The sequence below is a fragment of the Drosophila rhopaloa genome, unplaced genomic scaffold (assembly GCF_018152115.1).
Source record: "Drosophila rhopaloa isolate 14029-0021.01 unplaced genomic scaffold, ASM1815211v1 contig_47, whole genome shotgun sequence".
Classification (NCBI taxonomy): Eukaryota; Metazoa; Arthropoda; class Insecta; order Diptera; family Drosophilidae; genus Drosophila; species Drosophila rhopaloa.
In genome coordinates this window covers 2,324,576-2,561,125 of record NW_025335142.1, presented here as the reverse complement: position 1 = coordinate 2,561,125, position 236,550 = coordinate 2,324,576, and the positions used below count along the sequence as shown (strand labels likewise).

Here is a 236,550-nt window from a genome sequence, read left to right as displayed (position 1 = left end):
AATGGATTTCTATTTGTTTATTCTACACCTGGAGCTCCTTGAATTCCATTAGTCAATAAATCTGACGCACCCCAGTGGACCTATCCCAATAAAATTGGCCATCCCCTCCATATAAACTGATTTGCCATTAGCTGAGCAAACTTTTTTCCTTGGCGAAAGGAACGGTATTCTGCTCAGCTCGGGTTTGTTTTGGGTTTGATGTGGGTAGCCTGTTGCTCTATGGGGAGATTGTGTTTCCAAGGCTCTCCAGCGACCCTTTTCGGCTCGCTCTCAGTAGCTCTCTCTTTAGGTTAGACGGCATTGCCAGCAGGAAAACTTTCTCGCTTGGGGGTTGCTTTCTAAAAGGACTATTGCCAGACAGAAGGATGTGAGTCTCTATTGTTGTCGTCAGAAACTTCGACGGTGGTGCACAGAAAACAACGATAGGATTGACTTTAATTACAAAAAATAAATATAATAAATATATATATAAATTTATTTTGATTTAAAATATTTGAAATTAATATTTTCGATTAATTAGGATTTTCTGTTTTCCGTGTTTTTAATCATTAACAAATTATAATTCATTTTTTGGCAAAGGAATAAATAAATATTTTTCTTAAAGACTTCTTTATAATTTCTTCATCTAATAGTAAACGTGAATATTATTTTTTTTAAATCAAATTTAGTATATCTAAAAATTACGATTTTTATTATCAAAAAGGCTGATTCTAAGAGCTGACCGTGCAAAAATGGATATAGTTTTTTTTACATCATAATCATTTAACCCCTACAATGTCACTCCACAAAAGTTCTCTCAGTGTTGTGTTATTGTCCTTGTTGTCGTGGTTGTTGTTGTTGCCATAGCCGCAAGCTGTCGCCGGTCTACGTCACGCTTTTATCCTTCAGTCGCGTTTACTGCGCTGCCTAAACAACAAGCTGAACAACAAGAGTCGCAGTAAAAAATAGTAGAAAAAAATCACAAGTGTGTAACTACTCCAAAATTATCTGTATTGTTTGTTATAATTAAAAAAAATATATAATTGAAGAAACAAAAAAATCAAACGTACTTGAACTGTCATTGTGTTTTGTGTACAAACAGAAAATCATTTGTCGCCATTCTCTATTTTCCGCCCCAAACTTTGTTTTTGTTGCTGCTGTGAAAATTTATGTTCAACTTTTTTTAAATATTGACAAATTGGTGCGTCTCGTTGAGCGATTAAAATCTTAATGTTAGAAAAAACGCGAAAAAACAACACCAAATGGCCCCGAAAAAAACGGACAATTTTCGAGACAAAAAATCCCCCAAAGCAAGACAAAAAAGTTTTAAATGTTACAACATAAATTATACGCTCTGAAAGCATTCTCTAGTTAGTGGTTTAAAAATACTTTGTATTAGTTATTTTTGCGATTTTGGTGATTGATTATTCAGTGTGAAAATGATCATAAATTTGGTAAAGCCTAAAAAAACTTAGGGCGCAAAAATTATTGCCTAAGTTAGTGCTCATACAACTGTATGTTATGGGGGAACAGTTTTAGAAGCACTTCAGAAACGAGTTTTTGTTTGAAAATGAGAGAATGGTACTTTGAGGTGCATAGTACTCTCTTGCAGGATATTTCTCTTTCGCAAGCATACTTTCTCCTTACCTTTTAAGGATTGATTTCTCGGGGTGTTTCTTCGCTGACAAGGGGTACAAAACAAAATAGACCGCATGCGCAGCCCTATCTTAGGGTAGGTGAGATTTTGCATTTGTTAAGTTCAAAGCAGATGTTTTTGAAATTTATAAGGTAGGTCGGTTTTGACGAATCCATAAAATACAACTTCAATAAACGACCTAAGGCAATCCTAAAAAATTTCCTGTTCAAAATCGAAAACTCTAAATATATTTGTCTTTATATAACCCATTTTATTTCAATGCTTAATTAATAAAACTCGTTTGTTATCGGAAAGTTTTTAAAAGTTTTAAAAATTACATTTATTTGTACTTTGGCCTTGCTTGCCAAAAGTATGTTTTAAACTGCCAATTTTATACTTAAATCTATTTTTTTATTTGTATATATTTGTGACATTCTTAATTCAAAACCTACTTTTACTTAACCATGAGCACGAAAAACTGGTCTCTGGTAATTTAATTTATTAATATCATATTACCTGGATAAAATATGTAAAGTAAATATATAATATGTAAAATGCCGATAAAAACTCTTATTCTAAGAATTAGTTTTTTGATGTCATTAAATATTTGTTATCTGCATTTACAAATATAAAAAATCACAATAGCTTACAAAGTAAAATAGGAAAATAAACATATTTTAATAAGTAATTCCTAAATAATAGATAAACAAAAAAATAACATGCTTTTTAAATTGAATATTCAACATAATTTATATATGTTGGGCTATTTATATTTATATCGTGTTACTTTTTGCCACCAACAGTGCTCTTATCGCATTTAAGATATGAGTAAAGTCCACTGGAATAAAAATGAACAAGAAAGGAAAGCTAACTTCGGGCGGAGCCGAAGTTGATATACCCTTGCAGAATACTCTGTAAATTATATTCTCCAAAATTATTCATATGATGCATTCTTAATACTCATAAAAAATCCAAACTTTCTAACTTTATAGGATATAGGATATAGGATATAGTCCGATCCTTATGAAATTCGGTAGGTCGGATTGATTGGCCAAAAATTAAACCCATAGAAGGTCCCAACTTCCTAACCTAACAAACAGCAGAGTTATGGCATTTCCGATCAATCAGTTATATGGCAGCTATAGGATATAGTCGCCCGATCCGGCTCGTTCCGACTTATATACTACCTGCAATAGAAAGACAACTTTTGGGAAAGTTTCAAGCAGATAGCTTTACAACTGAGGGACTAATTTGCGTAGAAACGGACGGACGGACAGACGGACATGGCTATATCAACTCAGGAGGTGATCCTGATCAAGAATATATATACTTTATAGGGTCGGAAATGTCTCCTTCACTGCGTTGCAAACTTTTGACTGAAATTATAATACCCTCTGCAAGGGTATAAATATAGAGCTTATCGGCTGAAAAAAGTTGTAAACCAGTAAAGTAAATATATAATATGTAAAATGCCGATAAAAACTCTTATTCTAAGAATTAGTTTTTTGATGTCATTAAATATTTGTTATCTGCGTTTACAAATATAAAAAATCACAATAGCTTACAATGTAAAATAGGAAAATAAACATATTCTAATAAGTAATTCCTAAATAATAGATAAACAAAAAAACAACATGCTTTTTAAATTGAATATTCAACATAATTTATATATGTTGGGCTATTTATATTTATATCTAGTTACTTTTTGCCACCAACAGTGCTCTTATCGCATTTAAGATATGAGTAGAGTCCACTGGAATAAAAATGAAATATAAAGCTTATCGGCTGGAAAAAATTGAAAACCAGTAACTTTAAAAACCGAAAAATATTTCGTTCTGCTTTATCCCGTTTGCTTGATTTGCTGAGATGTTACAAAATTTTGGCAACCAATTTTTTTTGTAGTTTTGATTTCTACCTTAACAAAAATTCAAAGTAGTGTAATTTACAGTAACTATATAACTTATAAAAATTTGTCATAGAGATAACGCCAATCAAAAGCTTTCTAGGATTTCCACTCAACGCCATTTAAGAGCTCGGGGTGAATCCAAATATTTGCATGCAAATTCGCTAATTTAAATCGGTTCGCGTGCTTAAACTCAATCGGAAAGCTTCGACAGAGTAACTTTTCCATTACCTGCCAAATAGACGCGCCCTTTTTGTTTGCCCACTTAGAGAGAGGGGAAGTGCCCCATTAAAGCCATAGAATCATTACCAGGGGAGGTATTCTCGGCATGATTCACTTTCACCTTGACACGCTTTCCCCGGCTCCCTTCGCTTGCCATAATATCCTTTGCAGGGCGGTGGATGGTATTAAGTTCTTTAAGCCATATGCCGTCACATAAATGGTATTTTTATACGGTCGAGATATTTACACGCGGACTTATGCCTTTAAGTGCTGTGGTAGCTGAAACCACATCAAGCGAAAAGCATTGGGAAAACACAATAACCGCCCACAGATCATGAGCCCGGCGGAATTTAATAGTCTTGGGAAATTCTAGAAAGTAAGGTCCATAAAACGATGCTTTCCAAACAACAAATCGGACGGGTTGGTCTGCCCAGATTTACGATTTTGGACGGAGGAGCAGGGCGCATAGCAGGTTGCAGTTATACAAATAAACAAAAGATTCGAAATGAAAACTTCCTAGTCACCTCGTTTATGTGAGTTTCCATTTTATTTTTAAAACACAAAATTATGAAGCCCAGAGAAAATTACACATGCATATATGTTCGCCTAGGTATAGAAATGCAGATATATATATTTTGAAGGGATCGTTCCGGGGCATTTAGGTGGGCATAAATTATAAAAATATTTCAATGTGTGTCAGATATTGTTTGTTCGGTATGCCAAGGTATGTTTGTTGTTTATTTAGTGTTTTTTTTTGGAAAGGGAAATGGTTCTGCTTCATTTTAAACAAATTACTGGGGCTTATTAAGAGCCATATTATTAATGAAGCATCATTTTTGAGGGTATTTGATTAAATGCCTGTTGATAGGCCGCGCTAATCATTGTAAAAAAAGCTTACTTGATGATCTCATATAATTTTTAGACAACTTACTATATCACTACTGTAATAAATAATTTACTAGTTTTTGTTTATCCATATTAATATGCCTTGAACTAACTTTACTTTATAACAAACTATTTATTTTTTAACATGTAGTCTTTAACCAATAAGATAAGATTTGTCCGTTCAGGCTTCATAATCTCTCGCGAATCTTTCCTTAAATGCAATAGCTTGGCGGCAATTGCGTTTATTCAAGTCGTGGGGCTTCCAACTGGCGATCGGGCATTAAGAGCTCCACGAAGCGAATACTCGTGCTGTCCATCGTTTCCCATACCACCGCACAGTGTAAAATATAATATTAGTTTTCACAAAAAATTGTAATTGAATGCAATTAAGTTGCTTAGGAGACCAAAAATAATAGTCCTATTTTGTTGATTACTGACAAAAAATTGTCCACAGAAGTAAATCTCTCATATGTATTTATTAAAAAAAAAGTTTAATACATTTTTAACAGTTTTAAATTGAAATGTGTTTCAGTTTTATTAAGACCTACAACTTAAAATATTATGTTGTATCTTGAGGACCGAGTCCCAAGCACATATTTTTGAGTAGCAATAATAGTTGCTGTTTAATTTTTAGCAAGTAGTTTCTAGTTTAGATATTTAAAATACATTAAAAATTATTGGAATTTAATTGAAATACTGCCAGGGAAGCCCACTGTGCGTCGCTCTGCCGCAGAGCAGAAGTCGGTGCGAGTTGCTCAGAACGAATTTGCATAGGCTGGGAATCGGACGTGTGGCCGTCGATCTTGATGCGAAACCATCGCAGCGGTACGACAAATATTATTTCCTTCACTCCGCCTCCTCACGTGCGTGTGTGATATTTGTAACTTTAATTTATGAGAAGCGTTGAGTGAGTCGCTGGTCAGCTTCTTAATAAATTATTCCCAAGAATACCAGGCATTTTTTTGTGGAAAAAAATATCAACAAAATTCTAAAGCCATTTATCAGCAACAAAAGAGATGAAAGGAGGAGATTTTGTGCAATAATTTGTGGATATGTGGAAATGGTATATTTCAGTTTAAATTTACACGAAATATTTTTTGAATATAAAAATAAATAAATAATAAAAAAAGAAAAGAAAAAAAAGTGATTTTATTTAAAACGACAAAATAAAAATAAATAAAGTGAAAAATACTTTATATTATTTTATTGAAAAACTCTATCCAAAATAGTGAAACAAATTTAAGTTCAACAAGGAATGCCCTCAAAATTTGCCACCATTCCGAAAAAGATTAAATATTTTAATGGCGATCAAGATCTAATACAGAAAATTTTAATAAAAAAAAGTACAGTCTTCCTAGAAAAATAAAAAATAAATATCACAAGAAATCAACGAAGTATTACTAAAAGCTATAAACTCTAATAACCTTGCTTGCAATTTGTTTGCATCTGGCTTAAAATTGGCCTATTTAACCAACTCAAGTTTCCTGCCACATCAAGTTACTGCAGTCGAAAGGAAAACGATAAAAATTGTTTAACAATACAGAAATGCCATTAAACCAATCAGCTGTAAAGTGAATTAGACAAAAGCTGTTCGTGTGGAAAGCACATAGAATCAGAGCCATATATGCGATTGGAATCTATATTCAGATCACGACCGCATTTTTAACTTACTATAGTCAGGCCGATCTCTCTAAATCTCAATCTCCGCATCCGTGCGACTTACAGATCGTATCCGATTGCTGCGACCGCAACGACGCACAAACTAAGCCGAAATAAAACGCCAATAAAATCCAGCTAATTAATGTGATAATTGTGCACAATAAAATGATCGAAATCGGACGACCCAGCACGATGTGGAGCGAATTGGAATGCGTCGGACTTGCCATAGAGTGTTGCCAGTGCCCGAGATTACAGCCATCGCCACGAAGATCCACCGATAAGCCCTTATACCCAAAGGTCAGCCTGCGTTATCAGCCTGCGGTCATCCCATCATTCCTGGCTGTAGGGATTGTGCTGGCGATCTCTCTCGGATCTGTGCTCGGTGCTCCGCAATCCTCCTGCATCATGTGCGACAAGGAGGACCTGCGTCCCCGAGTCCCACCATTTAGCGACAGCTACGAGGAGTTCACCTTCGACCACCAGGTGTCCCAGCTTTCGGCCATGGAGTCGCTGCAGAAAATAAATGAGAGTAAGTAAGCACCAAAAATAAACTCTTTAAAATTATAAAATATTAAAAATTAAGTTTTAAAAACTGCAGACCCATAAATTTTCATCTCATTGTTTGGGTAGGAGTTATAGACAACATTAAACAATTACTAAAATATCATAGATTAAACTAAAAATTTCAATTGAATCTAAAAGGGCCTTTGTGCAAAAATCTATTTAAAGAATTTTAAACAAAATTCTTCCTTGTTTTTAAATCAGAAAATAAAAACCTTAAAAAAAATAAGAAAATCAGATTTACAATTAAATTGTAAATATTTATATTTAACTGTTCAAAAGAAAACCAAATGATCTTTGTCTTCAAATTTACAACATAATACTTTAAGTATACAAATATTATTTTTTATGCAAAGTTTGGATCTTTTGTCTTTATAGCAAAAGGTCAGAGCAATGCCTGCAGTTCATACAAGTGCCCTCCAACGAATTATTGTCTGGGAACTAAGGTAAATATTTTGGCAAACTTATGGAATAGTTGGGCGCTTTTAACAGATAATTAAATCGGCTAAATGCGCTTAATATCGGAAAAACCATCTAATTGTCTTATATTCTGTTTCCAGTTTATCAGCGATCATTGCTGGTGCGAACTGCAACATCGAGAAGGTGAGTCATCAATTGCTCTGCTTATAATTTAACAAGAAAGGAAAGCTAACTTCGGGCGGAGTCGAAGTTGATATACCCTTGCAGAATACTCTGTAAATTATATTCTCCAAAATTATTCATATGATGCATTCTAAATACTCATATAAAATCCCAACTTCCTAACTTTAAAAACACCAAAGTTATGGCATTTCCAATCGTTCAGTTATATGGCAGCTATAAGATATAGTCGGCCGATCCTTATGAAGTTTGGTAGGTCGGATTGATTGGCCAAAAATAAAACCCATAGAAAATCCCAACTTCCTAACTTTACAAACACCAAAGTTATGTCATTTCCGATCAATCAGTTATATGGCAGCTATAGGATATAGTCGGCCGATCCTTATAAAATTTGGTACGTCAAATTGATTGGCCAAATGTAAAACCCATAGAAAATCCCAACTTTCTAACTTTACAAACACCAAAGTTGCGGCATTTCCGATCGTTCAGTTATATGGCAGCTATAGGATATAGTCGGCCGATCCTTATAAAATTTGGTACGTAAAATTTATTGGCCAAATGTAAAACCCATAGAAAATCCCAACTTCCTAACTTTAAAAACACCAAAGTTATGGCATTTCCGATCGTTCAGTTATATGGCAGCTATAGGATATAGTCGGCCGATCCCGGCCGTTCCGACTTATATACTGCGTGCAAAGGAAAGAAGGGTGTGCGCAAAGTTTCAATTCGATATCTTTAAAACTGAGAGACTAGTTCGCGTAGAAACAGACAGAAGGGCAGACAGACGGACATGGCTATATCAACTCAGGAGGTGATCCTGATCAAGAATATATATACTTTATATGGTCGGAGATGTCTCCTTCACTGCGTTGCACACTTTTGACCAAAATTATAATACCCTCTGCAAGGGTATAAAAACTTATGACACTAAAATAGTACATTTTCCTGTCTTTTATAAAAGATTATTGTTGTCACTAAGTTTAGCAAAATAAATATTAATCTTAGATTTTTTATTGAGCTTTACACAATCGAACTAAGAAATGTTCAGATTTTTTAAGTGGGTATGAAAGTTTTAGTAGTGTACTTATTCACCTAGGTTGATATTTATGACTTGCCGCATGAGTCTCAGCAGATGGCGTCAAACAATAATAAACAAAACTCCGCAGCTTATCCGCAGTTGCAGACTCCCACAGTAAACACACAAAATAAAGACGTGCCACTAACCCACTTGCAACGCAGTGGCAGAGTCAACTCTCTAAAGAGCCTCATTAGCTCATTTTGTCCGATTCAGAGGCCCTTAACAAGCCGCACTCACGCAAATTACTGGGTAAAGTACTGGCGTCGATGACGCAACAGTTGGCCCAAGTATCCAAGCCACATAACTATCCCATGGTCGTAAAGGTGGCAGATACTTATTCCACGGGCTGTGCTCTTCCACTTGGCACGTGATGCGGCGCGGAAGTTGTTAAGTCTGGTCCAGTGATTGAACCGCACTCTAATGCTGCGACACGCTTCATTGCCTCAACTTGCAACCACTACAGTGGAGCCTCCCTGAGAAAAATATATTGGTTTCTATATATATAACTGAGCTGAGAAATGGATTAAAGGCTAATTTTAGCTTGAGATGCATTCGATAAATACAAAACATTTTATTAAATTAAAGCTCCGATATATGTAGGTCATACCACTTTGAACCCTTACAATTATTCACTATTCCAATATTTGAAGTGCAAAATATTATATATTATGCAAATTAAAAAAAATTCTTTTTTTTATTTCTTAAATGTGTTACAAAGTAAATTTTGTTTTGAGTTTCTTTGGAACTGGAATTCATTGAGTGTCAATAAATGAATTAATCTGACAAAAAACTTATAGACTTTTTCTTCTTAAGTGACATTTACTGTAGTCGTAATACATTGGCATTCCAAATGTCCAAGCGTCAGTTTATAATTCTTCCAGTTGTTTTTGTGTTCAAATTTTCGACTTGATGTGCATTCTGCCTTGTTGGGGGAATATTTGTGGGTTCGGCGTTTGGATTGTCTACAGTTGAATGATTTTCTTCAAGGCGTGCAGTTTTCCATGCCCCTGTAGTTTTCCTTTTCGAGTGCTCCCGCCTTCGAATTGTATTGTGTTGGTCACTCATTAAATTCAATTTTGTTAATTTCACTTTGCTATTGGATTATTATGCATTTGAGTAGGTCGTTAGCCCATTAAGGTCTCTTGGCAAAAACTGTATTTTTTATTACCGTTATCAATGTTAAATAAAAATGATCGAGTTCTTAGAATCGCTATCTCGATGGGTTAAATGAGTTATTGGGGTTGTTAGGTGTATATTGACGTAAGATAGGGAATACCTCAAATATCAGGCCCTTTTTCCTGTTTACTTTACACTCAACTTGGTCAACAGCCTTGTGAATTTTATCATAAAATTCTTAAAACTTTTAATCAGTGTTGGCAATGTAAATCCCACTTTTTAAATAGTGCAAAATCTCAGGCATTGTAAAATATAAATGCTCTGACTGTTTGTAACGCAAGTAAAAGATAACCAGAGAAGTATTATATTATTATTGACTCAGACTTTTTTTTGCGGCTTACGAGTTTTCTTTAGTATGCTGCAGGCGAATCCTACTACCGGCAACAAATCCAATCAATAAGGAACGTGCCTGAAATAACAATCGAAAAACACCTTTCCAGGCAACAGGGTGGGTGGCTACACCTTTATTTCATGATCACCACTTTCAGGTGCCGCTTATAGCGCCCGATTCAAATATTTCCATAATTGTATACCATTAAGTTTGACAGCTATTTCGATGTTCTTTTATATATTTCCACCAGGCAGGAGCTTCATCCATTTATCATTTTAATAATTATTCAAATGACGACAGGGTAAATGTGAATCATAACAGCTTTGAAAATAATCACTGTATAGATCGATTCAGTGATAACCACATATTTGTTGCCTCGTTTAATCAATCACACTCAATATGCATTTTCTTTTTCAACAATCTGTCGTTTTGTATTTGTACCTCATTGTCCTCGACTTGTCAGTCGTCTCTAGAGATTACTAACAACTGCCAGAGTAGGCACCGATTTGACCTAACATATTACACTCCTAGCGCCGTGTCTGCTTTCATTAACTAATAATTATTTAATTGCATAAATATCTGCGACACGCACCATCAAAAACTATTCTGTGTGGGCCTTCTATGTTCCTAAATTTTGTAGACACGAAACTTCATTAAATTCAACACGTTGAGTTTTTGTAAACAAATAGGCATCTATAAACAGGCCAAACGAAAAATAATGCAGGCATATGTTATGATCCGATCGAAAAACAATGCCGTTCATATTTAGTCACTCGCCACAGTTTATATTTTCTTCAAAATTATTGTAGATTTTTCGTGCGCAGCTCCTAATAAACATATTCTATTTTATTGATTTCCGTTTCTACTCAAAGCGAACAAGTTTCATAAATTGTGTCTTTAAATTAAGTGTTTTCTATTATAAAAGTTAAGCACTTGATTTCAAAATGGGGGCAACACATTGAATTTAGATTTTAATTTTTCCAGCGAAATCTGCTACACAAATACTCAATAGTATTGAAGAGAATTATGAATGAGCAACCCAAATAAAATGCGATGCTAATATGCTAAATTCGTTTATTGCTCTACCGGTTTTAGTATGTACTTTAAATCGATGAATTCAATAATAGAATTGTAAACAAAATTGTATTACTCATAATTAGAATTTTTCAATGTTTTTCCGGCTCTTGGTCAAGGGTTGGGTTTAAAAAAAGTAAAACAAAAGTTTAACAAGAAAGGAAAGCTAACTTCGGGCGGAGTTGATATACCCTTGCAGAATACTCTATAATTATATTTTCCAAAATTATTCCTATGATGCATTCTTAATACTCATAAAAAATCCAAACTTCCTAACTTTAAAAACACCAAAGTTATGGCATTTCGAATCGTTCAGTTATATGGCAGCTATAGGATATAGTCGGCCGATCCTTATGAAATTTGGTAGGTCGGATTGATTGGCCAAATATAAAACCCATAGAAAATCCCAACTTTCTAACCTTACAAACACCAAAGTTATGGCATTTCCGATCAATCAGTTATATGGCAGCTATAGGATATAGTCGGCCGATCCTTATGAAATTTGGTAGGTCGGATTGATTGGCCAAATATAAAACCCATAGAAAATCCCAACTTCCTAACTTTATAAACACGAAAGTTATGGCATTTCCGATCAATCAGTTATATGGCAGCTATAGGATATAGTCGGCCGATCCCGGCCGTTCCGACTTATATACTGCGTGCAAAGGAAAGAAGGCTGTGTGCAAAGTTTCAACTCGATAGCTTTAAAACTGAGAGACTAGTTTGCGTAGAAACAGACAGACGGACAGACAGACGGACAGACGGACAGACGGACATGGCTATATCAACTCAGGAGGTGATCCTGATCAAGAATATATATACTTTATAGGGTCGGAGATGTCTCCTTCACTGCGTTGCACACTTTTGACCAAAATTATAATACCCTCTGCAAGGGTATAAAAATTTTATTTTTGAAACAAATAAATGGAAAAAAATATGTTTTCTAAAAAATTCAAAATGACGGTCTAATTTTCAAGTTCACTAATTTCACTTTTTGTATGGGGGGTCATAAAACTGTTAATCTCTTTTGAAAGTTAAAAAAATTCAATATTGCCATCCCGAAGCGAGTACTATATATGTATATGCAGCGTTCGTCACGCTGGATTTGCATATATATATATAGAAATACGATTGATGACTAAGGTTAATTTTTTTTATGAAAACCCACTATATTTTAAGCAGTAGGTTATAAAAATAAAATTCACTTTTAGAAATTACGCAAATAAGAAAAATGATTTCAATTTCGAAGACAGGTTATTTATCTAATAAATAAAAAGCACCGTTTAAGAAGATTTCAATGTAATAATATGAACACCTTCATTTATTTTAGTATTTGAGAGGATTTGTTAAAAAAGTAGAAATAAATTATCTTCGAAATACATTTTTTCTACTTTCTATTATTTTTCAGAGGGCCTTCCCTATGTACCTCATGTGTGCTTCGCGGATCAGAAAGTGCACACACCCTACGTTGACTCCTGTTTTGAATTTGCTGCGGTCAAGGAGTGCTGCTGCGCTGAGATCTGGATCAAGAAGTGTAAGTATAAGGTATATTTGGAAACTCTCATGCTTCACTCCCAATGAGGCGTTCATGGGGCTCCGCTCATAGTCATTGCATCTGGAATCACAATATCCATGCTAAATGCCCATGCCACTCACACATGGGGAGGGATTAACAAAGCAATGCTAATTTAATAATGTAAATACATTTTTTCGATCATTCTGTTTCCACACGGCGCCTTCTATAAACATACACATACCAGAAATAACAGCAACAATGGCCAAGAGATCATGTCAATACTCTCCGCTGGCAGAAAATCGAACCATGCTAATTATATTTAGTTTATAACGCTAATTGAAAGCGCTCACAGCACATTTGCTACTGGGCGTCAAGAGAGAGTTCTTAATCATAAAATGTAACAACAAACTTTTAAGGCCTTAAAATATGATCAACTATAAATTTTGAAAAGGGTAATTGGCCTTGGATGTATGTATATTACCGTTGTGCGTAGTTTATACCAAGAAAATTTCGAGCAGATTATCATAATAAACACAACACTTTAGCTAAATTGAGGGCCAGCTCATAAATAAATATGAGTAAAGCTGGAATAACAAATTACGAAAATGTTCTCTCGAATGTTTTACAGCAGCCCCATGATATTAAATTTCATTAAGATTACTAAGCGAAGTGAAAAATAAATCAAAAATTTAACCCGTGTTTTCTCTCACTATTTTCAGGGCGACACATTTCCGGGAGCTCTGGGATTCAGCACATACCAAAAATATTAGTTCTGCTGCTTTCTGCATTCAGTGTACTGCACTGGATAAGTAGAAGACGGATATATTGTTAAAGTTCGAGACGTCAAGAGCGAAGTCATCGTGTGAATGTTGTACAACATAGTCATAGCGAAGTAGGATCTAGCCGTAAATGCATTCGAATAAGTGTACTTAGTTCAAACAATGTCCAATGGTAATCAAACCTACTTGCTAAGCATATATTTAAGCGTTAATAAATACAAGTTTATAAAGCTAACCGACTTTAGTTAGCGTGTGGCTTAGATCACTAAATAAAGAAGCTGTAATTGCTTACGTGCATTTTAAATAGGACAACATATCGAGGAACAAAATTAAAAATAGTTTATAACACGTGCCGCGCCAAATATCGTTCGCTTACATGCTAAATTTCGACTTATTTTCTAGATTCGGTCCACTAAACCTCGAGTTCAGCAAGTCGCCCTTAAGTCTATAGTCTCCATTGTGTTTATAAGCTGGAACGGTTGTTAAGTGTACGCTGCAAGGCATTAACACAGGACAACACGTCCTCGTAGTCCTTAGACCATTCCCGCAAATTGCGTTCTAGTGTCTCCAGTCGCGTCTGTCCCAATCGCATTCCGCCGTGTTTTATGGCCGCGTAACAGGAGCAGGCCAAGAGTTTGAAGCATTGCCGCCGCACAGCATTGTGGGCGTGGCTCTCCCAGTTGGGGGTGCTGGCCACACACTGCCAGGCAACGGTGACATAGTCCACCAGGGCGTCCCAGTGAGTCGAGTCGTGCAGCCGCTTGGCCTGAGATTGCAGAACGCGCTTAAATTCGTTGAGATGCATTGACGCCTTGGAGTAGGCCGCCGCATCCGTCTTCTTACACAAGCGAGAGGTAGGCAGGGACTTGAAGATGAGCCGCTTGGCATGGTGCAGCTCCTGCTCCAGCGAACTGTAAAGTAGGGCAGGAAAGTTGTCGTTTTTACATATTTTTATCTATTTGGATTCCCGAAGATATAAGGTTAATCAATTTCAATGTGCTACTATAAAACCAAGATTTGCTATTGGTCAGTAGTAATGTCATGGATTCCCAATTTATTTATTTACGCTTAAAATCAAATTGCATTATTGAAAGGGTCTAATATATCCAAAACATTGGGATACAAGCACATAACATAACATATATTTCACATAGTCATTGTTACGACCCTAATTTTTATATGACAAAGTCTAATCTCTTTAGATTAAAAAGTATATAACAAGAAAGAAAGGAAACTATAATACATTTTGTAATTTTTTTAGGGAAAAGGGTTATCTTGATATTTTAATATATTTGTGTATAGTAATATTTTAAAGATTACTATATCTCGAAGTATATGCATATATGGATAAAAAAATATTTTTATTTATTTTTGAAAATTTGTTATGTAAGCTTTATAAAATAGTCTGATCTGATTTTATAAAATTAAAAACCGCATTTCTATAATTGTAAAAAATCACCATATATCGCATTGTGTTTTTCAACTACTTTTCCTATGGCAACTATGTATATAATAAAATAGTTTGCGGATAAACGGACGGACGGATTGATTCAATTGATATTTATCAAGAATATCTTATAGGAAGGGACTCTTTCACTACATTACAAACTTTTGACTAATATTACAATACATTTAGCAAGAAAAACAAATTTCAAACATTTTTTCCCTTTTCTAATTAAAAAATGGAACAGATACCACCAAATTTAGTATATATAAACTTACCTAATATCTGGCGTGGGCAGCTGCCTCCTGATCTCGTCCTCATCGCTGACAGTCTTCAGGTTGTTCATGATTAATTCGATTAGTTGGTCCTGGGAAAGACCCTGCAGCAGGGAAGGTAAAGTCGCATCGGTGTTCGTCTGTCCCACAGGACGGTCGTCCATCTTCAGCTTCTTTACTATGGGCGTTCCTGGCCAGAGTTGCTTGGTTGTGGCCATCTTGATGGGCGAATAGGTCTCCATGGGCGTGGGTTCCGGGGGGGTACTGCCCATTGTCAGCCGCTTGCGTGGGGAGCTGCGCAGGATCATGCCGCTGGTCAGTTGTAGGTTTTTGGTGGGCGTGCGTTGGAAAGGACTTCGCATGGAGGAGCCACCGGAAGCCCCTCCTGAGCCACCACCTCCATTGACTTTATCCGGCGAAAAGGTGGTGGTGAAGCGCCGGCGACCTCGTTGTCGGATGACCAGCTCATCCGGCGAGGGCAGTGGCGAGAAGACGAAATCCTGGGCCTGCACCACATTCACGTCGTTGTCCACCCGCAGACCCAATCCTCCATTGGCATTCGGAGTGTTTATTATGGCCGCCGGAGTCGGCTCATCCGGAGTCCTGCGATTGGCGTTTGTCGGGGTGTTGGCCATGCGCAGCGCCTCCAGTCGATCCGGAATTTCGGCCAGCGCCATTCGTGTCTGCAGCGGAGTCGTCATTGCAGATTGCAATTACAATTTTCGATGCGGGGCTCTGAAAAAACCAATCGCATACGCATCAGGATTGTGTAAACATTTTTACGCCGCCCTGCACCTGACGTACTTACCACTAGGATGCTTCGCTATATCTTCACTGCAGTTTCACTGATGTGTGCGTAGGCGGTTGCTGTATCTTACTAGCCACTCGGATTTCTTCGTATTTATCTTTTGGCGTGCCTCTCGCGGATGTAACTGTGATTTTTCTTTATTTTTGTTTAAATTGCGCCAATTTGCACAAGGTGGCAGCGCGCTCTAGAGATGTGCGATCTGCGGCAGAACTATCGTATTCGAATCGATGTTGTACAAACACAAATTACCCTTTCCAGGAGTATACCTTAAACCCGTTACACTATGGGGCCAACGACCACATTCGTTGGCCAAAACCCATTTTTGAAAAGTCGTCAAAACCAAAAAAGTTGTTTTAGGATATATTAACAGAAGACCAATCTGCAATGTTACGTATCAGGAATTCCGATAGAGTGCGCTTCTGTTAAGATAACAGCTGTTAAATCAGATGTTTAAGATGCAAGCCACGTGCTTTTGAAATTCGACTTTTAAATTGCATTTTTAAAGTGTTTAAAAAAGCAGTTTAAAGGCGTTCCAAAAAATTTTTGTGATATGAATTCGATGAATGGTGGTGTGTACTTAGTGTTTATGTGTTTAAACGGTTGAAATCTATCGTGCTGTCTTTGAACTTAAGTGATAAAGTGAGTTGCCTAAAACGCGTTTTTTAAATAGAAAACTAATTTTTAAATAGAGCAACAAAGTGAGTCCAGCGGAGTCCACTTCTGAAACCTATTGAGATTTGTAGAGTATTAAATTCTTTTTAAAATGTATATGGTTAGAATCGCCACTTATTGCCACTTTTTACGAAATTTTAATTTTAAGCACATAACCTCAAGTTTTGCAACCTTAACAGTAGTTGCGTTGAATATTAGAATCCTTTTGATTTTCAATGAAATATTGAACTAGAATCCGAAGAGCATGATGTTTAATAGCAGGTCCCATTTTTTTACTTATTAATAAAATTATTTTAATCCGATTTTCGTGCATTTACATTGAACCTTTGTGGAACGAAAAACATTTTGTTTTGCATTTTGAATTCTATACAGAAGCAGATATAAAAAATATAAAATATTATAATATAAATGTATTTATAAAGTATACAAAAAAAAATAAATAATTATTCAATTATCTTAAAAAACAACAAAGTTGAATAAATCGATCGTATGGCAGCTATGGGATATATTCGTTCGATCCTATTCTTTTTAACATATATGTTGCCTAAGGTTACGAAAAAATGATTGGTAAAGTTTTATTAATTTTGGCCAACAAAAGTTGTCGTTGGTCCCATAGTGCGTTATTACAAATAATTACAACCATATATAGTTACACTGTTGTGTATGTGTTATTGTTCTATTTGTTTATAGACTTTGATAATCTTAATTTAGTTTTTTATTCTTGATATCGAATTGAAACTTTGCACACACCCTTCGTTCCTTTGCACGCAGTATAAAGTCAGTCAGAAAGGCCGGGAAAGGCCGACTATATCCTATAGCCGCCATATAACTGAACGATCGGAAATGCCATAACTTTGGTGTTTGTAAAGTTGGGATTTTCTATCTGTTTTATTTTTGGCCAATCAACTGAACGATCGGAAATGCCATAACTTTGGTGTTCTTTAAGTTAGGAAGTTGGGATTTTTTATGAGTATTAAGAATGCATCATATGAATAATTTTGGAGAATATAATTTACAAAATGCAAGGGTATATCAACTTCGGCTCCGTCCGAAGTTAGCTTTCCTTTCTTGTTATATGACATTTTTGCAGTATAAAAACTATTGACATGAAACTATGCAAATTTAATTTATTTATGTATAAGGTTTTCTTTACGCTATTTAATTTATGCTTACTTTAAAGTTTATATAATATATTCGCTGATTATTATTCCTGAGCAAATTGTGTTGCGGGAATAGATTATAAATTTATTTGAATACCTCATGTACACATAAAATGTGTTTATTAAATAGTTATATAACACATTTCCCTTCCGAAATTCAGGTGCAATCAGAAATATATAAATTTGCTAAGTTCATAAAATCGTTTTACTTTCTATTACATTTTACCAAACTCCATATAAACCCTTATAAACCATTTTCGCATTCGTATATTATATACCTTTTAAATTTATTTTCTGCTATGACACACATATTTAAAACTCAATATTTTATTTCGTTCTTAAGTTTTCAAATCATTTTATTAAAATAGTTAACTCAGTAATGTAATGTGTTGCGATTGCACTGGGTATAAAGTTGGGTGACGAAGTGTTAAGTATTAAAAACTAAATTAAATCAATTCGGTCTCAGTGTGTAGTTATCGGTGACCGCTTCTGTTATGGATGGGGCCAAACAGACCTGTTCGCATTGCTCCTTGGATTCAAAGTTGTTCTTATTGCCGGCACAGCCTCCGTAGACGAACTCCTCGCAGGATTGGGTATCCACATTGTAGGCGTATCGGGAGAACAGGGCGAAACAGCGGCCAGTTTCCTTCGGCTGGTGGCAGTCCTCCGGGGCATTGGGATCCTCCGCCTTTTCCACCGACACATCCGAAGGAGCTCCGCGGATTCCTGCTGCCAGAAGCAGAACCACGACTGTAATAAAGCTAAAGCTATATCTGTAGCACATTTCGATTCTGTTGAGTGGCTGCGAATGATTTCAGATTCGTCGAGTTCTGGGGCTTAAATCTATCCCTCCGAACTGATACTGAACCACTCACGTACCACTTTAAGTACTTTGTGTAGCGTGTTTGCCAAACTTATTCATTTGTTTGGGAGACAGGCCTCTTCGCAAGTCTGCCGGAAGCCCCAGCGATTGTCGTTGCCTCGACATCCACCGTACTTAAAGGTCGCTCATGCCTTTTTATCCTTGTTGTAGTAGAACCTCTCCAGATTCATGCGACAAGGACCCACTTCCATGGGCAGCAGGCATTTGGGATCTGTTAAATAAGTATAAAACATTAGATTTAGCCGAAGTGTTTAAATTAAATTATAGTTAAGCACCGCTCTCTCATATTATTTTAGAGCCAAGATATAGGTAATTTTTTAAATAAGCATTAATTATTTAGCTTAAGCATTTTATGCATCAGCCAACCTGGTACTACTCTCTGTGGTTTCACTGTGGTTGGGGCAATCGAAGGCTTATTTCCTGCCGTGATACCTGGGCCACAGTCTTCGGTTTGATATATGTAATTGTTATTATTATTGGGCATTGCCTGAGTAAGTTGCAAACGATTTAGCAAGAAAGGTGTGGCAAGGCAGAAAAACTGGGTAAGCATTTTGTGTGTGGAACCTGATAACGTTAATCGCAACGACTGTGAACTGAACTGACCCGAATGTCTGTATTCTATTTTATTCTAGATGCCGTTTCTGAGCCACTGAGTTGAGTTCCAATTAAATCACTCACTCACATTCTGCCCATCCATGTATGAGTTTTTAACTCAAATTGCGCATACGACGCGTTGATCGCAGACAAGCTCAATCATCTGATTATACAAACAGATCACACATTAATATGAACCTATATACTTACTCATAGATGGAAAAGTAAGATCAAAGGCAATAGAAATTGCTAATATATGAAAGTCAAAGCAAGATCATACAACATATATGTATATTTGTGTCTTAATAAAAACATAAGGTTTGTCAAAAAATGGAAATTCGATCTTGAAAACTTCTTTCTTATTATAAACGAGGACGGGAGCTAACTAAATCGCCCCGATCGGACATCTATATCCTAAAGCTCCCATAGGAACAATGGGATATAGCTTGCAAGAATTCATGATATTTCGCGCAGTGTAAAAGCTATTGTCATTAATCTTTTCAAAACGTAATTTTTTATGCATACCTTGGTCAGGGTAAAAGCGGGTGCCGATCGGACGTCTATATCCTATAGCTCCCATAGGAACAATAGGGTGATATCGTTCCAAATTTGATGTTTTATAGAATATTTCGCGCAGCGTATAAGCTATTGACATGAATCTTTCCAAATCGTATTTCTTTATGCATACCTTGATCAGGGTAAAAGCGCGTGCCGATCGGACGTCTATATCCTATAGCTCCCATAGGAACAATCGGATATACCTTGCAAGAATTGATGATATTTCGCGCAGTGTAAAAGCTATTGACATGAATCTTTCCAAATCGTATTTTTTATGCATACCTTGATCAGGGTAAAAGCGCGTGCCGATCGGACGTCTATATCCTATAGCTCCCATATGAACAATAGGGTGATATCGGTCCAAATTTGATGTTTTTCAGAATATTTAGCGAGGTGTATAAGCTATTGAAATAATTTTTTCCAAGTCTTATTTATCTACGTATACCTTGATCAGGGTAAAAGCGCTTGCCTATCGGACGTCTATCTTATAGATTCAGTAGGAAAAATTGTTAAAGGCTGCGAAAATATGCCTTTTTTAAATTTTTAAATGACATTTTTGCAGTATAAAAATTATTGACATAAAACTATGCAAATCTAATTTATTTATGTGTAAAGTATTATTTTTTTGTATAAGCTACTTTTTCAATTTTTTTTTTTGCAAAGTCTGCAAGGGTATTAAAACTTCGGCTTGCCAAGGTTAGCTTCCGTCCTCGTTTTTATTAAAATCAAGCGTAGTTTCCGGTCTGATCAAACAGCTTACCAAAATGAGATCTTAAACTATACATATTTACCGATACTTATTTTTCAAAAACACCCAGTGAGACTTTCTGGCATCCCTTAAACATTTCATTTACTTGGCTATCCGGCAACCTTCTGCCTTCTTCCCTTCCTAATTTCTTTTGGTTAAGGTCGTCGGCGTGCTGTACGTTTTTATTAATTGTATTAAAAATGGGCAGGATCCATCTGACATTTAGCACATTCGATGCTCAACTTATTACGCAAATATCGTTTATAAGAACTTATGTCATAGGCCGCATAACAAAATGAAAACCCTGAGAAAGATTGAATTTAATATGGAGCACCACGTGGTTCAATGTGAGACACCTAAGGGCACTTTGAAATTTTCAATTTTTTAAGGTAATTAAATAACAAGAGTTATCACTTTATATTCTTTATCAACTCTAATGATGACATAAACATACCCAATACAGAGAAATGATGTTGAAAAATACTTAACATGCATCACCATCTGAATGAGTTTTTAAGGAACAAACGTGTCTTTCAAATTAAAATTCTTAAATGTAATTATCTTTGCAGGTGAATAAACTTTTCAAATGCAATGACTGAAGCTTTATAACCTAGTAGATTGTTCGATCCATTAAAAGGTAATGATCCTATTTTAACATAATTGTTTTTAATCCCCGAATTGATGACAACTTCATACCCAACTCAGACAAATTATGTTGAAATCTCTTCAACATGCATCACCATCTGAATAAAAATTCATATTTAGCGTTTATTATTAAAAATATGAGAAAGTAAACTAGTTTTTCTTAAATTTTACAGGAAATGCAAAAGGAGACTTGCTCACACATTCATATGTTTGAATCTATCAAAAGGTAATTAATTCCAAATAACAGAACTTTTATTTCTATAAATTTTAAATTGATGACAACTTCATACCCAACTCAGAGCAACTATGTTGAAATCCTTTTAACATGCATCACCATCTGAATAAACTCTACATAGTTAATTCTTTAAATCTTAAAAGTGCATTACTTATCAAAGTTTATTTTTAATTTTGCAGGCAATGCCAAAGGAAAAGATCTTTAAAAGATTTTAAAGTCAATATAGCATGGACCAATTAAAAGGTAATACATGTGTTCAATTCAATTTGATTTTGTAATTTAAATCCTTTATTGATGACAACTTCATACCCAACTCAGAGAAATTATGTTGAAATCTTTTTAACATGCATCACCATCTGAATAAACTATACATATTTAATTCGGTTTATTTCAAAAGTGCATAACTAACCAAAGTTTTTTTTTAATTTTACAGGCAATGCCAAAGCATAATACCTTCAAGCCATTCACATGTGCTTAAAGTTTGGATCTATCAAAAGGTAATTCTCCTGATAAATTTACTTTCAATTTATAACTTATATCCTTTATTGATGACAACTTCATACCCAACTCAGAGAAATTATGTTGAAATCTTTTTAACATGCATCACCATCTGAATAATCTATAAAAACTTAATTCTGTAAATTAAATAAAGGATTACTAACCAATATTTTTTTATCTTTGCAGGCAAAGGCATCAAAAATTCCACAGTTATTACTGCGTACTGTTTGCACCAATCAAAAGGTAATATCCACATTTAGTTCATTTTTTACTTTTCTTTTTTACTGATGACAATTTCATACCCAACTCAGAGCATTTATGTTGAAATCATTTTAACATGCATCACCATCTGACCAACTACTTGAAAATAAAATCTCTTAATGATTTTAAAATATATTTAAAACCTTTTTTTTTACATTTCCAGGTGCTGCAACGGAATCATGTCAGAAAAGTCAATTTAATATACAAAATAAACTTTTTATTAAAGCATACAATAAAATATTTTAACTGTCTAAATCGAAGATCTTAGAAAACTGTTCAACACGTTCCCCACAACAATAACAAGCTCAGAAACAGGATCTCCTTCTTGCCCAATCGATTCCAACTGGACGAAGCACCTATGCCATCGTAGTACACCTCCTTATGGGCTGTTTTCCGCACAGCAGCACCGCCGTTGAAGTCGCGTTTCTTCTTGAAGCTCTCGTAGTACCAATCCATCCCGTCCTTGCGATCCAATCGATCCACCTGAAGAAGTTCCAGCTCCGTGCGCTTCTGGGCATTCGCCATCAGCTGATGCTCGCTGGCCACGCCCTCGTTATCCGCACTGGGCGTGGTGCGCTGGTACTCCTCCGCGGTCGGCTGAGCCACCTGCTGCTGATAGGGCGTGTACACCTTAGTGATGGTGGACCGTCCTCCACCTCGTAATGGTGGAGAAGGAGGAGGCTGTGGTGGGACTGTAGGCACTGTGCTTGTCGGACGGGCAGGAGTTACTTGATAGTCACTCGGACTCTGAGGCGTCGTGGTGGTCATCCAGGAGCGGCTTTTGATCTGCGCCACATGCTCTTCAGCCGGAGGAATCAACAGGATCGTCTCCGCCGTGGTTGTCTGCACCAGAGGAGGAGGCCTAAGCAGAGTTACAGGTTGTGCCTCCAAATCGTCGTCATCGTACTGCGACTCCTGCTCCTGTTCACTACTCGATGAGGCATCATTTAAAGTAGGGACCTGGGTACTACTAGTGGTTGTAGTGGTCGTGGTTCTTCTAGTCGTCGTCGTTGTAGATGCTCGGGTTGTACTGGTGGTTATTTTCTGCATCAGAGGCGTTGTGGTCGTCACATCGGCAGTGGTTTCTGTGACATCATATGTAGCTGTCTCTGAACTTTCACCACTACTTCTGGTGGGCTTAGGTCTCGCCTGAACTGAGATGGGAATAAACTTCCTCTCACCTTTGCCTTGGACCATCTCCGGTGGTTTTCCTGTGACATTCACCGCCTCCACCAAGCCACGTCGCTGCTGAGGATCATGCACAGGCATAAAACCACCGACATGGGCTGGAACGATGGGACGGAAACCACCGCGTTCGATGCTCGATGGCTCACGAAAGGTGGTGCGGAAGACACCCACTGTGGTGGCAGCACTCCCACTCTCATTACTCAGGGCATCCTCCACGGATGAAGTAGTGGACTCAGTGTCTACATAACGATTCCTGGCTATATTTTGTTTCTCCTGTTGCTGCTGATCCTTCAGATACTTCTCGAATTCGGCGCTATTGGGTTGATACATTCTCGTTTTTCCACGTCCACTAGGCAGGCTAATGTGGGCCATCCGATGGGTAGCGGGCATCTCATCGATACCATCTGTGCGCTGCTTTCGCCCTCGATCCCCGAAACCGAAAAAGCGACCCAAGCTCACACTGGGCAGGGGATATCCGAAGAAAGTGAAGGGTGATCCAGATCCCGGCTGCGGTCTTCGATTAAAGTATTTCGTATGGAGTACTGTATTATTCAGATCTATGTTGCTGTTTAGCGTGGGAATCGGCTTGGGACGCTGTGAAGTACTGATCACGGAGTTGGTGGTATCTGGTGCCTCAGTGGCGTCCACATACTGATCGTAGAAGTACTCACTCTCCCCCACAAGAGGTCGATCTCCGGGTTGTCTGGTACCCTCGTTCGCCTCGCACTCGTCGTTGAAATCGTCGGGCAAATCCCGCTGAAAGACATCACCGTGCTCGTTAAGCAGTGGCAACTGATTTCCATCGGTCCGCTCGTTTCCATAGATATCCGGACCAACGCAAAGACTCCTCTCCATGCGGGCCGCTCTCAGGAGGCGTCCATCCTGGCACTTGGGTCCCGGATACGGGAAGTTAGTTTCCTGCAGCCACACCGAGAGCCACTGCATCTCGCAATTGCAGTCAATTGGATTGCCTGTTATAAAGAAAATAAATGTTATAACTCTAGTTGTTGTCTTAAGATTTTAGTTATGTGTATCTGTAGGGATCTTACCATCCACATCCAAAATGGCTATGTTTCCCCGCACATTTCGGAATGTTCGCTCTTTTATGCTCCTAAGTTGGTTGTTTCGCATGGAAAGGACTCTTAAACGTGGCATCGTCTCAAATGGAGCTCCCTGAACGAAAAAAGGTTATAAATAGGTTTAACTGTTTTACAAAAAGATTAAAAATATTTGAACTTGCATTAAACCAGTTACCAATCTCACCTGAATACGACATATTTTATTGTTGTCCATTTTGAGCTCCACCAGCCAGTTAAGCGCCTTCAGGGGCATCGTGGAAACCAATTTGACACCATTGGTAGACAGATCCAAAACCTCCAGATTACGCATGCTCCGAAGACCAATATTCTCCATATTCCTAAAATGATTATTGGACAGATTCAGGAACACCAGAGAGTTGGCGTTGTGAAAACTTTCTGGAGATATGTAGCGCAGCTTGTTGTACTGAAAGTGGGAGGCCAACAAGCTAGGTAGCTCCTCAAAGACGTGATCCTTCAGCTCCACCAACTTATTGTCGGCCAGGACGAACTCCTGCAGTTCATCGAGTCCCTTTAGAGCTCCCGGCTCCACATTACGGATCTCATTGCTGCTAAGATCGAGATATTGCAACTTAGGTAGGTTCCGGAAGGTACCCTGCTGGAGTTCTACAATGAGATTATTGGACAAACGGATCTCCACTACATTTCGCCATCCACCAATCACATCGGATTGAACACGGGAGATCTGATTATAGCTAAGATCAATGTCCCTCAGATTGTTCAGATTCCCCAATCCAACGGAAATATCTAGCAGGGCATTGCCCGAAAGATCCAGATACTCGAGAGATCTCTGGGTATCAAAAGCCGTGGGGGAGATGCTGCGTATTAGATTCCTAGACAGATCCAGCTGCTCAAGCCTGCTGTTGTTAGAGAAGAAATTGTCCGTGATGGCCTCCAGTTTGTTGGATTGAAGGTTAAGATTCCGCAATTCTGCGAGGGGTAACAAAGCCCGCTCATCCGCTTCACCCAGCTGATTTTCTTGCAAATGCAGTAACTCCAGACGTTGAATTCCTAAAAATGACGTGTCCTCCAACTGACGCAACTCATTTTGAGCCAGACTCAAGACCCTCAGCTCCGATGCCCCCTGAAAACCATGCCTGGGCAGTTGTTCTATTCGGTTTTGACTAAGATCCAGCATCCTCAAATTGGGCAACTGCAGATCCTTGCTGGCAGCTGCTGGTAGTGATGCGATGTGGTTACCCTTCAGCGAGATACGCTCCACAATCCTTGGAAGTCCTGCGATCATCGTTTTCAACTGATTGTAGCTGGCATCCACTTCAAAAAGCCTCTCCAAATGAATGAGGGTCGAAGAGTGGATTTTGGTCAGCTCATTAGAGGATATATTGAGCGTTTCGAGGAGGGGATTGTGACGAAAACTATTGGGCGCTACTTCGGTTAGACCATTCTCGCTGAGATCTAGACGTCTTAAAGAAGGAAGTCCCGCCAGCAACTGGGAATCCACCCTGCCAAACTGGTTCTGCGCCAGATCAAGGCCCTTTAGGCCAGGTAGATTCCAAAATGGCAAAGGTAATTCCGAAGACAGGCTGTTATTTCTCATTCGCAGTTCCCTTAAAGCTGGCATGGCCATCAAAGCATCCCTTTCAATGAGCCCCAGTTGGTTGTGATTCAGATGAAGTTGCTCCAGAGTGCCATGACCACGAAGAGCTCCATAGGGTAGCTCACTCAGCAGATTACCACTCATGTCCAGATAGCGAAGGGTGGGTAGTGCATCCAGCAAAGCCCTCAAAACCTCCACATGACCGATCTCATTGTTGTAAATGTGCACAGCCTCCACACCACTGCCACTCGCTTGCAGCAAGGATTCCGGATGAATCCGCCGGATTAGATTGTTCTGCAAATAGATCGTTTTCAATTGAGGAGTGCCTAGAAAGGCTCCGTACTGCAGTTCCGTGATCCTATTATCGTTTAAGTGAAGCTCTGAAAGATTAGGTAGATCCACAAAAGAGCCATCTTCTATGACAGTGATGAGGTTATGGTCCAGTCGCAGTTTCTTCAGATGCTCCAGATCCTTAACAATGCGACCCACCATGCCCACGTCACTTATTTGGTTATAGGAAAGCTTTAAGCTAACCAAGTTGGGCAATCTGGACAAGGCACGCAAGTGAATCCAGTTGAGGCCGTTGTGCGATAGATCCAGGTTCTTGAGGGAGATCAAGCCATCAAAGAGACCCGCCTCCAAGCGGGTGAGTCCTCCACCTCCGGTTATGTGGATGTGCTGCAACTTGGGAAGGTGTCTAAAAAGATGGGAAGGTAGCTCCTGGAGAGCACTCGTCTGGACACTCAGGTAGGTGAGACTAAGCAGCCCCGAGAAATCCGGCAGGTGTTTCAGCTCATCACTCTGGATGGTGATGGCCAGCATGTTGATCATCCCGTTCAGACTCTCTGCCGGAATACTGCGTAGTTGGGGCTCCACCAAGAAGATCTCCACCAGGCCGTTCTCCAGCTCATTGAGCCACCCGTTGGACACCCTTTCAATGCTGTTGTGACGCAGCATCAGGCGCACGATCTGCAGGCTGCCGAAGAAGCGTCCTGGTAGCGCTGGCAACTGGTTGTTTTCCAGCACCAGCTCATCGATTCGCCCCTTGATGTTCCGCTCCACGGCCTTCAGGCCGTCCATGATCTGCGGCAGGTTGCTGTGCGAGCACCTGATTGGAATAACGCAATGGATATATGTTTTAAATTATAATTCCATAAAAAACCTGAATGAAATCCAAACCGGAATCTCTTCCAGCTAAAATTTCCAAGAAGAGATTGTTAACACTTTATAATAACCTTTTGGAAAACCTTTTTAAATCTGTTAATTCATCGAATTTCTTTAAAGAATGTTTAAAAACGTTTTTAAATAGCTCCAATATTTGAAGGAAACAAATATTTTCCGAGATTTTTTAGTAAATTATCGAGATGGGCATTTAATCCATGGGTATTTTGAATGAGCTTTTTAGCGGATTATGTTTGCAGAAATTTTAGGAAATTATAATGATTTAAAAAACAATGATTTTCCCATTTCAAGTTTTTGTCAATTAATGGTATAAATGTGTTGTAAGGGAATGTGTATGCAAAACTTAGCAACTCACCATATCTGGATTTCCTTTCCTCTCAGCGAACAGCGACAGGGTAAAATAGCCTGCGAGGGAGGACAACTTTCGGCTTTGATCAAACTGGTGGCAATACAGAGTAGCAGGAAAATGGGCAGCAACATCTTAACAATCGGCTAAACCATAGGCTTGGTGGGTCGAGCGGGTTGGTTGTAGCCAACTGGGCACATAACTATGGGTGAAATGCATTGCATTAGATCCAGCCGATAAAAAAACAAGAGAGAACGCTATAGTCGAGTGCCTCGACTATTAGATACCCGTTACTCAGCTAAACAACTTAATATAAATATGCCTTCTTGTATGTTTTTCGCCGCTCAAATTAGCTCCCGATTTTTATGTTAAAATCGGTACCCAGGGAACACCACGTGGAGGCCGTTGATTTGCAACGGGGTCTTACGAGTCGACTTGAGTTGCCAAACTTTATTCAAGTTTGGAATCTCCATGTTCCCCAACATTTTGTTTATCCCTAACATACGGAAGGCATACTTATGTACTTACTACTAATACTACTAATACTTATTTGACCTTACTAATTAGTTTTTTTTTGGGGTTTTTTGGCGTTTTTTTGTATAAAAAAAATTTTGTTTAATTTAAGTATATACATATTATAAAAAAATTTTGGTACCACGGGCCATGAAAGGCTGAAAGCGTTTAATGGGTTTTTGGGCGTTAGAGTGGGCGTGTCAAACTTTTATTAGGCCAATCGATAGGTATTAACGAAACAAATACATATCAATTAAAATTTTCATAATAGCATCAAAACTGTGGCCACAGCTTGTGGCTTGTGGGCGTCAGAGGGGGCGTGGCACCATTTTGAAACCAACTTGCGCTGCGTAGGAACTCCTAAAATCTACATGCAAAATGCCAATCTTCTAGCTTTTATAGATTCCGAGATCTCAGCGTTCATACGGACAGACAGACAGATGGACAGACGGACATGGCTAGATCGACTCGGCTAGTGATCCTGAACAAGAATATACATACTTTATAGGGTCGGAAACGCTTCCTTCTATCTGTTACATACTTTTGCACGAATACAATATACCCTTTTACTCTACGAGTAACGGGTATAATAAACTTAAATGAGCACCTTATTTTATATAAAAAATGAAATATCATTCAATAACTCGGATTACTGAATGTTTTTTACCTAAGCGCTATTTCATCACAATCTATTTAATAATGTCCAAGAACAGGGGCCAACAAACCAAAAATAATAACAAACGTCATATGAACACTTGCGCTTTGGAAAGCCTCCCGTCGTATATTTATCACAGAAATCAGGTGAAATAGGTTGAATTAAAAATAAATTATGTTTTATAATAGTCAAGGGTTTCGCCGAGCTGTAGACAAGACCCCCTTGATTGCGGTTTTTGCCCCTGTCAAAATAATCCGGAACTCTATAATCGGGACATTCCTGCACTTGAAAAATAATTGGATTTAATGACATTATTTAACCATAAAATATATTAGCCATAAAACTTCATTTACAAAGAATTGTTTCATGCTGAGGCGATGAAAAAACTTTAATTTAAAATGGAAGAGAATTAACTGGACCTTTTTATCAATTATATGTATATATTATTTTTAAAGGTTACACATTAAATAATAACCCATATTCAAAAAAAATCCATTCCATTCTGGTCCAAATTTTGTCATTGTAGGTAAATCAATGCCAAATAGTCGCACCACCAATTCTTAGAGTGTGCTAAACCGGGGTATGTCCATAAATCAGGAGCGAATCGGGGGTCTGTTTCGACCAGCAGATAAGAACCGACTATATAAAGAAGGCCCCACGGCCAGTTAGCCAGCAAACTCGATTGCCCACAATGAATCCAATCGTCTACGCCTTATTGTTCAGTTTGGTGGCGGGTCTGGCCGTCGCCGAGAAGTCGGAATACTGTCTGAGTGAGATCGTCAAGTCGGACGAGAGGATCCGATCGCACGGATATCCGACGGAGACGCACGTGGTGACCACCGAGGATGGCTACGTGCTGACCCTGTTCCGCATTCCGTACTCCCACAAGCTGAAGAACCAGAACGAGCCACGCACCCCGGTTCTCCTGCAGCACGGACTGTTCAGCAACTCGGACTGCTGGCTCTGCTCCGGCCCGGACAACTCCCTGGCCTATCTGCTGGCCGATGCCGGATACGATGTCTGGCTGGGCAATGCCCGTGGCAACATCTACTCCCGGGAGAACAACCTCATCTCGCTGAACAGCCACAAGTTCTGGCACTTTGACTGGCATGAGATCGGCACCATCGACATTCCCGCCATGATCGACTACATCCTGGACACCACGGGCTACTCACAGCTCCACTACGCTGGCCACTCGCAGGGTACCACCGTCTACTTGGTGATGCTCTCGGAGCGACCTGAGTACAATGCCTTCATCAAGTCCGGACACCTGGTGGCCCCCTGTGCCTACTTCGAGCACGGCACCTCCTTCGTCTTCAAAACCCTGGGCTCGTTGGTGGGCACTCCCGGCGGCATCTGGAACCAACTGCTGGTGGACACCGAGCTGATCCCCCACAACAACCTGGTCAACCGAGTGGTGGACAATAGCTGCCATATGGGTGGCGCGCTCTGCAACAACGCCTTCATCATGTTCGCCAATGGCGGTTACGTTAATGTCAATGTGGTGAGTTAAACCAAATTTTAATCAAATTGGGAAGGGATTTGTAACATTGTGCAACTGGCGATTTGAATTGGGTCTGCACAAAAAGGTATTTTAAATGGGATTAATATTTTCAATTAAATTTCAAGATCACAGTCAAAGGTCTTATAATTCCACTCGGATAATTATTGAGTTAAAATAAAATAATACAAATAATCCTCCTCTTCTCTAGAGCTCCATGAAAGTCCTGATTGAGACCCATCCGGCTGGTTCCTCCAGCAACCAGGGCATCCACTACCTGCAGTTGTGGGCGTCCAAGGAGTTCCGCCAGTACGACTGGGGCACCAAGAAGAACAACGAGATTTACGGCCAGGATCTGCCGCCAGACTACGATCTCACCCAGATCACCGCTCCCACGCACTCGTACTCCAGCAACAACGATGCCCTGTGCGGACCCGAAGATGTCAATACTCTGGTGAAGAACTTCATCCATCTGAAGGAGGACTACCGTGTGCCCTTGCAGAGCTTCAACCATTTGGACTTCATCATTGCGAGGAACATGAAGGAGCTGGTCAACGATCCGATTATCGAACGTATTAACTCCTACGAAGGTCGTTAGGAAATAGACCAATAAAGAAACCCGTAATGCATTAATTTCAGTCAGTCATGATTTATAGATCGCTCAAGGGGTATTGAATTTAATTTATTGGCGTGCATTAGTTTACTAATGTGTAGTGTAACTAAGGCTGAACAAAGCCTTTTTAAATCAAAAAAATAAAAAGAATTTCGGGCTTATAGCTTAAACAAATAATACCATCATTTTTAAACCCTTACGGAGGGTATAATAATTTTAGTCAAAACTTGCAACTCAGGGATGTGCACATTTTCGACTCTATAAAGTATATATATTATTGATCAGCATCACTAGACGAGTCGATCTAATAATGTCCGTCCGCCTGTCGGTCCGTCCGATTCTACGAAGCTAGTCCCTCAGTTTTAAAGCTGGGATTAAAAGCTAAGTAAATAATCCGTAAATTTTCAAGTAAAAATCCATTCCATTCCAGGTAAGTCCATGACAACTTGTCCCTCAGTTTTAAAGCTATTTGGATGAAATTATGCAAAAAGTCTTCTTTCTGTAGCAGGTGGTATATAAGTTGGCATATTCATATGTCTCCCATTGGAACCGAAAGAAAAAAAGGAAATACACTTAGACCTTCGATGTTCATTAACATATATACATATACACCAAAATATAGTATTTTTAGCAATTTCAGAATTGCGGTTTTAGTTTTATTTAAATCGATCGACTGTATCATATAGCTGCCATAAAAACAATCGAGAAAATGGTAAGTTAAATATTATCTTCGTTGTTTCTTAATATATATTCCGGGGTATAGTAGTTTTTAACGATTTCATTTTTATTTTTTTAAAAATCGGTCTACTAGTCATATAGCCATCAAAAAAATGTTCGGGAAATCGACCAGCTTTATTGTTCTAAGCACCGAAATCAAAATATAAAATATTTCATATTTGTAACATCTGCAAGGGTGTATAAACATCGCCTTGCCGAAATTTGCTTCCTTTTTATTCCCTTATAATTTTGGTCAGAAGTTTGTAACGCAGTGAAGGAGACGTTTCTGACCCCATAAAGTGTATACATTTTTGATCAGGATCAATAGGGGAGTCGATATAGCCAGTCTGTCTGTCCGTCTGTTTCAATACCGTTTGCGAGCTCAGTTTACAAACTAGCGATCTGAAACTTTCACAGTAGTCCTAAAACATGTGTACGCAGATAAAGTTTGAAAAGCGCCCCGATCGGACGTCTATATCCTATAGCTCCCATAGCACAATCGGATATACCCTGCAAGAATTGAAGATATTTCGCGCAGTGTAAAAGCTATTGAAATGCATCTCTCAAATCGTATTTTTGTATGCATACCTTGATCAGGGTAAAAGCGCGATCGGACGTCTATATCCATAGGAACAATAGAGTGAAATCGGTTAAAATTTGATGCTTTTCAGGATATTTCGCGCAGTATATAAGGTATTGACCAGAATCTTTCCAAATCGTATTTTTTTATGCATACCTTGATCAGGGTAAAAACGCGTGCCGATCAGACGTCTATATCCTAGCTCCCATAGGAATAATAGGGTAAAATCGGTCCAAATTTAATGTTTTTCAGGATATTTCGCGCTGTGTATAAGCTATTGACATACATTTTTCGAAATCTTATTTATTTGCGCGTACTCTGATCAGGCCCGATCTTGCCGATCGGACGTCTATATCTTATAGCTTCCATAGGAATTGTTGTCAAAAGCTGTGAAAATATCCCTTTTTTTTCTATTTTTATATGTCTGCAAGGGTATTAAAACTTCGGCTTGGCGAAGTTAGCTTCCGTCCTCGTTTGTTCTTCATGTTCTCATAATAAGAACTCACCTTCAAGTATCCTTAAATTTTTCCATTAAATCTTAGAATTGTTCACTTGGAAAAAAACCGAAAATAATGAATTGCAATACTTTTGGCGATTTTATCTGTTGACAGGCAAATGTGCATGTGACAACAAAAAAGTTTATAGCACTTTATTCTATTGAATTTATGGATGGTTTAGCCAGATTAGATACCGACACCAAACATTGGGTTCATAACAGGTGTCTGGTTCTTGAGTTAAGTTTATTACCGATTAATAAGGAGCTTATTGTTAATCAAAATTTCAATCTCGATTAAACAGTTTGTTTGAATTAATTTGAGATCATTGATAAAATATTTCTTTTGTTTTTGTGAGTCGACAGTTTAAAGAAATTTGATTTAAATCGTTTGAGATAAGATTTGGTATTTTAAGTATTGGCACAGGTGTGCCAGTTCTTAAAATATTTCTATGACACTGATCAGGAAACTTGCAATACTGTGCTTTGTTCAGGTATTGAAATATAAATGTTGGGATAAACTTACATTTTTGTTGGTGTTTTCGTTAATTTATTTATATAAGCTCAACTCTTTGAAGAGGTTTTAAAATCACAACTCTTTTGTGCTTTGTGATCACATAAAGTGGCCTCTTGATACACAAATAATGATAATAAAAAATTAAGCAAATATTGGATAATCGGTTATTAAAAATAATTGCTTCTAAAATTATATGGCAAATTTCGCAGTGGTGTAAATAATTTCTTTTAACTAGTAGAAGAATAACTTGTTTGCATTGGGCTCAATGTAAGAGAAAAAGGTCTCCCGCACATGTGAGCAATTTGAAAAGTTTCCTCCAAGATGCACTTCTAACGGCTCATAAAGCCCCATCGTTTGAGGTGGGTCGTACGACAGGAAGTTATTCGTACGCTGTCTTGTGCAATAGCCCCAAAGAGACTCGACGCGTCTTCATAACGTATAGACATTATACCTTTCCATGCCACCGCTATAACTATACCACCCTCACATGCAACTGCGCAACTCGAACCGAAAAAAAGAAACTCTTTGCGCCGAGAAGCGTAACATGGCTTTTCAACGAAAATTTTGTAATCATTTAACAAAAAACTGAAAACACAGAAGCAGTAGGAAGCCGGAGAAGCAGCTGCAAAACATTGGACTAGAGTGAAACGCTAACCGCCGATTCAACTTCGGTTTTAGCTTTATCTTCTGCCGCCGTTTCTACGCATGCGCAGCGGAGTTTACATCAAACGAACCTTGAAATTATTGTCGTTTTCATCATTGTTCGGCCTGGAGTATCTGCATCTGTGGACGAGCGTTGTATCTGTATCTGCACCAGTATCTGTATCTCTTTGTACCCATAGTTGTGTGTAATTTCTTGCATTGCACGCCTTGAAGTCACACTAAGTGAAGACACCGCCCCCAGTCCCTCTTTTCCTCGGAAAGTCTCTATAACGACAATTTCACCTGCTCTGATTTCTTTTCGGTCCCCCTTAAACTCTCCTAATTAAGTAACTGTTTAGTTCTACATCGAACGGTTCTTTTGAGAATGTAGATTTAGAATTTAGATGTAGGTTAATTTATTAGTTTAATAGATCGAAAATTACAATTCCAAAACGAATAAAAAATAAACTTTTTTATATATCAGAATAAGTAAATAAATTGAGTTTTTTTTAAAATAAACGTTTAAGTGCACTCTTCTTTTATAAATAAATAAAAATAAACTTTAACTTGACCAATTAATCCCTTTTGCAAAATGGTTAGTTTTTTATATTATTTAATTATTAAATTTAAAGCTGAATATAACATTTAATATCTATATATATATATATATAAATATATATATATATAATAAATATATACATGTGACTTATTTTATGCATTTACGAAGACAACTTAATATGATAAGTGTTGTATAATCTATCCAGAAGACTCAAACTTTTCAGCGAACAATCCTTTTAACTTTTAAAAACAAATACTGTCCGTTTTCATTTCGAGTAACCCCTCAAAGCCCTACATAAAAGATATATTAAATAGTTTTTCTTTTCATTATTTCTCTTAGATTCATTTACGGAATTAAGGGAAAAAAACATTGCAATAAAAACATAATTTAATTATTTAATTTATTAAAATGCTTGCTTTGTAAGCTTTTATATAATCATTGAATATATCACAAACACCATTTGACTTACTCAATCACAAATTAATCCGACAGATACTCCTTTTGACTCACTATTAATCCGATAAATCTGAGTAATGATAAATTAAATGCTGGTTCACTTTTTATTCTGTTGAAATAACAAAACTGTTACTTCTTTAGGGCAATATTTTCTGACGCGATGTGGCTTTATTTTAATTTAATTCACTTCACTTTCGAAAGCACTTTTGCTTTTCTTTAAGGCGTTTTCATTCAATTAAGCACCAACACCAGTAACTCATTGGGCATGGACTTTGCTGAATTCTCCGCGTTTTCTTTAAGCCGAACCGCCTCGTTTGGAATGCACGCGAAAACTGTTTCTCGAAATAAGTTGGAGCCCAGCAGATTACTCAAGATTTCTACCAGAAATGTCGGCTTGAACGAAGCTTCCTGCCTGCGCCATATGGGAGTTGGGTTCCACGTTGGGCGCCACACTTGGCTGGTTCTCGGCGAGGAGTGGACTCCATTGTGGAACTCAGGTGAGCCGATCTGTGACCACGGATCAGAGGTCGCTCTTCCCTCGAGATCCGGGTTCGGCCTGTTTCGGAACTCGAAGCTGTTTACAGCCAACGTTTAAATGAAATTGCAAGTGAAATTATGAGAATTATGGCAGGAAATCACTGTGGAAACAAAGGCCAAGTGCTAATTTTGACATATAATTTGATAATCATAACAAACGATGCTCACACTACTGTTTTGAGATTTTTATTTCGATTCCTGTTTGGCAACCCGAAAGGTAACATTTTTTTTTTTTTGGCTATATGGTTTAGCACATAAATTTAATAAAATTAATAAATATCAATATATTACCGCATGTGATATAGGATAGTTATACGCCGGAATTCGATTAAGAAAGAAACATTTTAATTAAACGTATACTCTTCAGTAACTTAGTCAATTAATTTTAATTAAATATTAATTTAGCATAAAGCAGCTCAATTTTAAAACCGGTAGAAATTTCAAACTATACAATTTGATGTTAACAGCAACATTAGGACTAATAAAGTTATATCAATTTGATTTCCCAGTGGACCATCACGTGATCCTCCTGAAGTCTTAGGAACTTCCATCATTTCTTCATCGTTAACTGCAGACAAAGTATAATAGTCTAAAAAGTCAGGATTTTCTAAATTTTGATCGTACTCTCCCGGTATATTTCCGGGTGGTGAGTACCTGACTACCAGTATCTTTCTTCCATTCTTGTTTCTGCAAATTATTGAGTTAACAGTGAGACGAGGGAATCACTCATTACTCACGCTGGATTCTTTGGTGCCCATCCAATACCGATGCTCGAAGACGATTTCCACGTGATTGCTGAAAACTTATCGGCCAAAGATTGTTCATGTTTGTTTCTACGTTTCTTTGACATGCCGTAGCATCTTGCCCCTTGAGTGGACCAGTATTTAACGCAATTATTATTCACAAATTCGCAAATATTTTCGGTATAGCTGGGGTTTAATGGATCCGATAAGGGTAAAGCCAGTTGATCCACAAAACTCTTCTCCTGGATTTTGTATAACTTTTGATCAGGGATTTTTAAAGTAACCAGATGCTATATGAGATGATAGTATATGTTTTAAAGTGTATATAAATCTTAGAATATAGCATACTTTTGCATAAGCTTCACAATCTTCGGAGAGTGAATCGGATACGATAAGCTCTGGGACTAACCAATTTCTACGATGTTCATTGTGGTCAATTAACACTTCTTCCTTAATGCTTTCATGTCCTAAGCAATTCTGGTAGAGCTAGTAAGAAAGTTGCATTTGTAAATGTTCTCAAAAATGTTGGTTTTCAATAACCTCAGAAGCAACCAAGAATATAAAAAGGAACATGTCACAATTCTATATATATTTATTGTTTAAATCAAAAATGACAAATTTGTCTTTGAAACGACAGAAATAAGTACATTCATATTTACTGCGGTGATAGATTCATCTTTGAAAAATATTCAGTGGTGCATGAAAAATGGAAAATGGATATAAGAAACCATCTTAATTAAAAATTAAACATTTTTATGGGGCATGCTATTATTTAGCCTTCATAATATACAAGTAAGCCATTTATTTTTTAATAGGTGCAAACATGCAGGAAGAAAAAGTGAAATTCTCAGCTGTTTTTGTTTTTCTCATGGCAAGCAAATAATATTTTTAGTTCTATGTGCACAATATTTACTATATTTAAATACGTCATGCAGCTGAGAAAATACGGGTTGTCAGGGCCAATATGTTCCCTGGATGCCACTAGATGATAAGACCAGTTCGGAAAACCATAAGCAGTCAGACGTATCAACAGTGCTAATTCATTGCACTTTTCTATCTCGGCACTACACGTGGCCGATTAAAATTCGGATTAGGTTCTCTGCCCCACTAATTGAAATGGATTTCAAACTGACCCCTGAGGGACTTCAGTTCATTGTCAACGAAATGGAATTTCGCACCCAAGGTTAATTTGATTTGCGACACATAGAACGATCATTTATCATTGAGTCTTTCTAAATTCTGCAACTGTTGCTAGGTCATGGGCCTCTCTAAATGGGGTTTGATTTAAAGTTCTCTATTAATTCTCTAGGCAATATACCTAATATTTTGTTGGTCAAAATTATTGGTAAATTAGTTATTATTTATATGGTAGGAACTCAAAAATATAATAAAAAATATAATCAAATTAAAATAATTTTAATTCTTCTATTATTAATAAATAAAAATAAATGTTGTATTTTTTTAAAAAGAAACAATCGCATTGGTTGAAACAAAAATGTAAGCAATTTTGCTTGGCCTAAATTTATATATGTACCTTTGCTGTTATAATTAAAATGTAATATTTCAAAAAGCGCAGCTATGACGATTTTCCTGTAAATTGTTTTGATAGTTTCAATGGCAGCTACATGACAGACATTTATTTTTATTTGATTAAGAGGTTATTTTTAAAATTGTACAAAAATAAAATATTTAATTATATGTTTATATGATTTATGTTTATAGAAAACAAAGTTCAAATTATATAGTTAAATCTAAATTCAATTTCGAAGAAATCCAACTAAGAGGTTTTTCGGCACTGATGAGTCAAAGCTGTAAAAGTTTAAAAAGATATTAAACTAAAGTTTTGAAAAGTTATATTTTAAAAAGATTCCGGATGAGTGAAGAACACTCGAAGCATGCCAGACACACCCCCTAAAATGGGACCACAAAAAGGGGCCTGTCCGAGAACGCAATTACGGAGCACCCTGTAGCCTCCAATTGAGCTTGCATAACCCCCAGCCAACGCAGTACATATTATATGATGTATTTGCACAGATTTAGACATTCCCCGCCACCGAAAAGGAAACCCATCCATCTGAGGCACTTGTTGTTGGCATTTGTCGGGCCTCCTCCATATATTTGCTTTCGTTTTTATTGAATCTCGGACCGGGCCCCAAACAAATTCGGTGCGCCATGGCGACAATTCCCGCTCATAATGAATTTGACTGGCTGCCAACTAACACTCACTAACTAAGTAACTAAGCGACCAGACGAGACGAATGGAGCCGACGGGATCCGACTGCTCAGGCGATATATGTGAAAACATATAGCGGAAATTAGGCGGGAGTGAAGTAATGCTGAGGGCTTGCTGAAAAACATTTTGCGAATTTCGAAATCAGTTGAAACCCGTAGCTCGCTGGCAGCGCTCGTCGCGAATCGAGAGATCGTCACTCCGGAAAATGTTTCGCAAATGCCTCGCCAGTCTGGCCCTGGCCCCCGTCCCGAGCCCGGTTTCGATTCCCAGGATAACGCCTGTCGCCAGCCAGCTCATCCATCGCCGCTCTGTCCATCAGGTGCCCCCCGAGGGCAGACCACCCAAAATTCTCATCACAGGTCAGTCGCCGCGCCACGTGGATAGTCTATATTTATCCGCACAGCAATGCGTTCAAGGGTGACCGGACCATCCAGCTGTCCACCAGAATGAATTACCATAGATAAAGCATAGGCTTACCTAACCAAAATTCAAGAAACATTATAAATTTTTAAATTATTCCAATACAGTTATTTAAATTTTGTTAAAAACGTTGAAAATGATAAACATAAATCAAAACAAGTGACAAAAGATAGGTTGTATAGAAGGTAAAAAGGTAAATATTAGATACAAAAAACATTTTGACACGTAATAGCAATATATAGGTCAAACTAAATTATACATACGTTTATCACTCCCAACATTTTTATACCCTTGCAGAGGGTATTATAATTTTGGTCAAAAGTGTGCAACGCAGTGAAGGGAGACATCTCCGACCCTATAAAGTATATATATTCTTGATCAGGATCACCTCCTGAGTTGATATAGCCATGTCCGTCTGTCCGTCTGTCCGTCTGTCCGTCTGTCTGTCCGTCTGTCTGTCCGTCTGTCTGTTTCTACGCGAACTAGTCTCTCAGTTTTAAAGATATCGAATTGAAACTTTGCACACACCCTTCTTTCCTTTGCACGCAGTATATAAGTCGGAACGGCCGGGATCGGACGACTATATCCTATAGCTGTCATATAACTGATTGATCGGAAATGCCATAACTTTGGTGTTTGTAAAGTTAGGAAGTTGGGATTTTCTATGAGTTTTATATTTGGCCAATCAATCCGACCTACCAAATTTCATAAGGATCGGCCGACTATATCCTATAGCTGCCATATAACTGATTAATCGGAAATGCCATAACTTTGGTGTTTGTAAAGATAGAAAGTTGGGATTTTCTATGGCTTTTATATTTGGCCACTTAATCCGGCCTACCAAATTTCATAAGGATCGGCCGGCTATATCCTATAGCCGCCGTATAACTGATTGATCGGAAATACCATAACCTTGGTGTTTCTAAAGTTAGGAAGTTGGAATTCTCTATGGGTTTTATTTTTGGCCAATCAATCCGACATACCAAATTTCATAAGGATCGGCCGACTATATTCTATAGCTGCCATATAACTGAACGATTGGAAATGCCATAACTTTGGTGTTTTTAAAGTTAGGAAGTTGGGATTTTTATGAGTGTTAAGAATGCATCATATAAATAATTTTGGAGAATATAATTTACAGAATATTCTGCAAGGGTATTTCAACTTCGGCTCCGCCCGAAGTTAGCTTTCCTTTCTTGTTTAAAATACTGTTCTATTAATTTTCCAAAAGTCGGACCTATAATTTGCTGCCCAAAAGTGTGCTAAACAATATATTGACTGTAGTTGTAAAATACTGTTCTAATCGTGAGCAGTCGTCCACCGTGAAATATTATAAAAATAAAAGTAGATTATCAATTTTCTTAAGAGATAAATGAATTAGTGTCAATATTTGGGATCGATGCAGTGCTAACAACTATTAAATTTCCTCTATTTACATTTAATTAAATGGGATATCTTATTTTCAGTATTTTCGCTTTAATTATTTCACATTAAAATGTAATATTACAATTTTAACTTTTTAGGTGGCCTAGGGCAGTTGGGAATTGAGTGTGCAAAACTCTTGCGGACGCAGTACGGCAGCGAGAATGTAATTCTTTCCGACATCATCAAGCCCAGTCAGTCTGTGTTGGAGAATGGGCCGTACATCTTTGCCGATATTCTGGACTTCAAGGGTCTTCAGAAGATCGTTGTGAACCACCGCATCGACTGGCTGATCCACTTCTCGGCTTTGCTCAGTGCTGTGGGAGAACAGAATGTGCCACTGGCAGTGAGGTAGGATTCTATTACACAAAAATATATTTACCCTTGGCAGAAATTCTGTATAAGCCAGAATATTATTTTTTAAAACTACATTATTTTTTCTTGACCAAGTATTTTAATTTTAATTGGTTTTAGTATGAAAATAACTTTTTTAATTAAACATTTTTTGCCTTTAAAATCTATAATTACTTTTCCTATCTTACAAATATATCTAATAATACAAATCCTTTAAAGGGTTAACATCGAGGGTGTTCACAATGTCATCGAGCTGGCTAAGCAATATAGGCTCCGCATCTTTGTACCTAGCACCATCGGAGCTTTTGGGCCCGACAGTCCCCGCAATCCCACTCCAAATGTTACGGTAGGACTTCAGTTTCTATAGCCAAATGTTTGATCGATACTTAAGACCTAATTCCCCAGATCCAACGTCCGCGCACTATTTATGGCGTTTCCAAGGTGCACGCCGAGCTGATTGGCGAATACTATTACCACAAGTTTGGCCTGGACTTCAGATGCCTGCGCTTCCCCGGAGTTATATCCAGTGATCCGCCAGGCGGTGGCACCACAGGTAGGAATGGATAGTTAACCACCGCTACTTTCTACAGAGACTCATGCACATCAATCTGCGGGAAAATATCTTTGAGTCACTTTTCCCATTGAAACGATGTCGTTGGGGCGCATTTCAAGCTTTATTTAATCCAATTTTGTATCATAAATGCCTCAATTGATGATGGTTTATGATAATCAAAGAGCATGACAATGGGCATAATTTATACACGCCTTTTTTGGTTGAGCGGTGCAAACCTCGTGACCCATATTAACATTTTCTTTATAAACAATTGAATTCATTAATTTAAAGACTATTCAAATCTAAGAAATATTATCCCTTAAGAGCTTTCACTTATGGTTGGTAGCAGTAAAAGAAAGTAAAGTAGTTTTTCGATAGAAATTATGAATAATGAAATTCGTATACTTAATTTTAATGTTTAAATTACGTATACTTGAATATCTACGATAAATCGAAATTATAAGTAACAATTTTAGTACTTAACATTTTAAATTATTTTTTTACTTAGGTTCCATAGGGAACTTTGATTTTACCTAAAATGTGTTCTTGAGTACACCAAAACGACTGATTTTTGCTATATTTTTTTTTTAAATAATAACTTATAATAAATACTTTAGACTATGCCGTGGCAGTATTCCACGATGCCCTGCGACATGGAAAATACACTTGTTACCTGCGTCCTGATACAAGACTGCCCATGATGTACATCGAGGATTGTTTGAGGTGAGTGTATAACATTACATTATAAATAACTGAAATTATATTTTTAAAACTTTCCATCGTTTTAAAAACCAGGTAAAACCAGTTTTAGTATTTGCGTTGAAAACTTCGGTGCTTTTTTTAAATAATTATTTTTAATATAAAACCGAATGTCTTACGTTTTCTTTATTTTTTCCTTTTTAGAGCTCTCCTGGAGTTTATGCGGGCACCCAATGAGCTGCTGAAGCGCCGTGTTTACAACGTGACGGCCATGTCCTTCACTCCCGAGGAGTTGGTGGCTGAGCTGGGGAACCACGTGCCCAATCTGCACGTGATCTACAAGCCGGACAGCCGCCAACTGATCGCAGACTCGTGGCCGGAGGTCTTCGACGACTCGGATGCCCGGAAAGACTGGCACTGGCAGCACAAGTACGACCTGACCAACTTGGTGGACTTTATGGTGAAGGATGTCCAGGAGAACTACATCAATGTGCAGCCGGAGCAGCAGAAGCTGCAGATCTGATAAACAGGGGAGTGGATCAAGCCGAGCAAACAACCGCAACTAGTATTCTTAAGTAATGAAATTCTGTCGCATTTAACACTGCATTTATTTAGTGGATACCAACACAACACTCTTTACTATTTACCTTTGAAAATACAGTAAGGCAGTTATTGGAAAAAATCTCGAGAAAAATTTATTGCTGGGAAAACCATACCATTACGTTTGAAAATTTGAACTTTTCCGACTTTATATCTTTCTATATTTTAAGCAACAATTAAATGCCTTGTGGGTAAAGTTTATACTAATATTTAATATCTTATGATATAAAAATTCCAATGGAAGTGTTTCTTTATACAGATTGCATGTCAACTTTAAAACAAGGTTATATAGTGTGGTTTCATTGAACCAAAATTTGAAAATCACTTTTGAAACATAGAATAAAGCCCATATCAATAAATTCGAAACTTAATGTGAGCATCGCAATGATAGCTTATAGTTTATTAGAACTCAAATACTAATACTAAGCACCTTCAAGTTGCGATTTGCGAATGCTTATATTACTGCTTAGGTTAGGATATACAATGCTCGTTTGGAGTTAAGTCGGGTCTACAGACAACCTTATATTTTGTTCTTATTGTTCAGATATCAAACTCCTCTTGCTCCGCCCCGCTGAGCTTACGGAAGTGATGCAGACAACCGCCGTGTGTGGCTATGTACAAGTCCGCTTCGGCTTCGCTGCCTATCGATTTTGATTTGATTTTCTTGAAAGGATCTAGAGATTTTCTTGAATTTTTCTGCGATGGCGGCAATCGGTGCTCTGCGGATTCTGTAAACGAGCAGAGAGTGGGTAGAGTTGTCTATCAGTTTTAAATTTGTAATTTCGCTGTCGTCGCTTGGGCGTTTGCTCTCAAGATCTTTCACAAAGTGTTATCTTCTTAATTCAAACATGTTCTTGTTTCAAAGTTTGCCTAAAGTACATAAAGTTTTTAATTGTTTTTTGTGGCGTAACTAAACTATTTACTGGGTTTAAAAAATCGTAATCTTAATAAATGTTAAATTTGGATATTTAAAATATTTTTTTCATTGTATTTTCTTCAGTGTATGTAATTGAGTTTCTTTAGCTTAGAAACTTTACCTATTTATTTTCGTACATTACAAAATTCAATTTTTAAGTTTGAAAATAATTTTAAAGAAATCATGTTATAAAAAAATTGGAAAGTTATATAAAATTATAGGTTATAGGTAAAAAATTATTTTAAAAAATCGTACAAAAAATATTTATACACATGCCGTCTTAAAAAATTAACCATCAATATGCCTGTAAACATGATTTGATGAAAATTTGAACTTATGGTCATAAGCCTTAAAAATAACTTACTACTAATTTTAATAAGCAACTTCACATTTGTCTACTTACATGTTAAATACATATATCCAACACTTTGTGAAGGCTCTAAGCAATCGCTTCAAGCTGATTGAACATATTACTTAAAATTGTATTGCTTTTGTATTAGCTGATTGCAATGTTTTGCAGAGTTAACGATTACGTATTGAATCTAGTTAAGTATTTCATTTCTTTAGGTAATTAAGTAAAGTATTCGAACGTCATTAATACACCACTTCGTTCGAGTAAGCATTCGTTTGTACAGTGGGATGTGTGTTCAACAATTTATACAGAATACTTATTTGTTCTTTCGTTAGCTGATTGTTATTTTTACAAATTTCATTTTTGGTACGTGTTAAGTATGTGCATTGCAATTCATTTCAATTCAATTGTTTGTTTGCGTTAATTTGGCTTCTGAGAATTAATATGCGAACATTTTAGGATACATTGGCTGTTTGGCAAATAAAGAGAGACGCGTCGCTCGGTGAACTGTTGCATGTGTTACTTGTGCGCTTTTCGCATTTAGAGTATATGTTCATTTTGGGTTATGTACATTTAATATTTTGTGTGAACGAGGGCCCCTAAATCATGTGCGACATCATGCAACGACTCACATCACGGTTAGCGCGATGCAAATGACCTTGAAAATGCTGATTAATGCGCTGATGATGATACTGCTGCTGCGGCTGATGATGGAGTTGCTGCTGCTGCTGCGCTGGAAAACTCGTCTCTGATTCCATCATCATGCCGCCGGTAGCCTGCATATCGTAATCCATCAAACAGGCCTGTGTTCCAATTATTTGTGTGGCAGGCAGTGAAAAGAAATCTGCAAAGTAAGAGAGAGAAAACGTTTAATAAGTACAATGGCACAAACAAAATATTGACCTTTTTTGATCTTTTAATATCGATTAAACATTAAAACGTTGGGCCTTATATACATTAGAAAATTTATTTTTCCTTAATATTTATATATATTTCAATGGATGATGTACTTTTATAAGAATTTTTGTATTATATTAAGTCCGAAAATTGAAATCTTATTTTTCAGTGCAACAGCAATGCAAGACGTTGACACTATCGATATTTGCCCCAATTACCGATCGTTTATTTATAGCCAATTCGAAGCAAAGCAGTGAGTTCATTCGTTGTCATTTCTTATCTCTAAGTTTGTTTTTTTTGCTTTTTGTTTGCTCTGATACCTTATCAAAACAATAAGAAACTGAAAGGTAACGAAGTCTAAATGGAGAGCACAAATATATATTAATTTTGAAATGATTTTTACTAAAAATTAAATTAATTATCTATATATTATAAGAAGACTATTTACATTTTATTTTTTTTTTGCTTATCCAAAAATAAAATGTAAATACTTAATATTATTTCACAAATGAATGTTTTGATAAAAATGTTTTGTTTTGATAAGTTCATTTCAGTTTTTATGTTTTTAAAGTTAAGCAATTACTCATACATCCCCCAAGATTTCATTTTTTCACTTTTTTTATCATGTCCATAAATTAACCCAACCAAGAAAACCGATAATAAAAATATTTATGTGACCCAAAGCCATATAAACCAAAAAAAAATATTTATTGTCTTTCAAACATCACAAAAGCCTATTATACCCTCTGCAAGGATATATATTATTGATTCACTTTTGCTAGATATACACACTTTTTTTACCGGCTGTGCATATATCCACCCACACACTGCCTCCTGCCCTTTGTTTTCTTGAAACACTTTTGCCAAAGCAGATTGATTAAACTTGTGGGGTTAAAAAGAAATCAAGCCCTTCGCTGACCCCTTCATCTCCACAAACCTAGATAACCCACAACTGGAAGTCTTGTGTTTTGTCGAGCAAACACAGCAAATGACTGTCAAGCCGGTTTGCTTTTGCTGAAATTAAGCTGCTGTCAAGTGCTTATCGTTTTGAGTGCGGTGGTTTCTTATGTCGTGATAGCACAAATCACACCGAATAAATGGGAAGAGATAACACAGGTCACTGAGAGCCAAAGAAAAAACGAATTGGGCCACAAGGTCAGATAAGTTTGTACATTTTCAGGTTTTACAACACTTTTCACGCAACGCCAATTAAATGTGCGAGTCAAGGTCGAATGATTAATAACGAAAATTACAGAAAAATTACAATGTGTGTTCCGGCTTATAAATTTACATTGTACTATTTGGGTTAAGTTGGTCAGTATCTGATTATTAAGTTATGTTAAATTATTTTAAAAAAATATATTAACAAGAATTATACATATAAGGTATAAGCCATTAATTATATGTAAATTACATTTTATAAAATGCTAATTAACCCGAAGTGCATGCAAAACAACAAACCTTAAAAGCTTTTTCTGATTTAAGATTTTTTTTTGCAAAAGATAGCATTGAGTGAGTTACTTAGGTGAAGTCTGTAATTTACTACATTTACTAGCGAATAAAGCACAATATATACAATTGCAAAAAATAAACAACACAGATAACTTAGGATAATTTTGTTCGTTTGTCATTTAAAAAAGTTGCAGTTTTTTTGGAATTTATCTCTCAATGTAATTTATTTAGTTTAGTATTACTCCAAAATTATCGTTAAAATTTCAAGATTGTTTCTGGAACCGCAATAAACTAGTGCTAGATATAATAATATAAATAACCGATAATAAAAAATTAATTATAAAGAATTTTATGGCTCTATTAAAGAGAGGTAATAAAATAAATGGGGCTGTAAAACTATGTATTTTACATGTTTTAATATGTTGAATATGATACACAGTGTGAAATCGAAACAGTAAAGTAATAAAAACCGAAGGTGTACACTGTAAAAAATGTATTAACTGAAAAAAACAGCATTTATAATCTCTTATCTAGAATAACCCTAAAGGTACTTACCATTGCAATACTGGGCGGCCAAATCGGATTCATCATAGCGACACCGCTTGGTGTACACCGGCTGGTCCACATCTGTATCCTCGGCAGGATGCTGACCGGGATTCACGCGCTTCTTGCAGCGCATTACTTCCAGGGGCAGGACATCCGGCATCGGTTGCCCAACCTCAATGTGATTGTTATTATTATTGTTGTTGTTGGCGTCGGTCATGAGAGTGACAGCGCGTGGATTGAAAGGATCCATCGAAGGACGCAGTAACCCGGTTTCGAAAGTGGCGGCTGCCGACGGATCGCCATGTGCCCAGCACTCGAAATTCGTCAAAACCATTGCGCGCTGCAGTGGAAATTCCCCAAAAAACGAAAGACCAAACTGTACGAAATCGTGCGGCTAACTGCAGGCGCGTACTTTATATGGACTTTGCGGGCTCTCGTTTGTTAATTACCGCCGAATATACGCAGCAATTGGCAATGGCTGAAATAAATTTAATTAACACACGCAAACGGGACGCGCGAGCTATCGGCCAAAATGAGACTGCGATGACGGCAACTGTTAAAAATAAACCAATAAGCAAGTTTTTACATTTTGCCGCGTGCGCCTTTTGATTCACGTTTGCTTTTGTTTTCTTTCGCTCCAGTGGGACCGCACTGTCGGTGTCGCAATATGCCCATCGACCCTGGAAGGAAAATACTAGATAGACAATGAATACAAATGCGGTCAAAACCATAGTGGCAAACTTTTTAATAATTTTAGCTTATGGCTATTTTAAAATATTTAATTTTTGTGGTTTTTGATGGGTTGGATATGTCTTATTTAATTCATAATTTTGACCGAAATTATAGATTGAATAGCAGTATATAGACAATTTCTGGAAAAATTGCCAACTAAACTATTTGTATAAAATCTTGATTGAATGTTATGTTATTTTGGGAAAAATATCATGATATCTGTTTAAATATTTTACGAAAATTGTAATTACTATATGTTTAAAATACTTTTCAATTGCCTGGTAAAAAATAAATACGAATAGTTTTTTTATATTTTTAATAATATTCCAAGATTTTTGGTTTTCTGCTTTCATTTCTTAAAATAATGACAGTAGTTTTTTGTCTAACATTAGTAATTTAAAAAAAGGGAAGAAAACCATATTTCTTTTGACTAAGGGGAGGATCAAGCGTGATTTAAAGCAAATCGTTTTATTGGCAATATTGCTACAATTTTTTTTAAATTTTTTTGAGTTTTTCCGGCTCGAGGTCAACAATTGAAAAATGTTATAAATAAAAGTTTTTAATTTTTATTTTTTATTATTTCCAATATATTTCGGTTGCACTTCGGCAACCGTCTTCAGGGCAAATAATTTTACACGTCTGCACCGTCGGACGTGGAGATTAATACTTTTTTTTTTATATTATGATTGATTGGCAATTTTAATTAGAAATATCCACTGGCCTTATTCCACCCCATACGACCCAATTAGCGTTTTATTTATTTTTTATTTTTTATTTATACTTAAAAGAAATAAAAATATATAAATCAAATAGTTTTTAAATAAAAAACAATTTTCAAGACCCAAACAATAATGTATTTTTAATTTTGTGAAAGTTAAAAATTATTGCAAATTAATTTCGATAATAGATATATGTTACAAAACGAATAGTCGAATATTTACGGTATATTTTAGTATTTTTGCATTGTGCAAACGGTACTACAATTTTATCATGTGATTTGTGATTTGTCAAATATTTCTGATAACCGAATGGCAGGTCAAAGCAAAAAACGAAATTAAAAGAAATTATTTCTTTTTTCAATTAACCCTGGTTCAATTCAGATAGTAAAATGTCTAACAAAACTAAGAAGAGCACCGGTGGCAACGGGGGTGCGCCGAAGCAAACCCGCCAGCAATCCCACGTAAGTAAAATCATTAGTTCAAATGCCGGCTAGCTAATCCTTTGTTTATTTTGGATGCCAAGGACTCGCAGGACTATAGCTCTTTCAAGACAGTCCTATTCTACTGCATGCTCATTGTTTTCCTGCCCGTGCTGACCTTCTTCGTCCTGAAAGGCTTCGTTCTGGATCGATTCCTCGACATTTCTGAAGTAAAAGTCAATATAGCAGCAGCCGTGGGAGCGGTCGTATCATTGCACATTGCTCTGGGACTTTATATCTACAGGGCATACTTCGGGGCACCCGGCTCCAAGGCCTCCAAAGAGGACTAATCCTCATCTACCCGGACTGTTTTCCCCATTTCCATTAACCATAAGTCGGAAAAGAACTCTTGTACATACATACTATATATACAAATGTTTACATGCCATCGAGGGAGGAGAAAGTTGCCTGTAAACCGTGTGTAATCGTTTTCCATTGCATAAGTTTCGATAACAGCGTGGAAAGCGTGTTGTCAAGTGTTTTGTGTGCATAATTTGTATTAAAAAAAACATAAATAAGTGAAAATGCGTGTGCTGTTAAGAAATTATTCCCTGATAGAGGCTGTCAAGAGACTTCTGCCAAGGCCCCGCAAAAAGATTTACAATCTGGGCGCCTGCTTCGAGCTGGGGGATATTCCTAAGGTTAGAGGTGGGCTTTACTTTACACTTTAGTTTTGCGGCCCTGTTTATTTAGGGTAATATTTTTCGTATATTTAATTCCATTAATTTTTATTAAGATGGTATCAGAATTTGCCTCTAACATACATATATTTAAATTCATAATAGGGACTCCAGTTAAAAACAAAATTGGTTTTTTATTATTTCATTTTAATTTTTCTATTTAATAATCTTGGTTAATAAGATAAGATATTTTTTACTGACACGTATCTAAGTTTATTATGTTGCCTTTAGAAAAACATATTGCTAAAAGTTCCCTGTAGTTAAATATTTAGTGCGCCTGTGAACTTTTCATAGAGCTGCCACCTGCTTACACCTAGCGTTGCCACCTGTTGGTATCACCTCCAACAGCTGTTTTATACAGCATGGGCTGGCGCATAACTACTTCGTTGGTGGGGGTCAACTTAAAATTAAGTTGGTTTTCTAGAAAAACAAATTGTTGATTTCTTATAGGACAATTCTAAACTTATTAAATATAATAACTCCGAAGACTGAGTTACCAAAAGTGTTTTTTTTATGTGTTTATTAATAAATAATGGCAGCCAATTTAATCCCCCTTTGTTACTCCCATGTTTTGTTGTGTTTTGCCCCACAAGTTGGTCCGAAGAATTTCATAAAATGATAAACTACTAGACCCGCCAGAGACATCACAGCACATGCCGCAGTCTGCCGCAAGTTCGTGCCGCAGACGCACGTCCTTGGAATTCTGCATACCTGGCGCTATTGATCGGAACCACCTGTTGGGGCAGAACACTCCCACTCGTCAAAACAAAATACTCAGCCACGTAGTCTTTAGTCAGTCGGTTCAATATGCTTCAACGAGCCACAAGAATTTGGACGCTGTGCGTGCAGACAGCTTTAATAGCCACCTTGGTCAGGAGTTCCATGCAGCAGAAAGATAATCTTGTGGGGCGCTCTCAGGTTAATTTAGGTTACAACTTACCAACTGCCTCTTAAGTACCCTCCTTTCTCTCAACAGATATCGTACAATCCCAGCGAGCTCTCGGAATCCCGCTTTTTGGAATACAGCAATCTTTCCGATAAACTGCATTTAAGAGAGGCCATCGAAAAAATCTTAATACCCCGAGTTGTGGGCTCGGGAAACCATACTATTGTACGAAGGTATATAAGCCAGACCTTGAGCGATTTGGGCTGGGATGTGGAGGTGGACAGTTTCCATGATGAAGCTCCCATCAAAGGAAAATTGCATTTTCACAACATCATTGCCACCCTAAACCCAAAAGCCGAGCGATTTTTAGTGCTCGCTTGCCATTACGATAGCAAGTACATGCCGGGTGTGGAATTCCTAGGGGCCACCGATTCTGCAGTGCCCTGTGCCATGCTCCTTAACCTGGCCCAGGTGCTCCAGGAGCAACTGAAGCCACTCAAAAAAAGCAAACTGAGTTTGATGCTCCTATTCTTTGATGGAGAGGAGGCCTTCGAGGAATGGGGACCCAAGGATTCCATTTACGGAGCCCGACATCTGGCCAAAAGGTGGCACAACGAAAAAAAACTGGATAGAATAGATATGTTGGTGCTACTGGATCTTTTAGGAGCCCCCGATCCCGCTTTCTACAGCTTCTTCGAGAACACGGAATCCTGGTACATGCGTCTGCAGTCCGTTGAGGCTCGACTGGCCAAGTTGGAACTCCTGGAGCGCTACGCCAGCAGTGGAGTTTCCCACCGCTATCCCACGCGCTACTTTCAGTCACAGACCATGCGATCCTCCTTCATTGAGGACGATCACATACCCTTCCTGAAACGGAATGTGCCGGTGTTGCACCTTATTCCGGTGCCATTTCCTAGTGTCTGGCATACGCCGGATGATAACGCCAGTGTGATCGATTATGCGACGACGGACAACCTGGCACTGATTATTCGGCTTTTCGCTTTGGAGTACCTGCTGGGCGGAGGGGAGGACAAGTAGTCAAGTCATGCCCCTTGGTGACTCACAAATGTTGTATCTAATTACGCCTTATCTAACTGACCTGTTCGATATCCAGACGCTGTTAAATGTTCTTATACCCGCCGTGGAACCCTTGTTAACTGACTGTGTGCTTCAAAACTACTTAAGCAGATCTGAAAAACACGGAAACCAAATATTTTTATACCCATGTATGTATAGTTCAAAGAAAAGATTGTTCAGCTAATGACACGTCAAATTGATATATTTTTTGTAATCTTTCGGTTGTCAATATTTAAGACTTATATAGTACAACATATACATAGTAAATGTAACTTAAAACAAATTTTTAGTAAACTAACTGCACTGGTGGGCAAAATTTAGTTCGTTTCTTGTCACAAAAGAGCGGAGGAAACAGCACCTGGTTATAAACTGTCCTTCGAAAAGTTATCATTGTATCCTGAGATTTTAGTTCAATGCAATTAGCTTTGTTTCTAGAATATAAAACGTAGTTGAGAATGAAAAATGTGCCATAAAATGTTCACAAAGAAAATCTTAAAGTTAAAACAATATGGAAAATGGTCCAATGGTTCAGATATATATGTCTATACTGAATTCTCAGCTGTTGTGATCAAGTTAGCCTACCAGTGCTATAAAGCGTCTCGTTTAAAAAAGGAGCTCCAACAGATATATGGCAAATTCGTAAACTTACTTAAGAGCTAGCTAAAATCGTTAAGCCTTGATTCAATACTATAGTTATTTAAGGTGAATCAATCGCTAGTCGTTAGAGGAGGTGGACTGTCATTTGATTCGAATGTATCTTCCTTCGATGAAGATGTACCCAAACAGGTCGCTTCCGTATCCGATGGCGTATGTTGCAGTTTAGGCATAGATTTTGCCACCTCCTGATCTTGACCCTTTAACAGCTGTGCTGCATTCAGTTCCTTGGGTTTCTCAACAACCACTACACTCAGTTCGGCGCAGGATTTCGATTTAACCCTGCCATGATCGTGGTCTTGACATTTGTCTGAAGAAGATGACTTTCTGCCTCCGGGAGTATCACAAACCTCACGGAGATCGGAACGGGAATCCCGGCAACAAACTTTTTCGATGCATTCCGCCGCTTGACATTGCATCAGGCATTCCAGAGAGGCAGAGGCGTTTTTGTTGGTGGACGGATAAAACTCCGGTTGAATTGTGACCGCTCCGATTCCTTGATCGTGGAAATATGCCCGCACCTGTTCGATGATCTTGAGGTAGAGTTTGGGATTCTGGAACTGGATGTGTATTGTGGCCACGTATCGATGGGCGGACAACTGCCATATGTGCAGATCATGGTAACTGATAATCTCCGGAAATTTAGTGACCAGTGTTCTCTCAAAGATCTCCAGATCGATGGAACCCGGAATGGTTTGAAGTAGGATCAGGCAGGATTCTTTCACTGTAAAAGAGAATGAAAAAATTTTAGACTAGATCAAGATTCCTTAATTGAAATTTTTTGTATTCTTTGATAATGTCACTTATTTAGGGATATACAAACATTTTATATTTTATTTCTATGTTTTCATTGTGAATATTGTAAATAAAAAACTGTTAAAAGTGGTCTAAAATTTTCTTTTTTTACTATTAAAGGAGAAGTTGTGCTGCTGCTTAAATTAGTTTGCTATAAATTAGTTAGTCCGAAAAGCTGTTGTGAATAATTAGTGATAAGGGCCATAGGGCCATTACCTTAATACTTTGGAACTTCTAAGATGTTATATTCATATATAATTTTTATGGTATGTACTTACTGTAAGGGTAACTGAGCGTCACCAGAAGTACACAGGAGAAAATGGAGAGCACGGGATCAATAAACTTGGCTGTGTGCTGCTCATCCTCGGCCACATATACGATTGCGGCACAAACAATCACAAAGATAGTACTCGACACATCGCGCAGCATTTCCACGGCTCCCTGGCGTTTGGTGGCGAAGTAAACACTACCCACCTCTGCCTCCAATTCCTCGCGTAACTGACGATCATTCCGGGATTTACTGAGTTGCTTTTGCATTGGGGTGAGAGATAGATCCAAATTGCTGGACATGGGTCTGTCAAGTACAACATTTCCTCCAGGTGTCAAGTGCAGAAAGCTTCCCTGATGCAACGTGTATCCTCCAATCAGCAGATATGTAAGTCCATTCAGGATTAGTCCCACAAAACCGAGCATCATCACGGGTATCGGGAGATGCATCGTATCCTGGTGGTCAATGTGGACTAGAGTTTGCAGAGCCTCCACAACCAACGAAAAGGATAACGACGCCAGGATAATGAACACAATCAGCATGGTCAATATATCGATCCTGGCCCAACCGAAGGTATTTCGTAGCTTCTGCTCCCGTCTAGCCTGGTTTTGTGCATCCGTTTCGGCCAGGTTGACAACCACCCCCGCTCCATTGCCATTGACCTTGGTCTGAATAAGAGGCGGATTTTGAGACTCCGGTTTTTGTTTACTATGCTGCAAGATTACAAAAAGAATGATCGGTTAAAAAATGTAATTTTAAAAATTATACACTTTACTTTGCAGTATTATAAATGAAAATACAGCACTTTATAAAATTTCCGAAAACACTTTAAATTAAAAAAGAACAGTTTTTAATCTCAATATAAATTAGGCAACACATCATGCCTTAAAGTTTATTTTCAATAAAAAGTAATTATAAGGTCACAATTTCGAACAAGTTTAATTAACGTATATTGCATTCTTATAAAACAAATTCTTCTGTGATTTATGGTTTGAAGTAATTTAAAAAATTCCCTTTGTATTTTTTATAATTGATCTAATAATGCCTGTGTTGAATAGACAACGTTAATTGCTTTTGTACCATTTTTTACAATGTTGTCCAAAAATGCCGAATGGAAATAGAATCAAATAGAGAAGTTCAATCATCGTCATGCTTTCTAAGCCAAATCATAACAATTGGCATTGGCCCATCTACAATGGCTGGCAGCTATTTAAACGCTCTGGTGATCGTCCGTCTGCCCCATTATATAAGCTCGGAATCGGCCCACACCACTGTCCACACCTACAACGCCGTCAACTGTTGGGAAGCTTTCGATTTCTGGTCTGTCACTCCGCGATTTTTGGCCAAGTCTTGTTTGGTTTCTGCCGTTTTGGGCCTCGTCTTTGTCTTTTGCGAAACGTGCTTGGCACGCTTTCCCATGGCGGCAACGATTTTTGCATCCATTCAATAACAAAATATTAGCTTTGGCTGCTCCATAAATTTGTAGTTGGACACTTTGCCTTTGGAAGTATTCACCTTGAATTTAAATCAATTCGTGGCAAATAGAAATGAAGAAAGAGATTTGAAGCGATGTCACGGCATTTTATTGATTATATATCGTTTGTTTAGATTGTAATATTAATAATAAAGTTTTGAAGTTACAAATACTTTTTTACAAAACAAAAACAGGCGGAATAAACGGTTTTGGAAAAAAAACAAAAAGTATTAAAAGAAGAAAAGGATTTAAAAAATGTTTTTTAAATTGTAATAAATAAGCAATTAGATTTGTGTTAAAATGCAAAAAATATGACATTTTATAATGGTTTCTTTTGAAACCAAACTTGTTTACTAAAAATAATAAAAGCTCTAATTGAATTAGCAATTAAATTGTAATTCCTTACAGAATAACACCTTTACTGCAATCTTAACAATCCCCAACTATCCAGATCTCATATCTATTGCCATTTTAGCTCTCCACCTAACGATCACCATAATAGAAGTGCTCTATTTCGACGTATCTTAACAAAAAAACTAAGGCAAAGTGAGTGTGACTGCAGTCTGTCCGATATCTCCGTGTAATCAACCTGATTTCATGTCACCAGCTGTGTAGACAGAGGCATTACACTTGAGTGGGCAATTACACAGCTAAATGCTGATAAGGCCAACGAAAAGGGTGACTAAATTGACCGATAAGCCTAAATTAAAACCAAAAAACCACTCCCTACCAAAAAATTTCAAAAAATGTTCGTAAATTATCGAAACAAAGTCCAAACAAAACCAGTTTTCCGCCAAATAAAAAATTGTGTTTGGAATGCGATCAATACATTTTTTGTTGTCCACAATAAAAGTTCAATGCACCAGCATCTGTTTCGACTTTGCACCAGCACGCGTCATTTCCTGGCCAAAAAAATGTAAAGCCGGCAAGCAAAATAAGCCAGACTAGTCAAACAACACAATTATTTTTTAAAAACAATCACAGAAAATATTTACTGTTGAAGATATTTGTTTTGAATCGAAATGCTACTACGCTTCGCGAAAACATTCAAAATGTTAGTTAAAAAGTTCAATAAATATAATATTATATATTGCTTTCCTAGGACTTTACATTTTTTTTTATTTAACAAATTAATATCAACGACATATCTTTCAGTGTTCAAACTGGTTGCTCCACTTACCTTAATCGTGATAACGCAGCCGCCGAGTGCAAAAATGTTGCACAACATGTGATGGGATGCCATCAGTAGAGTGAGTCCGTGCGTCAAGTGGCTGAGGATCAGCTGGAGCACGAAGTAGCAGATCGATAGCACCAGCACAGTGTACAGGGGGATCGGCCTGCACCGCTGGAGTATCTCCTTTACCGGCATTATCTGTTGGAAGAAAAAAGGGTTGATCGTTAAATATTTGATAATTTCGGAAATGACGGTCGGAGATTTCACCTACTTGACTTAATTTATTGCTTGAATAGTTTTGTAAATCGAAGAGTAGTTACAGAAATTATAGTTTTTATTTCAGATCATAAATAAATTGATCTTTTATTATTTGAATGGTATTTAATGTTAACCTTTTGTATAAATAACTTGCTGAAATTGAAAAAATGTTTCATTTATAACTTTCTTTGAGACTAAAAGGGATGAACCCCAAATTATCACTTATTGGTAGAACATTTTTAAATGTAGTAAATATCCCGTAAAATTTGTCAAAGTATAGAACCTCTATTTAAAGACTTTTTATTGGTACACCTTATTCGAACTGTGTCAAGTTCAAGTGTCCTAAACGGGTTAAACGAACTGAACCGATTTGGAGCGATACTGCACTGAACCGAGCTGAACCTGCCATATTAAGGGTTCAGCCCATGCCAACCTCGTATGCAAATCACCATCATGATCATCATCATGTGGGCCTGGGCCTGAGTATGAGCTCCTCCTGGGTTGCATGCAAATGAAGATGCTAAATGGGCCCGTTTTACCTGTGGCTACCTCAGCGTATCTCATCGAATCGATCGCCTCCGACATTGACGTAACTTTACGTGATCGTCAATATATGGCTACTGATTGTTTGTTGGCCGCCTCCCCCGTTTTTGTTTGTCGTAATGTAACCCCAAGGTTGGACCCTATTCGGTTGGTCATTTGTAATGGTTAAATGCCCCCTAGTAAAGTAATTATTGGGGTACATGTCGCGCTTTAATGGTCTTTTCGGAAAATCCAAATGGATATTAAAACTTTTCAAGGATCAACTCATTGTTAATGATTGGTAGAATTTACTACAAAGTTAAAAATGTTAATGTTGATCAAGAAGGAAATAATTAAAATCAAGAACAAAATTAAAAATATGACTAAATCAGTGGGTATTATATGAGATCACTGTCTTCCAATAAATATCAGCTTAAGTTATTTACGTTCTCAACAGCATTAAATTCCATCCAATCTCATATAGCAATTCCTGATTTATATCTGTCGCTTACATTTGGAATGCTTAATAAGTGTAATACGCAAATGAACATTATCAGCCAGCATTCTATTTTTTTTAATGATGCAACCTCCCCTGCACGGCGTTGACTCCTAAATGAGCCAATTGCATTCCAAATTGTCACACGTGCAATTGCAAATAATTGGAATCGATCAAATGATATAATCTATTGTTTTAGTACCCCCATATATTAGGCATGTAATTAAAAGGTAAGTACAAAAGCGCTAAATGGCGCCTCGGGGGAACTAGATTGTGCACCCTAACAAACAATCAAATGTTTCCCATAGTTCCAGCAGAGACATTGTAGAAATAACAATTAGCAAGATAATGCTGGACAGGTAGCAACAAACAATTTAGATACTCCCCATAGATACATATATATTTGGGGACGGCTACATACTGTATCTATCTCCCAGTTGTTCCACTTGCCACAGCCGCTAAATGTTCATTTCCTCAATTTGATTTCATTTTCATTGGAAATTGGACGAGGGCGGTGGGAGGTGGGAGGTAGGAGGTAGTGGAACAGAGGCTCGAACACGAGATAACAAAAGATAAGCGGAGATACAGATACAGATACTGAGACATGGGAAACCTTTGTTCGCCTATTGTTGCTGTTGTTGCTAGGGGATAAAGAAGATAACAAAGTGATCCTTCAGATAAAAAATGGTGTGATATGGATGGCATGCGGCTGTTAAGACTTGGACTGTAGGCTCTATAAGTCCACTCAAAATAAATATGTCTCATTAGGCCTAAAAACGAAAATGAGCTTAACAATCTGTGTAGTTGAAACCTTTTTTTTTCTGGTTACCTTAAGTACAAAATGTAACCAGAATTCGTTTTATCTTAAAAGGAAAAACTATTCTGCATAAATGTTGATTTTTTTTCAACAAAAAATAATAAAAATAATAATTATAAAGTTTTTATTACTGACAATTTGTTGAAATAAAATTAGGAAGTTAGTAATTCACTAATTTATTTTCTTGTTTTTTTAAAAATAAGGTAATAGAAATTTTAAATTCAACTTAATTTATAAAAAAAATGCTATATCTGTCCAAAAATTCGTTAAGTATTTACACTTTTCTCGAGTTGTCTTTAATCTTTATGGTCTTCCAAAATATTTTATTATCCTCGGAGTCCGATCATTGTGGGCTTGCAGTAAAACCCAGATCGTAAATCTGCGCCAAAAGTTGACAAATGGATTGTCAATTAGATCAATGCTACAACTCACTTCATCAATTGAAAAGCAAAGCTTGCAATAAAATTCGGGACCAATAACACTTGTTTTGATTTGCCATCAGGTGCATTAATTCTGTTTGTTGGTTTGTTTGATTTTTTCGTTTTGGGCCATTGCCTGCATACAAATTAAACTTGGCAACAAAAACCATTTGTACTTCGATTTTTGCGTAGATTTTTAAAATTGAATTAAAAAATACTTCCTATGCTGGTCCCTGGCCTGTTTTTAAAGCCAGCAACCGCAGCACCAGTTTATATTTTTGACCATTTGAGACACAATGACAAGGTCGCCGATGCCTTTGGAATTTCTAATTGGCAAGGGGAACAGATAGTAAGCTCGATATATTTTTAAATTCTACAAATATTGTTATTGTCTATCACTGGGCCATAGACAAAGTGTGATGCCAATATTTTATTACTTTGTTGTCGCTGGCAATTAGCTATAGGCTATAGGCATATTTGAACACTTTTCAAACGCGCCAAATGCAGACACCTGATAAGCAGACAGAGATAGTTGTCTAACCATCTAGCGCTATCTCACTTTCATGTGATTAAATGGAAATTGGACAGGTCTACTGATAAGACCGATTTTGAAAACAATATCGAAAACAACTCGGCATGAGGTGGGTTAAAATACCATCGCTAAACGGGGGATTCGATGGGGAATGTTGATAAGAAAACATGTTGCTACGCGCAAATGTTGCTAGGTTAGATAGGAAAATTTCTACACTAATAGGGGAGTGTTTTTTGATTCTCCAAGAATTTATCATTATGAAATAAGAAGCAAATTTAATACCATATTCGTATTAGCATCATAACTTATGAAGAAAGCTAAGACTTAACTAAATCCAAACTTGTATTTGTACCTCAAGTATTTTAAAATAACAAACACGACATCTTGGCTATGAAAGAATTATTTTTAACAGAAATCAATACTGTTGACAAAAATATCAATAAATAATAAATAAGTTTCGTGCATGGGTTGAATTATCTTTCATTTTTAATACAGTTGTGTTTCTGTAATAAACGTACTTTCGTCTGACTTCTGTCTGTCTTAATCAAAATAATGAAATTCAATACGTTTCTGCAATTTCTTTTCTTTATATATTTGTAGAGAGGACTGCACAGCCCTGACCACCTGTACATATTGTAGGCTGAGGCGCACAATTCAATGAAATATTTCCATTAAAATAAACAAAGAAGTGTAAATATTTTAATTACAGTTTTATGTACCACGATCTACGTGAGATCTGCGCCTACAAATCCATGAATGAGGCGCCTGGCCAAGCACTTTCCCTGCATCCTCATCAGAAACGTGATCAAGTGGAATATGTGAGATTTTTTGATGATATATAAACCCATTAAAATAATACTCAAATTGATATTAATGCTGATTACTAAAGACCCACTTCAATTACACTTAATGACTCGCCTTTGCAAAAAAATTTAATAAAATATAAACATACAGATGCGGTCGACAGATGTTATATATAAAACTATAATGGGATTTATTTTTTAGAAATTACGAATGCTTAAAAAACTTTTATAAAAAAAACTAAGTAGCTTTGTTATTAAATTAAAAATAAGTACATTTTTTGGTAATCAAAAATTATAAAAAGAACTTCCCAAAAACATAACATTTAGCTATTTTTATAGTCCTCTTTAGTGACCCTTTGATATTTTTAGTCTTTTAATTTAATTATGATAAAGTTAGTAATCTTTTATAAACGCCTTTTGAAAGGCAACCACTATTATTGTGACCAATTCTGTTTGCTTATATTTTCAACGACTAACGGATGGGTAATTGTTTATAATAACGCGTTGGGAACACGGCTGAGTTCTTCAGTACTTGAGCCAAGGCCCGGATCAATTTGCATTGAATTAGCTTAGAGTGAGAATTTGTTTTAAGCTCAATCTCAGCCCCGAGACGATTGGATCGTAGACAGATATAACCTTTAATTAGCGTTGTTTTCGATCAAATTTATTTTTATACCCCGCAGATGGTGTTATTTTAGCTTTAATAATTTTTTGGGATAATATTTTTTCACATCGGTGCCAAGGGGCGCGAGGCGTCTTAATAATCACTTGCTAAATGGATTCACAGTCAGGCTGCTAACGAATCAGTCATCTATGTATATATGTCAATATATAGCTACACATATCTAAAACTGCGGCATTAAGGTGTGTTTTCGATTCCTGTCCCCAGATACGCATCCAAATAATAGTCACACAAGGCCAAAAACTTCTTATCAGTCTAGACCCGTTAGTCTAAAATTGGGATTTTGGCAAAGAACTGGACATTTACCGTCGTTTGGCCTGTGATAACCGGAAAAATGCGTGCGTTCCTCGTACGTTGGCTATTTATAGAAGCTTTACTGTAAATTGCTTGTGAAAATTAGCTTTTCCTATTTTATTATTATTATATTCACACACACGCACGCACACGATTTAAACTATTTCGAGCACACGCGCGGAATTTCGGGAGCGAATTATCGAGCGTTGTTTACTGCAGCGCGGCTCAAAAACGAATGATCGCCAAAGCCGACGCAAAATATATAGCACACTAATTTGAGGAACGACGGAAAGGCCAGGTGAATTTGGCAAGCCGACTACTTTGTACACTTCCCGTTAATGTTATAAGTGTATTTAAAAATGGAAAAACATAGCTCGGATGATATTTAAAAAACTTTTTGATAGTTAAAACTTTCTTTTTTATTTTTTTTTATTTTTAAATTGTTAAGTTAAGTTTTACTTGCAAAACTGATAGACAGATTTTTAAAACTATTGTTTTATTACTAAGATACATCAATCAAAATTATTGTTCTTATAAAACTATTACTTGAAAGCAACCTATTATTACAGCAAGAAAGTTAATTTTGCTTTATTACTTCCAATTTCACAGAAATTAGTTTCAAATGGTATAATACAGCAAAAAACAAAGATTGACTTTCATTGCTAATGTTAATATGTCAAATCTAAGCATTTTTAAAAATAATTTTTAATGTTTTTTGAAAGGGTATGTTCTTGAATCTAACTGCCCCCAGCAATGTTATCAAATGCAGAGATGTATCAAAACCATAATACCCATTGTAACGGTATAAAAGACAAAGAGAGATGGTTAGCAACAAAAGCAATGACCACAGCCGGCAAAACAAAAACGGAATGCCCGCGAATTGAAAGTGAGCGTAAAATTGCACGTGTATGTGTTTTTATTGGTGGGTGAAGGGGGAAAAGATAACGTGAGGGAGAGAGCTAGAGGGAGAAAGCAATAGCGATAGCAATTGTGTGGGTGAAAAGTGCGTGAGGTTGAAAAATATCAGCTGATAGAGAGCAATAAGAGAAATTTAGGTAAAGAACAAAAAAAACAGGTAGGCTTGTGTTTTCGCGAGAGAGCTTGTATGTGCACGTCTGATCAAGTGTGTGTATGTATGTGTATACATTGATGTTATCTGGGCAAGTTTATGATACTTACATATGTATGTATAAACATGTATATATGTACATACATTTGTTTGTATGTTTTTACATCACTGCGAAATTAAATCCGCAATTATCAAACGCACTGATTTAGCTTATCAAACAAACAAATGAAACCTACAAATAGGGTGATTCAATAAAAAGAATATCCAGACGAAAATATTTTGCGTATACAAATCTGTAAACATTTATACACATAATGTATTTTTAAATTTCTTAAGAGCATAATTCTAAGCGACTTTTCGGGAAAAGATTAAAAAATTAATTTCACATTAATGATAAAAAAGGTATTATATATGTATGTACATACATATACATATTTATGTTTTTAAGTCCATGTTCCCAATTACAAATAAAAAATTCTGCATTATAAAAATAAACCTATTCAAAACTGAATGCTCAGACAAAGGAAATAAACCCGGTTCTAAATACCAATACTGTTATGTACATACGACGACGTCAATTCGCTAGAAGTAGTGTTATTTGTGACCTCAACAATGTGTATCCATATCAATAATTTTACCACAAGCTCACTTTTATTCAAATGCTTATCGGAGTTGATAGGAGGGTAATTAATCCTTGGTTGGTAGATTTTGAATAGATAGCACTCTGATAGTACGATGCTCTCGGGTTTGCAGCTCGAAGACAACTAACTAAATTCGTTGTCCACAAGCCGTGCCGAATTAAGCGATCTGCGGCCTGCAAATTGCAATTAAACCACGCACATTAGATAAAAAGTCGGCGGTTTGACTGGCTGTCAAGGCAGTTCCATTTCAAGTGGGACACGGTAAGCTTACGTCTTATTTGCCCAAGAATATTTATAAATTAAGAGCCGAGTGAGTTTATTTGTCCACTATGATATCAGCATAGCGTGTTATTAAATAAGATAACCATGACAAGGTCGTTAAAATACAAATTAAGAACCTGTAAGTTGTTTTAAAGTTTGTTAACTTTTCTTTATCAAAATAAATATATAAATTATTTGTAAAACAAGTTTTATGTAAGAATATTTATTTGAAAATTATGTATGTATGTGCTTAAATAATGTAATCAGACCAATTTTACTTAATTTGCATTATTATAAACTTATTTATTAAGGTTAAACTTTAAATTAACATAACAATTAACATTGTTTGCTAAATTAAAATATGGTACTTGAAATGATTAATAATAAATACAAAATTGTATATGAAATAATTAATAATAAAAACTGAAATTTTATTTCTTAATCGTAATAAATGTTTAATTTTTAACCACATTTTTGATAACGAACATAAATATTAAAAGCTCGTTATTTTTCAAATCTGATCTTTTTCCAAAGTATGGCAGCCCGTTTTATTCTACATTTGACATACGAGCCGCTTTTCTGTGGTATGCTTGTACTTTATCATGAGTTGTTCTAGTATATTTTTGAAAGCCAAAGTGTTACCATGCTACGGTATGTTTTAATGGATGAGACGCGGTCACACTGGCTTGGAGCAAAACTGCAAGAAATAAAATAGGATTTTAAGCGTTTAATTTACCCAATCGAGTTGGTTCAGTGCGCCGGTAGGAAATGGCCGCCATAGTACTAACCCGTAATCTCCAGCTGGCCAGTGAGTAGCGTCGCCTGCGGGCAAAAACATCCTGGCAAACAAATTATGTAATATGAGTTCTACCACCAATGTTGTGGCTAATTTTTGTTTCATTTTCGGTTCGATTCCGGATATTCAGAGCACCATGGCAGTGGCGTGGTGGGAGTTTTGTGCCTGCGTGGATATGCCGCCGCCGCTGCTCCGCCGGAGGATGGTCCGCGTCCGCTGAAGACCACAAATCCGGCTGCCATGAAGCGAGGAACTGGCGGACGAAGCAGTTTCAATGGGATTGTGGCCACGGTTTTCGGAGCCACCGGATTCGTGGGTCGCTATGTGTGCAACAAGCTGGGCAAATCCGGCAGCCAGATGATCCTACCCTATCGCGGCGACGACTCCGATGTGATCCGCCTAAAGGTCACCGGCGATCTCGGCCAGGTGCTGTTCCACTTCTACAACCTGGACGATCCCGCCTCCATTCGCGAAGCTGTCAAGCACTCGAACGTGGTCATTAATCTGGTGGGCAGGGACTTCGAGACTAAGAACTTCAAGTTCAAGGATGTCCATGTCAATGGAGCTGAAAGAATTGCCAGGTGAGTATCATAAAATAAACCTATCGTAAATTTTAAGAGATGTATGGAATAGCGAATTGTCTCTGTAATATGGATTACTCCTAAAATCGTATGAAGCAATCATATACTAATTTGTAATTAACAATTGTATGTATTTTTCAAATGTATACCGTACACGGTTTTAGTCATTCTGATCGCAATAAGATCAGATCTAAACGCTCGATATGTATATGTTTATTAATATATAGAGCACATGAAAATATGTTAATGTCATAACTCCAAGATTAATGGTCCCTTGGCGAACAATTACTAACATAATTCTAATTAAAAACATAAAAGTTAATATCAAGTTAATATGGAGCTTAAATTAATTTTTATAAATGTGGTCAAACCTACAGGAATGTTTTTATTTCGTTTTAATGAATACATTTATAATCAATTATTAAGGCGGTGTCCTTAGAAAAACACTTTTTATTTTTATAAAGTTTTAAATCAATAGAGTTTTTAGATAAATCGCTGGCTAGAACTTAAATTGTAAGAAATAAAACCTGTTATGAATAACAGTCTTGTAAGCTCATATTAATCTATTTTTGTCTATTTATTCAGGATTTCCCGAGAGGCCGGAGTAGAGCGCTTCATCCACCTGTCCTCCTTGAACGTGGAGGCCAATCCCAAGGATCTGTTCGTCAAGGGCGGCAGTGAGTGGCTGAAGAGCAAGTACGAGGGTGAGCTGCGCGTGCGCGACGCCTTCCCCAACGCCACGATCATCCGTCCCGCGGATATCTACGGCGCCGAGGATCGCTTCTTGCGCTACTACGCCCACATCTGGCGCCGTCAGTTTCGCTCGATGCCGCTGTGGCACAAGGGCGAGAAGACAGTGAAGCAGCCCGTTTTCGTTTCGGACGTGGCCCAGGCCATCATCAACGCCGCCAAGGATCCGGACTCCGCCGGTCGCGTCTACCAGGCCGTTGGGTAAGTCACCCTCTAATGGAGTAACTTATTATTTAATTACCATTAAATACACAGTTATTTAAACTATTTAATTGGTAAAATCGTATTTCTTTCGTACATTTTAATTCCAAAATCCTAAAATTGACCACAAAACAGGGTTCTTGCAAAAAATAGTAATAGATTCACGATTTTTAGTTTCTTTTTATGAATTAATTTGTAATAATTGAGTTTTATTTTTTGTTTTTATTATTTACAATAGCCCAATTCTATAATATAACTTATTATTATTATCGTTAACCATTGTGAAGAAACTGTATCCCTAATCTCTGTTAACCTTTTCAGACCCAAGCGCTACCAGCTGAGCGAACTGGTCGACTGGTTCCACCGCCTGATGCGCAAGGACCAGAAGCGCTGGGGCTACATGCGCTACGACATGCGCTGGGACCCCTCCTTCCTGCTGAAGGCCAAGCTGAACAGCTGGATCTGCCCAGGCACCCCGATCGGCGGTCTGCACCCTGCTCGCATCGAGCGCGAGGCTGTCACCGATAAGGTTCTGACTGGAGTGCCCACGCTGGAGGATCTGGGCGTCACGCTGACCACCATGGAGCAGCAGGTGCCATGGGAGCTGCGTCCGTACCGCGCGGCCCTTTACTACGACGCCGAGCTGGGCGAATTCGAGACGCCATCGCCACCCAAGTGCATCGAGGCCCGCGACGAACTGCGTCTGTTTGCCTAAGCGGATCGTGGCTGATGTCTGTGTTGATTGGAAATTTTTAGTTGGAATTGTTAAGGCGATGCGTCAATAAAGAGAAGTCGACAGATTAAGAGTGATTTTTCTAAAAAATTAGTTGATATCAATTAAGACTACAATGTGCAATGTAAAGAGCTATTATGGGAATGGAATGGACAACCTTACGAGAGTATCTATTAATCAATCCCTTATGAAATTAAAACATATAGTAATTTCAGTGTAACCTGCATTAATAACTGTTTTCAGCGAAATTTCATATTATTTGCCAATCTGGGCAGTCCTTTCGACTCTGGTTGACTTGTTGGATTAGGATTTCTTTGCCCCAATGGCCTCAAATCGAATTTTGTTTTGGACGTTGGACGGTTCGCGTTCTAATGGTTTTGGAAAATAAGGAGAATTTCGAGAATCCAATTCAATAGTAGATCTCTTACTACTCAAGTGTAAATTAATCATACCGAGACTACGGCTTATATGGTCTTCCTGGTGTAAAAGGTTTAATGGACATAACCACATGAACGAGTTTTCTTTGGGGTAATCTTTTCAACTCCTCCCAATATTATAATGTGCCTGAATCAACACTAATTTTTTGGCTTCGCCCCATTTAAAACAATCCGGAAAAAGGCCTCTTATTCTGATTTCGAACCCATTCGGCGGTGGAGCCATTGAAACATCCATAACCATGAGCATTCAAAAGACACATTTATGAAACCTTGGACCTTTCATTCGTCTTAAATAAGAAACCTAGCTTAACACGTTGGATTGGGGACGAACGTCTAAGTTTGCTGGGAATTAGAAGTTATAAAGACTTCATATATCCAGGATGAGTCCGCTTTTCTGTTATTGAGTCCAGTATAATTGCTGTCGACTACGAAATAAACGTTGACCCCTGATTAACCTTTATGCGATCCTGAATTCGTGATATATTTGTAATCCTTGCCAAAGCATATTGATAGAGCCTGCTTCAGGAGTTTTCTTTGCTTTTATTTTTGCTATCTATAGGGTCAATATATGATGGTATTTCAGATTATTTAGGATTTGTTTCCTTCCTTCTTAAAAGTTGATGCTTTCTGAGTTAAAAGGTACTCCTTAATAAAGGATTTTGCATTAATCTCTGTATTTAATCAACAATAAATAAAAACATATGATCATAAATATATTGACTAAGTTTAAAGCTTACTAATTAACAGCCAAAAATTAATACAACAGTGGTTACATGAATACATATGTGAATTTAATATTTTTTACAGGGCAATGGCTTTACAAGCTATTGACAACTAACCTGGTATTTGGTAAGAATAAGAATAAGATTTTGGTAACATCTCTATAGTAGGGCCTTCAAAAGTATAACATGTGACTGATGCTCTGAATAAAATTACAAATTAATCGTGGGACATGTACTTCATTACATGAAAAGATTCACTTGGGGATCAAAAATAAACATGTAAATACCATTTTATTATTCAAATATATAATAAATATTAAATAAAGACACGATATTGCCATTTATTTTTTTTTGTCTGAAATAGTTTTTTATTTTTAAGGAAATTTAATTTTAACGCACAATTTTGTGAGCTTAACGGAAAATTAACAGAAGTAATTCATAATTATAAACTCATCGTCTTAACCATTTCTTAGTGCTCCAAATGAAAATAACCTTAAAAACCAATATGCCAAACGCTTTTTTCGAAATCTGCTTTCAAAGTGTAGTAAAAAAGTTTTAATTTTTTTAAAAATAAGAAAAGCTAGAAAATAGTAATGACAATAACTAAGTTGGCAGCACAGGCAATATTTTAGTATTTTTCAGTATCTCTCTTGCATGTGGCAACGCCCCGGCAGCAAAACCAAAACAAATGACATTCCTATCCCGGTCTGGCAACGCCCTGTATAGTCGGCAAGCTTCGCATTTTTTGCTCTCCGTTTTTTCTTCCTTTGCGACCAGGAGCTTTTCTGCAGGCCAGCAGTTTTCCTCGAAACTTACGCCCGTGCAGATTAATGGCCGGAAAATCACAGTACGGAAAATTCGATTTCTCAACTTCTGTGTGTGTGTGTGTTAAGATTTTTAACTTTTCAGCTTGGTTAAACAAAAAAAAAGAAAACAAGCGCGCGCCCGCCTCTCTTTTCGCGTTTTTGTGCGTGTGTGCGTGAGAGTGAGTGAGAGAATTATGGCATAAGTGCATAAAAATTATGATAGCAGAATTCCCACGGTCGCCGACGATTGTGCATAGTGAAAAGCGGAAAGAAAGGAAAATCACCGAGGGGGTAAATTCGCAGAAGGAAAGCCGCAAAGGCGTGAAATCGATCAGAGCGAATTCAGCGTTGTCCTCGGAAATTAAGGCGAATTGTAGTTGGTGGGGACAAGAGAGTGTGCAAGCGGGCATCAGCTGTGACGTTGGCAGAGGCAGCGACTGCGACGCCGGCAGAGACAGAAAGCTTGGCCAAAAGAAAAGGTCAAACAAGCAACAACACCCACCAGAAGGAGGAGCAAAGGGACAAGTAGTGGAAAAAGGAGAAGAACAGCAGAGAGTGCAACAAAAACAACATCAACGAGAGCAGGAGGTCTGTCAAAAAGAGAGAGTAAAGAAGAAGCACCAGCAAAGGGCGAATAAGAAGAAGCATCGCCCAATAAGCGCAAACAAGAAGAAGCACCATCAGCATCTTCTCATACACAGCGAAAAAACAAGCCCTGTCCTATTTTTAGATTATTTACGCCAGTGTACCGCCGTCGAAATTGTCGCTGTCTCCCCAGCCGGCTGTTGTGACGTCCGAGCAGGCTGCAATCACGCTAAAAGTAACAAATACGCCGCTAATTACGGCAATTCGCGACATTTCGAGCATAAAACCAAAATTTATGCTCTATATCGTCACCTGGAGATCGGTGGCCCGCTCGAACAAGTGCAACAGCAACAGCAGCTGAAAGTCGGCCAAATCCAGATCCGGCTGCGCTTCGAGATGCTCTTCGCCGAGCCACCGCCCCCTCCGCCCACTAAGGGCCACACCCCCACCACCCACAGCCATGTCCATGAGTCGGAGGATGTGCAGGATACACATGCGCCACCTGTCGGCGAACAGGTGATGCCGATACTGCAGGATCAGCAAAATGGCGATATTTTGGCAGGTATGAATAACTCTTTACTCAAAAAAAAATTTATAGCCATATTATTACATTTACATTTTATTCATATAAATAACTTAAAAAATTATAACATCCTCCTGGAGACTACCAAAATATTTTTTGAATCAGAAAAATTATTGATGTATGGTTTTTTTTTGCATTATTATAAATTTCTGCTGTATATAATCTAATTTCCATTGGAACATACCTAAGCTTATGCCTTTAAATTCAATCTAAAACAGATTTTAAAAAATGCAAAAGAATTATTTAAAACTTTTTTAAAAGCTCTGTGAGCTTCTAAAATTTTTAATTCATCATGAAAACTAATTTTATTTGTGTCATGCGAAGATACATGATATGTCTAATTTAAAAGAAATGACTGAAATCACTGATTAATTGTATAACGTTTTATTTTCAAAATTTATCATCATAAAAAACTGATTAATAATTTTTTAAATACATATATGTAAATATGCATACACATTTCTTTGAACAATATGTAGTTTATTTTCAGTGAACTTTTTGAAATGCAAATTCAACTGTTAATTTGCAGTTATATTGAAATATAATGTATATAGATACTGCATTTGTGTATTGTTCACATGTGTATACACATTCCAACAATCTTTTAGGGCACTGCACGGAAACATGCAAATTATTTGTTTATAGCTTACCTTTAAAAGGTTAGGCAACTTTCTGAATTTTAGAAATTTAACCATCTTTTCAACCGTGAAAAACAACGAATTATCGTGCAAATTTGAAGACTTTTTTCTTAAATTAATTTGTTGTGAGTGTCAAGAGAGGGCAAAGTTTGGCACTATAATTAGCTTGGATGACTGTTCTTAAATCCTAAGATTTTTTTGCAGATATTTGAATTTAAATATCTGTTGAAAACTTGTTACACAAAGTAAGTTTTCTAATGTAAAAGTAAGTGGATTTGCGTCTCTATCGTAATTCGACAGAATTGTGGTTCTCTAAATACACAGAATTATATTGTACTGTAGATATTGATGAATCAGAATAGAAAATTGTTTTTGGCTTTTGAAACAAATTTAACCCATTGAAGCTTACGGTGCCTAGCTGAAATAAATAACTTTATTTGACAAAATCATAAAGTAAAACGAAATATCGGATTACCTTCGAGAATATTTAAAGAAAAATGTATTCCAGATTAAGATTAAATTTTGTTTCCAGTGGAGCCATACATTTTTTGTTAAAAGGCGTATAAATTAAATTTTAAACTTAAGTTACTAAACTGTCGTCAGCCAGTTCGTGTGTGGAACGCTTTTAATGGCGCAGCTCAAGTTGTTAGGACCCATTGTTAAAATATTGGTCAAGCGCTCTGGAATCGGAGCACCCAGTGTTTGGCATGCAGTGATCGTGACCTTCTTGCACTACTTTGCCTGGGGCCTTCTCACCGTTCCCTTCATGGAAAAACTTTCGAAATCCTTTGGAAATGGCGTGCTCCTTGTAGACGGTTTGGTTTACGGAGTCCGAGGAATAGTTGCCTTTGTGAGCACGCCTGTCATGGGCGCCATATCCGATTTCCGTGGTCGCAAAGTGGTGATGCTCTTAGCGGTAGTGACTACTTACTCCCCGATTCCTTTCATGATGTCAAACAGCTGGTGGTTCTTCGCCTTACTCTCCGTGAGTTCCATCTTTGGCAGCACTTACTCCGCATCTTTGGCCTATGTGGCAGATGTCACCAGTCTGGAGGACCGATCGAAGGGATATGGCATCGTGGCATCCAGTTTTGGTGCCGGCATAGCATTCTCCCCACTGTTGGGTAACTTTCTGATGCATTCCTTTGGACCCGCACCAGTTATTCTGATTGCATCCATTACTGGCTTGCTTAATATTTTGTTTATTATTTTTGGAGTGCCAGAGAGTTTGGTTTTCAAAGAAATGAGCCTTGTGTTAGAGGAGACTTACGATAACCAAATGCTTATTAGGGAAAATTGGTGCCAGAGAATGGAAGATCGGGAGGAGGAGGACTTAAACATAGAGCAAAGAACAATCATTAATTTCAAAGAAACGGAAACCATGTTGAAAGAAAAAGGAAATTATCATATCGTAAACCCAAAAGTAAAGGAGAGATTAGATAACGGTATATCTAAAAACAAACTGGAGAAACCCATCCTTGATCTGCAGGATATTTCTGAAGAAGAGCCGACCCTTAAAAAAGTTAACACTAAACATATCCAAAACTTAAACAATAACGGGACAACCTTATGGTATAAGAATGAACTTATACCAGAGGTGGCTGAAAAGGAAACTAAACTCACAAAAAAAGGGGAAAACGATAACGGTAACAGCAGATCTCATCTCTGGGCAGTATTACGCGAAAGTCGAAAAGATAAAAACATGTTAGTGGTATTTCTCATATCATTCCTAACATGTTGGCCCTTCGCGGGCGTCGATTCCACTGCTCCGCTCTACCTTAAAACCAATATGGGATTCGAGTACGAAGAGGTGTCCTTGATGCTGGGACTGCTATCTGTGCTAGGCATCACCTCGAACCTCCTGTTGGGGTATCTTGTGAGCCTAGTGGGTCCCAAGTGGTCGATCCAATTCGGCTTAATTTGCCTGCTGTCGCAGCTGCTGTTGCTCGGATATGGAACCCAACATTGGATGTTCTGGCTAGCCAGCATAATGGCTGCCTTGGCCACCATTATCCCAGCTGCTAACAATTCACTGGCTTCGATTTACGCCAGTCCTAAGAATCAGGGTGCTGTACTTGGCATTATCTCTGGGATAGAGTGTTTAAGCGAGGGATTGGGACCCGCCATGTTTGGACTAATATTCTACTTTTTTCAGGATGATTTAAAGATTGCTCAAAAAGTAAAGTCACCGATTCCCCTGCCCTTTATCGTAGGTGCCATTATGGTCTTTGTGGCAATCATCTTGACCAGTTTAATACAAAATGAGACTTGTGAAAAGAGACAAAAGCTCTACAAGGTGGCGAAAGATGAAAATGAACTGGAACCACTGACGAAAACAATAAACAAAGTTGGAAAGGAAAATGCTGGTTATACGAAATTAGTGTTTTATGACTACGATTCGGAATGTAATGGTTTAAAATAAAAATAAAATGCTTAAAGATACTTTTTATACCCTTGCAGAGGGTATTATAATTTTGGTCAAAAGTGTGCAACGCAGTGAAGGAGACATCTCCGACCCTATAAAGTATATATATTCTTGATCAGGATCACCTCCTGAGTTGATATAGCCATGTCCGTCTGTCCGTCTGTCTGTTTCTACGCAAACTAGTCTCTCAGTTTTAAAGATATCGAACTGAAACTTTGCACACACCCTTCTTTCCTTTGCACGCAGTATATATGTCGGAACGGCCGGGATCGGACGACTATATCCTATAGCTGCCATATAACTGATTGATCGGAAATGCCATAACTTTGGTGTTTGTAAAGTTAGGAAGCTGGGATTTCCTATGGGTTTTATATTTGGCTAATCAATCCGACCTACCAAATTTCATAAGGATCGGCCGACTATATCCTATAGCTGCCATATAACTGATTGATCGGAAATGCCATAACTTTGGTGTTTTTAAAGTTGGGATGTTGGGATTTGTTATGAGTATTAAGAATGCATCATATGAATAATTTTGGAGAATATAATTTACAGAGTATTCTGCAAGGGTATATCAACTTCGGCTCCGCCCAAAGTTAGCTTTCCTTTCTTGTTAAAATTAAAACCATAATTAGACGTCAATTATCCGTAAATTATTTGAAACAATATTATTATATATATTATTTAAATATTATAGAATTACGGTTTTAATTAAATTAGCTGCCATAGAAGCGATGGCAAAATGCAGCGCAAAATCGATATAGCTAACTTCATTGTTTTTAGTAATATAGGCATAGAAATGGAAATGTAGTCGACTTGTAATAACTGCAAGGGTATATAAACTTCGGCTTGCCGAAGTTTGCTTCCTTTCTTGTTTTCCAATACATTTGGATAAATAAAGTGATAAATATCAGCTTTCCCTTTAAATTATCTTAATTAGCTACGCTCAAAGACCATATAAAAATAGTTTCAGTCAAACTTTGCCTGCTTTCTCAAATATGTATTCCCTTTGTAAAGATGGGTCTTAATAAACTACTCGTAACTCTCGCCTCTATTTCGGGTATTGGAAGCCGGGTGTTACCCTTTGAAGAAAAGTATTTAAAGAGTATCGGACATTGCTAAAAAATATATATACCATATATATAGATCTCTATACTTTTGAATATATTACGATATTACGACCGCCTTTGGTTTAAGCAAATTAAACTGTTTATTCGTAGTCATACTCAGACTATTTGTGTACATACATTTAAAAATATTTTAGGGCATTGCACGGAAATGTGCAAATTATTTGTTTATTGCAAATTGCCGAACATTTTTTGAATTTCATCCATAGTTGTAGTCTTTACAATAAAGAAAAAACTTAGAATTAAGAATTACCGGGAAAATTTTAAATATTTTATATATGTATTAAAACAATTATTTCATAAAAAAATATTTACAAAGTAAAAAATTAAACATTTTTTAAAAAAAATTGTTTTCCAAACATTTCTGAATTTTATGTCTGTTTTCTAGATTAATTGTTTATATTTATTCCAAGTGTCAAGAGGGGGAAATGCTTGGCTCTATTATTAACTTAGATAACATTTGTTAAAGGAGATTTTCTTGAAAATTTTTAAAAATATCACATAAAAAATGTATGTTCAAAACTTGTAATTAAAGTAAGTTTTCTAATTTGAAATATTGTGTGCATTTGCATATCGTTTGAAAGTTAGATATGTAGATATTGAAGAATCAGAATTAAAAATGGTTTTTGTATTTGAAAACAAATTTAACCCATTGAATCTGAGTCAGTTTAATATTTGTTGCTCAAGCTGAAAAAGAAAACCCTATTTGACAAAGTGATTAAGTTGAAATCAATTTTTTTTCAGTGCAATAACATCTTTTGTTAAAACACTAGACTGTATAAATTGAATTTAAAACTGTAGTTACTAAACTGTCGTTAGCCAAAACGCTTTTAATGGCGCATCCCAAGTTGTTAGGACCCCTTGTTAAAATATTGGTCAAGCGCTCTGGAATCGGAGCACCCAGTGTTTGGCATGCAGTGATCGTGACCTTCTTGCACTACTTTTCCTGGGCCCTTCTTACCATTCCCTACATGGAAATACTTTCGAAATACTTTGGAAATGGCGTTCTCCTCGTCGACGGTTTGGTTTATGGAGTCCGAGGAATAGTTTCCTTTGTGAGCACGCCTGTCATGGGCGCCATATCCGATTTCCGTGGTCGCAAAGTGGTGATGCTCTTGGCGGTAGTGACTACTTACTCACCGATTCCTTTCATGATGTCAAACTACTGGTGGTTCCTCGCTTTACTCTCCGTGAGCTCTATCTTCGGAAGCACTTACTCCTCAGCTTTGGCATATGTGGCGGATGTCACCAGCCAAGAGGACCGATCGAAGGGATATGGCATCGTGGCAGCCAGTTTTGGTGCCGGCATAGCATTCTCCCCACTGTTGGGCAACATTTTGATGAATTCTTTCGGACCCGCAGCAGTTATTCTGATTGCAAGCATTACTGGCTTACTGAATATTTTGTTTATCATTTTTGGAGTGCCAGAGAGTTTGGTATTAAAAGAAATGAGCGTTGTGTTGGAGGAGACGAATGATAACAAAATGGTCATGGAAAGTTCGTGCCAGATAACAAAAGAGGAGGAAGACTTAAACCTGGAGGAGGAAACAGTTATAAATCCTAAAGAAAAGAAAACGATGCTAAATGGGCAAACAGATAACCATGTCGTAAACCACAAATTAAAGGAACAAATAGAAGCCGGTATTTTTAAACTGGAGAAACCGATCCTAAAGATGCAGGATATTTCTGAAGAAGAGCAGACCCTTCAAACCGTTACCACTAAACAAACCCAATATTCAAACAATAATGGGAAAACCGTAGAGGATAAGAATGAACTGATACTAGAGGTGACTAAAAAGGATACTAAACTTACGGAAAAGGGGGAAAACGATAACGATAACAGCAGATCTCATCTCTGGGCAGTACTACGCCAAAGCCGTAAAGATAAAAACCTGTTAGTGGTATTTATCATATCATTTCTATCAATTTGGCCCTTTGCGGCCGTAGATTCCACAGCTCCTCTCTACCTTAAAACCAATATGGGATTCGATTACGAAGAGGTGTCCTTGATGCTGGGACTGCTATCTGTGCTAGGAATCACCTCGAATCTCCTGTTAGGGTATCTTGTGAGCGCAGTGGGTGCTCAGTGGTCGATCCGACTTGGCTTAATTTGCCAGCTGTCGCAGCTGCTGTTGCTCGGATTTGGAACCCAACATTGGATGTTCTGGCTGGGCAGCGTAATGGCTGCCATGGCCACCATTATCCAAGCAGCCAACAATTCACTGGCTTCGATTTACGCCAGTCCTGAGAATCAGGGCGCTGTCATTGGCATTATCGCTGGGATCGAGTGTTTAAGCGAGGGCTTGGGACCCGCCATGTTTGGACTAATGTTCTACCTTTTTCAGGATAATTCAAAGATTGATCAATCAGTAAACCAACCAATCCCATTGCCCTTTGTCGTAGGTGCCGTTGGGGTCTTTGTGGCCATTATTCTGACCAGTTTTTTAAAAAAGCAGACTATTGAAAAGACGCAAATAAAGACGAAATAAGTGTTTAATGACTACCACGATTCAGAATGTAAATGTAGTTCTTGTTAAAATGCATAAAATTAAGTAAAACGTGTAATAAGTTTGCAACGCAGCTTTCAAAATTAAAATTGATAACTGATAATTACGAAATATTGAATTTTTTTTTTAAATTTTAGTTGGGGCTGTTATGTTCAAATAAATCTAAAAATTCCCATAAATTTTAAAAAGAATTGAAACTCTTTTCTATAAAGGATAATTTAATTTACCAATACTGAAGGAAGGCAAATTAAATAGTACAACATTTATTTAAAACTTTATTTTATTTGATATTTGAAGATTCTGGAGACCTAAAATGTTTACAAGAAGTGGTCCAGTTCTGCGACTAATATTGAATTAGGTTTTTTCAATATTTTCGGACTAAGTTAAGCGATAAATATCGATACCCCCCTTAAATATATTAGCAGCGCTAAAAGACCATAAAATTGTAATTTCAGTTATATATTTACTGCTTTCTCAAACGGTGGTTTAGTGTGCTTTTTAGTTGTTTGCCCATCATACATATATGGCTAAGTTTGGCCTGAAAAAACTACTTGTAACTCTCGCCTCTATTTCGGGGATCGGAAAGCCGGGTGTTACACACATTCTGGTCGTGGTTTTCTTGGAGTATTTCGCCTGGGGCCTGCTGACAATGCCCATGATAGCCACTCTGAAGGAAACCTTCCCAGATCACACATTCCTGATGAACGGTTTGGTGATGGGAGTCAAGGGAATACTCTCGTTTTTATCAGCCCCTCTGATCGGAGCATTATCGGATATCTATGGCCGGAAGTTGCTGCTGCTGATCACAGTGATCTTCACTTGCCTTCCGATCCCCATGATGACGATCGACACTTGGTGGTTCTTTGCGATTAGCGCGATAAGCGGAATTCTGGGAGTAAGCTTCTCGGTTGTCTTTGCCTATGTGGCGGATGTCACGACAAAGGAAGAGCGGACCAGATCTTATGGATTCGTATCGGCCACATTTGCCGCCAGTTTGGTGATTGCGCCGGCTTTGGGCAATCTCATAATGGAACTTTACGGAATCAATACTGTGGTGTTCATAGCCACGCTTGTATCCACCACGAATGTGATGTTTGTGCTGCTTGCTGTTCCAGAAAGTTTGCCCAGAAAAGTAAGATCCACTGGACTGAGCTGGAAACAAGCGGATCCGTTTTTAGCCCTCCTAGGGGTGTGTTCAGATCCCAATATCCTGCTTCTGTGCATCGTGGTCTTTATGTTTCTGCTTCCCGAAGCTGGTGAATATTCCAGTGTACCAGCTTACCTTAAATTAACCATGGGATTTGACTTCGTGGAACTGTCTATGCTGGTGGCTTTTATGGCCATTTTGAGCATATCTGTGAACGTGACCTTGGGATCTATTGTGAAGACTATAGGTGCCAAAAGATCGATATTATTGGGCCTGTTGTTGGAACTGCTGCAACTAATACTGTATGCCGTTGGAGATGAAAAGTGGCAAATGTGGTTGGCTGGAAACGTGGCTGCCTTGAGTTCCATTACTTTTCCGGCCGTGAGCGCCTATGTTTCCCTTTATACGGATGGTGAAAGTCAGGGAGCAGTTCAAGGTATGATCACGGGAATGTCTGGATTGTGTAATGGACTTGGACCCGCTATATTTGGGATCGTATTCTACCTATCTGACATGGACTTGAGCGAGGATCGGGTTCTGATAAGGAGTGTAAATGGAGATCGAACTGTTGCCGGCCCCTTTATGTTTGGAGCTATCTCTGTGTTTATTGGCATACTACTAGCTTCATATATTCCAGATGAAAAGACCGCACGGGGCAAGAAAGAGGAATTTTCTGCCTTGAAATATATAATCGAAATGGACGAAGGGGTGGCAAAATCTTGACTTTTAGTTAAATTTATTAAAAATAAATATATAAAATTCTAAAGATTTTATTTTAAAACTCTAAAGCATATTACATTTTTTAAAATTTATTTTCATGATATTTGTTTAGGCACAAATGAATGCAAACGGTGTAATGTTACGAAATGTATAAAAAATCATTTAGAAAACAATTAAAATAAAATCCGCATAAAAAATATCTTATTCTGATCCTTTTTTAAAAATGTGGTAAGAAAGTGTTCGACAGTATCAAGTTCAATTTTCAGTCTTTTCTTATGTAATTTTTTGATTTAATGGGTTAAAGTATAGACGCTGTGTCGTCTGTTTGCGTCATTTAATCAGCCACTTTTCCGCAGCCTCTCAGTCGACGACCGCGTCTGTTTATTTTGGTTTTTGTTTTTATTTTTCTTGGCATTTTCCTCCTATTTATTTATACATTTTGATTTTGCTCTTTTATTTTGATGGCACAAAATTCACGACAGTTTGTTGACTCTTACGTAAGAGTCTGTGGTTTTGTTTGTTTTTCTCATCAACAAAATCTCCCAATCAGTAGCAAACAAAATTTGCCAAAAGATAATTTATTAACAACAATTGCAGGATTCCAAAAATAGACCAAGCTCCCCTAAAGTCCCATGTTGCCCAATCATTTGGCAAACGTATATCTGTTCATGTTTGGCAGATGTATTCTCTTATTCTTTTGTTGGGTTTTGTTCAAACACAGTCACCGCCGAAAACTTTCCATTTGAAAAAGCAAATCCCAATAAATATGTACATAAAGCCCCGACGAATGAGAGTCGTAAAAATCAGAAAATAGTGTGATTATACCGAAACACGTGCAGGCAAAATCGACTCATTCTCACCATATTTTCAGTTCCCTGAGAGAATGCTCTCACTCACTGGTGAGAATGAGTCTCACTGGCGTCGTAAGAGTAAATATTATTTAACCGATATCCAGGGGCGGATTAATTAAAGCCAAGGTACCGGAAAGGGATTAAATTAGGAGGTATTAAAAGGCTTTCAATGAAAAGAGAAAATTTAAGACAAAATTCATACAATTTTACCACCATTCAAAAACATTTGAATTATTATTACGTTGTTGACATTGGTTAATCCAAATATTTCATCAAAAAAATAATTTAAAAATTGATTTTTGATATTATGTGTATTATTTATTGTAGATTGTTACACCCCTTTAAATTAATTTGCTCCTGGGACCAATTTTCAGATACGCATAACTTGTATCTCACTATGTGTTTCCAGGCTCACTGATTATGTTGTTTTGGTTTTGTATCTTGTTTTTGTGGAATGCTTTTTTCTTTTTCAGCCTTTGTCAAATGTGCCTGGGTGTTCTGGCATTGGCCTTCAATTTCAATTCTTTGCCGAGACCAGAGGTCTGCCAATGTTATCACCCAGTCGTATTAATATCTTTCTGTATGTACATATGTATGTGCATATGAAATATTTGTTCCGCCGAATCCGCCAAACATACCAACTTGCATATGTACATAAAACGCGAAACTATTCCGTGATTCAAGAGCGAATTGCTGACAACACTTTCCATGATACTTTGTTGCTACACAGGGAGAAATATTGGGGTGGTACGGGGTCGAAATCGATAAGCCTTCCCTTAATAGGATGTTTTCGTCCCCCATCTCTCTTTTTCGCTATTTCACTTTACGCTAATGCGATGCGAATTTCTATGGGTTTTAATTAGCGTTACGAATGTCTGATGGAAAGCGAGTACAAAGGGAATCTTAAGTTTCAGAAGCCTAGACCCATACTAACTAATCCTACAGTTGCTACTGTACCAAATTCCACCTCTGAAACGCAAAATTATGTCATTGAACTGGCATCAGGCGTCTCTTATCAATTATCTTGGAGCCAATCGGAATTTGAGCGTGTTACCAGGCGAAGAAAACGGAAATAATTTCCCCGCTGACCGATAACACTTTGACCTTTTGCAATAGACGATTTTGATTTAAAAATGCCCTCGAATCTATTGCAAATTTAATTTCCTCCTGCCACTGAACTTTGCCAATGTCAGACGAATTTGTGCAAAAAAAAAATTGGGTCTGGTTTTGTTTTTGCTTATGCTAAAAGAGAAATAACAAATAGTGAGAGTGGCTTTTTTCTAATTTTGATACCCTTTATCAGACCTGTCTGGAATATGATTTCTTCCAAAAAACCCATGCTGAGATACGATTTAGTTATGCGATCTAATAACTTAAATTTTCATGGAATATTCCGTTTGTAGAGTTTATATCATTAAAATACATGTGTAGATCTGTATAGCTAGCAACAACAAAATTAAACAACATATAATTTAAAATGACGCGTATAGCTAATATTAGGCAAACCAAATTATACATTTATCTTATTTTAAAAGCCTTGGTTATTTAATTCCATTAAATAGAGAACATTTTAATTTGTAATGTCTCAATAAAAAATAGGATTAAAAAAAAATTTATTAGTACTAGTAGATTTTCGACAGAATATTGTAAATACATTTTTATGCAATTTCAAATCAATAAAGTTGGGTTTCTGGTTATTAATTTAATATACCATTAATAACTATGATATAAATATGAATATCCACACGAAATTGAAACTGAATTGAAAGCTATGTTAGGGTACCTAGAGTGCTCTAGCCGCTCCGAAAACCGATTTCCATGTGATAGAGCGATAGCGCGAACACGTGAGAGAGCGAGAGAAGTGTGGGACAAAGCATAGAACGCGATTAGTGGCGTTCCTTTTTCTTTGCTTTCGTATTCGTACTTCTCTTTCTGCCGGCTTTTTCGGAATCTCCCATGCATATAGGCCCTCATTTCGAAAGCCCACGTCGTGGAGATCGGATCGCATTAATTCCCCAACTTAAAAACCTGTAAATTCAAAGACATGTCCCGTTACTTAATATATAAACTAACGCCTAGAATATTTTTCCTCATTACAGGCACAACCAGCAACGTTGAGCTAATGGAGGCCATGAAGAAATTGGATGCAGATCTGGTGGCTCTTTTTGCCACGGCCGCCTCTGCCGAGCCGCTAATGCAGAAACATCAGAAGGTCCTGTGGCCGGAATCCGAGTCGGAGCAAATTGCCCAAGACTCGGAAGATGAGCTGGTAATCACGCCCGAGATATTCCGCAGCTGCAACGCGTTGCAACTCCATTTGGAGGCTCTAACCTTGCAGCCGGAGGGAACTCAACGCATGGAACTGGTTCAGAACGAGGTGCGACCCATTTTCACCGTGGAGTGCCAACTTTCTGGAGATTTGGTACGGAAGGTGCCGCGCTATCCGATGTTCCACATCATGCAGTTCGAGTCGGAGAAGTTCCAGAGCCTGACGCAGTGCACCAGGTTCGGGCAGACGGCTCAGCGGCAGGTGGATATGGAGGATAAGAGCCTGGAGGACCAGGACCAGAGTGCTGGACATGTGGACATTACGGTTTGGTGGCGTGAGCCGGGCACCTGCCTCAACGAAATGCTCGGCATGGGGCGCCTGGAACTCCGGGAGCTCTACAGGGCATCGCTGCTCGAGCAGTGCAAGTGCGTTGCCATCAAGCGCCGCGATGTCCATCTGGGCAGCGTCTATGTGAAGGTCAGTCTGCTGCAGAGCTTGAATGGAAACCCGGAGCAGCAGCAACAGCAACAGGGTCAAAAGAACGAAAGTGGAAACAAGGCCGCAGGTGAATATATATGACTAATGTCGTGTGGTTGCCAATCGCAAGAACCACTGATTCTTGGGCTCCCAAATCGAATACAACTGATACAAGCTGAACCACACGACTACAACCACAACTTTCACCACGACCAACAACAAAACCAATACCAAATCCACACGAGCCGCCCACAACCACGCCCACGCCTCCTGCACTTACTCCATATATTATTGATTGCCGTTATCCAAGTGCTGCCCATCATTCTGTCAATAAATACTTTTCATTTTCAAAAAACAAAGCAAAACAAAACAAATAACAACCAACAAAATCAAAAACAACAATTTTTTTCGTGTTTTATGTTTTTTATCCCAGCTATATTTTTAAACATGTATTTTGTTTTCCAACAGCTTGTTTGTGATTATGGGACACAGTGGGTTGATCAAATTTTTGAAACCCTTTGTTAGTTAGCTAAATAAGTAATAAGTATTAGAAAAACTTTTACTCCATAGTACATATGCAAATACCCCAGAAAGGTTTTTAAAAACAAATTGAAAATAGGGATACGTTTTAGGTACTTAAATTTCAAAGCAATTTAAAATGTAGTTGAGCATTAATTTTTTTAAATATTTATTTCTTAGTTTCAAGGCTTTAAAAAAAAGTCCATATTTAGAAAATAAATAAACAAGTTTTCTGAGTTTAAATTTTAAGTTTTTTGTATCCAAATTTTTTCTTTGGCTCTTATAATTTTAATCACACTTTGCCCACTGTGTCCACCGCTTATGATGCTTATAATGCGTCAATTATCGGGCCGATTTAAGATCTAGTGGGGATATTTTTAGCCCACTCGATTCCAGTGATCGGCCAAGTTTTCAGTTGTCCGCTTCTTGAGTACGTGCTATAACCGATTCAACCCGGTTTCACCCGCTTGTTGGGGCAATCTTTCGTTACGCTTGATTCGATTTTTGGATCCGATCGTCTGTCGTCAAGGCGATAAGGCCCCGGATCGAAGATCGCTGCTGATTTCGTTCTTGTTTGACTCACAGCTTGAGGGTTCAAGGTCTACTTGAGAAGCTTGAACTGTGATTAATACAGCCTAGCATGTGCCTTACTATCTGCCGTCGACTAAATAACTAATCCTCTCTTGCGTGCTTAAATATTTTTCAGTTAACTGCAACTCAAAGGCCGTCTTAACGCCCTCTCAACCGCCGCCCCCGCTACCCCCTCCTCCCAAAGCCAACAACAACAACAGGGCCATCTTGGACTGTGTCAATTTCATGGCGGAGACCAATAAAGTACGTCTCCTGAGGGGCTATTTGTATGCCGGAGAGCTGCGTCAATTAACGGCGGAGAATCAATCGGCCTGCCAGGAACTATCGCTTCAGCCCTTCTGGCAAACGCAGCCACTGCTGGTGAAGATCGGCGATGGGGGATCTTTTGAGCTGCAGGAGCAGTTTGCCATCATCAACGATGAGCGATTTCTGCAGAGTGTCGAACGTCAGCAACTGCTTCTGGAACTGCGTCCTCTAAGTGGTCTGGTCCGGCTGCCGCTGCACCAGTTCTTCATCGCCTACAGAGATGCCAGCATCACCAATCATTTGTGCAAGGGAAAGGTGCGAGTGGGTTACTTCAAATTTGGGGTGCCTAACCAGTAACTTATAAAATGCGATCCTAAGATGATAAAATCTATTACAGCTGACAACTAGTTTTAATCAAATCGACTGATCCAGAAATATTATTCTTCGGTAAGCCGAAGTTTATATACCCTTGCAGTTATTACAATACGACTACATTTCGATTTATGTGCCTATATTTTTAAAAGCAATGAAGCTACATATGTCGATTTTGTGCTGCATTTTGCCATCGCTTCTATGGCAGCTATATGATATTGTTGTCCGATTTTAATTTAATTAAAACCGTAATTTCATAATATTTAAATATTACCAAATCCCAAAGAACAACAAAAAAAATTAAAAACAACAGTTATAATTTTTAAACAAAATTTTCCGATTGTTCCTATGGGAGCTATATGATATAGTTGCCTGATCCGGCTCGTTTCGACTTATATACTACCTGCAATAGAAAGACAACTTTTGGGAAAGTTTCAAGCTTTAAAACTGAGGGACTAGTTTGCGTAGAAACGGACGGACGGACAGACGGACATGGCTAGATCGACTCTCCTGGTGATGCTGATCAAGAATATATATACTTTACTTTAGGGTCGGAAATGTCTCCTTCACTGCGTTGCAAACTTTTGACTGAAATTATAATACCCTCTGCAAGGGTATAAAAATCAAGTTAACTAACCCATATCTAATTATAACTTTTGAGAACAATCTTTTTTTTGATTTTATATTCCAAAACTTATTTTGTTTACTTAATAAGCTGATCTAAATTAAATTTAATATTAAGCAGAATATTATTCTAAATTAAATTGTCTATATTTCGAAATTTTTTCCGAGTTATTGAAGCATAATTTTCTATTAATGTATACTTTCTATTTATAAATAATTCAAGTTCAATGTCAAAATTTTTATTAAACTAGCAGATGAAAATTATCAAATTTAAAATCGGAATAAAACTGAATATTTCTGGTTTTTGAAATTCAATAATTTGCAATAGGACTGATTATTTTTTATCAATGTGGAAGAACAGCTTAAGTTTGGTTTGTTTTAGTTTAAACTAAATTTGCTTTCTTTTATAATTTCTTAAATCTATCACTAAATTGTTTTTTTTATATATTTTTCAGTTACCAGTTATTTCTATCGATGGTTGGGCACCCATTGTCAGCAGTGAGACCCAATCGCCTTTGGGGGAGCTCAAGGTGCTCCTGGCCATCGGCAGTGAATCCCAGATTGCCCAACTGAAGCAGCAGCGCGGCTTCGACCAGGACAACAATCAAGTGTCGGCTCCAAATAGCACCACAGATTTACTAGATATGCTCCAAAATGCCATCACTGCTCCCGCACCAAGTAGCTCAACTCCCGCAATGCCGCCGCCCCCTGCTCCTCCAGCGCCCAGTAACTTCAGCTTTCAACTGCGCATCGTAGGCGCTGCTGGATTGCCCCTAAACCCCGGCTATGGTAAATCAAAGAAGCAGGCAAAACGCCAGTCGGCCGCCAAGCGATTCCCACCCAACGAAGCGCCCAACACCTATGTGACCTTCCAGGCCGTCAACTGCAACAGTCAGACGTACAAGTCACACGAGGGATTGGTCTATGCCACGCCCATTGTGCCGAGGTCCACGAAGCCTCAGTGGCTCAGCAAGTTCCGGGTGGAAGTGAGTCGCGATTACCGCAGCAATGTAAGAATATTTGGATGCCCGTTCATTGAAAACTCAAGCTAATATTAATTATTTTTTCGTTGTAGCCCCAGAAGCTCTTCATCTTGAAGCTATGGAAGAAGGCGATTGTCAGCCCAAACGGCATCACTGAGCCGTCTCCCCACGAAGATGCCATTATAGGGTTCGCTGCCCTCAATCTCAACCAGAAGCAACCGGGCGGAGGTTTTCCCAGCGGATGGCACAACATAGTGGACTTTAATGGACGCGTGACCGGAGGAATAGAGGCGCATGTGGAGCCCACACCGCCCAGTGTGGATACCGTGATTGATCAGTTTGAAAGGTCAATGGAACTCGGCCATTTGCAGTTGGGCCAAGCCATCAAGCGAAAGTACACGGAGCTGGAGGAGATCTCGCAGAGGTTGCGATCCCGTTTGGTGGATGTGACAGGGGAAACGCTAAAGTTTCCAGAATTCGATGTGGATAGTGCATTGGACAGTTGGCAGCAGGATGGAGATGATGATGATTTGGCGGAGGATTTCGAACGCGCTCTGCGCACTCCCACGCCCCCCGGCTCACCAAGCCCCTCCACCAGCTCCGCCGCACAAAATCCCAGAAATGCAAACGGCCAGGAATAGCCCAGGGCCAAAAGTCAGTTAAGCGTGTTTTTTCCTCTCTCCGCATCTCGATGTCGTCTCTGATATTGGCTCAAACGGTAGCTATAGTTAACCACCTAGTTGTAGACTATAATATAATACACGGATCTTGATCTGATATTATGCTGTACTTAAATTGGCATCCCAATTTTGCCTCGATTCACCGTCTTATGGCTGTCTATATAGCATAAAATCAAAGCTAACAACGATCACCCAGCGATCGTTCCATTGAGTTAAAAATTATCGATTGAATATTGTTTTAAGTCATAAGAGGATTTTCCCCTGCAACCACACGGAATATGTATTAGTTTCGGAACTGTGTTAATCACCTAAGTATTTAGACACTATTACTTAATAAAATTTAAATAAAAACAAAAATGCTAAAGCTAAATAAATGTGTTGGCTGTTGGTCCTAGGAAATATTTGTTTGATAAACTTGATTGTTTTACAAAAATTACGTTAGAGTAAAATATTTGCTTTATCTTCAAATGGTTCTCGTTATTATAATGGTAAATTGTGTTGTTTACGTTGCTTTCGCTTGTTATTTAACAACCATTTAGCTCAACTGCGGAATTCAACAAAATCGATTAGCACAATCTGATGAAAACCAGCATATTCTGACTCACGGACTGCAAACTCAAATAATAAATGTTTATGACAAAAGGCAAAAACTTATTGACAAACAAAACCAATATGGCTTCATATATAGAAAACTGATTCGGTTGTGTGAACATTTTGAGATTATATGAGTCCCCAGCAAAAGGCTAACAAGTACCTTAAAAATTATAACTAAACGATTTACAAAATATATTTCTATATTTTTTTGCAATAGAGATCATCCATCTTTTCCAAAAATAAGAGGTTTGCTTAACCAAGCTTACTAGGATTACAAAAAGAATAAATCCAAAGAAAATCCGTAATTCCTTGGAATCCCAGTCAATCCACCATTGAAAAACATTTGAACATTCTTTTTAAATAGATATTGAAAAATATTTTAATATAAAAAATCGTTACAACTATTCTGTGTTTTGTTTTTTTTTTGGGGGCTAACCCCTCCCTCACATATCAATACATATACTTATGTGTGTTTGCCATACATGGGTTTGTTTCTATTTTATCGTTTTTCTATTTGCTTAGAAATCAAATCATTTGACGATTGTTCAACAAAAAGTACGATCTGGATATACAATATGATTCAACTACAATATTCCCTACAATATGGATGTTCTTTATGAAGTATATATGATGAAATTGAAATTCTTAGAATGATTGATAGTTTGACGTACACTTGTATTGGATAAAATGTACGAGTGGGTGCTAAGACATACGGCTAAAGCAACGAATATAGAGCAACGGTCTCTATAAATGCTTTTCTGTATTGTTAGATTTGCTGCCTTGATATATCATGTTATCTATATAAAATTATATAAAATACGTATTTCAAAACTGTTCAACCCATGCCCAGCGGTTTTTTTTGTTTGCTGTCTTACAAATTACATAGTTATAGGTATGTACTGAATGAGAAGGTGTCGAAAATGTGGACTTCCGATAAAAATACAAATGAGTTGGAATACGGTTTGCTGTATATATGTGTAAACTTCGACTTCTTATATGGAACGCTTCGTCTTCTGTTTTCGATTGATGTGCATATTGATAGATTGAAAACGTTTATATATTTTTTGTTTCTCTTTTTGTTTATGGCATCTTTCAGTCAATGACCACGCGAGTAAGGAGTATGCCACGCTTGCTCAACCACAATCTATAAATAGAACACATTTTATTAATTAAGAATATCTAAAAGATTGCAGAGGACACTTACCCGAAGCCGGCTCCGAGCAGCAGAGACAGGACGTTGGTCACCAGCAGCGAGTAGAGAATTTCGCGGGAGAACAACGAGTTGGAGCCCAGACGCTTCAAGCGGATGGAATAGCCTGTGTTAGTCTTCTTTTTCTCGTCCTCATCCCCGGCATCACCACTGACAGCCTCAAATTTCCAGCTTCTATAAAAAAGCAATTATAAATTAATCCAATATTTTAAAATCATACGATAAACGCTCGAAAATTTAATTAGAAAGTTAAGCCTACTTTAAGCACTTTTACAAATTTTCTTGTTACTTAAAGTACTAAAAGCTAGTTCAATCGATTTTCCATTTATTATTAGGGAACTAACAAATATTATTTTTAAATTTGAGAATACCAGTTTTTACAATTTTCGTGAATTATGTTTGTTAAAGAAAAATCATTTCTCTAAAAAGGTATCTTGTTTCTTAATTTTTGAGCAACAGAAAACGAAAAGGGAGAAGTTTAAAAAAAATGAATGAGCTTAATTTAATAATTGCAATAAGCTATTGTCTTTTAGCTGCACCTAGTTAAATTTTAAGTATAAACACTTAATGCCCGTCGAAGGTTACTTTTCACATAATCGCAAAATATGTAAAGAATAAAAAAAGTCGTTAAATAACTATATCGATATCGTGTTCGTACTTGGGTGGTTGCTCCTCGGCGTTACGATTCCAGTTCTTCAACCAATCTCCATTGTCTGCATTCTGTTTATCTCCTCCCTGTTAAAAAAAACAACAAAGAAACGCATTGTTAACAAGATCACCTCGGTTCCGCCTCGATTCTCATTGCTTACCTTGGTCCAGTAGTTGATGTAGACGTTTCTGAGCTCATCATCTGGACAGAGTTCCGACTGGGGGCTGTTCGGTGGACTTTTCGGGCTATCACGGGGCGTATCACGACGGGAGCTGGCCAAGGAAACGACACGGCTCGACTGGTTCGATTCGCGCTGGGCCTCGCGCAAAAGTCTCAAATACTCCTCGCCATTGTTAAATGGCAACGGAGTGATTCTGTCGGGGCTCTTGATGCCAGCCATCGCAGCTGTTGTGCTCAGTTCAATCCAAGATTCTGAAAAAGTAAAGGCAAACGAAATGGGTTAGCATAAGATAGCAGCAAATAGTAACACAAATAGATCACTTCTTTCACATCAAAGCAGGCCTAACGAAGTGGGTGAAAGCTAGAGCCAAATGGTGTGAAATCGAATATTTAGTTGGTTGCGTTTGGTTGTAGGTAAATATAGAGTACAAATCTGTGTTGCTACTTTTTAAGGCAGGTTAAATAAACATATCGAATCAAAATATATGGAACCTCCCTTTGAACAAAAATCATAAATTTCGTCGGTTGTGTTGGAAAAATGAGAAACCTTAGTTTAAGAACTTTAAAAACATCAATCAAATTTAACAACAAGAACATTTAAGATCATTAACCTATCAATATGTATTTATTTAATAAATGATCAGGAAAGTACAAACAAATTCTCTGGCAATAATTTTAATAAGTGTTAAGAATACTTTCATTAAAAATGTAAACTTTGTTTTTTAAATATTTCAATAAATATTTTCGGTAAATCAAATTAAAATAGAACATCTTTGTTTGAATATAAATTACTAGATGACTGTTAACTAAATTTAAGGCCAGACTTGCCTTAAATCAAATAAAACTGTTATTTAATATACTACTAAACGTATATTTTAAGTAATTACTTGTCTGAAATTAAACTCGTCGACTAAAATATGTATTTTTCTTGTTTACTCAGGTAGACAACTACAGTTTTATACGGAGGCAGTGCCTCTAAAAATTTGCCATCGTCACCCGCTTTTGCGTTTGTTTTTGTTTGCCTAAACGTAACAACAACTGAACCACACGTTCAGTTCGGTTCGTTAGCCCATGCATATGTTTGTATATATCTGTTCAAGTGCTCATGCCCCATTGATAAGGCTAAAAACCCCACAACTCGTACAATTTCCGTTTCTTTTGGGCGGATTGTATATATAGGAGCACACATGTTTTGTTTATATTCTATAGTCGATGCTTATCAACGCGCCACGGAGAAAATTTCATTTTCAAAACAAAACAAAAAACTGGCGATGCAATATGGGCACGAGAAGCGTGCAAGTTACATGTCAGCGATGCTCGACTTGTAGATAAGGAGCACAGTCTAACTTCCCTAATTTAAAAATAAATTTAATAGCAAACAATAAAGGAATATACAGATATTTTTTAATCGGTGTTTTCAATATTTTTGAAAAGGCATTTCTGTTAGCTTTTAAATTTCTTGACAGGAAAGTTTTTCAGTTGATTAAAAAACATACGCTTAAGACTTGTTTAATTGGTTGTAATAACATATTTTATACTCGATGTTTTAAAATGTCTATATATTTAGTATATGGAATATATTATAATACAAGCACTAATATTTAAAGGTGGATTCAAAAACGAATATAATTTTTTTTTTTAAATACAACACAATTTTGTTTAAACTTGTAACCATTGTAACTTGAATTTTTGTAAGTTATTGGTGGTTCGAAAGTCACAGGTTTTACTGTAAAAGCAACTAATTTAGACAATTTCACAGTGCGAATCAATTACAGAATAGTTCACATCACTCACGTGGCAGACCAATCATGCTGACAATCGAATACTAAATGCGACGTCTAGACAAAAAGGATGATGCATTTATGATGAATGTTGCGAAAATAGAAAATGGTAAATAGAAAAACCCGCGTCGACAGGTAAACGGATAACCTGCACAGGTAAACAACATTTGAACCGTTATCGGGAATCCGGGTTACAGGTACGAAAATGTGCAGCGAAAATGGAAACAAAAACAAAGAAAAGCGTATCGAAGGGTGGCAAAAACAGAAACTTGGCTTGCTGACTCACGGCACGTAGGCCGCTGTCTCCCTCTCTCTTTCTACCACTCACTCCCCCTCCCTTTCTCCTTACTTCCCTTCTCTTTCTACTCACTAACTCCCCCTCTCTTTCTACCCCTCTTTCTTCGGGCTTTGTTGTGTGCATCTTGATGCGCAGCTGTCCAAAAGACCCTGAGTTGAGCCCATTGAACCGCTTTTATTATTGTATGGATGACTCCTGAGTATCATAATACAATTTCTTACGTAGTATATAGCCCCAATGCACAAAGAAAAAATAACACCTAAATTGGTCATCCATTTTGCACAAATTTTGGGGTCAAAAACACCTTTCCCGGCGTATTTTTAACTCAATTACAAAAAATTTATTTCAATGAACTTAAAAACATATCGGATTTTTTCTTAAAGTTAAATATAGAACTATTTCAAAAATGTTTATGGGATCCTAGTAAAATTGTTCATAAATTGTAATCCAGTTTTCATTTCAAAACAACACTTGGTTATGGGATAGTTTATTAGCCTAGATTTATACCATCACAAATGTGATGTATCTCGTAACATATGGTACGATTTTGGTTCAAACTGATAAGATTAAGATTACATATTTTTATGGGAGCAAATTGATAAAAACAAATAGAGGTTGAACCGGCATTATTTTGTGAATGGCTACCCAAATCATAATATAATTTTTAAGCAGTCAACAACCTCGTGAACAAGCAAGAGTCTTTAAAATGGTAATCTATTAAGATTATACTTTCGGCATATTAAGGTGACATTTTAAATACATTTGAAGAAACGAAACAATATTTTCACAATATAAATATTGTAATTGTGATTTGGTAAATTTTGAATTTAACAATGATATATGTATGTATGTGATTAGAAAACTTAAAATTACACTTGCACCAGCCAATACTACTTTAAAATTTTAAAATATTGTAACTTTGTGAAAAGAAAATAATATAAATAAATAAAAAATAAAAAAACTTTCAGAAAATATAGATATTGTATTTAAAAGTGCAAATATATGATTACTAATATTACCTAAAACATATAGTTGTTACCTCATATATGGTTTTAACCTACTTTTTTTTGGCAAAGTGTAGTGTGGATGTTGATAAAGTGGGTACCCGAAATACAATTGCGGCTAATGCCAAAGGCGCAATTTCTGGAAACGACCGATAGGGAAATGCCCTCCCACAAAATATATTTATTTACGAATTATTTTTGCAAGCCAGACGGAAGGAGCGAAAAAGGGACAGCGTAAAAACACGACTGACGTCAAACAGGCCAAGTGCAAAGTAAAGACCTGACATGAATGAAAGAGAAGGAGGGGGGAGAAAAGGAGAAAGAGTGCGTTGGCAGCTTCTTTGTTTTCATTCGGAGTTTTTGCGGATTCTTTGTTGTCTCTCTCTGGTGAGCAAGAACAAGTGCAAAGTAAACAAAACAAAATAAAAACAAAATCAAAAGCAGACAAAGTAAAGCCTTGAAATAGAATATGGGATGCGGATACAAGAAAACTACAAATCACTCCATATGTCCATATATATACATAAACTTACAACAATAATGCGGCATAACGGGTTACCGTGTTATTGTTATGATTGCAAAAAAGAGAGACGCAAAAAAACACGAATGAAAGGGCAAAGCAAAGCAAAACAAACAACTTACCACCCAGCAAATCTTCGCTTGATTTTGGTGTCGTAGACATTTTGTTTATATATCGTCGGTATGTGTTTTCAACACGTCAACACCCAAGATAACTTGGTTTTATTGCTATTAACTCGGTTTTAGTTAAACTTTAATTTTTTCTGAATTCGCCCGAGTTATTTTGGCCCTTTTGTGTCTGTGTGTGTGTGTATTCGCTTTTTCTGCTTATGTATGCGTAGGAAAATGCGTTTTACTTTTTGTTTGGCGCTGTTTTTCCACCGCTGCACTCGATTTCGCTATAAATTATTGTTTCGATCTATAGCTTACTGCCACAGCTCCGAAATATTGCAACTTTGTTTAATGCTTCGACTGAAGCGACTGGCTAGTACTAAAATTAAACACGAGTCGTTCCTACGCACAAGCTTAATGCGTAGTTTAAATCTTTTGTTGCTGTTGCTACCAGAGTGGCTGTTGCTGGGCAGTGGAAATATACCGTAAAAATATACTAAAATAATATACTATCAAAAATTTGCTGAACATTTTAAACTGTTTTGAAAACTTATCAGACGTTGTAAATTTAAGCCTGGGATATTATGAACGGTTGTTATCTGTAAATATTAATATAAAAAAAATGCTTTTTCTTTTTTGTTGTATTTTTATCTGATTTTCTTAAATTCTAGAAGTCGTCCTAGATCTTAACAAACGCCCATAAAAATATTTAAACAAAATGTTGTAAAAATTTAGGTCTATTTGGCCTCTGATATTTTTAAAATACGCCAAGTTATTTTTTTTCCAAGTGAAAAGACAAAATGTTTTTTAAATATTCAAAACCTATTTTATTTTTATCTCGTTTTTAAAAAGAGGTCGAACGTTTCCAAATCACTTTTAGCCACATTTCGCACGAAATAAAAGTTATTTCCTTCAACAATTGTCTTGGGTGAAATATACAGATCTTTCTGAGGATCGTACTGAGCTCGACCCAGTAACTTGAGAAACTCATGGCGTTCCCGTAAACGAAATTCCCGCGATGCCAGCAGCTCCGGGCACTGGACAATCTGGGCATGAGAAAGGCCCATATCCTGGTGAATGTAGCTGAACCGCTCGACAAGATCATCGGGAGCTGTTAAGGGTGAACAAAATGGTAAATCTTAAAATAGGGGATATCTTTAGCTACACTTACAAATCATCATTAATCGGGGTTTGCGAACCACCAAAGCACTTAGCTCCTTCGCATTAAATCCCATTTCCTCCTTGAGGGTGAAAACAGACTTCCGCAGATGCTCCATGTTGTAGGTAATAACATTAGGTTCCCTGGTGGCCAGCAGGCGAAGATCATGGCCACTCAATCGGAATTCCTTTTGGAAGTAACCCAATCGACGATCTACTCGCCTTGTGGAGAACATCAGCCAATAAGGATTGTGCGTGAAAATCCTTTGCCGGGCTTCATCGGAGAATCTTTTGCTTTTCAGGTACTCCACACGGGTCTGCAGATCCTCAAGATCTTCCTTAAACAGCAGAGGGTTCTTGGTGAACATCCTTCCAAAGTCATCGGGTGAAATTCCTTGATCCACTAGGAAAGTTATATGGGGTTTTACATTCTTCTCGAAATCCAGCTTGAGTACGAACTCCCCCAATCCCTTCCTCTTTTCTATACTATGCAGATCAACTCCCAAGCTTATGAACTGCTGCAGGGTGTTGGAGTTATTCACATAGGCTGCCAAATTAAAGGAGGGCACATGGGCCTCCCGTTTGCCGAAATCCAGAGCCACTTCTGCTGTAGAAGTTTTTTGGGATACCGGCTCAGTTTCCTTGTCATTCTGTTTGGTGGGTATATCCGGTGGTCTAAACACATCTACCTCGTTTTGGTTGGTTCGTTGTCCTCGTAGATTCCGTAAGTGTGGTGTAATTGCCGTATATTTGGCCGCATTTTGTGAATTTTTCAGAATCTTACGTATTACTGAGGAAAACATGTTGGCGGCGTTGCCAGACTACGCAAATGTGCCCAGCTGTGTAATATGTTGCTGGATTCGATGTGTTAGCTGGAAATAGCTAGATTTATGTGATAATATATAAATCACTATTCGATTTTGGTGTATTACATTTTAATAACAATACCGATAATCAATGTATAATATAAATAAAAAACAACAAAGGAAAATATATTTGATAAAAAGTCTTTTAAAATTAATTAAGTTATTAATATACTATACCAAAAATGATAAGTAATACTTCTTTTAAAGCCTAGTATCCAGATCGACAAACGATTACGCTAGCGTAAAAACTTTAATCTTTCAGTGTGACCAAAAGTTTGAGAGTTCATCAGATTTAAGCGTGCTACGGTCGTACTGTCAATCAGCTGGGTTTGTTGACAAGCAGTTAAAATTCAAATATCGTATTTGCGGGAAAGAGCCTTTAAAAGATATTATCAAATACCTTGGCAAGACAAGTCTGCCGCTGTACAAAGAAATTAAAAAACAATACAATTTAAATTTAACAGTTGTTTTTTAATTTACTGATAATTATTTGCTAATTTAAAGTTCATAGCTGCACTTTTATTGTGTTTTTCGTACATTCTGGACCTAAAAACATTTTGCTCTGACAAGAGGCACCCCAGATAATATTAATGTTATTTTGTCATCACATGTAAACACCTGAAATCGACTTTTGTGAGTTTTTGAGTTTTCCCTCCATTTCTTATAATGTTCAGTGAGAAGCGCATGCCAAAAGATTAAATTTTTAATCTTTTCGCTAGGGTTCACGTTTCCGCAGACTGGCAACGCTATGGAATTTTCTGGTATTTTTTCGTCGATCAGGAGACCGACGTGAAAAAAAGGCCCGACGAAAAGTGAACGCCAGCTGTTTGCCTCTCGCTCTCTCTCATGACTGGCGTACAGTTTTCGTCGATCTGGATACTAGGCTTAAAAGAAGAAATTTCAAACAAAACATTTAATTAAACGCAGTTACACTTTATCAAATGCTAATTAGAAGAGAGAAACACTTGTTGCACTTGCTGTCATAAACAAATAGCCAAATTATTCAACATGCGAGTATTGCCCGAAAACCATTTATATTACATTTCTTGTTATTTCAATATAAATTATACAATTTTGGAGCTTTTAACAGTTTTAGCTACTTTTTTTGGTTTTTGAACACATCAAAAATTTATAAAGAGTATTTTGGTATATTTTTCTGAGCCCGACGGTATATTTTAACGGTTCCGGTTATGGTCACGCTAGATCCGATCTTGGTTTTACTATATGTAAAAAATTCTGGAGCATAAATACAGAAGAAATCTTTGTTTATTGTTTTGCAGAGTACAACCAGGAATCTTAAGTCTGCCACCTGTTGAACACTATTCCATCAAATCATCATGGACAAATTACGCCGTGTTCTGAGTGGAGATGAGCCCACTCCGGAAGAGGAGAGCAGTATCATTACACAGGTGAAGTTGCTAATGGGACTGATTTCATTAAATATTTATTAATCTTTCGAATGCGAGGATTATCTTCCATTTTTTGGAACCCTTTGGGAAACGCCCCCACGATCACATGGCGTCAAAAGCTGTGTGACTCAACGCTTATCAGTGAGTTTAGATATATTGATATTGATCCCCAATTATTTATGCAGATTAACGAGATGTCAACTTTAAGTTGGTCCACCCGGATCAAGGGATTTATCATCTGCTTCGTCTTGGGCATTTTACTATCCCTACTTGGTTCGGTTGCCCTATTTTTGCACAGGGGAATTGTGGTCTTTGCGGTCTTCTACACCCTAGGAAATATCATCTCTATGGCCAGGTAAGCGAGTTCGTGGTTTATTTAATACTTCACACAGGCCGGCTAATAAGTTTATCTTCTCCGGTTTCAGTACTTGTTTCCTAATGGGGCCCTTCAAGCAGATCAAGAAAATGTTTGCGGATACCCGGCTGATAGCCACCATCGTAGTGCTCGTGATGATGGTCCTGACGTTCATAGCAGCCATTGTGGTAAGGCATGCCAATTCTTTATGTTATTCATGTTTGGTTCGATAGTTCACATAATTAGTTTAATTTCGATTTGGTAAACTGCACGGATTTTGTTTTGTTTAGTAGTCAACTTTTCCAATTAATTAAACTTGAAAAATTTCCATATCCAAAAGTAAAATTAATTTGTAATAAGGTTTGATCAAATTTTACCAAAAACACATGTTTTTTAATATTAAACTATTCATTTTAATTAGCCCCATGTGCAGGTTATTATTTAGGAATTCTAAATTTATAATTCAATTATTTTCTGCAGACATTCGAATACTAAGAGCATATAAGCTAAAATTAGTTTTTTTATACCCTTGCAGAGGGTATTATAATTTTGGTCAGAAGTTTGTAACGCAGTGAAGGAGACGTTTCCGACCCTATAAAGTATATATATTCTTGATCAAGATCAATAGGGGAGTCGATATAGCCATGTCCGTCTGTCCGTAAAAGCTAGCGATCTGAAACTTTCACAGTCGTCCTAAAACAAGTGTACGCAGATCAAGTTTGAAAACCGCCCCGATCGGATGTCTATATCCTATAGCTCCCATAGGAACAATCGGATATAACTTGCAAGAATGGAAGATATTCGCGCAGTGTAAAAGCTATTGACATAAATCTTCCAAATCTTATTTTTTATGCGTACCTTGATCAGAGTAAAAGCGCGTGACGATCGGACGTCTATATCCTATAGCTCCCATAGGAACAAAAGGGTAAAATCGGTTAAAATTTAATGATTTTTAGGATATTTCACGCAGTATACAAGCTATTGACATGAATCTTTCCAAATCCTATTTTTTATGCATACATTGATCAAGGTGAAAGCGCGTGCCGATCGGACGTCTATATCCTATAGCTCCCATAGGAACAATAGGGTGAAATCGGTCCAAATTTGATGATTATCAGAATATTTCGCGCAGTGTGTAAGCTACTAACTTAAAATTTTCCAATTCTTATTTATTTACGCATATCTTGATTAGGGTAAAAGTGCTTGCCGCTCGGAAGGGTATATCTTAAAGGAGATAGGAAAAATTGTTAAAGGCTGCGAGAGTATCCCTTTTGTATATGACATTTTTGCAGTATAAAAGCAATTGACTTGAAACGATGCAAATCTAGTTTACTTATGTATACCTTATTCCTTTCGCTACTTTTTCACTTTTAGCAATTTCGTCAAAGTCTGCAAGGGTATTAAAACTTCGGCTTGCCGAAGTTAGCTTCCGTCCTCGTTTTTTTTAAAATCGAAGACAAGAATATTTCACCTGTTTTATTATTTTAATTTTTAATTATTTTTAATTGATTGGCAATGTTTTTCGTTTTTAGTGGAAAAAAGCTGGACTCACGCTTATATTCATTATCATACAATCTCTGGCCATGACCTGGTACTCACTGTCGTACATCCCCTATGCACGGGATGCAGTAAAAAAGACCGTGTCCACATTCTTGGAGGTCTAGAATAGATCGCGTCTCTGTACATAACTCGAGAAAAGCTTGATTGGTTTGTAATTTAAGCTATGACAATTAAATCAATTGTATTAATCTAACACTAGAAGACAGAAACTCTTTTATATTCGCTTATTAACAAGTATTTTCTTGGTTTGTCCTTTAAATAAATATATATATATTTGTTTTATACATATATATCTATTTACATTTTATGTATTTAATTTAATCAGTACAGTTTTTTTAAGTGTATGTACATAATTCTCTTGTTTTGGTTTTTCTTTTATAGAATGGCCTGATCCGCTTTGTTTCTGTAGCTTTCAAGTGTTTTTATCAAGATCTTATTTTATTTTCTTCTCTTTTTGCGGCGTTAATTTACCTAGAAATATGAAATAAAAACAGTTTTAGATCAAAAGTTGCAGATATAAAAGTTAACAATAATTAGTTAGACTATTTTAATTTTAATATCGTAGTGCGCGGGGCTGGGTGCATCAATGGATTTACTCCTTGGCACTTGTGCTATATTTTTTGTGGCAATGCAATCCGAAGATAAATGGAGAAAGAGACAGAGAAGGGGAGAAACGCAAGGAGAATTCACATTGAGAGCAAAGAGTTGAAAGAACGGTGTGATAAACCATTAATAAAGCCAATATTAACGTAAGTCAGTGAGTGCAAAAAAGAAAGTTAGTAATGAAGCAGGCAACATTAAAGAGGGTGATCGTTTTTATTTGCTATGCCAAATATGCCGAATATTACTGATATTAATTGTTTAATTTAGGGTATTGCATGTATCAACGGATTAATTACTATGGAAACGGTGATTTGACAGAACTTGGTTTAAACTATTTAATTTTAAACGTCAATTTTAAAAGAATCCTGGTTCTTAATTTTAATAGTTTATCATCCTATTTAATGTTGTCTGCTATTTTTAAAAGACGTTACATACCTTTAGATGGCGATGATGACTTGGCAGGGCTTCTTTCTTTACTTTTTGTAGGCGTTGATGAAACTTTTTTCAGCTGCCGTTGCTGAAAAGTAAATCACGGAAATTAGCATGGAGTTCTAGTGAAAAAAAAGTTAAACAACTCACCTGCCAGTAAACCGCTACGTAGACGAATGCCACCGAGATTATCACTTGGATAGTCAGCCACAAGACAATGTTGATGGCTTGCGTGCGCTCAAACAACTCCTTGCCATTCTTGATACACAGAATGGCTTCGGAGACCATGATGGCGCCGTAAACCCAACACTGGGTGCCGACTCTCTTGCAGCGCGTATCGGTGACATATACGTAGTATTGCCTGAAAGTAATAAAATGCATATTGTTAATGTCTCAAATACTTAAAACATTTTATGATAAAAGTGTGTAAAGGTTTATTGTAGTTCTTCTTTTAAGCCTCGAGCTCAAAAATTAAACAACCGATCTGCGCTCATCTTTTAAAAAGCTAAAGCTATCAAGGACTCAACCTTTGTTGTTTAATATTAATTCACAACGGAATTGAACGTTGATCACTAGTTAGGGAGTCTTTTTCTAGTAGCTGCATAATTTAACAAAAACTTACCTAACCGAAGGCGCCACAAACAGTCCGATGAATATGAGACGACCAATCACAATGAAGTGATCAGGTGGCATCTCAAAGATGTGCTTTAAGAAGAATGTGTTGAGCTCGGTGACCTGCCAGAAGATCACCAGCTGAATGACGGCGGCGAACCTCATCGCCGTGGACTTGGGATCCAGCCAGCGGATGGCCGACCAGCTTTCCGGTGTGAACTGCAGCATGGCACGCTTGATTTTGCCGGTCGTGGTGGATATATCCTTGATGCTAGCCCACTTGTATTCGCGCATCTCCAGGATCTGGCATATTTTAAGACCCATCCAAATACCCAGACCATTACAGACTATCACATCTAGGATAAGGGCATCCCACCAGCACTCGATGAAGTTGGGCAGCAGATGAGCAAAGGTTATCTCGGTTATTTCCCACATCACGGAAATGGCCCACAGAATGCCCATGTGACGGATCAGGATGGCCTTAAAAGCCCAGCCCAAGAAATGTCCCCAGGCGAACACGTCCAAGTGACCCTTAACACGATCCCAGCTGATGTCCGAGCAATTGACGCCATATTCCTGTAAAATCAAAAAATGGTTAACATAAAATAGTTCCAAAGGTTTCATAAATTCAAGTGAGGTAATTTGTTTAGATTTCGAAGTTAGGTCTAAAAGGTTTTAAATTATAAATGGATTTTTTTTTTTTTCTGAATAAATTTTAATTTACGACAAAAAATTTAATACAATTAACATGGCCTAAACAATAATATTAATTATCAGGAACTAAAATATTTTATTAAATATACATATTTTATTTTACTAAAGATTATTAAAAATTCAACTTTCGGTTAAATATATGCAAATTCAGAACAATAAGTTAACCCATTGACAGAATGTCCTTACCTTCTCCATGTCGATGTGGAAGTTTTTCAACTTCGGATCAATCCAGTAGAATATGCTCCTGATAGTCGGGTAATTTTGGAACATCAGAAATTGTAGCGTCAGCAGGTACAGCACAGAACATCCGAACAATATCCGCCAGACGGCGGGATGGGGTCGTGTGAAGGGTCCATTGGGAAATGCAATGACCGAGATGATCAGGAAGAAGAACACAATGCAGAGGAGGCCGGCCCAGAGGTTCTCATCCACGTTTGCCTCGTTTCTGTAACGATATTGCATTGCTAAGTGGATGATCTTGGATTCCATTGTCGCTACTATTTCAGTCATAGTATTCCTTATCAGCATAGCACGTTTTTCGAGGGGTTTGGGGGTCAATGACACGATGAAGTGAACGTCAAGTACATTACGTCTGTATTTTAGTCGATTCCACTTCTATATAGTGTAGGTTAGTATAGCGCATATATATTGTTTTGGTTTTTTGTACCTTCGGCTGTCTGAGTTGACACATTTGGCAAAGTATGCGTGATATTTTTAAGTGCTTAACCCGCTAAACAACAACTAATCTATGTAAGAAGACGGCACGTGGTGCAGATTTTTTATTAAAAATAATGATTTCCTCCAAAGTTCTTTCAAGATAAGGGGAAAAGGGCCTTGATTGATTAAAATGAGTTAGGATGAAAGATTAAACATTCAACAGATTTATGGTTTTGTATTAAAGGAAATATCAGGCGATAGTAATTATTTATTATTTAATAGATTTTCATGTAACAAATTAACAAATCAGATAAAATAGTTTTTTGATTAAAATTTTGTTTAATTTACTGTTATAAAGTTGTATGATTCTGTTATATTTGTATCACACTTTATGGTATGTTGCTATGGGATCTTTCACAATTTTGTTATATAAATGGAAAATTTGTTATTTAACACTGATAAGGGTAACACATTGAGCACAATAAGCTGAATATGCTTGTAATTAAAAGCAAAGAAAACGTTTTTTTTTTGCATACCATTATTACTTATTTAGGAATTACTGTTATATAAAATGGATAAAGCTTACATAGAATCGGATACAATAAGTGTCATTGGAATATTTTTTTTTTTAACTTTTTATGTTACTTTATTTACAGCACACAAGGTTTTACTAGGGTTAACTGAAATTTCTGCAAAAGTACAAAAATGCACAGCACAGATATTGCAGTTTTCCCACCTGACAAAGGCAAAGTACATAAGGTCACAATAGACATACATAAGCTTACAAAAAGCAATGTTAATGCTACCAAATATGAGTGAATGAATAATATGGGTTTGGGGAATTCCTAGGGAATGAGGTGATATGGGTATCCATTAAGACAATTCCCAGTATTTTAGCCTATAGATCTGAGGAGTGGGGACGCTCTTCTCACCTGACAAATGCAAAGTACATGACGGCCAGCACGGAAACAGCCAGCAGGGTGATGGTATGTGGTTTGTAGAAGAAGTCCAGCGATATGTCGTCCACAGGACGTTCGTTGACGATCACGAATGTCTGTGCGATCTCCTCCTTTCGCTTCCGCCTGGCGCCCGCACTGCTGCCACTCCCGTCGCTTCCATCCCGCCGCTTGGTGGGCGTGGCCGGTGCACTGGCCGCCCCTGATTTCCCGAAGGCGGGGTGATCCCCATCGGCATCGCCGGCGAAGGAGGACCCCACATCGCCCGACGAGGTGGGGGTGCCACGTGAATTGGAACGCTTCTTCATCGCCTAGCTAAATTCGATTATCAGATGTAAGTGGATGGCGATGGCGTGATGTGGTTGTTAGGTGGTTGGTGGTTCGGAATCGGATTCGGAATTGGTTCGGCGGCCAAGTGCATGCGGGGACAGAAGGTTGCGCAACATTCGATTCGATTCAAAGCCTCCACTTTTGGGTCCTCGCTGCGGTTTCTTCGGCGCGCGGTTCGGGAAACCTCGATTCCTATCGCTGGTGTGCGGGTCCTGGATCCTCGATTTACGTTCGATCGGCGCACGTTTATTTTATCATTCGCCAGCTACCGACCGTTGTTGTCAATTAACATGCTGCGCGCGACTTGGACCAATAAAAATCGACACTTGCCGGCGGCGGCGTTGCCGGATAAGCATTATTTGAGTCTTGATAACAGGGCGTTGCCAGGCCTTGTGCGGAATGTAAGGGGTGTTCTAGTTTCCTCTTTACATATTATTTATTTTAAAATATTTCACATTCTTTATGTTAAAAAATATAAAAATATATAAAATCCATATATTAATATCTTTCATTTTAACATAGGTTGACTTCATTCCTATACATTTTTTAGCTTACTTAAAAATTATTCGTTGCTTTAAAATATTTTCTATTAAAATTTTGTGATACTATGTTTTGTTACTCGTTGATTTGACTCAAATAATATAACAAATTAATATGGGCTGTTTAAAATGTACAACCGTTTTGCTATCCGAAGTTAATAAAAAAAAATGTATTACTATTATTATTAGAAAACAAAAAGAAATTTTGTATGCAAATAAATAAATTATAATTATTTAATAATTATTTTAAGCGGAACACCCCATACATAGTTACCGCAGCCCTCGAACAGCTGATGGCACTTGTTGACCAAAAAGCAATCCACGATTTTTTATTGATTTCTTAATTTACTTTAATTAAAGCGACCTAAAATGCTGGAAAAGGTAAAAAATATTATCGTAGTGCTCTCCGGAAAAGGAGGAGTTGGAAAATCTACAGTGAGCACTCAATTGACTCTGGCACTGCGAAATAATGGATTTAAGGTAAGCAAATCAATTTCACCATAAAAACATGACACTGGAATTTTCAAGATGTTTATTTATTTGACTAGATTGGTCTGCTGGACATAGATCTGTGTGGACCCAGTGTGCCATATCTATTGGGATTGGAAGGACGTGACATATTTCAGTGTGATGAGGGATGGGTTCCGATCTACACGGATGAAAGCAAAAGTCTGGCCGTGATGTCCATTGGATTCCTATTGAAAAACCGTGAAGATCCTGTCATTTGGCGCGGTCCCAAAAAGACCATGATGATTCGGCAATTCCTCACCGATGTAAAATGGGAGGAACTGGACTACTTAATCATCGATACTCCGCCCGGAACTTCGGACGAGCACATCACCGTTATGGAGTGCCTGAAAGAGGTTGGATGCCATGGAGCCATCATTGTGACCACTCCGCAGGAGGTTGCCTTGGATGACGTGCGCAAGGAGATAACCTTCTGCAAAAAAACCGGCATCAAAATCATTGGTATCGTCGAAAATATGAGTGGGTGAGTGTGACCTATACCTCAAATTGTGTCTTTCTCTGTTTTTAGATTCAAAGACGTTAAGTTTAAATAGGATATACATTTTTTATATATTAGGCAGGAATTTTAAAAAGAAACCGTTTTATTTCAACGATCTCAACAAAATATTAAATTAAAATTTCAACTATTTTTGTGTGTAATAGATGTTGTACGGCTATCGTTCAACAATATCCAAGTATATTCCAAAACTTTTATAAAATGTATTGAGATCATAGGACTGTTAAATTCTATCCGTCCATATTTATAATGTCTCGCGCTGAGAAGTTCAACTGTAGTTGGATGCTGACTAACTGAAAATGTAAATATAGATATTTAATTGGACGTTTCTCTGGGCTTTAACCAGGTGATAATCTATCTGATGTTTGATTTAATTATCTTTTATTTGATTTCCCCAGGTTCGTGTGCCCCCATTGCACCTCATGCACAAACATCTTCTCCTCGAACGGCGGCGCTGAACTGGCCACTTACACGGAGGTGCCTCATCTCGGAACTCTGCCGATAGATCCACGTGTGGGCGTTTTGGCTGGCACCACTGCATCCGTATTGGATGAGTTACCGACCTCTACGACGGCAGAGGTATTGAGAAATATAGTTGAGAAATTGAAATTGATTTCAGTAACCTGAATATAATAAGAAAAATAAAATTCTTTTGAAATTTTTTTTAAACGATAAAAAAAAATTCGTTGTAAAAATTATTACAATAGATATTTTTCTGTGAAATCGTTTAAATTTAGGAAATTTCAGTGATAGAAATAATGTACTGACTTTTTTTGCTTTAAGTACCTACCGAAAGGATTAAATAAAATCTCCCCCCGAAAATAGAAAACATAGTTTTTCTCAAATCCAATTCAAAATTAAATATAAAACACATTTTTTGTTTTTGTTTAGCTTTGGTTTCTTTCGCTTTATTTGTTATGCTTTTAGTGTCTTAAATACATATAATAATAAAATGGTTGTAAAGGAATGAATGTAGTTGATGCGTTTTGGGGAACTAACTATGTACGTATAATAATTTATTATTGAATGAGTGCGCTTTTGATATATATCACTCTTATGCTACAATTCTGGTATTACGGTAGTTATAATTAACAATCAAAGAGTTTCCTACTAATACTTTCCAATTACGTTTACTTTTGTGTGTTCTTAAATGATTTTCTTGCTTTTGCTATTTAAAACTATCACATTAACGTAGGTTGTCTTACTGCTTAATTTAATGGCTTTACTTATTAATTTGAGCATAGTTTTAAGATCAATGTGTATTAATGCATGAAGTATCGCTAATTAGCCGGAAAGGGTCGTCATTGATCGATCGGCTCGGCTGCTTTCAATGTCTGTAGATTGTCCTTAAATTCTGTGAAAGCCATAAACAATGCCCTCTTGACTGACGACGAAGTTAATTTCTTTTCCTAAGTATTACTAACATGCAGACTTCTTCCACTATTTTGGTATAATTTTCCCTAGTCGGAACTAGATGAAAGCTTTTCAAGATCAAAAATCAGTCTGCGGGAGGATGGAAATCACACAGAGAAAAATATCTTTTCGTATTAAAATAGTTCCTATTTGTGGCATGTCAAGAAAATAGGTTTTCATGTCAAGAAAATAGGTTTTCACTTTGTCATAATGAAATGATAAACTGAGATGGCAATCTTCAACTGATACTACGATTTTCTCTGTGTATGAATCACAACTAATGCTTCGTTATCTCTAGTATCATTTCATTTTCTAACCGGATTTAAGAGTGCAACTATCTCACGGGGCTGTTGGGATACTGTAGCTGTGGAGTCCGCATTATATTTGTAATTTTTGCTCACGAAATAGTTTTTATAGATGCAGATAATTATAAATATAGCCACCATTATTATAACTGTAGCCATAACATAAGCCCAGGTGTAATCGGTTTTGATTTGCTCCTGAGGCACATCTGCATAAGTTTTGGGTGTAGATTGTGCTAGGGGGTCCTCCGTATCGTTGGTATCCTTAACCTGACTGGTGGATTCAGGTGCCACAGCTACAGCTGCTGGCATAAGGGTAATGGGATTATCGGTCATATCCGTGATACTAAATTTATTAAACGAAATTTCAGTGGGCATGTCTTCATTTTCTTCCTTGGTGGTCTCTGCTTTCATATCGCTTTTTGTAATATGATCCCCCATTGAATTTGCGGGTTCAGTTGATGTGGTTGAGTCAGTGATAGATTCTGGATCGTTGTACGTGGTGGGATTTCTGGTGGTGTCTATGGAAGAATCAGAACTAGAAATTTCTACGTCGTCTGTTACATTCCTGAGATCCGGCGATTCGGAAGAGACAATATCTCCAAGGGGTTCAGAACTGGAATCGCTATTGGTACTGGGTGTGCTGAAGGATTCGCTTGTTTCCGAAGTGGATGTGGTACTTTCGGTTGGATTGGTGAAGTTATATGCTGTCGTGGATTCACTTGTATCCGGAATGGGAGTAGAACTTTCAGATGTTATATTTAAGCTATTGCCTGAATAAGAAGATTCAGTTATGTTCGGAATGAGAGTTGAAATTTCAGTAGTTGTATCCTCCTCTGCACTATCATCTCCCCCTATAATTGTAGGGCCCTTGGTTGTGCCACCCATTGGTGAATGACCAATATATAAACCACTTTCGTCCAGTTCGTCAGGACAAATTAAGCAGCATTCTCCTTCAACCGAAATTGGATTACTGCATGCAACTTGATTGCATTGATATGTTTGACAGGAAGTTTTTCCATCTAGGCAGGCGCACCTTGTACAACCATTATTCTCGGTCCAGGTCTCACCCTCTTGTTTGTATTCCTCGTCATCGGTTAAACAGTTGGAAAGGGGTTCTTCCAGTTGGCAGATTTCCTTGCATTGTACGGCAAGCGGTTCGCAGGGATCGCAGAGAGTGCATTTGTTTTCTTTGTAGAATCTCAATTTGGAGCCACTGCAGACGGGTTGCTCATCGCGGCATTCGTAGCGAGGGCAACAAGTGCCGGGCACTTCATTTCCCCTTTCCACCTCAACGATAAACTTGTCGCAAATGGGCCAATCCCAATCCGTCTGACAAGGCAGGCAGGTGCAATTCCCTTGCCGATTCACACTGTCCGGTGGACACAGTTCTATGAGGGATTCATCCGGATTAATTATTGGCAAAGCTGAAATAAAAGAAAACACAAAAAATGTATCACAATTTTATGTTACAACTCTAACAGCAAGTCAAAGCAAGTCTTTAATTTCAAATTGTAAATCTTATTAATAAGCAACAAAGGCAATCATGTTCCCAAACAGAGCAGAAATTCCCCAAGGAGACGATAAAATTCCTTTCTGATTTGAATGCCCTTCAAGTTCAATATTAGCATATCGATCGATCTTGAAAATCACATTCCACCCCACAGCAAACCATATAGTCATGATTAGTTCAACACATCTATAGGTAAATTTATAAAAATGGCAATTTGATTAGGCACACTCTTAGGAAATTTCACCAAGCAAACAGAAACCCAATCAAAACAAACAAAATGAAATTTATTTTTGGGGGAATACAAAGTACGGGAGTGACACTCTCGTTTATCATTTATTTATTGTTATTGATTTTTGACATTTTATCATTGAATTATGTATGTATAAAAGGGGGAAGAAGGCGCCAGAGCGATAAAAGGGATGGGAATGGCAAGGTACAATAACAATGCGAAGACAAAAAGATATACAATTGCACTGCCAAACAAACCAGAAAGATTTGAAGCCCTCCCTTATTGGATCGATACGAATCGATCGTTTCATTGAACCAATATTGCCCCAATCGCTGATACTATTAATTTAGTGTGGTAAAGTTACAAAAATGCGTCGCATCAAAACTTGTTACAAACTCTTCCCTATCGTGATCGAAGGTTATCAATTATTTTCGATATTGACGTCACACTGTCGCAGACTTTGTAGGTGAAGCGCATTTAATTGAACGTAATTTAAAATAGATATAAGTTGTTGCTTTCGTTGTTGTGGCTTTATTCTTCGGCTATCAGGTCGGAGCGATCTATATGACAGCAAGCAGACGGGGCAATTATTCATATGTGTAGTTATGTGTGCGTGACCGTACTCGATTGATTGAGAAGCGCATAGAAGGGCGCCGAAAATGTCAGGGAACTGTGCGTGTTGGGATCAATAGGAATTTTTGGGGTACCTTGAAATTTGTTCTCGTTAATTTGTCTTCTATTTATGATCAACCAGAAATTTCGACAGTTGAAATGATTTCATTTTATTTCTTGGATATGTTGCGAATAAAAAAGTATAAAGTATTAAAAAGTATACCAACAAAATAAAGTCATGAAGCCAATCTAGAATTTAATGCACAACAATTTCATAGATTTTCCTCGAAATAACTTTGCAACGCCCAACAATAATCGCTCAATCTCAACGCAAAAACTTCATTCTGAATATAGATTCTAGGTAAAATTGTTTTTCTTAATATATATACATATATTTAAATGCTGAGCTACACAATAAATTGCCCATGTGCAAGCTATTTTGCTTTCTTCTGTCTGCTTCATTTATTTGTTAAAATATATTTTTTTGTTGTTTTGCACTGCGGGTTTATTGACCCGAATGGATAGTGGTAATTTTTTATCGCCTATGGGTCAGCAAAAATAAAAACGGGAATAAACAAGAGACATGAGACGGTGGGGCGTTGGAGAAGGTTTCCAGGTTCCAAAGGTTATAAAAATTCGATGCAAATTACCTAAGCACATATCCGCCTCACAAATGGATCGGGGCTCATTAGCGGAGATCTCTGGCGACGCGATGATCATTATGGGTTGCGATTATGATGATTGTATAGGGGAGCACCAGCAGAAGTGCTACTACTACTGCCCACTTACGTCACCGGTCTCTGGCCATACAGATAGAGATACACAGATGTGCAGATACGGATACTTTGAAGCTGCGAACGAGGCGATCCATATTTCTTTTTGATTGATCTACAGCCGAAGGCCGGCATGCGAAAATGCAGTCCAGGAGGAGCAGCTCACAAAAACCGATACATATACGGCGAAATAAATTCCAGTACAATTAGCAGTCGCTTATTTTCGTTTCGCATTTATTTTTTTCCTGACACGCTCGTTGACATGCAAAGTTACTTAAACCAAACAAAACGAACATTACACGACAAAATACTAAACAAAAATCAAGGGGAGGAGGTCGACGTCTACTTTTAACTACTATCTAAAAGGTCGTCTTCGGGGTTCGAGGGGGCCCAAGATGTTAGCCGTTACAAACGACAAAGACCAAACAGTTGACGGAGTAATTAGACAATGTTCAAGTTAGCTTGAAGCCAAAAACAAAACTACAAACTATTTATTTTTACCATTTTTCTGCTTGTTTCAGCTTTACCCATTCACGTCAATCACCGTGAACATTGAAAAAGTGTCTCTTTGATAATTTGCTGATGGCGAATCTAATTTTCTGTCGGGAATTATCATATTTTCGTACATTTTATGACATTTTAAGCGAACTTTTGGTCATTACGGCAGTCATAAAATGGTGACTTTAGTAACCTGAAAACCAGGAAGACAACAATTCGTTAAACTGTGATTTACTAGCTATGAATCACAGTGATGAGCAAGGGTGAGTCACGTAAAAGTGGTGACTTAATCTAGGATGAGAAGTTGAAAGTTATCCTATCAAAACTAAATAATTAATTAAAGTTCCTTAACAAGAAGTGCTATTACACACCAAAAATAACTGCCCATGATTAAAATAGTTGAAAAACCCAAAAAACACTAGATGCTAAAGTTTTTATCGTCTGAATAATATTATAATTAGTTCTTTGTTTGTAAGTTTAAACTAAGTTAAAATATTCAACAATATAAAAACCATTGAATAAATTATAAGGTTAGTAATTGTTAGGAGAATCACTCAATCAAAATATATATCCATCATATTTATTTTCGAGTTAAGAAGAATCACCCAACCATGTATGATAAATTAAATAAAACAATTCCATTTAAATATAGCTTATCGTCGTGTTAATTATTTTATTAACTGAACTGTATTTTGAGCACACCCATTGACTTTTGTGATCGTAAACAAAAGCTTTCAAAATTAAAATAAACTATGACAGATGTGATTTAATCACACCCGAATTAAACGGCAATATAATCAATGTATAGCCGAAAAAATGTGACATCAGACCTGTGGTAATCAGTACTATGTTTTTTTTTTAGAATTTGCTTCATTCTAACAGAACAAAAGCAATCAATCTTTTTGCCAACGTCTCTCACACGTCCTAAGTAAGCGTAATTTATGCGATTTAATTTAATCGCCAGCATGTAGAGCAAATAATCGTTCGTCACTCCAGATTTGGTTGCTTTCCGCATAGCTACCAATTAAGAGAGTTCTCCGATTGTTCAGTTCACTTCACGGCTGGCATAACCATTAGCCGGCCACATTAACGTTCCGTCCTTTTGCTAATATTTCCACCATTTGATATACCCTCTGAGTAACCTCCCAGCTGGGGACCAAAGTTTATAAGTGGCCAACTAATTCGTTAGAATTGCGTAAACAAAACATTTTCGTACGCTCAGCGCTTTCTATTTTTTACTTTTTTGGTCCGTTTAAGCCGGCGGCGACAGGCGTAGTAAACCTTATCTTAATTATAGATCAATTATAGTAGTGGGGCTACCATACACTGGGCATATATATTCAACCGCACATCATTAATTATAAGTGCAAACTGAAGTCAGCCATATGTGAAAGGTAAGCACGCCAAATGGAACAGAAAATTAACTAATGCGTGTCGCAACTCAATTCAGTCGCCCTTTCTTTCACATGTATTAAATGTTGTTAATTAATTGGTTTGGAATATTTAAAACTAGCTAAAATTATAAAAATAAATATCTATATATAGCATTTTTATTTCCACTTGTGAAACAAAATTATAACTACTACGATTCAGCACTTCTTTGTAAACAATTCAATACGTCATTTGGAGCTTACCCATTTTCTCATTGAATCAATATTTAAAAAAATACTGCAAAAATATTTTAGCAATTCAATAAATATTCTAAAATAATCAAATCCACATTTCTCTTTCTGGCTAAACAAACAAACAAGGCAATATAACCGACCGCGACACGACTTCACAAATTATTTCATATGCAAAAATGAAAACAAAAAAGCAGACCTGCCATGAATTTTGATGGGGGGATGTATGTCCCCCGGTGATTATTTTGTACAAATTGCACAATTACAATTAAATTATACGGCACAGCGTAAAATGCCTGATTAATGACAACCACCCCCTAATTCCGATCCCCTCGCTTCCCAAAAAAAGGCGAAACGAGAGCAAGCAAACAGATGTGCGGCGATATTCAATTTATATGTTTTGTATACAAAATAATAATAATTATTTTTTAATAATTACTGCACTGGGGCCTCAGTGTGGTGTCTTTCGATGGCCATCGTTAGTGTGATGACTGACGCCTTTCTGCTGGGATTATTATGCTGCCTACTACTGCCTGTTCTATGGCAGCCATCGTTGGCAACCGTACGTAACAGATGTGATTTATTCTATTAGGAACATAATCAAATTCCATATACCAAGAAGTTGCTTGATCAAATTGGTTAATTAATATTTTAAATTATAATAATATATTTTTTCCTTTCAAAGAAACCTTGCAAGTCTGTTGAAACTCTATGACAAAAATGTTGGCATTAAAATTAGTTTCGTTTAAAAATATTACAAAGGATAGAAGCTATTGCGGCTCTTTCAAATAATCTCAACCTACTAAATTTTTAAAAAGTGTTTAATAAATGCTTATTAAATTGTCTAAATGGTGTAGAACATGTAAAGAGAAAAGAAATCAAGTATTTTAAATCCCCGCAGTATATTAATTTTTTCGTTCGAATATTTGTACATATTTTTTAATAAACCAATTTATAAACCATTTCATTAATATGGAGATTTCAAAGAACAGATCCACTTAGAAATGAGCCAACAAAGAAAATGGGATGCAACTTTTGTTTTTCTCGGCCAAAAGTAGCCCCCGTGACTAAGTCTCTAGGTTTATAAATTCAGCAAATGATGCGCATTTTATTTAATGGGCTCACCCACTTGCAGCGCGATTTCGAGATCCGTTGGCGGGACATCAACTGTTCGGTCATTGACCCCACGACTGCGGAGGTCTTTAAGTGCGATATTGTGGAGATGCCGAGGAAGCAGGGAAATTTCCTGAACACATTCCTCTTGCTGCGCCGACCTGTCCCAAAAATGTGGGTGGAACTGAGTGTGGGTCAGATCGCCGACAGAAAAGATCGATTTGTTCAGCAACTTCTGAAAATTCGTGTGGATGGCTGTCACCTGATCGGTTTTCGCAGCAAGAATCGCATTATAAATGCAATTATCAAAAAGCTACTGCAATCGGGAAACTATCCAGACTCCTGTCCCCTTTTAGCGGTAAGTTAAGTTATTTTTCTAATCCTACACGATAATCAGATATTATTGGTAAGTCAAATCACGTTGCAGTGGAATATGCAAATTACTAATAGATCATAGGAAAGCGATTTTCGGGCGATGCATTTCAAATACAATTTGTTTAAGACTTTTATTTCCATTTAGTAAAAACCTGTTTTTCTGGCCTTAGTAAATAATACGTTTACCGCATGGTTTGGTTTTCAATTAAATCTTTTAGGGCTTCAAATCAAAGTACAAGAAAAATTTATTATTTGTAAAGAGAGCTAAATAATTATTTGCTTTTGAAAAACCGAACTGATTGTATAAGGAATAATATTTGTACTTCATGGATAAATAGTTAAGTGCGCAGTTTGTTTATGAAAAATTGAACTTGGGTCTTTAGTTTTTTTTGCTATCTGCATAAAAAAGAAAACAAGCCCTAATAATAATAATAATATTAATATTTTTCGCCTTTGTTAATGGTTTATTTCAAGTTTATGGCAGCAGAAAATAGAAGTCACACCCAAAAATGAAGCACCTGATTAAATATAAACAAATTTCTGACCTACTCAAAGCCGAAATCTGATGAATATTTTCCGTAATCTTTTTCTTTACGAGCTGAGCGTAAATAGAGCAACAATTTAGTCAAATGTTCTCGCAAATAAACAGAGCTATCTATACGATTGTTCGAAAATACGCCGCTATCATTAAAAAACGGAAAATAAACAAATGAAATAAATAAGCATGTATACGAATAAACACATAAATTGCGCATTAACCGAAAAACCAGAGCGGTTTCGACGAAACGAAAGTTTGAATGAAACCCAAATCGATTTCCCAATATCATTTTCATTCGCTAACAGGTTCTGTGTGTCTCCATCCGCAGAATGTCAACTATACGTCCACACGTTTTGCCCTCAATCCGGATCACTTTCCGGCCTACATGCCGGAGATGAAGTTCAACACGAAATTGGTCTTCCAGCTGGGAAGGAATACTGGCCTGATCAGGGCCAGTGTGGATGCCGAGGTGATGAGACGATCGTAAAGAGAAATATTTCAATAAAGCACACATGAAAAAGTACATTAACCAGGGGCAAATACTCTACTCTTCCATATATAATATATTTATGCGTTTCCATGACTAAGTCGGTGGCAGTGACTAATAGCATTGGCATGGGATTTATGCCTGGTACACGTTCAGATTAGACGCCTATCTGGGGCATTCGGTTTAAGGTGGAAATGCCTTGTGGATATCTAATGGATATCTATTTTTACCATCGAACCCTGAGATACTGCTGTTCCCCCGAAAAATTTCACTGCCATGACTTTCAAATTATTCGCTCCACATTTAGCCACAATTCCATGATTCATGGCTGTGGAATTTGGCATCAAACTGGTTGACTGATTTCTGCACTTCACTGTTAATTAAACATAAATACAAAAGCACTATCCATAATTTATGAGCTTTAGCTTGTACCAGAAATCAGATTAAAAAAATAAATATGTTTATACAAAAAATAGGGGGATTAACTGATTTCAGCACTTCATTGTTAATTAAACATAAATACCGATTAGCCGCAACCATAATTAAGAAGCTTGAAAATGTAAAAGCAATCAGATTAAATACGAAAATTAAATAATCGGTTTTTATAGAGTGTGAACTGGTTTTCTGACTTTTGCGAGTGGTTAAGAATTAAGTTTATGCCATAAGCTAGATGCAGACACCATTTAAAGTTAATTATTACTTTTTTAACTCATTTTGAATGAATTCCTTTGGTAAGACGTATTTATAAACATTAACTTTGAATTTGTAATATTTAAATGGAAGGACAGAAAAGTATAGAGTGTCTATCTTATTGTCTAAATCCCCACCAACTCTTTTGTATATTATACAAAGACTTATTTGTTGATAATGCGAGTGCAGAAAAATAATAGATTAAGAAAGCTCAGGCCCCTATTCGAGTGCCGGCCAATCAAATTAAGAAATGACGTGAGTCTGCCCACAAAAGAAATTTAGCAGAGCATAATTAGAACAGCGTTTATCAAGAGCCCGGCAAAAAAAAAACAAAAATTAAACCGCACGCCTTTCACTCGCACATTCTTCAATGTCATGGTCACAGAATCTTTTTCACATTCCTCTTTCTTTCTTTTGAGAATTGCCCCTGATAAATTCCTTCTCACACCGCGAAAAGTCAAGTGAGCAAAGTCTATTTATCATTTATTGACGTCTGGATTCGTCATCAATATTTTTACCAGGGCAAATGTATACTGACTTGAGCAGAAGGAAAACCTTTGTCAAGGCCAGCCAAACAAAAAAAAGAAAAGTGTTTCCGGCCAGCCATTTCCATTTGCATTTGGCACAACAAAGTTTGGAATGGTGGGGGTACGGTGACATAACCCAAACCAGCAAAGTCGGGGAATTCTAGGTCAAAATATACCAGCCACCCTTAGCAACTAAAGGAGGGGAGTTCGGTCTAAATAGCTCACTTAGTGGGTTAGTCAGCAAGCACAATTCTAAGCAACTGCACTTGGAATAAATTTTTCAACGGAAACACACTTTGAAAAACTGATTAAATTTATTAAAGTTTTATATTTTTACAAAGATTTTTCTGAGAACGCTTAATTTGAAAAGCACATTTATAAATTGTTTTTAAATTTGAGGAAAAAAGACAAGTGTTAAAGACTTGGAAATGGGAAATTATAGACAATTTAGTTTGTTTTCTTAATACATTTTAATGCTTAAGAAAAGTAACAAATTTAACGTAAATTTATTTAACATTTAAGAAAAAGGTCTTAGCAATATAAAAAAAGTTAATGACTTAATTAAATGTTGATATCTTTAGTCGTAATTATGTATTTTGAATAAGTTTCTTTAGCAAAATATTATGCAAAATGTAAGCTCTTTTTATTTTAATAACTTAATTATAGTTTTCTGCAAAGTGCAATCAACCTTTTTGTGGAAATTCCTCGCACGAAAAGCGGATTACAATTTCATCAGGTAATGGAAAAATATTCGAGGTCTGGCCAGCCTAAGAGAGTTATTTTTCTTAATGGCCCGGGGAAAACGGCTAAAACCCAGTGGCAACTTGCCTTTGTTCTGGCTGTTCTAAGTTCACTTATCGTATTCATCTGGATGGAATTTGTTGGGCAAACACGGCAACAACAACTGGCAGTTGGACTCCCTATGTCTGTGTGTTTATATACGTAACAAACACGCTCTACAATAGACTATCTGTCGTTTGTCACCCATTCGCACCAATTTGATAAGAGCGCCGCAGATTAAGATGGAATTCCACACAAAAGTGTGCGTTGCCACTCCTGGGCTTTCCATAAAAATCAAGACTCCACTCCACCACCCTCAAGGTAAAGTTCATTAGATTTCAGTAGATTAACACATGCTTCCACCGATATCTGGAGTGAGTTTTGTGGAGCTAGGAAATACTATATATCGAGTGAATAAGCGGAAAGTGCGCCCCAACTATTTTCAGCATTATTCACTAAGTCAATAGGGGAAATAAATGGGGCTTAAGAATATATTTTCGTGTTCGTGCGATAGTGTTATCTATTTCTGCGTATTTGCCATTTCTTTTTGCCAAAAAAAATTTGACCATGTCATTTAGAATTGATATTTATATACATAGTTTATAGTAATCAATGTATACTTGTTGAAAACAATTGTGAGGAATTGGATTTGGTTGTCGATAACCTAACTTATCGGCAATCTTAGAATTATAACAATTTAATTCTAAGTAGTTCTTAAAATAGATAGATTAACAAGTGATTTAGTTTTTTTGTATTAGAACGCGTAAAACTTTTCTTTTTCGAAATTGTGAGAAGTTGTTAACGCATTTCGACATCAAGGAACTGATCTTTATTTTATGCTTCTAAAAACTTTTCCATTTTGGATTCCCCACAAAATGTAGTGACGCACTTCAGGTAATATAGTTTAAACAAAAGCTTGCCCATGCCCTTCCATATCCACTATCAAGGTCAATTCGGCCAAGGCCAAACAAAAACGAATCGAATAAAAACAAACAATATTTTGAGAAATGCCAAAAGAACAGGGGGAAAAGTAAACCAAAATACAACCGAAAATACAACCGAAAATACACATACTCAGATGATACGCAGCCATTTGAATTATCAATGAAATTCAGAAACAAAAAAGAACAAAAGCAGAAACCCCAAAATTAGCGCAACACGTGTTTTTGGATAGGAAAAATAAGCAAAACAAAAAGTCTGTATGCAAAGAATGAAGAAGGAGAGATCCTCATGCCATATGGTGAAATCGTCGCTATAGATAGTTTCTGACACGTCATGAGAGAGATCGGATCGATATATATAGCCCCATGTATAGCTGCCGTGACGTAGGCTTTCGACTTCTGTTTTTCTTTTATGGAAAGTATCTCGATAGGGTCAAAGTAAACAAATTCGAAACATCTGAATTATCAGAATACAGATATTCACTTCATAATCGAACTAATTTTGGCACAAATTACTCACCACTTGATTCGAGAATCCACAGGAAGCAGCAAATTATTATTATTAACTTGTCCATCTTACGTGAGCACTTCGATCAGAGTCCAATTGGTTAAATATATATAAACGTATATATAACTTTATTTTATTGTGAAACTTTCAGGAAACGGGTTTCTCTATTTTAGTTTAGCTAAGCTGCACAGAATCTCTGAAAATGCAAGAGAACATAAAATACAAATTAGTTAGAAGTAGTTAAAGTCCAAAAACTTAATTTATTGTAAGTGAAAAGTGCCTAAACATTGCACTTCGTTTTGAATTTTACAATGCGTCAATCATCACTTGCAATTTTACAGATTTTACATTCTTATCTAATCTTATTTTGGATATTTAAATAAGATTAGATAAGAATGTAAAATCTGTAAAATTGGCTTTGAAATGCATTTTTTCTTATCTTATAAGCTTTCTATTTGTTTTTGGACAAAAGTCAAATGTCGCAGTTTTTATTCGCATCTGGTCTATTTGTCTGCCGAAGATCTGAAGTTTTCTGGTTTCCACCCGAGGTTGTAACCATTTGCCAAGTACACTCTGATTACCGCTCAAACACGCTACTTGCGTTGTTTTCTTCGATTCGCACGATAAGTGTGTTATAACATATGCCAAAACTGATTGCCTGATAACTCTTCATTTTTGATACCACACACAGGGAAAGGCACATGTTGAGCCAGCCGATGCACACAGTTTGGGCCAAAATAATAAAGCTGACTTGGCAGAATGGGATTTTCCCTTTTTTGGTTTCAGCGCTGTTTAATGGTTGTGAAATATAAATTACACAATTACAGCGCTATGCTTTTAAATCAAGTTCTTGCTATGCTGTAAAATGTTTACTCATACGTAATTACTATTTAGTTTAAAATTAAATAAAGTTAATAACTTTAATTAATTGCAGCAATATACTTTTTTAAAAAGACTGATAAATAAATGTTAATATAAATTAAACGAATAAATTAAAATATTTTTGGGAAGCGTCATTGTGTCTTTTTCAATAATTTGTAAAATAAACAAAACTATTTCATATGATTATCACTTGATAAATATATATATCTTAAACACAAATAATTTAAATAAAGTTAATATCGTAATGGAATGGAATATTTTTTGGAAATGCATATTTTCCCAGTTTTTGGATAGTTAAACTTTTTCTATTTTTAAGAAAATTATTTTGTTGTCCATATCTGTGTTTGAGTGCAAGCAAATGAACGGTCGGTCTGTGCGACTAAATGCAGACATATTTGTAGTAATTAAATTTCCCGTGGGCGTCAGAATGGAAAGCTTTCTGGCGCGTCTGGAAGGCGACCGCAAAGGAAATCAGATTTTTCCATTATTTGGCAAAAAAAAGCAAAAACGGAAAAAATCCGCCGACACCTGCATTAATGCAAATGCATTTGACCGATTCGCCAGATTTACCGCAGAGCATGAGCCACAGCTAAAGCTACCGCTCATGCGCAAATTTCAGAGCTCAGACTTGACGTTTTATCAGTTTTTGCCATAAAAGGAAGCAGCGAATGAAATTCCATCTCTCGCACTTGCAGCACAAATTGCTCATATTGGCCAGAAAAAATACAAAAATAACAAGAGAGCGAAAACCAGAAAAAAAGGCACAAAGCCAGGGGAATTACTTAGCGCCGAAATTAGGTCGATTGGCCTACGCAGATTAGGAATATATGTATATGCGGACTCGATTTGGCTTTACCTTTACTTGCAGAGAGTCCAACTGATCCAAAAATAAAACTTCATTGTACTATTTGTTTTCAATTGACGGTTTGTCTGTCCATTTTGTCTCTGTTTCTGTTGTTTTTATTTCTTATTTGGCAATGCTCTGTATTTTCGTTTTGTTAGGGTCGCCGCGTTTTGGTTGATAATATTATTTAAGCGGTTTTTCACTAGCGCACTGCACGGAAGCACAACCGATTCGTTTGGAGGTTCTCAGCAAACTGAGAGCAATCGTTGGCCAAATCTAGCCTTTTGTGTTTGCCTGCGTTTGTTTTCATTGGACTCGCGCTCTCTTTGTGCTTAAATGGGATTTTCTCTTAGCTTCTGATCGTGCTTGGTATTTGTTTTTGTGTACGTCTGGTGAATAAATGTGGGTACATGCGAACCGGCTAAAGGCAAACGGCAAAGTAATCGTTGGATAACTTTACTTAAACGCACGCTTTTTTAGCCAATAGCTCACTATACATTAAATTCGGTTTACAGTTCAAAAATGTTGACTCTTTCTCAAGCTCAATTGAATTGAATTCATTTTTGAGGCTTATTAATTAAATCTATGAATTTTACAAAAAAAGGTAAGGAACTATTCGCTAAAAGCTATTCTTTAACTCAAGAAACTTCAATTCAGTTCTTTTTAAACATAATAGATACGGTGTTCCTACAAAAACATCAAGAGCTGATTCATTTCCTCTCTTTCGTAATTTGTCCTCAAACCTTTTTTAATAAGCGTTAAACTAAAATATGATTTTGATAATTTTTGTGGGCCATATCGAATTGTATTTTATTTACGACGTTTAGACATTGGGACATACATTTGTCTATCGCTTCTATTGGTACGCGGCCGGTTCAATTCAGAAAAAGAAAGAGATCGGAAATCCAAATGGACTTCTGTGCGTAGATGATATTCTGTGGACTGTCCCACGAATCAAACTGATAAGAAAACCCTGTCGACAACCGTTGCCGCTGTAAAATCGTTCTTTATATTATGTGCGCGATCTAAACGTAATTTGTCATCGGTTCTTGCGGAAGGAAGTGCAATATATTTCAAGTGGGACTTGGTCGAAGTCATCGCTTTAAATAGATCCAAAGAGCAAGATAAGAACTAGATTATGAGCTCATGTTGGCCAATGATGCATTTTCATATGCCCTTATAAGTACTAACATATATCCGTCTTCCAAGTGCCCTTGCAAGTACTTAACTATATCCGCCTTAGATCCACATATACACATATTTGCGTTATGATGTAACTTAAGATTGTGCTAAAGGGGATTTGATATCCGATGATGATGATGAACTTACGCCGGTGCTTTGCGGTCTGGAAATTCTGTCTGTCCTGTTTTAGGCTTCAAAGGTCGCTATTCCAAGATTCGCCGAGCAGTTGTAAAATTTGTGGGTCAAAGAGAAGCTACCCAGAATCACAACGCGGAGCAGGTGGCGCGAAATGGCGAAGCCCTACGAGTCATCTGTCTATTTGGCAAGAGTGTTCCAAAGAGAGTGTTCCAAACAAATCCCGACTCTTACTTTTGGGAAGAGAGGGAAAAAAGAGAGTGATATACAGCGTTTTCTACAGATTCTTCTGCCAGCGTCGCAGTCGGCAGACTGATGGAATATGACGAGATGGTGCAAAATAAAAAACCTTGTAACACCAGTTTCCGGTCATTTAAAATAAAAGGTAGAAACTTAGTGATACACATTTCTTTCTTAATAACGTAAATACTTAAATATATGAAGTTCACAAGTTTATATTTCTTATCTACAATTCTACATTTGCTCGGTCTCTAGTATAATAATTCCCTTTTTATTTATATATGGACAAAAATAAAATATGTAACTTGAACTCATATAAAATCATGTCACATTAATTGTTCTTTCTGCAATATTTATCATATTTAAAAACAATAAAAATGCATGTACATATAAATAGATTAGTATCAATGCACTTCATACAACTTGAACAAAGCTCAGCTGAACTCAGCAAATTAATACTTAATTATTTATATACATATATTTATGTCATTATTTATAATATTCACAAGGCAGCCGAAAAAAAAAATATTTTGGTGCTCTATTTAATGTGAGAGGTGCTGTAAAAAACATATTTTCTTAAAATGTGCGATTCAACTTTTCGTTGCACCACCATTCGTATGCTTAATATGGACAACATTTTTTACATTGCGTATACGGGCTTTTTGAAACCAAACGCCCGTTGTGGCCTATCGATTATTTTAATAGCCGGGAATATCGATAGCCCAACCAGCAGCGGTTTTCAGTGTTATAAAACACTACGATTGCAGAGTTACCAGACCGGGTGAAAGGGAACAAGTGCCAGCTGGAGTTAGTGCATCTGGTCAAACTCTGCCAATCTGGCAGCGCTGGCAGTACAATGCGGAATTTGTAGTGCACTTATGGGATAAAATTCACAAGCTTTCTCAAAAGTACGTTTAAAAAGTTAACCAAGTTGGTTATAAAACAAAATGAGTGTTTTTGTTGAAAACCCAAAAAACAAATATTTTTTATGGAAATTATAATTATTTTGTTATTACCTAAAAACGCATTAAATACAATAAAAAGATCAATCATTTAAGGCCAGGGAGAACCTTGCTTTATTAAATTAGGACTAACACATCTATAAGTTTCTTTACTATATTACCTCATATGCATATTACATTATCTGCATTAATATTTTATTTATTTATTTGGCAAAATAAAAGCCAGTATACAAGACTAAACTAGAAATTTATTTAAAATTTATAAACACAACTAAAAAGACAGGGGTTTTTCAAGCAATTATAATACACCTATAGGTGCAACAAATTGTCTTTCAATTTGAATTTGTTTAATTTAATTTACTTTTGTTATGATATCTTTTTTAATATTTAATTGTTTTATTCTTACATTATTTCGCTTTTAATTGCAATTTCCCTCGACCAACTTACGCATCTTTAAACATGTTGTGGCGCCGTTGACGTTGACATTTTCCCGCCTGCCATTTCTCATTGTTGTTATGGCCGCTGTAGTTGCTGCTGAAGTTGATGTTGCTGTTGCCACTGGAGTTGCTGCTGCATGTTGCTGCTGTTGCTGTTGCTGCTGTTGCTGTTGCTGTCATTGGCTGCACTCACAACTGGCATTGGTAATTAGCACGCGCGCCGCTAATTAACACTTTCTGGAAGAGCGGCTCTCCACTCGGTGTGTTTGAGTTTGAGTTTGTGTCCAGGGGCCGCTTGCAATCCCAATCCCCCGACGACTGCAAATTGCACGCGTGGCGGCTGCAACACCGCTCCAACGCGGTGCAACACTCGGAATAAAAATTCCATTAAAATCCAAGAAAATAGCACAAGAATCAAATAAAAACTATGTTTAATTTGAGAACCAAAAGTTTTTTTTTTCTACTTTTGACATTACTTTGCGTAATCGATAATGTTATTAATAATATTAAATCGCAATTAAATGAGTATTGAACATTTTAATATAATCTTTAAAAACATTAAAAAGTTTTATATGTTATATTTTCAAATATTATTAATATAAAAATAGTTTCAAATATTTTAACATATTATTAATATAATAAAAGTTTAAACAAGAATAAAAAATAAAATATTATTAATATAACAATATTTTAAAAGAAAAAAAAATTAAATTAAGCTTAATTAAGTATTTAATTTATTTGTGGTCAGAGAAAATATATTTTAATTTTTTTTATTTTATTGAAAACTATTTATATGTCTTCGTTGCCATTTTTAAGGCTTTAAATAAATATTGACATAAAGTCCTTGGAAATTAAATGTTTTATGCAAAAATAATTACATTAAATACAGTGTTTGTATGAGTTAGAAAAATGCCTAAAATATATATTTAAATAATAAGTTTTGTATTATTAAAAAATTCATATGCAATTAAATTTATTTAAATAAACATTATTTCTAAACATATTTAAGTAAACTTTCTGGGGTCAGAAGGGGTTACGCTTGGCAACTTTGTGGGTCAGTCTTTGTTCCGAGTGCACCGCCACTGAAAGATTGCTCCTGGGTTTGCCTCAAAGCGAAAATGCCGCCGCACTGTTTTCGTTGGCTGGCTAAAATGCAAGCCCAAAAATGGTCAAGGTGTTTTTTTTGGCTCCTAGGTGGTGTCTTTTTTGGTCCTGACCGTCACTTCGGCTCCCCTCTGCCGCCCCAGAAAAAAGCGTGAAATTTTAATTGTGCCTTTCGGGGCGTTGTCGTCTTGGTCGATCGGCCGCCGCCTCGACCCGAAATAAAGATCTCTCGCGGCGCACACAGCTCATCCCGGGGAGATTCCTCCTGCCTTCCTGCCATTCTGCCATTCTGCCCACTACCAAAAGTTGTTCATGCCAAAAAGGTGCAAAAGGCCAAATAGTATTCTGTTGTTTATGTTGTTACATGCCTCGTTGCCTGTGTCTTTTTAGCTCAGCAAAAATGTCCGCTGGAATTCGCACAAGCCACACAGTTGGGATTATGCGGCTGTCTTCACCAAAAGAAATAAACACAGTGGTGTCACCGAAATCTCTCACAATCTACCAATTGTAAATGTGTCATAGGAATCAATATTAGGAAATAATGGAACATTTTTTGAGATTTGGCTATTTAATAATCTACTAAAAACAAATCACCTCTTTGGACATTGTAGATAATGAAACGCCAAATAAAGAAACAGAAAGTTCCAATGTATGCAAAAAATTAAAAATATAATTTAAATATGTATAGGAAAATATTTTAAAAAAATTCGAATATGTTTTTCTTATTTTTTTAATAATTAATATTTAAGGTATTTGCTTAAAATTATATTGATTTGATTAAATGTTTGTAAACTTAAACTTATAAACTTAAGTTTAAAAAAAAATGTAAGTATTTATTGAAAATACGTGTGTTTTAATAAAATTCTTTAAAAATAGATGAGCTGTTTTATTAAAATATTGTATTGTTTAGATAACTAAATTACAGTTTAAAAGGAATTTTATTATATTCTTAATAGAGTTCCCCTTAAGAAGTGCCCACTGTGGCTGCACCTGATGTCATCCACTGCGCCTGCAGCCAGCGATCATCCAAGGCTTTAGGGTTGCTTTGCTGTTTGTACTCTCTGGCCAAAGATGAGTCCGCGGCTTTGTGGCTGTTAATAGTGGCTGCGGGCCAAATCAATTCCAGGTCCAACATGTTGGCCTGTCCGCCGGATTGCCATTGCTCCCATGGACACCTTTTGCCCTCTGGCCGTTCCATTGGTTGACAATGAAAGTGAGGCAGGCGAAGTCAAGCGCCTGCTCCGTGCCATGCATAATAATTATAATCCATTTAATTTCCGCAGACTCCTCTGCCAGCAATTCCATCGATCATTCGGGGTCACCTGTGTGCGGTGACCCCTGCAGTTTCCCTCCTGCCTTTTGCTTTTGCTTTGGATGGGACGTCAGTCAGTGGAAAGCCGAAATGCCAAATATCTAATACGCTTCCACCGAAATGATCAGATTCATGGAATTTTCGCATAAAGCTGTGGACCCAGCCAGTTCCATAACCCCCCACCATTGCCCCACCTCTGCGTAAGGCAAACAAAACGACGCGACAGGTGAATCGGCCGCCCGTCGACTCGCCCCATACGGGGATCTTCGACAGACGGTCGGTCAAGCGGATTCGAATACTCCAAACTCGGTCCGGCTCTTCTGGGCAGAAGATCGGACCAAGACGGGATCGGGATCGGGAGTGGTCAATGGTCGATGCTCGATGCTCGATGCTCGACGGTCGGTGGGCACATCTTTTTCGGTGTTCACATGTGCCAAATGATGTCGATGGCGGCGGGCGAGGCAAATCGACGGCACAGTGGGCTTCAGTTCGTTAAAACTCAATTTAAATCAATGAAATTGTAATGAAATTGATCGGGAGAGGTGTTTGTATAGTACTTTATTTGGGACTTCAAGATTTAACTATATTTTACTGTAACAAAAACCTCTGTAATGTGCCAACAAGAAAATAAAAGTAGGATATTTTTATAATAAAAAACTTTTGTCCTATTAATTTGTTATCGTATTGAAAATAAACTTAGTATTACATATATTTACTCTAATAAAATAATTATAAGATTTTCTTAGATTTTGTTGTCAAATTCAATAAACAATTAAAAAACGTAACTTTTTCAATACTACCTTTTTTATTATTTTATTTTTCTACTAAGTAATTTATATGCTATAATTACTCATCAAGAATTAGTTTCCAAAACACCAGCTATTAAACTAAACATATTTAATGCATCAATATCTAACAAAATAAAAATTTAACAAAAATAAATTGACATGAATGACATACTTTTGTTTTTATGGAAACAAACTTTTTACTTTTATAGATGTTAATCATTCTTTGATTACATTATAAATGGCGTACAAACAAGTTGTTTGCTCGTTAGAGCTCCTAATTATCTTTTACCCATTTTCCAATTAAGTTTAGAGCTACATATGAATTTTATTACCTTTTTTTTCAATCGAATAACTTTCCGATAAGTTCCACTGTTTCTGATTTTTTTGTCAGCCTACGTGTGTGGGGCTGTGTTTGTTTCGGCCACCCGCCTTCAGCTCCTGCCTCGCTTCACCCACTTTGCTTTTATTTATTTTTTTCTCGCTTTTCCCCGGTCCAAAGGGGGAGGGGGAGGGTGGATCCTCGGGTGACTCTTGGACGGCTGCTGCTGGATCGACTGCTGCATCATCTAACGCAGCGGCGGCTGCCAAGATCGATCGTCCTCCGCCCGATCCCTGCACCTCGGCTCCTCTGGGCCTTCCTCTTTTCGGTTTTTCAGTTTTTTTGTTTTTCAGTTTTCTGTTTTTCAGTTTTTCTGTTTTCAGTTTTTCAGTTCGTCTATATGGGCGCGTTGTCGTTTCGATCGATCGTCGATGGCTCGGGTCTTCCGTCTCTGGAAGACTGGCTGGAAAATAATAATAAAAAAACGTCTGGGCTGTGACCGACCATTACCTGGCTTTGGTCAATTGATGACCAGCTCGATTAGTTGTTGTTGCCGGCTTGGTTACAGCCTTTTAGTCTTTACACCTTCTTTTATTATTTTCCTATTTTCTCCCCACCCGACCTGTGGTGTTGTTGTTTCGATGTATTTAAATTGGCAACATAAATTTTATTCGCAATATTTGCTTTAATGAAGTTTTTTCTGCTGTTGCATTTCTTTCTTTTCGGGTTGCTGCAATTGCGCATCATAAAATTGTAAATTGGTGAAAATTGCGCACAATTTGTTAGAAACATGTTCATGTAATGGAGAAAGGAGCGGGTGTATTTAGGGTCAGTGAGTGACCTCCGATATTTGCTAAATCAGATTCGTGCTGTTCATATGCACTCCCAAAATGTCAAGCTATTAAAAATATTTTGTTCACTTAATTTTTTTAATGTTTACTAATTTTGTTTCCAAAACTTAACATAAACTCATTTTAAAATATGCAAAGATAGAGATAGGTATAAACATAATTGTTATTATCTATGTTGCTTATTATGACTCATACTGTATCCAATTTACTTATATTTCAACCAAATTATATATTATGTTGATACTTATAAGCCATAATTAAAATTTAATTTTTTTTTTTTCATTTTTACGGTTTCTCTACCGATATATACATAAATTTATTACATTTTGGAGTATTTGTTTTCTTAGCATCAGAATTTAAATTAACTTTAATGTGTAGAACTATACATTTCCCCATTCTCTTTATTTGAGAATAAGTCTCTTTCCTTACTTTCCCTTTGAATTTAATCTGTGGCTTGTAAATTCATTTCCCTATTGAGGGTTAAATAAACCGCAGAATGAGAGGGACTGATGTGAGAGATAGAAAAGGAAAGAGAAGGACAGAGGTGAGTAGAAAGAGATGGACAGTCGCCATTTGTGGGCACCACCCATCAGCTATGAAGTTTCATCACGTAAGACTAATTAACAGCAAAATAACCTGGCGCACTTGTTTGTGGAACTCTCCATCTCCATATCTCGTACCACCGGCCCCTCCCCCCTCTCCCCTCTCCCCTTCCCCTCTCACCTCTTACCCCACCCCTCACCACCCCAATCCCCTCCATATTTTAGCCAGGCTAACCGCAGTCATAATTAACTTGCTGCCGCCTGCAAATTTTAGTAGTTGTTGCCTTCGCGATTATTTATTTTTTTAGCATCGCTCGACCTCTGTTGGTGAAAAATTTAATTTTCAATAAATCACTTCGAAAGAAGCTGATCTAGTAGAAGCAGCGGTGGGTCGATCGGTTGGCGGTCGATTGCACATTAATATCTAAAGACAGAAGGGGGTAAGGCAACAAAAACCTTGGCATCAGCTATGGGCTAATAGCACACCTCTTCCCTTTATCTAACGATATCTCTGCCCAGTTACAAATCATTATATAAATTTGTGGAGTATGGTGTGTTTTGTGGCGTCTGTTGTTGTTCTAATTACCAATAGAGGTTTTATCGCTTTTTTGGTGGCGCCTACAAGAAGTGTGTAAAGATACTCTTTCGATTAGGGTAACCTAACATTAGTGACTTTCAAAATCCTAAACTCTAATATAATAATCAAAATTGTCAAAATTTATTAATAATTTTTTAAGCCCCTAATTTTTTAAAAACTTTATCATAATTATCCAAAATTTAAGTGATTTGACACCGATTTATTTTTCAACCGATATATTGTTACTGTACTATAAATCAAATGTTAATTTTTGCTTTGATTGTTTATTTTACGATAGATATAAACTAGTCCTAAGACAGTTTGACTTTAATGCCCTTAGAGTTATTTATGCCTCTAGAGATTTGGTGCAGGATTAATATAATATCTCAGTAACATCAAAAGCTTAAAGTGATGTTAAAATGTTTAGGCTTGCCTTAAGCAAACCTTCCAAAAAAGATTTAATACCTATTTTTAACCTAAATAACAATTGTTTCCTTTAGCGCTAAACGTTTTTTAATTATGCACTAAAACGAGAGTTTCAACTCTGTTTGAATCCCAAATCGCCTGCAACAATTTAAGGCGCCCATCGGTTAAGTGGGACATGGGAGTGGACCTACAATTTGCGATGAATCCCCCAAATAGCAGCATTTAATGGCCACTATCATAAAGATTTTCCAAAAAACACTGCCAACTTGCAATTACGGTTTCGTGTAATTTCCCACATTCGCAGATCCGTTTCAAAGAGCATCCAATGCGACTCTAGCCAAGGGTTTCAAATTCCATTCGCGTTTTCCTTTGCTGGCCAAATTGTTTTCTCCTTTGATGGTTTTGTTCGGGCATTTTAATACTCTTTTCTTTTGTGGGTTGGCTTGGCTTTTGTCTTGTAAACTTTTATTGGCCCACAGAAGATGGTGGGGGTTTGGCCAGTGGGTTTGGGGTTTGGGGGTTTGGGGCTCTCTGCAGCGCCCATTGCGCAATGTGCGTCGTTGGCACAGTGGGGCACCGACGCGTTTTATTGGCGCTGCAATTAATTGCTACATTTTCCAAAGGAAAATTATGAACTAACATCAATTAGGATGCGGTGGAGTGTGCTGGCGTGTCTGCCGGGATTTCTGCCGAGAATCTCCGCTGGGATCTCCTTCGCTGGCCGGGAAAAAAAAAAAACGTAGAGCGCTTAATGATTCAGACTTTTTAATAGGCCATAAAATCTGAAAATCGGCATAGGCGCATCGTATCCCTGCCCGAACATATTTCACATGTTTTTATTATTTTGGGGCGAATACTTTTTTCGCTGCCAGCCTCGTTTTATTGCTAATTCTGTTTTTTGCATTTGGTCATGCTTGGCTTTTATCCCGAGTTTGTCCCATGCGGTTTTATTTGGAAGTTGAGACATTTATAATTGAAATATGTCAACAGTTTGGGCGGGGGGCAATTGATTGAGGCCCGAACAATGACGACAATCGGGTTTTGAATGCAACTTTGTGGCAGTGTCATGTGCTGAAAGGTTTCTATACTGTTTCCCGATGCGGAATTCAATTTCGTCCGACAGCTGTCGAAATGTTTTTGACAACGATTATAAGAACTTTATTAAACTTTACACAGCTCTAACAAACCTAAATGCCGGTTTCATTTATGAGGTTTTTACGAAAGTTCTTTTGGGACTATAGGATGGAGTCGTACCGAAACTATTAGTTTTTGCTTAATTATAATAATATTTTAATTCGTTAAATTTAACTCTTGTTTCTGAGTATTCGAACTTAAAGCAACACTGTATATTTAAATGTTTGTAAACTTAATAATCTTTTTATCTTTTTTTATCAATTGATATAAAAAATATTTTGTACCCAATAAACCAACTGAACATAAATGTTTTTAAAATGTTTACTCTAGGAGAGTTCTTTAAACGTTTATTTCATACATGTATGTATTTTTGTACTCTGAATAATCATTAGCAAATCTAAAAACTATCATTACATTTTTTTGAGAATTTTTAAAGATAAATATTGTGTTGTGAAGACATATTTTGCAGAAATAAGGCTAGAGGAATAATTCTTAATAATATTTGTATATATACTAACAATTATTATATTTTTCAACGCTTCACATAATAATTAAATGTTACTATTAAATTTATATGCATCATATTTTGATTCCAAATTTAAGCTAATTTCATGGCAACAGCTACTTAATACAAAAAATGAAAAAACAACCGCTAATCACTTTCTGGTTTGACCCAAAAGGCCAATTTAGATTAGTTTGGATTTTAAGCAATACAGCGAAAATTATGAGCTCACCTCATAAAAATAACGCCACAAGGAATTTCCGTATATATTCATGCTTAAATATATATTTAATCGGAGGCCCAGATTCCGTTTGATCGCTGGTGCGTGGCAAGTACCGCAAAACGCAAACCTCCTAAAAACAACATTTGCATACTTAATTAATTCAAGCAAAGACACGGACTCACATACAAAACACCGATAAATATGCAGGCAAAAAAATGAGATGGAAAAAGATCGAAGAAATACACAGAAAAGGCAAAAACAAATATCACAGTATGTACTCTAATTTGGTTGTCAAAACGACTTCACTCTTAAATGAATTCCATTTAAAAATGGATTTCGTTTTTTCTGTCGTTTTTTTGTGGTTTCTTTGGGTGAGTCAAACACAGGCGCCAAATGTTTTGCCTATTTAAAAGTTAATAAAATCATATTATCAATAAGATTTATGGGTTCAGTCGCTGAAAACACGTAATACAAAAGATGGAGAGAGACGATGACGCTCTCAAACGAGAAACTATGCGCCTTAAAATATATAAATTTTAATTAGGCGAACGATATTTGAGAGATCAAGATCGAATCGACTTATAGACGGTGCTCCACGGTCAGGGGAAAAGGGGAAAGGGGAAAGGGGAGAGGAGTGCCGAGATCGTGTCCAAGTCGCAGTTGCTGGGCTTGTTTCACTAATTAAGCCAAAATGGGCGCGTGTTTTTCAAAAATCTCTTTTGGTCTTTGCATGATCTTTAATAATTTCGAAATATTTGTGGCATCTTCTGTTGGTGTTGCTGCTGGTAAAGTTTTTTTGTGGCGTCTCCTTCCAGTGCAGTGCACTGATCTTGATCTTGGCCTGATGATATCCCGCAGTGTGAAATATTTTTTGATGAGAATTTATCATTTTTGTATGCCAACACCACATTGCCTCTGTTTCGGGCTCGATCCTGGTTTTTATATACACTTATCCAAGGGGAATTATTCATTCACATATTTCGGTGACATAATAAACACTGCCTAAATTGGTAAGCTTATGCATAAACTTAATTGTATTTTAAAATTTATATCGAATTGTTTTATTAAGTTATTTTTAATATCGTGTCGTTTTAAAACATTTTATTTGAAGGTTTTAAAGTTGATATTATGGTTTAAATAGTTTTGGATAAAAAAAACTTGTAAGTCAGTTTGTAGACAAAATTATATGTTAAAAACTTTGCGCTTATGCATAAACTTAATTGTATTTTAAAATTTATATCGAATTGTTTTATTAAGTTATTTTTAATATCGTGTCTGTTTTTAAAACATTTTATTTGAAGGTTTTAAAGTTGATATTATGGTTTTAAATAGTTTTGGATAAAAAACCAAACTTTGTAAGTCAGTTTGTATGACAAATATTATATGTTGAGTATAAAATGCGCTTTTCTTAAATATATTTTGAAGATTTACGCCTTCTTTCAATTTTGTATTTACTATTACTTATTGTATCCTTCTTAAGAGTCTTAAGAGTATTTCCAATTCAGTCATTTTTATCAAATTGTTTTCCAGCTTGTTTTCGGTCTTCTGTCGATCATAAATTGGTGCAGGTCCCTCGCCAGGTTGACATGCCAAACTGCAGTCAACAGTCGCCGGTCTTCAGTCTTCAGTCTTCTTGAGTCTCCAGTCTTCGGTCTCCTGTCTCCTATCTCCCGTCTCCTGTCTGCCGCTGATAAGCATCTTTAGCCTCAGTTTCAGCATCAGCTACAGTACACAGAAATATATATTTAAGAAATTAAAACTAAGTAGAAATCATATGTGATTATATAAAACTAAATGTTGTTTACCATTTTGGTTTACTAAAATCATAGACAAGAAGATTATTAATTATTAAAAAATACAATCTCTTATCGAATGTCCATACTAGAAATTCACAAAAAAAACTATTTTAATTAGAAAACTGCTATCCATTAAATATTTTGCAAATGTTTTTTCCTGTGCCGAATTCCACCTCCGAAGCTCCGGATCGAAGTAAGTTCTTTCTGGCTGTTCTTGGGTGCTGATTACTAACCTGGATCATAATGATGCCGATGCTGTTTGCTGTTACAGCCATGGATGATGATGAGGATTGAAGGCGAGGAGGATTCTTGCGGATTGGCGCTCAAATTTCATGAGCTGATTGTGCTACTTATACCCAAAGGCAACAAAGTCTACTTTTTGATGATCTACAGAGATTGTAATTGTTGGCTGTGGGAAGTTCTGTGGAATTGGCAAAAACTATATAAACTAGCGAGAAAGTATTTGGGTTGTTATTGACTTTTTAATTGGGCGAAGCAGTAAGCAAGTGACATTTTATTAGTTTCTTAGTATTGACACTAAAATATAAAGAATGCATGATCTTAACACATTTTTAAAGAATCTGAGCTAAAATTGTATTCCAAATATTATGTAATGAGTCTGATTTGTGAAGTAAGGGTCTTACGTCATATTACTACTATTTAAAATTACATTTTAGATATTTTATTTTATTAGATACAGTACATAACATGCAGAATTACATTTAATAAATAATAATTTTCTTGGCCATTATTAAAATAATTTCTATTAACAATTATTTGCTATCCATTGACTATATTGTTAAACTCCCATCTGTTTTGTGCAACAATTAAGATACTGTAACAAAAACCCATTAAAAACACAAATTCTTCCAGCAATTCCCCAGAAATGCCATGGGAAAATAGTTTCCACGTTCCAAATATATCCATTATACCCCCCTGGATCCACCGTTTATTGTTCTCTTTGGTGGGCCACACTTTAATCGACGGTATTAATTTTCGCCAGTTGCATCTTCATTGAAAACTATTTAAGCCAAATTGTTGCGCTATTTTGTGCACATGATTGTTACAAATTGTTCAATTAAAGGCTTAAAAGAGGCTTAATGGGCAGCGGAAAGGCAAGACCGGGTTCCGAGATCCCAGGTTCTCTTGGGCCCGGTCTGCAGACCTGGGTTTGGAGTTGGTAGTTGGGAGTCTGGGGTCTGGAGTCTGGGTAACACTCCTGATAATGGATGTGCGTTTAAGCAGGTCCGTGATAAATTATCGCCCGAACAGCAGGTGTCGCCTCATTGTGTGTGTATGTGCTTGTTTGCAGGGGGAAATCTCTCAGATTTTTCTCCATTTCTTTTGTTCGCACAATTTATTAAAAAGCGAAATTTTTCCTATGCCACATGGAAATAAATAAGCCACAGTTGGCAACTAGTTGCAAACCCAACTGCCATGACCTAAGGCAATCAACTTTAGTATCTCCACCTCATTGTTGGCGGCGATGGGCAATTAGGGGCGTGATTTTCCAACAATTTGTGCATTTTTAGCATAATTGAAGTCGCAATAAAAGTGTTAATTAGTTTTTGCATTTCATCCACCCCGCCCCCCCGCTTCCCTTGCTTGATTTAGTGCAACGAGCCGCATAATTTATGACAAAATTGTATAGCATCCACTGATTGAATCGAACTGAAATTGTACTGCGGCAGCACTCATAAATTTTATTCACATTTTGTGCGCAATTAAGCGTAAATGCCCATGCTGATTATTGTGATTTTCAGCGTTTACTGGCCAGGCAGTTATATTTATCAAAATTAATTATATAGTTTAAGGGAAATTGGGAAATTGGTTGCGGAATTTTCTGTCACTTTGGTTTTTCATTTTGTGGCTTAACAATTGGTTTTTTTTTTGTGGATTGTTATGTTATGAGGTAATAAACTTATATAAGACAATCTAGAAAAAAAGTTACAAGCTATGTAAATATTTAAATTAAAACTTATCGTAGCCGTTTCTGGCTTAAAATTAAAATTAATTGTATCAATGCAATTATAAGCTCTGATAAATCCTGTAAAATTTTAAATAAATGATCATTGGCTTTTGTCCAATATATAAAATATATGTTAAGTGTGTTAAATTTGTTGTATATAACGATGTTATTAAAAAAATTAAAAGGAACGATTTTTTTTTAAATGTTCTGACAAAACTTAATAATAAAAATATTAAACAATTTATTAATAAATCTTTTTGGATACATAAACAACATAAAAATACTCCCAAATATAAAAACAACTCTGTAAATGCAATACCATTGTCTTTTTAAATGTTTTCAGGCTGCTTGAAAGTAACACCTAAAACTGGTAACATTTTTCTTCCAACTTCCTGCATTTCTGGATTGCATTTCTGTCTTCATTTTTTGGGTTTGTTATAGTTAAGAGGGTAATTTGTAAGGCTGTCCCAAGGGACAGTTGCAGTCGTCGCCACCGCCATCTCCACTTTCGGTTCCAAACTCCATCACTCCATCATCAACTTTACCATCCGGAGTCCTCGTTGAATAATTGACAGCGATAAGGTATCGCATTGCGCTGACATGTTTCAGGCATTACAAAGGCATTGCGTCGGATGCCCTCCTCCGGGTTCTTGATTCCCGGTCCCTGTTCCCAGTTCCCCGTTTCCATTCTCGGCTCATCCCCAAGACCACACCTTCCGCCATCCTCTGGGTTGGCACGCGAATTTCACACCAATTCCAATTACACAGCGAGGTGGCAAAGGGGAAAGACCGAGGCACTTGTCTATGTAAACATGCTCCACCTACTAGGCTCAGCCCCTAAAACCATTTTGTGAATTTGATTAATAAAGCCCTGCACCAGCCAACAGATGCAAGCCAACTGATAAGGAACTGGGCCTACACTTAGAATAAACCCGTATATGTGCCTTCGTAAATTGACAAAACTGCCCTTGAGTTTTTTTTCTGACAAATTATAGAGCTACATTTTTTTAAAGTGTCAGATATTTAGTGTTTTTGGACATGGAAAAAAAATTAATTTAATGACTTTAAATCCGAAAAAGTGTTTTATATAATACAAACAAATATAGAACCCTATAAATAAAAAAATTAATTTAAGTTAAGGGATCTTTAACATTCAACAATCAATATAATGATTACGAAATGAAAAACAAATACTTCCAGCATTATGTTAAAGACTTACATTAAAAGAAATTTTACAATGTATTTTCAAAATATTAATGTAAATGAAGTGTATATATATAATAATATAGCCTTTTAACTGGAACTTTTTTAGTACTGAGAATCTAGAAAACAGAAAAAGGTATCATTTTATTGAAACTCCAAGTTAATTCTCAGTGTACCTTTCAAGGAAAAAAAGCGAACCCGAAGGGGGAAAGCAGGAAGACCAGACCAGGCCAAAACCAGACTGTGGAACTTCAACCAAGTCGCCGCGACGTGTTCTCATCGTCAACTTGTTGTCTGCTTTTGCTGTTGCCGTGTGCGAGGAAAGCTAATCTTTCAATTATAGACAATTTGTCAAATGCCTGGGAGAGGGGGAACTGACAGCAGGGAGGGGGCTAAGGGGGGATCCGATGTGGGGACACTTTATATAGGTATAGGGTGCAGCAGCGGGAACAGCAACAGCAACAGCAAAAGAAACAGAAACAGACGACATCGACATCGCTGACGTAAACGAAGTCGTCTGCGCTCAATCATAGACCCATTTATAGGCGTCGAATTACAAGAACAAACTAATCGAAATCATTTATCACGTCACCATGCAGGCTCTCCTTACAGATACTCCCATATAAATATATATTCCCGATGTGTTCCCCGTGTTCCCGATTCTGGTGGGGGCAGAGCAATCAGCACCTATTGTCAGCCCCGAAGTTCCAGCATTCTCCGGAGCTGCGTGTGCCTGCTCTTCGCCAAGGAGACGTTGAGTAATATGATTAATTGGTAAATTATTGGAACTAAAAGGTGGCCCCTTTTGTTGAGCGATGGCTTGGAATCGAATCCGGAGGGTTTGTGTGGGCGGGGGTGATCGGAGAAAGATGAAAAACATTAGCTTATCACAAGATGCTGACAGCTAAAGGTTTTGGGGCGGAGTTTATTGATGCGATCGGGTCGTAAAAGGTATATCGGAATGCTGGTGGTATTGTTATTCGGTTACTAAGGCCATTTAGCACACATTTTAAGATACTAATGTTCTTATGTTCCCGTAAGAATTGTATTATGTATTGTAATCTGTTGTAGCCGATCACTATTGAAAGCCATTTATTTTTAACAAATTTAAAAAAATATTTTTACTTTTTAGTATTAATAAAATAAACATATTAATACATTTTAATTGCGCTATTTCTATTTAAATCTTAGATATAAGAGTATTTGTTAAGGTAAAGATTTCAAAATTTGTATAAGACCGCTATTTTTGTTCTTGTATGAGCATTTAATATATAAATGATTTAAGTATTTAGCAATATGAAGAACTCCATTGAAACCTATTCAGAAATCGGCATTAATTGTTTTTCCAGCTAATTAGTGCCCCTTGAGTAGTAGGTCGGGGGCCATAGTAACTCCTATTTACTAACCACTCTGGCAATTGTATCCCGACAATTTTACGAACTTAGATTCGAATTTATAGGCCCTGGAGCGGTGTGCAGATCCTCGTGCCCCCTTCAGAAATCCACACTAATTGCTGGCAATTTGTTACATGCCAAGAGGTTGGCCCAAGTCAGCCAGTTCCCTTCAGCGCGTTTGGCTGTAATGAAATTTAATTATGTTGTATATCAACTTATTTGCATATCGAGGCACAGTTAAAGGTTTAAGCCAGATAACGACTCCGCTGGAGATGATTCTCCCCAGAAACAAATGAGCTTCCTTTTCTTGTTCCTCTTTTGCGGTGTCTGCTTTGGTTTTCGGAAAATGTTCTCTTCTTTTTTTCGCAAACCACAAAATCATTTTAATTGCCACTGAAAATACCGAAAAAAATTAGATTTCGTGTGCAAAAACAAAACAATTCTAGGTGTAGTTTGCAAATATTTTTGTACTATTTTTTTCGGCTTGTACTTGGTAAGCGGAAATAGTTTGTAGTGAGCAGAAAAGACAGTCCATGAACAAAAAACGAGGGAAAATAAACACCAACTGTAACAAGATGATGATGAAGAAGCCAAGTTGGCTATAACTGTGCGTTGACCTTTTTTTGGGTGATTGTGGCTCGTCTTGGGCTTCTTTGATAAATGTGCAACATTTAGACGCGATTTGGGGCCAAGATACGAGCGATTTTGTAAAAGAATTGCGTGAGGGGTATACTGGGTATAACTGAAGGTAGATTAGGTTTCAGGCTTGAATATCATTATATTAATGGAGATGTCGCCGTGGAATTTTAAAATGGAATTCCTATATTTTGATCAATGGTTTGCTATGTAAAATAAACGATAAAATAAATAAACAAATAAACATGTAACATAATCTTGTTACAATTCATTTTTATCATAAACTATTCAAAACTAATAATTTAATTTAAAAAAAAATTCAAACGGGCAATAATTTTATATACTTACCTTTTTTTTATCGAATATTGAACAATAGACAATACATAGTATTTATTTGTATTTATATTTTTTAATTAAACGCCAATAAACGAAGTAAAAGGTTAGATCTAGGGTATCCCCAAACGTATGCCTTTAATGCCGTAGCTTTCCCACCTTGAAGCTTGCCAAAAAAATGTAAAAAGGGGAGAAAGAAAACAAAATCTTTTTGTTCAAACTGCCGCTGCTTGTTAAATGTTTGTTTTAGCGTTTTTAATTGCTTTAATTATTTATTGTTTGGCTTTATTCCGGGTGCGTGTGTCTGCGTGCCTGTGCTTGTGCTCTTTAGGAATTACCAGTTCAGTTCAGTTCGCAACTGGGCGCCATCAAAACGAATGACTTAGGCAACGAACTTGGGCCAGGCAATTTGTTCGTATGCGAAAGCCAAAGAAAAGCTGGCACAAAACGAAGATGCTGTCGCTGCCGCTGACTGGCTGCGAAGATTTCAATCAATAAATCAATCAATATTTGTGAAAGCTGAACTAAGAGAGTGTCCATCTGCGTGGCAAGATGTCCTCTCTCTGCCTCTTTTGCTGTCCAAATGTCCCCGTCCATCAGTCATACGCATATTTCAATTAACATTCAGGCGAGGCATTTTTTCCCGTTCCCCAACAGATGCGATCCGGTTCGCTTCGGTCTGGTTTTTTATTGATGGAGCACCCCGAACACCATTTTTGCGCCTATGAAACAATTACATTTTGTCAGCCTTTTGATGCTGGCGCCATTGTCTGTAGTTTGTGGAAACGGTAGCCGGTCGGCTGTTGCCCATGTGAAGCACAGCTGGCGGGCTTTTAGGGCACAAGAAAAACAATCCAATCCAAACCAAACCAATCCAACCACCCACCATCATCGCCGAAACTCCAGAGCCACACAATGTAAATCCCCTACTTGGCATACTGACTCTGACAATCACATGTGTCCGACGGTTAGGATAAACCCTTTTATGTGGATAGCTCTGCATACTCTGGTTGCTAATGGAGTACTTAAGGTTCGGGGTAGACTTCATGAAACTTACGGCTAAAAGTGGATGCTCAATTTGAAATCAGCTTTGAATTCCCTTCAAAATTGCCGATGGAGATGATAAAGACATTATTTCTAAGCTAATCGTTATTATTACATTTTACCAAAAATATCTGAGATAGAATATTATATGCCAATTTAAATGTTAATATCTAACGCAATACCTTAAAAAGCAGCAATGTATTCCTTAAAACTATTAATTTTTCTGACATCTTTTCATAGATTTAAATCTTTCAAATCAAATACAATCAATTAAAAAAATGTACAAATGATTTGGTATTTTGCAACTCAAATAACAATGATTTTAGTGCTAACCTTGTAAAAAATATTTTAATGTAAATGTTCTAAGTTGTAACAAATAAACTTGTTTTGACGTATATTGCTTAATAAATATTTTTAACAACAGATTATTTTTCAACATATTGAAATGCTTATCTAGGTGGTTAGAATATCCATATCATACGAGAATCTTTATTACATGTAATAAATTGTATTTTTCCAATGTTAAATAAATTTAAATTGATAATAAACATGTAGGGGTTTATTTATTTTTGATTAAATTTGTTTTAATGCAAATGAGCTTAAAGCATTTTATTATTCTTTGTGTTCTACAGCCAATGGGTTCTGCAAGGGCATATCAAGTTCGCTTTTGCACTTGGCCACCTTCATACCTCCCCCACCTCTGTAAACCGCCACCCAACTTATCTTTTGTGTTTTTATTTTTTATTTTTTGACATTTTTGTTAAGTCATCAACGCACACGGCGGGACGTCGCCTTCGCTTGGATCTGTGCTCGGAGTTTCGAGAGTCTCGTGTTGTTACCTGTGACTGATTAATTTGGCTATTATGGCATTTGGCTTTTATGCGCACAGTTGCCCAGTTTTACCCCCGCCAACCTGGCCGAAAAAAAAAAAACCGAAAATCTCCAATAGCCGTTGGTTTTATTTTCCATTTTGTCTGGGCGTCTCTGCGATGGATTCGATCGATTCGTTTCGATCTTCTTCTGCCTTGTAGCATGTCAAATAGATTTTTGGTTGAGGGGCTTCGGCGGAGCTCATAATAGACCCAGTTAATTGCTAATAGCCGACGGTGCAGATTTCTGTGTCAGTCGAACGTCAAATGGAAATGCTTATTAAAGATGTTTTCGAATGTTTTCGGTGTTTCGGCGCTGTTTGTTGTAATTTGTAATTTGTAATTTGCGTTCCGCGTTCGATTCATGCAAATTGTGCATGACGCTTCGCTTCGGTTTCAGTCTGATGGCAAACCATCAAGCATTGACCCAAAATAGTTCGCTGGTTCCCAAGATCCCAAAGATCCCTTAATTATTGAACGCAAGATTTCTAATGGTGAAATCCGTTTTTGATTTAAATTTGGGCGCGGCTAATTTGTCCATCATTAACATAGTGCCCCGTTTCCCTGCCAAACTGAACTGTATAATTAAATCGTTTGCCGAATTGCCAAAATACGCAAAAAGAAAACACGACCGAAATCCGAAAATCGCTTCATTTGTCAGGGGCTTTTGGGCTGCTGCTGGCTGCTTTCCTCCTCAGTTTGCAATTATCATAAAATTTTATTAAACTGCTCCACTTTATCTGTCTCCCATCGCACCTCCATTCCATTTTTCCGTGTCTGGTCGCTTTAAGCGCTAAAATTATTGCAGCCAAACAATAAAAACGCATAAACCTCAAAATAATGCGACTTATAAACATTTTCAAAATGCTCTTCTGATGCCTTTTCGGCAGTCGGGTATAGGGCGTATGTCATTGTGTTTTATTTAAACGTATTTCTTGTTTTGAATACCTTTTTCGATAAATATATTTTTTGATATTTATATTCATTATAAAATAAATAAATATAGTTTTTGAAATACACTTCATTATTTTATATAATTTAAAAAAAATACATACATAGACTTTACAAATTATTTTAAGAGCGTCATTTTGTGTTTTCATTTTTTAAACACAAATATAAATATTTAATAATTAGTTTTTTATCTAATGTTGACTCTTTTAATTTCGATTTGAGAACTTGATAAATAATTTTTTTGAAGCTTGAACCAGCAAATTCTATATTTCCGTGTAATTTAACCTATTCATAGTTAAAAAAAGTATATTTGAAACATTCAACATTTATACTATACTGTAATATAAATTACTGCAGAGTATTTACATTTCGATAAGTCTACGCAAATGAAGAACCTTTTCTTATACGCCAGCGCGTAAATCACGACGGGGAACAAATATTTAGTGTTAATATCATAAATTGTCACAAGTTGGCCCCAATTTGCCGTGCGTATTATAAATTTGCATTCCCAGAACTGGCTGAGGGGAAATTCCGGGGCGGGATTCCATGGTATTAACCGCTTGTGGGCGTCTCTGTCTGCGGCACATACGACTGGCAAATTGAGTTCTAATGGGAACGAGATGACTTCCCTTTCACCTCCCCTGGATTCCTTTCTCCCGCTCACCGATTCTCCACCTAAATCTCTCTTAGCACTCTCAATATTTTTAAGGTTTTCAGCATTTTCAATTAGACCTCTGAACTCAACCTGGACTTGAACGCTGCGCTTTTGCCTGCCACGCACAGCTGGCCCCCACAAACTACTTCAGCTTATCCTCCTTCACCGATATACAGTTTAAAAAAATCTATTAAATATAAAAGAACACCTTAGAATTTAATTATAGTTCATTTTTTATTTGACACATTAGCTGAAATATTTTAATGATGTAAAATAATAAGTAACAGAAATTACTTTCCAATATTATTATAAATTACATAGTTTATATTAACAAGAACTGATTACGAGCTCACAACTGTTAAATGTTTAAGCTTATTAATTGTAAGATTTTATTCTTAAAAAGATTCAATAATAATTCAATAATTATTTGAATATTAATTAATATTAATAAATGTTAAGTAAAATGTATACAATGAAATATATTAATTTATTAACCTGAAAGCTTTTAGCTACGTTCTCTAGTAATAAATAAATGATGTTCTATAATATTTGTTTCTCTCTGTGCAGAATTCAGAGTCTCTCTGCAGCTCTGACAAGTTTTCGGTGCTTAAACTGCTTGTGTTTCGAATATTTTAATGAAGTCCATTGAAGTTTTGTGCGAGCGAAATTGCATTTATAAGCCGAGCTTAGATCTTCTTCTGCTGGCTGTTGTTTTTATGTTACTGTCAGTGTTTTGCTGGTTGTTTGGGGGCTGTAACCGAAACGCGTTTATTACAATCTAATGAAGTCGAGAGCCTGGCACTTAACGGTACGAAGAAGCCGCCTGTTGCTTGTTTGCAGTTTGTAGCTTGCAGTCTACTGTTTTTGTTGCATCCAAGTGGCCGAAGTTGAAGTTACGCAATTATCGCGGCAGATGGGGCATTGAATTGGGGGTATCATAAACAGTTTTGCCAGCTGAATATATGATTTTGCGCCGAAACGTCCGAATGGTCATGAGCTGCCGGTCATCGACTTTTAAGTTGTCTAATTTCTGCAAATGGTAAAAAGAATTTGACGGGGAAACGAGCTTTAAACTTTGAATATAACAAATTTTGTTGTTTTAAAATTACTTAGAGAAAAAGTTAGATTTTAAAAATATTTTATAAATATGTAACTAATGATTATATTTGCTTATACTAAGAAATGATTAAAATGCAAAAAGGAATACCAAAAATGTGAAATTAAAAAAACCATAAGAGTATTGACAAATACATTTTAGAAATTAAATAGTTTTGTTATCAACGGGTAATTACTTAAAATCTTTAAATTGTATATTTACACAGACAAAAACAGAATCATTATTAGACCATTAAGTATACAAAACTTATTGATAATTTGTACTTTTAAAATACCGAAACAAAGTTTTAGTATTGAAATAACATAGCAGAACATAAATTTAACTTGTCAGCTTAGAAATTAAGTATGGACTTAATATTATACCTTTAAAATACCCATGGTTTATTTTTAGCAGATAGGTTATTTAATTTAAATTGTGGGCTATTCAATTTTAGGTTTAGTTTGCTTACAAGTGAAGAAAAACAAATTTGTATAAGTTATATTTTATGATAAAACTTACAAGTTTACTGATGATTGTATCTTCTTTTCTCCAGATGACACATTTGCTGCTTGGAGTTGCCTGAATATGCGTTTGGCTACCGTATTGCAACCACGCCAACATCCTAGTCCACGGCCTGCCCGCTTCCCCCATCGAACAACCGAAAAAATAAGCCAAGACATAATAAATAACCGCTGTCATTCATAATGTCAACAGTGCTGCCAACATTTTGTGCTGTTATCTGCGCCGCTCGCGCAATTCTGGCAACAGAAACAGCGACCACAACAACCACATTCTGCACATGGGAACGGAGTTTGGCGATCGGAGTCCGGAGACCGGAGAACATGGGAATGGAGCTGAGGAAGCCACTGCCCAGACAAAGTGGCTGTGGGTCTGGGTCTGGATCTGCGAAATGCAGCGATCCACATGTGAGCTATGGGAGAAGCCGGCGGCGGAAGGTGGTCACCATGGAGCAAAAGCCAAGAGCTACGGCGACCTCTACACAGAAAGAAAAGCCTGACCCTTTTCTCGTATTGAGCTCCCCATTGCAGAAAAACAACAGAATTTAAGGAAGGTCTTTAAAAATCATATTTAAAATACCCTTGAAAAACCTGCAAAATCTTTATTATTATAATTTAGTAGTTATCTTTATAACTGCTATTATGATTTTAAATTGAAGTAGAAGGGTTTCCCCGTTAAAGTAGCTCGCATTTCTTATGAAATATTATTCCATTAGTTTTTTATAAATTTTTTATAAATTGAAATACCAAACCAATTTTTTCATTTTTACTTGTATAACTACTTTAAATCAAAATGACATTATGAATTTCGAGACTTTGATCTTAACATTATGTTGTTTTAAATTTTGCTGTCTTATTTTGTATCTTGTTCGCCACAAATTTGGGAAAAATGTTTCTCTGTGTATATTGGCCATTCTTTTGGCTCTTTCGCATCGTCTGCGCTTTGACATCTTACAGATCAATTCATGATAATCGCTGGGACCACCATGGACCACAAAACGTTCAACTTCGTTCGCATGGTGGAAACGTTTTTCTCTCCCAGCTTCTTTTCGTTTACTTTTTTTGCTCATTTTTCCTTTTACCGGAATTTAACTGTTTTCGCTGGAATTGAGAATTTCCAAAGGCTGGAGTCACTGGAGTCTAGCATGTAATCGATATATTTCGAGCCACAACGACAAAGAGCAGAAAAACTCATAGGAAGAAGTGGGAAAAAGGGTCAACCTATGTTGTTTTTTGGCTTTGGCAACATGCCACCGCACTGCGAGATCTGTCTGTTTTTTCGGCTGGAATTATAGACTTTATTATTGGAGTGCTACTGGTCTTGCCACACCAATATCTATTTCGGTTTTAGCGAGTCGCAAATTTGCATAAAATTGCCAATATGGGCGAAAATTAATTACGAGCCGAAAGAAGGTCGTTACACGGCTTTTTCAACTTGACTTTTGCATGGCTGCGAATGTAAATCACTTCGCCATGCCACGCTTTCAACTACTCCGAGCTGCACACACACGGAGAAAATTAGTTATAAAAAATACTATTTAAATGTCTTGAGAAATATAAATAAAAGCCTCTTTATCTATTCGTTATATATAAATGTAGTTGCATTATTTGTTTAAAATTTAAAAAGCATCATAAGCATTTAGTGAATATTTAAAAGACCAATAAAATGTAATCAACTTAAACTTTTTCCTTGTGGATAAAATGAAAACAGCTTCTTCTCTCTCTGCAGGCTCTTCAGTTTTATTTTTTGTGGCCTCTGTCGTTTCTGTTTTGGAACTAACTCAACGCTCATCGAGGCATTGCGCCCTCTAACCCTCGGAACATAAATTCAGCAGCCTCAACGGCAGCAGCCCAGTCCAAGTCCAAGTCAGAGTCCCAGATCCAATGGACGAGCAGAGACAGACAAGTGGCAGCATTCCAGACCCGTCCAGAGTCGGAAAAGCAAATAGCAAAGGTTCGCGTTTGAGCCCAGTCCTTGGGTCCGTGGACTCAAGAGCACCCAACTCGGGCTAGGGCTCTTTGGGCATCGAGTGTGAATTGATTTTTAGCCATACCCTTTCATAGGATAGGGTACATCTAAATTTCAAGTCCACAAGAAATGATCCTATATCCTAAGATTTTGATTTAAAAAAATCAAAAATTGTGTTCGAATTTTTTGATCATTTTAGCTTATTAACAATATTTTTTTTAAATACGTTATTTTGACCAAGAATTAATAGTTTAAATAAACGATTCACTTTGTTATATAATTAAAATTTATGCTAGGATTTCTTTCTAACATGATTTCCATATATATTTCAAACTCTTCTTAATTTAAATGAAACAATTTTAAAATAAATAAATAAAATTAAGATGTCAATTGCTATAAGTTCTGAAAGCAATATAATATTTTGAAATATTCTTTTATCCATTGCATAATTGCTAAAAGTGGAGATGACTTAACTTTAAAGATAGGGCAACTATTATTCTTCTTCTGGGAAATAATGCCGATTGCTTATCGGTTCTTTTGCATACAAGTGCAACTGGGAAGTGCCCCAAAAGAGGCCGGTGCGACCCTAGCAAAATAATGAAAAGCAGTCCGGAGAGGAGGAGAACAAACCTTGCACCCAGAACACCAGAGGGACCAACATTTGGCTTCTGCTCGGGTAGCACCTTAACTTAGATATGTTTCGGCAATTTTGGCGGGGCCTGCGAAAAATGATTTGCTGATCGCTCGGTGCCCGGACACTCCATCAATTCGTGATTTTTACGAGCCCAATGTCGTCGACGGAGCAGTAGTTCCATTCCCATGGCAGGAGCATCTCTGCGCATGCGCAACGAAAGCATCATTTAACGCGCATTTAGCATGCAGACTCGCCAGCTTTTGTCTCACTCTTTTTTTCGGCCCATTTCTTGGGGCTTTGTTTTTTATTTTTATTTCACTTTTTTTTTGTCTTTTTCATTTTTATTTTAGCCATCATCCTTTCGGCTGTGGCTACTGAAGTAGCTCTCGATGTTTTGCCCCAGGGCCAGCGACTGTCAGTCATTTGTCCCAGACGAAGCGTCGTCATCCTCAGTTCTCAGTTCTCAGCTTTAAACTCCTGCCTCGGTAGCGAATCTCACCGTTTTGGAGGCCTGTCTTTATGTAAATTAGTTCAAGTGCATGCGAATCTTTCTTACTTTCTGCAGACACACACTGTTTCCCAGTGTGCGGTTGGGTTAGGTTAGTTTTCGTCAGGGATGCATAGTTATTATATATATATAAATAAAGAAGGATATTGGAGGTTTAAATATATTTAAATTGTTTTTGCTACCATTCAAAAGGTTTTAATTATAAAATGATTCAATAAAATGCAAAAAGATATTTATGCCACATATTTAAAATATAAAACTTTCCTTTTGGTTATTTTAAAATAAATAAAATACAAAAATTACTAACACATCGTTCTACTGTGACTTTTTACCCAAATATTTAGTAATTTTGCCTTACTTTTACTTTCCTTAAAAGTATGCTAAATAATTTTTCATCTCAATAAATCAGTAAATATATTTGTAAAGGGATCCTTCTAAATAACTGGTTTATTTCTGAACTCAATGTATAAGATTTAAAACATTTCCACGAAAAATCACACACTTTTTATATTTATATTTAAATTTATATTTAGTATATTTTCTTAAAATAATAAACATTTGTGAAAAATTAAATCCCTGCATAGCCAAATTAATACCATATCGGTTTTCGTTGCAACCAATTGCAACTTTTGTAATTAAGTTGTCATTGAAAACAATTATCCGACTCCTTTATGTAATTCAGTTACTGCTCTATAATTTCCATCCTCTTCCATTGATCCTTTCTAATGAGGTCTGCCTGGAGTTGAGCTTGCAAATGGATATAATGATTTACGGCTTGCATATAAGCGATACTTTCGCATCTTTGCGGAGACCCGCACAAACGTTTTAAAGTATTTACCCTCCTGATTTATATAACACTAAGCGCAGTTTTACAGCCTTTGCATTAATGTATTTTCTGTTTGCTCTTGGACTCTGTAACATAAAAGTAGATTGGGTGCTGTCTTTATTACACTTCGTCCATCGGGTTATTTCTTTACTTAAATGGACTATAAAATATAAATGTGCCTGGCGACCTGCCGCCACCCAAACATTTGGAGGATTTATGAGTGCATTAGCGGTTAAGGCGATTGAATTTGAAAATATTTATTTTCTTTCCATACAGTACCAGCATTTTTTCTCAGCTGTTTTCCGTCTTTGACTTGGCTTTTATGACTGGACAAATTTTTGTGCCTATAAAAAAATAGCAATAAGGCAAACGTTTAATTACGCCGCCGCAAAGATTCAAGTGAAAGAAGCTGCTAAAGTATTTCTAATGTATGCCAGACTACAGTAAATATTTTTTATAAAACCTAAATCATAAGGGAAACAAATATATGAGAAGGAAGAACCATTTCGTCTATATTCTGTTTATTATAAGAATATTTCTTCATTTAATATTATGAGTTTTAGATTAATTTAATCATTTTGTAGTTCAAAGTTTATTGCTTTTATACTAAGCTGATATCCATTAAAAACGAAATTTTTAACGACCTTTATGTTGACATTTTTTATTAACTTTAATTTTATTCATAGTCGATGAAACTTATCTAAAGTCTGCATATTCCCGGCATTATAAGCGATTTCTACTGTAATTTCTTCTTGCATTTCTACAGTATAACCGGCCAGAAATCGCTATCCAATTCCGATGGCAATGTCTTGTTGGCTTATTGGTGTTGGCGTGTTGTTTGGCCGACTCGGCAAATGATTTAAAGTGTTGCTTTGCATTACATTTATTGCCAATTGAAATTTGAAGTGCGTGAGAAAGTTGGAAATGGGCTCCGCTCGAGAGCCGCAGCCTCGGATTCATAGTTGCAGTCTGGTTCTTCTTGGCCGTCGTCGCATTTCCGTCCCGGTTTCCCGTCCCCAGTCTTTTGGCCAGGGGCCGTGTCCGTTGCCTGTTTTGGCCTTTGTGCTGCGGGTTAATATGAGCTGAAAATTGGCTTGCTTAGTTTTGTGGTCGCTGGTTGGTTCATCGCAGTCGTTTGTGTTCATTCGCCGGTGATTTGATAACATTTTTCAGTCGGAATGGAAAGTTTTGTATTTGCAGATGCTCCCACTCTCCGGCGCTCTGTCGCTGGATTTCTGAATCTGTGAATCTCTGGGTCTCCAGTCGCTGGTCTCCAGTCCCCAGCCTCCTGACTCCCAATCTCGGGTCGTCTGGGTGCGGCAACAGATTTGGGAATCGTTTATCGTCCTCTGGCCCCTTCCCTCGCTCTCTATTAACTGGTATCCATCGTTTTTAGCCATTTTCATTCAAACATGTGTGTTGCATGTGCGGCTATTTAAATGGGCTGCTCAAATGAGGGGTGGATTAGTTCCCAAATGGGTTTGCGTTGCGGTAAAAAATACTTTAAAATATTGTTTATTTAATTGTCTTTTTATTGTATGCAATTTTTGTGATTAAGATTACTTCTTTTAATTTCGATTACAATTTATTCCAAATGTTTTAAAGAATGGAAAAGATTTTTAATAATATTCCGAAATAGCTGTAAGAAACTATAGTTTATATATAGACTAAAAACGACATATTTTTAATACTTACCTATTAGGTCAGCTTAATATTATATTAGTTTAATTTTTATTTTACTTTTTGGAATTTACAAGAAAATATTCATATCCTTTTCGATTAAAAATATTATTTAAATTGAGGACTAATATATGTAGGTTTTAAATATATTTTGTAATGAGATGGGCTAATGATTGCTGAGTTTCAAGTCCTATCCCGGATTTGGTATATATATGTTTTTTGCATTTAACTACACAATGAAAATCAATTATATTTTTAAGAGATTGATTTTAATTAAGGCCTTTAGGGCTGGAATCTTTTCTTTGTAAAAATAATATTAAATACAAATACAAATATAAGGAAAATAAATATTAATTTTTCTGATCCTCCCCAGAGCTTATTCAACCCATTTCCCCGGCCATTCGCATGCGAAATACTTTGTAGGCTCCACCTACCCACAGGCAAATGAAGCCAATTAAATGCCTCGCTCGTACTCATTGCCTTTTGATTATTTTGCTTTTCTCTTACTTGCTTCCAATTGATTTGTTGGGGGTTTCCATGGCATAATCAGGTACATAAATTAAGGCAACCGTCTAGAGAGCTGGTTTTTTTCGCTTAGGGGCGGATCACCGGATTGGTCTTCTTTTTATTCTCATTTGGCGTCCCAGTTCTTGTTTCTGGTGTCTCGTTTGCAATTCTGGCTTATAATTCCATCATTAGCTTAACGCAAGTATCGGTCTGCGTATTGAGATCTTGCCAATTGGTTGTTTAATGGCCAGCACTTAATCTTCAATGGTAACAACGCGTTGGAACCAAGTAGGAGATTTGATTGTAGGCACACCTGGAAAAAAATATAAGGATGACATAAAAAATGGCAGTTTCAATTTTTTACCCAATAAATGGTTCTCAATAAAATTACTTTCAACGTTAGTTACATATTTTTTATTTTACATGTTAGTTAATATTAATCTTATAGTTTCATTTTAATTTATTTAAATTGAAATCAACAAACTTAAGCAAATTCGGAATTGAAAAAAACCGCATTAATATATAAATACTAATTTTCATGTTTATAAATGATACTCTCTAAAATTACTTTTAACATTTTTTATTTTAAATGTTAGTTCATATTAATTTTATAGTTTATTTGTAATTTATTTAAATTGAATTCTAAAAATTCAAACAATTTGGGATCCGAAAAAACCCGCATTAGTAAATAAATACCCATTTTCATGCTTTATGCTGTTGTTTGCTTATTTCGTCGTATTTCATTCCGTTTTGCTGTTTTTTTTGTGTAGGTATACAAATTTTTAGTGCCCGCCCAACTTGTTATATATGCACATGTTCGATATAATGGCAGCCTGAAAGCAAATTAACAGCGAAAAAAAAAATAAAAAACCACAAACCCAATACAACAAAAATCGACACCTTGCTCTGCGGATTGACCAATAAAGTTGCAGCTTCATATCGGTTGACGTTGTTAGTTATAGTTTGTTATTGGCTGGCTTTCGAAAATTCGCAAAAAGGTTGCAAAAAAACAAAATCGTTAAAATAAAACGACAACTAAATAACAAAGCTCCTCGCCCAAAAGTGAAACCAGCTTGGGATTCAAGTTAGTGGTCGCTAGTTGTTGTTAGTTGGTGGAGGCTGCTGCTGTGCTCTTTACTCAAACGGGGCCTCATCATAATTTCCATTTTTGCGGTCAGGCTTCGTCCAATCAGCGCTTTGCACATTAGCTGCAAAAAACGGCCACAGCAATAGCAACAGCAACAATTGCAAACACATGTTGATTGCATTTAGTTGCTGCTGTCTCTTTGTTGTTGCCGTCGTCAATTGCTAGTTGCTGCAGTTGCTGTTGCAGTTGCAGTTGCTGCCGCGACTGTCAGCCATTAGCGCAGCAGTGTGAAATTCGATATTAGTGCAATTCATTTTCAACAACTAATTTTTTGCCAATCTCTCAATCTTTCAGTTCAGCCATCTTCGCCGCGTTTACAGATTTTTATTTCGATTTTTGCGCTTCATTAGTCTAAAAAGTTGATGCCTTTGTTTTTTTCGTACTTTCCCAGTCTTCCTGATTAATTTTACGATAGAAATTATATGTCTACTGCGATTTGCACATTTCGGCAAAGTGTTAACCACTTGTGAGAAAAATTTACGTTTGGTTTTGAATTATCAAATGTGTTTGTAAGAAACAAACATTTACCAAGAGATTAAAAAAATGGAATTAAAAATAATTTTATGTGAAAAACATTGATTTTTATTGTTGTCTATATATATTTAATACATAGTTTAAAACTATAAAGCCATTATTATAGGCTTTCCATTTACTTACAATGTTTAAATATTGAAAATGAGTGAAGATAGTCCTTTATCTTAACATTTTTAATTATAATTAATTTATTAATTTAGCTGTTACTTATAATTTCGACCAATACTTATTATAAGCTTTGAGTTAAAATGCATTATTTATTTAGTCAATGAATTGTTTCTTTGGCTTGTACAATGAACCTTTCTCTAACCTCCTGATTTATTTTACGATTGAAATTGTATTTCTATTGCAATTAGCACATTTTCCGCATGATTGAAGGCTGCCAGAAGTCTGGTCGTCGTTGGTCAATCCGCAAAGCATATGAAAAATTAATTTTGGTCTTCGGGTGCGTTACGCCCCAGACACACTCTGAAAGACTCGGACTGTGGATCCGTTCTCAGCAGCAGTTTCTCTGTCTTTCCTTCGGTTTTTCTGGCTTTTTACGACCTGCGCGTTTTTAATTACAACTACCGGGCTATGCAGTTGCAGGTGATGGGATTCTAGGGGGGAAAGGTGGAGAGGGGCCTGGGGAAATGGACAGTCGTTGACGAGTTGTACGGATTGCACACTGCGCAAATCTTGAAGCACTTCGGCCACTTGTTTGCCTGCTAATTCCAAAAGTCTCGGTCAAAAGGTTTTGATTGGTGTTAAGGCGTAGCAAAGTGGCAGTCCATTGGATGTATTGCCTGATTTCTCAAGAGTAAACAACTGACGAACAGGTGCAAGTTGCGTGTGTTTGTGTAATCTAGAATTACAGTCAGGTCTTGGTTAAATAAGCAGGCACAGAGACAAGAATGGTCATTAATTAGGACTCATTAATGTCGGGTAACTAATGCTAATTTATTTCGAAAAATTCCTGCATAGCATAATAATTTAATTGGTAGTTACAAAATATTGCAATTATTGGTCTTATGCAATGATACAAATATATTGTATTAAATTCGACCTTAATACATTATCGATATAAATATCCCTAGTTCCAGTTTTACTTGTATTATATTATTACATATGATAAGTGAAAAAGTTAACCTTGTTGTAGAAATTATGTAAGCTTAAGTTCAAATTAAGTTATTGCAAAAAAGTTTAACAACAGCAGTTCTTAGTTTTGTTTATTGATAAAAGTATATTTAATCATAACCCTTATACTTACTAATTTAATAAACTATTAATAATAACTTTTATTTACACATTATTTTATTATCCCCTTTAATAAGTGAAAAATTGTTCTCTTATTATTGTTGTTATTTAGGAAGCCCCATTAAGTTATTTCAAATTTATTTGAGCCATATAAGCCATCATCACATTTTCTACCCCATTTACATAACCCCAATTACAAATGTTTAAATGTCGTTTGTTTCTTTGTTATCTGTGCCCTACATCGATATATCTCCTTATTAATCAACGGTCCACGCTCATAACAATTTAAATTGAGCCAGTACAACAGGTTGAATTCATAACGAATGTTTTACGGATTAACAAACCGATATCTGAAGTTTTCTATCTATCTGGCAGACAACCAAAAAAGAAACCGAAATGCCCTTTGGCCAAGTTTTTTTCCAACCGATTTTTGTTGTGAACAATATGGCTTTTGATTGCAACTAATTGTTGTGGAAAATGTAAAGAAATTTATCAAACGCCCATAAAAACTATATCAACAGCATTTTGACTCGGACTACACGCCATTCGTTTGGCTTTTGGGCTTAGGCCATCATTCAAAAGGGGATCTTGAAATAAGAGCCCCGAGCTTGAGCTTGTAGAATCGTTTATAAATTATGAAAATATATGTACATAATGCATATAAGCACGAGTTCAAAGCGCACCGTTTCTTTTCTCTCATAAAACTATGAAAAGCGTTTTTTGTTGATTATTAATTTATTAAAAAAAATGAGAGATCAGGGGTACAAATCGTTGGCTGCCGTTTCGTTTGGTATTTGGTATTTTGTTGGCTGCAATAATTAAATTTAGATTAAGTTTGGGAGCCGCATTCGACAGTAGTTTAATGTATGCAAATTACACACCATCGACCCCGAAATATCCCCGATCCCTGACCCCATGGGAGCATCATCGCGAGCGAACCGTCGAAACTGTCGATCTGTCGACATTGAGCCAAAGCCCTTTTGGACGTGACGAATCGATTTCCAAAACGAGACATTCGAGACCAACATTTCTCGGGTCTGCTGATCTCCTCTTGGAAATTTGTAACACACTTCTCATAGCATATTTCGTTTTTCCCCCGTTCCCGGCACTTTTGTTTATGATCCAGCAACACCCATTTTCTCAACTTTTCGACTTTTATCATCGACCGGGCTTCGGTTCGTTTTGTGTAATAATATTTTCCCCAAAACGCTTTCCATTTTTCCCCTTTGCCCGCCAGCCAAAAATTCGTGGGCGTTGCTAATTAGTAGCTTTTTCCATCTTCTGGGTGGAAAATGTGCTCGATTTGATTGTGGAAATTTATGTTGAACATTATCGTTTTCCTAAGGAAGGGACTGGCCTATCACGGATGGTTTTTGGTTTGGTTTACGATGTGCGAGTTTGGGGCCGAACGCATTTTAATGAGCCCAAATGAATTGGGTAAAACACTGTGAAATAAGGCGAAGGCGGCTTTCAAATGTGAGACCGAGGCTGCGGTGATTTCGATTTGGGGAAATTAGGCAAATTAATTGGGAATTTCAGGGGAGATCGCTTTAATATGAGGTGTTTGTAGGAGGGTTTATTAAAGTTATGCGCAATCATTTATAATCTTTAATGGGAGATATATAACTGCTCATAAAAATGAGTAGTTGAGTAAAGACTTTTATAGTATTCGAATGAACAATATTCATAAGTTGTTTGTAAATAATAAACTCTATTATTTTATGAATTTAATAAAATTTAAATTACTTTTCACTTTTTAATAAGCTTTTCTTTTCTGCCATTGCTTTGTAAAATATTAAGAAATATTTAGTAATGAGATACCAGAATTTTTCAAACTTATTATAAAATGTTTATATATATTATCGTATATCTATTAAGTCAAATTAATTAAAATGTTACACAATATTCGTAGATAAAATCAAAACAAATTAAATTTTATCTGATTTTGGATTTAGTTAGTTATTTAGTAGTTATTAATTTATTCAATCTGAACATAATAGATTTATAGACAAAGTAAAATAAATATATATTATCTATAAGGCCACCATACATTTATGTATATTTTTCCTGAGACTCAATTCACATTAAAGAAACTATCACATATCAGGTATCAGGAAAACAACGAGGTGTGCAAAATGCAAATAGTCGACTGATCGATTGACTAGTAAGACGAGAAATAAATAATACATATATATCTATTCATAGAGAGAAGGGGAACCACATTGGACATTCTGGTAGGTGGGCAATCATTTTTGGCCACGCTAATTTCGTTGACCTGCTGATTGCCCATGGAAATTGAAAATTATCAAATTATGATTTTCTTCCTGCATCGCCGATACGGCAACACATGCCAATCCGCGGAGATTGATACGTCATGTCAATCGTGATTTTGTTTGCTGGAACTTTAACATTTCACCGACGTGATGCGATGTGTTGCGATGCGATGCGATGTGATCGGTGCAGGAGTTGCACTTTTGAGTTGGATCGACCTCCTCCCACCTGGGTTCCAACTTCCAATTCGTCTGCACACACGTCATGCATGTTCATATACAAATTCGCTGCGCCTGATTACAAGATCGGGCTCCATGGATGAGTCCCCTTTTCTTCGTATTTTTTACTGGCCCCGTGTGACTTCTACGACTATGACCCGAACGTTCAAAATTTGTAGCACTGACCCCGGTGGAGCAGGAAGAGCCAGATGATCGAAAACCCATTCGCACGGCCCGCTCATTGGAACGATGCCACAATATGGCTTGCAAATCAATTGGCCAGAGAGCATAGCCGCAGATTCTCCCAAGAGCTATTTGTGCTTAAGGCTTAAAGGTAGTATTTTTTGGGAGTGTTTTAATGAATCTGAAATACCCTCTCTATGATTTATTTTTCTTATGCTGAATATACTTTATTAAATTAAAATAAGTTAATGCAATTTCAAAGTTTCTGTTATATATCAGTTTTAGTCAAACTTCATTTGTGTTAATCATTTAATGATCATTATATTGAAAAAACAATTTCATTTATATTTTTATATTTGTACTTTTATTTTACTTAGAATTTATAATTATTTCTAAACACGAAAAATGTTGTTTAGCCTTATGTTAAGAACAACAAATTTATTTCAAATATTTTAAATCCAAGTCATTTTTGTTTTTACACAATTGTAATATTTTAATATTTGTCTAATTATTATTATATTGGGACTCTCTCGATGTATTTAACCTCTGATTGACTTAAAACTGATTTAAGAATATATTCCTGATCTAATGTTATTATTAAATTATTATTAAGTAGACCATTCCCAATTTGTCCTATTTTAGAATTCAAAACTAGTGCATTTCGAAAGCAGATTTAACACATATTAGCCGGACCCTCACCTCAGCGAAGAGTATCGTTAACAGAGTCGAGCAAGTGCATACAAGTTCGCGGGAACATTTTGCGGCTGCAGTTGATCTTTAGCCATATTAAATTAACCAAAGGCTAGGCCGAGGCCTATGATTGATCTGGGCCCGCCGTCGCGGCCGATTATAAGTCAATGTTGGCCAGGTCGGCGATCTGCGGGTCGATCGGTGGGCTGTTCAGTTGGCCAGGTCGATTGGGTCGGGTCGGGTTTCGCGTCGCTGCGATCGCATGCATAATTTTCAATGTGTGCCGAAGATTTCGAGACCGGGAGACTGAATATTTTCGAATATACATTTTTCATAGCTGTTATTGAGTTATTGCTGGCAATCGAAAGCAGCTCGCTGGGATCGGATCGGATCGGATCTTTGGGATCTGAAAAGCAAAGGGTCCAAGGGTTCAGGTTCAGCCAAATGATGCGCACGTTCTTCGCTCAGGTTAAATATACCAATCAATGGTCGGCTAATAAAGTTATGAAGGCTGCGATACATTCAGTTTATTAAGTTACGCTTTTTAGGCTGAGTTGGGAGAGCTATTAGTCGATGTTTTCCCATGACAAATTGATGGAAATTTGAATATTTATAATAAATTATAATGCAGATATTTTAAAAGTTTCCCTATTAAAATGTATATTTGTCTATAACTAAAGCAAATTGTAGTTCCCATATTAGTGTAATTGAGAACTTGGCAAACATATATTCGAAATCTTTATGGGATTAGCATATTAATGAATGAACTTGACAAGTTAATTAAGGCAATTAAGTTATCGATACGGATTTTGTAATTCCTATAATTTTTCGAATTTCTTTATAACAATTTGGCTTAAGATAAATAAAAATTTGTGGCTGCTAAGCAAATATAAAAAACTAGTTAATTGAATTGGAATTATATTATAATTGATAAATTCTTGAAACATTTCTGTATAACAAGTTGTTTTATGATACATATTTATTTTTAGTGGCTAATTGAACATCGAAAACTTTAAGAAGAATTAATTGAACCTCAGTGCTTGCATTTTAAATATAATTGAACCATGCTTACAACCTTTCCATGCCATTAAAATCTCTCCGAAATTCGTTCCGTTACCAAGATATCCGTTGGTCAAAAGGAAAAATCACAGAAGGCAAGACACTGCTTCTACTCGCATAACATGCTCATATAATTACACGCAAAATAATTGTTCTATGTAAGCTGGAAAAGGGGGCAAGGTGGGGGAAGTGAATGCGAGAAGCACTATCTATAGAGGTCGCAACCCGTTGGATGCTACCTAAACCGAAGAAAGAACTCATGAAATTCAATGCCTGCCTCCGATTCTCAGACTTTTAGCCTTGAATTCCTTTTGCTTTTCGCGCTGCGGGCTCAGCTATCGAATTACCAGCCAACCGAATTCCCAGTCCGGTCCCGGGGCTTCCCCTCCTTGATGTTGTTGTTGTCTCATGTAATTGGCTGTACATTTCGACACCCCGGCGACAACAACCAAACAACAACTAAAACAACAACCGAGCTAGCGAGCAAGAGTCGTAATGAGCTTGTACACACACCACACTAAAAGCCTAGAAAAGCAACTGGCCAACAAAACCCAACAAAACATATCGAATGCCCTGCATAAGAACGTGAAACTTTGGATCACTTAAGGGCTGTCATCTCAAATAAATGCATTAGTTATTCTTTATTTTGTTGACATTGGTAAGACAAAAAGTAAGAATACATTTTGGCATTTTAAAAAATTAATATTTCATTTAAGGCTAAAATTATAAAATTGGTAAAATAAAGTATATTTAGTTTTAGTTTTTTGTCTGATACATTAATTCAAAATTTTGAAATAGTAGGCGAACTATTCTGAAAATATTTTACTATTTAAAAAAAATAAAGAAAATATTTAAAATAAGTATAAAACAGAATGTAATGTTATAACAATTAAAGCACTTTAAAATTTAAATAATTTTCTATTATCCTTAAAAAAAGTTGGGCTTATATTTCTTTCAAAAGTATTAAGCTACATATTTCACTGATATGTGGGCGCGTCTCTTTCTCTGACCACAAAAAAATATTGTTTATGTAGAAAGCACAAAAGCTCGTTATGTTTAACCTGGCTTATTACCAATAAGACAAATCCTAATTATACAATAAATTCCGTTTTGCATGCAGTCGCGTTGCGAGTTTTCACTTCGCGCGACGACAACAACGATGTTTGACTAGGCTGCTCTCTACGCCTCCGTTTCGTTCCAACTTGGCCAACCTCTCCGCCCGATAACAATCTCGCAAATTTCTTTGCGAACATTTGCCCAAGAGTTTCGGTTCCGAATGCCGAATGCAGCCTGCTGCATCAGCGGTTGTGGCTACGGGACTTGAGTCAGTGCACATTGGTTGAAAATTATAATTGATTATAATTAAAAAAAAATATTTACTTTTTGAATATATTAAAGTTTGTATATATCTCACTAACATAAATATAAAAAAAGAATGCAAATAGTTTTTAATCTGTCAGATATGTGGGAAGCAGTAGCTTAAATAACATTCCATAACAGACGTTAATAGTTCCAGAAATGTACTTAACATTAATCATATTTCTTTTAAAATTTTTTGTTTTGTTGCAAATATACAAAAGAACAACTAAAATTATAGAATTGGTACCGAACAAAACTAAATTTAATTTTGTTTACAGCCTTCTAATGAACCATCTTATCCTGTTCATATCCTTCCAGTCTCAACTGTATGCTTTTAAAAAAAATGAAAGTCTAATTGAAAAATGTTTTTCAACAAAGTACAAGTTTAGAATCAGTGTGCAAGGCTGCGAGGCAAGGCGGTGCGGCGTAATAAAAATAAAATCATAGACTAAACGATAACACTAGGTGCGGGGGCTTGTGGAAATTGGGTGGGGGAGGGTGGTGGGGCGGGTATAAGCCGGGAAAACACTTGATGGTTAGGCGTGTTGGCTGTTGCGTTCGGTGACTTGTAATTGTGTCTTGTTAATTTCGCATATTTGAGCCAACCGGCAGTTTACAGTTTGAAAGACAAGTCCCTGCTTTATCATCCTATTTTTGTGCGATAATCTTGGTTTATAGTTATAGTTATTTAAAGAAATAAACTGTTATTTCAATAAGTTATACGCACTTAAAGGCATTCATGTTTAATCAAATACAATAAAATTGGAATTAAAAATAATATTTAATTTAATGTTTGTTATTTTTCTTTAGACAATTTTTTAATTATTATATAGCTAGTTTAGTTTTAGATCTAAATTTCTCTAATTCACCTACACCTAGAGTCTGGTCTTTCTTTATCTGTTCGCTTTCATCTCTCACTTCTTCAAAGATCGCGATAAAATTCCCTGTAATTTGTTAGTTGTCCTTCTGAATAGATTTTAAGAAATCATAAGGAGCCTCATTAAAGCACCGATAGTTTTCCATGCTGATAGGACCATCATCGTCGCCGTCATTGCCATCGCCATCCCGATCATTGTGGTGGTGGCTGTCTGGTTTGGTTTGGTTCGGTGTGGTAGCTCTGCACGAATTTGTTGTGCCATTTGTAACCCGATGGGCTGCTGGATATAAAATCGCATATCTTATGGCATATAGCACGAGTTTTTGACAGGCGACTAGATAATAAAAAGCGACAAGTGGTTACCAGATGACTGGGCCAGGATCAGTAATCTTCCTGCAACCGCCGTCAAATTGCTCCGGAACGTGTTTGCAGAGCTGTTAATTAAATTAAATTAATTGCAATTTATTCAAATTGGGGTTTAGGCTGGAAAATAATGTAGGCTTGATATGCTTTTTATGGCAATGAGATCCAGCCAGATCCGAATTGATGGGGGAACGTAAAAATGATTCGCTGACACTCGATATGATTATGAAGTGGGCTGCGGAAATATTTTTGTTTGCTACCATCCTTTGTGTTTGTCCTCGGCCAACTCTCACACAATCGTTCGCTCCATTTCTTTCCTTTTTTACCCTTACCTTACCTGTGTCTGCATATCATATGTGCACTTAATTTATTCAAAGTCACGTTGCTTGCATGAGGAGTTTGGCTGGAAAATGAGGAATTCTCTCCGCTGAGTACACACAATTGTATAGTTTTCTTTATAGGACGAGGAGAAGCAGTGCCCATGCCCAAATAGAAGTGAGTGAGTCAGCTAAGTGCATCAATTTCCATTTAACTGTAAGCGATATTTTGCAGTCATCGAAATATTGCCAATATTTGTGCTTCTGCTGCTGCCGCTGCTTCTTCTGGGTGTTATTGTTGTTGCTGTTGCTAGTGCTGCTGTGCCAAATTGCAAAAGTCAAAGCGAGGAAACGAGCAGCAACTTCTGCTTCGACGTTGACGTTGTCTAAACAAAAGACTCAAGCGACGAACTTGGACGGAGCGAGAGAGATGGAGTTTTAGCCTGAAGTGTGGGTGACATCTTCAGCAAACACTTGAGGCGTTTGAGCTATTTGCGTTGATTGTCAAGCCATCGCCAAAAAGAGAGACACACAAAGTCACTGGCGAATTCTAGAGATGATAGCGGTATTTTTGTAAGTTTCTAATATTGGCAAGAACAAATTTGGCACAAGAAATAACACCGGTATTTTTTTTGAATAGGTTGCTAAATATAAATCATTCAACCCTTAAATGTTTATTTTAACAGCTATTCACATTAAAATACACGTTATAAATAAATATCATCCACATTTATGAGACGTTAAAGTCGTAAACAGTTAATGATGAAAGGTCAATTAATGATGATATCGAAAATATTAATTGTCAATTTAATATTGATTGCCAATTAAATCGATTTTTATTTGCAAAAATATTACATTTTTTTTTGCATTTTAATATTGAATCCTTGATAAAATATTTTGCATTGCAAGGCAGCATTTATAGAATAGGGAAGGAATAATAAAAGAATGTTGTTATCAAGCAATTAAATAATAATAATAAGCAATGCTATTCTAAAATCAAGGTCAAAAAAACAATGCTTTTAAGCTAGCTAATAAAAATGTTGAGGAATGTAGTGAATGTAGATTTATTTGTTTTATTTTGAAATTCATATCAACCAAAACTATAAATTTCTTAAAAACGTAAATTCGTTTTTCGTTCTCCATTAAAATAACTTAATAAGACGTTCAAAAATTATTTAAAATGTTATATTAAAAATTGAGGAGCTAATTCAATGAAAATCCTAGACACTCCAGATCTTTGGTCACGCTTCCACCACTATTCCCAAATGCCCCAATGTCTTCCCATCGGAGTCGTGTTACTTTTGTTGTTATTTTAGTGCTACCGTTGGCGGTTGGCGGCTGTTGGATGTTGTTGTTGTTGCTGGCCGGTGTCTCCATTGCCTGGATACCCCCTGCTGATCACCCTGCCCCCTCTTGAAAACCCCCTCCGATTCCCAATGGTGATGATGCTTCAGTTTTGTTTTGGTTTCAGTTGTTGCTTTGCTTTGTTTTTTGGCTTTTTTGTGGCCTTTTTATTTTGCACTGCAGCTCCCAGTTGGGGCTGTCTTTTGTTTATTTTCCTAACACTTCAATTGGCATTCCACACAAAAAGCGAAAATTGCAAAACGTGAGTAGTTTCGAGTTCTAATTTAAAATAATTTTTGTGTTGACGCTTTTGCAATTTCTGCCAGCCCCGAGACGCCCGGGCAATGTCTCAATGTCTTTGGAAGCTCCTCTATATATATTTTTATCCATTTCGTAATAGAGTCGTTAAGTGGCCCGTTGCGCTCTTTTTGGTAATTTGATGAACGATTTTTGATAATTTTGCACGTTTTTTTGCACGTTTCTGTTGTGTTCGCTGTGACCTGTCGAATCAGCAAGCGAAAAAATGGAATGGAGAGAGCGGGAATTGATTGAGGAGGGAAGGCCTTAACTTTTTGTCTGATTTTAATATCAAGTGCAGGCAAGTGGGTAATTATTGTTGTTGACTGTGTGTGCCATGTGGTTTATAAGGAGGTCTCATCGTGGTGGCTGTGAATGCTGTTCACATTCGACGATGCAGGCTAGAAAACGCTGACCACTCAACTGTCAATCCCTGAGTGGGTAAACCCGGTCCCACCCTCCCATCACATCATTCGCGATGATTCGCACTCCGAGAAATTAGTTTTACCCATTTAATTGAATTATTGGAATGTTAACCTGGAGAATTAAATGAATTAGTCGCTTTTGTTTTGGGGCAACTGGTGGAGCTTTTGTTGAAAAAGCTTAAAAACTACAGAGGTGATTAAATACATCATTCCATTTAAATTTAATTGAGAAAAACTAAATAAAATAAATATTAAGTAAGTGACTTCATTTTTCTTTTAAATTTTGTATGTTGTTTTTCTGTCGCCATTTAAGCCAAGTAAGTTTATTGTAAATTAAGTGATGCTTTGGTGACCTTTAAATTTGTTAAATGGCTAAATGGCTTTTGAATTTTAACCTATATATGTTTCGATTGATCGTCGGCAACCGCCTGAAGGGCAATTTATTTTAAACGTCTGTACATATTTTATTTTATTATATTATCTATTAGTGAATTTAATAAGTACTAGATCTCTCTTTTGTATCTTTTTGTAATGATTATAACTTAAGTTACCAAAAATTACTTGAGATTGTCTGTAAAAGTATGCTATGTTTTATTATAATTCAAAAGTACAATGTATGGAAATTTCCAATTTTATTTCACTATTTACTATTTAACATGATAAAGTCCTTTTGCTGAAGGCATGAGGTTCGGTTCAAATTCATATACAAAACTACATTGTCAAGGTACTTAAAGATTGTACGGGTTCTATGTTTAATAAATAATATTTAAGAAAAAAAAAAAAAAACTATTTACCATTGCCTTTTTGGAAGATAAACAACGAAGCCTGTTTTAGTTTTTTTCAAACTTTAACTGCTCATTTCATAAAACATTTTTAGTTTTTCTCAAACTTTAACAGACTTTAATTGAATCGTTTGGGCAGAGCATATTGCCAACTTATTTTATCTAAGGAATCTCACTCATTTCCGATATTCCCTTAATTTTTCGCAGTGTACTACCTGGCTGTGTGTTTGCTTGCCCATTTTGGAGTGCTGCACTTTTGGCCGGCCTGATTCGTCCGCCCCTTCGTCAGCCTGTCGAACTCCACCTGTGTGCGACTTGCGATTTGCATATGTGGCCCCACAGTTTGGGCGCTGCTTCTGTTGGGCAGCAATTCCAATTCCGAGCTTGACTCCGCGTCCGCGTCCGAGTCCAAAGCCGAAGTTGGGGCTGAAGTGCCCATGAATAGTCACAAAGCATTAAGCACTTCAGGTGTATTGAAGGCGGGCAGCGAGGGGGACGGGGCGGGGCCAGGGCCCCACAATTATCTACACAATATGGCAATCACATATGTAGATATGCACACACTCAGCAGCATCGGCAGCATCGGAGGCAGCAGCTTTTTTCAACCAGTTGTCCAATCTAGGAAGTGCATGAATTGCATTTTCCATATGGCCACAAAACCCGGCAAAAGCCCCCATGACTCCTCCATCTCTCGACAACTGCGTTTTGCCATTTCCTCATTACTAGCCGCAAAAAGTAAGAAAAGAAAAAATTCAGAAAGAAAGAAAAAAATAAAAACGGGTCGCAGTCATCGTCGTCGTTTGCGGCCAGCAAAGAAATTGAACTTTTTCACACCAGAATCGATTGTAATTGAATGCCTGAGGGTGAGCTGGCCGGCCAGGCCGAGGCCTCTGCTAATGCAAATTTTTCCATTTTGACATTGGCGAATTTTTCAAAAACTATAAACTTTCCCGAAAGTAACCCAATGAGGTTAACACCACCAATGGCGTACATTAAATTGCTTTATTTTTCGGGTAGCTCCCAATGATGATTGGGTGTGCGTGCGATCGTCATGATGATGATGGCGATCGGGGAACACCTGCTGCTAACATTTTGCTATAAATTGAAATTTGAAATAGCAAACGTTTTGGACATGCCCAAAACAAGGTAAAAGAAGCAGGTAAACTTTGCGAAAATGAAATGGCTTACCACATATAAGAATGCCCTAACAAAAAAATTTAATATTTATTTATCATAGCCTTTTGGGGAGGTTAAAAAATTTAATTGGTTTTATTTTGTCTTTTACTTTAAACACGTTGTAATTTAGACATTTTATTGTATAAATATTGAGTGTAAAGTCCGAATCCGAAAAAATAATTTTAAGGCACTAACGATCACAGTTACTTTTATCTAAATTTTGTAATACTATTTTTAGTTTAAACAAACAATTGTAAAATCTTTGGCTTTTCACAGCATTTGTTTACTTGTTATAGTTCATGATCTTTACATTTTACAACCATAAATAATGAATTTAAATATGCCCCATCCATCATTATAGATTCAAGTTACCTACGCTTCTCATCTGTTCCCATTAATCTGTGAAACTTCATTAGGCGATTCGATTTCGCCATAATTCTGCCCCACTAATTTCACAACAGGCGCCATACAAAAAATCAAAGTTTGAAGAGGAAAAAAATTATATTCCCAGGCCCCCACATCATGGTATAAATAGCCTCAGCGTAACCGAAATTTATGGCTTACAACGATTCAACATTAAAAAATGTTGAGAAGAAAAAATAAACGAAAATGTTTGTAAATGATTCATTTTCTCGGCTGACGAGATAGACATGAAATCAAAGCAGAGGTGTTTAATTACCAACAAATAAACAAAATGGAATCGATTAATTCAATTCGCCAATTCCAGACGAAGGCCCCGATATGGTTAAAACAAAACACAAATCACAAAAAACTGTTTGAAATTGTAGCTAAATTTGTGGTCGATCTCGGGTTTTTGGCTTTTTTCTGCCCTTAGGGCAATCAACATTGTATTTGGTAAGATTTATAAAAGAAGGAAATAAAAAGAAAGTTTGAATACACTTTTTCAAAATTTTGTCTTAAAAAATTGTAAAATCAAAAATTGATAGCATACAAAAACAAACGGTTTTTGGTAAATATAATTTTATTGGAAACATCGAAATATATTAAATTATAATTTTTTTAATCCACATCTATAAATACATACATTAAATCTTCATAAATTAACATTAACCATTAAAATCGAAAACGTGTGAAATAAAATAAGTATAAAATGAAGACTAATAATAAAACAATTTTTATAAGGCCAATAAAAATGCTAGAGGCTAACGAATTTTTTATGAGCAAATCAAGATACTCACTTTTAGCTAGGGTAGTCTGATATCAGAAAATAGAAATCCCACCATAAACACAAACACACGCAGGGGAGACAAAACACAATAATCAACCTCGAAAAGGTTGTGTGCCATTTATCAAACAATGTATAACTTGGCCATTGCCCATGCCCATCGACCATAGCTTGGAACTGAAACTGGACCTGGGTTTCCATCCGAGTGCAGGAGATGGAGCCCAGGCCACTCCACTCTGCCCCCATTGGTGTGAGTTTCATTTGGTGGCTCCAATGATGCATGGGCGCCTCCACTTCCACCACCACCAATCCGGCGATTCACTCCGCGATCCGCACCACTCGCACCACTCGCACCGCTCTGGGTCAGACATGTGAGTTCAAACTCATCCGTCAAGTGGTGCGAGGGCTTTCGGTCTTAATGGATCGACATTGAGGAGCGCACGCACTCGGAAAAAGGGAATTCTACTTCATTTAAGTCGCCCTTAGCAAACATAAAAAAGAATTACCTGCTATAACATTTTATTGTGGATAAATAAATGTAAACATAGACACATATTTGGGATTTTCTTATTTAATTTGGCATTACAAGACTTTAAAAAGGTTGGTTCTAGACATGTAATTTCCTAAAGGTCATGTTATTATTTTATTTATACTTATAATTATACTAAAACACTGGTTTTTAATTTTTGGTTCTAGAAATGTGTTTTTCTTAAGCTCCTGTTATTAACATTTACCCAGTACAACCAGCTGGCAATACATTAATTTATATATTTATTTATTATTTATTAAGTACTCATTATTTTTCTGAGTGCACACACACTGAAGATTGCCATGGACTCGCTGGCTGGGATTTGGGATTGCGATTGGAAATGGGCATAGGAATGGGACTGTGTGCCTGCCTTTCCTCTTCTTTCACTCCGATTGCTCGGATCTCATAGGCTAGTTGTGTTTTGGTGTTGTCATTTATCATTTGATTCGGTTTTGATTGTTCCACTGCCTCTCTCGCCTCTCGACGCATAATTGTTAACAAGTAAAATCTATTTAAGCCTTGTTCGTGGCATTGCCGTTGTTTCGTATTTATGTATCGCTGTTGTTATTGCCGCGCTGTTTAATTGGTTCACATGATTTGTAAATTAAACAATTGCGAGCGCGCGAGACTTTTGTAATTTGTAATTGAAAATTGAGCATGAAGAAACGGTGTGAGCTTTGACAGCTTTTCTGGTTGTTTTCCTCTTGTTTCTACGGTTGTTGGCCGTTGATTGATAATATCGTGATGATGATGGCGGGGGGTATGGCCTGTAATTATGGCGGGCAGAGTGAGTTCTGATTGAGCTGGCATTGGTTTCGTTTCTGTGTCTCTCCTTCGCGAACGAGACGATGCTTTTTGGGTGAATCGGTATTAGTGCAACTAAATGTTTTGGCTGAAACCTGACAACAGGAAGTAAAATTTGAATTTTGATAATGAATCTGAATATTCAATGTGTCGATGGCCGACACTTATTTGGAAATGATTGATGGGAGGACAGCAGCTAAGATCTTGATTAGATTGAGGGGCTTAAAGGCTATGCGGAAAGGTGAAAAATGTTAACCAACATCGGATTCGATATGGATAAGGTGACGATAATGTGATAATGTATCGGAAACTTGAGCACTTAGTTTGATAGTGTCAAATTTAACATTTTATTGCATTATAAGAAAGGGCTTTAAGAACACTAAAAAACTAAAACCATAAAATCTTAAATAATATAAATAGTTTTATTTAAACTAAAATAATTTTCAAGAACATATCCTCTTTATACTTATTAAGCAGGGAACAAAAAAAGTCGCTTCTTGTTACTTTTTAATGTCTGTTGTACTATATAAGTACACATTTCTTTATAAAAATCACAGTAGTCATTTAAAATTACTAAGAGTTATTGTTTAATATATTATTTTTGGACTCTAAGTTTTAGTATTTATACGAGGCACATGGAATTGAAACTACACCAGCTATGTGCAAAATTATTTCAGCTATATATTACATTAAATAGATTTAAAAATTAAATAAGCCTTTGTAATGTAATTTAATAAATTACTATTACTATTACAGCTTTACTGGCTGCTTAAAAGCAATTTAAATTATTTTTTTTGTATTACAAATAAAATCTAGTTTAACATATTAGTCTTGATTCACTGGCTTTCACAGTTGACTATTTGCCAGAAACCATGTCTGATTACGCCTTGGCAATATCCTGGTCTGCCTGGTGATTATTCGCTGTTTGACACCTTATCTTAATTTATCTATACCATACTTTCCGCTAAATAGGTCCCCGCATTGAATCGCGGTCTCCCGATTCCATGTCCATGTCCATTGTTTGGCATGCAATCTGCTTAAGCCCGGCCCGATCTCTCTCGCTCCTCGAACATCGCTTGACTCGGCTCCGGGTCTTGGCTCTGGTGTCTAGTCCATCTTATCTGGGCAATGCCTGTGGAGCAGATCTCTACACGCAGTTGCCCCCAGCACACGACCTCTCCGCCGATCGACCCCTCCATTTCTCCGGTGCAGCCTGCACAAAGTGTATGTGTATAGACTTTTCGCTCATTACTGGGAGAGAGAAAAGCGGACGGGGCTCGATCCAAAAGATTATAATTGATTAAGATGAATCAGCGTTGCGGTCAAAATGTTTGATGGGAATATAAATTGTTTGTGGTTTTGTGTAACGATGCAAAAGCGAAAGAGACGGCCAGATGGATAGATGGCGATGGACATGAACAAGTTGGCCTAACCAAATCAAATGCAGCGTTTTCGAGCTGCAGACTGCAGGCCAAACGGGCCACATTGCCGCAAGTGCCGCAAGTGCCGCTGATGATGATGCCGTCGCTCAGGGGTTAAGGCGGAGGGGGCTGAAGAAGACTTTGGGGCATCATCAGCACAATGCCAAAATGCCACTCGCAAGGCGGTAAATCTAAGCCGTGGTAAATAAATCAATCGCAATGCGCTAAGAAAAAATCTGCGCGCTCTTTTTTTCTCTTCTTCATTTCAGCTGCGTTTGATTTTGCTAGTTCACTGAGCGAAAAAACGAACGCAAATTTTGTTTGGTTTTCAGACGCCAAATATATTATAAATTAAGAAGTAACGACCAATAAATATTAGGAACAGATGTATTTAAGAAATTTGTCTTAATAAAAGATAAGCCCACCTTACGTTTAAGCAATTATTAGCTTTAAACAAGGTTTTTGACATTTTTAAATCTTAAATTTTACATTTTAAATGTCCTACAATTTGTGTGAAAGTCAATATAGTAATTACTACATTCGTTAAGCTTACATTTGACACTGATTCCTCAGCAAAGAAATAAGAAAAAAAATGCATTCTGGGAAATAGAACCCAAGTAAATATACGAATTTTAATAAATTAATTAATTACAAATTGCTAAGCATATTATAGAATAAATAAATGACGAATTTAGATTTGCTTTTATTGGTAAAAAAGTTAATCATGAAATTTTAATTTAAAAGGGTTGCATTAACAATATATTTTCTTGCCTCTTAGAAAATTTCTAAATGAAGTTCAATAACTTATTCCAAGTGTGATTGAGGTGGTATTGGTGGTGTTGCTGCTGTGGCTATTGATGAGCGGCCATCAATATTTGTCTAGTTCGGGTTTGGAATGTGCCCGGGCCAAGACCCGGACTCAGAGTTGGATGCGGACTCGGTTTCGCACTCGGGGATTCCGAGACCCGCTGCAGAGTCTCCCATCTCAGCTCATCTCGTCTCGTTTCTTGACTTGATGCTGATTGCGTGTGGCAAACTTCCTGTTCGGCCACCCAAAGTATTTCTTTTTTCGCGTTTCTGGCTGCACTGCGTTCGCAGATTGGGCCCAAGGCTTGGCCCGGCTAATTAAACGCCCTGAAATACACACCTTCGCCCATTTAGCCAATTTGCGCCCTCAGCACAGTAGCTCCTGGGGTTTATTTGTCTTCGCCTGCCCACGCCCGCCGAGTAATCATAATAATCGTTGAACTCTGATCTGATCTGTCGAAGGTAAGGTCTCAATGAGTGAGTTTTTTCGAATTAAAATATATATTTTTATTTTACGTATCGATCATTTGCATTTGGTTCGCCTGAGAGAATTGCTTTCGTGAGAAGAACTCCTGCCTCGAATGACGTGTCTCGGGCAATGAAAAAAAACCGATTGTTAAAAGAATGTAACACAAGGAAGGCAAAATACTCTAAATAAAATATAGAGGGATGCATAAATAGTCGCCTAATAAAAATTAATCGTCAACAAAAAATATTGTATTACAACATTTTTCCTTTGGTATAACAAGGTGTAATTTGTACTTTTGTTAAAATATAACATTTATCTGTACTCGTATTGTTTTTTTTTCCAATTGCACATGGAAGTATTATAATACATATTAAATACTAATTCAATAAAAATATAAAAAGCCGTTTAAAAAACACTTAATAAATAAATTGACTGGAACAATAAAAATACAGGCAAATTAGGTAAAACTGAACTTGGGGTAATATAACAATACTTAAATAATTTTCTTAATGAATTCGAATTGAGACCTTGGCACATAAAAAAATATATTTTTAAATTAATTTTATAGTGTACTAATATAAGCTGTACTAGATTAAATAATATTTTTAGGGAGTCGTCGCCATTCTACAAAATTACACATCTCAATCTAATCTAAGCATGGCTCTTATTATATAATTTAAGCTTGAAACTATTACGGTTACTCCTTTGTAAAAGAACCAACCAATTTAATGTGAAAGTCAAGGGACTTTTCTCCCATTCTGGCACACATCCAGATTCAGCTCATGAGTGAGGCAATCTAACAAGTCTCTGGTCGCCAGCCAACGCATGTGGGATGTTAAAGGTGAGGTTACAAGCAGCAAATCCGAGGAAACAGACAAAAGGCCCAAGCCCAGACGCAGATACAGATACTCATACGTTTGCAGACCGGGCCCAGAGACGCGAATTCAGCTCTTTAGGTGCTGCTCGCGTTGTTCCCGTTTCATTTCTGCTGGGCCCCGAATCTTGGCTCACTGTGCCACACACTTAGACTCTTAAGGCTTCTCAAGACCCCCAGATTTTGGGCTCGGCGATGACAAAGTGAGCGAATAAGCGACTGCGACGGAGACAGACAGGCTGGACAGACGTTTAATTGAAATAAAGAAGTTTAATTTAGCTAAGCGAGGTGTTGTTGCTGCCTCGAGTGCAATGGAGTGGCGTTTGGGCCACGAGTGTGCGTGGGAACGATAGGTGGTGCAGATAGGCATGGGCCTCCAGCTGCAGGAAAGATTATTGGCTTAGGTCCTCCGCTCCCGCCTCCGCCTCCGTATAGGTGGCGCCACTCACTCACGCACACAATTCAGAAATTCTTGGCATTTGGAGATTTTTACATTATTTAATACTTAAAAGTAGCTCCAATTTATTGATAATATTCCTCATGTTAAAAAATAAATTTGTTTTCTTTTATTAAATACTTAGTCTGCTATGGCATTTAAGAATATTTGATAAGTCCTTTAAAAAATATATCAGAAATAAAATTGTTTATTTGCTATTGATTTGATTATATCCCCATTTAATGTCTTGTGTTGGGAGATAAATTTAACATAAATCTTTAAACAAACTATATACATAAATACAAATTAGTTTCATTATTTTTACAATAAATCTTTATTTTCTTTCTTGTAGACTGTAATTTTAAAGAATCCTAATTGCAGGTCATGAGTAGACGTCATAGTATATGATAAATAATATTTTAAACGTTTAATTCTAAGCGATCTTTATTTACACACACTTTTTTTTTTCATAAAATCATAACTATATGTAAGCTTTACCCAATTATAATTTTATGAAAAGAAGCAAAGAATTAAATTTTAAGAAAATGTAAATGTAAGTGCTCTTAATCGGTCGTCTAGTCATGAGCCTTTTGAAGTTTTACCCCATATAATATATACTAGTTAAATTTGATTTTTTTATATTTCACTATGCATGAAAATCGTTCCTAATTTTTACATAAAAATTATAATTTTTTGAGTGTGCCAAAGCAAATTGGTGTCGCCTAAAAGTCTTGGCTCGGAAATCGCATTATTACGCCACAATTACACAAGTTTACTCGTATTTTTTCGCGTGGCGCCCCGCTCCCCCTCGTTGCCCCGCGCATGGGTAATTGCAATTGAAGCGCAATCAATTACTTACCATCCGATCGGTTTCGTTTCCCCTTCCATGAGACCGATGTCCGACTGGAGTAAAAGGTGCCCGCTGACCAGCCACATGCTGTGAGCTGGAGCTGCAGTTGGAGCTGGGATCTCGGATCCGAGCTCTGGCCAAGATTTACTCGCTCAGACTCGCTTAAATGGAGCTAAGCGCGCAGGTTGATTGCGTGCAATTTATTAAGACGCGCTAACAAGACGTGTGAATGACCAAAGCCGAGCAGGAGCGGTGTACTGAATTTGAGTCCGACTCCGTGGCAGGAGCACCACCTGCCCCACCGAGGTGTAATTGCGTCCCAGCTCGCCGGTGGTGCCTGCCTGTCATCCGACGGCTGTGGCCCCAATCGCCGGCATTGTGCAAGCCTCGATTTCTGACTCCTGACGCTCACATGGCGCTATTTAAATTGATTTTCCTGCTTACTTTATTCTAATCACACCGAAAGACTTGATTTTGTTCGGTGAAAACTGTCAGGGAAAAAAAGGATTTCTATCGCCCAGAGAATAGGATTATATGGGAAGATATATGGGTTGATGGTAACTTTGTAGCTGGCTTCTGAATTCGATGGCCTCTGAGTGCATTTTTAATAATTTAAGTGGTACTCTCTAAAAAGATTTGATCAATAACAAACGTGAAATCGCTATAATTATACCTATTATAAGCTTATTAACTTGTTTTTCTTTTCTGATTTAATTTACCATAAAGCAAAACAAGTTTCTAAAGTTATTCCATGTTAGCCTGTATGATTTTATAAACAAATCATTATAAGTAATTTCAATGTGTATCCATTAAAAATGTGTATTTTAAGATAGATATCCTTTTATTATTAATCTGATTCTCAAAAGTCTTGAAGTAATACGTAATAAAAGTATTGTTTATGCCAACACCATTAAGGAACAACTTTACGATGTCCAATGTCTGATCTTACTGGCACCTTTTACTCACAGATCTTCATCTAAGAAATATCCTTTCATCTGGTCTTATCCTACGATTAATCAAAAGCTTCATAATTAATTGTGAAGCCTGAATCGCGGTTAAAGAGCAGCCGCCGTCATGACCCTAGAAGGACTTCCAGGCTTTCCATTCCATTCACCTAGCCAACTTGAGCAACCTGACCTCCTGTCTCACTTTCCAGCGCACACATTCTCCAGTCTCCCATAGACTGGTCTCCTATCGGGCAGTTCATCTCCTCCAGCTCGGAACTCCGGCTTGAGGACTCACAATCAGTGTCGTCCGCTGTTACCACATTTACCACGACAACAGCCCGATTCCGATGCCAATTCCACCCACCCACGCCCCCCTTTCGGGTTGTCTAGTATCTCAACTAAAGAAGCCCATTACTGTCTCATTCCCGACTCATTCAGCTCGTTTAGCATTGCCCAGAGTCAAGGCTAATCTTCGTGGGGTTGACTGACTGCCAAAGGGGGACTATGAACAGCCGATGAACCGACAACTGAGACCCAGACTGCACTCGAAAAATATGCAATAAATTGATATATAGACTTTTTACAACATAGCGATTTCCTTGTTATCCATCACATGTTAAATTTGAATAATAGATAAAAATGTTGATTAAATTAAGAGAGGATTGGTATCTAAAAGTAGGCAATAGAAATTATTAATCATATTTGCAACTTTAGTTTAAGGTTTTTAAAAACCATCTTTTAAACTGTGGTTCTTGGTCCTTTAGAGTTTTTGGAAATATTAATGTTTAATTGGGGCAAAGTTATTGTAATTGAATATTAATTTTTTAGAGTGTATGAATACAACTCTTAAGACGACGACATTGGCGACAGGCCATTGTTTTGACTTATTGCCTGGGTTTTCTTTCTACAGCCACAAGATTGATCTCTGTGCAAATGTTTTCTTCTCTCCCCTGCTCGTTCTTTATAGCCCCAACTTATTTTTATTTTTTATTCGATTTCTGCACCGACTTCGACTTGGTCTTGTGCACTTGCCTCCGGTTATAGTGGTTGATGTGAAGTCTGGTGGACCGGCGGGATGGCGGGGAGGACCTGGCCTAGCCCATGAGTTGTTAAATGTTTAACACGTGATATGACAAATAAATTACATATGATCAACAGATGGGCTACACACAACAACTAAGATACAACTAAAAAAAAACTGATCACGGCTATGACTTAATAAAACCTTTTAAGCGATCAATCAGCTTTTAATGCTATTTGCCTGTTGTTCTACATTTATCATCGTCATCATCATTGTGATCATCATCGCAGTGGAACTCACAGGATCGATCAGTTGGCTTGTCTTCCACTTGGATGGCCTGTGCATCGTTTATCATTCGAGTTTTATGCGCAGAGATTGCAGTTGAATGATGATCTCATTCTGGAGTGATTGTAATTGATTAACCTAGGATAAAGTTTTGCAACATGTGCGAAGCTTTAAAGGAAAATCATATACATCTCTTTTCACATTTCAGAAACTAACGTGAATGGTATTAAGTTAGGGTTTTAAGACTAATCAAAAAACCGTTTACCTCTCATAAAAATAAAGATTCCTTCTAGCATTTATTTTTATGATTTTAGATCTAGACTAATGGTTATGTTCAACTGTTTTGATTGCAATAAATTATTTATTATAAACCTAAACTGATATCCGTGTCTTATTTTTGCATTCATTTTTAAAATTAAAAGTTGAGGTTTTAAAATGGTACAGATTTCTGTGTTTTCAGATACACAAAGAGTCTGATCTTAATTAAACGTCTTTTCACATCTCAATCTCAACCGAATCTTTTACTACCGTGTACGCATAAATCTTTAGTGTTCCTTTCCCAAATATTTTTCCTTGGTTTTTGTTTTCCTATTCGAATTTATAGAGAAGATCACTTGATGCAATAAAGCACTTAAGAGTCGGAGCCATTTGGCCCGCAGTATGGAAATGGCTGTACGAGACGGAAAATGCCTGCCAATAAGCGATGCCTTGCATGACGAATAGAAAAACTAACCCAAAAGTCACGCTAATAGTAAATTGAGCTCCATTCCAACTCCGACTCCGACTGCAAAAGCAACAGCAACAGCAACTCCCAGCACATGGCAACCCCAAATTGCGAATTTTTCATATGCAACAATTGACACCCTCTAGGCACACGTCGTCGTCATCATGATCGTGTTCCTGGTCAGGAAAGTTCCCAAGATTTGGCCAGTTGCCAGTTGCTGGACGGCAATGGTGGTGGTGGCGGCGATGATGATGATGGTGGTGGTAAAGTGGATTAATGTGGCATGAAATGATTTGGTGAAATAATGCAATGTTGTTGGCTAGTGCAGTGGACACCGGTTCGGTTCATTTCGGGTTAGCTTGGATCACTCAGAAAAATTCTTAGACATTTTTGTTAAATTCAATTATTCACAATTTGTTCCATTCAATTTTATTGATACTTCGTTTTTTGTTGGATGCTTCAAATTTGTTCGCATTACACCGCATTAGAATAGGCTTACTTCTTAAAAACCAAAAAATTTAAATGTAACACCAAAATTAATTTGGTGTTTTAAAAAACAGTTTATTAACCATCAATAGCATGTTAATATAAAAAGTATTTCAAAGTATAATTTTCTTTTTTCAAGAACATGATTATAAAAACAGCCGAGACGTTCGAGGAATATTTGAATGTACATTTTAAAATCATTGTCCGTGGTTCCTTTAATCCTTAAAATATTTATATTTCTTTTTTATATATTCGTGCTATAAATTCAATTGTTGTATAATTTAGACCACCTATTTTGTTTGAGTGCCCTGCTACGGTTTGGTCTTCAGCTGCATCTTCAACTTCGACTTCGACTTGGACTCTGGCTCTCACACGCAGACTCTAACGAGTTTTGCTTTCCCCTTTTCCAGCTTTTCCTGCAGCTTTATTGTGTTGTGTGTGCTACCTGTACCAAAAATTTGCACAATTTTCTAGGCCCGTATGGGGGTTTGGCTTTTGGGTTTCGGTAGGTGGGTAACTTGGCTGGTTGGTGGGCATGCAGGGCGAATTCCCAGGCTTTTGATAACACAATTTGGTGCCGCAGACGGCTTCGTTTACCGCAAAGTGCATGTGGGCTTGGGTTCATCGTGGCATCTTCTATTCTTTTCCCGATTCCCCGATGCGTCTGCGCTGGACCATATGAATTCTGACCATAGACGTGTTCGTGCAGAGAAAGAAAAGTGCATTGGGTTATTAGCTTAAGGAAATGTTTAAATATTCATGTATAAGAAGTAATTTCTGACCTGGATAACTCCTTAAATTTATAATCTGATCATGTATTCAAAATCATATCACGAGCTCATAGCAAGGTAATTTAAAAATACCGATCATTCTTGCAAATTTAAAATACTACTATTATTTTAAAGGGATTCTTAATTAAAAAACAAATAGAATAATGGGAGCTTAAGAGGAAAACCTATTAAAATTAGAATCGATATCAATTTCTATATAAAATCCCTCAAATTGATCGCTTTTTTCCAGTGAGTGATTTTTAGTATCCCGCGGTTATTACCTTACTAATAGCAAAACCGTACAGACTTGTAAACTTGTAACGGGTCAGTCGGAAAACAACCCCTCCCCTTCGAGAAATCTCCCTCTGTCATCTTGTCTTACCCGTTTTTTTTCTAGTTGGCCAAATGATTTGACTAAGCAAAGTCTGGCAATTGTGACTCACCTGGAACGTCTTACTGATCCCGCTCACCTGTCGACGAAAGAATGTCGGACGAATTGCTTACACAACTTTTTCTAACGAATTTCATTTGACTTGGCTTCAATTAGAGATTTATCGTTCCATTATCATTTGATGGCTGTGATTTGGTCTGTGACTTTCGTTGATGCTCTCATGTATTGATCAGCTTGTTCTAGCGAAGTGCTTTGATATAAAAATCTAATAAAAAGGGTAATAAAAAAGAGGAAAGGTTTATCTGGCGAAATTGTGGGAAATAGATTTTAACGACAATGTAACTAGACAGTCATAGATTCTAGGAAACTGAACCAGTATTTATCTTCAAAACTTTGTTATTTCATTATGAACTCATTTGCACCTTATTAATATAGTTGAATTTAATAAACTGATTTGACTGTTGATGTTGAAGAATACTGAATAAATAGTCTATTTTCCATTTATCCTACGATTTAGTTCAAATTTAATTGTATTTATATTTTGATAGTTATACTTTCTATTAAAAAAAAAAAGCCTTGTCTTACAAATCAGCCCAGTTTCAAATTCTTTAAATTTATATTTTGATGCCCTATTAAATATTTTCGAAAACGATCTGTGCGCATCTTTGTTTATTTTCTTTCTTCTTTCATTAAAATTCCTATAGTTCGTGAGCGATTGGCAAATCAGTCCAGCTCCCACACCAAAACTCAACAGCTCACCTCATTTCAGTTCGTTCAGTTCAGTGCAGTTCGCTTGCGATCAATTCCCGCCATCAGGCTCAGGAGGCATCATCAGCAATGCACTTCGCTTTTCGTGCTCTACATAATTCATCATCAATCCACACAGTCAGCGGCAAAAGTCTCTTCCTCCTGCGGACAGGGGGCAACAGAAAAATCTCTCGGCACTTTGGTGGTGCCTGCGATATTTCCAATCAGACAAAAGGCAAAATATTAGAGCAATTTCCTATCGAGCCGAGAAGAAACCTTTAGCCGTTTTGGCATATGACTTATTTGCTTGGCTGCGCAGACAGGCGGTGCATGGTGGTTAATGGTGGTTCATGGTGGTGCAGGGTGATTCTGTCCAGTCTGCACCTACAACTTAACGCCGCCAACTATCAGTGGAGATGAACGCCTTACACGCTTACACAGAGAAAAAAACCCTGAAAACTGTCGCTACTTGGGACTTTTAAGGTCAATTAAAAATTAAGTTTTAGTTATAATACAGTTTATGATTAAAAATATAAATATTAAATTGGAAGCTCGCAAATAGATTTGTATTCTTTGCTCTGATTTTAAAACCAATAGGAAACGAAATCATTAGCTAAATAACTAATTAGATCCCATAATATAATATTTGAATTTTATCTTATCATCGAATCCTTTGATGTTTGATTAATATATGAGGCATATTTCTTTCAGGTTAAAATGTGGAAATATTTTTTAACTAGCAACCAAATATTTATTTTTAAAACTTCTAAATAATATTACAATATTTCCCCCATTGACCTTGGATTTATAAGGACCTTTTATTTATAAGCTATATTGTGTAAAATAACAGCATAACAAAAATGATTTGAACAATTTTACTGCTAATTCATGTTTATATATGTAGTTTTGGCTACATGTATATTGAAAAGAAATATCCTTGTTATGATAAAAAATAAATAAAGTCATTCGGTCATAAATAAGTTTTTCTCCGTGTGACGTCGCACCTTTTTGCCAATTTAAGTTTGCCCGGCTTTACTTTGGTTTAACATTGCGATTGGATTTCGTATCGTATGTTTCCTTTTTCGAGTTCGTTTCGGTTTTCTCGCTCGCAGAGTCAACTTTGGCATGACTTTTCATCGCTGTCGATTGTCGTGATCAATTGAGAGCAATTTATTATGAAATGAGGGTGAATTATATGAATGAGCGTCGTCGTTGAGGGAACTCCAAACCCCGAGCCGAACTAAAAAAAAGCTCAAAAAACGCCAGAGCTCTTCTCATCTCTGCGTTAAGCGCCGCACAATTCTTTTGATCTCTCGGCGGTTATGAAAAATCTTTCCATTTTCCAGCCGTGCTTGGGCTGCCTTTGATGACTTGTTGCACTTTGCATTCGGTTTGAGTTGTGAGTGTGATTTTTAAAAGTGTTTTACATGGGAATCGACATGATATCCAACAGCCAGCCAGCCAGTCAGCCAGTCAGCCAGCCATTCGGCAGACAGTGCCTAAAATATCTGTAAATGCTCGGAAACGATATCTCCTCTTTTTTGCCTAGTTGTAAATTGTCTGTCGACAATTATTTTATTATGCTGTCAACACTTAAATGTAATAATGCCAATAATATTGTTTTATGACAGTCGCAATATCTTCTGTGCCTGGCTGCATTTTCGATATTGTTACCCGACTGCGGTTCTCCGGGGTTTTCATCCATCGTGCACCTCGGAATCGATCGAGAGATCGTTGGTGGATCGCAGTGTGGGTTGCTGGCCGTTTGCCTGGCGGCTCTTTTCGGCTGTTTAATGTCGGTCTAGTTGAGGTCTCCGCCGCTTTTCGGTTTCGTTTTAGTTTGGCTTTGAGGTCAGCCATGATCTCGGATCGGATCCCGCGCTATGCATATAGTTAGTCACTTGGTGACGGTGGGAATTCTAGTCTAAACCAAATCCAAGGCACTTAAGCTGCGCGCCCGCTTTTCTATTTTGTGTTCTGCGGCCGTTACTATTTTTTATGGCCTCCACTAGTAATTGGTTCATTAGCCCTGCAGTAGCCAGTAAGAAGAGAAAAAACCAAAAGCAATTAGATTGGTTTTTGCCTAAAAGAAGGTAGCGAAAAACGCCAAAAACTCAATTTCTGGCCTCAATCGGATTTTCAGAGTCTGCATTTAAGTAGTCCAAAAACGCTTTACCCTTTTGCTATCGTCAACGGTTGAATCAATTTAGAAAGACTTTAATTACGTTTTTATTGCTGTTTTGCACACCAAACTATTATTAACAGCACTGGAAAAAACGGAATATATAAAATACTTTATATTTTCCTAAAATAAACAATTAAAATTCAATTATCATATTGAAAACAAATATATATGTTTCTCCTGTTGTTAAAATCATTTCCAAGTTTACAATTTTTTTATTGATTATCAATTCTTTGATGATATTTATTTAGATAAACTTTTTTAGACTATCCAAGATTTATTAAAAGAACAGTAACGTTTTCGGTTCTTCTATTTAATTTTGTATCCAGTAAATTGTTTAACCGCACTTAACTTAGCTGAATTTCTTTAGACAGGTTCTTCAAAAATTTTACAAGCTGCAATAATGATAACAGTTAGAATGGCATGGTGAACAGAGCATTAAGTATACGACCTGTGGCAGCAGGTCCGAGACAACCGTCAGCACCCGATTTAAGCAGTTAATCACCCGTGGGTGGCTAAGAAAATTCACATCGTTTCCCTATCTGTAAATCTTCTTTTATGGCATTAGAGCATTTACCAGTCGTCCTTTCTCTTCGGTGTCTTCCCATCTTCTTCTTTAATTTTCTCCTAAACTAATATTTCACTGGAACCTCAGACTTTGATGTATTTGAAAAGCTAAAGGAACTGCAGTTCATTGGAGCTGTAAACCTAGTAGCCCCGAAAGCTCGGTCCACAATATATAATAAAAATCCATGAAGAAACTGCTGCACTAACGGAATTTCTAATCGAATAATTGCAAAAGCGGGTGAGAGAATGTGGCTAGTTACTTTGGGTTTGTGTCAATGCCTGCGGACTATCAACTCAGGGCCATCAGAAGTGGCTGCTACCATTGGATATAATAAATAAGTCTCTGCCCGTTGCATTCAAAAAATTGTTACTGCCGATGTTGCTGTTGTTCTGGTTGATGTTGCTGCTGCTAATGTTGCTGTTGCATTCAACCTCATTTCGTGCAGATGCTTTTCGTTTGCGGAGCGGCATGGAAATGTGTGCGCGTTTCAAACTAAATTGCTTTAAATTAGCTTTTCGATGATTTTTTGTATTTTTTTCTCTGTTCTGTGGCAAGTGGCAGGCCGAGCAGGTCTTCATTTGCACCGAACAGCAGCAATACACTGAACAAAAATATACAAAGCAGTATAGTTCAGTTTGTATAGAAACTGTGGTCATTTTCAGTATAACTCAGTTTAAGTTCTTATTTACGACAAATTTAATTTGTAGTAATAAAACTACTTTACAATTATTTTCTTAAATAATTGCTACCAACATGCTTGTTAACCTAACACAAAAATAAACAAAATATTGTGATAAAAATTAACGGTTTTTTCTAGAATTATAATATTTGCTGGCCAACTGGTTATAGTTGAAAATTATAACACAATCTATACTATTTAATACATTTTAAACAAATTATTTTTAAAAATAATTGGTTTGTTGGTTTTGAATAAAACTTTGATACTGTACAACAGTAAAATAAACTACATTTCGTTGAGTTAAAATGCGAAGGGAATTATTTCCATCTTATGTAAAACAAGAAAGGAAAGCTAACTTCGGGCGGAGCCGAAGTTGAAATACCCTTGCAGAATATTCTGCAAATTATATTCTCCAAAATCATTCATAATGCATTCTTAATACTCATAAAAAATCCCAACTTCCTAACTTTAAAAACACCAAAGTTATGGCATTTCCAATCGTTCAGTTATATGGCAGTTATAGAATATAGTCGGCCGATCCTTATGAAATTTGATATGTCGGATTGATTAGGCAAAAATAAAACCCATAGAAAATCCCAACTTCCTAACTTTACAAACACCAAAGTTATGGCATTTCCGATCAATCAGTTATATGGCAGCTATAAGATATAGTTGGCCAAATATAAAACCCATAGAAAATCCCAACTTCCTAAATTTACAAACACCAAAGTTATGGCATTTCCGATCAATCAGTTATATGGCAGCTATAAGATATAGTCGGCCGATCCTTATGAAATTTGGTACGTCGGATTGATTGGCCAAATATAAAACCCATAGAAAATCCCAACTTCCTAACTTTACAAACACCAAAGTTATGGCATTTCCGATCAATCAGTTATATGGCAGCTATAAGATATAGTCGGCCGATCCTTATGAAATTTGGTACGTCGGATTGATTGGCCAAATATAAAACCCATAGAAAATCCCAACTTCCTAAATTTACAAACACCAAAGTTATGGCATTTCCGATCAATCAGTTATATGGCAGCTATAAGATATAGTCGGCCGATCCTTATGAAATTTGGTACGTCGGATTGATTGGCCAAATATAAAACCCATAGAAAATCCCAACTTCCTAACTTTACAAACACCAAAGTTATGGCATTTCCGATCAATCAGTTATATGGCAGCTATAAGATATAGTCGGCCGATCCTTATGAAATTTGGTACGTCGGATTGATTGGCCAAATATAAAACCCATAGAAAATCCCAACTTCCTAACTTTACAAACACCAAAGTTATGGCATTTCCGATCAATCAGTTATATGGCAGCTATAAGATATAGTCGGCCGATCCTTATGAAATTTGGTACGTCGGATTGATTGGCCAAATATAAAACCCATAGAAAGTCCCAACTTCCTAACCTAACAAACAGCAGAGTTATGGCATTTCCGATCTATCAGTTATATGGCAGCTATAGGATATAGTCGGCCGATCCCGGCCGTTCCGACTTATATACTGCGTGCAAAGGAAAGAAGGGTGTGTGCAAAGTTTCAATTCGATATCTTTAAAACTGAGAGACTAGTTCGCGTAGAAACAGACAGACGGACAGACAGACGGACAGACGGACAGACGGACAGACGGACAGACGGACAGACGGACATGGCTATATCAACTCAGGAGGTGATCCTGATCAAGAATATATATACTTTATAGGGTCGGAGATGTCTCCTTCACTGCGTTGCACACTTTTGACCAAAATTATAATACCCTCTGCAAGGGTATAAAAAGCATTTTATTAAACTTTGATTTTCAACCTGTGCCAGAAACCAAGTAATTTTCAATGTCAATCTTTAAATTAATAGAAATTTAGTTGAAGCCCTTTGATTTTTCTCAGTGTAGCTAACAGCAACAACTACAGCCGCAATCCATCAATCCATCCAGGCAGGCATCCCATGTATGAGCTTCCAGAGCCAGTTCAAGTGCCCGGGTCATCGTGGCTGCCCCCACCCACCGACCTCCTGCCCCCTCCCCTTTTCCCCTCCCCCTCCTCTCGCCATTTGGCAAGTGTATATGTGTGTCTGTGTGTGTGGAGCGGCCGCTTTGTACTTTGGCTGCTGCCGCCGCTGCTTTTGGTGCGCTTTTAGCCAAAGTTTATGGCACTGGGCGAATGCACGGAATGCATGCCACATGCAGCATCCCAAGCTGCAAGTTGCAAGATGCAACCTGCAACATGTAGCATCATCACTGCCTCTGTGGTCCTCCGCTCCCAAGTGCGGCCCATAAAACCTGGCAAATCTGCGTATTTCACATGTCAAGATTTTCGCGAAACAGAGAAGAACAAGTGCAAGATGTGCGACGCTCCCCGCTTGACAGATTTATGGAATTTGCAGCCACAGCAGCGGCAAGACCATCAGGATCAGCATCTGCACCAGCGGAGAAACAAAAGCCATCGAGCATCGGGCATTTTTCGTATTTTTCGTACTTTTGGTGCGGAAAGGTTAAAGGGATCTACCGCAAGATTCTACCTCGGAGCAGGCAAGATTAGTAGGTGGTCATGCAATTTCAGGGCAATTAAGAACAATCAACGAGTTTTGATGGATTTGAAACGATGCACCGACGGGGGGAACTGGGCACGGGTTACAGTTATTTGCGGCATGCCATAAGGATAGAGGGTATTCTTCCAGAGATTCTTCTGGAAATGATTATTTTTTCTACTAAGCCATAGCCATGATAATTATGAAATCGAGTTCTAAAGGAATTATGGCATTTCTAAATATCAATTGCTATAAATCTGACTACATTCTTGAAGTAAATTAAATTCTTACTTCATTTTCTACATGCTTGTTGTGAGGAACTACACAAATGTTGTACAAATATATTATGTCATAGCACTTAAAGATTTAAATTTTATAACTTTATAATTTCTTTATTCCCTTATTCAAAAGGTTGCTTAAAAATACGCGAGATGTTTGATATGTTGCAGGAGAAGAGTAAATTTTAATACCTCTTTATTTTATTTTGAAAAATTGTCGTTATACTTTCGCTTATGTATTTAAATTTTTGTATAATTTTTATATGGAACTTTATAAAGTTGTAGCGAAATCGGAATCCGTTAAAATAAAAAATGAACTCATTAACAACTATTTTTAAGGTACCTAGGAAATCAATAAAATAATTTACTTAAGCCCCCAATTACCATACTTTTTCTGTGACCTTCTTAAAAAATTACCGCACGACATAAGTTATTTTCCAAGAATGATTTCGGTTAACGCTTCACTTGATAAACCCCTTCAAATGTATATTTAACTGAGACTTCTTCATGGGGCTATTTCCAAACACATCTTCTTCTCGAACTCCCCTTTCCTCCGAAATGAATTTCTATTCTTGCCTAATTGTTTTCGGATCGGCTTTGTGAGGTGGATTGAGCACGTGCTCCCCTCCTAAACGGCCTCTGTTCGCCTGTCCACCCCCTTTGGCCATTTAGCGGCACTTGCTTTTATGGACCACAAAAAAAGAATATGTATTTTCGGAGCGTACAAGAAGCCAGACAAAAGCCGCGGGTCAGAACTGGTAGCAAGTTGAGCGCTCTTCGCTGGATCTGTAACAATTAGTGCTGCTGCTAGGAGCTTTTGTTTGGCTATTCTCCTTCTGGGGCCATCATTAAAAACTGCTTATAATTATTTGTAGAACGAGACTCGCGGACTCGCCCGCCGATTTGAAAACAATTAAAATTCGAAAATGGTCAGCCAGCAATTTCGGCCATTAATCAAAATTAACGCCACATGCGCTGAACGCTGATCGAAGTCCGAAATTGTGCGATTTTTGGCCAGAGATTTGGAGATGGCAACTGGCTGATTGGCTTTCCGCATTGATTTAAAAAACCCTCCGCGTAAAAAGCATACGAAAATCAGTGGGCTAGTGGATAAAAACGAAATCTGAAAAATTCAAACTGGAATTTTGATTTATGTTTCAATTTAAGCATCGGACTTGTGGCCGATTTCGATTCTGATTTTGGCACCAGAATTTTCCGCCATTTGTTTGGGGGCATCAATCATAAGCCGACTGCACCTAATGAACTTTGAGGCCAGGCAGTTAACGCTCATTAAAGTAGCCACCGCCACTAATCATATGGGGCCTACTTCTTCGGCTCGCTTTTAGATTTACACACGGAAAAATTTTACTGCAGTTTGACCATTTGTTAATAACATCCTTATCAAAATGACTCCTTATTGTGATGAACCCAAGCACAATTAGTTATATTTTTACTATAGCAAAATAGGATCAAAGACCGACTATATATGCAGCAATGAAATTATAATATAATTAAATATCGTTTTCGTTTTGACAGCGTTATATTAAATGTAAAAATATTTAACATCTCGAAACAATTTTAAATGTATAAAAAATCAGATCATCATCAACGTAGAGATATAACCTATTTATAGAATATCTAATGCACTTTCCTATAAACACTAGACAAATTTAAGTTTATTTTCATTGAAAAATTTCGAATTGGTGGCATTATGCAACTGATATTCTCAAATTTTTGCTCGGTGTGGTCAAGTAGTACAGTTCGGTAGTCTTTTTGGGTCCCCTGCCTGCTACCAAAGTTCGAACCGCCTGCTGGGGTGTTTTGATTAATGATCTTCGCTCTGCTCACTGGAATATAAAAAGCCCTTTTTTGGTCAGTCGATCCATCGATTGTCGTTTTCTGTTTTAGTCGGGTTAATAAACTCTCCGAAGTGGACTGTGGAGTGCTACGTATATGGTAATAATGTATAGTCATACTCGCTTATACATGTATAACTATAACAGTTTCATTAACTGTCTGCCACATTAATTAAAACATTTTCGCCAGCAGCATTGGGGCCATAGTGATTGTTTCTTCTTCGAAAAAACATCAATTTACAGTGGTCAACTTGGAATTGGATTGATAAATGGGGAGATGTTTAAAAGAAAGTTAGTATTTGTCATGGGCAGATTAGATATCGGTTTCACTTTGATTTAAATTCCATTATGCCAGTTTTTATTATTCGCAGTATATCTTGCAAAATCTGTCCCTAAACGTATTTTTCTTAAATTGTAGTACTACATATTTTGTGATTAAATTTTTACCTTTAATACCTTTCGACTTTCACATTCAAAATTAGTTTCAACGTGGCCCAGTGTAATATTTTATCATCTGGTTGGGCGGTTTAGAGGTGGGCGGCATTATGCTGGGGAAACCCATAGTTTACTGGTATTTATGGTAGCCGGGCGATCTTCGGGTAATAGCCACATTTTATAAACAACTTATTTCCTTAATTGATTGTTAACAATGATTGTCGATGAGGCCCCAAGCGAAGCCCCCGATCGCACACTTCTCCCAGACTGCATCTGCAGTTGGGGCTTTTGGCCACTGCTGACGTTGTATCTATTAACCACGCACTCCATTATTATTTAATAACATATTTCTTAAGTATCTGCCAACCCAGTTCAGAGCACAAAACGAGCCTCTGCCACGATGCTTGGCTTTCTTCGGCATCGTTCGCCTCCTGACCATAATTTGTGGGGCCTGCCTCAGATCCCGATCCCTCTTCTGCTCTTTGATTTATACACAGAGAGAAAAATTACCAGTTTTCTTATAGATTCTTATAGATTTCCACGGTAATATTTGTGTGGTAGGGAACTCAAAATTGAGTATACTTAAAATGTATTAAATAAAATGGAACAATTGATATAAATTCTAAAACTTTTATTTGCTTTGCTTAAACGATAAAATTACAATAAAAACCTTTAAATATTATAGAATGTAAAAAATACATTTGTACCAAAGTTTTAATTTGTTTAAGCTAGTGTTTTTCCAATTAACTGTTATTTGGACTTCGTATAATAATACTCGGCTTCTTTGACTTTTTATCAATGTTTTTGATATAGGAAAATGAAAACAATATTTAACAATTTTTGAAAAAGGATAATGGAATCAGTAATGTATAATTATTAATCTTCATAAAAATAAGAACCTTTGTATTACTAAAATTTGATTTTTGTGCCTTCGATCATTTTTAACGTTTACATTTGTTTTAAAATATGTCCTGAGTCCTATCATATATTAAGTAATATTTTTCCTGTGTGCAGGCTTTAACGTTCGACTCGTCGTCGCCGTTCAAAGTGATTGCCACCCCATTAAAAAAACGGCTGCGCCTTCTAGTTGCTGTTGGTGTTGCTGTTGTTGCAGCCTTGGCTCCTGCCACGATCACTCAATAAGTCTAGACAAAATGTACCTGGTACCTGTGATTGTCGCTCCTCGATGGGGACGGAAGGAAGGGCGGGGGATAGCTGCCGTAATGGATCAGCACGTTGCCAGGTCCGCTGAGTTGAGTTGAGCTGCCTGCCAGCCTGTTGCCTTTCAGACGTCGTCTCTACGTCATCAGCAACAATAATAACAACAGCAGCATCACCAGCAACAACAACCGATATTTTTTGGGGAAGGGGAAGCCCCTTCAATCGTGAAAAAGCCAGCAACCATCATATTTGTTGCATGATTATGTGGTAATTGCGGCTGTCAATAAAACTCCCCCGTTTTATTCTTTACAACCGAAAGCATTCTACGCCTATATTTTCCTCGTGAATATGCACACACCGAGAAAAATTCTTGAAACTATGGGATTCAAGGCGAGGTCGTTAAAAAATAAATTTCATTACTTCTAACCATGTTATAGCTTAAGCTAACAAGAAATTCCGTAACAATTATATTACTTATTCATCAGCTTAAACAATATATTTCGATGGTGTTTTATTTTTTAATGTGGGATAATTAAACCATTATTTGAACAGGGGTTTTTAAAAGAAATATTATAAAGTCAACATAAAATTTCATCACAATAATAAACAAATTCAGCAATAAAACTGTAGGTTTTCCTGCGTGCATATAGACACGTATTTATTTATAGAGAGAAAGATGGATTCACGATGGGTTCCGTTCCCTACTATGATTTAGTTTGACAAAGGAGTGACATCCAAGTACTTAAGTGATTTCTTTACACCTTTTATGGAGTAGTTAATGCGGTATGCGCATAAGACTCACATTGAGCAAAGTCATGCCGGGTGCCCCTTGTGTCCAGTGCTCCTCCCCAGCTACCCCTTGAACCCAAAAACCACCGATACACTCTATCCCGATCCATGGCACCCACCAAACCACAAAACCCATACAAAGCCCAAGCACTTAGCGGCGTTTAGGCTGCGGCTTTTGTCTGCCTTGTTTTTTCACCCTGGGAAACGATCGAACGCATCCCAAAACGCAACTCCTGTTTCATAATCGGTTCGGGTTTTGTGAATCACTGGGCTCAGAGTTCAGTATGTAAATCTCAAGTGTGGCTACTCGATGTTTATTGTGGTTGGAAGTTAGGAACGCAGAATTATGTGGCACTTGTCTATCGTTTGGGATTTATATTTCCATTTCTTATTCATTCATTCACTATAGGATTTTATTTTAAATATATATTATTGAAAATCAGTAAAGTTTGTTTTTCAATTTGCCATTTTAAAATTTTAAAAAAGAATCAATAAAACTTTTCACCTGTTCCTACAATAAGCCAGAATGCAATTTTTAAAGTATTTTTTCAAAACAACAACTGCTTATTATTATTTTTTTGCTTTATAAATATTTTAGATACTTTAAATAATAGTAAAATCTTCCAGCTAATATTCATTAAATTTATATTTTAAAAGTAATTATTACAATTTTTAGTCGCTAAGTCGGGAGAAATTAAACCAAAAATAAAAAATACCAACGTATGTGACGAATTTTCAGCAGACATCGCATAAAATTCATTAATTAAAGTTAAATGAGACTAGTATTATTAAAAATCGGTATATGTGTTAGTCTTAGTTTTGAACAAGTTTTAAATGGAAATAAATAAAATTAGATGTTTATGACCCGAAGCATAAATAGTTTAGGGGAAACCTAAGTGCGCGAACATAAATCTCCCCCATCGAAGCTCATTTTGATAACTTTGTTTGCCTGGCTGGCTAACAATTTCCGTTCCATTTGTGCAACTGTTAGCCCAATTGCAGACCCCCGGGCCAGTTTCTCGGCACAGTGGGCGTGTTATGCTTGTTACTCGCAGATTGCGGCAATTGCATCCAAAAGTGAGGCCCGCGACTGAGTTTTCAACGCTTCATCGCCAGTTATCGGGCCATGCCCCAATCCAGTTCGAGCGTTTAGTCTCCGACTGTCTAGGTGTTAAATATCGAGAGGCCCGGCCACCAGCTTCCTTCCTTTCCACAGCCATACTGCCACACTGCCATTTGCCATACCATACTGGCATATATATCTGCCGCGATGCTGTGGCATCCATCTGGGAGTTCCAGCGCCGTGGAGACATTTATCGCGCGTTGGTGTTGGCTCTATCGGGGCGATGTGTTGTTGTAGGTGCGGAAAGTGGTCCACACGAGATTAGGGTGTAGCTATCAAGTCGTCTTGCTGTTCCGCCTGCGACTCCCCGGCGAGTGGGTAGCAAATAAAAGCGCCAAAACACTTAATGCATTTGGAGCAGATACACACTGAGGGAGAAAATGCACACACAAAAATGCAGTAAAATCCATTTAATGGGTCTTAAATTTAAATTTTGCTAATTTTGTTGTTAAACTATTATTTTTATATTCCTTTTTATTTTGGTTAGCCATTAGTTTAGTAATGGTTGTAAAGGATTTAACATTTTATGCTGAACAATAATTGTTTGTATAGTTGATTGCATGATTTATAGGCTTGAAAGTTAAAATTTGGCGAAAGTATTAGGAACATTCGGAACGAATGAAGTCGAAAATATTAGAAGGCTTTCCTTTCACGCAACAAAATCATGCTTGTTTTTATTATTTTGACCAAAGGATAATTATGATGTTTCAATTTTAATTAAGCTTTTCCAGTGTAGAGACTCACAGCACCCCGGTTCCAAATAGCCCGTAAATGGAGCTCGAAGAGTTAAGATTGGTAGCCTGGGTGCGTCTTCCTCATCACCGTCATCGTCATCTTCGTCTTCGACTCCGACTTCGACTTGAGCGTCTGGCTCCGACTGTGTTGAGCTTGTTAGCAAAAAGGCAAAAAATGAAACGGTCGCTGCTGGGTGTTGGCCAATCTTTAAAGATCAAACAATAAACTTAAAGATCTGCTGGGTTTCTCTCCCCTCCTTTTCTCGCCTTCGACATGCAAATTGTGCAGCCGAAGAAGTGTCAAACAATGTCAGTGGGAGAATGTGTCTCGCAATTGAAATTTATTTGCACTACAATTCACTGCTGACAATGCGAGGAGGCATTGGGATGTACTACCTTACTTAGCCCGCTTTCCCTCCCACCGAACACCCAGTCCCCTTTTCCCCCTTGTTCCGCCCATGTCTCCGGGCCCCCTGCCCCCGGAAAACCCTCTGCCCAAAAGTCACAGTCGGAGCTAGCGATCTCTAACCCGTCAACTCGTCAAGCTGTGAGCGTCAATCCACAACAAAGTCAACGACGAAGACGACGGCCAAGCCTGCCTTGAGGATTACACTGGAAAAATGTGGTGGCTATTATGTTAATTACAAGAACAGTATTAACAAAAGTTTCCCCTTAATAAAAAAAACATTTTGGTAAATAAAGACAAATATAGTAAGAAACTTTATACTCTTAATATATCCAACATTAAATTAGAAAAATTTTTTTTACAAAGATTCCTTTTAATCAAGCTATGACAAATAATTTAATCCAATAAAAAAATATTGTATTTTAATTTTTATTATTTATGGTGACATACTTTTAAAAATATTTAAGTTGTTTAAACTTCAATGCAATTAAAATCAAAAGGTTTTCAATATCGTTTAATTTATAGGTCTAATTTTAGTTTAAGTCAATTTGGCACGAATATTATAATTATGGAGCTCAAAAAACATTTTAGTTTTAGTGATAGCTGTTTATTGAATGGTTACAATTTTACTTTATATCCATTTGTTGTAATATTGATTTAAATAAACCAACTTGCGAATCCAAACATATTTCTTTGGTGCTTTTCTAGTCCCTGGCTTTGGTCAGCGACTTTTCTCTCAGTGATTGATTGAGGCTCAGCCTCATTCATGAGCCCAGGGCCCAGAAGGCAGGCAGCGGCATCGAGCGGCAGCGTTTTGTCGCCCGAATCGCTCACAGCTTCTGTGCTGTGATTTTGCCAATTGGCAATTGCCTCCTCCGGTGCCGTGAGCATTTGCAAAATGTCAATCTGGTGCTGTGCATCAATTCAAGTGTGAAATAAATAGAAACGAATCCAGGTCCCAAAGTCTAGCATTTTGCTATAATTTTCGCGCCATTTGCTGTCGACTTTACCGTCTGTCAGTCGGCCGTCTGACTTTTTGCCGACCGTTCGGTGAAGAAAGAGGAGCTATGCTGAAAGTATTTACAATTACGCAAAGATTGATTGAAATAGATTTCGGATTGATTGGCTGCTGGTATGCACATCGCTCGGAGTTCTTTTTCGCAATGGTGGGAATCGCAGGTTGTGTGAAAGAGGTTAAGGAGGTTAAGAGCTCCGGCTCCACGGCGATGGGATAATTTCTAATTAAGCCGCTGTGTCCGCCGCCGCAAGGAGATACATTTTATGCGACACATTTATCCAGCAGATACTTTTTATTGATTGCCATCGGCTAAAGCAGCGCCGCAGGAGTCTGAGAAATCAGCTTTCTCCGGCGATCTCGTAGATCGTGGTGCTCCAAGCGAGAGCAAGACCAAGCCCAATCAATAAAAGAAACTCTTGTTCATCTAAATATTTATTTGTATTTATTTGTGGTGACAGCAATAATAATTTTCTTGATCATCATTTCGGCCGATTTGCATACCAAATCATCACACGAAAAGGAAAAATACTTATGCAACATTAATACTAATAATTTATGCTATTTGCTATACAACTTTGTGCGCTTTGCTTTACATTTACATTCATGGATATTCGTACATTTAAAATTTGCTAATTGTGACTAATAACTCGAGGGAACCTCAAAACGAGTAGGCTTACGCGAAATTTGTCTACCAGCGGTGTTTCTATAGAACGATTAATGTTTTTTAAACTAACAAATACTCTTGGGGGATTGGAAATGTCTAAGTAGTAGCTAGTCATTTAATATTAAGCTTTTTATATGGTTTATAGCTTAGAAGAAAACGAAACTTAAAGATTACAAATTCCACTACGATATTATGCATACACGATACAGATAAGCTGCCCTTTTTGCATATTTTGCTACAGTTTCTTCTCTTTTATCATTTGTTTAGCTTTTCTTTTATTTATTTTTGTGTTAACTTTAGGTTTCTGAACTTGTATTCTTGCCGCTTTGTAGACGACCGAGAAATTTGTTTATAATTCACTGCATAAATTATCAAAAAGATAACATTTGTGTTATACTTTTCGGTCCCAATATGCAAATACCTCATCGGGGGCCGCTCGACTTTTGCATATTTTGGCAATTTGGTTAGTTGTTTTAAACGATGTGATAACATCTAACCAAAACGGCACGAACTCGTATTTAGCGCTTGTTAATCAGAGTCAAACTTTTCTGCCCCCAAAGAGTCCATTTCATGTTTCGTATTATTTATATAACTCACATGCGTTTATTGTTTCGCATATTTTGTATTTGTTTGTTTACTTTGTGTTTTTGGTGGTGTCTTAGCGGGGGGCCAATTTTCTATTGCCTCAATCGATCTCCGGTGGCTGATAACTGTCATTTGGAAAATGTGTTCAGACCTTAGTGGTCAGATCCAAGGCATTCGAGATGGCCACCTTAACGGGGGCTTCCAGCCTCAGACGTTTGCCATTCTCACTGGAGGCTTCTATGAGTTCGTCTAGTTTCCTTTTGATCGTTTCACTGGCCTCGCTATCGCTTAGGATACTATTGTTGTTATTATTATTGTTATTGTTGTTGCTGATACTGTTGTTGTTGTTGTGGGTCTTCTCAATGCTGGTCTTCACTGTCTCCGTGGTGCTGTTGTCCTCCTCCTCCCGTGCCCCCTCCTCTTCATCGGAAATCTCCTCTTCAGGCGTTACTTTCAGATCCTCACCATCATCATCGTCCTCTGTATCGTTTTTCTCTAGATCGCTGGTAATCTCGGGCTCTGTTTCGATTTCAGGGCTACTACTCTTGCTGCTTAGCGAACTTCCCGTGGTTTTCATGCTCAGATCAATGGGATTATCTTGACCGGGACTGGGATTTGGATCCTCTGCGGCTGGGGTTTCCGCTTCCTGTTGAGCGGGTGAGTGAGGAGGCGTCATGGAGACCACCAGATCCTCCTCTTCTTCATCATCTACAGCATTGTCTAGTATTTCCTCCACCCTCGCCTCGTCATCTTCTTCGTTTTGGCCATTACTCTGCCGGCTTTTCACTCTTTCCCGGCCACTCTCCGAATTCGGTGTGACCAGAGCTGAAATTGAATAATCCTGCTTGGAGTGTGGCGGTAGTTTTGTTGTCGGCGGTGGACTTTGCTGTTGCGATTTGAGCACTGCATCCAAATAGAAACGTTTGGTTAGCTCATCGGCTGCACCACCGTTTGTGAGAAGGTGGTTATTGTTGGCGTGGTTACTTGGACTTCTGGGTGGTGCGGGTTGCTCTTCTTCCTTGTGGTGCTGCTGGTGGTTGGCAAATGGTGAATTGCCAGGGGCAAATCGCTGGGCTGCTCCGCTCGAATTGAAGAGATGCTGCACTGCCGCCGCAGCCACCGCCGCTTGTTGTTGCTCCGGCGTGGGTTTCAGCAGACCCTGGTGGTGCGAGTACAAGGCGGGATGGTAGCCGGGAAAGAGCAGGTGCGAGGGCGGCAGAAATGCAGGTGGGGGCATTACGGGCATGGAAGTGAGTCCTGTGAAAGGTAGCGGCAGGAATGGCGACAAGTCCTTGCGCATCTGTGGTGGTCTGCCGGGCACCACTCCCCCTCCGCCCGACTGACTGCCATCGGCACCGCTCGAAGATCCTCCCGAACTGGATTTTCCGCCCAAATGGAGCAGGGGATTTCCCCGCACCGAACTCACCTCCACGGAACTGTCAGAGTTGTGGGAGTCCGGGGAACTCACCGAGGGTGAGGCTACCACCGGATGCTTATGCGATCCGTATTCCCCGCTGCTCTCCAATCCCAGCATCATCAGCTCCTCCTTGCTCCGCACCGAGCCACCGGCATTGGCGACGGCATAGAGTCCCGGATAGCCACCCGGATGACCCAGCATTCCCAGGGCGGCTGCCGCAGCCGAGGACGGGGGCACTCCCGACATGCCCTTGACCCCGTTGGGCATACCTCCCCCACCGCCCGAGCCACCGGAACCCCCTCCACCCGCCTGTTGGCTGTTGTGGTGCGCCGCCATCGCTGCCACCGCCTGTTGCTGCTGCTCCTGCAGCAGGCAGTGGATCTTGAACCAGTTGGAGCGGCGACCATAGCGGGATCCACTCTTCGACATGCCCACCATGAGGCACTTCTTCAGGCGACACGCCTTGCAGGCGGTGCGGTTCTTCTTGTTGATGATGCACTCGCCGTTGTTCTTGCAGTCCGATATCGACGACAGATTGTTGTACGACCGACCGAAGAAGGACTGAAATTGGAAGAGAAAAATAATATTTAATCTTTCGATTATAATTTAGGTAGTCAAAAATAAAACTTTTCAGGACCAATTATACATATAAAAGCTTCGTTTAAACTTAAGCTTCTTCTATGTACATGTATTAATACAAATAAATTATCCGAATTTTTACTTAGCCATATAATTAATATTCTTCAAATGAGGTAGCTAATGATAAAAAGTCATGGCTAAAAAAACTTAAATACATAAACATAATTAATTTTCCAAAAATTAAGACCAAGTATAAATTAGACAATATTTTAGTTAATGTTAATCTCCTAAATAACTGTTTGTGATGTTATCTTAGTAGATACATAAAATATAATTGCTTTTTGCCTTTTATTCAGACTTGCATAGTGAATTACAATTATGAAGTGTATTTCAGACTTAAACCACTCCAGATCTTTCTTCTTCAACCTCAACCAAATCGAGCTTCTTCAGAAACTTCTTTCATCACAGTCCATGATGTCATTCAATAAAACGCTTTCAATGCTCGACAATAATATCTCATTATATTTTTGTGATGATTCATCGGCTGGCGGGGCAGCTGAGACCCAGACCTCTTTAAACGCTCTGCCAAAAAAGCGGAGAGCCGCGAAAAAAAAAGAAATAAAGCAAATCGACATGCACAAGCGGCAACCACCTACACCTCCGGCATTAACCGTTGGCTGGGGCACCACAATCAATTGCAACAAAGCAAACAAACAATTTAATTCAATGCGGAGGAGCCATGAAAAGCTGAGAGCCAAAAGCTGAGAAAGAAACAAAAAGCCCCGGACAGACGGCAACATGTTGCTGCTGCTGCTGCTGTTGCTGCCGCTGCCGCATGTTGCAAAGGTTATGGCTGTGCAACACTTATGCCAAGTTGCAATGTTGGCAGTAAATCACCAACGCTTCACGGCCTGCCCGCCTGCCTGGCTTTGCAATCAACCAAAAGGGACAGACTGCCTAAATGACTGACTGAATGAATACACTCGGAAAAGCGTGTCACATTTTTTGTTACTTTTCCATTCAGTTTTCGAGGGCTTACACTTTTCCGATCGCTAAGTCTACTAGATTTGGTTGAAGAGTCTGAAGATTGATAGTTAAAGGGAAATTTAAATTAAAAAATATTTCATAGACAGTACTTCTGACTACTTAGTTAAAAAATATAAACAATTTCTTTCATGCTTTTAATCATTATTTTCTATCCTTCACAATGAAGAGTATAAATTTAATAACATCTAGGTTTTGACAGCCTATACATTAATTTTGATTAAATTTTTTTTTAATAAAGAAATAATGTATTACCATTCAGAAAGAACATTTTACTCTTTTTGTTTCAAAGAACTTATTTTTCCAAATCTGACGTATAGTTTTGGCCAAGTGTAACTGGCTTACTCTCTGCCTGTTTGTCAGTATTCAAGTTGGTTGCCGTCGTTTTCTGATCGTAGGTGGAGCTTTTGAATGGAAGAAACACCGGTGCTGAGATGCTGACGACGAAGCGCAAAATTGAACCGAGACAGAAACAAAAACAGCAAAAGAAGCAGAAACAATGCGAAAATCCACTTTTAAGGTTAATTGGGCATCAAGATTACTGGGTCGGAAATGGAAATGGAAACGGAGGATTTCAGGCCCGTTCTTCTTCGTCTTCATCGTCTTCAGTTTTCTGTTTTCAGTTTCGTTTCAAGAAGCAAAACGGCAGACGGACGGACGACTATTTACAAGCAATTTTGTGCATCAAGGCAGATTCACTTTTGTTTGTTTGTTTTTTCTTGGGCCTCTTTACTCTTTTTTTTGTGTCTTCTTGTGGGCGTTAAATTAGCCAAGCGAGGCCCACGCCATTGCGAACGAGGCCCAAGCACAAATCAAATAACGCTGACCCACAAATTGTACGTTAGTTGACCTTTTCTCCTTGGCGTGGGCAAAAATAAAAGAAAAACGACAACGAAAAAATCAAACAAAAAAATAAATAAATAACAAAATCAAATCCCTCGACTGAACTCGAATCGAGTCGGCGAAGAAACGAAACGGAACGAACAAAAAATGATCATCCCACCATTAAAGGAGTATTCGTATTTAAATCAATTATTTGTGGGGCGCTTTGTTTAACTTTGACCTTAGCCTGGGGCATCCATTTGTTGCTGCTACTCCCCCTCCTTTATGATGAACTCAACATTCCAGTTTCGCAGAGAATGGCCTCATAACTTTTTCTGCTTAGTGTTTGCATCACGAAGGCGGCGAATTCGATTTATTGAAATCGATTGAATCGATTGATACGAACGACTTTAAGGTAAAAGGAATGCAAAGTTTAAAAGTGTTTGTTGCTACGGTAACGTTGTGTCCAAAATGCGAAGAAATTATAACTGGCCCAACTTAAATGCTACAGTCCATCACCACATTAAAAATGTTTGTTACTTAAAAAGCCTCGCTTTTAATGAAAACGCTCATATATATGTAAAATTTTAAAATTTCTTGCACTTACGTAATATTACTAAAATGGAAATCAATAGCAAACTGTTTTGACATCAATGTGATTAAATGACACTTTTTATTATCAAGCTTTACTTGGTATACATTTGAATAACATATACTTAGAATTTGACTCTATGCTAAAACTGACACTATATGAAGTTTTACTTAGAGCCTTCTTTTATAAGAGATTTTTTCGATTATTAAGACTTGAAAAAGCTTCTTTGGCAAGTGTTATTGTATCGAGTACCCACGGTAAGGACTATTAGATATTCCAGGCTAGATAAAATCGCTGCGTCCACCAAATCAAATTCAAATTAATTCGAACATCGAACTCACCTTGCAGCCCTCGCATGTGAAGGCTCCGAAATGGAATCCAGCCGCCGGCTCTCCACACACCTTGCACGTCTGATTCATCTGCAATGGGAACGAACAGAACAGAAGACTTGAGAATGGGATTGTACACTTTTTGGGGGGATTTCTAACTCCCTCGGCACCCAACTCCCCACCCACCTCACTGAAACTGAGGCAATAAATTCATAAAATTTCAATTAAAAGCAACAGCAAATCATGACACGAGCATCTGGAGCTCTCCATCTCGTTTCGAGTACCCCAAAGAGAATTGGAAAACCAGCCGCCAGCGAAATTCACACGCATTAAAAATTAAAATGCAAACATAGTTTGTCATATCGCGAAATTGGTATCAACGAAAGAAAAAGAGCACGGCTTAAAACGAAAAGCGAAAAACGAACGACGACAAATGGAAATGGGAAACGGGCCCAAAGGAGCCCCCAACAAATGGCCAACAAAGCCCGACCATGAACTCCCTACACAGGAAGAAATTTTAGGACGCATTTAATTTTTCTTACGTCAAGATAAGCATGATATTCATTGATAAGTAATTATATTTTTATATGCCATAGGTTACGATTCAAACATATGTTAAAAAGGGTATGTTTTTATGTCGGTATTGTATTATATAAGCCCAAATAACCCTATTTATTTCCTGTGTAAATGGCCAATTGCCTCTTCTGGGGCCCATAATAAAATATGAAGATGGAATCAAATGAAAAATTGCCTCAGAGCACACACACACACTCTGAGCAAACAAGCAGCATTTGCATTTATATGGCAAACTCTGTACCTTCCCCTTTTTCGCCCCCTCGCAAATAGGCGCAACTTGTAGCTGAGGGAATATTTGTTTATTTATTGCGAGCGAAATGTTTATCAACAAATTGCCATCAATTGTTGTTTGGGTGCCCGGCCAGGAGTTGGCTTTTTGGGTTCCCCTTGTTTTCCATAGTCAGGTTGAAAATGGGGCTGGGGATCAGACAGAGTTGCGTTTTTCTTATTGCCACTTGTAGCTGGAACTGGAGCAAAAACTCAGATGACACGCGCACATGCAAGGAGGGGAAAATGTGGCAAGGAGTGGGAGGTGGGTTTCATGGAAAAGTGATCGTGGGAGACTTTTTGATGTTTTTTGGCAGTTTACAAAAAACTTAATAAAACATGTTTATAATAATAAAATCAAAATAATATGCTTTTAGCGAACATTTAAAGGGTTTTTTTGTTTAATAAGAAACTGTTAATTAAAGCCATTACTTATAAAAAGCTCTTTCAAGTTTTGAACTGAAAAATCGACCAAATTTCACTGTTGTTTATATAGGCATTTTATAATACAACTTTATTACACAACTTAAACATTTTGGCAGTTCTTAGAAAAGAAAATGATTCTTACTGGAAACGGTTTGTACTAATATACGTTTCCAATAGTGATATCTTATCGGATAAATGGGTATAGGACTGTCTTCTAATGGGAACATGACAAATGGTTTTGAAACAGATATTTCTAGCCAACAAAATGTTATCGTTGATATTTTATTTTACGTACATGTAATAAAATGAGTTCCTATTCATTCAAATTAATGCTTTGAGCCCAGGCCAATTGAAATGCCTTCAAATATATCAAACTAACTGGAAATTGACTGCCCAACTAGTAGCCAATGGCCCAACCGCAGTCCATATCAGACTCATCCTCGAGCCAAAAGTTGGCCACCTTTTCCGAAGGCTTTTGTTATGTTTTATAGCACCAATTGCCCGACGGGCGATTCTCGGCCATAACTCTTGCAGGCCACAAACAATTTGGCACATTACAAAGTAGGAGAAAGCACTCAACACATTCACTTTTTTTATTCGCTTCTCCTGGATCGACCGTCCAATAAGCAAATCCCCGAGGAGGGGGTCTTATAAGAATACCATGCCAATTGGCTTAGTTCGTTCAGGTCTGCGTTCCTTATTTTTCCAGCGGTTGTTGTTATTGTAGGTGCCTTGTTTGACTGTAAAACATGCTAATCTGATTTCGTGTTATGTGTTGAGTTGGAGGTGAGTTTTGGCCCGAGTTTGGGTCTGGGCCCCCTCGACTTGGGCTGGAAATAAATTTCCTACGTTTAGGTTTCATAAAGCGTCGTCGGGTCTGGTCGTCGCTGCCTGCCGGCCTGCCTGGGATTAATCGACAAATAAAAATCACATAAAATAAATTAAAAATTATGAGTTTCAAGTTTCAACAACCTGCGGATTGGCAGCAGATTTAGTTTGATTTTAAATCACTGCCAGCCAGAAAGAGAGAGGAAGGCCCAAACACGTTGCAGATGAGCTTCGCCGTGAAATTTATGCAGACAATGTGCAATATTAAAAAGCCATAAACATTTATTTTACAACAGACAAGCGACACATTCTTACCAAGGCTCTGGGATAAAGTTGTATTGGGGGAATCGAAGTTATGGCAAAGCATTTCTATGGTTTAACAAGCCCAGAACTAATGTTCTTACTATGTCTTCCTAAGTCATTTGTTTGCTGTCACTCTTGAATTTAAGCCAAGTGCCCCTTTTTGATTTGTGAGTTCATTTTTATTTGCCTAATAAAAAAAGCTGAAAATAAAATTGTATAATTAGCCTGAAGCCTTAGAGGGCAGTTTAATCATTTTTCAACATTTTTATAATATATTTTATTTATTACGAGAATATTACTCCTTTACAATTGTAATTTTATATCGTTTCGTTATTAGGTATAATTTTTTATTGGGCATTAATTATAAAAAGTGTTTTATCGATACCTAACTCTGAGTGTAGAATCAAATTACATAGATAGTTTCACTTGAAATCTTTTTATTAACACAATTACCTAGAAGAACTGATTATTAATTCTGCTTTCGTGATTATTGTATTCTCCTTAATCAACCCTCTGAACTCAAACCCGTTTTAATATCTTTGTTCACAGCGAAAATACGTTTGTAGTATATTGCGTAATTTGCGTAAAACAACGCTGCCCCATAACATTTAAAGGCACAATTAGCTGGGATATTAAGTGAAAGTGTTATAAATTAGATAAAAGAGCGACAAATGTGCCGGCAAAAACAACAGCATCGTCTGAAAGATTTTAACTAAATACACATAATATTAATAACCTTTTTCTTTGTCAAGCAATTTGTTTTTTTGCGCGACTAACAAAATATTTGTCTGTGCGCAGGTTATTGATGGGATACGAATATTGATGAGATTTTTCGAATGCACAATGTCAATTTATTTTAATTAGTTGGTATATTTTCCAAAAATAAAATTCCCCCAGTTCCTCAGAAGTGCAACAAGTTGATCCAAGACAAATAGACGCCAGAAAAAATAAATACCTGCAAAAACTCCACCAGTCATCATCCACAATAGTGGATGCTGTTGATTTTGTGTGTGATTAATTATGGCGATTGCTGTTCTGTTTGTTGTTTGATGTTGTTTGGTTGTTAACCTTAACGCGCAGCAAAAATAGCAAGTAGAATTTATAATTTTTCATGCCACGATGATGCAATGAAAAAAGTTATATATATAATAATAAGATGCTTTGTTATATGGCTTATTAAGCTTGGCAAATAAAAGAAGCGACCGCAAAAAAAAAATATAAAATTATTAAAATTCATTTAAGGCACGTTTACTCCAGTTTTGAGCTCGGCTTGCCTCGCCTGAAGCTGTTAAGAGCTAAGTGCCATTAAGACCAAGTCCAAGCTCGGCTTTAGTTTCTGCTTATTTTCATTTTGCTTCCCTCGCTTCTTTTTGGCAGGCAAAAAAATTATGATAATTGCCTGACCTTGGCTGGCATGTACTAATACTAATTCAAATTTGCACATCCAGTGCGCAGATCGGATCCCCCCCCCCCGCCCCTGCCCAACATGGTTCGCATGCAATTATAAAAAAGCGCAGGCTAGAGGCAAAAACATAATTTAATTAAAATGAAATCATGCACACAAAGCAATTGCCTCGCTTTGTTCATTGTGCGCTGCGGCAAATTGTTCTAGTTTTTAACTTTTTTTCGCCTTTTTCGCTTTTTTAGATTTTGCGTTATAAACATTCATGACTCGTCGACACTGAAGACGGTCGTTTGTGGCGTCGTGTGTGTTGGTGTTGCCTGTTGTCAGTGATGAGCGGATAAAAAATGTATAAACAAATGCGGTCTGCTCGGTGCGATTAGCTCAAGACTGCACCTATTCAGACTTTAACAGTAGTGGGAAAATATCTGGCAACTAGCAAAAGGCGAGTGCAGCTGGCTTTTCTATTAATATTCTCATTTCTAAAGCACTAGAATAGAATTTTATGGATCTGTATATTGCCACTCATTAGAAGATATTAAAAGAACACCTTAGCATAAGCTCGATATTTAATAGTAATTTTTTATGAGTACTAGCCATGGGGTTTCGCTTGTTTGCATCCAATGTTATGAAAATACCTCCGGCAACAAGACGCACTTTTTATGGTCAATTCTTAATAGGAGTTACATCAGGTGTTCCTTGAATTTTTATTGATAATATAACTAAAACCAATTTACCCCTTTAAAGATTTCACAGAGATGGTGCTATTTAAATCGAATTAATATGCTAAGAGATGTGCCTAACAAGTCTTGATTTAATTGAATTCGTTTATAATTCAATTTAATAAAATATTTATGGGGTAAATGCATACACTCCCACAGGGCTCAAACAATGACTTTTATTCGCATTAATCTAAATCGATTACACTTTCCTATTGCAAACTAGTCCGATCAACTTCTGAAGGCAGCTGCAAAGTAAATAGAAGACCGCTCTAGTCGCAGCATCTATTCCAACCCCAGCCAATCAGATGAGTCATGTCGGCGATGCAAACTCGTTTATTCCCCAGTCGATCTGCAGAAGAGCAGCGAAATTTGTCAAAATGGTTATATCGCATGTTTGATATGTTTTTTCTGGCTTTCATTTCTTTCTTCTCCTTTTTTCTGCCGCATTACAAATACTTGAGGCGGTGGAGAGTCAGCTGCACACACGCATTTCTTTCGCTTTTCCTGACCCAGCACCAGCACTCCTCTTTGCTTAGTCACGCGGCCTTTATGCTTAGGCAATTTGTCAAAAAAATAACGCACAACAAATTTTACACACATTTTCGGGGGCCAGCCCTTCGAAGGCCCTCAGGGGAGTGATCAATCATAGGAAATCTTTCAGTTTGTTTCTGCGATTGTCTGTTGCGTGAGGAAATTATTCGCAGTTGTTATAGTTTGGCCAGTGAGAATTTTTTCTAGCCAATATTTCAGATTTTTTCGCAAAGCGATTTTTTACCGGTATGTTTCAAGCTTAAAAGTTAATTTAATTTGGTGATTGATTTATTCCGTGTTTGGCAATTACTGCGTATACATAACATCCATATTATCCCATTGTTTTCATTTCTTTTGATTTTTCATTTCTTTTGTCAAAGTTGCTTAAAAGACTTAAATTGGAACTTATCTAAATTTGTCCTTATTATAGCCAATAAAACTTATCATTTTATTCTTTCAAATATATCCCTTCAACCAAATTTGATATGATGATTGATGCATGTTTTGTTTGACAATTACTGAATGGACAATGAAAACGCCCTTATTTTCTGCCTTTGCTTTTCACACAGTTACTCCCCCTGTATTTCTTTTCTTTCGTCGTTTTTTGGGTCTCAACACCCCTGGAAAGTCAATCCATCATCATTTTTCGCCTGCTTGGCGGGGCGAGTTCGTTGCCTAAGTCTTTGGTTTTGATTTTCGTACTTAGCTAATTGTTGTCGTTGTCGCCGCCGCTGTCGTCGTTGTTGCTGTCTTAAGCTACATAACAACCAAACACTATAATTATGAGCCATGATGATCATGCCGCTGATGATAATTATCGCGATGATGAAAAGTGCTTAGCAGGGTTTGCAACTTGAAGCATCATCGCTGCCGTCTGTTTCTGTTACTGTTGCAGCTCTGAAGCTCTTCAAGCTGTCAAGCAGGAAACGTTTGGATTTATAATGCCCGTACCGCCCCTTCACTCCCCTCCCCACCTTTCCCCTTCGTTTCTGGTCTCGGTCTCGTCTCTGTTTGTCATTATAATTAATTTGTAACTATTTTTATGAGCTCATGTGAAATTTAAATTGTATTCTCCTGGCGTCCCTGTTTACTCTTTCTCTGTCTCCGACGAGAGCTGCTTTCAGCGCCCATGTGCCAAGTGTTTGTGCAATTTCCGTTTAAAATTTGAAATCTTCCGACAAAAATAGTACAAATTATGCTGAAAAATTGACAGGAAAACGTCAAGTGGGAGAGCTGGGCTGACCGGGGGAAGCGAGGGCACTCATTTTCCTGAGAACTTTAAGTGCAATTTGCAATGCTGAAATTGGAAATGGAAATATTTGCACAGCAATTTTGGTACCGTGGAATAGAAATTCTCACAATGTATGCATATGAAATGGGTTCACGTGTTAGAATACTCAATATAAATTTAATAAAAATGCCACCATGAAAATATTCTATTAGGCTTACGTCCTCCTTATTGTACAATAAGTATATTATATTTTAATTTTTTTAAAATTTACTTTCTATTTATTTTTTAATTTTCTGAACCATTGCCTAAAATCTGGGTGTTTTAGGTGATAAAAAATGGAATTAATAAGAATCAATATAATGCCAAAAGCTTTATTTTGGTAATTTTTGTACAAATTTTTTGTACTCTTTCATTTTACAAATTTCCATTTGCAATCACCTTAAAAATAGAACCGATCCCCAGTTAGTGTATTCACTTTTTCCGTATCGCTTTGGCATCTCTTAGTCATTTTTCTTGTTATGCAAATGCGTGCAAAATGTGCGAGGTTTTCTTCTGTTTCCGAGACTCAAATGCTCTGCTCAGTGTTGTAGCAGTTCCCCGATATTGTTGCCTTCGGTGTTGTTGCTGAGGCAGTTGTTGTTGCTTCGTTGTTGGCTGCCAGCCACACGTTCACCGATCGCTGTGGCATTTGTTACAATTTTAAATGTTAGCTCAGGCAAAAGCGAGGCAACGGCAAACTAACAAACTTGTGCCAATTGTTGCTTACAAGTGTTTGACTTGACATTTCGGCGTGCGCGTCTTTACGGAATTGGCTCCATACATATATTAGCCATATCTCTGTGCTTGTGTTTGCCCGTAGAAACTTGTATTTGCCCGAGCTTTTTCTCCGAGTGTATTCATATCGGTGGGGGCAACTGACAGCCGCTGCCGCAGGTGAAATGCTCAACCAAATTAATCACAGCCAACAAAATCCCACAAAGGCCACAAAAGTTGGCTAACAAATTAGTAAGCGCTTGGAAAATTTCATTTTAATTTGCTTTTTCTGATTTTTACTATCCATGATTTGGCATAAAAAGCTGGCTGCTCGATTCAATGAGCATTTGAACTGCACCAGATGCCAATGACTCGACTTGACGTATGCGAATCAAACGGAGGGGCCCACGAAAAAAACAAGTGCAGATAAAACTTTGGAAATAAATCTTATGCTCAGCATGGCAAGCAGACAATTCAGACAAATAGAGGATGCGACAAAATGAATGGATTGCACCATGAATGGCTGAACGGATGAATGCTTGGATGGATAGATTGCCGACTTGGTTGTCTGAAAATTGTCAGCTACCTGTAGGCAAAAGCTGGCCTTGAAATCTCAAGTTGGCTTGGACACGGCCAGTTGGAATTCGAAATTTCTTATAGACGAATAACAGTCAAGGAAAAGAGTTGGTAAAATTATGAATTTATGTATTCAATAATTCAAAAGATTTAGATTTTTTCGGTTTCAGCCCCAACCCAATCAGGTGTTTTTCAGGTGTATATCTTTAAAGGTAAGTCTAGATGTACATTTGTTTATTAAATTGTATTATTTAATAGTCTTAATAAATATTTCTACACAATTACTGAAAGTCCGCTGCATAGTCAAACGTTATAGCAATGTATTTTCAGTAAACGTTTTTATTTTCTTTAAAATAAATGTGATATGGTAGTAAAATTCAGATGCAATCAATCCTCCGTCGGTCTCTTTCCCTCGAAATCAAATCGTCTGTCACTTGGGTGAAATTCTTCCCACGCTTTTTGACCGCTGCAGGAGCCAAGAAATCCTCAAAATCAAATTCCATTTTAATTAGTAGACATTTTCACATTACGTATACGCCAGATCTGACGTCGACCACCATTCTCCCCACAGCCGCCTCCGCACCCACTGCCCTCCTTTCGGCCATCTCTCTCCCTGTGTGTGGTGGGGCCATAAAAGCCGAACAAAATTATAACAGCCAACTTGCAAAACATTTACACCAGCCCACCAAGCAGCAGATGCAGCGGGTGGAGAGTGGAGGTGGATTTTAGGCGGTGGCAGCAGCCGCTTTCTTTGCCTGCAAGAAAAATGATTCATGGCAGAGGCCCGAGACTCCTGCTGGCTTGGTGGCTCGGTGGCTTGGTGGCTTGGTGGTTCGGCTTCGGGCCGGCTTGGTATGTTGCCGTGGTGTGGTTGGCTTTTCGGCCAAAGCGTCTCGACGCCGGGCAGACTATTAACTTTGAAAGTTGTTTAAACAGGCGAGGAGCCAAGAGGCGAACCTCCACCTTCTATTTCTTATTTTTTTCTCCGGCCTTTGCATTGGAAGCTCCTCTTTGTCGTCGTGGTTGGTTGTCTGCACCAGCTGCCTGCTGCCTGCTGCTCCTTTACCTTGCAGCCAGTGTCATCGGCGTCGCGGCTCGTGGGAATTGGATCATTAGAAGCCGGCAAAAGGCGCAGGCGCAGGCAGAAGCAGAAGTTGGTCAAAGATGGCACTGAGAGAAAACTTTATCCCTTCTATTTTATAATATACATTGTTCATTATAATATTTACTTTAATAGAAAGAGCATTACAAGCTGGCTTCTCTATGTTAAGCATGACGATACCATAAGTATAATAAACCAAAGTCGTTAAAGTAGATTTATATTTTCATCAGATAGTAAACAATATATTTTCCGTTAATGTTTTATTGGAGACGAAGAAAACTAAATAGAATAAATATGAATTATTATTATTATTATTTATTACAAAAATTGAAAATACTAAATAAAATAATGAATATGATCATTTAAAGCGAACATTTAAGGTTTCCATACTAATTAATTTCACAACCAACCATTTTAAATTTTATAAGCCAATGAAAAACAACGAAAATAACAAAATTAATCAATATATAGTGATCAGAAAAAATATTTAAGCTTTATAAAATAATAAGAATGTTCAAGTGGAACTTTAATTCGTAGTAAAAAAGTAAAAGGCATTTAGAAATAACAGAAATGTGGTTATAGCCTTTTGAATAACTAGCCATCTAAGCCTATATATTTAATGGTAAGAAATCTTTGAATTTAATGTAAATGTGTTGAAGAAAGAAAGGTATATTTAATTAATGCCAAATTAATGGCTTTATAGTGCAATCCATTTGCGTCTTATAAACCTACGAGTATGTTCGACAATGCCAATTAATGTTATGCAATGTTACAATGACATATTTAAAATGTCTCTCAGTGCAGCATTCAGATGTTTTGCGAGTTTTCGGCTCGATCCGCCTGCCATGGCAACCCACCGGGTAATTTTGCATGTGTTTTGTTGCTGGCTTCGGCTGTGCCAGAGTTGCCACCGTTTCTTGTTGAAAAGAGGCGCGATAAGTAAATGTGTCCGCGTCTCTTGGTCGTTTTCCTTTTTTCTTTCGTTTTATTTGCACTTGCACAGCCAACAATTCTTTCTTTATTTTTTCCTTGCCGTTTTTGTTTGTTTTTGTGGTCTTTCCCCCTTTTTTTCTGTTGGCTCAAGCTTCTATTTCTTTGTATGCGATTTATTTGTTTGTTGTCTCGTTGTTATCTGAGTAAGCTTTGACTCAGTAGTTTTTCTCCCCCTCTTTGATTTTCTTGGCCCGATGCTGCAGTTGTTGTTGTTCCCGTGGATTTCGGGGGAGTCAAAAGTCAATTAAATAAGAGCAGTGCACAGTGAAAAGCTTGTACTTGTTGTGGCCTCAGCTGCCTGTTGTTGCTATTTTTGTTGCTGCTGCTGTTGTGTTTTTGCGAAACGAGCAATTTGTGCCTGTGCTATGTGGTTGACTGTTTTTTGGGGTTGGGGCCAGAAGTGCACTATGGGAACCATTTCACCAAAAAGTTAGCTAAGTTGAGAAGTGTTTGGTAGAAAAATTACTCGGGTGATTTATGAAAAAGGTTTCTGGCCGATGTCTTTTGTTTTGTGTGTCATCGTTGAGGAGAAATTGTAGGGAGTTTTTAGGATAGGAAAGAAAATTTTTGGAAAATAAATAAAAACATTTTGGGTGTTAATTTTAATGATTTTTTTGCTTGTCATTTTTTAATTTTTTTAAATTAGGGAAAAACAAGAATAATTAGAAATTCGACCTTAAAAAAGTGACGGAAATATATAACCAAATTAAATTTATAATAATCATCTTAAAAAAAGTTGTTTGCTTAAGTCATTCGATTTTATTCACTAACAAGAAAGTAAGAAAAATTAAACCATGTTTTGTCTCTATCTTTTCCTTTGAAACTGACTGCGAGAATAAGTTTCCCTTTTTATTGAATCAAGTTATTCCCATAGCCAGCCCATTCAAAAATTGGGTTTCACTTTCCATAAAACTATTAAAAAGGCGGTGAATTAAAATTGAATTAACTTGCGGTTTGCGTTGACTGATGGGAATCAAAAATAACAGAAGAGTCAGGGATTTGGGCAAAAAATGATCATTGGACTGGCATTGTTGATATTTACTTTTCGACTTCTGCCCAATCTCGTCTCAATGCCAGCTTCCCCCGCCGATTCCGCATAGGAGGGGGAATCATCATCACGTGTGTGCAAAATGGCATAGATATAACAATAACAAAGGCATTTGTTATTAGTAGCCGAGTGCGCTTTAAAATAAACAGCTAATACAACAATGGGCACAATTTGCTCGCTGCGCCACTGAAATCGAAACTGAAGCTGAGCCCGGAGATTCAAGCTCAGATCTAATGTAAGCGGACATGCGGGCATGCAATGATCTTCGATATATGTGTATCTATTTGCCTATAGTATATGCAATTTATATAAATTTAATTCAATTTGCCGAGCTAAATTGTTTAGTTTTTGTTTTGCTCACAATCGTGCAGAGGTCGTTGGTGGCGGCGGGGGTTTCTGTTAATTTCATGATTGGGTCTTGGCTTAATGTGTAATGCCTTGACTCGAAAACAATTCTAACAATTTGGCAGCTCATTATGCGGTGCGCTCGCTCGCTTAACCACGCCAACTTGACTCCAATAAACGATGCACAACCTTGACCTTAAGCCAAATGAAAGATAAACCACAGCGGGAAAAAAACTCTGCCTCTGCCACTGCCATTATATTTTATTATGGATTACAAACCGAAAATTATAACAATTTTGTTACGCTTCTTTGAGGAAAGGGCCCCGCACCACCTTGCTGGCTGCCCCGATCCACTATCGTTATTAGGCGCCAACTTATCAGCGTAATAAAGTGGCGGGGCAACCAGTTGGAACAGTTTCTGTGCGGTGGCAAAGTGTTGAACTTGAAAACGAAAGCAAAAGCAAAACGGGAAAGAAGCCAAAGTCGATTGGGGCGATGGGGGAATACTCTTATTGATTCTGTCTTCATCTGTGGAAACAACTAGGACCTTAATGAAAATATATGGGTCCTAAAATTTCTTTAATAAGAGTAGAATAATTAAAGATAAAACAATTTAAGAACTTAGTTATTCAAGAATTATTATAAATAATAAAGTGATCAAAGAAATTATGTGTATTTTAGTGTCTTTGTCTTTTTTAACCAAACAAAAATTCATGTTAATCAAAGTTTTTAAATAGATAACTTGAAGATGTCAAAAATTTGTAAAGGAATAAATTAATTTAAAATAATATTTGTTAGTGGAATAAACTATGCATTGATAGTTTAAATATTTTTTGATTGTATTCCAAATATTTTTAATATGGCTCAGAAGATTTTCTATAGTGTTTGAACATAACATTTGTATATTATATTATTCTATTAATTTGCTTAATTCTTCGACACCAAAACTAGCCTTTTTCTAAAAAGAACAAATGGGTAGAACGTCCTTTTTAATATTTATTCATATTGCAAAAGACCCTCTATAAGAAAGAGCATTACAGTGTTGTACCATATTTTGTGGGAACCATGAGGCATAAAGTACTTGAAGTTGGTTGGATGTCTTGTGGAGAGGCGGGCGGAAAAGGGGAGGGCAACCCTGCCCCAACTTATCTTTAAGCCACGCGCTAATTTGAAAATAATGCTCCCCAATCATTTCCACATTTTTTCACATTTCCAGGCACCTCAGCCTTCTTCGCGATCGGCGTGGAGTGAGCAATAAAAGCAGGCAGCCCCTTGCCTTTTGATTGCTGGCTGGCCGGCCCTCCCACTTGTTGATTGTCTGTATAATTACATAATATTGCATAATTTTGCAAACAGTACTCGGTCGCTTTGGGATTTCTGCTCTGTTAGCTACGTAGAGTCAGAGTCTCGGAAACTCAGAAACTCGGAGTCTTTGGGGTCTCATTATCGTCGGCTGACCGACGATCTTCTTCGTTTTCGCTTTCAGTATCAGTGCACAATGTAGTACTTAAATAATAGAAGTTTAATAGCGTTTTGTTTGGTGCCGGCCGCATTTGCAAGTCGTTAGTTTCTGCCAGTTGCTGCTTCTACTATTTACTATTTTTTCTCTGTTTTTGGACTACTAATGCATTCAGCTGTAGGATTTTTGTCAAGGTTATCCAGTTGGCTGTGTTAGCGGATATAATGACATGATGCATACGGTGGAAGCCAAAGTCAGCATCAATTTCGGTTCTCTTGTTTTTTTCCCCTCAAATGATTTTTTCTTTTTCGCTTTTCGGGAGGAAGTTCAGTTTTAAGATCGGTGTAATTGTGTGTAGTTCGTTCAAGTTCGCTGCCTAAGTCATTTGGCAAGAGCCTAACGAACTTTGCAGAACTTTTCTGCTGGCTGGCAGAATGCAATGTGCAATGTTCCCTCACATGGCTTAGGGGCTTTGGACTGGCTAATTTCGCTCATTAATCATCGAGCGGCGGCTGCGGGAGAAAATCGCTCCGAAAACTGATTACACATGTACGGCCCACCAAATCAAAGTTGTACCAAAAGGCTCAGCCACATGAAGCCATCTGTTCCATCCCAGTGAAATGTATCTGCAAACAAATGAAGTTGTCTGCCAGCCAACTCATTCCGATTCTAAGGCTCCTCACGGGCCTTCTAGTAGAGTCATCAAGTCCAGGATTGATCATTGATCTTTTGGCACTCAATCCTCCGCCTTCTCCTCGTCTGCTCACGAATTATAAATAGTGCAAATGCGTGCAGTGCATCATCATCATTAGTTTTCGGCCAAAAACCATGGCAATAGACTTGTCTAAAGCCTTGGTCTAGTCTCTCTGTTCCTCCTTTATGTTGCCCTACAACTTGGTCTGGCAATTATACGAATCCATGTGTCTGACTTTAGTTTCGTTTGCTAAATTGTTTCAATTTATTTTGTGACTGGCATAATTGCTGCAGCAGGGTACTTCAATATTTTGATTAGACGTAAGTGTATATGCAAAATGTAAAATAAATAATGTTGGAAAACTAAAGGACTCGGTGCAGAAAGCAAAATAAGTCCTTATACCCGCTATAATTCTTATTTACCAGAATGTTTTAAGTTTTTATTATTTTTTTTTAAGATTTAGCATCGTTTTAGGAAATTAAAACGTTCAGATAGATTGTTTTTTATATTTTTTTAAAATGATAATAATATAAGTATGGTCACTGATATATAAAATAAATTGTAATTGTAAACCATAAATTTTAAAACGACAGCAATTAAATCGATATTTGTTTATGTTTTATAATTTCAGTATTTTAATTTACTTTAATGTAAGGAATGTCTTTACTAAATTATTCTGCAATAATTTAAATTTCATTAATCTTAATAAAGTTGATTTTTGAGAGAGTATTTTGCCGTCCCCTTTCAACCCATCGACTCCTGCCTATCAAGTTCGTGTCCTAAGTCTTTCGTTTCGTTACGTTTTGCGCTGCAAGTCAGGCATTTTCTAATTGCAAGTTAATTTCTTGTTGCGAACATAAATTTAACATTCTAATTGAGTTATCAACCGCAACATGTACATACACACGCCGAAAAACAACCGACAGGCGAGGAAGACGAGGATGCGGTGGTAAAACAAGTAGGAGAAGGAGATGCCGACGCCGGACAACTTTTACAGCTTCTCATCTCATCGTCCTCAAACCGTGTTCGCTTTGGTTTTTCGCATCCAAACTGGCTACGCATGTGAAAAATTGCCTACACATGAAGCCACTGAGCTTGTTGTCCGCTCCTCTCCTCTTCTTCAGCTGGCTGCTTTTTCCGACCACAGAAAAATCGCAACAAAGCCACAAGCGTCCGGGTAAGTGCAGTAATTACATTTCGGTGTGTGTAAGATTTTGGGCCTTTGCTAATTTGCCTGCTGCTTCTGTTTTTCTTATTTAGTTTTGGGCATTTATAACTAATTTTTCTCCCGCCTTCTGCGCTGCCGTTGAAAGAATTCTCCAACGTGGAAATATGCACTTTGGCATGGCTCGTAATTAATTTACTTTGTGTGTTTGCCCGCTGGCAGCCGCAAAGGAGAACGACACACACAAAAATATGAAAAAAATCCATTACGCAAATGTTTATGACCAAAATGGTCAGCGTCCGAAGAAGCAGCGGTGGCAGCAGCCTCTTCATCTGCTGCCAATGCAAATAGAAAAGATTTGCCAAAGCCCCCAGATGCGTGTGCCCCAAAACTGAAGCTGCAGATGGAGACTGGAGACTGGAGGCTGGAGGATGGGAACCGAGTTTCGGTCCCGGAGTCAAGTGAGCTTCTCGCACATACATCATAACATTGTAATGCATTTTCGACCGGCCCCGCCTCGCAACAGCCCCCCCCCTGGAAATTAGTTTTCTTTTTCCGTAGCGTCGTGTCATCAACGGGATTTTGGAGGCGTGATTGTATCGAAGGTCGTGGCAATATGGAGACGTTGCAAGAACATTAAAATCCTCGAACATTTATGGCCAGCTAATGCAGATTTGTGTATCTTTCTAATAGTGTATCGAGCTTAAAGATTTCATTAGGAGAAAATATTTTGTGGATTTTTTATAGGACTTGCATGCTTGCAAACTAATGAAAATGCCCTAGAAAATATAAATGTACTGTGGATATATTTGATCAGTTCATACAAAAATAAGCACTCATGCAAAAACTACCGAACAAATACAAGTAGCTGTCTCCAATTTAGTTTTATAAAGTGATTTAATTAAATTCAAACTTCATTATTTCAAGCTATTTTTTATCTTCATCATCCATAGTAACTTGATACGTCGTTATATTAGGATTATTAAATATTGGAGTTTATTTTTATTAGTTTCTAATATGCATAAATAATTATTGCTATTCATATAGCAGATACTTTTTGCGTTTGGTTATTTTAGAGTCTTTGCAAATTATAAAAACATTGGTTTAAATTTATGTATATGGTTTCTTAATATTCGCTCCGATATATTTTCATATGTGAAATTGGATATGCGTTTAAGTCTTATTCCATACGTACGCCAAGAATGTGGCCAAGAAATTATTTTCAGATCCCCAAGTCTCGTTCAGTGGAATTTCCCACCCGTTCCCAGATCGTTTCATATTCATAAATTTATTAGCTAACGCTACCAACTTGCCGCTCGAAGACATCGTTTTCAAAAGTGGCCCAAATTCGAGCCGCTGTTGTTGCCTTCATTTTAATCAAACATTTAGTTTATCGTCTCACATTTCAACTAATTAACACTAGGACGGGACCGCCTCTTTTGGCTGTGAGATCTTCGACTTGGTTTATGTTTTTGGCTGGCTCTCGACTTAGCCAGCCTTCTTCTGTGGATCTTCGGTGCCGGCATTCGACTGATCGACTAAACGAAAATCAGCTTAAAATCATAAAAAACGCACTTAAATAAAATTTAATATTCAAATATTGACATTTAGTGCCATGTTAGCAGCAACTTAGGTGTTTTCTTCGCCTTCTCTCTCTTGCCCATATTTTTCGAGCTGCCCTCCTAGACAATAAGCCTTAAATTATGCATGTGGATTGCTCGAGAGACGACGCAATTCGCTTAGCATTAACTAATTGATCTGCATTAATTTCAAGCCGGGCCTCAAGACAAAAGACAAGCAGGTGAATCGTGTATGCTGGAAATACTCGACGTAGTTCGTATTTGTATTATGATTATTATGAGTTTTTTTCTCCTATTAAAATTATGACATCATTTAAATATTTTCGCCGTTGTTAGCCAGATTTTTGTGTAAACTGGTTTAGGCTACTAACAATTTTCGTCGCTCTTTCTGTCGCTTTTATTGTTTTTGGCCAATTATGCATGCCCCAAACCCCATAATTCATAAATACATTTTGCGCCCAAATTCGAAAATGCGGAAGCGCTTTGATTTGCTGATGCCTTTGGGGCCATATCGTACATATCTTATCAATGCTGCCAGATTTTCAACGCACAAATTGTCTTGCTCTCTTGTCGCATATGAAATTATTAATGTCATAAACTTTTTATGGCTTTGATCAATATTTAGCTCGTAAAATATTTATTTTTATATTTCTGTGTATGTTATTGTTTATTTGACTCAAATTTTTTGAATAAAGCTACCATACAATAAAGTCGATATATGTGAAATGCTTACCGCATACGGATTATCCTGATTCATCATTATGGTAATCTGGTATTGCTGAACTCAATGTGCTCAAACGGAGAATCTGCAAGAAAAAATTGGGATACTTTATTAATTTCATAGTTGTAATTACAAAATAATTTTTATTTTTGTCAGTATTACATTTTATAAAATTGAATGGTATCATATAATCATTTATTCAATCATCATATATTGAAAAGCTAATTGATAAGTATTGTTTGTCTGCAATCTCTTAAGGCAGTGGCCTAGTCTAGATATTTTAAATTTATATAATACTGTGACCAGTGGATAAGTATTTTATTTGGTGGCCTTTATTATAAAATATCGCTTAATTTAATCTGCATTCGCTAGTCAAAGCACAAGTTGAATAATTCCCCTATTTAGGAACATTGGTAAAATGAAGTTTTCATGCTCTTATGTAGTAAAGCTAGTACAACATTTTCACAAAAAAATGTCTTTCTGAAATCACCATAATTTTTCTTAGCTGTTATTTGAGCCGCACACATTTAATCGAGGTCTTGCCTTAAACTGATTGAAGATTCGCTCCAAATCAGCTTGGCGTTCTGACATTTAGCCAAGTGAACGCTGCCAGCTAATAACAATAATAATAATACCCATAATAATATCGATATTTATTGCGATGCAAATGCTGGGGAAGTGAGCTGCTTAGCTGCACCTAAAAACGACCGGCGAAGACAATCAGCTGCCTCACATCAGCCAGAACAAGCAGACCCCCAAGAACCAGCAGAACCCCCAGAACGACTCTGTAGCGCCGTGAGTCACCCTCCATTCAGACCCACTCCTGGGCAGAAGACTCGGCCAGGTCGGATCCCCGCCTTCCGCCCCCCGAAACGAGGTGGCATGTTAACTGACAACAGGTGTTTGCTGCTCGCCGTCCGTCTTGCGGCCTGCTTGCCACATTTGCATTTGATATTTCGCAAGCTTGTTTTGCTGACGCTGTTAACGCGCTCGTACTAAATACTTTCACACTTTGTCCCCGCTCTGCTCTCCTTTCGCAGCGATTGTGCTTTTCCGGCTCGGACCCCTTAAGGATGTTCAAGTCAGCACACGACCTTGATGTGTTAATTTCCCAGCCAACTCTTGCCAGTCACCCGTCCAGGTACACTTAAAAAAAGGACCACGATAGAAGGGACACCACTATGAAATCTATTCCTTACTGAATTAGCATGTTTCATTTAATAATACAAAAAATAGTCACTCATGTCGTTTTCAATATATTTAAGACATGATATGGGTTGGTATATCTATGTAAGATAGAAGGTATTCAGTTTTATTGGATTTTTTTGCCGCTTTCTTAGCTAAATTAATTGAAAACTAAATATAATACATACAAATATTTATCTAACAGAAAATAAAAGGGATTTCATTCAGTCAGAATTTTACGACAAATTTATAATGTTGGATGTGCCTTCTCACCATTTGCTTTTATTGACGAGTTTCGTATTTTTTATCAGTTTTTTTCAAGTGCTCTGGGACTAAGAAATGAAGTCAGGAAAAAGGCTTGGGCTTGTGAGCAAAACCAAGCTGTGAAGTAGATTGCCCTAGCTAACTAGAATAAGTGCACACTCTGCGACTTGTAGAACACAGCAAACTTACAAGGCACTTGCCATAAGTACGAGTATATGGGGTCTGTCAATATTTACGACAAATGCAAAAGCAATCCAAGTTAGATTCTTCATTTGCCTGCAAGCGAGTCAGGGCAAAATGCACTTGCAAAAAATTGCAATGAAATAGATTTGCTGTGAGTTGTGAGGCAAATGTTTAAGAATATAAGCATTTATTAATTGAAATCGATTAAATCATCGTAGATCCGTAAACGTTTTAATTCTTAAAATAGTTGTTATTAAAATAACTCCTTGATATTGGTATTCCAAAGACTGTTTCTTTGGCCATTACCCATGATTGACTTTATGATCTTAGTCGACCAGACAGCTAAAGCTTTACACTCTGGCACTTTCCACTTAATCATTTTATTGTCAACTAATATAATTTCTTTCAGTGCCGCAGTTAATGGCATTCCCATGGATCTTGCCAGGGTTTTCGAATTTTTGTAACAAATATTCTGGCAAATAAAGCTTTACACGCTATTTGCATTATAAAGCAAACATGTGCGGCGACTATATCTGGGCAGCCATCTCGCTCGCACTTGACTTACATTGATTCTGTTATATAGTCGTAAAGTTTATTTGCCCTGCCCTTGCTTTTGTTGTTGTTGATCTAGCCATGTTTTATGGCCACACTAAAAAGTGCACTGGTCAACAAAGCGGCGAGAGAAAACTTTCTCACCAAACTGTAGAGCTTGGGCTATAGCTTCCCTGGACTGTCGTATAAGTGTCATATAGGGGAGTGTGTATATGGTTTGTATAATTAAATCATACGAAACCCCGACAGTCGCAGACAGTTCGTCAGTTAGTCGGATTGTCAAGCGTTATCTGCCATCGCCATCTTCCTTTTGATTTTTTTGTTTTATGAATTCTATTCGTTAATGAAATTCACATGTTCCCCATCTCCAACTCCGATCCCCATCTCTATCCCCGTTTTAATGTTCGCATGATGGATGTGTCTCGAAAAAACTCTGAAATGTTCGTTCCGTTTCTTCGATATCTGTAGCCCTTTTGAACCTTTGAACTTACCTGCTTTTACTGGCTGATCAGCCGATCAAGTTAATCCAATTTATTTGCTTAGTGTTTCTATTTTGTTGCGCACTTAAGGTTTGCTTTTCCTAACATTGTGAACTTTCCATTTAAGGTTTGTGTATTTTCGTGTATTTTCCGTTGTTGTTTTTGTTCTGCTTGCTATTATTTCTGTTCACCTTGCGCCAATAAAACGTCACTTGAGCGTATAGAGTTGTTGCTGTTTTTGCTCAAATCGCACTTGACTTTTAGAACTTTAGGCGAGCGTGAAGCATGTTTAATATATATCTAGACATATATCTTTTGGGTTTTGCTGTGTGTTTGTGTTTTTGTTTTTAGCAGTAGTATATATCACAAGTAGGTATATTTTTCATAATTATGATTTCTTTATTTAAATAAAAAGTTTTTGTTTATTGTGGGTTTTAATATCATTATTTTAAGGTTTTATTTTGAATATAATTTTATTTGCGATTTTTGAATGATTTCTGTAAAAAACAGCAAGTTTTTTTATAGAGTGACCACACCTTTGTGTAAGGGCACTCCTGGCTGCGCACGCGCGCTTGCCCTGTATTTCTTTATTTTCCGCTTTCGTATGCCGCTTTTTACCGCTGTTTATGGTGAACCGATGCACACTTTTGTGGACTGATCTTCAGGTATTATTTGAGAATTACTATTTTTATTTATTCCATTTAATTATGTGCCTGTTTCAGCTTAATTTGCATTTGCTGATTTTAGCGGCGGCCAAAACAACGTAACCCCTGGGACGTAAGACGACGCAACGACGACGGCGACGTGCGATCGAGCGTGCGAGCAAGAAGCGCGAGCTATCACTAAAGACTGATGTTAAGCAGTTCTGCAAAGTGCTCAGACCTCTGCGACTCGGCGACTCAGATGCTTTGCAATATCATCCGACGAACGCTCGGTAGCAAACTGAGTTGAGACTTCGGCTACCAGAGAAGTAGCAACAACAACAACGACATCCGACTGGGGAGATGATACTACTATAAACAAAAACTACAAACTGGTCGAAGAAGCAGTAACAGAAACCGAAACAAAAACAAAAGACTGCAAAAGCGACAAACTCGAACGCTGATCGAGTGCGATTGTGTGTGTGAGGAAGAAGACGATTCCGATTCTCTCTAACGGTTGATACAACCGAACACTCATCCCCCGAAAGAGAGACAGAGAGATAGAGAGGCAGAGTGAGTTTTGAGACTTGGGAGAGCTGCTGTCTGTGTGAGCCACCGATTGAGTGATGTTAACTCGAATTGGAGTCGTTTTGGGTATTGAGTCGTACTCATAAACGTGAACCTAGCAGAATTTGAGTAAATTTATTCCGGAAATAAAAATGTTTATTTTATTGATAAATATATTTCTTATTATAACAAATAAATGTAAATGGTAATTTTCGGAGTTAAGTAATAAATAAGGGTCTAAATTATGTAAAACAGCTTAAGTTTTTACCTTTATATTGTAAATACATATTTTGTTTTGGCAAAATTAAAATGTAAAAGCAGTTTTTCCATTTTTTTTTAAAAAAAAATGTATACGGTTTAAGTAACTATAACCTTTGTTGATAAATGTGTTTGTGCGTCTACACTATATGCTAATTATATTTCATTTGTAATAATTTACTTAATATTTTTACTCATTATAGAACTCAAAATCCAAAATGTGTTTTTCGTTTTAACTATCTACTCTTACAGTTAATTGGACAGATTTGGTAATGACCTTCTTCACTATTTGCTTTCTATTTAAATATTTTGGTATTATGTAAAAATCATTGTTTTCCACTTTAACTTTGAGTGTTAGATCATATTATTGATAATAGATATTAATAATTGTCTATTTTAGATATAGTCATTTAAATATAAATAAAATAATCAAGCTAATTAAAATGAGAAAATTATTTTTAAACTTCAAATTTTGCAGTTGCTTACCTTTAATATTGCACTCACTCATTCTACACGCTCTCTCACCATTTTGTACGGCTTTTGAGTCTTTTTTCACTCAACTGGGACGCACACACGCAAACCAACGTGGACATATCTACTCGAATTCGTTACCACATTTGATTGGCTCGATTAACACAATCGGAGCACCGTTATAACCAGTATACCCACACAGGCAAGCAAAGGAGAGAGCGGCGTACTCATCCCGTCTCAAAGAGAGAGCAATCCACCAACACTAACGCATGTGACCGCGCTCCAGTCGCCGTCGTGTGTTATAGATAAACGAGCCGATCCCGTTCGCCGTGGGCGAAAACGAGACCGGACTATATTGCCGTCGCCCGTTTATCGGCCGGCTATATATACCGGCATATATGTTCTCGTTTCGCTGACCAATGCAGAGCAGCTGGCTGAGAGCTACCCATACAAACGAGAGCGATCAATGAGAGCGATCACTCACACAAGCGCACCCATCGAAATCGTATTAGCGGATGCCGGTGGGCGTGGTCTATCGATCGGGGGTATTACCCACCACCCACCTCCCCAAGGCCCCTTTGAAATTTTTTTACTCGCTGCGAACTGGATTGAAAGTGCGAGTGAGAGGCACTATGGGCTGCAGAAAGAGAGGGGAGTACGTAAGACCCGAGTGATGGAGTTTTCCTAACGGTCTGTTTCTTTTTCTGATTTTTTTTCCATCTTCCACTAGTTTTTTCGCCCGTTTGGCAGTTGTCAAGCTGTCATAGTTTCGATCATTAAATGCGATATCTGTTGATAGCCATAAGACATTTTACGATATTACTAACATTGTTGGCTGGCGCCCCCTAGTGCGAAAGAGAGACTAACTCGGGGAGCCGCCCGATTCCAGATACCGTCAGCGGGATTAATGTATCATAAATAGCTTAGTTTCTGCAAGTTATACTCCAGTCGTATGATAATAGTTAAGTATAAATTATAATTAGCCATCTTTATGTCCAAGATCTACAAAATTGAATAGTTGCAGTGCGGCGGCTGCATAATATCAACTGATTGCTAAATAGTTGCCATTGGTAGTACCGGCCATTAAGCAATCTATGAATATTCATATCTATAGCTCTTAAAGCGGTAAGTGCTTTGCGGCAAATAACGATATTTGCCCCTTTGGTGTATTACAAATAGATACCTATTAAATGGAATAATTTACATATGTTGGATCAGGTAACTTGTCTAGAAACGGCTAAACAAAGAATCTCGATGAGTCTATATTTAATTAATTAGAATACTTATAGCAAAGAAACATAAAAAAAATTGATTGCATCAAGTTTATGAAAAAATCGTATAGAAGCGTTTATAAACGTCAGACATATATACGTAGATAAATAAAACTTGATGTTTTTTTATTTATATTCAATATACACTTTTTAATAAACATACATATTGAATGGAATTGGTTACAAATTGTGCGTTCAATCTCGACTAGAAATGGTTTAGCAAATTAGCTTAAAAAATATAACTTCTTTGAAATCGTGAATGTTTACTTATATCCGCTAACAAATTATTCCTAATTAAATTATGCTTAACGATTTAAATCATTAAATCCTTATATCCTTTCTGGCTGATATTTTGTAAGAAATATAATTGGTTTTATTTTTAACTCTACAGAATTATATTTTGTTGTTATTTTTCCATTTCCATTTATGCTTTTCTAATGATACTTCTAATTCTCAGTATTGTTTCATTTGATTTTAGACAATTTCCACAACAACTACCCTATTTGCTGTACGAAACGCTTTCTTAATGAAATATTTTACAGATGTAAGTATTTTTCTTGGCATTTAAAAATGGGCGTGAAGCCAGCTTAGATAGAGGCTCAATACGATTTCTATACTAATTTTCCCACTTTTCCCGGCTTTCTCCTTGCGCATCGTCTTATCCCATTTTGACTTTCGGCTTGAAAATGTCACAGAAGTTAATCCAATTTGCTGTTTTACGACAGGGCACGGAAACAGAGAAAACCCGCAGCTCGTTATCATCTTGTTGCCTCTCGTTGGGAAGGGTAACCCTTTTGCCTTCGGTCGGGAACCGCCTCCGGTTCTGAGGTTTTCCTTTAGAGGAAAATGGGGTGTTTTAAACCCATTACAAGGGCCCTTACCAGAAGCAGTTCGCTCTTCTCCTTTTCCTCTTGCGGTTTTCCGATTTGCGGTTTCCTTTGCACCCGCACTCTCAGCCGGATACTTTTCACAAATTTTCACGCTTTAATTTTGGCTCCTGGCATTTGCATATGGTTAGAGAGAGACGGGGCCAGAGAGGGAAGGGGATAGATGCAGCCTGCTAATCCTTGGTGAGCAACAGATTATCCCCGACAATTGTTTGTTCTTGATTTGTTTGTTATGGGTGCACAGCCGGGACTAAGGACTGATTCTCAATTCCCGTTGCTTTCTTTCTATTATACTACACTCGAAAAATAAAAGGGTTGTTTTTAAAGAAAGGGAACATTCCCCTTATTTCTTAAAGAAAACCAATTATTTTATTAGTTCATAGTTTTACAAAATTGGTTTTTTAACTCAGCGAAATTTGCTACAAATAAAACAAATACTACAAATAAATAAAAAATTGTCTGTCTGTTTGTGACTGCGAATTCGCTTTGGAATATTTTATTACATATTTATTTATTTATTTATTACATAGAAAGTAAGAAATTTTTTAATATTCCTTTATATCTAAATCAATGTTCCTTTATCGAATAACAGCTATAAAAACCGGCTTAAAAGAGATTTTATTCATTGGTATCTATTAAAGCATGATTAGTAGTAAAGCATGATTTTTTATTTTGAAAAAACTCTATACACATAAGATAAATCTTAATTAAGAGTTGAACTTATTTAATTAAGTTTATGAATTTTTCGCAGTGTTTCTTTTCACGAAAACGCTGCCTTACAATTGCAACAATTGCAGTGAGAAAGGCTCGAGGGGTTTCCTCGTTCGCCGCCTTTCTTTTCCTTCGCTTTTCCGCTGCGGGCCTCGCCCCTTTCTGGTTACAGTTTAATGCGTTCTAATGTATGTGACTTTTGCCAGGATTTTCTCGTTTGCCATTTGCCGCCGTTTAAACTGGAAACTCAAGTGACTTGCAGAATGCAGAATCGGTGAATTCGGAGCGGAATGTGTATGAAAACGGTCTAAAGTCGTCCTGACAATCGGCCATCATCAATCACCCGCTCGATTTGTATTCCGGCCCAGCATGATCGGGCCCCTTTCGATCAATATAAATATTTCTGCTGAAATTAGGTTACAGGCAAATCGTATCCGTCCGCATGAGGCATCCAGTTTCGGCTCAAATTCAGCTCCAGTTTCAAAAAAGAAAAACTTATGTCATGCCAGGCTACCTTTATTTCAGTTTGAAGTCTGTGCATACAATAAATTAATTATAAATGCATTAATCACTGCCAAAATCAACAGTAACCGGAGCTGTATTTTTTTATATTTTTGACAAATAGTGACATGAGTGCTCGTTGTTCGTTTCATTTCATTTGGATTTCGGTTCGGTTTTTGGTTCGTTTTTCGGTTTGAGCTTGGTTTCGGTTTTGGTTTTGGTTTTGGTTCGATTCATTCTTTGAGGCGGCGCGTGAAATGAAAACAAAAATTTAAAACACGTTTTCGCGCTTATTTCTGACTAATTTATGCGTTCGATTTGAATTCGCCTCGTTGTTGAATCGATTCCGATTCGACAGAATTCTGTCTTTAAAATACTCTGGCACGTCTGGGGTATTGCTAATATTAAATAGTGTTTTTAATTTTTATGAGGAGTAATGAAAATGATTTATTTGTATATTTCTGAAATATAGTTCATATGAAAAAAAGGAATGAAACTGATTTTAAAAGTTTTATTGTGTTTTTGTTGACTATACTTAACATTAATTAATCTTCACTTTCATCACTCTTATAATAAATATAATAAAGTTTATCCTTTTTTAATTATAATTATATTATACACTTTGGTTTTAAAGGTCAATTATGATAATTTTAAATAGACCTTATAATACCTAATATCTTATGGCAAAGAGATGAACTTTTTAGAGTCAAGTCTTCCATACTTCCCTAATAAATTTAAGCACCTTTGAGCAATTTTAAACCCATAACCCAAAAGACCACCAATAAATTACCATCGCTCTTCGTTTTAGAGCATTTCCACTTCGTCAACTCGTTTATGAACCCTTAATTCATTTCTCAACCGAGTTTGATTTTGATTGAAAGCCAGCAAAGAAACGAAAGAAAACAAAATTGATTTCCACCTTGCGGCATTTCGATGCCCGATGTTTCACATTTGGCAGCCTTAGTGGTTTAATTTTATATTCGGCTTCGGCTTGCAGCTTTCCGTTCGGATGGTTTTTTATAGAGACACAGATGTATGCAAATGAGATCATTGATCTGTTTTTGGTATCGATTTGTTTTTGAAGAGTTTGGAAAACTTGAAACCAAATCATATTTGACCCTAAGGGGTCGCCACATGCCAAAATTAACGAAAACAGAAATGTTAATTTCGGCATATGAAAAATGTGAACTGTTGACCATATCTCTCCATGTATATTTATATTTGTTTTGTTTCGCTTGTTCGTTTTGGTTTCTTTTGCTCTCTGTCCCCGTTCTACGAGCGCGAATTTGAATTTAATCAAATTAATTATGATTGTCAATGGAGCGAACTGCGCGATGATCAATTTTGGTTGGACTCGAAATCGTCTTCCCCCTTGATTTCGGGGACAGTGATAAATTGGCCGATCAGTCGAGGCCCTCGGGCGATATCAATCAGCTTTGGAAGTGGTCCAAACAAATTGCTCCACAATTCAGGCTCCCCGAAAAGCCGTATTAATCCTACACTTTATGGCCGGACCAGTTTTACGAATCCCAATTTCTTAGCCCATCCAAGAACAGCTTCCGTTTTGTCAAAAACACACCCATTACCATTTCCCCTTCTGGCGTTGTTGCGTGCACAAAAGTCGGGCATTGTTATAATTTGTGTTTTTTCACTCTTTTCGGGAAAGATTTTCTCCAAATGTGGCCATAAAATGTGAACGAGTCGAACTTAAAATGCCATATTTAACAATTGTTCCACACATTTGGGATCGGTGGGAACCTGGCCCGAAGTTGACATCACACATCAGCCCCGAAGAAAAGCCCAACTCTGTCCGGTCGGACCCATTTCAATGTGTAATTGTAACGCCTTTGTTGCTGTGTTATTAGCACCTTGCAGCCAAATAGACTATGAAATTGTTGTTGTTACTGGCCAGGTGCGAAAGGTTTTTAACCCCCCCAAAAAAAAAAGAGCAGTCCAACGGTGTTCCAGAAAAACAAAGCTTTCGGTTCACTCTCCTCGCTCGCCCGCTGGAATTTCGTGAATTTATGCATAATGGACGTACATTAAATTCATAACATCACGTTGGACCGTCGGACCCACAAATGAACTTAGGAGGAGCCCATCTGAAGATGCTGTGAAAGAAGTTCGGTTCCGACCTGTGTTACTTTTCGACTCATTTTAGTGGGTCATAAATGGGGTAAGATTTTTCACAGCCGATTGCGAGAAACGCTCGCCCTGAATGGCCCAGCTCTGTACTCTGAATTTCGCCGAGTGGGTGATTCAGTTTACCAGTCCAAGATGGCTTGATCGGAATGGCAGCGATAAGCGGGGTGACTTGGAGGAATAAAGGCGAAGACGGTATGATCCGTTTCATGGAACTCTTTAAAATGGCTGTCAATTTTATATAAAAGAGCTATAAGTATCAGAGATGGTGATACCTAATTCAATACATCATATGGAATGAACTATGCAAATGATGTATTATTTTTACATTTTTGAATCTTTGATTAAATGCTAAGTGTTACTAAGATTGCATACTTTTAGAACTGATTTGATTTAAAAAGGATTCATATATTGGGATAATAATATAATACTTACTTATTCATCGATTATATTTATTTTTAAACATTAACTGCCAGTCCTATGGTTTAAATAGGTATCTCTAATGAGCTACTATGAGCTCGAACTCGCATTTCACACAATTTAAGAACAAATAGTTGTTATTTAAATAATTAATTTTAAGTCCTGTGATTACGTTGTATGTTATCTTCGATAATACAATTGTTTTATTTAGATATTTAAATGGATTTATGCCCTTAATTGTTGTGAAATTGGATCTCAGGTGCACCCAGGGCATCGCGAATTCGTTGCAGGCAGCTTTTCCGCATTTCCCATGGCAGGGTTATGTTGGAAAGTAGCAGGCCAACAGTTGGCAATAAAATGGCCAGGCCCACAAGGGGCTTTTGGGAGGACAAGAGGACAGGAGCTGAACTTCAAAGTGGGGCGATGCTGGCACCTGCACTGGGGCCGTGGCATAGCAAATCATTTTGAAATGAATCATATATCTCGGACCATGACACGACGACCCAGAGATGAACTGGCGAATGGGTGCTGGAAAGAGTCATTGACTGCGCCGACAATAAAATTATGAAAATGTATAAATCAATGTGCTGGCGGTTAGCGGTGAAAATCGTATAAAATATGTTTTCAATTTTCTTGCTGGCACACTGGAATCCAATTTAAAGATGGATTGTTTCGCTTTTCCACCATGGTCGGGCTGAACTTGACCCAATGATATTTAGTTAGCCAGGCGACTCGGGCCGAGACAAAGGCAATGTCGGCCAGGAAAGTGGCAAATTCAAAGGCAGTGGCAGTGGCATCTGCATTATGGCATTGCGGAGTGTTCGGAGCGCTGTGCTGCCTCTTTCCCAGGTTGCCACTTTGCCAGTTTGCCAGTCCGGGCTGACAAATGACTAAGGTCGCGCCGCGTTCGCAGCACAATTGGCCCGTTGGGGCGGTTTCTGTTTGGACGGGGCGGTAAGAAGGTCGTCGGATCGCTGGAGTCGTCTTGGCCTGTTCCAACTCTGATGCATCACACACCGCCAGGCAGCTGCGGTTGCGCCGGACGTCATAGAACACTTGGAAAAGCAATAATTAGATATAGAAATAAATATAATAGAAACAGGAAAGCAAACTACGACATAACTTAAAGAAACGTTGACAATACAATATATTATTGAATTTATTTCAGGAAATAAAAAGGGCCTACGTTTAAAAATGGATTGCAGCCACATCTTTACTTTTTCCATAATAGAAATGAAATCTGAACTGAAACCACAATTAAAGACTGTTATCAATTTTTTAGTTTTAAAATTAAATTTTAAATGTAATATACGAATATATTTTTAAAGAATTAAGATGAACTAACGTTGCATTCAATTCAGTATGCTTATTAAACTATAAGTTTTATTTTCGATAAATATATATTTTTGTTTATTTTAAATATTACCTATAAAAGTTATTTTTCTCCATTCTTAAATGTTTTGTTTATTTTAATTTAAGTGGGAGTATTGTAAAGCTTACGTTATTTCAAAATGGGTGTTGTGCTGACTTACATTTCTTTATGTGTAGCCAGAGTTGGAGAAGCCTCAACTTCGTATCCGAGCAGGTGTTCCGCTACACACAAAAGACACAGAAACCTCAACTGAAGCTGTTTGATGCGCACGAATTCCGTTTTTAGCTGAGGCTTAGGCGATGCCAGTTTTCAGTTTTCCATTTTGTTGCAATAAAATTTTAATAAGATTTTCCTCTAGAATATACATATAGCCGAATCGTGATGCAGCTCATCGCTCCAAACTCCCAGCTTTTCAGCGTTTTGTGTGGCAATCGATCGCAGCTCCATTTTTGTATTGCTTCGGCTGGCGAAATCCAAACAAAACTCCGCACTTTTGAAGGCTCTCCATCTGATGCCTCTATATAATATTGTTTATTGACTAGATCTGCACGTGTGTGTCAGTGTATTGTTAATGCAAATTGTGCTAAAAACGCTAAACGTTGTTAATGACAGTCGACGTCGACGGAGCCGAGTGTTGAGCTGAAAAGATGGCGATAGATGCACTTTGGGTGTGTCGACTGTTTGTCTAATAGAAAAAATCGCAATCAATATATTTGTATATTATATAGACAATAATTGCAAAATAAACGATCGGCGATTGTGTGGTTAATTGTTCGATTTCGTCAAATATGAACACGTAGACAAATAGGATTTCTACTACGCTTGATATCAGCCTAGGCTTGGTTCGCAATCAAAACAATACTAATTGGTGGGCAAACTGATTGCTCTTTTGAAAATAATGGATTGTATTGAAAACAGTAATAATTAACTATTATATAATATTAATTTCTATATTTTGCTTTAATTAATTCATTTTCCATTTAAGGAATTATATACTGGGAACATATTTACCTACTTAAATTTTACTTTTATCGCCTGTTCAGATCTGACATGCAATACTTCACCAAATGTAAAAGATATAAACCTTTAAGTGCCTCCTTCCCACATGTTATCTCCCATTTGTACCCAACTAAATCTTGATGCTGTCAAAATTTGTTAGTTTTCCGAAACGAAACTGGCAATTAAGATGCAGTTTAGCTGCCATAATACTGCTGTTGCCGAATCCCTTGGCGGATCTTGATCGGCGGTAACTGTTGACCCTCACGCTTGATCACTCAATTAGCCTGACCGCACACGGAGCCCCTAACTAATAACTCCAAGCCCCGTCTCCAGATGTTTCTGACATCGCCCACAGCCGTCAACACTGGAGTATAAAAATTTATTATGTACACCCGAAAAGGCAGGGGTGTGGCTGAAAAAAGGGAGATGCCCGAAGGATAAAGAAAGAAATCATTAAAATTTTCAAATGGCCAGAAAAAAGAACAAACCTGACTAAGCCGCAGATGATGAAAAGAGCGTGTGTCGCAGATTAAAATTTCCATGTTTAGTTGAAAAAATAATGCAGAAATCATGAATATAAACAGCAATTGTCATCGGCCGGGCGACCCAACAACCTAAACAAGCAATAATATTTGCCTTTCGGCAGTTTGCGCATTTAGAGCGCTCACGCATGTAATTAGGAATAAACTGAACTGAGGCAAAACTGAAAACAGAGGACTGAAAACCGAAAACCAAAATCCCTAACCGCTTGCCATAGATACTTGGAGTTTATCCCTAAGTCCTCGTGCGTGTGTACTTAGCAAAGTCGCTGGATTTTCGAAACACTCGTCGTTTGGGAAAATGTGTGCCAACAAAAGGCTTGGCTTATTTAAATGTGCATTAGAGCCCCTCGTCTTAACCCTAAGTCGTGTCACATGTCAACAATTTTCCAAAACTACAAGCTGGAAACTTCCTGTCCGGCGATTAAAGAAAGTTCCTGGCTGGATAGGAACCACGAATTTTCCCTCAAAAACGAAGACTACACAACATATGGTCGATTTCATGGTCAAGAACAGCAGAGCGATCGTAAATTGTAGCCGGTAGTTAGTTCAGGTTTCTCGGTTTTTAGGCCATTGATACAGTCATTAGGCTACCGATCATCCCCCGGTTAATTGCCCCGAAATTAGGCTGTCATCGTCGTTTAGTTTCAGGAAGTGCAGGAAGCATCGCTGTGGGTCTCGATCATCGAGCAGCCGAAAGGCTTCTGCCGTCAGCTGTTCGTAATCCCTAATAGTGCGATCATTATAATAGCATCACCGTCTATTTGCAATCAAACAAACTCACACAGTTTTTCGTTGATTAATAAACTGGGGATTATTCATAAGCCACAAAGTCAGCGTGGCTGGCAGCTTCTTGTTAATGAGCTCCATCGTGATGAGTTTCTCGAGTGTCGAAGTTTGATGTCTGAGGTCATGCCGTGAATTTATTTCCATCGCTCATAGATCATATTTCTCGCAAGGGGCGGTAGCCCAACACCTGCGTATTAGCCGATCCACCGTAGAAATTTCCGCATTCCGCAATCCGCTGACCCACAAAGTGGGCGATCCATTCCGATCCGATCGCTTCACGATCGCCCAAGAAACCGAAAAATCAAAAATCTTGCCTGATATATTTTCCCTTTTGTGCATAATAAATCACACACTTTTTCTTTCGCCGCTGGCGTGGGAATTGAAAACAGTGAAATGGTTTCAATAATCAACGGAGAAACAAAAACCTAATCAATTAAAGTCTCTTATCATTGCGGTGCATCAGCCAGCGCTAACGAATAATATTTTTTCGGTTGTTTCTCGGCCTCTTATTATTGAAAGTGTTTTGTTCAGCTCACGAAGTGCTTGTAAAACAAATCGAAATAGTGGAAGGGGTTGGGATGAATGTATAAGGTCGATATATAAGTACTCTGTACATTTTTGGATTAAAATAATAAAAGGTTTTAGGTTAGATAAAATAAATGGGTAAATACTTAACGATAGTTTTAATCAATATTAACTTGCATTATTTTAAAGTACTTAACTATATGAAACCGGAATTAGATTTGTTCTTGTTGTGTGAGCTATATAATATCAATTAGTATTATACAATATAGCAACCAATTAAATAAAATTATTTTTCGGTTTAGGCGTTCCAAATATTTATATGTTACTTAATTAACGTGTTACTTTGTTTACAACCAGCATTAGAGAATCAATAACAAAATTATTTCCATAATAAATATTGTAATGAAATCGGAAAGCTATCATTCATTTTCAATCTTCAAAATTCCCATCACTAGAGGGTATCTATATTTTTTAAGGCTATTCGAAAGGAGGTTTTGTCTGATTGAAAATCCAATTACCGATCATTGACAGTTACGTTGAGTTTGTTGTACTAATTTCAAGATGCAGAGGGGAGCGGCGGTTCGGGGTGGAAGGACAGTCATCAATCAAGTCATGGCCGACAGTCCATGCAAAATTATATCATGTGTTAAAAGTTATGACGGATCATCGGAGGTGTAAATGTAAAGTGTCGTTGGCACTGCCCTCCTTCGATTTGGCTCTTCCTTTTATTGTTTTGTTTTCTCTTTTTTCGCACAGCTTGAGTTTTTGGTAATACATCCACTTTTCCATCCATTACTCATCGCATTCAACGATCGGCGGAAAAAATAAATACGCCCAATCAAAGCAATCTTTCGACACAAACAAAAGGATCGTTCGAGATTTTTATACAACGCTTTTTGATTCGGAATTGACAGGCGGCATACAAATCCCCCGACTGTTGTTATAAATTAGCTCAAAACCCATGCACAATGCACTCGGCCATCAATCATACAAAGAACTTATCCGTATACGATATGTTATAAATGTTTTCATTTCACGCGGTTCGTTAAACCGAAGATTCTTCACCTCTGAGAGGGCACTTCCACCTGCGGATCTCCTTGGATTGGGGATCTAAAATTCTTCGGGAGTATAACCTTAATTGACTTGACGCAAGGTAAATGTTATCGGGCTGTGTCTATCGTATTTTCTGCTGTCAAAGCTCAATATCTGTGACTATCAATTGTTTTCGCATCTGAGTTATCTTTTTTAATTTCAAGCTCGGCTGTGCCCCCTGACCGGGGTCAAAGTTGAGTGTGTGCGAGTGTGTGTGGGTCTCCTTTTCTCCCCATGTCGCGTGTTTCATTAGAGGCGACAAACAAACACAGCCAGTCCGCAGATTTCCAGCAATGATCAGCCCGCGGACCTCAACTCCAAGTCGTTGTCTCACATCCACGGAGAAAAATGTAGATAGATTCGCAGAACTCATTCCTGAAATAAAGAGAATGGTAGAAGAATTCAATTTTAAAATGGGAAAACACACCAAACCGATATGTAAACTATATTTGAGGTAATTAATAGAACTACTATTAGCTTCAAAACGAACTTTCTTTCTGTGTAGCACCTAGCACACAGCATATTGTGACCTCAAAAATAACGAACGTGCGGTAAAAGCGTCGCCAACCTCAGAGAGCTCTAACCTGGCCAAAAGCAACACACTCGCACACTCTTTGGGCCAAGAGTCTTGGTCCAGTCAGCAAGAGTAGCAGCATCGCAGGCAGCAGACTTCTCCTCCTCCCAGTTTTTTTTTCTGTTTTTTGCGACGTGCCACACCTGTTTCATGTAGTCAAGCTCTTCTCTGCCCAAGAACCAGCCATCCAGACATGCACCGAAAAATAATTCCCGAAATTAATAATCGAAAACAATTATGTTTCGGAGTTTAGACTAGGGACTTACATATTGTTGAATACTTCAAAGCTTAAACTTAAAAGTTGTTTTTTGCTTAACAGAATGATGGACCTTAAATACAAATTCTAATTTTTTTTGTAGCATTAAAGGTTGTGTGGTTTGAAATTAACAAAAAAGAACCATAAATATTAAAACTGAATTTGGTTTGCGGTTTTTTTTAATGGAGCACAATCCGATTTTTCATTTCATTTTTTGCTATTTTTAGGTGAAAAATAGCTTAAAGGGCTTAAGTAACTGTTTATGGATATTAAGCACTTATAAATGTCAATTAAACATTTTTGATGGGTATTTATAAAATTTAAAAATCGGGAGAAAATTAAATCATAGCTCAGATGGCAAATCAGGTTGTATGAAGAGATAAGGAATACAATTTTTAATTGAAAATGATAATAATAGTTTTAAAGATATTTTATTAAGAACTTATAGTTTAGTTTAGCAGTTTCAATGTACTAGAACAACATAATATTAACAGTTTTACTTCTCATACCTAAACTTTACTTATTTAAGAAACAAAGTTTTCTATTAATAACTCTGTTACCTAATATTCCATCCTTTCTTTGAGTGCAGCCAGCGCCTTGTGAGAATTTTTGTTGTTTTGTCTTTGGTGGGGGGGTCTTTGTGGGCAACAATTTTTCGGTCTCTAAACTGACCTTAGCCAGAGATCTGGCTCTGGGAGCTGGCAAACGCATTTCTGATAATGATGGACTGTATTAACCGTTAGCCAAAGTTGAGGCCAGGCAGCTTCGGGCCGGGCCTTTACCTCCATGCATGTGGCCACAACAAGCTCCGGCAATCAGTGGACATTTTAAGATTTTCCAGCTTCGGTGGGAAATTGCTGGTCAGATTTTCGGCGAAAAAAAACACTAGAAGAAATGAAAATAGGGGGAGCGAAACAGAAATGAAGAAGAAACCTTCGACAGCTGAAGCTTTCACTCTCGGTCTTTAATGTCGCCTGTCCCTAAACAATTTGAACTTGTCAAGCGTAATCAGTTTTCCTTTCATTTAGTCTGACATTTACCGCCGCCAACGAAGCCGACGTTGACACATGGCCATGTCACCAGCTCCTCAGCCACCTTTCCAGCCACCAGACACCGGAGTGTCCGGCTTCTCGGCCAGAAATGCAGACGCAGACGTGGACGCAGCTCGGTGGCAATTATCAAAAAGCGCGCAACTTTTCACACGCAGCCGATGGCGATCGCAGTCGCATTGCTGGGATGCTGCCGTCGCAGTTGCAATAGTCGCAGATACACCGGTGGCACTAATTACGGCTCATTATAGTGACCAAAGTGTAACATGTTGTCAGCCGCGAGGACAACAAGCAAATGCAATGGGAAAAAATAAATCAAAGGGGCTACTAGCAGTGATCGTAGTCTGGAATACTCTAACAATCAATTAAGTATTTATTTTTAAAAATATATATTCAATTTAGATAGATGCTTATATTTAATTAAGGAATGGAACCCAACATAAATAAATTGGCAAGCAACAATTTATTATTTAGTTAGTTGCATAAAATTATTATAAGTTATAGTTCTCCGAAACCGATCTTAATTTATTAAAGTGGTTATTTTAAAAGAACTTAATGAAGTCCTTTTACAAAGTCGATATATATTTAGATAAGAATCATAACCAACACCCGAGAATATGTTTCATTATTTAACTAAGTAATTTCAACCATATTCTTTTCAATGAAATACTTTCCCATGGGTGTCGCTAAGTAGTGACTAATTTGTAATCTGCTTATCATATAATTGTCCTTATTTATAATACTTTTACGCAGAGATATACAATTTAATTTATCAGACGCAAACAAGACAGTTTGCTTAAAGTTACAGGGAATTTTAGTATGAGTCAAGAATCTCTATAAGTGATCATTTCTTAGCGCTCTTTAGCTTGCGGCTAATTGAGTTCCCACATTAGAAAACTCTTTTCTATTTATGGCCTTAACATATACTTCTTAAGTTTATCGTATAACATTAATTCCGTGGTCTGTGGCAAAACTAATCGCAAACTTATCATACCCACACTCCCTGTTTTTTGTTTTTTAACTACGACTCGTGGCTCACACATGCGAGTGGATGGAGTTGGATTTGAAATTGAAGCTGGAGACGAGGTTGAAGTCAAAGTTGGAGGAGATATCCAAACACCTGACAGTTGGCTGTTGGCGCTAACGCTGGGCCTTCGTGTTATTTCTGTTGAGTGACCATTTTTGGGCAGCCAAGTTTCGTGTGAGTTTCGATCGAAAGTGCAGCAAACGCAATTCCCAACTATTTGGCTTGTCTCTCAAATATTCTACGGCGTAGTGTTTCGAGAGCTTAACAATTAAGTTCTCGAAGAAGACAGCGCCAACCTGTTCAGAATTACGAAATTCATAGTCAAGCTAGGCGAATTGTCAATTTCAGAGTCGGTCTTCAAAATTAGCTCCATTACACAGCTCGATCGATCCATCGATCTTGGCTGTGAAAACCATTTCAAGTGGTTTCAGCAGCCCAAAACCCCCAAAAAACCTTTGTATATAGGAATTGAACGATACTCTCACTTGAGACGAAGCCCAGAGTCGTTTGCTACACGAGTTGCCCGAATCACTTATGAAAATCGCTTGAGAAACCCTTGAAAGCCGACGACGATCAGAGTTCGTGTCAACATCATCAATTTTGATCAATATGTATGGTCTAATGCTCTCCCTCTCCATCGATAAATATGCACAGCTGAGGGCAGCAAAATAGAATCATAGGTTAATATTTGGGAGTGTGTTCAAAATCTCTTTCGACAGAACTGTGTATTTGTGACACATAAATACATTAAATTTTAGTTGTAAATATATATGTAACCGTAAAAAAATTAGATCGTAGCCGCATGGATTTATCTTAAAATGCTGTCTAATTTAAAAAATGTTTCCCTATTTCAGTTGAAAAAAATAATACTTAGTTTAATATAAAAATAATCCAATTAAAATCTAAATATATATATTTAAGCTACATCACTATTATTTTAACAATTGCTGTCTATGTGCATATATCTTTCTCTATCTGCCATTTAAACGACTCCTTTGCCTTTGGGGCCCGATCGTGTTTGAGTTCATCGCATTCGTCTCCGATCGTAGACTCGACAAAAATATGGAAAATTACAATTATTAGGCATTTGGCTTGTTTGTTTATTGGTAGGTGTATTGAGGTTATACGCTAAATGATACATCGATCGTTTGAATAGAGCGATCGAGCAAAACGATCCGGCGCGATCAGCGCGATCGTTCAATTGATTGCCCGCCCGATCGGCCAGCGGACAAGTGAAAATCTCGGGACCGACTGGAAGATGAATGAAAATTGCTGCCTAAATGGCAGCGGACATGATCGAGCCGATCATCACTCCTGGCATGATCACTTTCTTTTCGGACTCTTCGGACATTTCGGACTGGCCGGGGAAAATCCCCGAGTGGTGACATGTGTTCGTATGGGAGATGGGTCGCCTCAACTCTTGACCCAGCTGCATAAGCAATTATGATCTTGATGATCCCCGGTGATCTTGATGATCTTCATCATGATCAATGTCCGAGATCATCTGGAGCGAGGGACTTTGGAGCGGGGACTTCGTCTAGTTAAGTGACGCCCTAGGGCCGCTCGCTGGCGACCCTGTTTAAGTTTATAAAAACTCATTATAATGTCTTATAAATGCACTTGTATCAAGTGGGATTTCTTGATTGCCGTCTCCGTCTGTGGCACTCCCCCTCTCCCCCCTCTCTTCTTCTCCTCAACACCCCCAACTTTGCTTTTGGCCTGATCTTTAGCTGCTCCTTTTCCTGGTCGCCCTGTCTTGGCACTTATAAAAAATGTACATGAATTTAGATTTGTTTTGATTCAATTAAAATGGGCTATAAATAGGTCTTTATAAAAAAAACTTACTTTTTCTGAAACAAAAATATTTATTTTAAGAGTAGTTAAGAACGCTTTGATATAATAAATAAATAGTAATTAAAATTGAATGTTCCATAATAAAATAAATTAAAATATTTTAATTAATTGTGCTTCTGTTAAACTAAATTTAAGATAATTTGTAATGCTAAAATTGACTACAGCTAATAAGCCATAAATATATATATATTTATATTTTTAAATAGATTTTTGGTATTTGAGTTAAAATTTTAATTAAAGCATTAAAAAGTAACAATTTTTTATTAAATAAACATTTTATGATTACGAATTTAATTCAGTGCTAGATTATTTTAACTGGTGAAAAGGTTGGGCAAATAGATACAAATGGCCCCTGCTCTCAGATCTCAATTCGATTTATTTTTTGCAGTGTGCTCGCTGGGTGTCTGTCTTTGAGACTGTGCCTTGCTCTCGACTCGAGTCGAGTCGAGTTGAATCGACTCCACTCGACTCAACTTTTTGTCGGGGTCCGGGCTCCCATGCTCTCATGCTTAGACACATAGTTCGCTCAAGATCATAACATGACCTTTTGACTGGCAGTGATTTCAACGCCCACGCGTATAAAACAGACCCAACAGCACCACCGCACCACCAAGGCAGAAAGGCCAAAAAGCAGGCAGGAGGCAACCACACCGATCTGGCTCTGTGGTCTCTGTATGTTTATGGAAAATGGGTTATGAGATATTTCGCTGGCCTTTATCTTTTGGCCATTTCTATTTTGACCATGGGAAATAAATTCTCGGAGCTCGGGTAGGTTGGTCCCTCCGCTAATCGAATGGACAGACCGCGATCTGGAAGGGGGAAAAGCCAGCCACGAAGGACGTTCGTTCTGCATTTTACACCTACGCCAGCCCGAAGGTTTAAGATTCCGCTTGATAACTTGTTGCTCTTTCCCTCCGCAATTCCTTATGTGCGGTAATTGAACTTACGCGTGTGGGGATAGTCCACCCTTGATGGAAAATCAATAGACCCCAAACCAAAAGCCCCGAACTGCCAGTCGCAGGAGTCTTCCTTGTTTTCTTGGTTGTCCTTTTAATTTCCACCAACAAACAGCAAATAGAGTGTGTATTTTTGGAACAGACATCGGGCACGCGATGATAGCTTTAGTTTCTCGGCGCCCCACCGCCCACATAACAAGTTTACCCGACTGCATTAACCCACTGCCAAAAGCGAGTGCAAGGACTGCCCCCACCGAAAACGGAAAAGGAAGGTTATCACGGAGTCGATGAATTTCGGATACCTTCACTTGATTGTTAGTATCATGCCAACTGTAAATCAACTTCATTTGATTGAGGAATACATAAGCTTATCGAAAAATCCCTAGTGAAATATAGTTTTTTTAATTCAATTAAGTGCCATTTTCAAATTAAGTTTTATTAATATTATTACTTGTTAAAAAATTCCACAAGCTAAATAAAAAAGTGTGGGAATACATTTTATTTTAAGAAGGTCTTTTTTTCTTTCTTTCGTACAAAGTGCTAAAAACCATTAAAAATTGATTATTCCTATCAATTTTAATTAAATACACAATTTTATTTAAATTTAAAATTCAAAGTATTCTGTAACATTTCTATATCTGGTAAACATCATATAAAATTCGCAACACCCCTTTAAAAAGGTACCAAAATTGGCTTTGTTTACTCCTTGAATGGGGCTCGTTGTTGCCAGGACGACCCGCTGGCATTCCAATGCAAAACAAATCGAATTTCGGCTGTCGGTGCCCCGGGTTCGAAGGAATTTCAGTGAGGCTCCTGCACAGCCTTGGTGTGGTGCTTCACCGAGTGCTAGGATTCCAGCCGACCTTTGATATTTCTGGTCTGTGAAGTGGAAGTGCAATGAACTGACATGATTACGGGACCGGAGGCCAGGCAAACGCACAGGTTGTTGGACTTGAAGAAGCAGCAATGGGCCAAGGAGAGAGGTTGGTCAACTCAAAGGATATATGTAATTAATTTATATAAATAATAAGTACATTTTTCAACAGAGGAAATAGCTCGCATGGATGAGATGTATCATCATCAGCACACCTCGCACCATAAGATCGAACGCACCTCCATTCGCACCTACTACTCCAACTTGGATCTCAGTCAGACCTCGACCTCCAATCAAACGTCCAGTCATTCGCGGCGAAATCAAGGCCCGGATATGCAATTGATCCTGCGCCAGCCGGAGTATCGGCATGGCAATCAGGCGTACATGAATCAGTTGGAGCGGTATATCGACGATCTGGATGTGGACGCCGACGCGGACTTCGAGGACGAGGATGAGTCCATGTACCGCAGGACGAGGAGGGGCAGCTATGCACCCGGAATGACTTCCCGTCAGATGCAGAATCCCGCTCGCTACGCGGAACTGGTGCCCACATCCCTGCAAACAGCCAAGGGAAGAATGCAGAACTCGCGACAGGAGGCGCAGCAGCACCTGAAGCTGCAGCACCAGCAACTTATGCTGCAGCAACAGCAGCAACATCTCCAGCAGCAACAGCAACAGCAACGCCTGCGGAGTCCCAGTTTGCCAGCCATTAGGCAGAGGGTGAGGCACCAGGAAAAGACGGGGAAGCCAACTGACATTGATCCCGGCAACGGGCCACATCGATTAAACAATCCCCCGGGAGGCGCTGGCAACCCGCTCGGGGTAGGAGTAGGAGGAGGAGGTGGCGGTGGAGTCCAGGGACCTCCGGGTTGCCAGGAGGAAGACACTTCCGGCTATCTGAGCGATACGCCCAAGAATCCCCACACTCCCGACATTTGGTTCAACGACGGTGCGAGTCAAATCGAGAGCATTAGTGGCATGGGCAGTGCCAGTGTCCTGGACGGCGGAGGCGTGGGCGCCGTGGGAGGGGGCGTGGCTGGGTGCCGACGCCTCCGGCGATCGATACAGGCGGGCACCACAGCTGCACCCATTCCTGCACCGATTCCCGTCCCCATTCCCCTCCATCCACCCCCGGGAAATCCCCTGAGCAAGGCGTACACCATCAAGGGACGACGTGTGCCAGGGCAGGGATACGAGCCACTCGCAGCCGATGGATACATGGCCGATGGGTGAGTAACCAAGTGACCCAATCACACAAAAAGCAAATTAGCAAACTGCAATTAAACACGAAACACTTGGACTGGGTAACCAGCTTTAATAACTTTTCATAAAAAAAATATTAAAAGCCTGTTTTACTTATCAAAGTTAGGATTTGACATTCAAATTATTCACATTCGCAGTTCATAAAATATTAATTGAGTAATCAAATTATCACAAATCTTGTATTTTTGTAATGCTGCATTGAATTCGGTGTTTGATTGACAATAAATTATTTATCTGACGTCTAAATATTTGAGTAATTAAATTAAAATTATTAACTACTTACATTTTTATTTCCAATAAAGGAAAACACTTATTAATATAAATTTTTGACTATTTATGGAGATAATACGCAAAAATAAATATATAATTTAAAATAATTAATATATAATTTACTCAAAATAAGTTAAAAACCTGTTTAACGAATATGTGATTTTTTAAAAAACTAAAAATGTAAGCAGAATCATGAATGTTTTTTGAATGGTACATTTTTTTAAGCAATGCATTTGAATTCATGGCTACGAATGCTATTATTTTTAGGACAACAATTACATAATTTGTGAAAGTAAAATTTTATATTTTTGTTCGAATTACCATACATTCTTAGTTAAATATTACATTTTTTGTCTGCAATAAGTATAACCCTACATATCAAAAATATATTTTTTAATTTGTATACAGCTGTTGCTATATGCCCGCTCCGCCCAGCTCCTCGAACATGAGTATGAGTCGCGACGTTTCGACCTCGAATACCTACCAGGTGCACATTGGCAATCCGGAGCAGAGCGACTTCTACGTCCACGAACAACACGAAAGGGAACGAGCCCGCTGGGCCAACTTCAACGGGGGTCTTGGCCATCAGCCATCCCAGCAGCCACCAGGATGGCTCAGTCGCGGGATGCACGATCTCAAGGACAGCGAGGACGACGTCCAGTCCATGCAGTCCTCCTCCACCTACTTGAGGGGTCAGAATGCGCCCCTGGATGCCCAAACTCTGGCCGAAAGGATGGACAAGAGGCGCAAGGCAGCCGAGTACCACAATGCCATTAAGAAGCAACTTCACGAGAGGGAATTGATTCGGAAATGGGAACTGGAACGCCATCGGCAGGAGGAGCAGATCGAGGAGGATCGCATGCGTAGACAGAATCAATTGGAGCAGGAGCGTCTGGAATTCGAGAGGAGAACTCTTCTGGAACGAGAGGAGGCTCAGCAGAAAAAGCAGCAGGTAATGCTAGATGCCATTCAAAAAGCTGAAGTTGCGGCCAAGTTGGAAAAACAAATGAAACGGTTGGTTCGCCAGCCATCTAAAATGTCCCAGGAAACCGAAGAGGGGGAGTCCGAGCTACTAAGAGTTCAATCCGTGGAGGAGGAAGAGGAGGATGTGGAAACTGGGGCGGAGCAAGCTTCACCCCAAGAAGAAGAACCCTCCAATACACCAAGAGCTGCACCTCCAGTTATCACCGAAGAAAAAGTCCTGATAGGCACACCCATCAACCTTCGACGCACTATCACGAAGCCCATTAAAATACCCAAGGATTCCAAGAAGGAGGAACCAAAAGAAGGTGCCCAAACCAAAAGACAGACCTCTTTCCTGGGCGAAGATAAAGAAAACATGGCTCTGCTGATGCAACCAGCTACCCTTATTCCATTGCCCGTTACCAGCGATATTTTTGGACTCCAAAATGCCATTGGTAACCTACAGATAGCCACTTACTTTATGCAACAGCCCATGCAGAAACCACTTCAGACTCCGGGTTCCTATTCGAAGGCCACGATGACCCATCGTACGGATACCTCGATTTACACAGAGGATGGTTATCAGGCGGAGAAGGAGGAGGAGGAACCACTGGAGACTGCGAGGTCCGGAAGAACGGACTTGGTCACCGCCAGTGGTTGCTTCTCCCCAGATTCCTTGGAGGTGGATGTGGCTCCTGTTTCGATTGCCGAACAAGATAAACTAGCACTAATACCCCTGAAGACCCCTCTTCAACTGGGAAGTCTAAACAGTTCAGATGAGCGAGACGAACACCATCACGAGTTGGGTCACCAGGCGGATGTGGAGACCCAAACAGAGTTGCCCCTGAATTGCGATCTCTGTCTGTTCCACGATAACTTCTACAAAGTTTTACTGAAGAGGGAGGTTTCCACCACCACCACCACCCAGACATCCAAGTCTCAGACCCAACCCGCTAAGGAATCCACTGCTGAGAAGGATCATGAAACCACAACTACCACAACCACCACCACGACAACCACATTTAAGGCAAAGAGCAAGGACAAAGACAAGGACAAGAATCTGAAGAAGAACCAAAGCAAGGACAAGGATGCCAACAAGATGGACGATCGACCGAAGTGGGGCGTCAATCGGCCGGTGGTTCAATATGTCAAGGCCAGCGATCGGGATCCGTTTTGCCTGAGGAAGAAGAAAAACCACCCAAGCACGGCCAAACCACCCAGATCCCTGTCGATGGACTCCCGTCTGGATAGTGTGGCGGCGCTCCCTGAAGATCGGCTGATAAACCTCGCCGGAGGACCTCCATCTGCCGCGGGTGAACAGGAGGAGGAGGGCTTCCTGCTCAAGGCCCGAAATGTCTGCACCGAAATTCTACCCATTAAAACCGACGACAAGGGCCGCATTTTCCTCAATTTCCGCGAGGCCAGTGCCATCATGAACGAGGATGAGATCAAGGACAAGCTGCGGCAGAAGTACTTCAATTTTGGCCGGATCCTTCCCCGCAGAAGTTGGGCCTCGGCCACCCAGCACGCCCTGCCCTTCAGTGCGGTCACCACTGCTCCTCCGCAGGCCACGGTGGGTGTGGGTGACTTGGCGGATGATTGAAATCAGCATATAATATAAAAATATTTAAACGACCAGGAATCTTTTACAATGCATAAACTAGAACGACTGTAAAACCTTTAAATATATACATTTGTATTGCAAGCACTTAAATCTGCAATGTTTTTTTTAAGGATGAGGAAACTATCAAGGGATTTTGAAAATTAAATGTAGTTTTTCTTACTTTTCTTTTTGGATTTGGCATAAATTACTATTTGGGTTTTGAAATGGTTCCAAATTCCTTTCTAATAAATATAGATACATTGTTCTTAATTTGTTGATACATATCACATATCTTCACTCTTTTTAAATTATTCAAAG

The 236,550-nt window shown here is 37.5% G+C and overlaps 26 protein-coding genes, 1 long non-coding RNA gene and 6 other non-coding genes across 43 annotated transcripts; 21 read left to right on the top strand and 12 right to left on the bottom strand.

Moving 5' to 3' along the window:
• The first annotated feature begins 899 nt into the window (after positions 1-899).
• Positions 900-13,703, top strand: LOC108037885. 4 transcript variants are annotated; one of them, XM_044461603.1, is made up of 6 exons: positions 900-964; positions 6,351-6,813; positions 7,224-7,291; positions 7,406-7,448; positions 12,513-12,638; positions 13,340-13,703. In XM_044461603.1, exons 2-6 carry the CDS (start codon positions 6,450-6,452, stop codon positions 13,450-13,452), a joined length of 714 nt encoding a protein of 237 aa, XP_044317538.1. In that variant the 5' UTR covers positions 900-964; positions 6,351-6,449; the 3' UTR covers positions 13,453-13,703. The 4 variants fall into 4 exon arrangements, with proteins under 4 accessions (XP_044317538.1, XP_044317537.1, XP_044317536.1 ...); XM_044461602.1 differs by lacking the exon at positions 900-964 and adding an exon at positions 4,869-5,450; XM_044461601.1 differs by lacking the exon at positions 900-964 and adding an exon at positions 4,869-5,688.
• Positions 13,570-16,115, bottom strand: LOC108037884. Its single transcript, XM_017114550.2, has 3 exons — positions 15,927-16,115; positions 15,122-15,853; positions 13,570-14,310 (listed from the first exon to the last, which is right to left on the bottom strand). Exons 2-3 carry the CDS (start codon positions 15,817-15,819, stop codon positions 13,863-13,865), a joined length of 1,146 nt encoding a protein of 381 aa, XP_016970039.2. The 5' UTR covers positions 15,820-15,853; positions 15,927-16,115; the 3' UTR covers positions 13,570-13,862.
• A 1,973-nt stretch (positions 16,116-18,088) lies between these two features.
• Positions 18,089-18,551, bottom strand: LOC108037887 (colostrum trypsin inhibitor-like). Its single transcript, XM_017114554.2, has one exon. It carries the CDS (start codon positions 18,540-18,542, stop codon positions 18,210-18,212), a length of 333 nt encoding a protein of 110 aa, XP_016970043.2. The 5' UTR covers positions 18,543-18,551; the 3' UTR covers positions 18,089-18,209.
• Positions 18,552-18,676: 125 nt separating this feature from the next.
• LOC108037886 (kunitz-type U1-aranetoxin-Av1a-like) lies at positions 18,677-19,228 on the bottom strand. Its single transcript, XM_017114553.2, is given in 2 exon segments — positions 18,677-18,852; positions 19,008-19,228. Coding segments are annotated over 2 exon segments (360 nt in total). The 5' UTR covers positions 19,192-19,228.
• Positions 19,229-20,662: 1,434 nt separating this feature from the next.
• LOC108037895 lies at positions 20,663-22,440 on the top strand. Its single transcript, XR_001768908.2, has 7 exons — positions 20,663-20,930; positions 21,111-21,178; positions 21,360-21,412; positions 21,601-21,664; positions 21,855-21,918; positions 22,106-22,162; positions 22,344-22,440. It is a non-coding gene; the product is annotated as an uncharacterized LOC108037895 (long non-coding RNA).
• LOC123038090 lies at positions 20,971-21,054 on the top strand. The gene has a single exon (XR_006417746.1). It is a non-coding gene; the product is annotated as a small nucleolar RNA Me18S-Um1356 (small nucleolar RNA).
• LOC123038094 lies at positions 21,207-21,296 on the top strand. Its single transcript, XR_006417750.1, has one exon. It is a non-coding gene; the product is annotated as a small nucleolar RNA Me18S-Um1356 (small nucleolar RNA).
• On the top strand, positions 21,450-21,535 carry LOC123038093. Its single transcript, XR_006417749.1, has one exon. It is a non-coding gene; the product is annotated as a small nucleolar RNA Me18S-Um1356 (small nucleolar RNA).
• Positions 21,704-21,789, top strand: LOC123038091. The gene has a single exon (XR_006417747.1). It is a non-coding gene; the product is annotated as a small nucleolar RNA Me18S-Um1356 (small nucleolar RNA).
• Positions 21,958-22,046, top strand: LOC123038092. The gene has a single exon (XR_006417748.1). It is a non-coding gene; the product is annotated as a small nucleolar RNA Me18S-Um1356 (small nucleolar RNA).
• On the top strand, positions 22,194-22,286 carry LOC123038089. The gene has a single exon (XR_006417745.1). It is a non-coding gene; the product is annotated as a small nucleolar RNA Me18S-Um1356 (small nucleolar RNA).
• A 16-nt stretch (positions 22,441-22,456) lies between the features above and the next one.
• Positions 22,457-35,107, bottom strand: LOC108037894 (protein artichoke). Its single transcript, XM_044461595.1, has 5 exons — positions 34,811-35,107; positions 27,561-27,753; positions 24,632-27,131; positions 24,418-24,541; positions 22,457-24,339 (listed from the first exon to the last, which is right to left on the bottom strand). The coding sequence occupies exons 2-5, from the start codon at positions 27,683-27,685 to the stop codon at positions 22,457-22,459; spliced, it is 4,632 nt and encodes a 1,543-aa protein (XP_044317530.1). The 5' UTR covers positions 27,686-27,753; positions 34,811-35,107.
• Positions 29,411-30,853, top strand: LOC108037883 (lipase 3). Its single transcript, XM_044461600.1, has 2 exons — positions 29,411-30,223; positions 30,432-30,853. Exons 1-2 carry the CDS (start codon positions 29,411-29,413, stop codon positions 30,816-30,818), a joined length of 1,200 nt encoding a protein of 399 aa, XP_044317535.1. The 3' UTR covers positions 30,819-30,853.
• Positions 35,029-36,650, bottom strand: LOC108041465. Its single transcript, XM_017119397.2, has 5 exons — positions 36,618-36,650; positions 36,426-36,563; positions 36,072-36,367; positions 35,806-36,021; positions 35,029-35,371 (listed from the first exon to the last, which is right to left on the bottom strand). Exons 1-5 carry the CDS (start codon positions 36,648-36,650, stop codon positions 35,029-35,031), a joined length of 1,026 nt encoding a protein of 341 aa, XP_016974886.2.
• A 1,654-nt stretch (positions 36,651-38,304) lies between these two features.
• On the top strand, positions 38,305-42,620 carry LOC108041471 (L-threonine 3-dehydrogenase, mitochondrial). The gene is made up of 6 exons (XM_017119405.2): positions 38,305-38,669; positions 40,254-40,503; positions 40,726-40,852; positions 40,912-41,059; positions 41,677-41,782; positions 41,963-42,620. The coding sequence occupies exons 1-6, from the start codon at positions 38,516-38,518 to the stop codon at positions 42,279-42,281; spliced, it is 1,104 nt and encodes a 367-aa protein (XP_016974894.1). The 5' UTR covers positions 38,305-38,515; the 3' UTR covers positions 42,282-42,620.
• Positions 42,621-42,733: 113 nt separating this feature from the next.
• On the bottom strand, positions 42,734-47,163 carry LOC108041472. The gene is made up of 3 exons (XM_017119407.2): positions 46,531-47,163; positions 44,285-44,470; positions 42,734-43,086 (listed from the first exon to the last, which is right to left on the bottom strand). The coding sequence occupies exons 1-3, from the start codon at positions 46,853-46,855 to the stop codon at positions 42,899-42,901; spliced, it is 699 nt and encodes a 232-aa protein (XP_016974896.2). The 5' UTR covers positions 46,856-47,163; the 3' UTR covers positions 42,734-42,898.
• A 1,082-nt stretch (positions 47,164-48,245) lies between these two features.
• LOC108041470 (vacuolar ATPase assembly integral membrane protein VMA21 homolog) lies at positions 48,246-48,976 on the top strand. The gene is made up of 2 exons (XM_017119404.2): positions 48,246-48,433; positions 48,496-48,976. The coding sequence occupies exons 1-2, from the start codon at positions 48,362-48,364 to the stop codon at positions 48,739-48,741; spliced, it is 318 nt and encodes a 105-aa protein (XP_016974893.1). The 5' UTR covers positions 48,246-48,361; the 3' UTR covers positions 48,742-48,976.
• LOC108041468 (glutaminyl-peptide cyclotransferase) lies at positions 48,976-51,377 on the top strand. 3 transcript variants are annotated; one of them, XM_017119403.1, is made up of 3 exons: positions 49,512-49,520; positions 49,925-50,049; positions 50,108-51,377. In XM_017119403.1, the coding sequence occupies exons 2-3, from the start codon at positions 49,939-49,941 to the stop codon at positions 51,053-51,055; spliced, it is 1,059 nt and encodes a 352-aa protein (XP_016974892.1). In that variant the 5' UTR covers positions 49,512-49,520; positions 49,925-49,938; the 3' UTR covers positions 51,056-51,377. The 3 variants fall into 3 exon arrangements, with proteins under 3 accessions (XP_016974890.1, XP_016974892.1, XP_016974891.1); XM_017119401.2 differs by lacking the exons at positions 49,512-49,520; positions 49,925-50,049 and adding an exon at positions 48,976-49,092; XM_017119402.2 differs by lacking the exon at positions 49,512-49,520 and having other exon boundaries at positions 49,679-50,049.
• LOC108041467 (zinc transporter 1) lies at positions 51,276-62,084 on the bottom strand. 2 transcript variants are annotated; one of them, XM_017119400.1, is made up of 4 exons: positions 62,001-62,084; positions 55,466-55,657; positions 52,822-53,524; positions 51,276-52,472 (listed from the first exon to the last, which is right to left on the bottom strand). In XM_017119400.1, exons 2-4 carry the CDS (start codon positions 55,652-55,654, stop codon positions 51,802-51,804), a joined length of 1,563 nt encoding a protein of 520 aa, XP_016974889.1. In that variant the 5' UTR covers positions 55,655-55,657; positions 62,001-62,084; the 3' UTR covers positions 51,276-51,801. The 2 variants fall into 2 exon arrangements, with proteins under 2 accessions (XP_016974889.1, XP_016974888.1); XM_017119399.2 differs by lacking the exon at positions 62,001-62,084 and adding an exon at positions 60,295-60,507.
• Positions 62,085-62,909: 825 nt separating this feature from the next.
• Positions 62,910-65,385, top strand: LOC108041466 (NADH dehydrogenase [ubiquinone] 1 alpha subcomplex subunit 9, mitochondrial). Its single transcript, XM_017119398.2, has 4 exons — positions 62,910-63,061; positions 63,180-63,630; positions 64,216-64,581; positions 64,903-65,385. The coding sequence occupies exons 1-4, from the start codon at positions 63,022-63,024 to the stop codon at positions 65,294-65,296; spliced, it is 1,251 nt and encodes a 416-aa protein (XP_016974887.2). The 5' UTR covers positions 62,910-63,021; the 3' UTR covers positions 65,297-65,385.
• A 1,802-nt stretch (positions 65,386-67,187) lies between these two features.
• LOC108038141 lies at positions 67,188-84,993 on the top strand. 4 transcript variants are annotated; one of them, XM_017114870.2, is made up of 6 exons: positions 67,190-67,320; positions 67,383-68,426; positions 79,962-80,696; positions 81,834-82,279; positions 83,416-83,970; positions 84,036-84,993. In XM_017114870.2, the coding sequence occupies exons 2-6, from the start codon at positions 67,496-67,498 to the stop codon at positions 84,582-84,584; spliced, it is 3,216 nt and encodes a 1,071-aa protein (XP_016970359.2). In that variant the 5' UTR covers positions 67,190-67,320; positions 67,383-67,495; the 3' UTR covers positions 84,585-84,993. The 4 variants fall into 4 exon arrangements, with proteins under 4 accessions (XP_016970361.2, XP_016970359.2, XP_016970358.2 ...); XM_017114869.2 differs by having other exon boundaries at positions 67,190-68,426; XM_017114871.2 differs by lacking the exons at positions 67,190-67,320; positions 67,383-68,426 and adding an exon at positions 79,795-79,892.
• Positions 69,694-71,527, top strand: LOC108038143 (hippocampus abundant transcript 1 protein). The gene has a single exon (XM_017114873.2). It carries the CDS (start codon positions 69,714-69,716, stop codon positions 71,505-71,507), a length of 1,794 nt encoding a protein of 597 aa, XP_016970362.2. The 5' UTR covers positions 69,694-69,713; the 3' UTR covers positions 71,508-71,527.
• LOC108038144 (hippocampus abundant transcript 1 protein) lies at positions 73,467-75,255 on the top strand. The gene has a single exon (XM_044461538.1). It carries the CDS (start codon positions 73,471-73,473, stop codon positions 75,124-75,126), a length of 1,656 nt encoding a protein of 551 aa, XP_044317473.1. The 5' UTR covers positions 73,467-73,470; the 3' UTR covers positions 75,127-75,255.
• LOC108038145 (hippocampus abundant transcript-like protein 1) lies at positions 75,645-77,023 on the top strand. The gene has a single exon (XM_017114875.2). It carries the CDS (start codon positions 75,668-75,670, stop codon positions 77,012-77,014), a length of 1,347 nt encoding a protein of 448 aa, XP_016970364.2. The 5' UTR covers positions 75,645-75,667; the 3' UTR covers positions 77,015-77,023.
• Positions 84,994-85,567: 574 nt separating the features above from the next.
• Positions 85,568-91,414, bottom strand: LOC108038146 (BCL2/adenovirus E1B 19 kDa protein-interacting protein 3). 2 transcript variants are annotated; one of them, XM_017114876.2, is made up of 5 exons: positions 90,982-91,414; positions 87,237-87,508; positions 87,086-87,162; positions 86,422-86,601; positions 85,568-86,361 (listed from the first exon to the last, which is right to left on the bottom strand). In XM_017114876.2, the coding sequence occupies exons 1-5, from the start codon at positions 91,019-91,021 to the stop codon at positions 86,310-86,312; spliced, it is 621 nt and encodes a 206-aa protein (XP_016970365.1). In that variant the 5' UTR covers positions 91,022-91,414; the 3' UTR covers positions 85,568-86,309. The 2 variants fall into 2 exon arrangements, with proteins under 2 accessions (XP_016970365.1, XP_016970366.1); XM_017114877.2 differs by lacking the exon at positions 90,982-91,414 and adding an exon at positions 89,051-89,139.
• A 364-nt stretch (positions 91,415-91,778) lies between these two features.
• On the bottom strand, positions 91,779-92,956 carry LOC108038139 (transcription termination factor 3, mitochondrial). The gene is made up of 2 exons (XM_017114867.2): positions 92,141-92,956; positions 91,779-92,080 (listed from the first exon to the last, which is right to left on the bottom strand). The coding sequence occupies exons 1-2, from the start codon at positions 92,928-92,930 to the stop codon at positions 91,803-91,805; spliced, it is 1,068 nt and encodes a 355-aa protein (XP_016970356.2). The 5' UTR covers positions 92,931-92,956; the 3' UTR covers positions 91,779-91,802.
• A 1,217-nt stretch (positions 92,957-94,173) lies between these two features.
• Positions 94,174-96,518, top strand: LOC108038138 (vesicle transport protein SFT2A). Its single transcript, XM_017114866.2, has 4 exons — positions 94,174-94,402; positions 94,588-94,757; positions 94,828-94,945; positions 96,290-96,518. Exons 1-4 carry the CDS (start codon positions 94,331-94,333, stop codon positions 96,419-96,421), a joined length of 492 nt encoding a protein of 163 aa, XP_016970355.1. The 5' UTR covers positions 94,174-94,330; the 3' UTR covers positions 96,422-96,518.
• Positions 96,519-96,623: 105 nt separating this feature from the next.
• Positions 96,624-100,959, bottom strand: LOC108038135 (phosphatidylserine synthase). The gene is made up of 6 exons (XM_044461655.1): positions 100,265-100,959; positions 98,862-99,120; positions 97,972-98,537; positions 97,500-97,710; positions 97,356-97,437; positions 96,624-96,788 (listed from the first exon to the last, which is right to left on the bottom strand). The coding sequence occupies exons 1-6, from the start codon at positions 100,594-100,596 to the stop codon at positions 96,751-96,753; spliced, it is 1,488 nt and encodes a 495-aa protein (XP_044317590.1). The 5' UTR covers positions 100,597-100,959; the 3' UTR covers positions 96,624-96,750.
• Positions 100,960-101,444: 485 nt separating this feature from the next.
• Positions 101,445-103,007, top strand: LOC108038137 (cytosolic Fe-S cluster assembly factor NUBP2 homolog). The gene is made up of 3 exons (XM_017114865.2): positions 101,445-101,637; positions 101,706-102,148; positions 102,580-103,007. The coding sequence occupies exons 1-3, from the start codon at positions 101,527-101,529 to the stop codon at positions 102,806-102,808; spliced, it is 783 nt and encodes a 260-aa protein (XP_016970354.1). The 5' UTR covers positions 101,445-101,526; the 3' UTR covers positions 102,809-103,007.
• A 54-nt stretch (positions 103,008-103,061) lies between these two features.
• Positions 103,062-117,069, bottom strand: LOC108038136 (cell wall integrity and stress response component 4). The gene is made up of 4 exons (XM_044461669.1): positions 116,841-117,069; positions 115,115-115,298; positions 103,808-105,323; positions 103,062-103,756 (listed from the first exon to the last, which is right to left on the bottom strand). Exons 2-3 carry the CDS (start codon positions 115,167-115,169, stop codon positions 103,900-103,902), a joined length of 1,479 nt encoding a protein of 492 aa, XP_044317604.1. The 5' UTR covers positions 115,170-115,298; positions 116,841-117,069; the 3' UTR covers positions 103,062-103,756; positions 103,808-103,899.
• On the top strand, positions 109,631-111,668 carry LOC108038140. The gene is made up of 3 exons (XM_017114868.2): positions 109,631-109,705; positions 110,279-110,614; positions 111,498-111,668. Exons 1-3 carry the CDS (start codon positions 109,631-109,633, stop codon positions 111,654-111,656), a joined length of 570 nt encoding a protein of 189 aa, XP_016970357.2. The 3' UTR covers positions 111,657-111,668.
• Positions 117,070-187,376: 70,307 nt separating the features above from the next.
• On the bottom strand, positions 187,377-213,344 carry LOC108037603 (knirps-related protein). Its single transcript, XM_044461612.1, has 4 exons — positions 212,371-213,344; positions 209,708-209,780; positions 192,986-193,063; positions 187,377-190,168 (listed from the first exon to the last, which is right to left on the bottom strand). Exons 2-4 carry the CDS (start codon positions 209,732-209,734, stop codon positions 188,336-188,338), a joined length of 1,938 nt encoding a protein of 645 aa, XP_044317547.1. The 5' UTR covers positions 209,735-209,780; positions 212,371-213,344; the 3' UTR covers positions 187,377-188,335.
• Positions 213,345-232,083: 18,739 nt separating this feature from the next.
• On the top strand, positions 232,084-236,232 carry LOC108039203. The gene is made up of 3 exons (XM_017116131.2): positions 232,084-232,242; positions 232,306-233,362; positions 234,075-236,232. Exons 1-3 carry the CDS (start codon positions 232,167-232,169, stop codon positions 236,230-236,232), a joined length of 3,291 nt encoding a protein of 1,096 aa, XP_016971620.2. The 5' UTR covers positions 232,084-232,166.
• The last annotated feature ends 318 nt before the right edge of the window (positions 236,233-236,550 follow it).

What these genes read in the sequence shown, in the direction of transcription:
- LOC108038143 (XM_017114873.2), top strand. Translation starts at nt 69,714, where the DNA reads ATGGCGCAGCTCAAGTTGTTAGGACCCATTGTTAAAATATTGGTCAAG.
- LOC108041466 (XM_017119398.2), top strand. Translation starts at nt 63,022, where the DNA reads ATGGCCGCCATAGTACTAACCCGTAATCTCCAGCTGGCCA. An exon ending in CCGTAATCTCCAGCTGGCCA is followed by an intron (nt 63,062 to 63,179) that starts GTGAGTAGCGTC and finishes CCGGATATTCAG; the next exon opens with AGCACCATGGCAGTGGCGTG. An exon ending in CGCGTCTACCAGGCCGTTGG is followed by an intron (nt 64,582 to 64,902) that starts GTAAGTCACCCT and finishes TAACCTTTTCAG; the next exon opens with ACCCAAGCGCTACCAGCTGA.
- LOC108038139 (XM_017114867.2), bottom strand. Translation starts at nt 92,930, where the DNA reads ATGTTTTCCTCAGTAATACGTAAGATTCTGAAAAATTCACAAAATGCG. An exon ending in ACCCCGATTAATGATGATTT is followed by an intron (nt 92,081 to 92,140) that starts GTAAGTGTAGCT and finishes CACCCTTAACAG; the next exon opens with CTCCCGATGATCTTGTCGAG.
- LOC108041471 (XM_017119405.2), top strand. Translation starts at nt 38,516, where the DNA reads ATGTTTCGCAAATGCCTCGCCAGTCTGGCCCTGGCCCCCGTCCCGAGC. An exon ending in AATGTGCCACTGGCAGTGAG is followed by an intron (nt 40,504 to 40,725) that starts GTAGGATTCTAT and finishes AATCCTTTAAAG; the next exon opens with GGTTAACATCGAGGGTGTTC. An exon ending in GCCAGGCGGTGGCACCACAG is followed by an intron (nt 41,060 to 41,676) that starts GTAGGAATGGAT and finishes TAAATACTTTAG; the next exon opens with ACTATGCCGTGGCAGTATTC.
- LOC108038145 (XM_017114875.2), top strand. Translation starts at nt 75,668, where the DNA reads ATGGCTAAGTTTGGCCTGAAAAAACTACTTGTAACTCTCGCCTCTATT.
- LOC108038146 (XM_017114876.2), bottom strand. Translation starts at nt 91,021, where the DNA reads ATGTCTACGACACCAAAATCAAGCGAAGATTTGCTGGGTG. An exon ending in AAGCGAAGATTTGCTGGGTG is followed by an intron (nt 87,509 to 90,981) that starts GTAAGTTGTTTG and finishes TTACTTTTTCAG; the next exon opens with AATCTTGGATTGAACTGAGC. An exon ending in CTGCTCGGAGCCGGCTTCGG is followed by an intron (nt 86,362 to 86,421) that starts GTAAGTGTCCTC and finishes TTCTATTTATAG; the next exon opens with ATTGTGGTTGAGCAAGCGTG.
- LOC108037603 (XM_044461612.1), bottom strand. Translation starts at nt 209,734, where the DNA reads ATGATGAATCAGGATAATCCGTATGCG. An exon ending in ATCAGGATAATCCGTATGCG is followed by an intron (nt 193,064 to 209,707) that starts GTAAGCATTTCA and finishes TTCCCATTGCAG; the next exon opens with ATGAATCAGACGTGCAAGGT. An exon ending in TCACATGCGAGGGCTGCAAG is followed by an intron (nt 190,169 to 192,985) that starts GTGAGTTCGATG and finishes TTCCAATTTCAG; the next exon opens with TCCTTCTTCGGTCGGTCGTA.
- LOC108037887 (XM_017114554.2), bottom strand. Translation starts at nt 18,542, where the DNA reads ATGTGCTACAGATATAGCTTTAGCTTTATTACAGTCGTGGTTCTGCTT.
- LOC108039203 (XM_017116131.2), top strand. Translation starts at nt 232,167, where the DNA reads ATGATTACGGGACCGGAGGCCAGGCAAACGCACAGGTTGTTGGACTTG. An exon ending in GCAATGGGCCAAGGAGAGAG is followed by an intron (nt 232,243 to 232,305) that starts GTTGGTCAACTC and finishes ATTTTTCAACAG; the next exon opens with AGGAAATAGCTCGCATGGAT. An exon ending in GATGGATACATGGCCGATGG is followed by an intron (nt 233,363 to 234,074) that starts GTGAGTAACCAA and finishes ATTTGTATACAG; the next exon opens with CTGTTGCTATATGCCCGCTC.
- LOC108041468 (XM_017119401.2), top strand. Translation starts at nt 48,976, where the DNA reads ATGCGTGTGCTGTTAAGAAATTATTCCCTGATAGAGGCTGTCAAGAGA. An exon ending in AGCTGGGGGATATTCCTAAG is followed by an intron (nt 49,093 to 50,107) that starts GTTAGAGGTGGG and finishes TTCTCTCAACAG; the next exon opens with ATATCGTACAATCCCAGCGA.
- LOC108041470 (XM_017119404.2), top strand. Translation starts at nt 48,362, where the DNA reads ATGTCTAACAAAACTAAGAAGAGCACCGGTGGCAACGGGGGTGCGCCG. An exon ending in AAACCCGCCAGCAATCCCAC is followed by an intron (nt 48,434 to 48,495) that starts GTAAGTAAAATC and finishes TTGGATGCCAAG; the next exon opens with GACTCGCAGGACTATAGCTC.
- LOC108038141 (XM_017114870.2), top strand. Translation starts at nt 67,496, where the DNA reads ATGATAGCAGAATTCCCACGGTCGCCGACGATTGTGCATAGTGAAAAG. An exon ending in AAGTGGAAACAAGGCCGCAG is followed by an intron (nt 80,697 to 81,833) that starts GTGAATATATAT and finishes AATATTTTTCAG; the next exon opens with TTAACTGCAACTCAAAGGCC. An exon ending in ATCATTTGTGCAAGGGAAAG is followed by an intron (nt 82,280 to 83,415) that starts GTGCGAGTGGGT and finishes TATATTTTTCAG; the next exon opens with TTACCAGTTATTTCTATCGA.
- LOC108041472 (XM_017119407.2), bottom strand. Translation starts at nt 46,855, where the DNA reads ATGGTTTTGACGAATTTCGAGTGCTGGGCACATGGCGATCCGTCGGCA. An exon ending in GGCCGCCCAGTATTGCAATG is followed by an intron (nt 44,471 to 46,530) that starts GTAAGTACCTTT and finishes CTTACTTTGCAG; the next exon opens with ATTTCTTTTCACTGCCTGCC. An exon ending in CATTAATCAGCATTTTCAAG is followed by an intron (nt 43,087 to 44,284) that starts GTCATTTGCATC and finishes GCTCGTTTACAG; the next exon opens with AATCCGCAGAGCACCGATTG.
- LOC108041465 (XM_017119397.2), bottom strand. Translation starts at nt 36,650, where the DNA reads ATGTTCCTTTTTATATTCTTGGTTGCTTCTGAG. An exon ending in TATTCTTGGTTGCTTCTGAG is followed by an intron (nt 36,564 to 36,617) that starts GTTATTGAAAAC and finishes CTTTCTTACTAG; the next exon opens with CTCTACCAGAATTGCTTAGG. An exon ending in TGGGCACCAAAGAATCCAGC is followed by an intron (nt 36,022 to 36,071) that starts GTGAGTAATGAG and finishes AATAATTTGCAG; the next exon opens with AAACAAGAATGGAAGAAAGA.
- LOC108038135 (XM_044461655.1), bottom strand. Translation starts at nt 100,596, where the DNA reads ATGAAGAAGCGTTCCAATTCACGTGGCACCCCCACCTCGTCGGGCGAT. An exon ending in ATGTACTTTGCATTTGTCAG is followed by an intron (nt 99,121 to 100,264) that starts GTGAGAAGAGCG and finishes ATATCGTTACAG; the next exon opens with AAACGAGGCAAACGTGGATG. An exon ending in GTCATCATCGCCATCTAAAG is followed by an intron (nt 96,789 to 97,355) that starts GTATGTAACGTC and finishes TCATATTTCTAG; the next exon opens with GTAAATTAACGCCGCAAAAA.
- LOC108038138 (XM_017114866.2), top strand. Translation starts at nt 94,331, where the DNA reads ATGGACAAATTACGCCGTGTTCTGAGTGGAGATGAGCCCACTCCGGAA. An exon ending in AGAGCAGTATCATTACACAG is followed by an intron (nt 94,403 to 94,587) that starts GTGAAGTTGCTA and finishes TTATTTATGCAG; the next exon opens with ATTAACGAGATGTCAACTTT. An exon ending in CGTTCATAGCAGCCATTGTG is followed by an intron (nt 94,946 to 96,289) that starts GTAAGGCATGCC and finishes TTTCGTTTTTAG; the next exon opens with TGGAAAAAAGCTGGACTCAC.
- LOC108037883 (XM_044461600.1), top strand. Translation starts at nt 29,411, where the DNA reads ATGAATCCAATCGTCTACGCCTTATTGTTCAGTTTGGTGGCGGGTCTG. An exon ending in GTTACGTTAATGTCAATGTG is followed by an intron (nt 30,224 to 30,431) that starts GTGAGTTAAACC and finishes CCTCTTCTCTAG; the next exon opens with AGCTCCATGAAAGTCCTGAT.
- LOC108038137 (XM_017114865.2), top strand. Translation starts at nt 101,527, where the DNA reads ATGCTGGAAAAGGTAAAAAATATTATCGTAGTGCTCTCCGGAAAAGGA. An exon ending in TGCGAAATAATGGATTTAAG is followed by an intron (nt 101,638 to 101,705) that starts GTAAGCAAATCA and finishes TTATTTGACTAG; the next exon opens with ATTGGTCTGCTGGACATAGA. An exon ending in ATCGTCGAAAATATGAGTGG is followed by an intron (nt 102,149 to 102,579) that starts GTGAGTGTGACC and finishes TGATTTCCCCAG; the next exon opens with GTTCGTGTGCCCCCATTGCA.
- LOC108037894 (XM_044461595.1), bottom strand. Translation starts at nt 27,685, where the DNA reads ATGTTGCTGCCCATTTTCCTGCTACTCTGTATTGCCACCAGTTTGATC. An exon ending in GGAAAGGAAATCCAGATATG is followed by an intron (nt 27,132 to 27,560) that starts GTGAGTTGCTAA and finishes TATTCCAATCAG; the next exon opens with GTGCTCGCACAGCAACCTGC. An exon ending in ATAAAATATGTCGTATTCAG is followed by an intron (nt 24,542 to 24,631) that starts GTGAGATTGGTA and finishes TTTTTCGTTCAG; the next exon opens with GGAGCTCCATTTGAGACGAT.
- LOC108038140 (XM_017114868.2), top strand. Translation starts at nt 109,631, where the DNA reads ATGACTGACGCCTTTCTGCTGGGATTATTATGCTGCCTACTACTGCCT. An exon ending in GGCAGCCATCGTTGGCAACC is followed by an intron (nt 109,706 to 110,278) that starts GTACGTAACAGA and finishes ACCCACTTGCAG; the next exon opens with CGCGATTTCGAGATCCGTTG. An exon ending in ACTCCTGTCCCCTTTTAGCG is followed by an intron (nt 110,615 to 111,497) that starts GTAAGTTAAGTT and finishes CTCCATCCGCAG; the next exon opens with AATGTCAACTATACGTCCAC.
- LOC108037884 (XM_017114550.2), bottom strand. Translation starts at nt 15,819, where the DNA reads ATGACGACTCCGCTGCAGACACGAATGGCGCTGGCCGAAATTCCGGAT. An exon ending in CTGCCCACGCCAGATATTAG is followed by an intron (nt 14,311 to 15,121) that starts GTAAGTTTATAT and finishes CCTACTTTACAG; the next exon opens with TTCGCTGGAGCAGGAGCTGC.
- LOC108038144 (XM_044461538.1), top strand. Translation starts at nt 73,471, where the DNA reads ATGGCGCATCCCAAGTTGTTAGGACCCCTTGTTAAAATATTGGTCAAG.
- LOC108037885 (XM_044461603.1), top strand. Translation starts at nt 6,450, where the DNA reads ATGATCGAAATCGGACGACCCAGCACGATGTGGAGCGAATTGGAATGC. An exon ending in GCTGCAGAAAATAAATGAGA is followed by an intron (nt 6,814 to 7,223) that starts GTAAGTAAGCAC and finishes TTGTCTTTATAG; the next exon opens with CAAAAGGTCAGAGCAATGCC. An exon ending in TGAGATCTGGATCAAGAAGT is followed by an intron (nt 12,639 to 13,339) that starts GTAAGTATAAGG and finishes CACTATTTTCAG; the next exon opens with GGCGACACATTTCCGGGAGC.
- LOC108038136 (XM_044461669.1), bottom strand. Translation starts at nt 115,169, where the DNA reads ATGGACAAGTTAATAATAATAATTTGCTGCTTCCTGTGGATTCTCGAA. An exon ending in GTGGATTCTCGAATCAAGTG is followed by an intron (nt 105,324 to 115,114) that starts GTGAGTAATTTG and finishes CTTTTATTTCAG; the next exon opens with CTTTGCCAATAATTAATCCG.
- LOC108041467 (XM_017119400.1), bottom strand. Translation starts at nt 55,654, where the DNA reads ATGCCGGTAAAGGAGATACTCCAGCGGTGCAGGCCGATCCCCCTGTAC. An exon ending in GCTGCGTTATCACGATTAAG is followed by an intron (nt 53,525 to 55,465) that starts GTAAGTGGAGCA and finishes GTAATCTTGCAG; the next exon opens with CATAGTAAACAAAAACCGGA. An exon ending in GACGCTCAGTTACCCTTACA is followed by an intron (nt 52,473 to 52,821) that starts GTAAGTACATAC and finishes TCTCTTTTACAG; the next exon opens with TGAAAGAATCCTGCCTGATC.